The 284,844-nt window shown below is 50.3% G+C and overlaps 6 protein-coding genes across 7 annotated transcripts in view; 4 read left to right on the top strand and 2 right to left on the bottom strand.

Annotated features, from left to right (window-relative positions):
• Positions 1 to 4,675: 4,675 nt before the first annotated feature.
• On the top strand, positions 4,676 to 19,828 carry LOC132588924 (zinc finger protein 420-like). Its single transcript, XM_060261398.1, has 6 exons — positions 4,676 to 4,730; positions 5,498 to 5,624; positions 15,548 to 15,640; positions 17,244 to 18,245; positions 18,336 to 19,551; positions 19,663 to 19,828. The coding sequence occupies exons 1-6, from the start codon at positions 4,716 to 4,718 to the stop codon at positions 19,826 to 19,828; spliced, it is 2,619 nt and encodes an 872-aa protein (XP_060117381.1). The 5' UTR covers positions 4,676 to 4,715.
• A 9,823-nt stretch (positions 19,829 to 29,651) lies between these two features.
• On the top strand, positions 29,652 to 71,487 carry KLHDC1 (kelch domain containing 1). The gene is made up of 13 exons (XM_060262193.1): positions 29,652 to 29,871; positions 37,217 to 37,287; positions 40,881 to 40,998; positions 43,259 to 43,377; positions 43,870 to 43,948; positions 45,565 to 45,648; positions 45,832 to 45,915; positions 47,716 to 47,774; positions 52,492 to 52,604; positions 57,060 to 57,132; positions 66,943 to 67,027; positions 67,456 to 67,508; positions 70,543 to 71,487. The coding sequence occupies exons 1-13, from the start codon at positions 29,749 to 29,751 to the stop codon at positions 70,715 to 70,717; spliced, it is 1,236 nt and encodes a 411-aa protein (XP_060118176.1). The 5' UTR covers positions 29,652 to 29,748; the 3' UTR covers positions 70,718 to 71,487.
• Positions 71,488 to 83,390: 11,903 nt separating this feature from the next.
• Positions 83,391 to 126,475, top strand: KLHDC2 (kelch domain containing 2). The gene is given in 15 exon segments (XM_060261548.1): positions 83,391 to 83,481; positions 94,716 to 94,891; positions 99,974 to 100,053; positions 100,200 to 100,317; positions 101,808 to 101,825; positions 101,827 to 101,927; positions 105,482 to 105,563; positions 108,450 to 108,533; positions 111,633 to 111,713; positions 112,157 to 112,215; positions 113,393 to 113,502; positions 115,315 to 115,387; positions 119,600 to 119,687; positions 122,061 to 122,113; positions 126,090 to 126,475. Coding segments are annotated over 14 exon segments (1,233 nt in total). The 5' UTR covers positions 83,391 to 83,481; positions 94,716 to 94,735; the 3' UTR covers positions 126,220 to 126,475.
• Positions 126,476 to 129,258: 2,783 nt separating this feature from the next.
• Positions 129,259 to 204,648, bottom strand: NEMF (nuclear export mediator factor). The gene is made up of 33 exons (XM_060261399.1): positions 204,470 to 204,648; positions 201,788 to 201,856; positions 199,001 to 199,103; positions 198,224 to 198,349; positions 189,015 to 189,163; positions 185,410 to 185,477; positions 183,229 to 183,312; positions 177,526 to 177,599; positions 175,868 to 175,938; positions 175,706 to 175,781; positions 172,453 to 172,515; positions 170,693 to 170,770; positions 169,063 to 169,271; positions 164,473 to 164,655; positions 163,000 to 163,063; positions 161,099 to 161,187; positions 158,409 to 158,512; positions 156,660 to 156,722; positions 156,421 to 156,533; positions 153,364 to 153,421; positions 152,153 to 152,211; positions 149,971 to 150,091; positions 145,823 to 146,000; positions 144,317 to 144,359; positions 144,184 to 144,233; positions 140,645 to 140,807; positions 138,434 to 138,511; positions 138,159 to 138,344; positions 136,019 to 136,051; positions 133,579 to 133,685; positions 133,130 to 133,173; positions 131,448 to 131,527; positions 129,259 to 129,450 (listed from the first exon to the last, which is right to left on the bottom strand). The coding sequence occupies exons 1-33, from the start codon at positions 204,526 to 204,528 to the stop codon at positions 129,373 to 129,375; spliced, it is 3,123 nt and encodes a 1,040-aa protein (XP_060117382.1). The 5' UTR covers positions 204,529 to 204,648; the 3' UTR covers positions 129,259 to 129,372.
• A 3,439-nt stretch (positions 204,649 to 208,087) lies between these two features.
• SAV1 (salvador family WW domain containing protein 1) lies at positions 208,088 to 237,750 on the top strand. The gene is made up of 5 exons (XM_060262659.1): positions 208,088 to 208,192; positions 221,727 to 222,164; positions 225,638 to 225,908; positions 234,062 to 234,205; positions 236,647 to 237,750. The coding sequence occupies exons 1-5, from the start codon at positions 208,099 to 208,101 to the stop codon at positions 236,855 to 236,857; spliced, it is 1,158 nt and encodes a 385-aa protein (XP_060118642.1). The 5' UTR covers positions 208,088 to 208,098; the 3' UTR covers positions 236,858 to 237,750.
• A 5,855-nt stretch (positions 237,751 to 243,605) lies between these two features.
• Positions 243,606 to 284,844, bottom strand: part of ATL1 (atlastin GTPase 1) — a 101,121-nt gene continuing 59,882 nt past the window's right edge. The window contains exons 6-14 of one of the 2 annotated variants that reach the window (XM_060262280.1): positions 281,230 to 281,286; positions 275,959 to 276,051; positions 273,136 to 273,274; positions 267,108 to 267,235; positions 261,147 to 261,203; positions 259,820 to 259,891; positions 257,624 to 258,055; positions 251,408 to 251,422; positions 243,606 to 244,565 (exon numbers count right to left, since the gene is read on the bottom strand). In XM_060262280.1, the coding sequence (XP_060118263.1) occupies positions 244,452 to 244,565; positions 251,408 to 251,422; positions 257,624 to 258,055; positions 259,820 to 259,891; positions 261,147 to 261,203; positions 267,108 to 267,235; positions 273,136 to 273,274; positions 275,959 to 276,051; positions 281,230 to 281,286 (1,107 nt within the window). In that variant the 3' untranslated portion in view covers positions 243,606 to 244,451. The remainder of the gene's footprint in view (positions 244,566 to 251,407; positions 251,423 to 257,623; positions 258,056 to 259,819; positions 259,892 to 261,146; positions 261,204 to 267,107; positions 267,236 to 273,135; positions 273,275 to 275,958; positions 276,052 to 281,229; positions 281,287 to 284,844) is intronic. The other variant, XM_060262281.1, reaches the window with a different exon arrangement.

Below are 284,844 nucleotides of genomic sequence, written 5' to 3' on the forward strand. Positions count from 1 at the left end.
AAATTTTTCCATTTGTAATCCCAGCAGAAAAGTCTCTGCCACTTTGTTGAATTCATATCCCAAAATCTTAGAAATCTCTTGCTGAATCATCTGCCAAAACATTTTAGCCCTTTCACAAGTCCACCACATATGGCAGAAAGAAGCCTTCATGCTTTTTACATTTCCAACACCTATCTGGCATCTTGTTGTTCATCTTTGCTAATTTTTTTGGAGTCATATACCATCTATACATCATCTTAAAACAGTTTTCTTTAATACTATGACATGTTGCGAGTTTCATAGAATTCTTCCACAGATATTCCCAAGATTCCATCTTTATTTCTTTGTTTACATTAATTGCCCATTTTATCATTTGAGATTTCACTACTTCATCTTCTGTAGACCATTGTAAAAGTAATTTATATACTTTTGAAATTAATTTCTCATTATCTCCAAGCAGAACTCTTTCCATTTCTGTTTGCTCTTTCCTTATTCCTTCAGTTTTAATATCATTCTCCACCAAACTTTTTATTTGTTGCATTTGAAACCAATCATATTTGTAACTCAGTTCTTCTGCAGTTTTCAGTTCTATTTTTCCACTTCGTATTTTTAATAACTGGTTGTATGATAGCCGTTTTTCTTTGGCTGTTTTAGCCGTTATCTTTATAACTTCAGCTGGCTCTACATATTTTGTGGCTCTTGAAGCCCCCGTTGCCCCATTGGCTGGCTTGGAGCAGCATAGGCTTCCCAATCCCCAGGTCCCTTTCTCTCTGCCTTTCCCCACAGCTTAGCAAAAGGGGCTTTTGAGAAGGCTGTAGAGGAGGCCATGTGGCAAGGCGGATGCTCCGACTGAGATAATTTGTGAGGGGGCCCCTGAGATTTTGACTGCCCGGGGACCTCCACAGGGGGGCCCTGGCACTGCCCCCCACAATCCTCCTTTGAAATAGGCCTGACCCATTGCTGAGGGATATCGCAGTTCAGGGTTGGCCAAACTGTGGCTCAGAAGCCACATGTGGCTCTTTCACATATATTATGTGGCTCTCGAAGAAGGCATTTGTCTCATTAAATCACTCTTCTTCAAGACAAGCCAGCAACTTGAAGAATGCATTTAAAGTTGCTTTATTTCCACCTCTGCCTCACTGATCTATTTCCTTCCTTCCTTCCTTCCTTCCTTCCTTCCTTCCTTCCTTCCTTCCTTCCTTCCTTCCTTCCTTCCTTCCTTCTCTCAGACATCTGGCATTTATTCTATGTGGCTCTTACATTAAGCAAGTTTGGACACCCCTGTCATAGTTTATTCCATTTGGTGTAGTGGGTAAGTGTGCGGACTCTTATCTGGGAGAACTGGGTTTGATTCCCCACTCCTCCACTTTCACCAGCTAGCATGACCTTGGGCCAGCCAGAGCTCTGGCAGAGGTTGTCCTTGGAAGGGCAGCTGCTGTGAGAGCCCTCTCAGCCCCCACCCACCTCACAGGGTGTCTGTTGTGGGGGAGGAAGATAAAGGAGATTGTGAGCCGCTCTGAGACTCTGTACTTGAAAGGGCAGCTGCTGTGAGAGCCCTCTCAGCCCTACCCACTTCACAGGGTGTCTGTTGAGGAGGAAGGGAAAGGAGATTGTAGGCTGTTCTGAGACTTTGTCCTTGAAAGTGCAGCTGCTATGAGAGCCCTCTCCAGCCCCACCCACCTCACAGGGTGTCTTTTGTGGGGAAGGAAGGGAAAGGAGATTGTAGGCCGCTCTGAGACTCTGTCCTTGAAAGGGCAGCTGCTATGAGAGCCCTCTCCAGCCCCACCCACCTCACAGGGTGTCTGTTGTGGGGGGAGGAAGGGAAAGGAGATTGTGAGCCGCTCTGAGACTCTGTCCTTGAAAGGGCAGCTGCTGTGAGAGTCCTCTCCAGCCCCACCCACCTCACAAGGTGTCTTTTGTGGGGAAGGAAGGGAAAGGAGATTGTATGCCGCTCTGAGACTCTCTCCTTGAAAGGGCAGCCGCTATGAGAGCCCTCTCAGCCCCACCCACCTCACAGGGTGTCCGTTGTAGGGGAGAAAGAGAAAGGAGATTGTGAGCCGCTCTGAGACTCTTCGGAGTAGAGGGCGGGATATAAATCCAATATGTTATTATTATTTGCCCTTTTATCAGATGCTCCGCTTGCATTTTCTTCCTGACCCCGTTGAAGCGCTGAAAGGCTCTCTTCTAAGCACGGATGGTTTGGGGGCTTTTGCAGTGCCATTCTTCACCCGGGAGGTGTACCAGCACCTTTGAGGAGAGGGTGGGGGGGGTCCCATAACCGGTGGAAAGCAGAGGTGCCACCCACATTTTGTAAAACAAAGTAGGGATCAAGTGTACCTTTAAGACCAACTAAGTTTTATTCAGAAGGTAAGCTTTCGTGTAAAAAAGCCCCATGGCGCAGGGTGGTAAAGCTGCAATACTGCAGTCGGAGCCCTCTGCTCATGACCTGAGTTTGATTCCGGCGGAAGCTGGTTCAAGTAGCCGGCTCCAGGTTGACTCAGCCTTCCATTCTCTCAAGGTTGGTAAAATGAGTCCCCAGCTTGCTGGGGGGAAAGTATCGATGACTGGGGAAGGCAATAACAAACCACCCCGTAAAAGTCTGCCGTGAAAACAACGTCACCCCAGAGTCGAAAATGACTGGTGCTTGCACCGGGGACTATCTTTACCTTTCTAAGCTTTCATGTGCTCCGATACAGTGAGCAGAGCTACACAGAGCTGGTAGGCAGTAGTTTCGAATGCAAAATGGTGCAAATTTAACATCCAATGACAGAATAGTAAAATTAACAAATCGAGCAAGCCTTTGGTCTGGGTAGCATGAGCGTGAGAAACCAATGCAACAGTAATATGTCAAAATGTGAGCATGTCTGTTAATCACTCTATTGCAGGGGTGGCCTACGGTAGCTCTCCAGATGTTTTTCGCCTACAACTCCCATCAGCCCCAGCCATTGGCCGTGCTGGCTGGGGCTGATGGGAGTTGTAGGCAAAAAAACATCTGGAGAGCTACCGTTGGCCACCCCTGTCCTATTGTTATAAGCCTGGGCCACACTGAGGGCATTTCTTTCTCAGAATTTTCTCCCATCCAACTAATTTACCTTTTAACATGTAACAGACATACAGCTTGCCATTAGAAGAAAAATACATTAAAATATAGTGTAAGGTGGGTTCAGTATACGTCATAACGGCCCGTATCCCTATTTGAGTATGTCAAGACCACGAAAAGAGGAATACATCGGAAACACAGACCCAACACGGCTGCCCGCTTGGTTCTTTCTGCATTTTGTAAAAGTCCCTTTTGCAAAATGCGCACCCTCTGGAAGGGTTAAAGGCAGAGAGAGCCGCAGTCCTAGAGAGGCCCATAGTGCTGCGGGGAGGGGGTGCTGCAAGGGAGTGGGGGAGCCCGTTCCTCCTCCGCCGCCCCTTGCAAGAAAATGCTGCTGAATCCAGGAGGTTTCTGCATGAATGCCTGGGGAGAAATCTGGTGAGCAGCTCCAAGAGGCTTTTGGGGGGTGGGATATGGGTCGGGGGGCTGCAATGCGAGGCCCATAGCAGAAAGAAAGAGAACAACCCCCCCCAAAAAAAATTTTCTTCCTTGCCTGCCTTTGGTTCCCCCCCCCCCAACGCGCTCCTGCCCCACTGAGAGCCGCTTGTCCCCTTTGTGCAGAGCAGGGTTGCCAGCCTCCAGGCGGGACCTGGAGATCTCCCGCTTTGACAACTTGATCTCCAGCTGGCAGAGATCGGAAACACCCCCCCCCCTCCCTGGAGAAAATGGCTGCTCGGAAGGGTGGGCTCTCTGGCATTGTCCCCTGCCGAGGCCCCGCCCTCTCCTGGATCCAGCCCTGAAGTCTCCAGGGTTTTTCCAACCCAGATCTGGGGTTGAAGGACAGGCTGGGAGAGCTGGGAAGGGGGTGGTATTAAACGGAGCCCCTGGGACTGGGTCACCGGACCCTCCGAAAGCCTCTTTATCTTGGGGGAATGGGACCGGGAGGGTCTGCTCTCCTCCCCCCAAGTGATTTGCTCTGAATTCCATGCTTGGGGATGGTATTTTTCTTGCTTCTCCCCCCCCCCCCCCCAAAAAAAGCACCATGCAGCACTTGGGCCTCTGTCTAAGTCCTCCTTGGCTTTTCCGCCATCTTGCCCAAAGCTGCTTTTTTTTGTTTGTTTTAGATTAATAATCAGTGTATTGAGAAAGAGATAAGTTACAGACCAGTGGGAAATAGAATATCAGTGCTTATAATGCGCACATAAGGCTGCCTAAACATAACACAGATGATAACGGTACCACGGTTCCCTCTAAGCTGCAGAGTCTTGCGAGCAAAAATTCTACTTTGCGAGCTGCTGCATAAATTATTGTGTTCCGGGGTCATCCTTCCTGAGCTAAGACAAAAATGTGTGAGCTGGAGGCTAAAAATTTGTGAGCTAGCTCACGCTAACTCAGCTTAGAGGGAACACTGAATGGTGCACGGTATGATTCTAAAAAAAGGTAAAAGTAGTCCCCTGTGCAAGCACCGGATTAGGTGTGGCCTAATATGCATATGAGTTCCTGCTAGGCTTTTCCTACCAAAAAAGCCCTACCAGTCTCTTGAATTCAGTCTGGCGACAGCTTAACTCCAGGGACTGGTGCAGAAAGTGCGCGTGGAGCAAAAAATGGTTTCCCACCCTCTTTCTTTCTCTCCCTTCCAGGCAGGACTGGATGCCTTCCACCATCTCCTCCGCGCGCTGAAGGGTAAAGAGTTGCCATGCAGCCAGCTCAGGTATGGGGGAGAGGGATCGCTGTGGAGATGCGCAACGGACAGGAGGGATGCTTCCTATTCTGTTGTGATTCACAGAGGACTGGGCTCTTTCCCATGAATTCTAGCCTTCCCCACCGGGCAGGCAGAAAAATGGTCAGCCCCTGTCTTGGATGGGCTTTTTTTCAGGCGAGCAGGATGATTAGAACTTTACTTTTGATTTGGCCCAACTCCAAATGCCTCCGTAACAATACTGAATTTGGCGAAATGTAGTCCTTTATCACTTAGACCTTGGGTGGCCAAACTGTGGCTCCGGAGCCACATGTGGCTCTTTCACACATATTCTGTGGCTCTTAAAGCCCCATCAGCTGGCTTGGAGAAGGCATTTCTCCACTTAAAGTTACTTTCTTCTCACCTCTCTCTCCCTTGTCCCTCACCCATATATTTGCTTTCTTTCCACCTTTCTTTCCATTTTTCCTCCTTCCTTCTCTCCCTCCCACCCTTGTGGCTCTCAAACATCTGACATTTATTCTGTATGGCTCTCATGTTAAGTAAGTTTGGCCATCCCTGACCTAGACCTCTGTGGCCCCTTCTCCAGAAGGCTGCTAGCCCACTGGGACTGAGGACGGCCCCTCGAGTTCCAAGACGTTCCCGAGGAGGGTGGCCAGGGGAGGGGGATGTCTGCACAGGGCTCTTCTCGCCACTTCTTACTGCTGCTCTTCCCCTCTGAATTGACTCTCTCTCCGTTTTTGGCTTCCCCTCACGGACCAGCTTCCTTCTCCTTCTTGTAGGCGGGGGTGTCCTTTGAAGAGGTGGCTGTGGATTTCACCCAGGAGGAATGGACCCTGCTGCGTCCAAACCAGAGAGCTCTGTACAAGGAGGTCATGCTGGAGAATTTTGGGAATGTGGCCTCTCTGGGTGAGGATCCTTTTCTCCTTCTTGTGGTGAGGAGTGACCATGAGGTAGCCCTTAAAGAGGAAGGATCATAGCATCCTAGAGTTGGAAGGGACCTCCAGGGTCATCTAGTTCAACCCCCTGCACAATGCAGGAAACTCACAAATACCTCTCCCTAAATTCACAGGATCTTCACTGCCATCAGAGGGCCATCTAGCCTCTATTTCAAAACCTTCAAGGGAGAGCCCACCACCTCCCAAGGAGGAAGCCTGTTCCACTGAGGAACCACTCTAGCTGTCTATGATTCTATGAAGTTAATCATAGAATCAGAGTTGGAAGGGACCTCCAGGGTCATCTAGTCCAATCCCCTGCACAATGTAGGAAACTCACAAACACCTCCCCCTAAATTCACAGGATCCTCATTGCTGTCAGATGGCCATCTAGCCTCTGCTTAAAAACCTCCAAGGAAGGAGAGCCCACCACCTCCCAAGGAGGAGGCCTGTTCCACTGAGGAACCACTCTCGCTGTCTGGAAGTTAATCATAGAATCAGAGTTGGAAGGGACCTCCAAGGTCATCTGGTCCAACCCCCTGCACAATGCAGGAAATTCACAAACACCTCCCCCTCCATTCACAGGATCCTCATTGCCATCAGATGGCCATCTAGCCTCTGTTTCAAAACCTCCAAGGAAGGAGAGCCCACCACCTCCCAAGGAGGAAGCCTGTTCCATTGAGGAACCGCTCTAACGGTCAGGAAGTTCTTCCTAATGTTGAACAGGAAATACTTTTGATTTAATTTCAACCCATTGATTCTGGTCCTACCTTCTGGGGCCACAGAAATCAATTCCACCCCATCCTCTATAGGACAGCCCTTCAAGTCCTTGAAGATGGTGCTCCTATCACCTCTCAGCCGCCTCCTCTCCAGGCTAAACGTCCCCAGCTCCTTCAACCTTACCTCATAGCACTTGGCCAGCCTGTAGTCAGGCTGTCCGTCCTGGCCCCAGTGCGGGTCTCTACCACCCTCCATGATGCTGGAAGGGTTTGGTGCTCTTCTTGCAGAGAGGAAGGCCCTGCCTGGCAGTTCTGTGCCTGACCCAGGTGAAAGGGCACCAGAAGAGGTACAGGGGAGGCCTGGTTGGGAGACAGTGAGGTGCTCTAAGCAGGGCCTTCCCCTCCATCTGGGCCTGGCCTTACTTGGTCTTAGATGCGGCTGTGGAAGGAACTCGGCTGTCTTTTTGGTCCTTGGAGTTCTCAGCTGGCATTTCCATCTCAGCTTGGCGTGGAAGAGGTGCAGAACTGCCAGTGTTACGCCAGCACCCCTCTAGTTTATTTATTTTGATCGTTCCTCTTCCACCCTTTCCCGGATGGGCTCAGGGCAAATAACAGCACTCTGAAACAGCAATTAAAACCGATAAAAGCAGACAATACAAATGGGCGGCTCAGCGGGGCACATCATAATAGTATCATCATCAGATAGTATAAAACCAGTGTTTCAGCAGAGGTGGTATCGCAGCGTAGGGTCAGCCGGCGGGGCGCCCGCCGCTTCAACCAAATGCCTGGTGGGATAGCTCCGTCTTACAGGCCCTACAAAAACAATTCAGTAAGGGCCCGGATCTCTTAGGGGAGCTGATTCCACCAGGCTGGGGCCAAGGTCGAAAAGGCCCTGATCGAGGCTAGTCGGACATCCTTCGGGCCAGGGATGGTCAGCAGACTCCGAGGAATAATTGCCCAAATCCTTTAAAATTAAGAATGAGCTTTCGGGATACCCCTTGCAAGAAGGCACCTTCTTGAAGCAAAGGATCTGGATTGACTCAGATCGTATCAGATTTCCCATGACAAGACAACAAAGGACAAACATCGCTGAAGATGTAAAGGGATTTTCTTCAGCTAAATGTCGTCGCGTGTTCAAGTGAACAACCCGGTCTGCTTCCTGAGTTATAAAGGGACAAACTCATCTTCAGGCTTCTAACGTCTGTAAGCTTCTACGAAATCAGGGGTGTCAAACTCATTTGTTTTGAGGGCTGGATCTGACATAAATGAGACCGTGTCGGGCCGGGCCTTGTGGGTATCTATTTAAGAATAGATAGCAGAGATATAAACTTTTTAAAGGACACAGACAAACACAACTGATATATATTTAAAAAAACACCTTAAAATAAAACATGCTTAAAACATTAGCACTCGCTAATCCTAAAGGTGCTTTCTTTGTATTTCTCCCATGGGATCCTGGGAACTGGGCAAAGGAAGCTCTCTGGCTCTTTCCTTCCTTCCCCAGGGGACTAGGAGGGGGAGGAGCCTCAACCAATGGAGAAAATGGAGGTTTTGCTCTGCAGCTCCTATGCAGTTGAGCAAGCCTGGCAAAGCAACCCCCATGTTTAAAAAGGGTTCCAGAGGAGATCCGGGAAATTACAGGCCAGTCAGTCTGACTTCAATACTGGGAAAGTTGGTAGAAACCATTATCAAGGACAGAATGAGTAGGCACATTGATGAACACAAGTTGTTGAGAAAGACTCAGCATGGAAGACTCAACATGTAAGGGAAGATCTTGCCTCACTAACCTGTTACATTTCTTTGAGGGGGTGAACAAACATGTGGACAAAGGGGACCCGATAGATATTGTTTACCTTGTCTTCCAGAAAGCTTTTGATAAAGTTCCTCATCAAAGGCTCCTTAGTAAGCTCGAGAGTCGTGGAGTAAAAGAACAGGTCCTCTTGTTGATCAAAAACTGGCTAATTAATAAAAAGCAGAGTGTGAGTATAAATGGGCAGTCTTTGCAGTGGAGGACGGTAAGCAGTGGGGTGCCACAGAGCTCAGTACTGGGTCCCATGCTTTTTACCTTGTTCATTAATGATTTGGAGTTGGGAGTAAGCAGTGAAGTGGCTAAGTTTGCAGATGACACTAAATTGTTTAGGGTGGTAAGAACCAGAGAGGATTGTGAGGCACTCCAAAGGGATCTGTTGAGACTGGGTGAGTGGGCGTCAACGTGGCAGATGGGGTTCAGTATGGCCAAGTGCAAAGTAATGCACATTGGGGCCAAAAATCCCAGCTACAAATACAAGTTGATGCATTGTGAACTGGCAGAGACTGACCAAGAGAGAGATCTTGGGGTTATTGTAGATAACTCACTGAAAATATCATAAGAACATAAGAGAAGCCATGTTGGATCAGGCCAACGGCCCATCCAGTCCAACACTCTGTGTCACACAGTGGCAAAAAAATGTATGTATACACACACACTGTGGCTAATAGCCACTGATGGACCTGTGCTCCATATTTTTATCTAAACCCCTCTTGAAGGTGGCTATACTTGTGGCCGCCACCACCTCCTGTGTCAGTGAATTCCACATGTTAATCACCCTTTGGGTGAAGAAGTACTTCCTTTTATCCATTTTAACCTGTCTGCTCAGCAATTTCATCGAATGCCCACGAGTTCTTGTATTGTGAGAAAGGGAGAAAAGTACTTCTTTCTCTACTTTCTCCATCCCATGCATTGTCTTGTAAACCTCTATCATGTCACCCCGCAGTCGACGTTTCTCCAAGCTAAAGAGTCCCAAGCGTTTCAACCTTTCTTCATAGGGAAAGTGTTCCAGCCCTTTAATCATTCTAATTGCCCTTCTCTGGACTTTCTCCAATGCTATAATATCCTTTTTGAGGTGCGGCGACCAGAACTGCACACAGTACTCCAAATGAGACCGCACCATCGATTTATACAGGGGCATTATGATACTGGCTGATTTGTTTTCAATTCCCTTCCTAATAATTCCCAGCATGGCGTTGGCCTTTTTTATTGCAAACGCACACCGTCTTGACATTTTCAGTGAGTTATCTACCACGACCCCAAGATCTCTCTCTTGGTCAGTCTCTGCCAGTTCACACCCCATCAACTTGTATTTGTAGCTGGGATTCTTGGCCCCAATGTGCATTACTTTGCACTTGGCCACATTGAACCGCATCTGCCACGTTGACGCCCACTCACCCAGCCTCAACAGATCCCTTTGGAGTTCCTCACAATCCTCTCTGGTTCTCACCACCCTGAACAATTTAGTGTCATCCGCAAACTTGGTGACTTCACTGCTCACTCCCAACTCTAAATCATTTATGAACAAGTTAAAGAGCATGGGACCCAGTACCGAGCCCTGCGGCACCCCACTGCTTACCATCCTCCACTGCAAAGACTGCCCATTTATACTCACTCTCTGCTTCCTAATACTCAGCCAGTTTTTGATCCACAAGAGGACCTGTCCTTTTACTCCATGACTCTCGAGCGTTCTAAGGAGCCTTTGATGAGGAACTTTATCAAAAGCTTTCTGGAAGTCAAGGTAAACAACATCTATCGGGTCTCCTTTGTCCACATGTTTGTTCACCCCCTCAAAGAAATGTAACAGGTTAGTGAGGCAAGATCTTCCCTTGCAGAACCCATGCTGAGTCATCCTCAATAACCCGTGTTCATCAATGTGCCTACTCATTCTGTCCTTGATAATGGTTTCTACAAACTTTCCCGGTATTGAAGTCAGACTGACTGGCCTGTAATTTCCCGGATCTCCTCTGGAACCCTTTTAAAAGATGGGGGTGACATTTGCTACCTTCCAGTCCTCAGGAACGGAGGCAGATTTCAATGAAAGATTACAGATTTTTGTTAGAAGATCCACAAGTTCAACTTTGAGTTCAATTGCAATGAAAAAGGCCAACGCCATGCTGGGAATTATTAGGAAGGGAATTGAAAACAAATCAGCCAGTATCATAATGCCGCTGTGTAAATCGATGGTGCGGTCTCATTTGGAATACTGTGTACAATTCTGGTCACCGCACCTCAAAAAAGATATTATAGCATTGGGAAAAGTCCAGAAAAGGGCAACTAGAATGATTAAAGGTTTGGAACACTTTCCCTATGAAGAAAAGTTAAAACTCTTGAGGCTCTTTAGCTTGGAGAAATGTCGACTGCAGGGTGACATGAAAGAAAGAAGTACTTTTCTTCCTTTCTCACAATACAAGAACTCGTGGGCATTCAATGAAATTTCTGAGCAGTCGGGTTAGAACGGATAAAAGGAGGTACTTCTTCACCCAAATGGTGATTAACATGTGGAATTCACTGCCACAGGAGGTAGTGGCTGCTACAAGCATAGCCAGCTTCAAGAGGGGGTTAGATAAAAATATGGAGCAGAGGTCCATCAGTCGCTATTAGCCACAGTGTGTATGTGTGTGTATATATATAGATATAGATTTTTGGCCACTGTGTGATACAGAGTGTTGGACTGGATGGGCCATTGGCCTGATCCAACATGGCTTCTCTTATGTTCTTATGTGACACAGAGTGTTGGACTGGATGGGCCATTGGCCTGATCCAACATGGCTTCTCTTATGTTCTTAAAGAGGTCTACAAGATTATGCATGGGATGGAAAACGTAGAGAAAGAAGTACTATTCTCCCTTTCTCACAATACAAGAACTCGTGGGCATTCAATGAAATTGCTGAGATAAAAGAAAGTCCTTCACCCCAAGGGTGATTAACATGTGGAATTCATTGCCACAGGAGGTGGTGGCAGCTACAGGCATAGCCAGCTTTAAGAGGGGTTTGGATAAAATTATGGAGCAGAGGTCCATCAGTGGCTATTAGCCACAGCATATTATTGGAACAGCATATTATTGGGGCAGTGATGCTCTGTATTCTTGGTGCTGGGGGGGGGGGGGGGCAAAGCAGAAGGGCTTCTAGCCCCACTTGTGAACCTCCTTTTTTTGGCCACTGTGTGACACAGTGTTGGACTGGATGGGCCACTGGCCTGATCCAACATGGCTTCTCTTATGTTCTTACGTGACACAGAGTGTTGGACTGGAGGGGCCATTGGCCTGATCCAACATGGCTTCTCTTATGTTCTTATGTGACACAGAGTGTTGGACTGGAGGGGCCATTGGCCTGATCCAACAGGGCTTCTCTTATGTTCTTATGTGACACAGAGTGTTGGACTGGAGGGGCCATTGGCCTGATCCAGCATGGCTTCTCTTATGTTCTTATGTGACACAGTGTTCGAGTGGAGGGGCCACTGGCCTGATCCAACATGGCCTCTCTTATGTTCAAGCTGAGATGCAGAAGGAAGCAAGAGAGAGGGAGGAGGAAGCAGACAAGAGCCAGTTGTTCGGGGGCCTGATAGGAGCCCTCTGGGGGCCTGATTTGGCCCCCAGACAGCATGTTTGACACCCCTGTTTTGGTTTTGCGTGGATCTCTGATTACAGTTCTCATTATTCCAAACAGATATGAGCAAAAGGAAATAAGTGACTTCTGGGACCAGCAGATAATACAGTCACAGGAAACCCTTCCCCCCAAGAGATATGGGCGATGAAGTGCATTAAGTTCTGAGACTCAACCATACATTGCAGGTCAGGTTCCTCTATCTAACCTACTACTAAGGAGACGACGGATGCCAACCTCCAGGCGGGATCCCCTGGAATAGCAGCTCCCCTCCAGACTATAGAGCTGAGTCCTCCAGGTGAAAATGGATACGGTACTTTGGAGGGTGAACTCTGGTATTGTCCCCCACTGAGGTCCCTGTCAAAATCTCCAGCAGTTTTCCAGTGTGGCAGTCCTACTCCCCTTTCGCCACCTAGTGGCAAGGAGGAACCTGGCAACCTTAAAAGAGACACCCTCTTCAACGGGCAGCTACGTCTTAATAATTCTCCCTCTTTCTTCATCTCTTTCTCTCTCTCACTGTGGCCTACGGTCGCTGTAGTATTTCTCCTAGGGTTGCCACGTCCAATTCAATAAATATCTGGGGACTCTGGGGGCGGAGCCAGAAGCAAAGGGGTGACAAGCATCATCGAACTCCAAAGGGAGTTCTGGCCATCACATTTCAAGGGACCGCACACCTTTTTTGAAATGCCTTCCTTCCATAGGAAATAATGGAGGATAGGGGCACCTTCTTTGGGGGCTCATAGAACTGGACCCCCTGGTCCAATCTTTTTGAAACTTGAGGGGTGTTTTGAGGAGACGCACTAGATGCTATGCTGCAAATTTGGCGCCTCTGCCGCAAAAAAAAACAGCCCCCCCAGAGCCTCAGATACCAAGGATCAATTCTCAATTGTTTCCCATGTGAATAAGTCTCCATAGGGAATAATGGAGTTCCCAGCAGACATTTCCCTCCCCTCCCTCCGCTTTCTGATGACCCTGAAGCGGAGGGAGGGCCTCCAAACCGGGGGATCCCCTGCCCCCACCTGGGGATTGGCAACCCTAATTTCTCCCCATTGCTCTGATGCTGTTCCTGGTTTCTGCTGGGTAGATTCCTAGGGTCTCTCTCCAGACTCACTGATTCACAAGCACAGCCAGCTTCAAGAGGGGACTGGATAAGCATCTGGAGCAGAGGTCCATCAGTGGCTCTTAACCACAGCTTATCATTGGAACTCTCTGTCTGGAGCAAGTGATGCTCTGTATTCTTGGTGCTTGGGGGGCAGCAGTGGGAGGGCTTCTAGTGTCCTGGCCCCACTGGTGGACCTCCTGATGGCACATGAGTTGTTTTGGCCACTGTGTGACACGTAGTGTTGGACTAGATGGGCCATTGGCCTGATCCAACGTGGCTTCTCTTATGTTCTTATGTCTGGGGCTGTGATGCTCTGTATTCACGATGCATGGGGGTCGTGAGCAACAGTGGGAGGGCTTCTAGTGTCCTGGCCCCACTGGTGGACCTCCTGATGGCACCTGGGTTTTGTTGGCCACTGTGTGACACAGCGTTGGACTGGATGGCCACTGGCCTGATCCAATACGGCTTCTCTCTTACGTTCTTCTGTCTGGGAATGGGATGCTTGAGGGGCAAGAGTGGGAGGGTGGTTGGAATTCCTGCCCCACTGCTGAAGTTCTGGCCCTGCTGGTGGACCTCCTGATGGCCCCTGGGTTTTGGCCACTGTGTGACACAATGGGCCATTGGCCTGATCCAACAGGGCTTCTCTTATGTTCTTATTCCCTGGCTCCTGTCTGCCTTCTATTTCGCCATGTTTCCAACATAATTCTCCCCCTGGATCCCCAGGCCTCCTCTGGGCAGTGTTTCATTCTCTTATCCTCTTTCATCTAGCCTTCCTTCTCTCATGTTCTTCAGGGACTGCACACAACCCCACAACTCTCTCATGGACTCGCCATGAATGAGACCAACGTTCCCTCTGAGCTGTGAAGTCTTACGAGCAGGAATTCTGCCTTGTGAGCGGCTAGTGTTAAAAGTTGTGACCGACGGCATAAATTAGTTTGCTCTGGGGCCCTTTTTCATGAGCTAAGACAAAAGCCAGCTCACGCTCGCTCAGCTTAGAGGGGACACTGAATGAGACATAATTATGCATCTTAACAATCAAAGAGCTTAGTAATTGAGAGCCAGTTTGGTAGGGTGGTTAAGTGTGCAGACTCTTATCTGGGAGAACTGGGTTTGATTCCCCACTCCTCCACTTGCAGCTGCCGGAATGGCCTTGGGTCAGTCATAGCTCTCGCAGAGTTGTCCTTTGAAAGGCAGCTGCTGTCAGAGCTCTCTCAGTCCCACCTACCTCACAGGGTGTCTGTTGTGGGGGGGGGGGGGAGGAGAGAAGGTAAAGGAGATTGTGACTGCTCTGAGACTCTCAGAGTATAGGGCGGGATATAAATCCAGTATCTTCTTATAATTGTCGAATTTGGAATTACCCAAATAGCTGTTTTAAGTGTTTTGAACGCCAGCTGCTTTTAAAATTCTGCTTTCGGTCTGGCCTCCAGCCTATACCTTCACAGTTAATAAAAGTCAACCTTTTTAAAAGCATAATCTCACTACTTTGTGACGAAATGCTGCACCCATCTGCGGCCTGTGCCTACGGAGGCTGAGGCGTCCCAAGAGGCCCAGAGGTGGGTGTGCATGCATGCATGGCCACATATACACACTCCTGCAGAGAATTGGTATTGACCCCATCAGGGTTTTTCTTGTAGCAGAAACTCCTTTGCATATAAGGCCACACCTCCCTGATGTAGCCAATCCTCTTGGAGCTTAGAGTGCTCTTCTTGCAGGGCCTACTGTCAGCTCCAGGAGGATTGGCTGCATCAGGGAAATGCGGCCTGTTATGTGATTAACATGTGGAACTCACTGCCACAGGAGGTGGTGGCGGCTACAAGCACAGCCAGCTTTAAGAGGGGATTGGAAAAAAATATGGAGCAGAGATCCATCAGTGGCTGTTAGCCACAGTGTATATATATATATGTGTGTGTGTGTGTGTGTATGCACACACACATATATTGGCCACAGTGTGACAGAGTGTTGGACTGGATGGGCCACTGGCCTGATCCAACAGGGCTTCTCTTATGTTCTTATGTGACACAGAGTGTTGGACTGGATGGGCCATTGGCCTGATCCAACATGGCTTCTCTTCTGTTCTTCTGTGACACAGAGTGTTGGACTGGATGGGCCATTGGCCTGATCCAACACGGCTTCTCTTATGTTCTTCTGTGACACAGAGTGTTGGACTGGATGGGCCATTGGCCTGATCCAACATGGCTTCTCTTATGTTCTTATGTGACACAGAGTGTTGGACTGGATGGGCCATTGGCCTGATCCAACATGGCTTCTCTTATGTTCTTCTGTGACACAGAGTGCTGGACTGGATGGGCCATTGGCCTGATCCAACAGGGCTTCTCTTATGTTCTTATGTGACACAGAGTGTTGGACTGGATGGGCCATTGGCCTGATCCAACATGGCTTCTCTTATGTTCTTATGTGACACAGAGTGTTGGACTGAATGGGCCATTGGCCTGATCCAACATGGCTTCTCTTATGTTCTTAATATGCCAAGGAGTTCCTGCTACAAAAAAAAGCCTTGGACCCCATAGTGTTCTCCATTGCGTCCCTATGATTTGCTTGTTGTGTGTGTTTCTGGAGGGACAGGCAGCCTGGCTTGGAATTGTTGAATTTATGGGGGACATACAAGAGGCCTAATTGTGTGGGGTTTCCTCCCCTGATAAACAGGACCTCTGACTGCCAAACCTGACCTCATATCCCGGCTGGAAGAAGAAGAAGGGCTGTCTCTCCCGGAGTGTGATGAAGAGGAGGCGTCGGCAGGTAGCAGCTTAGATCTCCGTCTTGAGAAAGCGTGTTGCTTGCGCTTCTTTGGAATGGCTGGTGGATTTCCGTTGCCTTGTCTATCCTCTGAGCTTTCCCTCAAAAGAGCCTGGAGGAATTGCGGATGCTCCACGGTGCCTCTCGACCATCGTCCAACCTAGAACTAGAGGCTGTTCCTTTTGACAGCTCTCGTAGCTTCATTGTGATCTTTTCTCCACTAGCAGCCCTGTAGCCAGAAAATGTTGAGCGGAGGGAGATAAAAAATTGGGCGGTGGAGGCGGGGCGCGTAGCTTGACTGCTTCTTTCCTCCCCCGGCCAGGCCTCCCAGGGTAAAAATTAGAGGGTGGGAGGGAAGGGGAGAGTTCCCATCTCATGTGTTTGACACAATAAATAAATGAATGGGGCGAAGGGGGGGGGTGGAGAATTTATTTTACAGGGTGTCTTCTCTCCTGTGGACTGTGTAGAGCCAATTTGGTGTAGTGGTTAAGTGTGCGGACTTTTATCTGGGAGAACCGGGTTTGATTCCCCACTCCTCCACTTGCAGCTGCTGGAATGGCCTTGGGTCCACCATAGCTCTCACAGGAGTTGTCCTTGCGCAGGGGGTTGGACTAGATGACCCTAGATGTCCCTTCCAACTCTATGATTCTAAGATGCCTGCAACGGGGGCCATGGGCAGTTGGGTGGGCACTCAGACTCTGTGATAATTTGCGAGGGGGCCCCAAAGATTTTGACTGCCTAAGGGCCTCTGCAGGGTTTAATCCGGCACTGACTATGCAGCATTTCTGATCCAGCCCCAGCTCTAAACTCATGCTCTCTCTCTTGCTGTTCCTCCCTGGCTATTGCTCTCTCATGCTCTCTCAGACTCTCTCGTGCTCTGCTCATTCTCACTCTTCCCCTCTCTCACACACACACACACGCTGTTGCTCTTTCACTGTCTCGCTCGCTTTCTTGCTGCCTCTCTGTCTCTTTCACTGTTGCTCTCATGCTCTCTCTTGCTGTCTCTCTCATGTTCTCACACTCTCTCGCTTTTGCTGTGACTCTCTCCTCTCGTGCTCTGTCTCTCTCTTGCCCTTTCTCTCCCTCCCTTTTCCTCGGGTCCTGGAGGTCCTCCAACGGAGGAGCCCTACAGAGGGAAGGGGAAGGGGAAGGGAAGGAAAGGAAAGGAAAGGTCCCCTGTGCAACCACCAGTCGTTTCCGACTCCGGGGTGACGTTGCTTTCGCAACATTTTCACGGCAGACTTTTTACGGGGTGGTTTGCCGTTGCCTTCCCCAGTCTTTTACACTTCCCCCCCAGCAAGCTGGGGACTCATTTGACCGACTTCAGAAGGATGGAAGGCTGAGTCAACCTTGGGCCGGCTACCTGAATCTAGCTTCCGCCGGAATCGAACTCGGGTTGTGAGCAGAGAGTTCAGACCACAGTACTGCAGTACTGTTGCTTTACCACTCTGCACCACCGGGCCGCTTCACAGAGGGAAGGGAGGGGGGTTTAAATAGAGTGGCCTTCCCACCCGGACCCCACCGTAGCTACGGGCCTGTACTAGACTCACAATTAGGTCTTTGTTGAAAGGGACATATCATCACATCACTTATCCCTTTCTTTCAGCAACAGACGTGTGGCAGCCAGTGAATGACGCAGAGGACCCCCCATTCATGGAGAAAGAGGATACATGTTCAGATGTGAAAGAGGAGTTTGAAGATTTGGATGCACAGAGGACAGAGAAGGAGAAACACTCACCTAAAGGGAAGAGCGATTCCAGTCTTTCAAAGGGGAATGATTCTCTATGGCAAATAATATGGCAAGGAGGCAACATGAATGAACCTACTGCAAACGGGGAAAATGTCACTGAAATATCAGTTATTAATATCCAGCCACGAGTTTCTAATAGAAATAAAATATATCAATGCCTGGAGTGTGGGAAAGTCTTCAAACAGAGCGCGCACCTTACTTCCCATCAAAGAATTCACACAGGGGAGAAACCATACAAATGCCCAGTGTGTGAGAAGAGCTTTCGTCACAGTTACAGTCTTACTGCCCATCAAAGAATTCACACAGGGGAGAAACCCTATAAATGCCTGCAGTGTGGGAAAGACTTCAGTCGTAGTTCAAACCTTCGTGTCCATCAGAAAATTCACACAGAGGAGAAACCGTATAAATCCTTGGAGTGTGGGGAAAGCTTCAGTCAAATTTCCCATCTTACTTTCCATCAAAGAATTCACACAGGGGAGAAACCCTATAAATGCATGGAGTGTGAGGAAACCTTCAGTGACAGTTCCAGTCTCACTTCCCATCAAAGAATTCATGCAGAGGAAAAAACATATATATGCCCAGACTGTGGGAAAAGCTTCGTTGGAAACTCAAACCTTACTTCTCACCTAAGGACACACACGGGGGAGAAATCATATCAATGTCTGGAGTGTGGGAAAACCTTCAATCAGAGTTCCAACCTTATTTCGCATCAAAGAATTCACACTGGGGAGAAACCATATAATTGCCAAGAGTGTGGGAAAAGCTTCAGTCAGCGTTCCACTCTTACCTCCCATCAAAGAATTCACACAGGGGAGAAACCATATAATTGCCCGGAATGTGGGAAAAGCTTCAGTCGCAGTTCACACCTTAGTGTCCATCAGAAAATTCATGCAGAGGAGAAACCATATCAATGCCTGCTGTGTGGGAAAGGTTTCATTCGGTGTTCAGATCTTACTGCCCATCAAAGAATTCACACAGGGGAGAAACCATATAAATGCCTGGTGTGTGGGAAAAGCTTTGGTCACAGTTACAGCCTTACTACCCATCGAAGAATTCATACAGGAGAAAAACCATATAAATGCCTGGAGTGTGGAAAATGCTTCAGTCAGCGTTCCAGTCGTACTTCCCATCAAAGAATTCACACACGGGAAAAGCGACACAAATGTCTGAAGTGTGGGAAAAGCTTCAGTCAAAGTTCCAGTCTTACTTCCCATCAAAGAATTCACACAGGAGAGAAACCATATAAATGCCTAGTGTGTGGGAAAGACTTCAGTCAGAGGTCACACCTTCAGAATCATCAGAAAATTCACACAGGGGAGAAACGATACAAATGTCTGGTGTGTGGGAAAAGCTTCAGTCAGAGTTCCAGCCTTACTTCCCATAAAAGAATTCACACAGGGGAGAAACCATATAAATGCTTGGTGTGTGGGAAAGGCTTTGGTCAGAGTTCACACCTTCGTATTCATCAGAAGATTCACACAGGAGAGAAACCATTTAAATGTCTGGACTGTGGGAAGAGCTTCAGGGAGAGAGTATACCTTACATCCCACCGAAGGATGCACACAGGGGAGAAACCATATCAATGCATAGAGTGCGGAAAGAGCTTCAGTCAGAGTTACGTTCTTACTTTGCACCGAAGAATTCACACAGGGGAGAAACCATATAAATGCCCAGAGTGTGGGAAAGGCTTCTCTCAGAGTGGAAAACTTACTTCCCATCAAAGAATTCACACAGGAGAAAAACCATATAAATGCCCAGAGTGTGGGAAAAGCTTCAGTCAGAGGGGAAGCCTGACTTTCCATCAAAGAATTCACAAAGGGGAGGAACCATATAAAGGCATGCAATTTGAAGAAAAGTTCACCCAGAGTGCGCACCTTACTTTTCACCAAAGAACACACACAGAGGAAGAGAAATATAAATGTCTGGATTATGGGGAGAGCTTCAGTCAGCGTAATATTCTGTCTTCCCATCAAATAATTCATATAGAGGAGAAACCATATCAATGCCTGCAGTGTGGGAAAAGGTTCAGTCAGAATGCACACCTTACTTCCCACCGAAGGACACACACACAGGAGAAGAAGTATAAATGCCTGGTATGTGGGAAAAGCTTCAGTCAGAGTAATACTCTTACTTCCCATCAGAGAATCCACACAGGGGAGAAACCGTATCAATGTCTGCTATGTGGGAAAAGCTTCACTGAGAGTTCCAATCTTACTTCCCATCAAAGAATTCACACTGGGGAGAAACCATATAAATGCTTGGAATGTGGGAAAAGGTTCAGGAAGAATGGACACCTTACTTCCCATCAAAGAATTCACGCTGGGGAGAAACCATACCAATGCCTGCAGTGTGGGAAAAGTTTCCGTCAGAGCGCGCATCTTACTTACCACCAAACGACGCACACAGCGGAGAGGAACTATGCTGCATATTCATTATTTTAAGTATATTTATGATTAATGTTTGTTAAGTATGTATTTTCATAACCTTTGTAAGCTTCAATTCCTGGTCAGGAAAAGTACCAAACGTTCAGAACCGCCTCTCAACCTTGACCGTTCAATTAGTTTAACTGACAAAGAAACATATAGGAGATTTATTGCTCTGGAATTACAATCCACTGCTGGCTTTTGAATCTGATGGGAGTTATCGAGATATATTTTAGTCCACCTTGATATAGTTACTCATTTACAGAATCACTTTATGATCGAATTGCTTTATTTGGAGGACAATCACACGTTCAACTTCAAAAGTTTTATTTCACTTCCTCTGTCACCTCCATCAAAAGTGTCGTGCAAGGGTCTAACTTCCGACCGGTGGCTTTCAATCAGAAAAGACCTTATATTGAGTCAGCATTTAATATGAACATATGAAGCTGCCTTCTACTGAATCAGACTCTCAGTCCATCAAAGTCAGTATTGTGCCTACTTGCCTGGACCCTTTGTAGTTGGAGAAGCCGGGGATTGAACCTGGGACCTTCTGCTTACCAAGGATTGAACCTGGGACCTTCTGCTTACCAAGCAGATGCTCTACCACTGAGCCGCAGTCCCACCCAGATATCACATATTCCAGACTTCCCATAGGCATAGCTTTCTGTCTATCAATTTAAGAATTGACTAGATTATGTGACATTACACTCAAAGAACGTAATTTAGACAAAACTCAGTTGGAGCTGTACTGTAAGATACCTTGGTAAACTAGAGGACTGTGGACTGAACTCTAGGATAGTTAAGTGGATAGGAAATTGGTTGGAGAACCGCACTCAAAACGTGGTTGTCAGTGGCATTTCACCTGAAGAAGAGATTGGATTTATTTCTCACCCTTCACTCAGAGTCTCAGAGCAGTTTATAATCTCCTTTCCTTTCCCCTCCCCACAATAGACGCCCTCTGTGAGGTACGTGGGACTGAGAGAGCTCTGACAGAAACTGTTCCTGAGAGAACAGCTCTGATAGAATGTGTAATTGACCCAAGGTCACACCAGCAGCTGCATGTGGAGAAGTGAGGAATCAAACCCGGTTCTCCCAGATTTAGAGTCCGCTGCCTTAGGCACTACATCAAACTGGAGGGAGGTGTTCAGTGGGGCATCACACAGCTCAGATCTGGGCTGGAACTTTTTAATATTTTTACAAATGATCTGGATGAGGATATGGACGGGCTATTCCTTAAATTCATAGATGACACCAAATTGGGAGGAGCAGCTAGCCCACCAGAAGATAGAGAAAGAATTCAACAAAAACGGAACAAGTTGGAAAAAGTGTGCAGATGTGAACTAAGATGCAATTAAAGAGGGATAAATGCCAAGTTCGACATCTGGGTAACAAAAGTAAGCAACACGCATACTGGATGGGGGGATACACTTCTGGGTAGCAGTGTGTGTGAACATGATCTTGGGATGCACATGGACCATAAGTTAAATATGAGCAGCCAGTGCAATGCAGCAACAAAAAAGGCCAATGCCATCTTGGGGTGCATCAACAGAGGCATAACATCCAAATCACAAGATGTCATAGTCTCGCCGTACACTGCATTCGTCAGACCACACTTGGGAGTATCGTGTGCGGTTCTGGAGGCTCACGCCAAAAAAATGATGTGAATGGAATGAGGCGGAAGCAGAAGAAAGCAGCAAAGACATTCAGGGGCCTAGAGACCAAGCCCTACGAGAAAAGACTGAAGGACCTGGGCATGTTCAGTCTGGAGAAAAGGAAGTTGAGGGGGGGGGGGGACATGATTGCTCTCTTGAAGTCTTTGAAGGGCTGTCCCTTAGAGGAGGGTTAGAGGAGGACTTGCAACAATGGGTTTAAATTAAGGGTGGGAAGGTACCAGCTGGGTATTAGGAAAAATATTTTTACAATAAGAGTTCCACAATGGAATCAGCTACCTGGGGAGGTACTGAGCTTCCCCTTTTTAAACAGCAGCTGGACAAACAGTTATCAGGGATGCTCTAGACCAAGGGTGGCCAATGGTAGCTCTCCAGATGTTTTTTGCCTACAACTCCCATCAGCCCCAGCCAGCATGCTGGCTGGGGCTGATGGGAGTTGTAGGCAAAAAACATCTGGAGAGCTACCGTTGGCCACTCCTGCTCTAGACCAGTGGTCCCCAACCTTTTTGGCACCAGGGACCGTTTTTTCCCACAGACCGGGGGGTGCGGGGCAAGGTGATGGTTTCTGGATGATACAATTGTGCACTTTATTTCCATTAGTTTGGTGCAGTGGTTAAGTGCACGGACTCTTATCTGGGAGAAGCAGGTTTGATTCCCCCACTCCTCCACTTGCAGCTGTTAGAATGGCCTTGGGTCAGCCATCGCTCTGGCAGAGGTTGTCCTTGAAAGAACAGCTTCTGGGAGAGCTCTCTCAGCCCCACCCACCTCACAGGGGTCTGTTGTGGGAGAGAAAGGGAAAGGAGATTGTGAGCCGCTCTGAGATTCGGAGCGGAGGGCAGGATATAAATCCAGTGCTGTCGTATTATTATTATTATTACATTGCAAAATATGAAATAATTATACAACTCATGGCCCGGATGCTAACAGCCACAGACCGGGACCGGTCCACTGCCCAGGGGCTGGGGACCCCAGCTCTAGACTGATCCTACACTGAGTAGGGGGTTGGATTAGGAGGGCTGTATGGCCAACTCTGTGATTTTATGGTATAAATACTTAGGGGGAGGTGTTTGTGAGTTTCCTGCATCGTGCAGGGGGTTGGACTAGATGACCGCGGAGGTCCCTTCCAACTCTAGAATTCTATGATTCTATGACTGTTAGAGCGATTCCTCAGTGGAACAGGCTTCCTCGGGAGGTGGTGGGCTCTCCTTCCTTGGCGGTTTTTAAACAGAAGCTGGATGGCCATCTGACATCATTGAGGATTCTGTGAATTTAGGGGGAGGTATCTGTGAGTTTAGAGTGGTTCCTCAGTGGAAGAGGCTTCCTTGGGAGGTGGTGGGCTCTCCTTCCTTGGAGGTTTTTCAACAGAGGCTAGATGGCCATCTGACAACGATGAAGATCCTGTGAATTTGGGGGGAGGGGTTTGTGAGTTTCCTGCATTGTGCAGGGGGTTGGACTAGATGACCGTGGAGGTCCCTTCCAACTCTATGATTCTATGAAATACTTAAAAATGAATCATACACAAGAAATCCCGACATTAAACAGAGATTTCGCAGCCTTTGAAAATCTACAAAAAAAAGATAATATTAAAAACAAAGGCTGATAATCTTCTGCTTATTACTAAACCAGAAGCGTCGGTTATCGCAAGCTACAATGTCCCATTCCGTTTTGAACTTATACTTTGGGAGGCTAATGCAATAACAACAGTGAGAAAAGAAAAAATAGCCATAAATGTTGGCAGTGGCCAAAGCTTTGTTAGCCCGGCAATGAAAAACTAATTCCTTTGACAAACCAATGGATTTTTAAAAAAAAAAAACCTCTTTTACCTGGCCACAGAAAAGATCTCAGAGCAACTTTCTGCCCCTGAGTATTCTATGCATCAGTCCCGCTTTCTGGAAAAATTGTTCCCTTTCTTTGATGTATGTAGAAAAACAAGGTGAAATACACAACACCTGGAAAGTGTATTAGCTTTTTACTTACGAAGCACACGTTGTCTTTTAACCTCTGTTATTAATATTGCATATATGTTGTCCTTGTTTCTATTGTCGGTTTGTAAAAGAAAAATAAAACGTTTTTAAAAACCTGACTTACCGAAATCTAAGAACTGTAATGCTTATGTGTTTAGCTAGGTTTGAGAAATGTTAGTAGACCTGATTTTTATTGCATGCATTTTCCTGAACGTGTATGATGACTTTCACCTGTTTGTCAAATTCTTGCCTAACACAAAGAGCATGCTTTATTTTAAATAAAACCATTCTCTCTAAGAAGTTCACTGTTTGTTCCGATGACACAAGATCTGAAGGCTGGCCTTGACTATTTCATTGTACTGGAAGAGATAAGTCTCAGAAAGGTTGCTCAGCCGATAGCCAGTTTGGTGTAGCAGTTAAGTGTAGCGGTTAAGAGAGCCAGTTTGGTGTGCGGACTCTTATCTGGGAGAACCGGGTTTGATTCCCCACTTCTCCACTTGCAGCTGCTGGAATGGCCTTGGGTCGGCCATAGCTCTGGCAGACTGTTGTGAGAGCCCTCTCCAGCCCCACCCACCTCACAGGGTGTCTGTTGTGGGGGAGGAAGGGAAAGGAGATTGTAGGCCGCTCTGAGACTCTGTCCTTGAAAGGGCAGCTGCTGTGAGAGTCCCCTCAGCCCCACCCACCTCACAGGGTGTCTGTTGTGGGGGGAGAAGATGTAGGAGATTGTATACCACTCTCAGTCTCTGACTCAGAGAGAAGGGGGGGCTATAAACCTGCAGTCGTCTTCTAAGTGCGCGGACAGTTATCTGGGAGAACCTGGTTGAATCCCCACTCCTCCACAGGCACCTGCTGATGTGACCTTGGATCAGCCGCAAGTTCTCTCAGAGCTGTTCCTCCCAAGAGCAGTTTCTGTCAGAGCTCTCTCGGCCCCACCTATTCCACAGGGTGTCTGTTGTCGGGAGGCGGAGGGAGGGAAAGGAGATTGAAAGCCGCTCTGAGACTCCTTTGGGCAGTAAGGGAAATACGTGTTTATACAGAGATTGATTATAATGTGGGATTTGCTGCCAGAGGATGTTGTGATGACCACAGGAATAAACAGCTTTAAGAGGGGAATACATAGATTCATGGAGGATAAGTCTGTCAGCAGCTGCTAGCCACGGTGGCTGAGGGGAACCTCCACATCCAGAAGCGCTAATCCTCTGAATTCCAGAGCCAGAGGACAACATTAGGACAAGGCCTCAGCCTATATGCCCCGTTGTTGGCCCTCAAGAGGTATCTAAAGAAGTGAGCAATGAGTCACAAAAACTCAAACTCTGCCATGAATTTTATTTAAGGTCCTGCGGGACTCTTGCTCTTTCCGACTGGTTGGGGCAACTGTGAGACAGGAGGCTGGACTAGAAGCCGTGGCTTAGGTTGAGTCGACTGAAATGGAATCCGACGAAGACGGAGGGCTCCTAAGGTCAGGAGCTTGGGTATGCTCCTTGAGTCCTCCCTTACAATGGGGGCCCAAGTAGCGGCCACAGTTAGAGCCGGCTTTTTCCACCTTCAGCGGGCACGGCAGCTGGCCCCGTTCCTGGAGCACGACGACTTAGCAATGGTGATCCATGCTACGGTCACCTCAAGAATAGATCACTGTAACGCTCTCTACATGGGGCTACCCTTGACGCTAACCCGGAGACTACAGCTAGTGCAGAACGCTGCGGCGCGGCTGTTAATGAGGCTGCCACGATGGGAGCACATTCAGCCGGTGCTGAAAAAGCTGCACTGGCTTCCTGTTGTGTTCCGAGTTCGTTTCAAGGTGTTGGTGTTGACCTTTAAAGCCCTTTATGGTCAGGGACCTGTCTATCTGCAGGACCGCCTTTCTCCACATATTCCCCAGAGAGCACTGCATTCAGGGACGAAAAATCTATTGTCCATCCCTGGACCAAAAGAAGCCAGGTTGCGTACGACACGAGCCAGGGCCTTCTCGGTGGCAGCGCCAGAACTCTGGAACGCTCTCCCGGAGGCCATAAGGGCCCTGCGAGATCTGTCTACACTCCGCAGGGCCTGTAAGACTGAATTGTTCCAACAGGCCTTCGACATTTAACCGAGAGAGAGCTGCCACTGGACATCATATAGAGCTCCATACAGAGTACCGATGGTCACCATCGAACTTTCAGAACCGCTATACTGTACTGTATTAATACAGCACCAGGAAATGTTTTAAATAATTTAAATCTGTAATTATGTTTTATTGGTTTTTAATGGAAGTAATGTGATGTTGTGAGCCGCCCTGAGTCCGCTTGCGGAGAGGGCAGGAAATAAGCTTAACGAAATAAATACCGTGAATGAATGGACCCTCACTGGTGTGATCCAGCAGGGCTCTTCTGATGTTCTTATAAAGGCCTCGGCCTCCATGCCCTGTTGTTGGCTCTCCATAGGAACTGGTTGGCCACTATGTAAGACAGGAGGCTGGACTAGATGGACCACTGGTCAGATCCAGCAAGGCTCTTCTGATGTTCTTATGAAGGCCTCAGCCTCTCTGCCCTGTTGTTGGCCCTCCAGAGGAACTGGTTGGCCACTGTGTGAGACAGGAGGCTGGACTAGATAGACCCTCATTAGTCTGATCCAGCAGGGCTCTTCTGAGGTTCTTATGAAGGCCTCGGCCTCTCTGCCCTGTTGTTGGGCCCTCCAGAGGAAGTGATTGGCCATAGTGAGAGACAGGAAGCTGGACTAGATGGGCCCCTAATCTGCTCCAGCAGGGCTCTTCAGACGTTCTCATGAAGGTCTCAGCCTCTATGTGAGGGGTGGGGAACCTCCGTCCCGAGGGCTGTATATGCTCCTTGAGGTCACTTGGTGTGGCCCTCGGGGATTGCTGGACCAAACCGAGCCATATGGCAGCCTCCCTGGGGCCTGGCTGGCCAGCGAGGATCGTGGGGCCCAGCCGCGCTGTGCAGCAGCCTCCCTAGGGCCAGGCAGGGATCAAAGGGCCCAGATGTACCGTGCGGCAGCCTCCCTGGGGCCTGGCTGGCCGGACAGAATCGCTGCAGGGCCTGGAAAAGTTACTGTCACCGTTCAGTTTGCACTTTATTATCCCAGATGGTGTGGCCTAATATGCTAATATTAGGGGATGTGGTCTAACACGCTGCTGAGTTCCTGCTGGGCTTTTTCTAAAAAAAAGCCCTGGACCTATGCATTTGCCTAGGGGGGCGGGCTGGGTGCGTGTGGGTAGGTGTGCCAGATTAGGCTCTCCCCACATGACTTCAAATAGAAAAACAATTATTTGCATTAATTTTGCTGGCCTGAATCATACTCCCTCTGCGGAGCACTATTTTTTAAGTTGAGAATTTTTTATGGCCCACAAATGATGTTATAAATATCCATACGGCCCTTGGCGGAAAAAAGGTTCCCCACCCCTGCTCTATGCTCTGTTGTTGGTCCTTCATAAGAACCGGTCAGCCACTGTGTGAGACAGGATGCTGGACTGGATGCAGTGCTTTTTGTAGAAAAAGCCCTGCAAGAACTTATTTGCATCACCATTTTCACACAGGGCTTTTTTTGTGGAGAAAGCCCAGGAATACATTTGCATATTAGACCACACCTCCTTTCGCCAAGCCAGCTGGAGCTTGTGTATTCCTGCTTGAAAAAAACCCTGATTGCATGGACCCTCACCGGTCTCACCCAGCAGGGGCTCTGGAGGGCTTGTTTTATGAGGTAGAGGCACCGGTTTTTCAGCATAGCATCCAGTGACTCTCCCCAGAATACCCTCCAAGTTTCAAAAGCATTGGACCAGGGGGTCCAATTCTGTGAGCCCCCCAAAAAGGTACCCCATCTTTCATTATTTTCAGTGGAGGGAAGGCATTGAAAAGGAGTGTGGTCCCTTTAAATATGACGGCCAGAGCTCCCTGTGGAGTCCAATTGTGCTTGTCACAACCTTGCTCCTGGCTCCACCCCCAAAGTCTCCTGGCTCCACCCCCAAAGTCCTCAGATATTTCTTGAACGGGATTTGGCAATCCTACAGAATTACAACCTGCCTCCTGCAGGTTACAGAAATAATTTCCCCTGAAACAAAAGCGGGGTGACATGATAGAGGTTTACAAGATTATGCCTGGGATGGAGAAAGTAGAGAAAGAAGCACTTTTCTCCCTTTCTCACAATTCAACAACTCGTGGGCGTTCAATGAAATTGCTGAGCAGTCAGGTTAAAATGGATAAAAATAAGTCCTTCACCCAAAGGGGGATTAACATGTGGAATTCACTGCCACAGGAGGTGGTGGCGGCTACGAGCATAGCAAGCTTCAAGAGGGGATTAGATAAAAATATGGAGCAGAGGTCCATCAGTGGCTATTAGCCACAGTGTGTATATATATGTGTGTGTGTGTGCGCGTGTGTGTGTACACATATATTGGCCACTGTGTGACCCAGAGCGTTGGACTGGAGGGGCCATTGGCCTGATCCATCATGGCTTCTCTTATGTTCTTATGTGACAGAGTGTTGGACTGGATGGGCCATTGGCCTGATCCAACATGGCTTCTCTGATGTTCTTATGTGACTTAGTGTTGGACTGGATGGGCCATTGGCCTGATCCAACATGGCTTCTCTTATGTGACACAGCGTGTTGGACTGGAAGGGCCATTGGCCTGATCCAACATGGCTTCTCTTATGTTCTTATGTGACACCGAGTGTTGGAGTGGAGGGGCCATTGGCCTGATCCAACATGGCTTCTCTTATGTTCTTACGTGACACAGAGTGTTGGACTGGAGGGGCCACTGGCCTGATCCAACAGGGCTTCTCTTATGTTCTTATGTGACACAGAGTGTTGGACTGGATGGGCCACTGGCCTGATCCAACATGGCTTCTCTTATGTTCTTATGTGTCACAGAGTGTTGGACTGGAGGGGCCATTGGCCTGATCCAACATGGCTTCTCTTAGTGTTCTTATGTGACACCGAGTGTTGGACTGGAGGGGCCATTGGCCTGATCCAACACGGCTTCTCTTATGTTCTTATGTGACATAGAGTGTTGGACTGGATGGGCCACTGGCCTGATCCAACATGGCTTCTCTGATGTTCTTATGTGACACAGAGTGTTGGACTGGAGGGGCCATTGGCCTGATCCAACATGGCTTCTCTCGTGTTCTTATGTGACACAGAGTGCTGGACTGGATGGGCCACTGGCCTGATCCAACAGGGCTTCTCTTATGTTCTTATGTGACGCAGAGTGTTGGACTGGATGGGCCATTGGCCTGATCCAACAGGGCTTCTCTTATGTTCTTATGTGACGCAGAGTGTTGGACTGGATGGGCCATTGGCCTGATCCAACAGGGCTTCTCTTATGTTCTTATGTGACACAGAGTGTTGGACTGGATGGGCCATTGGCCTGATCCAACAGGGCTTCTCTTATTTTCTTATGTGACACAGAGTGTTGGACTGGATGGGCCATTGGCCTGATCCAACACGGCTTCTCTTATGTTCTTATGTGACACAGAGTGTTGGACTGGATGGGCCACTGGCCTGATCCAACATGGCTTCTCTTATGTTCTTATGTGACACAGAGTGTTGGACTGGATGGGCCATTGGCCTGATCCAACACGGCTTCTCTTATGTTCTTATGTGACACAGAGTGTTGGACTGGAGGGGCCATTGGCCTGATCCAACAGGGCTTCTCTTATGTTCTTATGTGACACAGAGTGTTGGACTGGAGGGGCCACTGGCCTGATCCAACATGGCTTCTCTTATGTTCTTATGTTCATGCTTTGGAAGGCAGACTCTTTGGCATTCCACCCTCCTGAACTCCTTCTCTGGCTGTCCTCCAACCCCAGCCTCCAATAATCGAATATCCCGGAATCTCCCGACCCAGAGTTGGCACCCCACCCCTTCCCCTTGCGAGGCTCAAGTCGGCCAGGCGCGACCAAGCGAACGCGGGACACGGGGGGAGGCGCGGATCGCTGCACTCCCAGCGCGGGGGACAGGCGGGCCGAGGCGCTGGAATGTTCCTCCGCCTTCCATGGCAGTCTGCCCGCAGTCCCCGGGGAGAAGAAAAACTCTCATCGCCGCCATCCGCCCCTTGGACAGCACGGGGGCCGCTTTTTTCCCGTCCGAAGTCTCGCCCGTTCCCCGAGAACACCCCCCTCCTTGGCGGTGGTGCGGCCCGGCGCGCGGACTGAGCTGAGGGGGAGGCGCGAGGCCGTTCCCGCCAAAAGCCCCGAGGCGACGCCGGCCGCTTCCCTCAGCTCCTCCCGCTCGCCCTCGCGAGAAGAGCCGTCCTGGCGGCGGCGCGCGGTTGCTGAGGCGACGGGCTCGCGCTCGCCCTTCAGGCTCGGCGAAGATGGCGGCCGGCGCTCTCTCGCCTCCCGCCCCCCTCCCGCGTGAGCTCTGCGCGGCCGAGGAACGGAGCGGGCACTGCGCCGTGGTGGACGGGGACTGCCTTTATGTGTGGGGAGGATACGTGGTAAGGAAGGCGGAGAGGGCGGGAGAGCCGGACGCCTCCCTTCCCCTCAGGGCGCCGCCCGAGAGACTGACGCGCTCCTCCGCTCTCGCCTCAGGAGGGACTGAGGGGAGGAAGAGGGAGGGGCGGGGCCTCCTCTGGCCGCCCGCTGATTGGCTGCTGCGCAGGGGTGGGGCGAGGTTGAGAGCAACGTTGGCCCCGCCCCTCCCTCCAGCTATGAATTAGGACAAAGTAGTAGTCAAGCTTACCTTTAAGACCAGCCAAGTTTTATTCAGAATGTAAGCTTTCGTATGCATGCACACTTCTTCAGACGGGGGCGGGGGGAAGGGTACAGTGGGCTGAAATGACTGCAGTTGGTAGGTTCAGAGTGCAAACTGATACAAAGTTAGGCTCAGATGGCAAAATAGTGTAATAAATTGGAAAAGTATTTGGTCTGGATAGCAATAAAAGGTAATAAATGTGGCCTGTTGATTGCTGTTGCTGCAAGTCTAAGTAAAACAAAAAGACATGTATTTCCTAGGGATGAAAATGGCATAAGGAAAACTTTATCCTCACACTGGAAAAGCCTCACATGTTGAATCTATGTCTGGCAAGCAGGGTAGGAATTAAAGGAAATGCTTTAGAGACCTAAATTGTCTCATCTACCCATTATTTGTACTTAGAATAATAGAATCATAGAGTTGGAAGGGACCTCTAGTCCAACCCCCTGCACAATGCAGGAAACTCACAAACACCTCCCCCTAAATTCACAGGATCTTCATTGCTGTCAGATGGCCATCTAGCCTCTGTTTAAAAACCTCCAAGGAAGGAGAGCACACCACCTCCCGAGAAAGTCTGTTCCATTGAGGAATCGCTCTAACACTCAGGAAGTTCATCCTAATGCTGAGCCGGAAATTCTTTTGATTTAATTTCAACCCATTGGTTCTGGTCCTACCTTCCGGGGCCACAGAAAACAATTCCACCCCATCCTCTATAGGACAGCCCTTCAAGTACTTGAAGATGGTGATCATATCACCTCTCAGCCGCCTCCTCTCCAGGCTAAACATCCCCAGCTCCTTCAGCCTTTCCTCATAGGACTTGGTCTCCAGACCCCTCACCATCTTCGTTGCCCTCCTCTGGACACGTTCCAGCTTGTCTGTATCCTTCTTAAAATGTGGTGCCCAAAACTGAACACAATACTCCAGGTGAGGTCTTACCAGAGCAGAGTAAAGTGATACCATCCCTTCATGTGATCTGGACACTAGACTTCTGTTGATACAGCCCAAAATGGCATTGGCCTTTTTAGCCACCGCATCACACAGTTGACTCATGTTCAGTGTATGATCCACTAAGACTCTTAGCTCCTTTTCGCACATACTACTGCTAAGACAAGTCTCCCCCATCCTATAACCATGCATTGGATTTTTCCTACATAAATGCAGAACTTTACATTTATCCCCGTTAAAATTCATTTTATTGATTTTAGCCCAGTTTTCCAGCCTGTCAAGGTCATCCTGTATCCTGTTTTGGTCTTCTGCTGGGTTTGCAACCCCTTCCCATCATTTGCAAATTTAATAAGCATTCCCTCTATTCCTTCATCCAAATCATTGATGAATTCTGGGAGTCCTCCAGGCCCAGACTGGAGGCTGGCAACCCTACCACCATAATGTGCTTCTTTTCAAGGCTGAAGTTTTGATTAGTTGGATCCAGGTGCAGGGGGAGGGTTTTCTGCAGGTGAAGGGGGAGGGTTGCCTTTGACCACCCAAAAAAAGGCTGTGGTGAGAAATTCCTGGAGATTTTTGGGTTTGAACATATGAACATATATGAATCTGCCTTATACCGAATCAGACCTTTGGTCCATCAAAGTCAGTATTGTCTTCTCAGACTGGCAGTGGCTCTCCAGGGTCTCAAGCTGAGGTTTTTCACACCTAAGAACATAAGAACATAAGAGAAGCCATGTTAGATCAGGCCAATGGCCCATCCAGTCCAACATTCTGTGTCACACAGCGGCCAAATATATATATATATATATATATATATATATATATATATATATATATATATATATATATATATATATATACACACACACACACACACACACACACTGTGGCTAATAGCCACTGATGGACCTCTGCTCCATATTTTTATCTAACCCCTTCTTGAAGGTGGCTATGCTTGTGGACGCCACCACCTCCTGTGGCAGTGAATTCCACATGTTAATCACCCTTTGGGTGAAAAAGTACTTCCTTTTATCCGTTTTAACCTGTCTGCTCAGCAATTTCATCGAATGCCCACGAGTTCTTGTATTGTGAGAAAGGGAGAAAAGTACTTCTTTCTCTACTTTCTCCATCCCATGCATTATCTTGTAAACTTCTATCATGTCACCCCTCAGTCGACGTTTCTCCAAGCTAAAGAGCCCTAAGCGTTTCAACCTTTCTTCATAGGGAAGGTGTTCCAGCCCTTTAATCATTTTAGTTGCCCTTTTCTGAACTTTCTCCAATGCTATAATATCCTTTTTGAGGTGCGGCGACCAGAACTGCACACAGTACTCCAAATGAGACCGCACCATCGATTTATACAGAGGCATTATGATACTGGCTGATTTGTTTTCAATTCCCTTCCTAATAATTCCCAGCATGGCGTTGGCCTTTTTTATTGCAAACGCACACTGTCTTGACATTTTCAGTGAATTATCTACCATGACCCCAAGATCTCTCTCTTGGTCTGTCTCTGCCAGTTCACACCCCATCAACTTGTATTTGTAGCTGGGATTCTTGGCCCCAATGTGCATTACTTTGCACTTGGCCACATTGAACCGCATCTGCCACGTTGACGCCCACTCACCCAGCCTCAACAGATCCCTTTGGAGTTCCTCACAATCCTCTCTGGTTCTCACCACCCTGAACAATTTAGTGTCATCTGCAAATTTGGCCACTTCACTGCTCACTCCCAACTCTAAATCATTTATGAACAAGTTAAAGAGGATGGGACCCAGTACCGAGCCCTGCGGCACCCCACTGCTTACCGTCCTCCACTGCGAAGACTGCCCATTTATACTCACTCTCTGCTTCCTATTACTCAGCCAGTTTTTGATCCACAAGAGGACCTGTCCTTTTACTCCATGACTCTCAAGCTTTCTCAGGAGCCTTTGATGAGGAACTTTATCAAAAGCTTTCTGGAAGTCAAGGTAAACAACATCTATCGGGTCTCCTTTGTCCACATGTTTGTTCACCCCCTCAAAGAAATGTAACAGGTTAGTGAGGCAAGATCTTCCCTTGCAGAACCCATGCTGAGTCTTCCTCAATAACCCGTGTTCATCAATGTGCCTACTCATTCTGTCCTTGATAATGGTTTCTACCAACTTTCCCGGTATTGAAGTCAGACTGACTGGCCTGTAATTTCCCGGATCTCCTCTGGAACCCTTTTTAAAGATGGGGGTGACATTTGCTACCTTCCAGTCCTCAGGAACGGAGGCAGATTTCAATGAAAGATTACAGATTTTTGTTAGAAGATCCACAAGTTCAACTTTGAGTTCTTTCAGAACTCTCGGATGTATGCCATCCGGACCCGGTGACTTATTAGTTTTTAATTTGTCTATCAGTTGTAGGACCTCCTCTTTTGTCACCTCAATCTGACTCAGGTCTTTCAACACCCCTTCCAATATTAGTGGTTCTGGGGCGGGCAAACACTTCTCATCTTCCACGGTGAAGACGGAGGCAAAAAATGCATTCAGCTTCTCAGCCATTTCCCCATCCTCCTTCAGTAATCCTTTTACCCCATGGTCATCCAAGGGCCCCACTGCTTCCCTGGCTGGTTTCCTACTTCTAATATATTTGAAGAAATTTTTATTGTTGGTCTTTATGTTTTTTGCAATATGCTCCTCATAGTCCCTTTTTGCCTGCCTGATCACAGTCTTGCATTTGATTTGCCACTGCCTGTGTTCCCTTTTATTAATCTCACTTGGACTGGTTTTCCACCGCTTAAAGGAGTCCTTCTTACCTTTTACAGCTTCCATTACTTTGTTTGTTAACCATGCTGGCCTCTTCTTATACCTGTTTGTACCTTTCCTAACTTGCGGTATGTATTTTATCTGAGCTTCTAGGATTATAGTTTTAAATAGTCTCCAAGCTTCCCCAAGGGTTTTGACCGTATTTATCTTTCCTTTCAGTTTCCTCCTCACATGCCTCCTCATCTCAGAGAATTTACCCCTTTTAAAGTTAAATGTGGTTGTGGCGGTCTTTTTGGGCAACTCCCTATTTATACAAATGGTGAAATCAATAACATTATGGTCACTGTTCCCAAGCGGCGCAATCACTTTTACGTCTCTCACCAAGTCTTGGGCATTACTTAGGACCAGATCCAGGATCGCCCCACCCCTGGTAGGTTCTGAGACCATCTGCTCCATAGCACAGTCATTGAGAGCATCAAGAAACTCAATCTCTTTCTCTCGACCAGAACACATATTGACCCAATCAATCTGCGGGTAGTTAAAATCACCTATTACGACACAGTTTTTACGTTTAGCCGCTATCTTTAATCCCTCCATCATATTATAATCGTCCTCTCTCTTTTGATTTGGTGGGCGATAACAAACTCCCATAGTTAAATTTCCTTTTGGGCCCTCTATTTCAACCCAAAGCATTTCTAAAAGGGAATCTAATTCTCTGACCTCAGTCTTACTGGACCGTATATCCTCTCTGACATACAGAGCCACCCCACCTCCAACCCTTCCCTCCCTATCCTTCCGATATAACTTATATCCAGGAATCACCGTGTCCCACTGATTCTCCTCATTCCACCAAGTTTCTGAAATTCCCACAATGTCTATGTTTTCTCCCAACACTAAACATTCCAATTCACCAATTTTACTTCGGACACTTCTAGCATTTGCATACAAACATTTATAATTTCCCAAGCAAGCTAGGCCCGCCACCTCTCTCCTGCCGCCTCGAGACTCTAGCAGACAGTCCATACTGTTTGTCACCATCACAGTGGACAACTCTGATCCGTTACTCGGTAGAAAAATAGAAGCCAACCCTTCATCTCTTTGAGACGAGTCCTCCCGAACCAGAGACATTCCATCTCCTGTCGGCTTTCCCCCAAGATTTAGTTTAAAAACTGCTCTGCCACCTTTTTGATTTTAAGCGCCAGCAGCCTGGTTCCATCCGGAGACAAGTGGAGACCGTCTCTTTTGTACAGCTCCGGCTTGTTCCAGAAAGCATCCCAGTGCCTAACAAACTTAAACCCTTCCTCCTTACACCATCGTCTCATCCACACATTGAGACTTCTAATTTGCGCCTGTCTCTCCTGCCCTGCACGTGGAACAGGTAGCACTTCCGAGAAGGCCACCTTGGAGGTCCTGGCCTTAAGTCTCCCACCTAGCAGCCTAAATTTCTCCTCCAGGACCTCACGACTGCATTTCCCCACATCGTTGGTGCCAACACGCACCATGACCACAGGCTCCTCCCCAGCACTGTCTATCAGCCTATCTACTACACGCGTAATGTCCGCTACCTTCGCACCAGGCAGGCAAGTCACCATACGGTCAATACGCGGTTTTGCCACCCAGCTGTCTACTTGCCTAAGGATCGAATCACCAACTACCAAGACCCCCCCTCTCCCCCTGCCCAGGGATGGTTCCTTGGCACGAAAGGATACCCGCTCACCAACCGAAGAAGAGGTCCCTTCTGAGGGCGCATTCCCCTTATCCTCAGCAAGGTGCCCTGTTCCCTCTCGACCCTCACGCTCTCTGGCAGCAACGGGGCTGCCACATTCAGAGTGGGGCTCATCTAATACGCCCCCAAGAGTCTTCCCCAATTGCCTAACTGACCGTCTCTGCTTCTCCAGGGCAGTCACCTCGGCCTCAAGGGTACGAACTCGTTCCCTGAGGACCAGGAGCTCCTTGCATCGAGCACACACCCAAGACTTCTGTCCTGTGGGCAGATAGTCATACATGTGACACTCAGTGCAGAACACTGGAAAGCCCCCACCCCCCTGCTGGCATTCTACCTTCATGATATATATATTAAATATACAGTCCTCTTTAAATGCTGTTGTTTACGTGGCTCCCCTTCTGGAAGGTCAACTTACCTTATTGGGAGAACAAGGAAATCAGGGATCTGGGTTCCTGGTCCTTAGGAAGCCCCCAGGCAAAGAGCCACAGGCCAAGAGCCCTTTAGCTCGCGCCAAAGGCTCGCGCCTTTGGCAAGGCGCAGCTTAAAATGCAAAGAGGGTGGAGCAGACCACTCCTAAGCAATCATCAACAATTACTCTCAATCAATCAATCACTTTCACCTTTAGCCCACTCACCCAAACGTACAGCAGTTCCCCAGCTATCACAACTCAGCCTTTTCAGCAGTCACCCAAGCCTCAGAATGAAGTCTTTCAAAACACAGAAATTCTTAGCAACTTCTCCAGCTGTCTCAGCTTATCAGAGCTGCTCTGCTCTGTTCTGTTCCTCTCAGGCCTCTCTGAGATGTGCTCAGCCTTTGGCAAGGCGCACCTGTTTGCCTGGACCCTTTTTTGGAGATGCCAGGGATTGAACCTGGGACCTTCCGCTTCCCAAGCAGATGCTGTACCACTGAGCCACCGTCCCTCCCCATGGGTTTGGTCCTGGAGAGGACATGATTTGGGGAGGGGAGGGGTCTCAGCGAGGTATCGTGCCATAGAATCCACCCTCCAAAGCAGCACTTTTCCTGCAGGAGAACTTATCTTTATAGTCTGGGGATCGACTTATAATTCTAGGAGACTGAGACTAAAACTAACTTTTGGCCACAGTCCCATTAAGACCAGTGATGGCAGCCAGTGGCTCAGATCCCATCCTGAGTGTTAGAAATGGAGCTGGAAACCAAGGGGTGTAAGGTCATTGCCGCCATTTTACATATGAAGCAGTTCTGGTACATTATACAGCCTGAGCCTGTGCAAGCTTATTCAGAAGTAACCCCTATTCAGCTCAATTGGAGCTTTCTCAAAAGTAATTTGTAAAAAACCTGCCATCTGTCCTGAGTTCTTTTTACCAATCATTTTCTTTGCACAGTGCTTTCACTTCAAGATATATGTTTGTGTGTGTGTGTGTATAAATACACATAATAGTGCTTTGTTTCTGATATACTCTTTCCTGTACCTACTTCCAATTTACAGCTAAGCCAAATTTTATTCCCCTCCCTCCCAGATACCCGGATGGGTCTTAAGTGGCCACCAAAACTCATTGTAAGAGGAGTTATGATGCCTTGTACGTACTATAATTTTGCAATCCCTTTGGCATTCCAGATCGCCAGTTGAATGCGAAATGAAATTGTCTATAGAAAATGAATTTGTGAATTTTATTGATTAATTGTTTATATGCCTTTTTGGTGGGGGGGGATAGTCAATTGAAGAAAATGAAGTTTACCTTCCCAATGATGAGCTCTGGATCTACGAGATTGACAGTGGATTATGGTAAGCCTCTTTACATCCAACTAATCCCCCCCCCACACACACAAGTTGTTTGTATTAAAACATTGGAAGCTGTAGCAATTGCTTTTAAGAACCTGAGGGCTCCTTACAGACTGGCACTTTGAGCCGACTCAGAGACGCCTCTGAAATCAACCAAAGAAATCCCTGCAGACAGCAGCGTCTGCCGCCCGTCCCTGCCCTGTACTCACCCAGTCCTCCAGGACAGTTTTCCTGGCTCAAAAAGCTATCTCTTCTGAAATGGTAGCCAATGTTTGAGGTGATCAGCAATCGACTCGTCACTGTCTGAAAGCAGAAGGGAGGAGGCGGCCGACAAGCCGCATTTACTTGGCATCCGGGTTTTTTTTAGTAAAAATTGTTCAGTGCGCATGAGCACATGTGTGTGCATGAGCCCATATGCGTGTGCATGTGCATGACTACTGAAAATGTTTGGGGAGCTGAGAGACGGGAATGGTGTGCAACAGCCATCTGAAGATGACCATGCTGCCCCATGCACAGGTTGGGAACAGCTTGTGACGGAACGTGTGGAAGCTTCAGGACAGCTTTTTGAGCCGTCCCGATTTGGAACACCTCCCAACCGCCCCAGAATGCCCGTCTGTTGGAGCAGAGCTCCATCAGTGGCTATTAGCCACAGTATGTTATTGGAACTGTCTGGGGCAGTGACGCTCTGTATTCCTTGTGCTTCGGGGTGGGGGGCAAAGTGGAAGGGCTTCTAGCCCCACTTCTGAACCTTCTGATGGCACTTGGGGGTTTTTTGGCCACTGTGTGAGAGTGTTGGACTGGATGGGCCATTGGCCTGATCCAACATGGCTTCTCTTATGTTCTTATGTGACACAGAGTGTTGGACTGGATGGGCCATTGGCCTGATCCAACATGGCTTCTCTTATGTTTTTATGTGACACAGAGTGTTGGACTGGATGGGCCATTGGCCTGATCCAACAGGGCTTCTCTTCTGTTCTTATGTGACACAGAGTGTTGGACTGGATGGGCCAATGGCTTGATCCAACGTGGCTTCTCTTCTGTTCTTATGTGACACAGAGTGTTGGACTGGATGGGCCAATGGCTTGATCCAACATGGCTTCTCTTCTGTTCTTATGTGACACAGAGTGTTGGACTGGATGGGCCATTGGCCTGATCCAACATGGCTTCTCTTATGTTATCAGCCAAGGAGAGCCTTTCTGGATCAGACAAGTGGTCCCATCTGTTCCAGCATCTTGCCTCACATAGAGGCCAGCTTTAAAACAGGATGTTCCTCAGAGCACGTGCAGAACTCCTTGTAGTAACAAGAAGCTGAAGGGGTTGTTAAACTTTGCCCAATTTCTCATGGACTCAGTTTCTGCTGAAGGCTGAAAACTGAAAAGAGGAAATCCAAATTTGTCCAGATGTTTATGGTAAATTAAATTGGACCTAAACCAGCCTCCTTTCTAGGAATGACAAGCTGATATTTCCAATCTCATGTGAATCCCCATCTCTGATGACAGAGGCTGTTGTAAAATACAGTCCCACCTCTTTCAAACATCAGAAATTGCTCTGAGCTTCCACAACATGTAGGTGGTCTAGTCCAAACCAGACATATGAACACATGAAGCTGCCTTCTACTGAATCAGACCCTCGGTCCATCAAAGTCAGTCTTGTCTACTCAGACTGGGAGTGGCTCTCCAGGGTCTCAAGCTGAGGTCTTTCACGCCTACCTGCCTGGACCCTTTTTAATTGGAGATGCCGGGGATTGAATCTGGGACCTTCTGCTTACCAAGCAGATGCTCTACCACTGAGCCTCCCTCCCTCCCTCCCTCCCTCCCTCCATCATCTATCTGTCTGTCTGTCTGCCTGCCTGCCTGTCTGTCTGTCTATCATCTATCCATCCATCCATCCACCCACCCACCCACCATCTATCTATCATATGAACATATGAAGCTGCCTTCTACTGAATCAGACCCTCCTGGGTCCATGAAAGTCAGTCTTGTCTATTTAGACTGGCAGCGGCTCTCCAGGGTCTCAAGCGGAAGTTTTTCACACCTATTTGCCTGGACCCTTTTTAGTTGGAGATGCCAGGGATTGAATGTGGGACCTTCTGCTTACCAAGCAGATGCTTTACCACTGATCCACTGTTCCTCCCCTAACTGTTCTGTTCTGACTGTTCTGCCAGGATGGTCCAGGGTGGAATGGAAATGACTGGGCCATTCTAATGATTCAGGATCCCAGACAACCTAGGTGGAGTTTGCCCTAGTGCAGGGGTGGGGAACCTCTGTCCCGAGGGCCGCATGCGGCCCTCGAGGTCACTTTGTGTGGCCCTCGGGGATTGCTGGACCGAACCCAGCCGTGTGGCAGCCTCTCTGGGACCTGTTGTTTTAAGACCCGTTTTAGTTTAAATGCTGCTGTTTACATTGAGGTCACTGGCAAAATTGGTTGTTTGGTTTATTTAAAATAATTGTATTCACCTTCCCTGAAAAAAATGACTAGAGGGATACTGTATAGATACACAAGCATACATGTAAAATTTTGTAATCAAATACAGTACTGTGGACAGAACCTCTCTTTTATATTTTGGCTATCCTGAAATCCAGGATCAGAATCACATTGATTCTTACTGCAGTGCAGTAAGAAGAGGTGAACTGGGAATTAACTTGCTCTCAACTTCTTACAGACTCGGATACAAAATTCATCACCTCATAAGGAAATATTTTAGAAATCCTTTTTATAGGCCATCTTTTTTGCCAACAGTTTGCTTTTATTGTGAACTTTATACAATTAGTTGATAAATTAACCCAAATATTTCTATATCTCAAGAATCCATTTCGAAGTAATAGATATTGTTGGCATTGCTTTAACTTGTATTTGCATGAATTGTGTCCTTAACTGGTTACGTTTTCAGTGTAACAAATTCCAAAGCTATACATGCTTTGTGGTAATATTTACATACACCTTGCTTCGACTCATGAAAGCTTATACCTCGAAAAATGTCATTAGCCTTTAAGGATTTGCTTAAGTAGTTACAGTTGAACATAAGAACATAAGAGAAGCCATGTTGGATCAGGCCAATGGCGCATCCAGTCCAACACTCTGTGTCACACAGCAGCCAAAAACCCCTATATATATACACACTGTGGCTAATAGCCACTGATGGACCTCTGCTCCATATTTTTATCTAACCTCCTCTTGAAGCTGGCTATGCTTGTAGCCGCCACCACCTCCTGTGGCAGTAAATTCCACATGTTAATCACCCTTTGGGTGAAGAAGTACTTCCTTCTATCCGTTTTAACCTGACTGCTCAGCAATTTCATCGAATGCCCACAAGTTCTTGTATTGTGAGAAAGGTAGAAAAGGACTTCTTTCTCTACTTTCTCCATCCCATGCATAATCTTGTCAACCTCTATCATGTCACCTCGCAGTCGACGTTTCTCCAAGCTAAAGAGCCCCAAGCGCTTTAACCTTTCTTCATAGGGAAAGTGTTCCAACCATTTAATCATTCTTGTTGCCCTTTTCTGGACTTTTCCCAATGCTATAATATACAGTAATAAGTTGTTTTCCTGTTCTCTCTGAGCAAAATTGTGGGATTTCTTGTTTTTGCTCAATTGCAGGTCAATGCATCTAATGGAAGGGGAGTTACCTCCGTCCATGTCTGGAAGCTGTGGCGCTTGCATCAATGGGAAGCTGTACCTCTTTGGTGGCTTTGATGACAAAGGATATAGCAATCGGGTACTGGGTTCCTTTCGTTTTCTGGACATATTGTAACAAGCTACTGACAATGAAACCCTTTAATTCACTTTAATTTGATTGAGAAATCTTAATAGTAAGGTATCGGGTTTTATTTATCAAATGGTTTAAAATATGGTGGCTGGAATCCAAAGAGCTACTTCTGTCTGTGATCTGCCTCATTTGTATTTTACTCTTCTTCCATAGAGCTGAGGGTGGGCTGTATGTTCTCACTTCCCCATTTTACCCCTGCGCCATCCCTGAGAGAGAGTGACTGGCCCAAAGTCATCCATTGAGCTTTCTGGGCAGTGTAGAGATTTGAACCTGGGTCTCCCAGGCTGTAGCCCACCCACCACTATAAGCATTCACCACTTTAGGTGTCCTCACAGCACATCTTGTGGGATCTTAGAGCCAGTCTGGTGTCGTGGTTAAGTGCGCTGACTCTTTATCTGGGAAAACCAGGTTTGATTCCTCCCCTTGCAGCTGCTGGAATGGCCTTGGGTCAGCCATAGCTCTCGCAAGAGTTGTCCTTGAAAGGGCAGCTGCTGTAAGAGGTCTCTCAGCCCCACCTACCTCACAGGGTGTCTCTTGTGGGGGAGGAAGGTAAAGGAGATTGTGAGCCGCTCTGAGACTCTGAGATTCAGAGTATAGGGCGGGGTATAAATCCAATATCATCATCATCTTCTTCAACGTCTCGTGTTATATCATATTACTGCTTTTGAAAGTTCTCCAAATGACTGTAATAGTTTGCAGGGGTGGGATAATAAAATTAGGGCTATAACAAGCCCACATTTTTTTGAATCCTGCCCTACAATTCCAGCGTACGAGCACCACTTCTGCTAGCTGCATTTATACCCATATGGCTTTTATACCCATACATTTGACATTAACTTTGTTGATGGTGGGGGTTTCTGTTGATGTGAGTGAATACAATGCAAAGATGCGGTAACTGTTTCTGCAGCAGTTCATGATAGGACACAGCTGCTATTAATTCCTCTCAGCGTTGTAGCCAAATGTACAGTTAAATGGTTTGCTTCTTCGTTTTGACTCCCAGGAATTAGGGCTACTGTTGTGAAATGCTGTGACTAGCAGCCCGTTACCAGCCACAGTTCAAACCAGGATGCTCGAGTATAAGGTAGCTTAGTCCCTGTTGTAAGTGATAGATCTGGTCCTCTGGGTATCCGCAGCGGGTGGCCCTGTCGCGATTGATCTGACATATGAACATATGAAGCTGCCTTATACTGAATCAGACCCTCGGTCCATCAAAGTCAGTATTGTCTTCTCAGACTGGCAGCAGCTCTCCAGGGTCTCAAGCTGAGGATTTTTATGCCTACTTGCCTGGACCCTTTTTGGAGATGCCAGGGATTGAACCTGGGACCTTCTGCTTCCCAAGCAGATGCTCTACCACTGAGCCACCGTCCCTCCCCTGCTCTCCAGGGTCTCAAGCTGAGGTTTTTCACGCCTACTTGCCTGGACCCTTTTTAGTTGGAGATGCCGGGGATTGAACCTGGGACCTTCTGCTTCCCAAGCAGATGCTCTACCACTGAGCCACCGTCCCTCCCTTGCTCTCCGGTGTCTCAAGCAGAGGTTTTTCATGCCTACTTGCCTGGACCCTTTTTAGTTGGAGATGCCGGGGATTGAACCTGGGACCTTCTGCTTACCAAGTAGATGCTCTACCACTGAGCTACCGTCCCTCCCATGACACCTGTCCCTATCTGAGCTTTGGCCTTAAAACTGCAGATAGCTCCATTTTGCTTAGCCGGGACTGTGGTGAAAGGCATTTTCGTGACTTGAGAAAACTCACCTCGGCCTTAATTCAAAGGCAGCATGGATCACATTGTTAATCACAGCATAAAAAGCCCCTCCAAAATTAAAGCAGAATTCCTGCTACTTATCAGGGTTTGTTGGCTGGAGATCAGAGCGTTTAAGGGTTTTCTCTTTTTTAAAAAAAGGAATGAGTATCCCTGCTTGTTCTCTCCTGGTCAATGTTCCCTCTAAGCTGTGGAGTCTTGTGAGCAAAAATTATATTTTGTGAACGACCGGCCTTCAAGTTACGCGCTGCTGCATCAATTAGTTTGCTCCGGGGCCGCTTTTCCAAGCTGAGGCAAAAATGTGTGAGCCGGAGGCTAAAAAACGGTGAGCTAGCTCACGCCAACTCAGCTTAGAGGGAGCACTGGTCCTGGTCGCCACCATTGCCAATTAGCGCTTAATTTTTCCTGGAATATTGCTCTCACGTTGAAAGTCTTCTAATTTCCTTTTTAAGCTCTATTATGTTAATTTGCGAACAAGGAACGGAACCTATTTGTGGAAAAAAATCTCAGACTTTAAAGGTCAGCCTCCTACACCACGTGACAAACTTGCCTGCTGGGTGTATAAAGACAGGTAATTGTCATGGGTGGTTTCACAAACGGGGAGGTGGCATTGGCTGGTGGACAAAAGCCCACAGATTAAGCCCCTGGAATTCTTAATTGTGTGTCTTCATGTCTTGGGTCAGTTCTCCTAATTTACATGTGCTTCATACCCATAAACGTGGACTCTTGCTGTCCTTAATCGGTGCACGGGGCATGGGGATGGTAACAGCAGCTAGTTTTATTGCTTTTGGTTAATGTGAAAGCATTGTCAAACGGCCGTAACGTTCCATGACTCGTGGATGATTCAAGGCAGAATTTGATGTTTCCCCCTACTGATTACCTAAGAGCACGGATGACATAAACAGGATCCCCCTAGGATGAAGACAGATCGAAAGGACCTGCAGTGCAATCCTAAGCGGCCCAAAGCCAGTGGACTTCGAAGGGTCTAACTCTGCTTAGGATTGCACTTCTGTGGTTTTAATACCAAAGAGCTAATTTGTCCTTTCGATTGTAATCTTTTCAGGCTAATATATTTTGGAGGTTATGGCTGCCGGAAGCAAAACGAGCTGAGCGACTGCTTCGATGTCCATGATGCATTTTGGGTAAGGGATGCTGCCTTTTCCGATAGAAAGGACTCTTACATCTGCTGGTATAATATGGTGGGTTCAAGCAGGGCTTTTTTTTGTAGCAGGAACTCCTTTGCATATTAGGCCACACACCCCCTGATGTAGCCAATCCTCCAAGAGCTTACAGGGCTCTTCTTACAGGGCCTACCGTAAGCTCTTGAAGGATTGGCTAGATCAGGAGGGCGTGGCCTAATATGCAAAGGAGCTTCTGCTAGAATTCCACCCCTAGGCCACACATTCCAATGTAGCCAATCCTCCAAGAGCTTACAGGGCTCTTCTTACAGGGCCTACCGTAAGCTCTTGAAGGATTGGCTAGATCAGGAGGGCGTGGCCTAATATGCAAAGGAGCTTCTGCTAGAATTCCACCCCTGAGCCACACATTCCAATGTAGCCAATCCTCCAAGAGCTTACAGGGCTCTTCTTACAGGGCCTACCGTAAGCTCTTGGAGGATTGGCTAGGTCAGGAGGGCGTGGCCTAATATGCAAAGGAGCTTCTGCTAGAATTCCACCCCTGGGCCACACCCTCCAATGTAGCCAATCCTCCAAGAGCTTACAGGGCTCTTCTTACAGGGCCTACCGTAAGCTCTTGGAGGATTGGCTAGGTCAGGAGGGCGTGGCCTAATATGCAAAGGAGCTTCTGCTAGAATTCCACCCCTGGGCCACACCCTCCAATGTAGCCAATCCTCCAAGAGCTTACAGGGCTCTTACAGGGCCCACCGTAAGCTCTTGGAGGATTGGCTAGATCAGGAGGGCGTGGCCTAATATGCAAAGGAGTTCCTGCTACAAAAAAAGCCCTGGGTTCACTGCGAGGAAGAGACGAGGTAGTAGTGATTGTAACTCTTTATTAGATGCAGCCAGTCTATGGCTGCACTTAAAAGACTGAGGAACTGGGCCAATGGGGTCAAATATGTATACATCCAGGTTCCTGCGTAAGCATGCCATTGGATCATTCAAACCAGCAGGGGGCCCGTGATTGGTGCAGGGCAGCAGGGATTTGGATCTCACTGCCCATTGTTCCTGAGTCCCCAAAGCTCCAATGAGCCAGGCAGGAGTCCCATTCTAAAGTAGAATCATAGAGTCGGAAGGGACCCCCAGAGTCATCTAGTCCAGCCCCCCGCACAGTGCAGGAAACTCACAAATACTTCCCCCTAAATTCACAGGATACTCATTGCTGTAAGATGGCCCTCTAGCCTCTGTTTAAAAACCTCCAAGGAAGGAGAGCCCACCACCTCCCAGGGAGGAAGCCTGTTCCACTGAGGAACTGCTCTAACGGTCAGGAAGTTCTTCCTAATGTTAAGCTGGAAACTCTTATGATTTAATTTCAACCCACTGGTTCTGGTCCCACTTTCTGGAGCCACAGAAAACAATTCCACACCATCCTCTATATGACAGCCCTTCAAGTCCTTGAAGATGGTGATCCTATCACCTCTCAGCCGTCTCCTCTCTGGGCTAAACATCCCCAGCTACTTTAGCCTTTTCTCACAGGACTTGGTCTCCAGTAATGACATTAGTTCCTATGCACAACAGCTGGAATATTACAGATGCTTTCATTCTTCGCTCCTGTTCGTCTTTTTATGGTTCCTGATCTTTAGGAAGGGCAGATATACTGGGGATGGCACAACGATGTCCATGTCTTTGATACGCGTCTACAAACTTGGCATCAGCCAACAATTAAAGTAAGTGTCATTTTGAAACCTTGGTTAATTTCTTGGCATGGCCATGCGACCACGCTTACTGGCTGCCATGTTTTCTTTAATGGTCAGGTCATCCCATACATAACCTTGCATTTCCTCCTTTTAACTTCTTGAATTTGTGTAAACCTTTGGAATTTTTAAATATTCTTTTGTCTTTGCTTGCAGCAAGGAGACCCACCTCAGCCTCGAGCAGCTCACTCGTGTGCCGTCCTAGGAAATAAGGGCTACGTCTTTGGAGGACGGGTTTTGGTTAGTCTTTTTAAAATTCAAGGCATGATCATTCCCCCCTGTGAATGAGAAGGGAAAGGAGACTGCAAGCTGCTCTGAGACTCTAGAATTCAGAGTGGAGGGCAGGATATAAATCCAATCTCTTCCTCCTCCAAAGCCAGTTTGGTGTAGTGGCTAAGTGCGTGGACTCTTATGTGGGAGAACTGGGTTTGATTCCCCACTCCTCCACTTGCAGCCGCTGGAATGGCCTTGGGTCAGCCAGAGCTCTCCTAGGAGTTGTCCTTGAAAGGGCAGCTGCTGTGAGAGCTCTCTCAGCCTCACCCACCTCACAGGGTGTCTGGAGTGGGGGGAGGAAGGGAAAGGAAATTGTAAGCCGCTCTGAGACTCTGATTCAGAGAGAAGGGCGGGCTATAAATCTGCGGTCTGCGGTCTACGGTCTTCTGAATGTAGCCAGTGGGCATGGATGCATCTCTTCCCTTTCTCCTCCTCCTTTTTTTGATGGACCCATGCATCACAGCTATATTCCTGGCTCCTGGTCTGACCTCAGCCCCACTTTCTGCCTTTTAACCCTGGGCCTTGAACTGCAGTCAGACTCTACCTAGGGCTCCAGGCAGGAATTTAATAGCTCTCCGAGTAAATGTGAGGCCTGGCCCTAACCTGGAAAAGCAGGAATGGATGGGAGCTGGAAGGACCCAAGCTCTGAGTCATGGCTGGTGTGTGTCTAGCATGGAGAGCAAAGAAGAGAGGGAGATGCTCCATTGGGCCCTACAGTCATTTCTCTGTGCGTTTGCTGCTGCTCTTGTCCAATGAGGGAGTATTCTCTTCAGCAGTACACCTTTAAATCAGGATTTCATCTTAATCCTGAGTTCTTCCTGGGACACGTGTGGCTCCTGAGTCACAGTTTGGCCTCCCCCCCCCCCCCGGCCTACAAGCTTTCTGCAGCCAGGATCATGACGTATCCTAACCGACCTCACAGGTCTGTCGTAAACACAGGTCTGTCGTAAATACTGAATCAGCCCATCTGTCCATCAGGGTCAGTATCGTCTACTCGGACTGGCAGCGGCTCTCCTGGGTCTCAAGCCGGGGTCTTCCTTACCGCCTTCTATCTGTTCCTTTCCACTGGTAATGCCAGGGATCAAAACCGGGACCTTCTGCCTGCCAAAGCAGATGCTCTGCCTCTGAGCCTGGAGAACTCGCTTGACTCCCCGGAGAAGCATCATCTTATTTTAAGCATTTAATTTTCCCCAGGGCTTTTTTTTGTAGCAGGAACTCCCTTTCATATTAGGCCCAAACCCCCCTGATGCAGCCAGTCCTCCCAGAGTTTACAGTAGGCCCTGTGCTAAGAGCCCTGTAAGCTCTTGAAGGATTGGCTACATCAGGGGGTGTGTGGCCTAATAATCAAAGGAACTGTTGCTAGAATTCCACCCACGCTAGACCACATTCCCCAGATGTAGCCAGTCCTCTCGGAGCTTACAGTAGGCCCTGTACGAAGAGCCCTGGAAGCTCTTGAAGGATTGGCTACATCAGGGGTGTGTGGCCAAATATGCAAAGGAACTCCTGCTAGAATTCCACCCACGCTAGACCACATTCCCCAGATGTAGCCAATCCTCTCGGAGCTTACAGTAGGCCCTGTACTAAGAGCCCTGGAAGCTCTTGGAGGATTGGCTACATCAGGGGGTGTGGCCTAATATGCAAAGGAATTCCTGCTACGAAAAAAAGCTCTGGTTTTCCCATCTGGGGAGTTAGGTTGCTGCGCTGAAATAATTACTCCTTTTATTTAAGCGTCATTCTCACACACTCTGTTCTGTTCTTTACAAATAGCAAACAAGGATGAACGATTTACATTGCCTGAACCTGGAGACCTGGGCTTGGTCAGGAAAGTAAGTTAGTCCCGTCCCCCCCGACCCCCATATCACTTTCTTCTCTGGCTTAAGCATTTCTAATTTGATCTGGACTATTTGTTGTGGATTTTACATTTCTGTTGTGTGGGTTTGTGGTTGTGAAATGGCACTCAGCCGCACTTGCAGTGTGATGCGATGCCGTTTTTTTAGGGCAGTGAACGGCGAGACGGCATAAAGGAATAAACAGCAACTACAAGAAGGAAGTTTTCTGATGCGTATGGAAATTAACATCAGTAAAGAGCGTGGTTCAGCAAAAGACAATTCAAGTTTAAGCCAGGAGGAAGGACAGCATTTAATTTAGGGTTTGTAGAATCTTTCAGGCTCAAGTGCCGTGTTCTACTGGAGAAAGTTTTTCTTCCAGACGTTTCGTTCTCAGCTGCGGAGAACATCCTCAGTGGTGTTGCAGCCGGAGCAGGCGCTCAGACCTTCTTGGCTGCTGTGCATTGAGGGAGGCCAGGGCGGTTGGAGAGCTGCTATTTCTAGGCTGGAGGGGGTGTGGTGAGAGGGCAGTTGGTTTGTGAATGTACCCATCGTTTGGTGGGGCTTCCTGGAAGGGTGGTGATAAGGAAACTGGCTGTGGAATGTGACCATTGTTCTTTGTTGATTGCTGGGAGGGTTGGAAGGGGTGTGAAGATAAGGAAGATGGTTGTTGACTGTGCTGATTGTTCTGTGGAATGTGCTGGTTGTTCTGTGACCTTCTGCAATTTGTAGTCTGTAGGGTGTTTTGCAGAGCTGGATACCAAGAATGGTGGATGAAAATGCCTTCTTCCTTTCTGTTAAAGTTGTGCTGGTGTTTGTAAATCTCAATAGCTTCTCTGTTCAGGCGGGTGTGATAATGTGAGACCGTAGAGAGGACTTCAGTTCTTTCAAAGTGGATGACGTGGTCTCCTTCTTGGAAATGCGTGTTCAGCGACAGCTGATTTTTCTGGCTGAAACAAGCGACATTGTCTCTTGTGTTCGGTGAGGCGGGTGTTGATACTGCGTTGGGTAGTGCCAACATAGACTGCGCCACAGGAGCAGGGTATTTTGTAGACTCCAGGGGTTGAAAGTGGATCTCTCATATCTTTGGCAGAGCGCAGCATGTGGCGGATCTGTTGTGTGATAGCATTTAATTTCCTTGACAAGTTCTCATCCAGTCCTTTTGTGCTGCTTACCCCCATTTCCCCTGCCCTTATTTCTGGGGGACCGTAATTAACCAACACACTGCTAGCTGTAATAGCACAAAGGAAGACTATGAATAAAGAGCAATTTTCATAAACGCCAACGACTCTAGTTATATTATGCACGGTATTATTGCCACTTAACACGCAGCATTAAAGCAACAGGCAGAGTACATAAAGTTCAATGGAAAATGAAATTAATTCACAAAGTCCCTTCTAAATTCATATCCATCAGTTCTTAAATGGAATCCGTCGAGTCCATGAGAAGTTCAGTATGAAGTCCTAGTCCACACGAGGATTCTAGATAATCCCTCGTTCCGATGACCTCTTCCTCAGTGAACTATACAAATAATAAACAGTGTTTTACTTTATGCCAGGAGTGGCCAAACTGTGGCTCACACATATTCTCTGGCTCTTGAAACTCCCACTGGCCCGTTAGTCAGCTTGGAGAAGGCCTTTGTCTCTTTAAATCACTCCTCAGAGCCAAGCCAGCCGGCAACTTGGAGACTACATTTAAATTTAAAGTTGCTTTCTTTCCCCCTCCTTCCCCTCCCCTGTTTATCTTCCTTCCTTCCTTCTTTCCTTCCTCCCTCCCTCCTGCAACTCTCAAACATCTGACATTCCTGTGTTGCTGCTGTCAAACATCTGGCATGTATTCTATGTGGCTCTTAAATTACGCAAGTTTGGTCACCCTTGCTCTTTGCACTATGTAAGGAAAGGAAAGGTCCCCTGTGCAAGCACCGGTCATTTCCGACTCTGGGGCGACGTTGCTTTTCACAACGTTTTCACGGCAGACTTTTGACGGGGTGGTTTGCCGTTGCCTTCCCCAGTCCTCTACGCTTTCCCCACAGCAAGCTGGGGACTCATTTTACCGACCTCGGAAGGATGGAAGGCTGAGTCAACCTCAAGCCGGCTACCTGCACCCAGCTTCCGCTGGAATCAAACTCAGGTCGTGAGCAGAGCTTAGGACTGCAGTACTGCAGCTTTAACACTCTGCGCCATGGGGCCCTTAGCACTATGTGAAGCCACAAGGAATTTAACAGAAACCGAATGTAATGCATCTTACCCCCAGGTAGTGATGGCATGTACCAAACTATGCCATATTATGTGGTTAATGTGTCCACCCTGTATGGTTTGTAAGTCCAATTAATTAGTTGTGTTTGGGGGGGGGGCAGGGAAAGGTAGAAGAGATCTGCAATGGTATGCCCAGGAATGTTAAAACATTTCCCCCACTTGTATGTTGTAGTTTCTTAAATTAGATATGTGTTCTTCTCTCCCGTTGGGATTGGCCCACCTGTTCAGTGTAGACAGTGGAACAGCATTGTTGGCATAGCCAATATTAAACTGGATGATGTGCGAGTGGATGAGCTCAAGATGGTGAAGCTGATTTTTTTCGTCCCATAAGAGTATTGTATTAGTGTGTATTTTTCTCCCTGTCGGTTGCAAGGTTTATTTCTCGGGTTTGTGTCTCTGTTGGGTGGTTCATTGTTGCTGCTGAGAAGGAGGGAAGGTCGTTCAGTTCGCTGTCACTCCTGCGTCCTGACTCTCTGCCACAGTTTTTCAAGGGGCATGGGGGTGGCTGGAGGAAAAGGAAGATGAGAAAAGCTGAGATCTAAACCGGAGCAAATGTTTAAATCCCCCTTTAAAGCCATTTAAGCCAGTGGCTGACACCACATTTTGAGGTGACATAAGTACTTCCTTTTGCCCGCTCGGAATCTTTTGTCAGTTTCTTAGGCTTATGAGCAAGGGTGAAATTTTAGCAGGAGCTCCTTTGCATATTAGGCCACACGCCCCTGATGTAGCCAATTCTCCTGGAGTTTACAAAACAAAAACCTTATAATTTATTTATTACTTTAGTTTTCTATCCCGCCCTCTCCGCAAGTGGACGCAGGACAGCTAACAGTCAGTTTAAAAAACAATTTAAGGTTACAATTTCAAACAATAAAATAACAATTAAAATACATTCCGTGGTGCTGCCCAAAACTTCAGTATAGGCGGGATCATAACTTTCTTTATTCTGACAGTGATCCAATAGTGATTTTAATTCCTCATGAGTGGTGTCGCTCAGCAGTGTAGGGTGGCAGTCCTCTCCCATTTAAGTATTAAAGGCCCGTTCAGTTTTAAAGGCCCTGCGGAATTGGGAGACATCCCGCAGGGCCCTTATGACCTCTGGGAGGGCATTCCACATTGTTGGTGCTGCCACTGAGAAGCCCCTAGACTGTGTAGAGCACAGTCTGGCCTCCCTTGGAGGATTGGCTACGTCAGGGGGGTATGGCCTAATATGCTAAGGAGCTCCTGCTAGAATTCCACCCCTGCTTATGAGCAAGGGTAATAGTTTAGCCACTTTCCCAGTATACTGCATACTGAATCGTCCTAATTGCCCTGGGTGTTTTGCTGATATTGGAGATGTTCCTTGGGTCATTTGCTTGCCCTTTCGGCACTTTGGGGCCAAGAATCCCAGCTACAAATACAAGTTGATGGGGTGTGAACTGCCAGAGACTGACCATGAGAGAGATCTTGGGGTTGTGGTAGATAATTCACTGAAAATGTCAAGACAGTGTGCGTTTGCAATAAAAAAGGCCAACGCCATGCTGGGAATTATTAGGAAGGGAATTGAAAGCAAATCAGCCAGTATCATAATGCCCCTGTATAAATCGATGGTGCGGTCTCATTTGGAGTACTGTGTGCAGTTCTGGTTGCCGCACCTCAAAAAGGATATTATAGCATTGGAGAAAGTTCAGAAAAGGGCAACTAGAATGATTAAAGGGCTGGAACACCTTCCCTATGAAGAAAGGTTGAAACGCTTAGGGCTCTTTAGCTTGGAGAAACGTCGACTGCGGGGTGACATGATAGAGGTTTACAAGATAATGCATGGGATGGAGAAAGTAGAGAAGTACTTTTCTCCCTTTCTCACAATACAAGAACTCGTGGGCATTCGATGAAATTGCTGAGCAGACAGGTTAAAACGGATAAAAGGAAGTACTTCTTCAACCAAAGGGTGATTAACATGTGGAATTCACTGCCACAGGAGATGGTGGCGGCCACAAGCATAGCCACCTTCAAGAGGGGGTTAGAAAAAATATGGAGCAGAAGTCCATCAGTGGCTATTAGCCACAGTGTGTGTGTGTGTATTTGGCCGCTGTGTGACACAGAATGTTGGACTGGATGGGCCATTGGCCTGATCTAACATGGCTTCTCTTATGTTCTTATGTTCACTGTTTTCAGTTCCACAACATTGCTTTTTGAGATAGGACAATGAGAACTTAATGTAGCTGTCCCATAGATATATATATAAGTTCATTCCCGTACTGGCTGTCTTATTTGCAGTGCCTTAGCCAAGAAACTTCAAGAGAGTTTTAACGAGAAGTACAAAGCTTGAAAAGAAAGTAAACAATTGCAAGCAAATTATCTGATTCGTGATGCCCTCAGAAAATATTTGTCTCCTGTAAACATGGTAAACTCCCAGACCAATAATTATTTTGTTTACTTCTTGTATTATATACACCTTCAGTATTTTGGTTCCTTTTTTTACCTAGAATTTGTACAAATGATGAAAAACCTGGAGAGCGATCATGGCATACTTTAACTCCGATAGCGGATGATAAACTGTTCCTGTTTGGTGGGCTGAGTTCAGATAATGTACCTCTAAGTAAGTACGTTTCCCAAAATATATTGAGTTTGTTGGGCAAAGCACAATTTATAATTGCTTAATTGGTGCGATTAGTGAATTAAAACAATAACTGTGAACTAAACTTTGTCCCTGATGAATATAGTTCGGTGTAGTGGTTAAGCGTGCAGGCTCTTATCTGGGAGAACCGGGTTTGATTCCCCCCTCCTCCACTTGCAGCTGCTGGAATGGCCTTGGGTCAGCCAGAGCTCTCTTATCTGGGAGAAGTGGGTTGGATTCCCCATTCCTCCACTTGCAGCTTCTGGAATGGCCTTGGTTCAGCATAGCTCTCTTATCTGGGAGAACCGGGTTGGATTCCCCCCTCCTCCACTTGCAGCTGCTGGAATGGCCTTGGGTCAGCCAGAGCTCTCTTATCTGGGAGAACCGGGTCTGATTCCGCACTCCTCCACTTGCAGCTGCTGGAATGGCCTTGGCTCAGCCAGAGCTCTCTTATCTGGGAGCACCGGGTTTGATTCCCCACTCCTCCACTTGCAGCTGCTGGAATGGCCTTGGGTCAGCCATAGCTCTCACAGGAGTTGTCCTTGAAAGGGCAGCTTCTGTCAGAGCTCTCTCAGCCCCACCCACCTCACAGGGTGTCTGTTGTGGGGGAGGATGATAAAGGAGATTGTGAGCCACTCTGAGATTCGGAGTGGAGGGTGGGATATAAATCCAATATCATCATCATCTTCTATATAGGCTTGCCATTCCTCTTCTGAAGATAAGGGATTCCCTGGCACTTTACCGCCACCACTTGGCTGGCCAGCAGGGGGGAAATGGCAAGAAATGGGGGGGGGGGGGTAGCGTCATTATGTCCTCATGTCACTCCCCACGCATGGCTTCACCACAGAGTTTTGCCCAAATGACAAGAGTATTCCTGGTGTTCCCTGGCGATGGGTTGACATTGTTTATGGACTCACGGGGAGTGATGTCGTTGCGTAGCCAGCAATGTCACGTCACCAGCAAGGGCCCCGCCACCGGTGTTGCCCCCTCCCCATATCAGGAGAGCCAGTTTGGTGTAGTGGTTAAGTGTGCGGACTCTTATCTGGGAGAACCGGGTTTGATTCCCCACTCCTCCACTTGCACCTGCTGGCATGGCCTTGGGTCAGCCATAGCTCTGGCAGAGGTTGTCCTTGAAAGGGCAGCTGCTGTGAGAGCCCTCTCCAGCCCCACCCACCTCACAGGGTGTCTGTTGTGGGGGAGGAAGGTAAAGGAGATTGTGAGCCGCTCTGAGACTCTTCGGAGTGGAGGGCGGGATATAAATCCAATATCTTCTTCTTCTTCTTCAGTTGACAGCAGTAATGAAAATCCTTAGAGAACCTCTGGCCCTCTAGGCTCAGTCATCCCTGTGCCAAAGTCGATAGAACAAAACTCACAAGCGACTTTCCTTTTCACCGTTAGTCACATCTAATCGATTGTACTCGCCAAGCGGAACTTCTGGGTTTATCCTCGCGGCAACGAAAGGGACAATCGATTATGCAATATCGATTATAAAAACAAGCCCTTTATCTACAAGCTTGGTATTTTTTAAGAGTTACGCTTCAGCACCCGCAGCCACCCTGGGAAATGCACGCTGGACTATTCAAGGTTTTATACTATCATATAGCGGGCTCAATGCAGTTGCAGTGATCATAGCTCTCTTTATTAGTTACAGCATGGGAATGGCTGAACTACGTAGACTGCCCCCTGGGCCAACTATATACAGATCAAGGTTCCCGCTCTTGGACGCCATTGGATCATTCAAACCAGCAGGGGACCTGTGATTGGAGCAGGGCAGCAGGGATTTGGATCCTACTGCCCGTTGTTCCTGAGTCCCCAAGCTCAGTCCTACAGGCTCCAATGAGCCAGGCAGGAAAGGAAAGGAAAGGAAAGGTCACCTGTGCAAGCAGGTGATGAAAGCGTAGAGGACTCTGGGGTGATGTTGCTTTCACAGCATTTTCACGGCAGACTTTTGACGGGGTGGTTTACCATTGCCTTCCCCAGTCCTCTACGCTTTCCCCCCAGCAAGCTGGGTCCTCATTTTACCGACCTCGGAAGGATGGAAGGCTGAGTCAACCTTGAGCCAGCTACCTGAAAACCCAGCTTCCGCCAGGGATCAAACTCAGGTCATGAGCAGAGCTTAGGACTGCAGTACTGCAGTAATGGTCTCTGAAGATATTGGATTTATATCCCGCCCTCCACTCCGAAGAGTCTCAGAGCGGCTCACAATCTCCTTTCCCTTCCTCCCCCACAACAGACACCCTGTGAGGTGGGTGGGGCTGGAGAGAGCTCTCACAGCAGCTGCCCTTTCAAGGACGACCTCTGCCAGAGCTCTGGCTGACCCAAGGCCATTCCAGCAGGTGCAACTTGAGGAGTGGGAAATCAAACCCAGTTCTCCCAGATAAGAGTCCGCACACTTAACCACTACACCAAACTGGCTCTCTGGAATGACTGAGGCTATTAAACTGCAACCAGTGTGCAGCTGGTCAGCATAGAAGACACAGACCGGGAAGGCACCGGCTGGATATTAGGAAAAACTTTTTTCCAGTCAGAGTAGTTTAACAGTGGACTCTGATCCCTAGGGAGTCGGTGAGCTCCCCTTCACTGGCAGTCTTTAAGCAGCAGCTGGACAAACGCTGGTCACAGATGCTCTAGATAGGCCCAGCGACGACAGCTGGACTGTGCAGTTACCTATATTATGCTGTTTTTAATTGGATTTCAATGAATTGCATTTATCTAATGCTTTAAGGAAAGGGAAAGGAAAGGTCCCCTGTGCAAGCACCAGTCGTTTCAGACTCTGGGGTGACATTGCTCTCACAACGTTTTCGCGGCAGACTTTTTACGGGGTGGTTTGCCGTTGCCTTCCCCAGTCATCTACACTTTCCCCCCAGCAAGCTGGGTTCTCATTTGACCGACCTCGGAAGGATGGAAGGCTGAGTCAACCTCGAGCCGGCAACCTGAAAACCCAGCTTCCACCGGGGATCAAACTCAGGTCATGAGCGGAGCTTAGGACTGCAGGACTGCAGTTTTAACCCTTTGCGCTGCGGTAAAACATAACATTAGTTCACAGACACAACATATACGTTTCCCAAGCTTCCCGCCACATTCCTCAGATCGGTTGTCGTTTTCCCTCCCAAATGGGCCAACCCTGAATTTCCCCTGTGAGCTCTAGGCCGAAAGAGAAGAATCGAGTCCCTCCTCCCAGTAGTGAAGATGAGGGATTCTTCACTAAGCACGGGGGTTCCTTCGAAGGAATCCAAATGCCAAAAAAGCCACGAGGGCCTAGGAAGACCTGAAAACCTGGCAAAATAGGGGCAATCGTCATGATTCTGAGCCCAGGGTTCGTTGCACATAGAGAAGTACTTTTGATATTGAAAAACATTCCAGAAGAAGGTTAGAATCATAGAGTTGGAAGGGACCTCCAGGGTTGTGATGCCACAGAAGCCCAAAAGGGTCAAACATTCTATGCCTCCCCGGGAGGGAGCTGAATTATCTCTTTCAGTTATTGCCAGGGTTACCCAATGTTTTCATATTAAGGATTTATTTGCTGGTGTTACATGGTGAGAGCCAGTTTGGTGTAGCGGCGAAGTGTGCGGACTCTTATCCGGGAGAACTGGGTTTGATATCCTGCTCCTCCACTCGCAGCTGCTGGAATGGCCTTGGGTCAGCCAGAGCTCTTATCTGGGAGAACCGGGTTTGATTCCCCACTCCTCCGCTTGCAGCTGCTGGAATGGCCTTGGGTCAGCCAGAGGTCTCTTATCTGGGAGAACCGGGTTTGATTCCCCACTCCTCCACTTGCAGCTGCTGGAATGGCCTTGGGTCAGCCAGAGCTTTTATCTGGGAGAACCGGGTTTGATTCCCCGCTCCTCCACTCGCAGCTGCTGGAATGGCCTTGGGTCAGCCAGAGCTCTTATCTGGGAGAATCGGGTTTGATTCCCCACTCCTCCACTTGCAGCTGCTGGAATGGCCTTGGGTCAGCCATAGCTCTCTTATCTGGGAGAACCGGGTTTGATTCCCCACTCCTCCACTCGCAGCTGCTGGAATGGCCTCGGGTCAGCCATAGCTCTCTTATCTGGGAGAACTGGGGTCAATTCCCCACTCCTCCACCTGCAGCTGCTGGGATGGCCTTGGGTCAGCCAGAGCTCTCTTATCTGGGAGAACCGGGTTTGATTCCCCACTCCTCCACTTGCAGCTGCTGGAATGGCCTTGGGTTAGCCACAGCTATCACAGAGTTGTCCTTGAAAGGGCAGCTTCTGGGGGAGCTCTCTCGTCCTCACCCACCTCACTGGGTGTCTGTTGTGGGGGGAGAAGATATAGGAGATTGTAAGCCACTGAGACTCTGATTCAGAGAGAAGGGTGGGGTATAAATCTGTAGTCGTCAGCTGTCATGTTAGGTAGTCATTTGTTATCAGTGGAAATTTATTGCATAAATACCATTAATCTAGGCGTCTTTCTTTTCAGGCGATGGGTGGATTTATAGCGTGTCACCAAGCGAATGGCAACAGCTTGCCTATTTACCAAAGAGCAGACCGAGGTATCTTCAGCTAGTCCACACATGTTGGGACTGAGATAAGTAGGAATAGATTGTTACGTCAGACCCAGCTCCATTGCATTCTCAAGTATTTGCCTGCATGTTAACATTTGTATTTTAAAGAATTTTAAGTGCCCTGCTTGAAATGCATCAAGTTGTCCTCTGTTTTTCAGATGATACCAAAGAGCCAATTAGTCAAGGGATTGTGAAGTTTAAATAATGTCTGGTGCAGTTAACTGACACTTACCAGAATGCTTAGTTAACCCTTTGCTGCCCTTACCCTGGGCAGAGTCCTCTGTGGCCTTTGCATTTTTGTCTGAAATGTATTTATCCAGAAGGACGCACATTGATTTCAGTGGAAGTGGTTTCCTGGCACACACAAGTCAAAATTACAGTTTGAAATTATTGGAGCGGCTCCACACCCTCCATGTCCAGCGCAGATGGGGCCAAATTTCATGGCTATTAACCTACACAAACCTGGGAAATAACTGCGCAGTCCAGACCTATTTATGTGTTTACAGCCAGTGAATACATGAAGCTGCCACTCCGGCTGTCTCTGTATCAACCGCTCTAACTGGCAGCCCCTTTTCAGGGGCTTTCCTGATACCTTCTGTACAAGACCATTTAAGTGGAAATGTTGGGGATCAATACTGGGACTTTCTGCATACTTAGGAAGTGCTCTGCCCCCGCCCCCCCGCCCCTCAACCCCCCACCTAGTCAGAGCTGTTCTTCAGCAAATGGTCCATCAGTATATGGATAGCTGGATGCAGGGGTGGAATTCTAGCTGGAGCTCCTTTGCATATTAGGCCACACACCCCTGATGTAGCCAATCATATGGACATATGAAGCTGCCTTATACTGAATCAGACCCTTGGTCCATCAAAGTCAGTATTGTCCACTCAGACTGGCAGCGGCTCTCCAGGGTCTCAAGCAGAGGTTTTTCACACCTATTTGCCTGGACCCTTTTTTTGGAGATGCCGGGGATTGAACCTGGGACCTTCTGCTTCCCAAGCAGATGCTCTACCACTGAGCCACCATCCCTCACCTGACTGGGAGCGGCTCTCCAGGTTCTCAAGCTGAGATTTTTCACGCTTACTTGCCTGGACCCTTTTTTGGAGATGCCAGGGATTGAACCTGGGACCTTCTGCTTCCCAAGCAGATGCTCTACCACTGAGCCACCGTCCCTCCTCCAAGAGCTTACAAAAAAAAGAGCCTTGTAAGCTCTCGGAGGATTGGCTACATCAGGGGTGGGTGGCCTAATAAGCAAAGGAGCTCCTGCTAGAATCCCACCCCTGTCTGGATGCAATCTTGCTCTCCCCGCACCCACCACTTACACACACACCAACTAGGCCAGTGTGACCGCCGTTATCAGGTTGCCTGTCTACGTTTTTCTTTCCCTTTTGAAGTCTGAAGCAGACACATCATTCATTAGGCAGGTTACAGGGCAGCACGCTGGCGCTGCTATTTATTTCATTTTGTAGATCGTTGTCCTTTAGTATAATTCGATAGCGGGTCCGTTGGAAGAGTCATACGACTCTTTCCGTTGCCCTCTCTGCCCTAGGGCAGCCTCCCTTTAAGATCAATTCTGTGGAGCTGGGCTGAGGCCGCTCAAGTCAGGGTAAAGAAAACCCGCAGAGCTCCTTGTCAGCAGTTATTCTGTCCTCGTCCTGCTTCCACCCTGGACATAGAGCAAGGCTCAGCCACCAGAGAGACCAGGGACAAGCCCGGCCCACTGATAAATAAGTTTTTCCTGCAGTTTCAGTGGGGGCCAGCAGGCAGTTTCCGGGAAGGGCTGCCCTCTTACCTAAAAGTAGTTGCTGACCAGAGTTTTAGGGGGACTGACAGGCACAAAGTCCTCCTTGCATGAAAGAGGCGCGGCTCTCTTTAAGTAAAAAATGCACTCCTGTTATTTGCAGCCTCTGTGGAATGGGCTGAGTTCAGAGAAAGTTTGGCCTCTAGTACTTTGTCTGAAGTTGTTGTGTTTAAATATACAGCTGCTTAAGACGAGGGCTCTAGGTTTGTTGTAGAGCCAGTTTGGTGCAGTGGTTAAGTGTGTGGACGGTTATCTGGGAGAACCAGGTTTGATTCCCCGCTCCTCTACTTGCAGCTGCTGGAATGGCCTTGGGTCAGCCAGAGCTCTCTTATCTGGGAGAACTGGGTTTGATTCCCTGCTCCTCCACTTGCACCTGCTGGAAAGGCCTTGGGTCAGCCAGAGTTCTCTTATCTGGGAGAACAGGGTTTGATTCCCCACTCCTCCACTTGCAGCTGCTGGAATGGCCTTGGGTCAGCCAGAGCTCTCTTATCTGGGAGAACTAGGTTTGATTCCCCTCTCCTCCACTCACAGCTGCTGGAATGGCCTTGGGTCAGCCAGAGCTCTCTTATCTGGGAGAACCGGGTTTGATTCCCCACTCCTCCACTTGCAGCTGCTGGAATGGCCTTGGGTCAGCCATAGCTCTCTTATCTGGGAGAACCGGGTTTGATTCCCCACTCCTCCACTTGCAGCTGCTGGAATGGCCTTGGGACAGCCATAGCTCTCTTATCTGGGAGAACCGGGTTTGAGTCCCCACTCCTCCACTTGCACCTGCTGGAAAGGCCTTGGGTCAGCCATAGCTCTCTTATCTGGGAGAACCGGGTTGGATTCCCCACTCCTCCACTTGCACCTGCTGGAATGGCCTTGGGTCAGCCAGAGCTCTGGCAGAGTTTTCCTTGAAAGGGCAGCTGCTGTAAGAGCTCTCTCAGCCCCACCCACCTCATAGGGTGACTGTTGTGGGGGAAGAAGATAAAGGATACTGTGAGCTGCTCTGAGATTCGGCGTGGAGGGCAGCATATAAATCCAATATCTTCTTCTTAAAGAGTTTCCACCCAAATCAGCATGCCACAGGGCTGAGTCCCACAGGCGTGAATATTGTTGGGTATTTTCAGTTCAAACATACTTTACAAGCCCACTGTAGGCAGTGCAAGGGGAAGGTGAGGTCCCTGAGTCTCACACCCTCGCAAATGCCCTGCTTCACCCTTTTCAGAGCAAGCCACGGTTCAACATTAAGGCTGAAGCTTCTGCTAGCTGCAAAAATGCGAGGAGGAATGGGGGAGGGGAGCAGGTTTGTGTGTGAGGAGGGAGGAGTACCAGCTCTCCTAACCTCACAAGGAAGGGGTCAGGGACGTTTTGCCTGCTTGCCATCATCCTCTCCTTCTCTGGTTTGCTACTGAATGTGTGAACAGCATCCATTTGTGTGCGGGGCTATGTCAGTCCTCCGAACACTTGCTGATTATATTAAGGCCTCGTATTCAACAGGAGCTCAGCTCCTGAACCTTTCTGACGGCCTCTCCCTCCTCCCCACCTACCTCGTCCCTTGAATAGTAGGTGCAGCTGCATAACAATCCCTGGATGAGTTCTGCCACCTATTTTTCTACAAAGCGACCCCTGCATTAAACAATCATGACTAGTTTAGGTCACCCCTTTATATCACAGGTCACAAGTTGGTAATCATGCCTGGATTACGCATGCACAGGTGTTAGTCCCCTCGGTTTCAGTGAAATTTTCAGGTGTTCGGCGTTTTCTGGGCTGGGTCCACACCACTCTGCCTTCCAGGTAGCGCAGACGCGATGCTAGTTTTCATTGTTTACAGGAGTACGATGTTAATCTCCATTCCCATGATAACCCTGTTGAGAAAAATAACTGATCTTTCCTTAATACGTGGATGTACAAAACAGCCCTATGGTGAGTCAGACCTTACGGCCACCTTAACCAGCACTGCTGTGCCTACTCTGGTCATCGGTGTCTGTCTCGGAGGCAGAGTAGGATCTCTCCTAGCAGCCACTTCCTTGAGATCCTCCCTTTTTTTGTAGGGGGGGACAGGGGAGGTTAGATATTGAACCCAGGGCCTTCTTCCCCAGCACAGGATCTCTGTCTCTGGGTCACTGCATTAAATGCCTTGTGTAGTTCCAAGATTTCAGTAATGAAAACTAATTTCACAAATATCCCCGTTGGAGGGTCTGTTTGGTTTGGTTTGGTTTTTGTTTTGTTTTTTAAAAAGATAACGTTAATGTAGCTGATGTGTGATGTAAATAACATGCTTTATTAGAATGTCTAGGTGCTAAGTTAGAGCAGCTGTGAGAGGACATAAACTCTATCAGTCTGTAGAAAGAAAGCCTCAGGTTTGCAGCTAGGCGGTCCACAGAGTCAAGGCAGTGTTCTTCGATGTTCCAGTCCAGGCCAGAGTTTCCCTAAAGCACATAAGGCAGAGGCAGACCTATCAACAGGTATGAGGAAGAGCACAGGTGGGATACAGTTTAGTGTAAGGAGATCCGTGAATAATTGCTGAAATGAATGAAGTAAGAAGCGCTGTGTAGTCGTGTGCGTTGCTTTTGCAGCAGTTAAATAAACAAAAGGGACGAATCCTGTTCACCTCCACAAATTACGCTTGGCTGATTCATTTTTAAAAAGATTTGGCACGATGAAGGCTCACCTGACAATTATTGGTACAAATTGGTTTGATCGGCAATCAACCTGTATTGATGCATACCCATTTGTTTATTTTGCATTAGCTTGTGCAAAAAGAGGTCAACGTAAGAATATAAGAGAAGCCGTGCTGGACCAGGCCAGTGGTCCATCCAGTCCAGTGCTGTATGCCATAGAATCATAGAGTTGGAAGGGACCTCCAGGGTCATCTAGTCCAACCCCCTGCACAATGCAGGAAACCCACAAATACATCCCCCTAAATTTGCAGGGTCCTCATTGCTGTCAGATGGCCATCCAGCCTCTGTTTAAAAACCTCCAAGGAAGGATTTTTACATGGTCAAAACCTATGTGCCATCAGGAGGGCCACCAGCAGAGTCAAAACTCCAGTAGCCCTACCACTGTTGTCCCCCAAGCACCAAGAACAGAGCATCACTGCCCCAAGCAGAGCATTCCATCCATACCTTGTGGCTAACAGGAAGTGATGGATCCAGGGCTGTAACTAGGTGGAGGCAGTGCCCCCTCCCAAATCTGCCAGTCACACCCTCTCCTGGCCCCTCCAAACCCTGTCTCCTCTTGTTTATGCTTCGTTAATTAAATTAGCATTCCCTGGTGCCCCCTCCACAAAAAATATCCCAGATACAGCCCTGGATGGACCTCTGTTCCATATGTTGATGCAATCCCCTCTTGAAGCTGTCTATGCTTGCAGCCACCACCACCTCCTGAGGCAGTGAATTCCACATGTTAATCACGCTTTGGGTGAAGAAGGACTTCCTTTTATCTAACCCGACTACCTTCTCTATTGCATGCATAATTTTATCAACCTGTGTCATGTCACCTCTCAATCATCCCTCAATTGTCAGGGCTGTTACCTTGAGCGTGATGTTGGGAACGGTTAATAAGCTCAACTCTTTGGGGATGTATAAGAGGGATGAAGGGAAAGAGGGACTGTCTGACTTCGGCCCCAAAAGAACAGGGCTAGGGAAACACACCACTCGGACCTTGTGGAAAGCTGGGATGTAAGCCAAACCAGCAAGCTTTTTAAAATATTTTTTCCCCTTGAGAGTGTTCTACCCTCTCTCTGTTCTTGTCTGAGTCCTTTGATCCCAGCCAGCAGCCATGCATCGGACCCCTGTGGTTTGTTTGGGCACAGTGAATATAAGAACATAAGAGAAGCCCTGTTGGATCAGGCCAATGGCCCATCCAGTCCAACACTCTGTGTCACATAAGAGAAGCCATGTTGGATCAGGCCAATGGCCCATCCATTCCAACACTCTGTGTCACATAAGAACATAAGAGAAGCCATGTTGGATCAGGCCAATGGCCCCTCCAGTCCAACACTCTGTGTCACATAAGAACATAAGAGAAGCCATGTTGGATCAGGCCAATGGTCCATCCAGTCCAACACTCTGTGTCACGTAAGAACATAAGAGAAGCCCTGTTGGATCAGGCCAATGGCCCCTCCAGTCCAACACTCTGTGTCACATAAGAACATAAGAGAAGCCATGTTGGATCAGGCCAATGGCCCATCCAGTCCAACACTTTGTGTCACGTAAAAACATAAGAGAAGCCCTGTTGGATCAGGCCAATGGCCCCTTCAGTCCAACACTCTGTGTCACATAAGAACATAAGAGAAGCCATGTTGGATCAGGCCAATGGCCCATCCAGTCCAACATTCTTTGTCACATAAGAACATAAGAGAAGCCATGTTGGATCAGGCCAATGGCCCCTCCAGTCCAACACTCTGTGTCACATAAGAACATAAGCGAAGCCATGTTGGATTAGGCCAATGGCCCATCCAGTCCAACACTCTGTGTCACGTAAAAACATAAGAGAAGCCCTGTTGGATCAGGCCAATGGCCCCTCCAGTCAAACACTCTGTGTCACATAAGAACATAAGAGAAGCCATGTTGGATCAGGCCAATGGCCCATCCAGTCCAACATTCTGTGTTACATAAGAATGATTTAGAGTTGGGAGTGAGCAGTGAAGTGGCCAAGTTTGCGGATGACACTAAATTGTTCAGGGTGGTGAGAACCAGAGAAGATTGTGAGGAACTCCAATGGGATCTGTTGAGGCTGGGTGAGTGGGCGTCAACGTGGCAGATGCGGTTCAATGTGGCCAAGTGCAAAGTAATGCACATTGGGGCCAAGAATCCCAGCTACAAATACAAGTTGTTTGGGTGTGAACTGGCAGAGATTGACCAAGAGAGAGATCTTGGGGTCATGGTAGATAACTCACTGAAAATGTCAAGACAGTGTGTGTTGGCAATAAAAAAGGCTAATGCCATGCTGGGAATTATTAGGAAGGGAATTGAAAACATATCAGCCAGTATCATAATGCCCCTGTATAAATCGATGGTACGGTCTCATTTGGAGTACTGTGTGCAATTCTGGTCGCCGCACCTAAAAAAGGATATTATAGCATTGGAGAAAGTCCAGAAAACGGCAACTAGAATGATTAAAGGGCTGGAACACTTTCCCTATGAAGAAAGGTTGAAACGCTTGAGACTCTTTAGCTTGGAGAAACGTCGACTGCGGGGTGACATGATAGAGGTTTAAAAGATAATGCATGGGATGGAGAAAGTAGAGAAAGAAGTACTTTTCTCCCTTTCTCACAATACAAGAACTCGTGGGCATTCGATGAAATTCCTGAGCAGACAGGTTAAAACGGATAAAAGGAAGTACTTCTTCACCCAAAGGGTGATTAACATGTGGAATTCACTGCCACAGGAGGTGGTGGCGGCCACAAGCATAGCCACCTTCAAGAGGGGTTTAGATAAAAATATGGAGTAGAGGTCCATCAGTGGCTATTAGCCACAGTGTGTGTGTGTGTGTATACACAAAAATTTTTTGCCACTGTGTGACACAGAGTGTTGGACTGGATGGGCCATTGGCCTGATCTAACATGGCTTCTCTTATGTTCTTATGTTCTTAAGAACATAAGAGAAGCCATGTTGGACCAGGCCAATGGCCCCTCCAATCCAACACTCTTTGTCACATAAGAACATAAGAGAAGCCAGGTTAGATCACCAGTGGCCCCTCCAGTCCAACACTCTGTGTCACATAAGAGAAGCCATGTTGGATCAGGCCAATGGCCCATCCAGTCCAACATTCTTTGTCACATAAGAAAATAAGAGAAGCCATGTTGGATCAGGCCAATGGCCCATCCAGTCCAACACTCTGTGTCACATAAGAACATAAGACAAGCCATGTTGGATCAGGCCAATGGCCCATCCAGTCCAACACTCTCTGTCACATAAGAACATAAGACAAGCCATGTTGGATCAGGCCAGTGGCCCATCCAGTCCAACACTCTCTGTCACATAAGAACATAAGAGAAGCCATGTTGGATCAGGCCAATGGCCCATCCAGTCCAACATTCTGTTTCACATAAGAACATAAGAGAAGCCATGTTGGATCAGGCCAATGTCCCCTCCAGTCCAACACTCTGTGTCACATAAGAACATAAGAGAAGCCATGTTGGATCAGGCCAATGGCCTCTCCAGTCCAACACTCTGTGTCACATAAGAACATAAGAGAAGCCATGTTGGATCAGGCCAATGGCCTCTCCAGTCCAACACTCTGTGTCACATAAGAACATAAGAGAAGCCATGTTGGATCAGGCCAATGGTCCATCCAGTCCAACACTCTGTGTCACATAAGAACATAAGACAAGCCATGTTGGATCAGGCCAGTGGCCCATCCAGTCCAACACTCTCTGTCACATAAGAACATAAGAGAAGCCATGTTGGATCAGGCCAATGGCCCCTCCAGTCCAACACTCTGTGTTACATAAGAACATAAGAGAAGCCATGTTGGATCAGGCCAATGGCCCATCCAGTCCAACATTCTGTTTCACATAAGAACATAAGAGAAGCCATGTTGGATCAGGCCAATGTCCCCTCCAGTCCAACACTCTGTGTCACATAAGAACATAAGAGAAGCCATGTTGGATCAGGCCAATGGCCTCTCCAGTCCAACACTCTGTGTCACATAAGAACATAAGAGAAGCCATGTTGGATCAGGCCAATGGTCCATCCAGTCCAACACTCTGTGTCACATAAGAACATAAGAGAAGCCCTGTTGGATCAAGCCAATGGCCCCTCCAGTCCAACACTCTGTGTCACACAGTGGCCAATATATGTGTGTATGTGTGTGTATATATATATATATATATATATATATATATATATATATATATATATATATATATATATATATATATACACATACACACACACACACACACATACATGCGCACACACACACACACACATACTGTGGCTAATAGCCACTGATGGACCTCAGCTCCATATTTTTATCCAGTCCCTTCTTAAAGCTGTCTATGCTTGTAGCCACCACCACCTCCCGTGGCAGTGAATTCTACATGTTAATTTCCCTTTGGGTGAAGAAGGACTTGCATTCCCAAGTCTGAGCTGGTCTGCTGGCAGACCGAGGGACAGCATACTGTGAAGTCTGCCTGACCTGCTTCCCCTAGGGAAGGGAAGGAAGGAAAGGAACTGTGCTTTTTTCTCTGCACTCACTTACGCACAGGAGGCGAGAGCCAGACTCTCTAAGAACACCCCGGGCTCTTGCTGTAAGTGCTTTTGAACGAAGGCCAAGATCTGTAAGAAACAAAGAATCCCTTTCAGAGGGCCGGTCTTGAAACATTTCTCAACGCCTCCTTCAAGAGGCTGAGCTCTGTGGGCATTTGATGCCGAGCTATTCGAGTACAATATTGAGTGACTGCTAGTCCATTAGCGTGTATCAGTTAATACCTGAATTAGAAGACCTCGAGATAACCCAGGTTATTCAATCCTTATCGCAGCTGACATTTTAAATTGCGCTCCCTGAAGATTAATTTTAACCGAGTCCTCTGGATGAACAGCCTGGGTTGGTTTTTTTTGTTCCTGTTTAAAGTTATCATATTGCTCCAAAGTCTTATTGTTGGAGGCCTCCTTTTAAGATTTTGGAACGCTCGCAAAGCTTTTAATATTTATAGCTTCAGTTTGCAAATATATATACATATATAGTTATCTTGACAAAAATGTAAGTTGGTAAGTAATAGATTAGTGAGATCGCAGATTCTTAGTTCACAGCCAGTGTATAACTTTAATTATTTATCACATTTGGGGGTTGGGGGGGGGAGACGTTCGTTCTCTTGTTGCAAAAGCTGCGTTCGAGTAAATCTATTACTATACATTGTAAATGAAGACAAAAGCCCGGTGAAACTGATGTCGTAGGCATTCCCATATGCCAAATCTTATGTCCCTGCTGTTCAAAATAAAAATCGTAGTAATATTTCTTTAAAATCCACAATTATTTAGGAACTAAAGATGGTCTGTAATATTTTTTAGGTTGTGGCATACAGCCTGTCTTGGAAAAGAGGGGGAAGTTATGGTCTTTGGAGGAAGTAAAGATGATCTGCATTTCCTGGACACAGTCAGTATATTTAATGTTTGTAAAATATTATTATTATTATGTTATTATTATATTGTAATATTGGTCAGTCTTTTTAACTCTGATATGAAACGGTTTTTATTTTTAAGGCAGAGGATTTAAGTAGACAAAATAAGAACATAAGAGAAATCATGTTGGATCAGGCCAATGGCCCATCCAGTCCAACACTCTGGGTCACACAGTGGCAGATGCTCTACCCCTGAGCCACCGTCTCTCCCCTGTCTGGCAGCAGCTCTCCAGGGTCTCAAGTGGAGGTTTTCCATGCCTACTTGCCTGGACCCTTCTTAGTTGGAGATGCCAGGGATTGAACCTGGGACCTTCTGCGTACTGAGCAGATGCTCTCCCACTGAGCCACTGTCCCTCCCTCTGTGTGAGCATGGTTGGTTTACCCTTGTTTTCTTCTCACTTAGGGACATTGCAGTGATTTATTGATTTTCCAGACCCAGCCGTACTCCCTTCTCAGGTGAGTGGAGAAAGAAGCACAAGCTCAGTATCGCAGGACACGTGTTCTAGTGGCCCCAGCTCGGAAGATAGGTTGGGCCAGCCTCCGTTAGGACTTGGACGGGAGCCTCTTAATAGCCAACGACTTCCGCTTCTCTCTTGCCTTGAAAACCCCATGAGGGGTTGCCATAGAGCTGCTGCAACCTGACAGCACTTTCCATTATCCCCCCCACATAAGAGAGAGATACCTGAAACCTGGCCAACTCATAGAATCATAGAGTTGGAAGGGACCTCCAGGGTCATCGAGTCAAGAGCCAGTCTGGTGTAGTGGTTAAGTGTGCAGACTCTTATCTGGGAGAACCGGGTTTGATTCCCCACTCTTCCAACTGCACCTGCTGGAATGGCCTTGGGTCAGCCAGAGCTCTGGCAGAGGTTGTCCTTGAAAGGGCAGCTTCAGGGAGAGCTCTCTCAGCCCCACCCACCTCACCGGTTGTCTGTTGTGGGGGGAGAAGATATAGGAGATTGTAAGCTGCTCTGATGTAAGCTGCTCTGAGTCTCTGATTCAGAGAGAAGGGCGGGGTATAAATCTGCAGTTCTTCTTCTTCTAGTCCAACCCCCTGCACAATGCAGGAAATTCACAGATACCTCCCCCAAAATTCACAGGATCTTCATTACAGTCAGATGGCCATCTAGCCTCTGTTTAAAAACCTCCCAGGAAGGAGAGCCCACCACCTCCCGAGGAAGCCTGTTCCACTGAGGAACCGCTCTAACGGTCAGGAAGTTCTTCCTAATGTTGAGCTGGAAACTCTTTTGGTTTAATTTCAACCGATTGGTTCTGGTCCTACCTTCCGGGGCCACAGAGAACAATTCCACCCCATCCTCTATATGTAGGATGCACACAGAGCTGCACCAATGTTATGATGTAGAAGAAGACTGTAGATTTATACCTCACCCTTCTCTCTGAATCAGAGTCTCAGAGTGGCTCACAATCTCCTTTCCCTTCCTCCCCCACAACAGACACCCTGTGAGGTGGGAGGGGCTGAGAGAGCTCTCCCTGAAGGACAACCCTTTCAAGGACAACCCTTTCAAGGACAACCTCTGCCAGAGCTATGGCTGACCCAAGGCTATTCCAGCAGCTGCAAGTGGAGGAGTGGGGAATCAAACCCGGTTCTCCCAGATAAGAGAGCTCTGGCTAACCCAAGGCCATTCCAGCGGGTGCAAATGGAGGTGTGGGGAATCAAACTCGGCTCTCCCAGATAAGAGTCCACACGTTTAACCACTACACCAAACTTGCTCTCAGCAAACTGCTCTGTGCAGAGCATTCCACAATTCAGAAAATAAAGAGTAGCACTGCTGCATCAGAGCCTTGGAGAGCTCTGGCTTCCACTCTTCCATTTGCAGTGGGACGTCAAAGCACAGAAACATTTGTGGAAACACACCTGTTGGTCACCAGATTAAATCCATTTGCAAGGCAATATGCAGTTGTACTAGGCAGCCGCTTCCTCTTCCACTTTTTATCCCCTTTCTCCTAACCCCCCCCCCCACCAATTCCTGTGTCCATTAGCTTATTCCTGAGGAGACCCTTTCTCTAAAAGAGCCCCATAGCACAGAGGAAGCCGTTAGCCCATAGGGAGTTAATGCTGGCTGTCCGTTCTGTTGCTGTTCACCTGTAGGCCCACTTTGTTCTTCCCTGCAGGTGGGCCCTCCCACTTCTCCCCCAGAGCCAGGGCTCTTTGGGGGGTGACATCATTCCAGCAACCCTGTAGAGTAGATTAGTGTTGTTATCCCCATGTTTGAGATAACAGGCCTGTGGCAAAGCTGATAACTTACACAGTGCAACTCGAAGCACGTGCTCTCAGAAGTAAGCCCCATTCAGTTCAATGGGACTTGCTTCCTAGTAAGAGAGCCAGTTTGGTGTAGTGGTTTAGTGTGCAGACTCTTATCTGAGAGAACTGGGTTTGATTCCCCACTCCTCCACTTGTAACTACTGGAATGGCCATAGCTTTCATCGGAGTTGTCCTTGAAAGCCCCACCCACCTCACAGGGTGTCTGTTGTGAGGGGAGAAGATACAGGAGATTGTAAGCCACTCTGAGTATCTGATTCAGAGACAAGGGCAGGGTATAAATCTGCGGTCTTCTTCTTTTAGTAAATCCCATTGAACTGAATGGGGTTTACTTCTGAGAGTATTGCGCTTCAAGTTGCACTGTATGAATAAGTTACCAGCTCAATGCTTCCTAAGTAAGTATATTTAGGATTGTAACCAAAAAAAAACCCTTAGTAAGTTTAGGAACATAAGAACCTAAGAGAAGCCATGTTGGATCAGGCCAGTGGACCATCTAGTCCAACACTCTATGTCACACAGTGGCCAAATAAACCAGGTGTCATCGAGAGGTCCATCAGTGGGGCCAGGACACTAGAAGCCCTCCCACTGTTGCCCCCTCACAAGCACCAAGAATACAGAGCATCACTGCCCCAGACATAAGAACATAAGAGAAGCCATGTTGGATTAGGGCAATGGCCCACCCAGTCCAACACTCTGTGTCACATAAGAACATAAGAGAAGCCATGTTGGATTAGGGCAATGGCCCACCCAGTCCAACACTCTGTGTCACACAGTGGCCAAATAAACCAGGTGCCATGAGGAGGTCCATCAGTGGGACCAGGACACTAGAAGTCCTCCCACTGTTGCCCTCCCCCGCAAGCACCAAGAATACAGAGCATCACTGCCTCAGACAGAGAGTAGCCACTGATGGACCTCTGCTCCAGATGCTTATCCAATCCCCTCTTGAAGCTGGCTATGCTTGCAGCAGCTGCCACCTCCTGTGGCAGTGAATTCCACGTGTCAATCACCCTTTGGATGAAGAAGGACTTTCTTCTATCTGTTCTAACCTGACTGCTCAGCCATTTCATGGAGCTTGTAGTTGACAGGAAAGGTTGGCCATGGGCATTGTTACGCAGTGGGCATCGACATGTCTGTATTGTTGTTAACAATATTGTGTTCCTCTAGACATTGGAATTTTAGCCCTCAAAACTAATTCTGGCAAATTTCTTCCAGGCTTTGCCTCGACTGCATTGCTAAAAATGCTGTCCTCTTGGAGAATCAGATATCCTGGCTCCCATCGAAACTGCTTGAGCAAACTATGGATAAAATCACTTACTGGGCAGCAGTCAGCCATCGCCAAGAGAAAAAAGCTGAAGCCGAAGAACAAGAGCAGAGTCATTTCACTTAGGCAGAACAAAAGCAATTTCACCTAGCAACTTTCTGCAAAAATCTACAGCATGCAGCACAGACTGTTGTCAGAGAGCATTTAGAAATGTTACCAATCAGCTGTTCAGTGGGCTGGATTTCCAAGCTCTGTCTTGCCTGGAATCTTAGAAATATTCTCTTATTTCTTGGTACCTGAGCACCAGTTACAGTTATACCGCTTGTGGGTTCTGAGGTTAATGGCTTGCCCTGAGCCAGTTCATAAAGAGCATACCCACTAGTTCTACCTAAAACTAAAGAAGCACATAAGGTTTTTTGGAGGATCAGATTTGATTGTATTTCTGAGTATCGCCTCATGTTTACCATTGTCTGAAAAAAGGGAATTCATAGACAACAGTCTAAAAATACAATTCTTCGATTGAGAGTACTATGAAAGGCTTAGCTGAGGTTTTTATGGGCTACGCGGAATGTCGTTTTGTAGAAGCACCACAGATAAATGACTGGACAAATGTCAAGTTATCTTTTAAGTATTGCACTGTTAAGTGTTTTTCATCTGCTAAGTCAAAGCAGTTGCACTGAACCTTGTTCCTCCTCCCCCCCCCCCGCCACCCCCATAATGAATCACAGTTTCAAAAATTTTACATACCACACTTCGGATGTGTAAAGTTTGTATTTAACATTGTTGAAAATATTTTGCTTATTTATTGTAAAAATGTTTATAGAAATCATATTTTCTTATCTCTTTTCAGGCATTTAGTTAATAGTCATTAAAATCTGTTATGCATTTGAATAGAACGGTGGTTTTCCCAGAATCTCTTCATTCCATGTGCAGAAGTTGTGTTACGTCTCAGCTTCCTGGGTGGTCAGATGGTACTTGTGTGTGTGGGGGGGGGTTTGTTCTGAGGAAGAGAGAATACACATTCTTTGCCTCCTTGCTTGAATTGCAAGTTGAAAGGGGGATTATAGATCTTTTTCTAAGAATTCACTAGGACACATCAAATAAGGGGCTACATGGATTTGATTCTGAAGTTAACGTGAATGATTTAACATTCTCAATCTCAAAAGGACTTAGATACTTGAGGCACAAAAACAGGCTGGGGGTTTTAGTCGGATTATTAACAGGCAAAGGGGAGTTAATCCCGCCTCCCCATCCTCCTGTCTTCCAGACTCCCTTTCGGGTAAACTGCTTCACTTGGAAATTACACACATTTTCCTCCTCTGCCTTTAACAGCTGTATTTCACCCAGATGCAGTGGTAGGTTCCCTCTGTTGAACATCTGCATGTTGTACAGCTATTGACACCTTGCTTTGTAATCCCAGTCTTTGTGGGGCAGGATTCCTTTGTTCCTTCACTGGAACAAAGTGGAGCCTCTCTTAACACTTTGCCTCTACCTTCTGTTTTCCTTTTTTTAAATTTGGAGTGCTCTCTCATTCTTGCATTCTGCTTCCCTCTATGTGCAGGACACCTATGTTAAAAATGAGCCATTGGTCTCCCTCTGTACAGTCTTTCCAAACAGTATGCTCAGTTCTACATCTGAAAACTGTAGAAGAATTGTAGATTTATATACTGCCCTTCTCCCTGAATAAGAACATAAGAGAAGCCATGTTGGATCAGGCCAATGGCCCATCCAGTCCAACACTGTGTCACACAGTGGCCAAAATTTTTATATATATATATACACACTGTGGCTAATAGTCACTGATGGACCTCTGCTCCATATTTTTATCTAACCCCCTCTTGAAGCTGGCTATGCTTGTAGCCGCCACCACCTCCTGAGGCAGTGAATTCTACATGTTAATCAAGCTTTGGGTGAAGAAGTACCTCCTTTTACCCGTTCTAACCCGACTGCTCAGCAATTTCATTGAATGCCCACGAGTTCTTGTATTGTGAGAAAGGGAGAAAAGAACTTCTTTCTCTACCTTCTCCATCCCATGCATAATCTTGTAAACCTCTATCATGTCACACTGCAGTTGACGTTTCTCCAAGCTAAAGAGCCCCAAGCGTTTTAACCTTTCTTCATAGGGAAAGTGTTCCAAACCTTTAATCATTCTAGTTGCCCTTTTCTGCACTTTTTCCAATGCTATGATATCCTTTTGGAGGTGCGGTGACCAGAATTGCACACAGTATTCCAAATGAGACCACACCATCGATTTATACAGGGGCATTATGATACTGGCGAATTTGTTTTCAATTCCCTTCCTAATAATTCTCAGCATGGCGTTGGCCTTTTTTATTGCAATCGCACACTGTCTTGACATTTTCAGTGAGTTACCTACCATGACCCCAAGATCTCTCTCTTGGTCAGTCTCTGCCAGTTCACATCCCATCAACTTGTATTTGTAGCTGGGATTCTTGGCCCCAATGTGCATTACTTTGCACTTGACCACATTGAACCTCATCTGCCACATTGACGCCCACTCACCCAGCCTCAACAGATCCCTTTGGAGTTCCTCACAATCCTCTCTGGTTCTCACCACCCTGAACAATTTAGTGTCATCTGCAAACTTGGCCACTTCACTGCTTACTCTCAACTCCAAATCATTTATGAAAATCATTTATCATCATTTATCATTTATGAATCAGAGACTCAGAGCAGCTTACAATCTCCTATATCTCCTCCACCTACAACAGACACCCTGTGAGGTGGGTGAGAGAGGGCTCGCACAGCAGCTGCCCTTTCAAGGACAGAGACTCAGTGGCTTACAATCTCCTATATCTTCTCCCCCCACAACAGACAGTAAGAAGATAAGATATTGGATTTATAGCCCACTCTCCACTCCAAGTCTCAGAGTGGCTCACCATCTCCTTTACCTTCCTCCCACACAACAGATACCCTGTGTGGTAGGTGGGGCTGAGAGGTCTCTCCCAGAAGCTGCCCTTTCAAAGACAACTCCTATGAAAGCTATGCTGAACCAAGGCCATTCCGGCAGCTGCAAGTGCAGGAGTAGGGAATCAAATCCGGTTCTCCCAGATAAGAGTCCGCAAGCTTAACCACTACTACACCAAACCGGCTCTCACAATCTTGTTTATCTTGGAGAGCCAGTTTGGTGTAGTGGTGAAGTGTGCAGACTCTTATCTGGGAGAACCGGATTTGATTCCCCACTCCTCCACTTGCACCTGCTAGCATGGCCTTGGGTCAGCCACAGCTCTGGCAGAGGTTGTCCTTGAAAGAGCAGCTGCAGGGAGAGCCCTCTCCAGCCCCACTCACCTCACAGGGTGTCTGTTGTGGGGGAGGAAGGTAAAGGAGACTGTGAGCCGCTCTGAGACTCTTCGGAGTGGAGGGCGGGATATAAATCCAATATCTTCATCTTCATCTCCTTCCCTCACTACAGACACCTTGTGAGGTGGGTGAGGCTGAGAGGGCTCTCACAGCAGCTGCCCTTTCAAAAACAACCTCTGCCAGAGCTATGGCTGACCCAAGGCAATTCCAGCAGGTGGAAGTGGAGGAGTGGGGAATCAAACCCGGTTCTCCCAGATAAGAGTCCGCTTGCTTAACCACTACCACAGCAAACTGGCTCTCACAATCTCCTTTATCTCCCCTCCCCGCCGCACAACAGAAACCCTGTGAGGTGGGTGGGACTGAGAGGGCTCTCACAGCAACTGCCCTTTCAAGGACAACCTCTGCCAGAGCTCTGGCTGACCCAAGGCCATTCCGGCAGGTGGAAGTGGAGAAGTGGGGAATCAAACCCGGCTCTCCCAGGTAAGAGTCCATGCACTTAGCCACTACACCAAACTGGCATATTGATGGCGCTACTGTATGCGCCGTCCCAAGGTGAAACACTCACCAGGGAAATTTGACACAGTCCTTAGTAGCAGCATCCTGCGATTGGTTGTTATTTGAGCCAGAAAACATCTGATGCGAGCAGTACCTCTAGCATTTCTCATTTTAACAATTTCTTTGGAGCCGGGTCCAGATAATATCAAACATGCTTATACAACTTACGATTTCATTAACATTTTATAATATCTATGAAAGGAAAGTCAAGTAATGCTTTTCCCCTCTTCGCAGTACAGAAATAAAAACACGGAGGTCTGATCATTTGCCTTGCGTATGTCCTAGTTGTGTACTGAAAATACTTGATTCCTTGTATGTGTTCACTGTTTATTAACAAATACCTAGAATTCTGAAGAACCGCAGGTCTAATTTCTAAATATAGGGGAAGACAAAGCACATATTTTTACTCGTGAAACGTCTTGGCTAGGTCCCTTGCAGAACAATGTAAGCAATTATTCCAGAGAACACATTCCAGAGAACAATCAGCACAATCAACAACCATCTTCCTTACCTTCACACCCCTTCCAACCCTCCCAGCAATCAACACAGAACAATGGTCACATTCAACAGCCAGTTCCCTTATCACTACCCTTCCAGGAAGCCCCACCAAACAATGGGTACATTCACAAACCAATTGCCCTCTCACCACACCCCCTCCAGCCTAGAAATAGCAGCTCTCCAGCAGCCCCAGCCTCGCTCAACGCACAGCAGCCAAGAAGGTCTGAGCGCCTGCTCCGGCTGCAACGCCACTGAGGATGTTCTCCGCAGCTGAGAACGAAACGTCTGGAAGAAAAACTTTCTCCAGTAGAACACGGCACTTGAGCCCAAAAGATTCTACAAATCTTTTGATTTGATGCCAGCCGTGAAAACCTAATGATTTGATGCCTAATGATGATGCCAGCCGTGAAAACCTGAAATCTTTGATAATATAAGCAAAGCTGAGGGGGGATTTGAGATCTGTCTGCGACCTACATTTTTGCAATGGGGACAGCAATAAAGGACAGAGAAGCAGAGGCAACAAGATACGACATAGGAACCCGCCTGCACATGGCTGGGAGAAGAAGAAGGTGGAATCGTGAAATCAGAGTTGAAAGGGGATATGAGGAAAGGTCCCCTGTGCAAGCACCAGTCGTTTCCGACTCTGGGGTGACATTGCTCTCACGACCTTTTCGCGGCAGACTTTTTTTTACAGGGTGGAACAAAATAGAAGTCAAGTCGCACCTTTAAGACCAACTTAGTTGCATTCAGAAGTCAGCTTCCATGGGCTCTCTAAGTGCACTTCATCAGACGAGCACACGAAAGCTTATGTTCTGAATAAAACCACTTGACTCCTATTTTGTTCTACTACTTCAGACCAACACGGCTGACGACTTGGATCTTTTTACGAGGTGGTTTGCCATTGCCTTCCCCAGTCATCTACACTCCCCCCCCGCCCAGCAAGCTGAGGACTCATTTTACCGACGTCGGAAGGATGGAATGCTGAGTCAACCTGCAGCCGGCTACCTGAACCCAACTTCCGCCGGGGATCGAACTCGAGTTGTGAGCAGAGCTTCGGACTGCAGTACTGCAGCTTTACCACTCTGCGCCACGGGGCTCTTTGAAAGGGGATATACAGACCATCTAATCCAACGCCCTGTTCAATGCAGGATAACCTAGAGCAGGGGTGGCCAACGGTCACTCTCCAGATCTTTTTTTTGCCTACAACTCCCATCTGTCACGGGCTGGGGCCGGGTCAGGCAAAGTCCAGGGGCAGTCCAAGGTCTGTAGCCGGTGAGCAACGAGGGTCCAAGGCGCCAAAACCGAATCACAGTCCAGGTATTGCAGGTCAGAGGTTCAGAAGCCGAAGTCGGGGGGTCCAGAAGTCAAAGCCAAAGTCAGGGGGTCCAGAAGCCAAAGTCGAAAGCCGGAGTGGATGCTAGAACCTCAGGTAAGTGACTAGTTGCTTCCACAAAGCCTCCTCCCAAAGCCCACAGCTATATAGCCCTCTGCTGTCTGTTGCCCATTTGGGCTAATTGCTGGCTCAGAGAGGCAGTCAGGATCCTGCTGAGACTCAAGCATCCTCACTCCTAGAAGGGCCAGAATCCTTTCAAAACTCAGGGCTCAGGGAGCGTCTTGCTCGTGAGCGTGCCGCCCTCCTCCGATCCCTGAGGTCCTGACGGAGGCGGTCACGCACACGAGCCCCCCGAGAGGGCGAGGCAGGGGGGCTTGGATCTTCTCCAGCAGGAGGCAGGGGCACTGGTGCAGGTGGCAGGGGCACCGTTTCTTCTGCAGGCTCAGCTTCTTCTGCAGGGTCCCCAGCACCCATGACACCATCAGCCCCAGCCATTGGCCATGCTGGCTAGGGCTGATGGGAGTTGTAGGCAAAAAAAAGATCTGGAGAGCTACCGTTGGCCACCCCTGGCCTAGAGCATCCCCGACAAGTGCTTGTCCAGCCACTTCTTAAAAGACTGCCGGTGAGGGGGAGACCACCTCCTTAGGTGGCTGTTGAACAACTTCCTGTAAAAGTTTTTCCTAATATCCAGCAGGTACCTTCCTGCCCTTCATTTAAACCCACGATTGTGAGTCCTTTCCTCTCTTGCCAACAGGAACAGCTTCCTGTCCGCCTCTAAATGCCATCCCTTCAAGAGAGCAGTCGTGTCCCTCCTCAACCTCCTGTTCCCCAGGCAACATCCCCAAGCCCCTCAGCCTTTCCTCCTCGGCTTCTTGGCCTCCTGATCATCCTTGTCCTTCTCCTCTGCACCTGACTCCATTCTGTCCACATCCTTCTTGAAATGAGGCCTCCACAACGGCATACAAACTCCAGGTGTTACCTGACCCCCTAACGTGCTCTTACAAGAGCACGCATGAACTGTAGGACCTTGTATGCAAATAAGAAGCCGTGAATAATGTTTATTTCATAATCCTAGAGTTGGAAGGGACCTCCAGGGTCATCTAGTCCAACCCCCTGCACAATGCTTCATTTTGTTGTATTTTTTCCAACTGAAGAGGGAAACTGTGTCCCCGACATGTAGCAATGGTGAACATAAGAACATAAGAGAAGCCCTGTTGGATCAGGCCAATGGCCCATCCAGTCCAACACTCTGTGTCACATAAGAACATAAGAGAAGCCCTGTTGGATCAGGCCAATAGCCCATCCAGTCCAACACTCTGTGTCACTTAAGAACATAAGAGAAGCCATGTTGGATCAGGCCAATGGCCCATCCAGTCCAACACTCTGTGTCACATAAGAACATAAGAGAAGCCCTGTTGGATCAGGCCAATAGCCCATCCAGTCCAACACTCTGTGTCACTTAAGAACATAAGAGAAGCCATGTTGTATCAGGCCAATGGCCCATCCAGTCCAACACTCTGTGTCACACAGTGGCAATTTTTTTTATATATATATACACAAACACACACACACACACACACACTGTGGCTAATAGCCACTGATAGACCTCTGCTCCATATTTTTATCTAAACCCCTCTTGAAGGTGGCCATGCTTGTGGCCGCCACAACCTCCTGTGGCAGTGAATTCCACATGTTAATCACCCTTTGGGTGAAGAAGTACTTCCTTTTATCCATTTTAACCTGTCTGCTCAGCAATTGGGTTTCTTTCTTGCCCCCCCCCCTAAACTGGCAAAAAGCATATAAAAATAGTTAGCCTTTACCTGTTTCCAGGAATGTCTTGTGGGAAGAAGAGATCCCCCAAGTCTGGAGAAAAATCTCCTTTCTGACAGTGTAAGCCCATCTACAGAGTGGCTCACACTTAAGAAATACATATATAGACAAAGTAGGAGTCAAGAAGCACCTTTTAAGACCAACAGAGTTTTATTCTGAATGTAAGCTTTCATATGCACGCATACTTCTTCAGACAATGGAATGGGGTACAGTGAGCAGAGATACTTATAGCTGGTAGGTAGGGGTTAAGAAGGCAAAGTGAACTCCAAAGGGATCTGTTGAGGCTGGGTGAGTGGGCGTCAACGTGGCAGATGAGGTTCAATGTGGCCAAGTGCAAAGTAATGCACATTGGGGCCAAGAATCCCAGTTACAAATACAAGTTGATGGGGTGTGAACTGACAGAGACTGACCAAGAGAGAGATCTTGGGGTTGTGGTAGATAACTCACTGAAAATGTCAAGACAGTGTGCGATTGCAATAAAAAAGGCCAACGCCATGCTGGGAATTATTAGGAAAGCAAAGCAAAGCAAAGCAAAGCAAATTTTATTTTGATATCCCGCCCTCCCCCACCAAAGGCGGGCTCAGGGCGGCTCACAGACATGGCAAGCATGATTTGGTTAAAATAGATAAACAATAATTTGAATAGTACAATTACATAAGTTAATTAAAGTTTAAAAATATAAAAATATAAGAGTAGAAGATTATAAAATATAAAAAATAGATAGAAATAGGTGCTATACTTCTATCGGTCACAGTTTACACATTTTCATACATCAGTTCCAATTTCAACATGAGGTGGCTAAAGTTACAATAGTTAATCAGTTTGGTCTGGTCCTGTTTTAAATGCGAGCTGAAAAAGAGAGGTTTTGCAAGCCCTGCGGAACTGGTTCAAGTCCCGCAGGGCTCGCACCATCTCTGGGAGTTGGTTCCACCAACGAGGGGCCATTAGTGAAAAGGCTTGCTCCCGGGTTATCTTCAGTCTGGCCTCTCTTGGCCCAGGGATTTGTAGGAGGTTTTGGGAGCTAGATCTTAGTGCTCTCTGGGGAATATATGGGGAGAGGCGGTCCCGTAGGTAGGCAGGTCCTCGGCCATATAGGGCTTTAAAGGTGATAACCAGCACCTTATAGCGAACACGGTAGACGACCGACAGCCAGTGCAGATCCCGCAGCACAGGCTGCACGTGTTCCCATCTAGGTAGTCCCGCTAGCAGCCTGGCCGCCGCATTCTGCACTACCTGAAGTCTCCGTGTTCGACACAAGGGCAGCCCCATGTAGAGGGCATTGCAGTAGTCTAATCTTGAGGTGACCGTTGCGTGGATCACAATTGCTAGGTCGTCGCGTTCCAAGAAGGGAGCCAACTGTCTCGCCCTCTTAAGATGAAAGAAGGCAGATCTTGCGGTGGCAGCTATCTGGGCCTCCATTGATAGCGAGGATTCCAGTAGCACCCCCAAGCTCTTGACCCTGCGCACTGGTATCAGTGGCGCCCCGTCAAAAGCCGGCAGAGTGATCTCCCCTCCTGGTCCGTCCCGGCCCACGCAAAGGACCTCAGTCTTCGTTGGATTCAGCCTCAGTCCACTCAGCTTGAGCCAGCCAGCCACGGCTTGTAGCGCCCGGTCCAGATTTATAGGGACATCGCCAGTCCGGCCTTCCATCAATAGATAAAGCTGGGTATCATCAGCGTACTGATGACAACCAAGCCAACCAACCAAGACAACCAAGGAAGGGAATTGAAAACAAATCAGCCAGTATCATAATGTCCCTGTATAAATCAATGGTGCGGTCTCATTTGGAATACTGTGTGCAGTTCTGGTTACCGCACCTTTAAAAGGATATCATAGCATTGGAAAAAGTGCAGAAAAAAGCAACTAGAATGATTAAAGGTTTGGAACACGTTCCCTATGAAGAAAAGTGAAAACGCTTGGGGCTCTTTAGCTTGGAGAAACATCGACTGCAGGGTGACATGATAGAGGTTTACAAGATTATGCATGAAATAGAGAAGGTAGAGAAAGAAGTCCTTTTCTCCCTTTCTCACAATACAAGAACTTGTGGGCATTCAATGAAATTGCTGAGCAGTCGGCTTAGAACGGATAAAAGGAGGTACTTCTTCACCCAAAGGGTGAATAACATGTGGAACTCACTGCTATAGGAGGTGGTGGCGGCTACAAGCATAGCCAGCTTCAAGAGGGGGTTAGATAAAAATATGGAGCAGAGAATTTTTTGGCCACTGTGTGACTGGATGGACTGCGTGGACTGGATGGCCCATTGGCCTGATCCAACATGGCTTCTCTTATGTTCTTATGATGCTCACTATACCCCATTTCATTGTTTGAAGAAGTGTGCATGCACATGAAAGCTTATATTCTGAATAAAACTTTTGTTGGTCCTAAAGGTGCTACTGGTCTCCTACTTTGTTCTATTGCTTCAGACCAACACGGCTGCCCACCTGGATATATAGACAAAGTTACTGAAATTTCTAATTCAAGATTATAGAAAGATCCAAGTCAACTTTATACGGCTTCTTGGCTAAGGAAATGTTAGGACTGAAAAATCATAACAAATGGGGAATTCACAATAGACTTTTGGCCACTCTATCTTTGGTCACTGTATCTTGAAAAGGACATCACAATAGGAGCTTTTGCAAGCCACTGCTCACTTCTTCAGATAACAGCTATAAGAACATAAGAGAAGCCATGTGGGATCAGGCCAGTGGCCCATCCAGTCCAACACTCTGTGTCACATAAGAACATAAGAGAAGCCATGTTGGATCAGGCCAATGGCCCATCCAGTCCAACACTCTGGGTCTCATAAGAACATAAGAGAAGCCATGTTGGATCAGGCTAATGGTCCGTCCAGTCCAACACTCTGTGTCACATAAGAACATAAGAGAAGCCATGTTGGATCAGGCCAATAGCCCCTCCAGTCCAACACTCTGTGTCACATTAGAACATAAGAGAAGCCCTGCTGGATCAGGCCAATGGCCCTTCCAGTCCAACACTCTGTGTCACATAAGAACATAAGAGAAGCCCTGTTGGATCAGGCCAATGGCCCCTCCAGTCCAACACTCTGTGTCACATAAGAACATAAGAGAAGCCCTGTTGGATCAGGCCAGTGGCCCCTCCAGTCCAACACTCTGTGTCACATAAGAACATAAGAGAAGCCATGTTGGGTCAGGCCAATGGCCCCTCCAGTCCAACACTCTGTGTCACATAAGAACATAAGAGAAGCAATGTTGGATCAGGCCAGTGGCCCATCCAGTCCAACACTCTGGGTCACAGAAGAACATAAGAGAAGCCATGTGGGTTCAGGCCAGTGGCCCATCCAGTCCAACACTCTGTGTCACAGAAGAACATAAGAGAAGCCATGTTGGATCAGGCCAATGGCCCATCCAGTCCAACACTCTGTGTCACATAAGAACATAAGAGAAGCCATGTGGGTTCAGGCCAGTGGCCCATCCAGTCCAACACTCTGTGTCACATAAGAACATAAGAGCAGCCATGTTGGATCAGGCCAGTGGCCCATCCAGTCCAGCACTCTGTGTCACATAAGAACATAAGAGAAGCCATGTGGGATCATGCCAATGGCCCCTCCAGTCCAACACTCTGTGTCACATAAGAACATAAGAGCAGCCATGTTGGATCAGGCCAGTGGCCCATCCAGTCCAGCACTCTGTGTCACATAAGAACATAAGAGAAGCCATGTGGGTTCAGGCCAGTGGCCCATCCAGTCCAACACTCTGTATCACATAAGAACATAAGAGCAGCCATGTTGGATCAGGCCAATGGCCCATCCAGTCCAGCACTCTGTGTCACATAAGAACATAAGAGAAGCCATGTGGGTTCAGGCCAGTGGCCCATCCAGTCCAACACTCTGTGTCACATAAGAACATAAGAGAAGCCATGTGGGTTCAGGCCAGTGGCCCATCCAGTCCAACACTCTGTGTCACAGAAGAACATAAAAGAAGCCATGTGGGTTCAGGCCAATGGCCCCTCCAGTCCAACACTCTGTGTCACATAAGAACAGAAGAGAAGCCATGTTGGATCAGGCCAATGGCCCATCCAGTCCAACACTCTGTGTCACATAAGAACATAAGAGAAGCCATGTGGGTTCAGGCCAATGGCCCCTCCAGTCCAACACTCTGTGTCACATAAGAACATAAGAGAAGCCACGTGGGTTCAGGCCAATGGCCCATCCAGTCCAACACTCTGTGTCACACATAGGAACATAAGAGAAGCCATGTTGGATCAGGCCAGTGGCCCCTCCAGTCCAACACTCTGTGTCACATAAGAACATAAGAGAAGCCATGTTGGATCAGGCCAATGGCCCATCCAGTCCAACACGTGTCACACGTAAGAACAGAAGAGAAGCCATGTTGGATCAGACCAATGGCCCATTCAGTCCAATACTCTGCGTCACACAGTGGTCAATATATGTGTGTGTGCATACAAACACACACACATATATATACTGTGGCTAATAGCCACTGATGGACCTCTGCTCCATATTTTTATGTAACCCCCTATTGAAGGTGACTATGCTAGTAGCTGCCGCCGCCACCTCCTGTGGCAGTGAGTTCCACATGTTATTCACCTTTTGGGTGAAGAAGTACTTCCTTTTATGCGTTCTAACCCGACTGCTCAGCAATTTCATCGAATGCCCACGAGTTCTTGTATTGTGAAAAAGGGAGAAAACTACTTCTTTCTCTACTTTCTCCATCCCAGACATAATCTTGTCATCGTATAAACAGGATGGAGGGTTCAATAAACAGTGCAGCAGGATTAGGGCTGCACAACCCATCAGAATTACAAAAGCAGAACGGAAGCAACGCAAATAATTACCATCACACATTCAATGAGACAAAAAGCACACAGCAGGAACCAACAGCAAACCATACATACAGGCGTCTTGCACAAGTCCGTAACAATTTACCCAATTTATTAACTTTGTGAAGCATTTTGCCCGGTGCTACCCCATCATCTGCATCCCAATTATCCATCTCTTCATAGCCCAGGCTGCAATCAATTGTGTTAAGTCCTTTCATAGCCTCCCTGCGTTCGCTACACAATGCAAAAACAGCACACGCGCAACTAAACCACGCATTTGGATCACCCCCGTCCCATTGCTCCATTGCATGCCATATTTGCCTTTGCAAAGTGCAGACATTCAAATGCAAAGGGGGAAAAAAAAATCTCTCTCCAATCCCCCTGGGGCGACGCGCAGCTCCTCAACCCCAGCGCGTCATCTCCGGACCGTCTGGCTTCCCAGGCTCCCGAGGAGGCGGGACTTCCGCCCCGAGAGCAAGGGCGAGCCGGATATCCGGCCGGCGGCGGATGTTGACAGTTGAGAGGCTCGGTTAAGGTGAGTGGATGGGGAGGGGGGGCTTTGTTTCCATGGATACCCCCTGGCTGTGGCTTGTGCCCCCCTTGGGCTTTCTCCCCCCCTCCTGCGGGGCTTCACCCTCTTCTCCCCCCAAGTATTGTGTAGCGGGGAGGGAGGGCATTTTAAAATGTTTTCCCGTTATCCAAAATTGCAAAGGGCGTGGGGGTGGGAAGAGTATTGATTTCTGTTTGCAGAGAGGGGCCCCCTCCACCAAGGCCCTGACGGGCGCGTTCTGTAGTTGCCAACCTCCAGGTGGGGCCTGGAGAACATAAGAGAAGCTACGTTGAGTCAGGCCAATGGGCCACCCAGTCCAACACTCTGGGTCACACAGTGACCAAAAACCCAGGTGCCATTAAGAGGTCCACCAGTAGGGCCAGGACACTAGAAGCCCTCCCACTGCTGCCCCCTCAAGCACCAAGAATACAGAGCATCACTGCCCCAGATACAAGAACATAAGAGAAGCCATGTTGGATCAGGCAAATGGCCCAACCTGTCCAACACTCTGGGTCACACAGTGGCCAAAAAACCCAGGTGCCGTCAGGAGCTCCAGCAGTGGGGCAGGACACTAGAAGTCCTCCCACTGCTGCTCCCCCAAGCACCAAGGATACACAGCATCCCTGCCCCAGACATAAGAATATAAGAGAAGCCATGTTGGATCAGGGCAATGGCCCACCCAGTCCAACACTCTGTGTCACACAGTGGCCAAAATAACCAGGTGCCATCAGGAGGTCCATCAGTGGGCCCACGAGACTAGAAACTCTCCCACTGTGTTCCCCAAGCATCTTTGCCCCAGACATAAGAACAGCCATGTTGGATCAGGCCAATGGCCCATCCAGTCCAACATTCTAGGTCACACAGTGGCAAAAAAAAAAGAAGTGCCATCAGGAGGTCCATCAGTGGGACCAGGACACTAGGAGCCCTCCCAGTATGCCCTGCCAAGCACCTAGAATACAGAGCATCACTGCCCAAGACATAAGAACAGCCATGTTGGATCAGGCCACTGGCCCATCCAGTCCAACACTCTGTGTCACACAGTAGCCAAAAAAACCAGGTGCCATCAGGAGATCCACCAGTGGGGCTAGATGCTCTCCCACTGTTCCCCCCCCCCCCCCAAGCACCAAGGATGCAGAGCATCGCTGCCCCAGACAGATCCAATAATATGCTGTGGCTAATAGCCACTGATGGACCTCTGCTCCATATGCTTATCCAGCCCTCTCTTGAAGATAGCTATGCTTGCAGCCGCCACCACCTCCTGTGGCAGTGAATTCCATATGTTAATCACCCTTCGGGTGAAGAAGGACTTCCTTTTATCCGTTCTAACCCAACTGCTCAGTAGTTTCATTGAATGTCCACGAGTTCTTGTATTGTGAGAAAGGGAGAAAAGGACTTCTTTCTGTGCCTTCTCTATCCCACAGAATCTTGTAAACCTCTATCATGTCACCCCTCTCAGATCTCCCAGAATTACAGTTGCTCTCTGGACAACAGAGATCAATTTCTTTGGAGGAAATGGCTATTTTTTTTTTTTGGGGGGGGTGTCACTTCCATGCTGAACTCCTTCCCTTCCCCAAGCTCCATCCCAAATCTCTAGGAATTCTCTAGTCTGGAGCAATGTTCCCTCTAAGCTGCGGAGTCTTGTGAGCAGAGATTCTACTTTGCGAGCGACTGGCCTTAAAGCTGTGAGCTGCGGCATGAATTAGTGTGCTCTGGGGCCATCCTTCCTGAGCTAAGCCAAAAATGTGTGAGCTGGAGGCTAAAAATCTGTGACCTGGCTCACACTAACTCACCTGGTCTGGAGCAATGTTCTCTCTAAGCTGTGGAGGCTTGTGAGCAAACATTCTATTTTGTGAGCTACTGGCATTCACGTTGTGAGCGAGTGCACAAATGTGTTTGAACTGGGGCCATCGTTCCTGAGCTGAGACAAAAATGTGTGAACTGAAGGCTAAAAAAAAAAAAATGAGCTAGCTCACACTAACTCAGCTTAGAGGAAACACTGGTCTGGAGTTCTCAACCCTAGAAATATTCAAAAACATGCTTCCTCCTCCACTATAGCCTGAGGCAGGATGAAGTTTTTCTGCCCCCTCCTTCTATAGCAAGGCTGAGCACAGCTTTTGCTTAGAGGGTGGGGTGGGGCAGGCTTGCCTTCCCATGCTCCTGCTCTAAGCCAGCCATCTGCCACAGCTCTCCAAAGAGAGCCAGTCTGGTGTCATGGTTAAATGTGTGGACTCTTATCTGGGAGAACCGGGTTTGATTCCCCACTCCTCACCTTGCACCTGCTAGCATGGCCTTGGGTCAGCCATAGCTCTGGCAGAGGTTGTCCTTGAAAGGGCAGCTGCTGTGAGAGCCCTCTCAGCCCAACCAACCTCACAGGGTGTCTGTTGTGGGGGAGGAAGGGAAAGGAGATTGTGAGCCGCTCTGAGACTCTGTCCTTGAAAGGGCAGCTTCTGGGAGAGCTCTCTCAGCCCCACCCACCTCACAGGGTGTCTGTTGTGGGGGGGAGGGAGGTAAAGGAGATTGTGAGCCACTCTGAGACTCTGAAATTCAGAGTGTAGGGTGGGGTATAAATCCAATATCATCATCTTCCTCTTCTTCCTCCTCTTCCTCTTCTTCTGCGGCGGGTTAACGGAGGGGGTTTCAGGTTTCCAGAAGGATGCTTATGTTTGTGTCCAGAAGCACTCGAGAGACCTGCAGGACTTCCCCGGGGTGGTGGTGGTATGAGCTTCTGAAAGTCAGAGCTCCCTTTGTTGGAAGCCTCATCATTTCCACGGACAGGAACAGAAGAACGTTGAACAAAGCAGGAGTCAAGTGTCACCTTTAAGACCAACCCATTTTTATTGAGAACGTCGGCTTTCGTGTGCTCTCTAGGCGCACTTCGTCAGACGAGGAATCCGGCCCAGTGAGCAAAGCCATACAGAGCTGAGCAGAGCCACACATAGCCGGTAGGCATTGTCTTCCCGGCTAGACGGGATGAAGCCGACGAGCAGCTTATTGTGTGTGTGTGTTTGGCAAACAGCTCAGTGCTTTTCCCACCCAAACCTGAGAGAGTCATCAGAAAACAATGAGCTTCTCCCCCCCCCCTTAAAAAAAAAAATTAGGTTAGCTGTAAAGACTGGGGATGGGGGTAATTAGGAAAGAAAAACTAGAGTGCAGGGGTGGCCAAACCGTGGCTCGAGAGTCGCATGTTGCTCTTTCACACGTATTGTGTGGCTCTTCAAACCCCCACTGCCCCGTCAGCCAGCTTGGAGAAGACATTTGTCTCTTTAAATCACTTCGCCAAGCCAGTTGACGGCGTGCAGAATGCATTTAAAGTTCAGAGTTGCTTGCTTCCCACCTCTCTCTCCCCATCTCTTTTCCTTCCTGTCTTGCAGCTCTCAAATATCTAACATTCATGTCTTGCGGCTCTCAAACATCTGTTTATTCTGTGCGGCTCTTGCATTAAGCAACTTTGGCTACCCCTGCTATAGTGGATGAAGTGAACAGGCTTCCTTGGGAGGTGGTGGGCTTTCCTTCCTTGGAGGTTTTTAAACGGAGGCTAGAGGGCCAGCTGACAGCAATGAGGATCCTTTGAATTTAGGGGGAGGTATTTGTGGGTTTCCTGCATTGTTCAGGGGGTTGGACTCGATGACCCTGGAGGTCCCTTCCAACTCTAGGATTCTACGATTCTTCAGGAGGTTTTTCAACAGAGGCTAGATGGCCATCTGACAGCAATGAAGATCCTGTGAATTTAGGGGGAGGTGTTTGTGGGTTCCTGCATTGTGCAGGGGGTTGGACTAGATGACCCTGGAGGTCTCTTCCAACTCTAGGATTCTATGATGGGTTAAATGGATTAGGGTCTTTTGAAATTAAATCAAAAGAGTTTTCAGCTAAACATCAGGAAAAACTTCCTGACAGTTGGAGCGGTTCCTCCTCACTGGAACAGGCTTCCTCAGGAGGTGGTGGGCTCTCCTTCCTTGGAGGCAATGAGGATTCCTGTGAATTGAGGGGGAGGTGTTTGTGAGTTTCCTGCATTGTGCAGGGGGTTGGACTAGATGACCTTGGAGGTCCCTTCCAACTTTATGATTCTATGATTCCTGACCGTTAGAGCGTTTCCTCGGTGGAACAGGCTTCCTCTGGAGATGGTGGGCTCTCCTTCCATGGAGGTTTTGAAGCAGAGGCTAGATGGTCCTCTGACAGCAATGAGGATTCTGTGAATTTAGGGGGAGGTATTTGTGAGTTTCCTGCATTGTGCAGGGGGTTGGACTAGATGACCCTGAAGGTCCCTTCCAACTCTAGGATTCTATGAACCACTATACCAGACTAAGCCTTTAGGTTTAGGATTGAGGGGAAACCACCGGATCCCGCTCTTTGGAGTCCTCGAGAAGCTCAAGTGGTCCTTGGGATGGGAATAAGTAGCCCAGAGGCAGCTCTTCTGTCCCTTCTGTGGTGCCCTCCTCCTTCTCCTCCCCCTTCCCTGGCGTGAGGCTGCAGGGCTGCCTTTTCTGGGACAGCAATTAGGACGTTAATGAGGCTTTGGACGTGGGCGAGACTGCTGCGGAAAGAATCTTGTTTTTCCTGCTCTGTCGGGTAGAGTGAGGAGCTTGATTCACACTTTCCATTTAAAGGGTATACACATCATGTGATTTTCAGCTAGTTTGGTGTCATGGTGAAGTGTGCGGACTCTTACCTGGGAGAACTGGGTTTTTTTCCCCACTCCTCCACTTGCAGCTGCTGGAATGGCCTTGGGTCAGCAAAGCTCTCTTATCTGGGAGAACCGGGTTTGATTCCCCACTCCTCCACTTGCACCTGCTGGAATGGCCTTGGGTCAGCCATAGCTCTCTTATCTGGGAGAACCGGGTTTGATTCCCCACTCCTCCACTTGCAGCTGCTGGAATGGCCTTGGGTCAGCCAGAGCTCTCTTATCTGGGAGAACCGGGTTTGATTAACCACTCCTCCACTCGCAGCTGCTAGAATGGCCTTGGGTCAGTTAGAGCTCTCTTATCTGGGAGAATTGGGTTTGATTCCCCACTCCTCCACTTGCACCTGCTGGAATGGCCTTGGGTCAGCCAGAGCTCTCTTATCTGGGAGAACCGGGTTGGATTCCCCACTCCTCCACTTGCAGCTGCTGGAATGGCCTTGGGTCAGCCATAGCTCTCTTATCTGGGAGAACCGGGTTGGATTCCCCACTCCTCCACTTGCAGCTGCTGGAATGGCCTTGGGTCAGCCATAGCTCTCTTATCTGGGAGAACCGGGTTTGATTCCCCACTCCACTTGCAGCTGCTGGAATGGCCTTGGGTCAGCCAGAGCTCTCTTACCTGGGAGAACCGGGTTTGATTCCCCACTCCTCCACTTGCACCTGCTGGAATGGCCTTGGGTCAGCCATAGCTCTCTTATCTGGGAGAACCGGGTTGGATTCCCCACTCCTCCACTTGCATCTGCTGCAATGGCCTTGGGTCAGCCATAGCTCTCTTATCTGGGAGAACCGGGTTTGATTCCCCACTCCTTCCCTTGCAGCTGCTGGAATGGCCTTGGGTCAGCCATAGCTCTCTTATCTGGGAGAACCGGGTTGGATTCCCCACTCCTCCACTTGCAGCTGCTGGAATGGCCTTGGGTCAGCCAGAGCTCTCTTATCTGGGAGAACCGGGTTGGATTCCCCACTCCTTCACTTGCATCTGCTGCAATGGCCTTGGGTCAGCCATAGCTCTCTTATCTGGGAGAACCGGGTTTGATTCCCCATTCCCTCCCTTGCAGCTGCTGGAATGGCCTTGGGTCAGCCAAAGCTCTCTTATCTGGGAGAATGGGGTTTGATTCCCCACTCCTCCACTCACAGCTGCTAGAATGGCCTTGGGTCAGTTAGAGCTCTCTTATCTGGGAGAACCGGGTTTGTTTCCCCACTCCTCCACTTGCACCTGCTGGAATGGCCTTGGGTCAGCCATAGCTCTCTTATCTGGGAGAACCGGGTTTGATTCCCCACTCCTGCACTCGCAGCTGCTAGAATGGCCTTGGGTCAGTTAGAGCTCTCTTATCTGGGAGAATTGGGTTTGATTCCCCACTCCTCCACTTGCAGCTGCTGGAATGGCCTTGGGTCAGCCAGAGCTCTCTTATCTGGTAGAACCGGATTGGATTCCCCACTCCTCCACTTGCAGCTGCTGGAATGGCCTTGGGCCAACCAGAGCTCTCTTATCTGGGAGAACCGGGTTGGATTCCCCACTCCTCCACTTACAGCTGCTGGAATGGCCTTGGGTCAGCCAGAGCTCTCTTATCTGGCAGAACCGGGTTTGATTCCCCACTCCTCCACTTGCAGCTGCTGGAATGGCCTTGGGTCAGCCAGAGCTCTCTTATCTGGTAGAACCGGATTGGATTCCCCACTCCTCCACTTGCAGCTGCTGGAATGGCCTTGGGCCAACCAGAGCTCTCTTATCTGGGAGAACCGGGTTGGATTCCCCACTCCTCCACTTACAGCTGCTGGAATGGCCTTGGGTCAGCCAGAGCTCTCTTATCTGGCAGAACCGGGTTTGATTCCCCACTCCTCCACTTGCAGCTGCTGGAATGGCCTTGGGTCAGCCAGAGCTCTCTTATCTGGGAGAACCGGGTTTGATTCCCAACTCCTCCACTTGCAGCTGCTGGAATGGCCTTGGGTCAGCCAGAGCTCTCTTATCTGGGAGAACCGGTTTGGATTCCCCACTCCTCCACTTGCAGCTGCTGGAATGGCCTTGGGTCAGCCATAGCTCTCTTATCTGGGAGAACCGGGTTGGATTCCCCACTCCTCCACTTGCATCTGCTGCAATGGCCTTGGGTCAGCCATAGCTCTCTTATCTGGGAGAACAGGGTTGGATTCCCCACTCCCTCCCTTGCAGCTGCTGGAATGGCCTTGGGTCAGCCAAAGCTCTCTTATCTGGGAGAATGGGGTTTGATTCCCCACTCCTCCACTCACAGCTGCTAGAATGGCCTTGGGTCAGTTAGTGCTCTCTTATCTGGGAGAACCGGGTTTGATTCCCCACTCCTCCACTTGCACCTGCTGGAATGGCCTTGGGTCAGCCATAGCTCTCTTATCTGGGAGAACCGGGTTTGATTCCCCACTCCTCCACTTGCAGCTGCTGGAATGGCCTTGGGTCAGCCAGAGCTCTCTTATCTGGGAGAACCGGGTTTGATTCCCCACTCCTCCACTTGCAGCTGCTGGAATGGCCTTGGGTCAGCTAGAGCTCTCTTATCTGGGAGAACCGGGTTGGATTCCCCACTCCTCCACTTGCAGCTGCTGGAATGGCCTTGGGTCAGCCAGAGCTCTCTTATCTGGAAGAACCGGGTTGGATTCCCCACTCCTCCACTTACAGCTGCTGGAATGGCCTTGGGTCAGCCAGAGCTCTCTTATCTGGGAGAACCGGGTTTGATTCTCCACTCCTCCACTTGCAGCTGCTGGAATGGCCTTGGGTCAGCCAGAGCTCTCTTATCTGGGAGAACCGGGTTTGATTCCCCACTCCTCCACTTGCTGCTGCTGGAATGGCCTTGGGTCAGCCAGAGCTCTCTTTTCTGGGAGAACCGGGTTGGATTCCCCACTCCTCCACTTGCATCTGCTGCAATGGCCTTGGGTCAGCCATAGCTGTCTTATCTGGGAGAACCGGGTTTGATTCCCCACTCCTTCCCTTGCAGCTGCTGGAATGGTCTTGGGTCAGCCATAGCTCTCTTATCTGGGAGAACCGGGTTTGATTCCCCACTCCTCCACTTGCAGCTGCTGGAATGGCCTTGGGTCAGCCGTAGCTCTCTTATCTGGGAGAACCGGGTTGGATTCCCCACTCCTCCACTTGCATCTGCTGCAATGGCCTTGGGTCAGCCAGAGCTCTCTTATCTGGGAGAACCGGGTTTGATTCCCCACTCCTTCCCTTGCAGCTGCTGGAATGGCCTTGGGTCAGCCAGAGCTCTCTTATCTGGGAGAACCGGGTTGGATTCCCTACTCCTCCACTTGCACCTGCTCTGTAGCTCCTGTAAGATTGAGCAAGCAGGGTGTGGGGGGAGAAGATATCGGAGACTGTGAGCCACTCTGAGTCTCTGATTTAGAGAGAAGGTGGGGGGTATAAATCTGCAATTCTTCTTCTTCTTCTTATGTGGGAGAACCGGGTTGGATTCCCCACTCCTCCACTTGCATCTGCTGGAATGGCCTTGGGTCAGCCATAGCTCTCTTATTTGGGAGAACTGGGTTTGATTCCCCACTCCTCCACTTGCAGCTGTTGGAATGGCCTTGGGTCAGCCAGAGCTCTCTTATCTGGGAAAACCGGTTTGATTCTGCAGTCCTCCACTTGCAGCTGCTGGAAAGGCCTTGGGTCAGCCATAGCTCTGGCAGAGGTTGTCCTTGAAAAGGCAGCTGCTGTGAGAGCCCTCTCAGCCCCACCCACCTCACAGAGTGTCTGTTGTGGGGAAAAGGAAGGGAAAGGATATTGATGGAGTTACCTCACATCCAGGGATACTTGATATTCTGCACCAGAGAACCAGATGGTAACGTTCTGATTTGTGGGTGAAGTCCTCCTCAGGACTATGGAGATATTATTTATTTTATTAAGTAACCACACAGGATACAAGAAGCAGCACTTGGCTTTTTACCATTCCTTCCCTGGAGGTGGGTCTTTTGATATTTTCATTGGCTGCTGAGGACGGCCCTGGGGGCCGAGACACGTATGGTCAGTGTAGTAATTAGAAATGCATCAAATTTGTGAAGCTCTATGTGGTTGGCGATTTAAGCAGTCTGGCATTCAGGCATTATGTTTTGAATTCATACCTGTGTAGGTGTTATAATGAATGACGTGCATTTTATGACTTGAGGGATAGGAAGCTTCACCCTCCATTTCACAGTGTAAAATTGGGTTGGGTTCCCCCCCCCTTTCCTTGTTCATGTTTCACACCCGTGCTCTAGGCTGATCCTGCATTGTACTGAGGGTTCGACTAGATGGCCTCTACGGCCCATTCCAGCTCCATGATTCTAAGACTGGGCCATTTGTGTACTTATTTGAGAGTAGGTAGCAGAGATATAAACTTTATAAAGGACACAGACAAACACAATTGAATGTATGTATATGTGTGTATATATATATATATATATATATATATATATATATATATATGTGTGTGTGTGTGTGTGTGTGTGTGTGTGTATATATATATATATATATATATAAATTTATTTATTTATTTAAACTTAAAACATGCTTAAAACATTAGGACTCGCTGCTCTTAAAGGTGCTTTCTTTGTATTTCTCCCAAGGGATCCAGGGAACTGGGCAAAGGAAGCTGGGGCTCTTTCCTTCCTTCCCCAGGGAACCAGAAGGGGGGGGAGCCTCAGCCAATAGAAAGAAGAGAGGCTTGACTCAGTAGCTCTGCTGTAGGATTGAGAGAGCCTGGAAAAACAAGCTCTGCCTTCCCCCTTCCTTCCCAAGGGAGGAGCTTCAGCCAATGGAGAAAATTAAGGTTTTGCTCTGTAGCTCCTGTGCGATTGAGCAAGCCTTGCAAAGCAAACTGTTATACAGAAGGAAGCAAGAGAGAGGGAGAAGGAATCAGACCAGAGCCAGTTGCTTGGGGCCTGATTGGAGCCCTCTGGGGGCCTGATTTGGCCCCTGAACTGCATGTTTTACACCCTTGCTTTAGGGTTGCCATAAGCAAGCTGACTGGGATGGGGACCGCCTAGGAAGACCAGAGCTGCTACACAGAGGCAGGCAAAGGCAAATCCCCTCTGAACGTCTCTTGTCTTGGAAACCTCATACTAGGGGTTGTCATAAACCAGCTGTTACTTGACAACAAAAAAACAGATTAAGATGGGGAGCTCTGCCTTCCTCCCTTTCTCCCCAAGGGAGGAGCCTCAGCCAATGGAAAAAACTGAGGTTTTGCTCTGTAGCTCCTGTAAGATTGAGCAAGCCTCGCAAAGCAAGAGAGAGGGGGAATGAAGCAGATGACAGCCAGTTGCTCGGGGGCCTGATAGGAGCCCTCCAGGGGCCTGATTTGGCCCCTGGGGCACATGTTTAACACCCCTTCTCTAGGCTGATCCTGCATTGCACAGAGGGTTGGACTAGATGACCTCTATGGCCCCCTTCCAGCTCCATGATTCTAAGACTGGGCCATGTGTGTACTTATTTAAGAGTAGGTAACAGAGATAAAAACTTTATAATGGACACAGACAAACACAATTGAACTTAAAAGATTAGGACTCGCTGCTCTTAAAGGTGCTTTCTTTGTATCTCTCCCATGGGATCCAGGGAACTGGGCAAAGGAAGTTCTGGCTCTTTCCTCCCTTCCCAAGGAGGGGGAGGAGCCTCAGCCGATAGAAAGAAGAGAGGCTTGACTCAGTAGCTCTGCTGTGGGATTGAGAGAACCTGGAAAAACAAGGTCTGCCTTCCCCCCCTTCCTTCCCAAGGGAAGAGCCTCAGCCAATGGAGAAAACAGAGGTTTTGCTCTGTAGCTCCTGTAAGATTGAGCAAGCCTCGCAAAGCAAGAGAGAGGGGGAATGAAGCAGATGACAGCCAGTTGCTCGGGGGCCTGATTCGGCCCCTGGGGCACATGTTTGACCCCCCTGCTCTAGGCTGGTCCTGCATTGAGCAGAGGGTTGGACTGGATGACCTCTGTGGCCCCTTCCAGCTCCATGATTCTAAGAAGGGGCTTCTTCCTGCTAGCCGGATTGGCTCCGATGGTTTTCATCATCAATCATCATCATCCCAATCATCACCGAGGACCTGTCTATCTAAGGGACCGCCTTTCCCCATATGTTCCCCAGAGAGCACTGCATTCAGGAACTAAAAATCTATTGTCCATCTCCGGACCAAGGAAGGCCAGAGCCTTCTCAGGGGCAGGGCCTTCTCAGTGGCAGCACCAGTGCCGTGGAACGTGCTCCCTGAGGCCATAAGAGCTCTGCGGGACCTCTCCCAATTCCGCCGAGCTTGTAAAACGGAACTTTTTAAGCAGGCCTATAACAACTGGGGGGAGAAGGCTGCCGCTGGGCAACTCCACCAGAAGGACCACCAACAGATAAATTGTATACTCTGTATAGCACCAGTGCTTTGTTTTAAATGGTTTTAAATTATATAATGGTTTTAAATTATATAATGGTTTTAAATTATAAGCCTTCCGGTTTTATATTTGAAGTTGAGATGTGGGTTTTTATACGACAGTTAGCCGCCCCGAGTCCGTTTGGAACGGGCGGGATATAAATGGAGAGTCACTAAAATAAAAATCGATAAAAATCTTCTCCTGCTTTCTCTCCAGAGCACAAGACTCCAGCACTGGCATGGCAGACGACAACGAGGACTTGCAGGCGGACGAGGACCTCCCTGTCCCCGAGGAGGAGACGTTTGACCAGCTGGAGAACAGCAGCCCCGCCGAACGCAGCGGGCACGTCGCAGTCACCGACGGCCAGTGCATGTTCGTGTGGGGAGGATATAAGGTAGGAGGCCTTTCCCGGGCTCCTCTCCAGCTGGAGGGCAGGCAGGGGAAGTCGCAGAGCAGAGGCCTGGCAAAGATGCAGGATGCTCCACCAGAAGGAGGAGGCTGGCCGGCCAGCAGTTCTGTAGCTGACAGGATACCCTTTCTTGGCAGCGAGGACGACTGGAGATTTATACCCCACCCTTCTCTCGGAATCAGAGACTCAGAGCCTGTTTGGTGCAGTGGTTAAGTATGCGGACTGTTATCTGGGAGAACCGGGTTTGATTCCCTGCTCCTCCACTTGCAGCTGCTGGAATGGCCTTGGGTTAGCCATAGCTCTGGCAGAGGTTGTCCTTGAAAGGGCAGCTGCTGGGAGAACTATCTGAGCCCCACCCACCTCACAGGGTGTCTGTTGTGGGGGAGGAAGATAAAGGAGATTGTGAGCCGCTCTGAGACTCTGTACTTGAAAGGGCAGCTCCTGTGAGAGCCCTCTCCAGCCCCACCCACCTCGCAGGGTGCTTGTTGCGGGGGGAGAAGATAAAAGAGATTGTGAGCCGCTCTGAGACTCTTCAGAGTGGAGGGCAGGATATAAATCCAATATCATCATCATCTTCTTCTCAGAGTCTCCGAGCGGCTCACAATCTCCTTTATCTTCTCCCCCCACAACAGACACCCTGTGAGGAAGGTGGGGCTGAGAGGGCTCTCACAGCAGCTGCCCTTTCAAGGGTAACTCCTGCGGGAGCTCTGACTGACCCAAGGCCATTCCAGCAGGTCAAGTGGAGGAGTGGGGAATCAAACCCGATTCTCCCAGATAAGAGTCCATGCACTTAACCACTACACCAAACTGGCTCTTTTATATCTCCTATAATCTCCTATATCTTCTCCCCCCCCCTCCACAACAGACACCCTGTGAGGCAGGTGGGGCTGAGAGAGCTCTGACAGAAGCTGCCCTTTCAAGGACAACCTCTGCCAGAGCTATGGTTAACCCGAGGCCATTCCAGCAGGTGCAAGTGGTGAAGTGGGGAATCAAACCCGGTTCTCCCAGATAAGAGTCCGTGCGCTTCACCACTACACCAAATTGGCTCTGTCTTGGGACAGTCACAGGATTGGGAAAGGGCCATAGCTTAGTGGCAGAGCATCTGCTTGGCACATAGAAACCCTTATTCCAACAACATTTGGGAGGTGGCGTTTGTTTCCCTTCTTTGTTTCTGTCCCCCTGTATTGGCTTGAGGGGAAGAGTAGTTGGGGAGGGACAGTGGCTCAGTGGTAGAGCATCTGCTCGATAAGCAGAAGGTCCCAGGTTCAGTCCCCGGCCTCTCCAACTAAGAAGGGTCCAGGCAAGTACGCGTGAAAAACCTCAGCTTGAGACCCTGGAGAGCCGCTGCCAGTCTGTGTAGACAAGACTCACTTTGATGGACCCAGGGTCTGATTCAGTAGAAGGCAGCTTCATATGTTCTTGTTTTGGGGAATTGGTTTAAGAGAACGTAAGAGAAGCCATGTTGGGTCAGGCCAATGGCCCACCCAGTCCAACACTCTGTGTCACACAGTGGCCAAAAAAACCAGGTGCCATCAGGAGGTCTATCAGTGGAGCAGGACACTAGAAGTCCTCCCACTGAACCCTCCACCCAAGCACCAAGAGTACAGAGCATCACTGCTACCTGATCTTAAATAGGTACATACATGGCCTGACCCGACAAGGTCTCATTTATGTCAGAACCAGCCCTCATAACAAATGAGTTTGACACCAACTGCTTTCTGGGTGGGAGAATACAAAGCGAGGTCATTGGGGTTTTTTTGTTTGTTTTTTAATTAGAATTTGGTGCAAATGTTGAGGATCTGGGTGAAACAAACAGAAATGGAATATTTCACTGATGCATTCCAAGTTTTTCAGCCGGAGTTGTCATGCTTTTAAACAAATATGTGTGTATAACTTGCATATGTGTATATGTGTATAACTTGAGATTCTTTGAGTTGCCAAAAAAAGTGCAGAAAAGGGCAACTAGAATGATTAAAGGTTTGGAACACTTTCCCTATGAAGAAAGGTTAAAATGCTTGGGGCTCTTTAGCTTGGAGAAACGTCGACTGCGGGGTGACATGATAGAGGTTGACAAGATTATGTATGGGATGGAGAAAGTAGAGAGAGAAGTCCTTTTCTCCCTTTCTCACGATACAAGAACTCGTGGGCATTCGAGGAAATCGCTGAGCAGTCAGGTTAAAACAGATTAAAGGAAGTCCTTCTTCACCCAAAGGGTGATTAACATGTGGAGTTCACTGCCACAGGAAGTGGTGGCAGCTACAAGCATAACCAGCTTCAAGAGGGGATTGGATAAAAATATGAAGCAGAGGTCCATCAGTGGATATAAGCCACACATATATGTGTGTTTGTGTGTACATACACACACACACAAACACACATATATTGGCCACTGTATGACACAGAGTGTTGGACTGGAGGGGCCATTGGCCTGATCCAACATGGCTTCTCTTATGTTCTTATGTGACACAGAGTGTTGGGCTGGAGGAGCCATTGGCCTGATCCAATATGGCTTCTCTTATGTTCTTATGTTACACAGAGTGTTGGACTGGAGGTGCCACTGGCCTGATCCATCATGGCTTCTCTTATGTTCTTATGTGACACAGTGTTGGACTGCATGGGCCACTGGCTTGATCCAACATGGCTTCTCTTATGTTCTTATGTGACACAGAGTGTTGGACTGGATGGGCCACTGGCCTGATCCAACATGGCTTCTCTTATGTGACACAGAGTGTTGGACTGGAGGGGCCATTGGCCTGATCCAAGATGGCTTCTCTTATGTTCTTATGTGACACAGAGTGTTGGACTGGAGGGGCCATTGGCCTGATCCAACATGGCTTCTCTTATATTCTTATGTGACACAGAGTGTTGGACTGGATGGGCCATTGGCCTGATCCAACAGGGCTTCTCTTATATTCTTATGTGACACAGAGTGTTGGACTGGAGGGGCCATTGGCCTGATCCAACAGGGCTTCTCTTATGTTCTTATGTGACACAGAGTGTTGGACTGGATGGGTCATTGGCCTGATCCAACATGGCTTCTCTTATGTTCTTATGTGACATAGAGTGTTGGACTGGAGGGGCCATTGGCCTGATCCAACATGGGTTCTCTTATGTTCTTCTGTGACATAGAGTGTTGGACTGGAGGGGCCATTGGCCTGATCCAACATGGCTTCTCTTATGTTCTTATGTGATACAGAGTGTTGGACTGGATGGCCATTGGCCTGATCCAATGTGGCTTCTCTTATATTCTTATGTGACACAGAGTGTTGGACTGGATGGGCCACTGGCCTGATCCAACAGGGCTTCTCCTATATTCTTATGTGGCACAGAGTGTTGGACTGGATGGGCCACTGGCCTGATCCAACAGGGCTTCTCTTATGTTCTTATGTGACACAGAGTGTAGGACTGGATGGGCCATTGGCCTGATCCAACATGGCTTCTCTTATGTGACACAGAGTGTTGGACTGGAGGGGCCACTGGCCTGATCCAACAGGGCTTCTCTTATATTCTTATGTGACACAGAGTGTTGGACTGGATGGGCCACTGGCCTGATCCAACAGGGCTTCTCTTATGTTCTTATGTGACACAGATTGTAGGACTGGGTGGGCCACTGGCCTAATCCAACAGGGCTTCTCTTATGTGACACAGAGTGTTGGACTGGATGGGCCACTGGGCTGATCCAACAGGGCTTCTCTTGTGTTCTTATGTGACACAGATTGTAGGACTGGGTGGGCCACTGGCCTAATCCAACAGGGCTTCTCTTATGTGACACAGAGTGTTGGACTGGATGGGCCACTGGCCTGATCCAACAGGGCTTCTCTTATGTTCTTATGTGACACAGATTGTAGGACTGGGTGGGCCACTGGCCTGATCCAACAGGGCTTCTCTTGTGTTCTTATGTGACAGAGTGTTGGACTGGATGGGCCACTGGCCTGATCCAACAGGGCTTCTCTTATGTTCTTCTGTGACACAGAGTGTTGGACTGGAGAGGCCATTGGCCTGATCCAACATGGCTTCTCTTATGTTCTTATGTGACACAGAGTGTTGGACTGGAGGGGCCATTGGCCTGATCCAACATGGCTTCTCTTATGTTCTTCTGTGACACAGAGTGTTGGACTGGAGAGGCCATTGGCCTGATCCAACAGGGCTTCTCTTATGTTCTTATGTGACACAGAGTGTTGGACTGGAGGGGCCATTGGCCTGATCCAACATGGCTTCTCTTATGTTCTTCTGTGACACAGAGTGTTGGACTGGATGGGCCACTGGCCTGATCCAACAGGGCTTCTCTTATGTTCTTATGTGACACAGAGTGTTGGACTGGAGGGGCCATTGGCCTGATCCAACATGGCTTCTCTTATGTTCTTCTGTGACACAGAGTGTTGGACTGGAGAGGCCATTGGCCTGATCCAACAGGGCTTCTCTTATGTTCTTATGTGACACAGAGTGTTGGACTGGAGGGGCCATTGGCCTGATCCAACATGGCTTCTCTTATGGTTCTTCTGTGACACAGAGTGTTGGACTGGGATGGGCCACTGGCCTGATCCAACAGGGCTTCTCTTATGTTCTTATGTGACACAGAGTGTTGGACTGGAGGGGCCACTGGCCTGATCCAACAGGGCTTCTCTTATGTGACACGGAGTGTTGGACTGGAGGGGCCATTGGCTGATCCAAGATGGCTTCTCTGATGTTCTTCTGTTCTTATGCCAGCATAAAGTGAAATTCCAGGGCAAGGGGCAGCGAAATCTGCTTAACGTAACAGCCACACAGAATAAACCATCATGTGTTTAAGAGCCGCTAAACATGAATGTCAAATGTCTGAGAGTGGCAAGACAGGAAGGCGGGCAATAGATGGGAGTGGAGAAAGGTAGAAAGAAAGCAACATTAACTGTGAATGCCTTCTCCAATCCGGGCCTATGGGTTAGTGGGGGCCTTGGAGAGCCACATAGTATGTGTGAAAGAGCCACGTGTGGCTCCCGATCCACAGTTTGGCCACCCCCGTCCTCGGATATTTTAAAACCATTATCTCTGAGATGATGTGACCGTTGTCCCCTTCTCCCCCTGCTGCAGAACGCCCAGGTGAGGGGCTTTTATGACTTCTACTTGCCGAGAGATGAGATCTGGATCTACAATATGGAAACCGGAAGATGGTACGATGCTTGAGAGAACTTCCAGAAACCCTGATAGCCCCCGAAATGCATGCGGGTAGTGGCTGCCCATGTGGCTTTTTAAGCAGCGGGAATGGATGGGCTCGCGTTCTAACCGAAAGCTTTTTTTTTTGACACTCTCTTGCCAGGACAAAGCACAGGACGGCGGGAGACGTGCCTCCTTCCATGTCGGGCAGCTGTGCCGTCTGTGTGGACAGAGTCCTGTACCTGTTTGGAGGACACCACGCACGAGGCAACACCAATAAGGTCAGTCGTTTGACAGTGGGGCAAAGTAACGCTGTGCAAACAGGCCTCATAAGAACATAAGAAAAGCCCTGCTGGAACAGAGCAGTGGTCCCCTTAGTCCAGCATCCTGTCCTGCACTGTGGCCAACCAGTTCCTCTGGAGGGCCAACCACGGCGCAGAGAGGCTGAGGCCCTCATAAGAGCATCAGGAGAGCCCTCCTGGGTCAGACCAGTGAGGGTCCATCCAGTCCAGCCTCCTGTCTCACACAGTCGGCAGCCAGTTCCTCTGGAGGGCCAACAACAGGGAACAGAGGCTGCGGCCTTCCCCTGAGAAGAACATCAGAAGAGCCCTGCTGGATCAGACCAGTGAGGGCCCATCTAGTCCAGCCTCCTGTCTCACACAGTGGCCAAGTCCAGTTCCTCTGGAGGGCCAACTACAGGGCAGAGAGGCCAAGGCCTTCATAAAAATGTAAGAAGAGCCCTGCTGGATCAGACCAGTGAGGGCCCATCTAGTCAGCCTCCTGTCTCACACAGTGGCCACGTCAGTTGCTCTGGAGGGCCAACATAAGAACATAAAAGAAGCTATGTTGGATCAGGCCAATTGCCATCCAGTCCAACACTCTGTCTCACACAGTGGCCATAAAAACAACAACCCCAAGTGCCATCAAGAGGTCCACCAGTGGGGCTAAAAGCCCTTCCACTGTGCCCTCCCAAGTACCAAGAATACAGACCATCACTGCCCCAGACATAAGATCATAAGAGAAGCCATGTTGGATCAGGGCAATGGCCCATCAGTCCTACACTCTGTGTCACACAGTAGCCAAAAAATCCAGGTGCCATCAGGAGGTCCACCAGTGGGGCCAGGACATTAGAAGTCATCATCCCGTTGCCCCTCCCAAGCACCAAGAATACAGAGCATCACTGCCCCAGACAGAGAGTTCCAACAATGAGCTTTGACTAATAACCACTGATGCACCTCTGCTCCAGATGCTTATCCATTCCCCTCTTTAACCCATCTCTATGGTTAAAGGGTCTTGTTGGCAATTAATGTAGAAGGCCTCAGCCTGAGACCCTGGAGAGCAGCTGCCGATCTGAGTCGGCAATACTTGCCTTGAGAGCCCAGTTTGGTGCAGTGATGAAGTGCACGGGACTCTTATCTGGGAGAACCGGGTTTGATTCCCCACTCCTCCACTTGCAGCTGCTGGAATGGCCTTGGGTCAACCATAGCTCTAGTAGGAGCTGTCTTTGAAAGGGCAGGTTCTGTCAGAGCTCTCTCAGCCCTAGCCACCTTACAGAGTGTCTGCTGTGGGGGGGAGAAAATATAGGAGATTGGTAGCCGCTCTGAGACTGTCCTTGAAAGGGCAGCTGCTGTGAGAGCCCTCTCCAGCTCCACCCACCTCACAGGGTGTCTGTTGTGGGGGGAGGAAGGGAAAGGAGATTGTGAGCCGCTCTTATACCCCGATCTGCAATTCTTCACGTCCCACCTCGCCTTTCTCCTTCCCTCCCTCGCAGTTCTACATGCTGAATTCCCCGAGCGACCGATAAAGTCCTGCAGTGGGTGCGGGTGGAGTGCCAGGGCGTGCCGCCCTCCTCCAAGGACAAGCTGGGCGTTTGGGTGTATAAAACAAGTAAGTCGGCAAGAACTGAAGCCGGGACTGCTGCGGGCCGAGCTCGCTTTCCCTAGAATCGCTTGGCAGGATCAGCTGTCCCAGCTCAATAAAGCACGGCAGCTGGGATTGGTCGTGAGAACAGCCACTCGCTCTTCCATCTCTCCTCCCCCTCCCTCCCCTGGAGCTGGTGCTTCCTTATTGTCACTGCACTGCGTCCCTCCTCTCTCGTGGGATGCTGTCGCCTTCTTCCGAGCCGTCCTTTGGCATAAAGCGTAGGGTGTTTTTATTTTTTGGTTGGAAGGCAGCTCCGTCCATCTGCAGTAGAAGACCCAGGTGAAAGTCCAGGCGCACCTCAGAGAGCCACCACATTGCGGGGCCGGGGGTTATGTGTGAAAGAGCCATATGTGACTTCCGAGCCACAGTTTGGCCACCGCTGCTATCGCCTATATGTCATTATAAAAAAGAATCATAGAATCCTAGGGTCATCCAGTCCAACCACCTCCCCCTAAATGCACAGGATCCCCATTGCTATCAGATGGCCATCTAGCCTCTGTTTCAAAACCTCCAAGGAAGGAGAGCCCACCACCTCCCAAGGAGGAAGCCTGTTCTACTGAGGAACCGCTCTAAACTCACAAACACCTTCCCCTAAATTCACAGGATCTTCATTGCTGTCAGATGGCCATCTAGCCTCTGTTGAAAAACCTCCAAGGAAGGAGAGCCCACCACCTCCTGAGGAAGCCTGTTCCACTGAGGAACCGCTCTAAACTCACAACCCCTCCCCCTAAATTCACAGGATCTTCATCGCTGTCAGATGGCCATCTAGCCTCTGTTGAAAAACCTCCAAGGAAGGAGAGCCCACCACCTCCCAAGGAGGAAGCCTGTTCTACTGAGGAACCGCTCTAAACTCACAAACACCTCCCCCTAAATTCACAGGATCTTCATTGCTGTCAGATGGCCATCTAGCCTCTGTTTCAAAACCTCCAAGGAAGGAGAGCCCACCACCTCCCAAGGAGGAAGCCTGTTCCACTGAGGAATCGATCTAATGGTCATAGAATCATAGAATCCTAGAGCTGGAAGCGACCTCCAGGGTCATCTACTCCAAGCCCCTGCACAATGCAGGAAACTCACAAATACCTCCCCCTAAATTCACAGGATCTTCATTGCAGTCAGATGGCCATCTAGCCTCTGTTTCAAGGAAGGAGAGCCCACCACCTCCTGAAGAATCATAGAATCTTAGAGTTGGAAGGGACCTCCAGGGTCATCTAGTCCAACCCCCTGCACAATGCAGGAAACCCACAAATGCCTCCCCCTAAATTCACGGGATCCCCATTGCTGTCAGATGGCCATCTAGCCTCTGTTTAAAAACTTCTAAGGAAGGAAAGCCCACCACCTCCCCAGGAAGCCTGTTCCACTAAGGAATTGCTGTAATGGTCATAGAATCCTAGAGTTGGAGGGGACCTCCAGGGTCATCTGGTCCAACTCCCTGTACAATGCAGGAAACCCACAAATATCTACCCCTAAATTCACAGGATCCGCATTGCTGTCAGATGGCCATCTAGCCTCTGTTTCAAAACCTCCAAGGAAGGAGAGCCCACCATCTCTCGAGGAAGCCTGTTCCACTGAGGAACCACTCTAACGGTCAGGAAGTTCTTCCTAATGTTGAGCTGGAAACTCTTTTCAACCCATTGGTTCTGGTCCTACCTTCCGGGGCCACAGAAAACAATTCCATACCTTCCTCTATAGGACAGCCCTTCAAGGACTTGAAGATGGTGATCCTATCACCTCTCAGCTGTCTCCTCTCCAGGTTAAACATCCCCAGCTCCTTCAACCTTTCCTCATAGCACTTGGTCTCCAGACCCCTCACCATCTTCATCACCCTTCTCTGGACCCGTTCCAGCTTGTCTATATCCTTCTTAAAATGTAGTTCTGTTCTGTTCCTCCAGCCTAGATGTTAAGAATTAGAAGATTATAAGTCTCTTTTAAACCAAGGAGCTATATGAGAAGATCTCCTTTCTTGGAGGTTTTTCAACAGAGGTTGGATGGCCACCTGACAGCAATGAGGATCCTGTGAATTTAGGGGGAGACATTTGTGAATTTCCTCATTGCGCGGAGGATGGGACTAGATGACCCTGGAGGTCCCCTCCAAATCTGTGATTCTATCAAAGTTTTGATAGATCGGGGCATAAAGGGGTGATCGTGACCAACATTAAGTAGAGGTATTATGACTCTGGAAATAAACCATCAAAACTTGCTGCAAAGAAGCAATTGGAATTGTTTTTTGTGGCCCCGGAAGGTATGACCAGAACCAATGGGTTGAAATTAAATCAGAAGAGCTTCTGGCTCAGCATTAAGAAGAACTTCCTGACAGTGAGGGTGAGAAGTTTGGAGACCAAGTCCTATGAGGAAAGGTTGAAGGAGCTGGGAGGTTTAGCCTGGAGAGGAGGCGGCTGAGAGGTGATAGGATCACCATCTTCAAGTCCTTGAAGGGCTGTCCTGTAGAGGATGGTGTGGAATTGTTTTCCATAGCCCCAGAAAGTAGGAACAGAACCAGTGGGTTGAAATTAAATAAAAAGAGTTTCCGGCTCAACATTAGGAAGAACTTCCTGACCGTTAGAGAGATTCCTCAGTGGAACAGGCTTCCTCCTTGGGAGGTGGTGGGCTCTCCTTCCTTGGAGGTTTTTCAACAGAGGCTAGATGGCCACCTGACAGCGATGAAGAACCTGTGAATTTGGGGGGAGGTATTTGTGGGTTTCCTGCACTGTGCAGGGGGTTGGACTAGATGACGCTAGAGGTCCCTTCCAACTCTATGATTCTGTGATTCTATCTCAGCTTGCTTTGCAAGGCTTGCTCAGTCGCACAGGAGCAAAACATCTTATTTTCTCCATTGGCTGAGGCTCCTCCCTTGGGGAGGCACAGCTTGCTTTGCCAGGCTCTCTCAATTGCACAGCAGAGCTACTGATTCAAGCCTCTTTTCCTTCTATTGGCTGAGGCTCCCCCCCCCTCCAAGGGAAGGAAGGAAAGAGCCAGAGCTTCCTTTGCCCAGTTCCCTGGATCCCATGGGAGTGATACAAAGAAAGCATCTTTAAGACCAGTGAATGCTAACATGTTTTGCATGTGTTAAGGGTTTTTTTAAAAAATTGTTTGTCTGTGCTCTTTATAAAATTCGTATCTTTGCTACCTAATCTTAAATAGGTACACACATGGCTCAGCCCAACCCGACATGGCCTCGCCCAACAAGGTCTCGTTTATGTCAGATCCGGCCCCCATAACAGATGAGTTTGACACCCCTGTTTTAGGCTGATGCTGCGTTGAGCAGGGGGTTGGACTATACAGCCTCTGTGGTCCCTTTCAGCTGTGCGACTCTGTGGTGCTTTCAGCAAAGTTCCCCCCACCCAAGATCACAGTAGATGAATCTGGGTTCCTTCCATTTAAGGAAATAGTCAGTGGGAGTTTCTCAAGACATTCCAGGTACTTTTTAAAGAGAGAGATGAGAACATGACTTGAGCCCCTTGGATTGGATGCAGGTTTTTCACTCCGATGACGACTTGCTAACCTCCTTCCCTTTCCATCAACCAGGCTGATATTCTTCGGCGGCTACGGGTACTACCCCGAAGGAGAGCAAATCGGAACGTTCGAGTTTGACGAGACCTCTTTCTGGGTAAGTCCGGCGTCCTTTGCCCCAGGTGAGGTACCACTTTGTCGGGTCTGAAGCAGCCATCTCCAACCTTTTTGGCACCAGACGGTTTATGGAAGATGATTTTTCCACGGACCGGGGTGGGGGGGGAGGGGGAGGGGGAAGCGATGGTTTTGAGATGATGCAATTGTGCACTTTATTTCTAAAGTGTTTGGTGTGGCAGTTAAGTGCGCAGACTCTTATCTGGGAGAACCGGGTTTGATTCCCCACTCCTCTACTTGCAGCTACTGGAATGGCCTTGGGTCAGCCGTAGCTTCTCACAGAGTTGTCCTTGAAAGGGCAGCTTCTGGGAGAGCTCTCTCAGCCCCACCTACCTCACAGGATGTCTGTTGTGGTGGGGGGTCAAGGTAAAGGAGATTGTGAGCTGCTCTGAGACTCTGAAATTTGGAGTAGAGGGCCGGATATAAATCCAATGTTGTGTTCTTATTATTATTACTACATTGTAATAATATAATGAAATAATTATAATAATATAATGTAATAATTACTACACTGTAATAATATAATGAAATAATTCCACAACTCACGGCCCAGCTGCTAACAGGCCACGGACCGGTACTTTCTGGTTCCGCAGGCCGTCTGGATGCTCCGGGGCACTCCAGTTTCTGCCAGCTCACTTCTGGGTTGGCACTCTGCCACCGTGAGCCAGCGGTCTGCAGTCAGGGTCTGCTCAGTTGCCGAAGGCCACAGTCCTGCCACAGTCTTTGCTTATAACCTGCAACAAAAGTTCTGCAAAAGATCAAAACGCTGGGTTGGATCTTGCAAGGTAAGGTTATAAAAGCAGAGCAGCTCTTAAGGACATCAGGGAAGCCACACTGGATCAGGCTAGTAGCCCACCCAGTCTGTGGGACACAGTGGCCAAAACCCAGGGGGCCATCAGGAGATCCGCCAGCAGGGCCAGAATTCCAGAAGCCCTCCCACTGTTGCCCCCCCAAGCACCAAGAAGGCAGAGCATCCCTGCCCCAGACATAAGAACATAACAGAGGCCATGTTGGATCAGGCCAATGGCCCATCCAGTCCACCACTCTGTGTCACACAGTGGCCAAAAAACCCAGGTGCCCTTATGAGGTCCACCAGTGGGCCAGGACACTAGAAGCCCTCCCACTGTTGCCCCGCAAGCACCAAGAAGGCAGAGCATCACTGCCCCAGACAGAGCGTTCCACCTGAGGCAGGATTTACTTTTGTACACCTTAGTAACCCAAACAACCTCAGGAACTGGCACAGATAAATTTTATTACACTTAAGTTTCTACTCCGGTGAAAAGGCTTGAAACACATAAGCGGAAAGGCACAACAATAGATAACATTAGTACAGTTTCCGGATACAGTTAGAAGATTATGAATTTAGAATTCAGATGAACTTTTACCCAGGTCTTGTAGTGAAACTTACTCTATCTCGGATTCCAATACCTGCTCAAGCATTCATTCTATGAAAACCTAAGTCCCCTTTTATATTAAAGATCTCTAATGAGTTGTTAAATTCGTGGCTTGACCAGCATAGAGACCCCACCCTGTCTCTGGTGCCGTCAGCAACTTTTCCTTAAATCCCAGGGTTTATAAAGCATTTCCCCCCGGAAACTGGTATCACAATCTATATCTTATCTCAGGGGTGGCCAGCGGTAGCTTTCCAGATGTTTTTTGCCTACAACTCCCATCAGCCCCAGCCAGCATGGCCAATGGCTGGGGCTGATAGGAGTTGTAGGCAAAAAAAAAACATCTGGAGAGCTACTGTCGGCCACCCCTGTCTTTTCTGATAATATGTGTCATCTACATCCCAGAACCACCTGCAACTGGCCAGTTATCTTTGCTCTATCAGGTTCTTCTCATTCCTCTTAACATCAACAATGATGCTGTCAAAATCAATCTATATAAGGCTAAGATTGTCCCCGGATGGCTTGTGCCTTTCACCTACTTGCAGAAACTGACCTACATTTCGAGCAACTAACTCTCAAACTAAGCTGTTATTAGCAATATGAATGCATGATAGTGCTGGGTAGCTTGGACCTCTTGTGGCCAATTTCGTAAGAGAGCCCATCCCAAACAGAAATTTGATTTGATTCTCCCCTCCTCCACTTGCAGCTGCTGGAATGGCCTTGGGTCAGCCAGAGCTCTCTTATCTGGGAGAACCGGGTTTGATTCCCCACTCCTCCACTTGCAACTGCTGGCATGGCCTTGGATCAGCCCTAGCTCTGGCAGAAGTTGTCCTTGAAAGGACAGCTGCTGTGAGAGCTCTCTCAGCCCCACCCACCTCACAGGGTGTCTATTGTGGGGGAGGAAGGGAAAGGAGATTGTGAGCCGCTCTGAGACTCTTTGGAGTGGAGGGCTGGATATAAATCCAATATCTTCATCTACCTCACAGGGTGTCTGTTGCGGGGGGAGGAAGGGAAAGGAGATTGTGAGCCGCTCTGAGACTCTTCGGAGTGGAGGGCAGGATATAAATCCAATATCTTCTTCTTCTCCCATCCTCCTGCGTTTCTGCAAACTGTAAAACTTAATTATTCAAGAGGGCTTTTCTACACAGGCAGCAGAGTTTCTGTACTAAACAATTCACAAAGTTACTTGGATAAATCCTTAAGAGGGTCTGGCCTGTACTACTCGTGCAACGTGCTGTAAGTTGGGTCCCACGATGTAATTTTTGCGCCATTTACAACGCAATCCTGTGCCAAGTTTTACACTGCCTGCAGAAACCAGGAGGTGGGGAGCCTCCCTGGTCCCCCTGGGGTGGTCTGTTCCACAGGGTGGGGGCCACAGCGGAGAAGGCCCTTGTACAGGAGAGCCATGTGATTGTTCAAGGTGCGAAATATTGAAATTACCGCTTGTTCAGCTTCTAACAGCCTCTTCCTGTCTAAAGAATGCAGGTCATCCTCGCGGATGGAACGATCACGTCCACGTGCTGGACACAGACACTTTTACGTGGAGTCGGCCTGTGACAACGGTGAGGTGCTTTCTCTTCGAGAGCGAGATGACCTCCTTGTGCAGGATTTTATGTGTCACACCCCCCCCCCCACTGCCGCCGCCACTCTCTCAGCCACCGCTGCTTGTAACCTTTCTGGAAATGTACATTTTTTAATGATCAGCCTTGTGTGTTGAGAATGAGTTCAGAGTCTCGTCTTCATCTTGATCGCGGCTCTTAGCGGGGTGCCTGAGAGCGCCCTGTCCCCCGCCACCACCTTTTCTGGAACGGGCCAGGTGTTTTTAGAAAGGGGGCAGGGCCAGGTGGGACTTTCCCCCAGCAAGGCTTCTGATTGGCTGTGCAGATTTTGAAAAACACTGCTTTGGCAGCAGCTGCCTCCACAGCACAGGGGTCTCTGCTGTGTGACTGAAGGTCAGCTGTGGTGGCCATTTTGCCTCTCGTGGAAGCCATTTTGTGGAAATGCTTGCTGCAAGGTCTCAGAATTCCAGATACCTGCAGGCTCAATGATCTGTGGACCCCTGGTCTTGGTTGTAGAGAAACCAGCCTCTCAGCCCATTTCTCCTATTTGCAAGATGTGCACCGTAATTCTGGCCTTCCTCACAGGGGTTTTTAAAATATTACTGAGAGAATACATGAGGAATGCCACGTGCACTTAGGAAACAGATGTGCCAAGCTATGTAAGAGAAGCCGTGTTATATCAGGCCAGTGGTCCACCCAGTCCAGCATTGTAAGACAGTCCTCTTCCGGTTGGCTTATAACTGACCGGTACTGAAATACTCTGAAGGAAGTCTATAGATAGCACACTGACATGGATTGATGTATCGATCAATATATTAGTGTTTTAATTATGTAAATTACTATTGTATTTTAATTCTGAATTTTATTGTTAGAACTTTTATGCTGTGAGCCGCCCTGAGCCCGCTTCGGTGGGGTAGGGCGGGATATAAATCAAATCAAATCAAATTGGATGGGTGGGTGGGTGGATGGATGGGTGGGTGGGTGGGTGGGTGGATGGATGATAGATAGATGATAGAGAGAGAGAGAGAGAGAGAGAGAGAGAGAGAGAGAGTCACACAGTGGCCAAAACCCAGGTGCCATCAGGAGGTCCACCAGCAGGGACAGAACTCCAGAAGCCCTCTCACTGTGCCCCCCCCCCCCCCATGCAACAAGAATACAGAGCATCACTGCCCTAGATAGAGAGTTCCAACAATACGCTGTGGCTAATAGCCACGGATGGACCTCTGCTCCAGATGTTTATCCAGTACCCTCTTGAAGCTGTCTATGCTGGCAGCCGCCACCACCTCCTGCGGCAGTGAATTCCACGTGTTAATCCCCCTTTGGGTGAAGAAGGACTTCCTTTTATCCGTTCTAACCCGACTGCTCAGCAATTTCATTGAATGCCCACGAGTTCTCGTATTGCGAGAAAGGGGGAAAAGGACTTCTTTCTCTGCTTTCTCTGTCCCCTCTGCATGTGGCTGAAGTTCTTGACTTCATAGGAAATACCTGTATGACACAGGTGGAGAAAAGAGCTCATGGGCAGAGTTTTATTCTCTGAAATACTGACCGCCAGGGAAAGTTATCTTACCTGTTGTTCGCCACCCTGAGCCCATTAGAGGAGGGCAGGAGATATAAATGCAATAAAATAAGTAAATAAAACAGTCCAGCAGAGCAGGGAGAGCCCGTTTAAGAACATAAGAGAAGCCATGTTAGATCAGGCCAATGGCCCATCCAGTCCAACACTCTGTGTCACACAGTGGCAAAAAATTTTTTAATATACACACACATACACACACACACACTGTGGCTAATAGCCACTGATGGACCTCTGCTCCATATTTTTATCTAAACCCCTCTTGAAGGTGGCTATGCTTGTGGCTGCCGCCACCTCCTGTGGCAGTGCATTCTACATGTTAATCATCCTTTGGGTGAAGAAGTACTTCCTTTTATCCGTTTGAACCTGTCTGCTCAGCAATTTCATCAAATGCCCACGAGTTCTTGTATTGTGAGAAAGAGAGAAAAGTACTTCTTTCTCTACTTTCTCCATCCCATGCATTATCTTGTAAACCTCTATCATGTCACCCCGCAGTCGACATTTCTCCAAGCTAAAGAGTCCCAAGCGTTTCAACCTTTCTTCATAGGGAAAGTGTTCCAGCCCTTTAATCATTCTAGTTGCCCTTTTCTGGACTTTCTCCAATGCTATAATATCCTTTTTGAGGTGCGGCGACCAGAACTGCACACAGTACTCCAAATGAGACCGCACCATCGATTTATACAGGGGCATTATGATACTGGCTGATTTGTTTTCAATTCCCTTCCTAATAATTCCCAGCATGGCGTTGGCCTTTTTTATTGCAAACGCACACTGTCTTGACATTTTCAGTGAGTTATCTACCACGACCCCAAGATCTCTCTCTTGGTCAGTCTCTGCCAGTTCACACCCCATCAACTTGTATTTGTAACTGGGATTCTTGGCCCCAATGTGCATTACTTTGCACTTGGCCCCAATGTACATTACTTTGCACTTGGCCACAATGTGCATTACTTTGCACTTTGGTGTAGTGATTAAGCATGCGAACTCTTATCTGGGAGAACTGGGTTTGATTCCCCACTCCTCCACTTGCAGCTGCTGGAATGGCCTTGGGTCAGCCAGAGCTCTGGCAGAGGTTGTCCTTGAAAGGGCAGCTGCTGTGAGAGCCCTCTCAGCCCCACCCACCTCACAGGGTGTCTGTTGTGGGGGAGGAAGGGAAAGGAGATTGTGAGCTGCTCTGAGACTCTTCGGAGTGGAGGGCGGGATATAAATCCAATATCTTCATCTACCTCACAGGGTGTCTGTTGTGGGGGAGGAAGGGAAAGGAGATTGTGAGCTGCTCTGAGACTCTTCGGTGTGGAGGGCGGGATATAAATCCAATATCTTCATCTACCTCACAGGGTGTCTGTTGCGGGGGGAGGAAGGGAAAGGAGATTGTGAGCCACTCTGAGACTCTTCGGAGGGGAGGGCAGTATATAAATCCAATATCTTTTTCTTTTGAAAGCCACATGTTTTGCCCGCAACACTCCCTTGGTGGGTTATCGAGTTCCAATCTGCTTTCTGAATAATACTTTCTTGCTTTCTTCCCACAGGGCAAATCGCCCTCTCCCCGGGCCGCCCACGCCTGCGCCACAGTCGGAAACCGAGGCTACGTCTTTGGGGGCAGATATCGAGTAAGCAGAAGGCCAGAGCGGAGAGGCAGTTGTCTCTGTGGGACTGGCCTAAGAGCCCGTTTGGTACAGTGGTTAAGAATGGTGGGCTCTGATCCGGAGAACCGGGTTCGATTCCCACCTCCTCTACGTGCAGCCCGCGGGATGACCTCGGGTCAGCCCCACTTCTCTCAAGAGCAGTTCTCAGTCAGAGCTCTCTCAGCCCCACCCATGTCACAGGGTGTCTGTTGTGGGGGAGGAAGGGAAAGGAGATTGTACGCTGCTCTGAGCCTCTGTCCTTGAAAGGGCAGCTTCTGGGAGAGCTCTCTCAGCCCCACCCACCTCCCAGGGTGTCTGTTGTGGGGAGAGGAAGGGAAGGAGACCGTAAGCCGCTCTGAGGCTCCTTTGGGTAGTGAAGGGCAGGGTATAAAAATCCCAACTCTTCTTCATTCTCTTTCTCACATCAGGACTCACGAATGAATGATCTCTACTGTCTCAACCTGGATACGTGGGAGTGGCATGAAATGTGAGCAGACGGGGGGCTCCCCAGGTTGTCTGACTGTTCCTGGGAACAGAATATGCCTGCTTTCCTCTTCTGGGTTTTGTCTTTCTCCTCTTATAGGGAAGGGGTGGTGGCTCAGTGGAACATCCTCCGCTCGACCCGCAGAAGGTCCCAGGTTCAATCCCCGGCATCCCCAGTTCAAAGGAGGTGACACGAAGGGCCTCCGCTTCAGGCCCTGGAAGAGCCGCTGCCAGTCTGAGCAGACAATACTGACCGTGATAGACCAAGGGTCTGATTCAGTAGAAGGCAGCTTCATGCGTGCTTGGGGAGGGGCTGGGGCTCAGAGGCAGAGCATCTCCATGGCATGCATAAAGTCCCAGGTTCGATCCCCACCATTGGGGAGGGATGGTGGCTCAGTGGTGGAGCATCTGCTTGGTAAGCAGAAGGTCCCAGGTTCACTCCCCGGCATCTCCAACTAAAAAAGGTCCAGACAAGCAGGTGTGAAAAATCTCAGCTTGAGGCCCTGGAGAGCCACTGCCAGTCTGAGTAGACTGACTTTGATGGACCCAGGGTCTGATTAAGTAGAAGGCAGCTTCATTAGGGGAGGGACAGTGGCTCAGTGGTAGAGCATCTGCTTGGTAAGCAGAAGGTCCCAGGTTCAATCCCCGGCATCTCCAACTAAAAAGGGTCCAGGCAAGTAGGCGTGAAAAACCTCAGCTGGAGAGCCGCTGCCAGTCTGAGTAGACAAGACTGACTTCGATGGACCAAAGAGGGTCTGATTCAGTGTAAGGCAGCTTCATATGTTGATCTCCAGGTTAAAAGATCTTGTTGGCAATTAATGTAGAATGCCTCAGCCTGAGACCCTGGAGAGCAGCTGCCAGTCTGAGTCGGCAATACTTGCCTTGATGGGTCAGCACTCCAATGCAGTAGAAGGCAGCTTCATGTGCTTCATCTGTGGGGAGCTCCGTGATTCCACCTCCCCCCACACCCTTGCCTTGTCGCCGGGACAGGCCCCTGGCATCTTCTTTCCGAGCTGGACAAGAGTACTGAGTTCGAGAACTCCTTCCTGGATGAGAACGTCTGCCTTGTTTCCCCAACCAGGAGCTTGACCTGCACGTGGGCAAGGGGGCTGGAGGCATCCAGGCTTCTCAAGACCGTCCACAATTTCACACCATGCTGACTTGCCTTTTTCTATTTGTAGCATCACGCAAGGGTCGTGCCCCGTCGGCCGCTCCTGGCATTCGTTAACCCCGGTGTCGTCCGACCACCTCTTCCTCTTTGGCGGGTTCACCACCGACAAGCAGCCACTGAGTAAGCACTTCCCACGGGGCCCGAATACAGTCGTTTGTCTAGAAAGGGCCCTTCCGTGGAATCTGGCATAAGCACCAACTTCTTTTCGGGGGGGGGGAGGGGAGATTGTTTCCTTGGTGTGATTGCCAGTTGCTCAGTGTCTTATCCACTTGCCACAGGGGTGTAGGAAATAGGCATGCACACACTCTCCTTCGAAGAAGTGGTTTTGATTCTGATTTTAAAGTGGCAGAGGGACATAAGAACAAAAGAGAAGCCACGTTGGATCAGGCCACTGGCCCATCCAGTCCAACACTCTGTGTCACATAATAACATAAGGGAAGCCATGTTGGATCAGGCCAGTGGCCCATCCAGTCCAACACTCTGTGTCACATAACAACATAAGGGAAGCCATGTTGGATCAGGCCACTGGCCCATCCAGTCCAACACTCTGTGTCACATAACAACATAAGGGAAGCCATGTTGGATCAGGCCACTGGCCCATCCAGTCCAACACTCTGTGTCACATAACAACATAAGGGAAGCCATGTTGGATCAGGCCAGTGGCCCATCCAGTCCAACACTCTGTGTCACATAACAACATAAGGGAAGCCATGTTGGATCAGGCCACTGGCCCATCCAGTCCAACACTCTGTGTCACATAACAACATAAGGGAAGCCATGTTGGATCAGGCCACTGGCCCCTCCAGTCCAACACTCTGTGTCACATAAGAGAAGCCATGTTGGATCAGGCCAGTGGCCCCTCTAGTCCAACACTCTGTGTCACATAAGAACATAAGAGAAGCCCTGTTGGATCAGGCCAATGGCCCATCCAGTTCAACACTCTGTGTCACATAAGAACATAAGAGATGCCATGTTGGATCAGGCCAATGGCCCATCCAGTCCAACACTCTGTGTCACATAAGAACATCAGAGAAGCCTTGTTGGATCAGGCCAAGGGCCCACCAGTCCAACACTTTGCGTCACATAAGAACATAAGAGAAGCTATGTTGGATCAGGCCAAAGGCCCATCCAGCCCAACACTCTGTGTCACACAATGGCCAAAAAAAACCCCCCAAATCAAGTGCCATCAAGAGGTCCACCAGTGGGGCTAGAAGCACAAGAATACAGAGCATCACTGCCCCAGACAGAGAGTCCCAACGATAAGCTGTGACTAATAGCCACTGATGGACCTCTGCTCCAGATGTTGATCCAATCCCATGTTGAAGCTGGCTATGCCTGTAGCCGCCACCCCCTCCTGTGGCAGTGAATTCCACATGTTAATCACCCCTTGGGTGAAGAAGTACTTCCTTTTATCTGTTTTAACCTGTCTGCTCAGCAATTTCACTGAATGCCCACGAGTTCTTGTATTGTGAGAAAGGGAGAAAAGGACTTCTTTCTCCGCTTTCTCCATCCCATGCATAATCTTGTCAACCTCTATCATTTCACCCCGCAGTCGACCTTTCTCCAAGCGAAAGAGTCCCAAGCGTTTTAACCTTCCTTCATAGGGAAAGCCGGAGACCTGAAAACCAAAGTTCCGCTGGGGGATCGAACTCGGGTCGTGAGCAGAGCTTAGCACTGCAGTACTGCAGCTTTAACCCTCCACGAGGCTCTGTTCTGCTTTAATTAAACCCCAGTGCTAAATAAGAGAGTCTGAATAGCTAAAAGGGAGAGAACGGGCTATTGTTAGCTGCCCTGACTCCACTAGGGGAGGGGGGGATATAAATCTGATAAAATAAATAAAATAAGGGTGGTTCCTCCAGATCTGAAGGCAGCTTCTTCCGGCCCCCCTGAGAGAGCCCTCCCCACTCCAAACATCTCTTCTGTCTGTTGCAGGTGACGCCTGGATTTATTGCATCAGTAAAAACAAGTGGATACAATTTCAGCACAATTACACAGAGAAACCCCGGTAAGGAGCGTAGCTCAAATCATTATTTTGCATGGGAGTGCCTGCAACTGCATTCACAGCCTGGGGTGTTACGTGCCATCCAGTTGCTTCCAATTGATGGCAACAGTATGAATGAATGACCTCCAAAATGTCCTCTTGTTAACAGCCTTGCTCGGGTCTTGTAAATGGAGGGCCCCCGCGGCTTCCCTGATTGAGTCTGTCCGTCTCATGTTGAGTCCTCCTCTTTTTTCGACTGCCCGCAACGTGACTCTCCTCGTCTCATGATGTGACCCAAGTATGCTAGCCTCAGTTTAGTCATTTTAGCCTGTAGGGCAGAGTTCAGGCTTGGTTTGGTCTAAAAAAGGAGATGACTGCAGATTTATACCCCGCTCTTCTCTCTGAATCAGAGACTCCAAGCGACTCACAATCTCCTTTATCTTCCTCCCCCACAACAGACACCCTGTGAGGTGAGTGGGGCTGAGAGAGGTCTCCCAGCAGCTGCCCTTTCAAGGACAGAGTCTCAGAGTAGCTCACAATCTCCTTTCCCTTTCTTCCCCCACAACAGACACCCTGTGAGGTGGGTGGGGCTGAGAGAGCTCTCACAGCAGCTGCCCTCTCAAGGACAGAGTCTCAGAGTGGCTCACAATCTCCTTTCCCTTTCTCCCCCCATAACAGACACCCTGTGAGGTGGGTGGGGCTGAGAGAGTTCTCCCAGAAGCTGCCCTTTCAAGAACAGAGTCTTAGAGCGGCACACAATCTCCTTTCCCTTTCTCCCCCACAACAGACACCCTGTGAGGTGGGGGGGGAGCTGAGAGGGCTCTCTCAGCAGCTGCGCTTTCCAGGACAACCTCTGCCAGAGCTATGGCTGACCCAAGGCCATTCCAGCAGGTGCAAGTGGAGGAGTGGGGAATCAAACCCGTCTCTCCTGGATAAGAAGAAGAATTGTAGATTTATATCCCACCCTTCTCCCTGAATCAGAGACTCAGAGTGGCTCACAATCTCCTATGTCTTCTCCCCCCACAACAGACACCCTGTGAGGTGTGTGGGGCTGAGAGAGCTCGGACAGAAGCTGCCTTTTCAAGGACAACTCCTGTGAGACCTATGGCTGACCCAAGGCCATTCCAGCAGCTGCAAGTGGAGGAGTGGGGAATCAAACCCGGTTCTCCCAGATAAAAGTCCTCGCACTTAACCACTACACCAAACGGTTTCTCCCTGATTTGTCTTTTTGGCAGTCCACGGAATCTGCCAGCACCGCATTTAAGAGGAATCCGTTTTCTTCTCGTCAGCTTTCCATGGTCCACAGCTGTCTTTTGATGGAGGCCCCTCCTCAGCTGTCTCTTGGCATTCGTGAGCCAGACGTCTGCGGCTCCATCACAGCCCACCCTCAGATCCCACAAAGAGGGGGCCGAACGCCTGAAAAGCAGCCAGCCACAGCTGGGAAGAGCTGCCTTGAGAATCTGCAGCTCAACAGCAACTCCCCCCACCATGGAGGTGTCTGCCAGTGCCAAGTGCAGGCACAAGGCGTGGCTTAGAACAGTAGAGTTGGAAGTGTCCATAGAGGCCATCTAGTCCAACCCCCCTGCTCAATGCAGCATCAACCTAGAGCAGAAATGGCCAAACTGGCTTGGGAGCTACATGTGGCTCTTTGTGTGGCTCTTGAAACCCCCACTGCCATGTCAGCCGGCTTGGAGAAAGCATTTGGCTCTTTAAATCGCTTCTCCAAACCAAGCCAGCTGGAAGCTTGGAGAATGCATTTAAAGTTGCTTTCTTTCCACTATTCCCTACCTCACCTCCCCCAGCTATTTGCTTTCCTTCCTTTCTCCCTGCCTCTCTTCCTTCCTGTCTTTTGGCTCTCAGACATCTGATGTCCGTGTCTTGTGGCTCTCAGACATCTGATGTCCGTGTCTTGTGGCTCTCAGATATCTGATGTCCGTGTCTTTTGGCTCTCAGACATCTGATGTCCGTGTCTTTTGGCTCTCAGATATCTGATGTCCGTGTCTTGTGGCTCTCAGACATCTGATGTCCGTGTCTTGTGGCTCTCAGATATCTGATGTCCGTGTCTTTTGGCTCTCAGACATCTGATGTCCGTGTCTTTTGGCTCTCAGATATCTGATGTCCGTGTCTTGTGGCTCTCAGACATCTGATGTCCGTGTCTTTTGGCTCTCAGATATCTGATGTCCGTGTCTTGTGGCTCTCAGACATCTGATGTCCGTGTCTTGTGGCTCTCAGATATCTGATGTCCGTGTCTTTTGGCTCTCAGACATCTGATGTCCGTGTCTTTTGGCTCTCAGATATCTGATGTCCGTGTCTTGTGGCTCTCAGACATCTGATGTCCGTGTCTTGTGGCTCTCAGACATCTGATGTCCGTGTCTTGTGGCTCTCAGATATCTGATGTCCGTGTCTTTTGGCTCTCAGACATCTGATGTCCGTGTCTTTTGGCTCTCAGATATCTGATGTCCGTGTCTTTTGGCTCTCAGACATATGATGTCTGTGTCTTTTGGCTCTCAGACATCTGATGTCCGTGTCTTGCGGCTCTCAGACATCTGATGTCCGTGTCTTTTGGCTCTCAGACATCTGATGTCCGTGTCTTGCGGCTCTCAGACATCTGATGTCCGTGTCTTGCGGCTCTCAGACATCTGATGTCCGTGTCCTGTGTAAATAAAAAGACTGCTGAGCCATCATAAATTTTAAACAAGACAGTGTAATGTAAAGGTCAGTGGAGTTCTGACCAAACTTGCACATAGAGGACAGTTCAAAAGCAGTCTTTCCAATCACAGTGGAGTGACAATAGTCCAGGATTTAGTTCATGGAACTAAAAGAAGCCCTTCCAAAGACGTCTGTTCTAGATATCAAGACATTTCATCCGTCTGGAAAATCTTACAGACATGTTCTGAACCTTGTTGGTCTCCTGTGAATGTATTGTAAAGATTGGGTTCCAGTGAGAAATAAGCCTCCAAAGCGAAGAAAGACGGATGAAACATCTTGGGGGGTTGGATTAGATGACCCTAGAGGTCCCTTCCAACTCTATGATTCTATGATATCTAGAACAGTTGTCTTTGGAAGGGCTTCTTTTAGTTCCACGAACTAAATACTGGACTATTGTCACTCCTTGGAGATTGGAAAGACTGCTTCTGAACTGTCTTCTGTTAATGGGTTTTTTTGCTACATGCTCTTTTCTATTTAATTAGCCCCCTTCGCCCTTACGGCCCGCTGCACCACTGTATTGTGGAGCTAAACTATCTTGCTTCGTATCACCTTGCTGAACTAACTTACTGAACTTACTGAATGTTGGACTTGTTTTTATTAGGATTTTATTGTGCTTTTAATTTAAATTGTCGTACTCCGCTCTGAGCCGCCCAAAAGGGGAAAGGAGCGGAATAGAAGTAAACTAATAAAGAGTGTTAAAGCTGCAGTCCTAAGCTCTGCTCACGACCTGAGTTCGATCCCAGCGGAAGCTGGGTTCAGGCAGCCGGCTTGAGGTTGACTCAGCCTTCCATCCTTCTGAGGTCGGTCAAATGAGTCCCCAGCTTGCTGGGGGGAAAGCATAGACGACTGGGGAAGGCCATGGCAAACCACCCCGTAAAAAGTCTGCCGTGAAAACGTTGTGAAAGCTGCGTCACCCCAGAGTCGGAAATGACTGGTGCTTGCACAGGGGATTACCTTTACCTTTTTTTAGAGTGGCACAGAGTGGTAAAGCTGCAGTACTGCAGTCCTAGGCTCTGCTCACGACCTGAGTTCTATCCCAGTGAAAGCTGGTTCAAGGTAGCCGGCCCGAGGTTGACTCAGCTTTCCATCCTTCCGAGGTCGGTCAAATGAGAACCCAGCTTGCTGGGGGGAAACGTAGATGACTGGGGAAGGCAATGGCAAACCACCCCGTCAGAAGTCTGCCGTGAAAACGTTGGGAGAGCAACGTCACCCCAGAGTCGGAAACGACCGGCGCTTGCACAGGAGACCTTTCCTTTTTCCCTTTTCTATTTGAAGTTCCACGTGCAAGCTTTGTCAGAACACCACTGACCTTTACATTACACTGTCTTGTTTAAAACTGATGGTGTCTCTCAGCGGTTTCCTTCTTGTAGGGCTCGGTCACTAGGCTTGTCTCTGCCGCGACGGGATCAGCTGAGCTGTGTGTGCAGCCCCTTGCCACCTTTGAAATCTCAGTTGAACATTTCTCTCTTCATCTCTGCTGTCCCTTGATGTCATGATAACCCTTGGGTCATGCCTCCTTTGTTTCAGGCTCTGGCATACGGCCTGCGCCAGCGAAGAAGGGGAGGTGATCGTCTTTGGCGGCTGCGCTAACAACCTACTCGCCCATCACAAAGCGGTGAGTTTCGTTGTTGTGTTTTGGGGAGGGGCGGTGGCTCAGCGGTAGAGCATCTGCTTGGTGAGCAGAAGGTCCCCGGTTCAATCCCCGGCATCTCCAACTAAAAGGGGTCCAGGCAAGTAGGCGTGGAAAACCTCCGCTGGAGACCCTGGAGAGCCGCTGCCAGTCTGAGTAGACAAGACTGACTTTCATGGACCAAAGAGGGTCTGATTCAGTATATGGCAGCTTCATACGTTCATATCTGTTGGGGAAGGATGGTGGCTCAGTGGTAGAGCATCTGCTTGGGAAGCAGAAGGTCCCAGGTTCAATCCCCGGCATCTCCAACTAAAAAGGTCCAGGCAAAATAGGCATGAAAAACTTCAGCTTGAGACCCTGGAGAGCTGCTGCCAGTCTGAGTAGACAATACTGACTTTGATGGACCAAGAGTCTGATTCAGTAGAAGGCAGCTTCATATGTTCTTCATATGTTTAGGTTTGCCCACAGTATGGGGGGGGGCTGCCACCACTCTGGGTTAAGGGTCTCCCTTGAGAAGGCCCAGAGTCCCCTCCCAAGCCCTTCTAGGCCTTCTTTAGCTAGGCCAAATAATGGGCGTGAGGACCAGGCAGAGTTAACTACAAGGGGGGCGGGGAAATGGTTCATTAAAAGATCAGTGCAATATAACAAGCAAGGTGCATAAAACAGTAAAAGGGGTGAAGGGAAAAATAACCAAACGCCCCAACGCGTCTGAACTTACTGTCCCTAACTGTCTCAGTCAGACCTTGGCCTACTCACCCTTCCTCCCAGGGCAAGGATCTCTTCCTGGCAGCAGCTCTTCCTCAGCTCTGCCTCCTAGGAAAAGAACACCCCCTTCCTGGGCTTGGTCCTTAAATCTTCTCCTCCCAGGCCCCACCCCTCTCTGGGCCAGTTTCCATCCAAAACCTGGCTGCCCAATCAGAGGGACAGGAGGGATCCTGGGAAATGTAGGCTCTTCCCAGTAACTCGTAAGCAGGCTTCCCTGGGGCCTGCAAGCCTCGCTAGGTCCACGATGATGAGGTATGCTTCACTGGCTTTTTCCCTTGGGAAAAGGGAGGGAGGGAGCGTCTCTCTTGCAAAACAGGATGGCCTCTGGTCAGTTGCAGTGGGAAACCTTTCATGGCGCCAGCATTTTCCACTGATGCAGCTATACACAGGCAGCGGGCCTCTCTTGTGGTGTGTACCTTCGCACATTGTGGCACGTTTGGTAACAGAGGAAGAGCCTCTGCAGGGATCGTGGGGAAGGCGCAGAAACACCAAATGATTCTTGTCGCTTCCACCCATGGTAAGAACCTTAGAAGAGCCCCGCTAGATCAGACCAGTGAGGGCCCATCTAGTCCAGCCTCCTGTCTCACACAGTGGCCAACAAGTTCCTCTGGAAAGTCAACAACAGGGCAGAGTGGCTGAGGCCTTCCCCTGAGAAGAACCTCAGAAGAGTCCTGCTGGGTCAGACCAGTGAGGGTCCATCTAGTCCAGCCTCCTGTCTCTCACAGTGGCCAACCAGTCCCTCTGTAGGACCAACCACAGGACAGAGAGGCCGAGGCCTTCCTAAGAACATCAGAAGACCCCTGCTGGATCAGACCAGTGAAGGTCCTGGATCAGAGCAGTGAGGGTCCAACTAGTCCAGCCTCCTGTCTCTCACAGTGGCCAGCCAGTTCCTCTGGAGGACCAACAGCAGGGCAGGGAGGCCGAGGCCTTCATAAGAACATCAGAAGAACCCTGCTGGATCGGACCAGTGAGGGTCCATCTAGTCCAGCATCCTGTCTCACACAGAGGCCAACCAGTTCTTCTGGAGGGCCAACAACAGAGCAGAGAGGCCGAGGCCTTCATAAGAAGAGCCCTGATGGATCAGACCAGGAAGGCTCCACCTAGTTAAGCCTCCTGTCTCTAACAGTGGCCAGCCAGTTCCTCTGGAGGACCAACAGCAGGGCAGGGAGGCCGAGGCCTTCATAAGAACATCAGTAGAGCCCTGCTGGATCGGACCAGGGAGGGTCCATCTAGTCCAGCCGCCTGTCTCCCACAGCGGCCAACCAGTTCTTCTGGAGGGCCAACAACAGGGCAGAGAGGCTGAGGCCTTCATAAGAAGAGCCCTGCTGGATCAGACCAGTGAGGGCCCATCTAGTCTCACATAGCAGTCAACCAGTTCCTCGCCAGACCTGGGAAGCTAAGCAGAGTCAAGCCCCGGTTAGTGCTTGGATGGGAAAGCACCCAAGAAGTCCAGGGTTGCTCTGCAGAGGCGGGCAATGGCAAAGCCACCTCCGTTCATCTCTCGCCAGGGCCACCGTAGGACAGCTGCGATTTGACTGCCGTTTCCACCCCCCTCCCTCCCGGTAACTTTATGCGCTTCTCTCTTTTTTTCAGGCACACAGTAATGAGATCCTGGTGTTTTCTCTGCAACCGAAATCTCTCGTAAGGTATTGAGAAGATATTCCGAGCTTTTGCATTCCATCTAGACAAGATGAAAATGGAGAAGTAGGCTAGGGGGCTACCTTCCCCGTGATGGAGCCCTGAGAAGGGGCGACCAAATACCAGGAGTTGGTTCCTTTCTAGCAGGGGGGGCCAAACTGTGGCTCGGGAGCCACATGTGGCTCTTTGACACACATGGTGTGGCTCTCCAAGCCCCCACTGCCCTGTCAGCTGGCTTGCAGAAGGCAGTTCTCTCTTTAAATCAGTTCTCCAAGTCAAGCCAGCAACAGCAGCTTTAAATGAAGTTAAAATTGCTTTCTTGCCACCTCTCCCCATCTTTTCTCCTTCTTTCCTTCCTGACGTGTGGCTCTCAGACATCATTCACGTGGTAGACAACTCACTGAAAATGTCACAATAGTGTGCGATTGCAATAAAAAAGGCCAACGCCATGCTGGGAATTATTAGGAAGGGAATTGAAAACAAATCAGCCAGTATCATAATGCCCCTGTATAAGTCGATGGTGCGGTTTCATTTGGAGTACTGTGTGCAGTTCTGGTCACCGCACCTCAAAAAGGATATTATAGCATTGGAGAAAGTTCAGAGAAGGGCAACTAGAATGATTAAAGGGCTGGAACACCTTCCCTATGAAGAAAGGTTGAAACGCTTGGGGCTCTTTAGCTTGGAGAAACATCGACTGTGGGGTGACATGATAGAGGTTTACAAGCTAATGCATAGGATGGAGAAAGTAGAGAAAGAAGTCCTTTTCTCCCTTTCTCACAATACAAGAACTCGTGGGCGTTCAATGAAATTGCTGAGCAGTCGGGTAAAAATGGATAGAAAGAAGCCCTTCTTCACCCAAAGGGTGATTAACATGTGGAATTCACTGCCACAGGAGGTGGCGGCGGCCACAAGTATAGCCAGCTTCAAGAGGGGGTTAGATAAAGATATGGAGCAGAGGTCCATCAGTGGCTGTTAGCCACAGTGTGTATTTTGGCCACTGTGTGACGCAGAGCGTTGGACTGGATGGGCCATTGGCCTGATGCAACGTGGCTTCTCTTTTCTTGCAGCTCTCAAACGTCTGACATTTACTCTACGTGGCTCTCACGCTAAGGACATTTGGCCACCCCTTCTTTATAAACTCCGTGAAGCTGGATCCGCCCACAGCAAGTTCTGGGGTGTGAGAAGCTTTGGCCATCGAATGAACGGAAGGCAGCCTTCACTGGCCGGAAGGAGCTCTTTGCAACCCAGGCACCCCTCTGGCGAACAGCAGGGCAGCCCAGTGGCTCACCAGTGCAGAACTGGCGAAGAGAGATTAAGACAGGAGCCCCAAGTGGTCATTTTGGTGTGCTCAGGGCCAGCTATAGGGAGAGTATGCCCCCATTGCTACAGCAGGTAACGCTGGCTACTGAGATCCATTCCTGAGCCCAATTCGAGTGGTTGGTTTTGCCCTTTACATGGCTTGGGTCCAGGGTATTTGAAGTGCTGTCTTTTCCCGTATATCCGTGCCCAGGAATTAAAGTTGCTTTCTTTCCACCTCTCCCTCCCCAAGGAGACGCTCCCGACTGTCCCACCGATCCAAGAAGCTCACTTGGTGGGCGCATGACACAGGGCCCTGTTGGTGGCAGCCCCCCCCCCTTCCATTATGGAACACTCACCCCAGGGAGGCACGCCTGGCCCCTCAATGTCAGTCTCTGGCACACAGCTGGAAGACAGGTTTATTTAAGATTGCACTGGACAAATTCAGTTTTTATTTATTGGCAGCTCAAAATTGAGACCATCTTTTATGTGTTTTATACCAGGGGTGGGAAACGGTAGCTCTCCAGATGTTTTTTGCCTACAACTCCCATCATCCCCAGCCATTGGCCATGCTGGCTGGGGCTGATGGGAGTTGTAGGCAAAAAAACATCTGGAGAGCTACCGCTGGCCACCCGTTTTATACCTTTTATTTATGCCATGAGCCACTTTGAGTACCAGAAGGCTTTCAAACAAAGTTTTAAAACAAAGAAAGGCTTTCAAACAAAGTTTTAAAACAGGGGTGTCAAACATGCAGCCCAGGGGCCGAATTAGGCCTCTGGAAGGCTTTTATCAGGCCCCCGAGCAACTGGCTCTTGTCTCCTTCCTTGTCCCTCTCTCCTGCTTCCTTCTGCATCACAGCTTGTTTTGCAAGGCTTCCTCAATCGCCCAGTAGAGCTGCAGAGCAAACCCTCGATTTTCTCCATTGGTTGAGGCTCCTCCCCCTCCTGGTCCCCTGGGGAGGGAGGGAAAGAGCCGGAGCTTCCTTTGCCCAGTTTCCTGGATCCTATGGGAGAGATACAAACTAAGCACCTTTAAAACCAACAAGTGCTAATGTTTTAAGTGTGTTTTAAGATTTTTTTTTTTGGGGGGGGGGGAGAAGAATCTTTAGTTGTGTTTGTCTGTGTCCTTTATAAAGTTTATATCTCTGCTAAAGTAAAGGTAAAGGTAGTCCCCTGTGCAAGCACCAGTTGTTTTCTACTCTGGGGTGATGTTGCTTTCGCAACGTTTTCACAGCAGACTTTTTACAGGGCGGTTTGCCATTGCCTTCCCCAGTCATCTATACTTCCCCCCCCCCCCACCCCAGCAAGCTGGGGACTCATTTTACTGACCTTGGAAGGATGGAAGGCTGAGTCAACCTCGAGCCGGCTAACTGAACCAGCTTCCGCTGGGATCTAACTCTAGATACACACATGGTCCTAACCAATATGACCCGACCCGACAAGGTTTTATTTAGGTCAGATCCGACCCTCATAACAAATGAGTTTGACACCCCTATTTTAAACAATGGATCATTAGGGGTTGGGAAAGACCAGCCAGTGAATGGAAGGGGCAAAACTCTCAGGTCAGCGGAGGGGGTGGGCAGGCATTGGGAGTGGGGATTTCCTCTCCCTCCCCCTAAGCCCCGCCTCTCCTCTTCCTGCAGGCTCTGCCCGGAGGCCATCCTGTTTCCAGGAGGCTTTGGCCAGCTCCTTGCACTGCCTGCCGAAACACTAGACTTCTGTTGATACAGCCCAAAATTGCATTTGCCTTTTTAGCCACCGCATCACACTGTTGGCTTATGTTCAGCGTATGGTCCACTAAGACCCCGAGACAAGTCTCCCCCATCCTATAACCATGCATTGGGTTTTTCCTACTTAAATGCAGAATTTTACATTTATCCCTGTTAAAATTCATTTTATTGATTTTAGCCCAGTTTTCCAGCCTGTCAGGGTCACCCTGGATCCTGTTTCTGTATTTTTCTGTGTTTGCAACCCCTCCCAATTTAGTATCGTCGGCAAATTTAATAAGCATCCCCTCTATTCCTTCAAGTGGCCCCGTGGCGCAGAGTGGTAAAGCAGCAGTACTACAGTACTGTGATCTGAACTCTGCTCACGACCTGAGTTCGATCCCCGGTGGAAGCTGGGTTTTCAGGTAGCTGGCTCGAGGTTGACTCAGCCTTCCATCCTTCCGAGGTTGGTCAAAGGAGTATCCAGCTTGCTGGGGGGAAAGCGGAGAGGACAGGGGAAGCAGGGGCAAACCACCCCGTAAAAAGCCTGCCGTGAAAACGTGGTGAAAGCAACGTCACCCCAGAGTTGGAAATGACTGGTGCTGGCACAGGGGACCTTTCCTTTCCTATTCCTTCATCCAAATCATTGATAAACCTCTATCTTGTCAACCTCTATCATGTCAGCCCGCAGTCGACGTTTCTCCAAGCTAAAGAGCCCCAAGCGTTTCAACCTTTCTTCGCAGACCTATTAATTCATGTCTCGGCAGCCCTCACTGAGGGTCATCTTTTACATGTAGCTTTGAGTGCCGCAAGGTGGAAAGGCAGCTGATAAATGTTTGAAACGATGGATCCTCCGGGGTTGGGAAAGACCGGCCAGTGAATAGAATTGGTGAAACTCTCAGGCCGGTGGAGGGGGTGGGCAGGCATCGGGAGGGGGGATTTCCTGTGTCTCCCCCTAAGCCCCGCCTCTCCTCTTCCTGCAGGCTCTGCGTGGAAGCCATCCTGTGTTTCCGGGAGGCTTTGGCCAGCTCCTTGCAGTGCCTGCCCAAACACCTCCTCCACAGCCTCAACCAGCGCTTCGACAGCAGCAGCAACAACACCTCCGGCTCCTAGGCCGCCCCCCCACCCCGCCTCGGGCACGGATGAGCCCGCCTGGAAAGAGACGGAACCATCGTCTGACCGTCCCCCTCTGTGACGTTTGTACAGGCTAATATTCTCCCCCACCCCCTTTTTTTTTTTGCATCGTCGTAGGGTAACCAGACGCTTCATGGCTTTCACCTCTCGGTTGCATGTGAATGGCTTAGAGAGAAAGAGAAACCTATTTTTGTGTACAAAGACGTTTGCAATAAATGTATTTAATGCAAGTGCAGAGAGACTCGACGCTTCTCTTGAATGGCCGTCCCCGGCTGCGGGACAGCTGAGGATATTTAAGTCACAGAATCCTAGAGTTGGAAGGGACCTCCAGGGTCATCTAGTCCAACCCCCTGCACAATGCAGGAAACTCACAAACACCTCCCCCTAAATTCACAGGATCTTCATTGCTGTCAGATGGACATCCAGCCTCTGCTTAGAAACCTCCAAGGAAGGAGAGCCCACCACCTCCCGAGGAAGCCTGTTCCACTGAGGAACCGCTCTAAACTCACAAACACCTCCCCCTAAATTCACAGGATCTTCATTGCTGTCAGATGGACATCCAGCCTCTGTTTAAAAACCTCCGAGGAAGGAGAGCCCATCACCTCCCAAGGAAGCCTGTTCCACTGAGGAACCGCTCTTAGAATCATAGAATCCTAGAGTTGGAAGGGACCCCCCAGGGTCATCTAGTCCAACCCCCTGCACAATGCAGGAAACTCACAAACACCTCTCCCTAAATTCACAGGATCCTCACTGCTGTCAGGTGGCCATCTAGCCTCTGTTTCAAAACCTCCAAGGAAGGAGAGCCCACCACCTCCCAAGGAGGAAGCCTGTTCCACTGAGGAACCACTCTAACGGTCAGGAAGTTCTTCCTCATGTTGAGCTGGAAACTCTTGATTTCATTTCAACCCATTGGTACTGGTCCTACATTCTGGGGCAACAGAAAAAAATTCCACCCCATCCTATATGACAGCCCTTCAAGTATTTGAAGATGGTGATCCTATCACATAGAATCATAGAGTTGGACGGGACCTCCAGGGTCATCTAATCCAACCCCCTGCACAATGCGGGAAATTCACAAATATTGCCCCCTCAATTCACAGGATCTTCATCACTGTCAGCTGGCCATCTAGCCTCTGTTTAAAAACCTCCAAGGAAAGAGAGCCCACCACCTCCCAGGAAGGCAAAGGAGATTGTGAGCTGCTCTGAGACTCTTTGGAGTGGAGGGCGGGATATAAATCTAATATCTTCAATATCTTCACTGAGGAACCGCTCTAACGGTCAGGAAGTTCTTCCTAATGTTGAGACGGAACCTCTTTTGATTTAATTTCAACCCACTGGTTCTGGTTCCAGGGCCACAGAAAACAATTCCACCCCATCCTCTACAGCAGGGATGGCCAACGGTAGCTCTCCAGATTGGAGATGGCTGATGGGAGTTGTAGGCAAAAAAAAAACACCCACACATCTGTGGAGCTACCGCTGGCCACCCCTGCTCTGCAGCAGTGGCCCCCAACCTTTTTGGCACCAGGGACCGGCAGGGTGGGGGAACTGATTTTGGCCCCCCGTGCTGCGCAGCCGCCTCGCCTCCTCCTGCGTCGCCTCCTCCTCCCTTTGTGTTCATTGTGTTAAGCCAGGGGAAGCGTCTTCCCGGCTCTTTAAAAGCTCTCCCCACCCCCCTGCGGCAGCAGCGGGGAGCAATCTGCTAAACAAGCGGCGCTGCCTTTGCCAAGGGCAGCACAGTCTGTTCAGTGGTGGCTCGCTGCTGCTGCCGGTTTCTCCCGCGGATCAGCTGCCGCCGCGGCAGAAGGAAGCGAGCTTTTCAAGAGCCGGGAGAAGGCGCTTTCCCCGTCTTAAGCTAACAAACCCAGAGGGAGGGGGAGGTGACGCGGCGGGGGGCATGCTCAGCTGGCGGCCCGGTTGCTAATGGGCTACGGACCGGTATCTAAACGGGGACCCCTGCTGCTCTATACGACAGCCCTTCAAAGACTTGAAGATGGTAATCATATATATCGCCTCTTAGCCACCTCCTCTCCAGAGACCCAGCGGTCTCGGAAAGGACTGGTCTTCCGAACGCCACCTTCTGTGACCGTCCCTGCCTGGTCTCGTCAGATCTCAAGAGCCGAGCAGGGTCGGCCCTGATTAGTAGACGGGAGGCTACCGTGGAAGCTCAGGGTCTCTACGCAGAGGCAGGCAACGGCAAACCACCTCTGAACGTCTCTTGGGCCACAAAAACCTCCCAGGGTGCTCGTAGCATGGGGAGGGACGGTGGCTCAGTGGTAGAGCATCTGCATGGGAAGCAGAAGGTCCCAGGTTCAGTCCCCGGCATCTCCAACTCAAAAGAATCCAGGCAAATAGACGTGAAAAACCTCAGCTTGAGACCCTGGAGAGCCGCTGCCAGTCTGAGTAGACAATACTGACTTTGATGGACCGAGGGTCTGATTCAGTAGAAGGCAGCTTCATGTGTTCTTTAGGGGAGGGACGGAGGCTCAGTGGTAGAGCATCTGCATGGGAAGCAGACGGTCCCCGGTTCAGTCCCCGGCATCTCCAACTAAAAAGGGTCCAGGCAAATAGGCGTGAAACACCTCAGCTGGAGACCCTGGAGAGCTGCTGCCAGTCTGAGTAGATAATATTGACTTTGATGGATCCAGGGTCTGATTCAGTGTAAGGCAGCTTCATATGTTCACACACACACAGAGCCATTCTCACACAGAAGCCACTGCTGCCAGGAATTTAGGCACGGCCCAGGTCGGTATTGGCTAATGAGAAGAGCGCATGAAGCTGCCCTTTAACCGGATTGGACCCGAGGTCAGTACTGGCTGCTCAGAGCGGCAGCGGCTCGCCGAGGTCTTGCGCGTCACCTCCTACCTTGTCCTTCCCACTGGGGGAATCGAACCCTGGACCTTCTGCACGCTAAGCGGCGGATTGACCACTGAGCCGCAGCCCCTTGCAGGAAAGACCCGGGGGGGAAGGAAACCAGAACCCATCAGTGGACACATTCTGCCGACCCACAGTCAAAAAACACGAGCATCGGGCTTTATTAGCAAAACTGGAAGAGAGCTGCTCTGGAGTTTGGGCATCCAACTGGCAGTCAGAGAGGGAGAGTCCGCAGCGGCTGGATGGTGGTGGCCCCTCCTTTTACTTCTTCTTTGCATGCAGGAGGTGAGGAGCAGACACCTTCACTTTGCCTGGGATGTTTCTCGAGAGGTCAGTGTCCTGAGCAAAAGAAGAGAAACATTGCCCTGCTGATTAGAAGAAGAAGTTGAAGAATTGCGGATTTCTACCCCGCTCGTCTCTCTGAATCAGAGACTCAGAGTGGCTTACAATCTCCCATGTCTTCTCCCCCCACAACAGACATCCTGTGAGGCGGGTGGGGCTGAGAGAGCTCTGACAGAAGCTGCCCTTTCAAGGACAGAGTCTCAGAACAGCCTACAATCTCTTTTATCATCTTCCCCCAACAACAGACACCCTGTGAGGTGGGTGGGGCTGAGAGAGCTCTCCCAGCAGCTGCCCTTTCAAGGACAGTCTCAGAGTGGCCTACAGTCTCCTTTCCCTTCCTCCCCCACAACAGACACCCTGTAAGGTGGGTGGGGCTGAGAGAGCTCTCCCAGCAGCTGCCCTTTCAAGGACAGTCTCAGAGCGGCTCACAATCTCCTTTCCCTTCCTCCTCCACAATGGACACTCTTTGAGGTGGGTGGGGCTGGAGAGGGCTCTCACAGCAGCTGCCCTTTCAAGAACAGTCTCAGAGCGGCCTACAATCTCCTTTCCCTTCCTCCCCCACAACAGACACCCTGTAAGGTGGGTGGGGCTGAGAGAGCTCTCCCAGCAGCTGCCCTTTCAAGGACAGTCTCAGAGCGGCTCACAATCTCCTTTCCCTTCCTCCTCCACAATGGACACTCTTTGAGGTGGGTGGGGCTGGAGAGGGCTCTCACAGCAGCTGCCCTTTCAAGGACAGTCTCAGAGCGGCCTACAATCTCCTTTCCCTTCCTCCTCCACAATGGACACCCTTTGAGGTGGGTGGGACTGAGAGAGCTCTCACAGCATGTGGCGGAACCGGCCCGATTCTGCCTTCAGACCTGGTCCCGTCAACTCCCTATTGAGTCGCCAACTCCTGGAGGGAGCTATTTCTCCTCCTGCCACTTGGGCTCACTGCCACCACCTGCTCAGTCTAGGGGTTCAGATTGAGAGGAACAGGACTCCCAATCCCCCTCTCCGGTTATGAGGCCAGGCCTCAAGGAACTCTGCCACCCTGTACTTGGGTATCACAGAGACCTCAGCACTTCTTTGGGGAACCCCTGGAGGATTGGCACCTTATCCAACTGCATGCCTTCCCCCTTTCCCGCGGCCCCCTTTCTTAAAGCAGCGTGGTCTAAGCGGTCGGGATCTATGTGGAACAGAGATTGACTGCCAGCATTCAAAACAGAAAAAATATTTATTTACAAGAGAAAAAGAAAGGGAAAGAAAAACAAAACAAAAACAGTTACATATAAAAAGTTAGCACAGCACAGCACCCGCACAGCAAACAGCAAAATCTCCCTAGGGAATAAGAGTTCTCAGCAGACATTTCCCTCCCTTCCCCCCGCTTTCTGACGACCCTGAAGCGGGGAGAGGGTCTCCAAACCGGGGGATCCCCTGCCCCCACCTGGGGATTGGCAACCCTACCCACAACAGACACCCTGTGAGGTGGGTGGGGCTGAGAGAGCTCTCACAGCAGCTGCCCTTTCAAGGACAACCTCTGCCAGAGCTCTGGCTGACCCAAAGCCATTCCAGCAGGTGCAAGTGGAGGAGTGGGGAATCAAACTCGGTTCTCACGCCTAAGAGTCCGCACACTTCACCACTACACCAAACTGGCTCTCAGCATGAGTGCTTTTGCCCTGGACAGCCACAGAGGAGGTGGTTCTCCACATCGGGGAATGGAGAAGAGGGCTGGGGAAGACACAGCCTACCTCCCCCCGGATGTACATCCTCTTCTCATGCTCATAAAATGCTCAGCATTACTTTCTACAGAGCTGCAAGAGCTAAGGGCCTGTTTCCTACTAGGAACGACACAAAGCAAGCTGAAAGAGGGAGAGACACCGGGGCTGCTATCCGCACAGTCCCATTTCCAGCACACAGCGAGGAAACAGCAGGCCTTCTCGGGCGCCGGCTTCGCTTGGGAAGTCCCACAGCCGCTTGGGGCGACTCCTGACCGGCCGGAGGGAGGGGCTTCTTACCTTCACGCTGCGGAAGAGGTCCTTCTCTCGGGGGCTCGCCTCCTTGGACTGCATGAAGCTCTGCAGGGCGGTCTTGGCGGCTGTTAAAAGACGCAGGGCAAAGTCGTCAGGCGGGGGAAGGAGGGAGATTCGACATCCGGGGGAAACAGGAAGGGTCCCTAAAGACGAAGCTGCTGTCGAGCGGGGGGGTCAAACCTATCACCTTCTTCTTACTCAAAGCCCAAGCTCTACTGCTGAGCTACAGGCCCTCCCTGGCTCTGGGGAGTTGCTAATCCTACATCGTGCCACTGGCTCAGAATCGTCTGCTCTGACAGGCAGCAGCTCTCTAGGGCAAGGGAGTCAAACATGCAGCCCAGGAGCCGAATCAGGCCGCCAGGGGGTTCCTATCAGGCCTCCCAGCAACCGGCTGTCGTCTGCTTCCTCCTCCCTCTCTCTTGCTTCCTTCTGCAACGCAGCTTGCTTTGCCAGGCTTGCTCGATCGCACAGCAGAGCTACAGAGCAAAACCTCTATTTTCTCCATTGGTTGAGGCTCCTCCCTTGGGGAGGAAGAAGGGAGCCAGAGCTTGCTTTGCCAGGCTCTCTCAACCGCACAGCAGAGCTACTGAGCCAAGCCTCTCTTCTACTGGCTGAAGCCTCCCCACCGCCACCCCGTCCCCTGGGGAAGGAAGGAAAGAGCCAGAGCTTCCTTTGCCCAGTTCCCTGGTGGGAGAAATAAAGAAGAAAGCACCTTTAAGACCAATGAGCACTAACGTTCTAAGCATTTTTTTTTTTAAATATATATATTTGTGTCTGTCTGTGTTCTTTATAAATTTATATCTCTGCTACCTAATCTTAAATAGGTACACACACGGCCTGGCCCGGCCCAACCCAACATGGTCTCATTTATGTCAGATCCGGCCACCATAACAAATAAGTTCGACACCCTGGAAACCTAGGGTGATTAGCATGTGGAACGCACTGCCACAGGAGGTGGTGGCGGCTGCAAGCATAGACAGCTTTAAGAGGGGATTGGATAAAAATATGGAGCAGAGGTCCATCAGTGGCTATTAGCCACAGTATGTATGTATGTGTGTGCGCATGTGTATGTATACACACACACACACATATATTGGCCACTGTGTGACACAGAGTGTTGGACTGGAGGGGCCATTGGCCTGATCCAACGTGGCTTCTCTTATGTGACACAGTGTTGGACTGGATGGACCATTGGCCTGATCCAACATGGCTTCTCTTATGTTCTTATGTGACACAGAGTGTTGGACTAGAGGGGCCATTGGACTGATCCAACATGGCTTCTCTTATGTTCTTATGTGACACAGAGTGTTGGACTGGATGGGCCATTGGCCTGATCTAACATGGCTTCTCTTATGTTCTTATGTGACACAGAGTGTTGGACTGGATGGACCATTGGCCTGATCCAACAGGGCTTCTCTGATGTTCTTGTGTGACACAGAGTGTTGGACTGGAGGGGCCATTGGCCTGATCCAACAGGGCTTCTCTTATGTTCTTCTGTGACACAGAGTGTTGGACTGGATGGGCCATTGGCCTGATCCAACATGGCTTCTCTTATGTTCTAACCCTGCTAGGCTCATTAATTTTCTTAAGAGGAGGGCCTGGAAAGCCACTTAGCCACCCCGGCCCAGAGGACAGAAGGGCTCTGGGAGGAAGCGGGCGGCCTGTACCTTTCCCTTTCCGCTGGGTGCCTGGGGTCAGCTTGACTTTGTACCTGAGGGGAAAAAAAACACAGAGATTAGTACAGCGGCAGAGAAGGTGCCCATGCTCTGGGGCCAAGATGCCACTGGGGTTGACGGTGGCACCAGAAATGTGGAATGCCCTGCAGGATCTCTCTACTTTCCGCGGGGCCTGCAGAACTGAACAGGCCTTTAACATCTAACCGGGAGAGGATGGCCACCCCGTGTTGTTATAGCTACGATACCCTACGACCACCATCAGGGAAGAAGAACCCACCTAAATTGAAGTGGCACAGCACCGCGGAATGGTTTTAATTGTAACTGCATTTTATTGATTTTTAAATTGTAAGCACAAAGGCCTGTTAGCTGCCCTGAGTTCACCCGCGGAGAGGGCGGGGTAGAAATTCAAGGAACGAAAAAAAGAAGCGGATGCCACTCACTTGAAGTTGGTCATGGTGGTGTAAGGGGCACAGAAGGGGACGGCGAACAGGAGGAGGTCCTCCGGGTGGGGCTGCCCCGTCAGGGAGTCCAAGAGAGCCTCTGCTTCCTAGCAAGGCAAAGGGGGAGAAAGAGGCAACGTTTGGGAAGGAAAGGAAGGGAACTTTTCATAGAATAGAATCGTAGAGTTGGAAGGGATCTCCAGGGTCATCTAGTCCAACCCCCTGCACAATGCAGGAAACTCACAAACACCTCCCCCTAAATTTACAGGATCTTCATTGCTGTCAGATGGCCATCTAGCCTCTGTTGAAAAACCTCCAAGGAAGGAGAGCCCACCACCTCCTGAGGAAGCCTGTTCCACTGAGGAACCGCTCTAATGGTCATAGAATCCTAGAGTTGGAAGGGACCTCCAGGGTCATTTAGTCCAACCCCCTGCACAATGCAGGAAACTCACAAACACCTCCCCCTAAAGTCACAGGATCTTCATCGCTGTCAAATGGCCATCTAGCCTCTGTTGAGAAACCTCCAAGGAAGGAGAGCCCACCACCTCCCAAGGAGGAAGTCTGTTCCACTGAGGAACCGCTCTAACGGTCAGGAAGTTCTTCCTCACGTTGAGCCAGAAACTCTTTTGATTTAATTTCAACCCGTTGGTTCTGGTCCTACCTTCCGGGGCCACAGAAAACAATTCCACCCCATCCTCTATAGGACAGCCCTTCTAGTACTTGAAGATGGTGATCCTATCACCTCTCAGCCGCCTCCTCTCCAGGCTAAACATGCCCGGATTCCTTTACCTGCCTCTGTGCTTTTCACCCTCCTCCCCCATGGCTGTGTTACCAGACAGCTCTCGTGGGGCCAGCTGTCTCCTTCCTACGACGGCTGTCTTGTCTGTCTTCCTCCACTGACTCTAAGGCTGCAGGACACCCCAACTGGGCAAGGAATTTGAGGCAGGCATTGTAGAAGAGACATCAGGAGCTGGAACGGAGAACTTGATTCGAATCCAGTCGAAGCTTAGGGTCAGCAGATCTCCATTCGAGTCCCGCTTTGACTCTCAAATACTCGCACCCCGAAAATCGTGTCAGCCTCTAAGCTTTCCGGTGGACTCGAATCCGGGTCACCTACGGCAGGTGAACGCGCCTACCCTCTGAAGCTATCTTTATGGAAGAAATGAAGGAGAAATCGTGGCGCCACCCTGCAAGCACAGCGGGAAGGTGCCGTCTTCCTCTACCCCGCAATCTGGGAATGTCGCTCTCCCTGCCCCCAACTCCTGCCAACTTCCCCGAGTCCTCCCTCTGGCAATAACACGGTTCCAGACATTTGCCTTCTGTGCTGAAAAGCTCTGTGCTGTTGGAAGCACGTGTGAACCACGGCTTTTTGGCAGCAGGAACGCCTTTGCATGTAGCCAGTCCTGATGTAGCCAGTCCTCCAAGAGCTAACAGCAGGCCCTGTACGGAGAGCCCTGTAAGCTCCAGGGGGATTGGCTGCATCGGGGCTGTGCGGCCTAATAGGCAAAGCAATTTCTGTCAGGGCTTTTTTTTTTGTAGCAGAAACTCCTTTGCCTATTGCAGGGGTGGCCAACGGTAGTTCTCCAGATGTTTTTGGCCTACAACTCCCATCAGCCCCAGCCACTGGCCATGCTGGCTGGGGCTGATGGGAGTTGTAGGCAAAAAACATCTGGAGAGCTACCGTTGCCCACCCCTGGCCTATTAGGCTACACACCCCTGATGTAGCTAATCCTCCAAGAGCTTACAGGGCTCTTCGGACGCGGCCTACTGTAAGCTCCAGGAGGATGGGCTACATCAGGAGTGTGTGGCCTAGGGGTGGAATTCTAGCAGGAGCTCCTTTGCATATTGGGCCACACCTCCCTGATGCAACCAGTCCTCCAAGAGCTTACAGGGCTCTTGGTACAGGGCCTACTGTAAGCTGCAGAAGGATGGGCTACATCAGGAGTGTGTGGCCTAGGGGTGGAATTCTAGCAGGAGCTCCTTTGCACATTGGGCTACACACACCCCCCCCCGATGCAGCCAATCCTCCGAGAGCTTACAGGGCCCTTATTACAGGGCCTACTGTAAGCTCCAGGAGGATTGGCTGCATCAGGGAGGTGTGGCCTAATATGCAAAGGAGACGTTGCTACAAAAAAAGCCCTGGTGTGAGCAATTCAGATGCCTGTAATCATGGCCACCTCGGATCTCCAGATGGGGGTCTGGTACCTTCCTCGTGCCTAGCAAAGTTACAGGATCAATTAGGCAACGTATAACTCTGAACTGCTTCCATGCCCAATTGATGCTTCACGGGATTTCGGGGCCTTTTGGCTGCGGGTTCTCTATCATCCTGCCTGCTTTGAACCGGGAAGGAGGGCAGGAAGCTGCCTAAAGACAGGAAGGCCCTGAGCTCCCAAGCTGGCATTCAGAGAGACCCCAGGCCCTGCCGTGGCTGCATACTTACCTCGCTGGCGTGCTGATCTTGGTCCTGCTCCTCCTGTGGAGAAAGCACAACAAACGGTCAAGGAAAGGAAGGGGGCAGAGAAGCCCGGCTCGAGGGCCGTTCCTCTCGACCACAAGCCAACAGCCTTGGAATCAGGCCCGTATCTAACCCAGTGGCCCACGGGGCTTGGCCCCTGATAGTTTGGGGGAGCCCCTCACTCCCCATCCCACAGCTGTCCCTCTCCCTCTCTCCCTCCCTCCCACATGATTTAAATTGTGCAGGAACATAAGAACCTAAGAGAAGCCATGTTGGATCAGGCCAGTGGCCCATCCAGTCCAACACTCTGTGTCACATAAGAACCTAAGAGAAGCCATGTTGGATCAGGCCAGTGGCCCATCCAGTCCAACACTCTGTGTCACATAAGAACCTAAGAGAAGCCATGTTGGATCAGGCCAATGGCCAATCCAGTCCAACACTCTGTGTCACATAAGAGAAGCCCTGTTGGATCAGGCCAGTGGCCCATCCAGTCAAACACTTTGTGTCCCATAAGAACATAAGAGAAGCCCTGTTGGATCAGGCCAGTGGCCCATCCAGTCCAACACTCTGTGTCACATAAGAACCTAAGAGAAGCCATGTTGGATCAGGCCAATGGCCAATCCAGTCCAACACTCTGTGTCACATAAGAGAAGCCCTGTTGGATCAGGCCAGTGGCCCCTTCCAGTCCAACACTCTGTGTCACATAAGAGAAGCCATGTTGGATCAGGCCAGTGGCCCATCCAGTCCAACACTCTGTGTCACATAAGAGAAGCCCTGTTGGATCAGGCCAGTGGCCCATCCAGTCAAACACTCTGTGTCCCATAAGAACATAAGAGAAGCCCTGTTGGATCAGGCCAGTGGCCCCTCCAGTCCAACACTCTGTGTCACATAAGAGAAGCCATGTTGGATCAGGCCAGTGATCCATCCAGTGGCCCATCCAGTCAAACTGTGTCCCATAAGAACATAAGAGAACATAAGAACATAAGAGAAGCCATGTTGGATCAGGCCAACGGCCCATCAAGTCCAACACTCTGTGTCACACAGTGGCAAAAAAATTTATATACACACATACACTGTGGCTAATAGCCACTGATGGACCTGTGCTCCATATATTTATCTAAAACCTTCTTGAAGGTGGCTATACTTGTGGCCGCCACCACCTCCTGTGGCAGTGAATTCCACATGTTAATCACCCTTTGGGTGAAGAAGTACTTCCTTTTATCCGTTTTAAACCTTTCTGCTCAGCAATTTCATCGAATGCCCACGAGTTCTTGTATTGTGAGAAAGGGAGAAAAGTACTTCTTTCTCTACTTTCTCCATCCCATGCATTATCTTGTAATCACATAAGAGAAGCCCTGTTGGATCAGGCCAGTGGCCCCTCCAGTCCAACACTCTGTGTTACATAAGAACATAAGAGAAGCCATGTTGGATCAGGCCAGTGGCCCATCCAGTCCAACACTCTGTGTCACATAAGAACATAAGAGAAGCCATGTTGGATCAGGCCAGTGGCCCATCCAGTCCAACACTCTGTGTCACACAGTGGCCAAAAAACCCAGGTGCCATCAGGAGGTCCACCAGTGGGGCCAGGACACTAGAAGCCCCTCCCAAGCACCAAGAATACAGAGCATCACTTGCCCCAGACAGAGAGTTCCAACAATAAGCTGTGGCTAAGAGCCACTGATGGACCTCTGCTCCAGATGTTGATCCAATCCCCTCTTGAAGCTGGCTATGCTTGTAGCCGCTGCCACTTCCCATGGCAGTGAATTCCCTGAAACTATCTTCATGGAAGCAACGAAGGGAAGATCTTGGCGTGACTCTGCAAGGTGGCCGTATTCACTGCAGCGCAGCATTCAGAAGATGCTTATGAGGCTGGATTTATATCTCGCCCTCCACTTTGAGTCTCAAGAGTGGCTCACAGTCTCCTTTCCCTTCCTCTCCCACAACGGACACCCTGTGAAGCTGAGAGAGCTCTGACAGAAGCTGCCCTTTCAAGGACACCTCGGCGAGAGCTATGACTGACCCAAGGTCACTCAAGCAGCTGCAAGTGGGGGAATCAAACCCGGTTCTCCCAGTTAAGAGTCCATCCACTTAGCCACTAAACCAAACTGGGTCTCATCCGGTTTACCTTCTCATCCGGTTGCTCCTCCAAAGCGCCATCTTCTAACTCCAGGGGGACTCCTTCCTTGATTCTGGCCATCTCTGGCACCCTATGGACTGCTCTTGGCTTCTGGGGAGGTTTCTTGGGGGCGTCGTCTTTCGTTTTCCCTTTCTTGCCTTTCTTGGGCTTCTCTTCTTTGACTGGTCCAGCGGACTGGATTTCAGAAGGGCAAAGAGATCAGAACCCAGGACCCGACACGCGACTCCGCAAGCCGAGAAACCCAAGGAATCCGGCCTCCTTACCCCCAGCAGCTTCATGATGAGCTCGCGGTCTTCCTCGTCCTGGTCTTTGTACTTCTCCTTCATTTTCTTCATTTTGCTCTGGAGTCGAGAAAGGGCAGCAGGAAAGGAAATCTTAGCAAGAGCCGAAAAGGAAAGACTGTGAGATCTGGGCTGCCTGGAAGCAGGTGGCGGGAACACAGCCATCGACTGTAAGCATTCCCCAGACACTACAGCAAAGACACAGGTGACTCTGGCTAATCATGGCAACACGCAATGGCCCTGAGAATGGAGCCTACAGGCCTGTCCTCTGCAGACCCAGCACAGACAGTTCCATCACATAATAGAATCATAGAGTTGGAAGGGACCTCCGGGGTCATCTAGTCCAACCCCCTGCACAATGCAGGAAACTCACAAATAAAAAGGTCAAGGCAGTCCCCTGTGCAAGCACCAGTCATTTTTGACTCTGGGGTGACGTTGCTTTCACAACGTTTTCACGGCAGACTTTTTACGGGGTGGTTTGCCACAAATGCCTCCCCCTAAATTCACAGGATCCGCATTGCCGTCAGATGGCCATTTAGCCTCTGTTTAAAAACCTCCAAGGAAGGAGAGCCCACCACCTCCACAGGAAGCCTGTTCCACTGAGGAATATCCTGAGAGAGCTATGGCTGACCCAAGGCCATTCCAGCAGGTGCAAGTGGAGCAGGGGGGAATCAAACCCGGTTCTCCCAAATAAGAGTCCACACACTTAACCACTGCACCAAACTGGCACTACACTAAACTGGCTCTGTGCAGCACTACTTAACTCCACCTGTCTGACATAAGTTAAATTCGGCTTTATTGAATGATGAGCATGTCCACAGCAAAGACCGGTCTTGTTAGAACTGACCTCCCCAGGGCAGTCCATACCTTTATACCTGACAGTGGCTGTTGCTTACGCAGGCATTCAGGCGGGCAATTTTTGGCATGGAGTAATAAGCCACCAATATAATTCAAAGAGAGATCCTTCTCTTCTCCCCCACCCCCATCACCCCAGTTCAAACTGTTTCCCTGAAAACCGGAAGTTAAGAGTCTCCGGCTAGACAGAACACAGATGACCTTCACAGCTCCTGAAAGGAATGTAGTGCAACTCGCAGGCACGCCTTGTTATAGCCAGGGCAGAAAAGAATACTTCATACGGAACAGATAGTGCAACAGCAAATATAAGGAAAGCATCCTCTACCGTGATTATAAGTGGACAGCAAGACATGGCAAGAACCAGTTCTTGACATCAAACTCCGTCACTGCAGGAAGACGCAGCTCTTGCCTGACCCTGTCTTCGTTTTATTTCCTCCATCTTCTTGAGCTGAGAATCAGGGACACCAACCAGACCAAAGGGGGAGGGGCGCTAGTATAGCCTGATCTTGTCAGAAGTTAAGCAGGGTTGAAGCTTGGAGGGGAGACCACCAAGGAAGACTCTGCAGAGGAGGGCAGCAACCAATGACTTTTGCTTCCCACTTCCCCTGAAAGCCCCTTGCTGAGGTCACCATAAGTTGGAAGCTAAGCAGGGTTCGTTCTCGGAAGGAAGACCACCAAGGAAGACTCTGCAGAGGAAGGCCATGGCCAACCACCCCTGTTTCTCCCTTGCCTTGAAAGCCCCTTGCTGGGGTCACCATAAGTCTTGGTTGGGAGACCACCAGGGAAGACTCTGCAGAGGAAGGCCATGGCCAACCACCCCTGTTTCTCCCTTGCCTTGAAAGCCCCTTGCTGGGGTCACCATAAGTCTTGGTTGGGAGACCACCAAGGAAGACCCTGCAGAGGAAGGCCATGGCCAACCACCTCTGCTTCTCCCTTGCCTTGAAAGCCCCTGGCTGGGGTCACCATAAGTCTTGGTTGGGAGACCATCAAGGAAGACTCTGCAGAGGAAGGCCATGGCCAGCCACCTCTGCTTCTCCCTTGCCTTGAAAGCCCCTTGCTGGAAGCTCAGCAGGGTGGGTACTTGGATGGGAGTACACCCAAGAAGACTGCGCAGAGGAGGGCTACGGCAAATGACCTCTGCTTCCAACTTCCCTTAAAAGCCCCTTGCTGGGGTCCCCGTAAGTCAGCTGAAACTTGAAACCACTTCAAATACAAAGCCAGACAAAAATCCACCTCAAGATTTCACAGCCCAGCAAACACCTGATGCCCCTTTGCAGGCAGCCAGAGACTGAACGAGCCAGGACGGTGTTAATTGGCCGGATGGTCCCTTCTGCTCACCTTTTGCCCCCTTTTGACCGGCTGCTGGGGGGCTGTGTTCTTGTTCCCACCGGGAGGGGGCGGGAGCTGAGCCTCTTCCTCTGCCTTTCCCTTCGGAGGGTCTGGATCATTGCTGGGCTCACCCTGAGGAAGCGGCAGCTGCTGCTGCCTTTTCTTCATCTCTCTGAGGAAAGACAGAATTGAAAACACTTTTAAGAACATAAGAGAAGCCATGTTGGATCAGGCCAATGACCCATCTTGTCCAACACTCTGTGTCACATAAGAGAAGCCCTGTTGCATCAGGCCAATGGCCCCTCCAGTCCAACACTTTGTGTCACATAAGGACATAAGAGAAGCCGTGTTTAATCAGGCCAGTGGCCCATCCAGTCCAACACTCTGTGTCACATAAGAACATAAGAGAAGCCCTGTTGGATCAGGCCAATGGTCCCTCCAGTCCAACACTCTGTGTCACATAAGAACATAAGAGAAGTCATGTTGGATCAGGCCAATGGCCCCTCGAGTCCAACACTCTGTGTCACATAAGAACAGAAGAGAAGCCATGTTGGATCAGGCCAATGGTCCCTCCAGTCCAACACTCTGTGTCACATAAGAACATAAGAGAAGCCATGGTGGATCAGGCCAATGGCCCCTCCAGTCCAACACTCTGTGTCACAAAAGAACATAAGAGAAGCCCTGTTGGATCAGGCCAATGGCCCATCCAGTCCAACACTCTGTGTCACATAAGAACATAAGAGAAGCCATGTTGGATCAGGCCAAGGGCCCATCCAGTCCAACACTCTGTGTCACATAAGAACATAAGAGAAGCCATGTTGGATCAGGCCAATGGCCCATCCAGTCCAACACTCTGTGTCACATAAGAACATAAGAGAAGCCATGTTGGATGAGGCCAATGGCACATCCAGTCCAACACTCTATGTCACATAAGAACATAAGAGAAGCCATGTTGGATCAAGCCAATGGCCCATCCAGTCCAACTCTCTGTGTCACATAAGAACATAAGAGAAGCCATGTTGGATCAGGCCAGTGGCCCCTCCAGTCCAACACTCTATGTCACATAAGAACATAAGAGAAGCCATGTTGGATCAGGCCAATGGCCTATCCAGTCCAACACTGTCTCACATAAGAAGCCATGTTGGATCAGGCCAATGACCTATCCAGTCCAACACTCTGTCACATAAGAACATAAGAGAAGCCATGTAGGATCAGGCCAATGGCTCATCCAGTCCAACACTCTGTGTAACACAGTGGCCCAAAAAAACCCCCAGGTGCCATCAGGAGGTCCACCAGTGGGGCCAGTAGAAGCCCTCTCACTGTGCCCCTCCAAGCACCAAGAATACAGAGCATCACTGCCCTGGACATAAGGGAAGCCCTGTTGGATCAGGTCAATGGCCCATCCAGTCCAACACTCTGTGTCACACAGTGGCCAAAACCCCAAGTGCCATCAGGAGGTCCATCTGTGGGGCCAAGACACTGGAAGCCCTCCCACTGTGCCCCCCCACACCAAGAATACAGAGCATCACTGCTCCAGAAATAGAGTTCCAACAATACACTGTGACTAACAGCCACGGATGGACCTCTGCTCCAGATGTTGATCCAAACCCCTCTTGAAGCTGGCAATGCTTGTAGCCGCCACCTTCTGTGACAGTAAATTCCACGTGTTTTCAGAAACTCCAAATATGCACTGGACCTCGCTGACAGTTTCAAAAACGGGACCCCATGGGAAACAAACCCTCCAGGTACCCGTCACAATATAATCATAGTGAAATTCAACAGTACGATGAATGGTCGTCAGTCTAGAGCACGGTCCCCCAACATGGTGCTAACACAGCTAACACAGGAGTACTGCACCTGCTAATACAGTGGTGTCAAACATGAGGCCTAGGGGCAAAGGAGGGCTCCTATCAGGCCCCAAAGCAACTGGCTGTCATCTGCTTCCTTCTCCCTCTCTGCTTCCTTCTGCATCACCGCTTGCTTTGCCAGGCTTGCTCAATCGCACAGCAGAGCTACAGAGAAAAGCCTCTATTTTCTCCATTGGTCAAGGCTCCTCCCTTGGGGAGGAAGGGGGGAAAGGAGAGCTTGCTTTGCCAGGCTCTCTCAATCACGCCACAAAGCTACTGAGTCAAGCCTCTCTTCCTTCTATTGGCTGAGGCTCCTCCCCCTCTCGGTCCCCTGGGGAAGGAAGGAAAGAGCCAGAGCTTCCGTTGCCCTGTTCCCTGGATTGCACGGGAGACATACAAAGGAAGCACCTTTAATGAGTGCTAATGTTTTAAGCATGTTTTATTTTAAGCCATTAAAAAATCTTTTGTTTGTCTACATGCTTTATAAAGTTTATATCTCTGCAACCTAGCATTACATTTTATGACACACAAGGCCCGGCCCGACAAAGTCACATTTATGTCAGATCTGGCCCTCATAACAAATGAGTTTGACACCCCTGACTTCCCTTGGCACCTGCTGAGCTTTTCAACAAGTGGGTGGGGCCTTGGGAAAGTAGGGCTTGTTATTGGCTGCCATTCAAACGAAAAGGGTTTTCTATTGGAAGATCGGGAGGACTGGGGACCATCTGGGCTTCCCTTAGTCCCTGTGTGGTTCTCATTTCCCCTTCAGGCCTTCTTTCTTCCCCAGAGGGCCAAGGAGGGACTTCTTAGATTCAGGTCTGCTCTCCAGGGTCTCAGGCAGAGGTCTTTCCCATCACCTCCTGCCTGCTCCTTTTTTAAAGGGGAGATGCCAGGGATTGAACCTGGGACCTTCTGCATGCGGAGCAGATGCTCAGCAACTGAGCTATAGCCTCACTTCATGACTCTCCAGGGTCTCAGGCTGAGGTCTTCCCCATCACCTCATCCCCATCACCTCCGCCCTGGCCCTTTCTAACTGGAGATGCCGGGGATTGAACCTGGGACCTTCTGCATGCAGAGCAGATGCTCTGCCACGGAGCTACAGCCCCACTTCATGACTCTCCAGGGTCTCAGGCTGAGGTCTTCCCCATTAACCTCCTGCCTGCTCCTTTCTAACTGGAGATGCCGGGGATTGAACCTGGGACCTCCTGTATGCCAAGCAGATGCTCAGCCACTGAGCTACAGCCCCACTTCATGACTCTCCAGGGCCTCAGGCTGAGGTCTCTCCCATCACCTCCTGCCTGCTCCTTTCTAACTGGAGATGCCGGGGATTGAACCTGGGACCTTCTGCATGCCAAGCAGATGCTCAGCCACTGAGCTATAGCCCCACTTCATGGCTCTCCAGGGTCTCAGGCAGAGGTCTTTCCCATCACCTCCTGCCTGCTCCTTTCTAACTGGAGATGCCGGGGATTGAACCTGGGACCTTCTGCATGCCAAGCAGATGCTCAGCCACTGAGCTATAGCCCCACTTCATGACTCTCCGGGGTCTCGGGTCAAGGTCTTCCCCATCACCTCCTGCCTGGTCCTTTCTAACTGGAGATACTGAAGGGTTGAAACTGGGACCTTCTGCATGCCAAGCAGATGCTCAGCCATGGCCCCTTCCCTACGCAGTAGCAGCAGGGTTTGCCCAGCCCTCCCCCTTACCTCCTCTCCTTGGCTGAGAGATGCCTCCGGCTCTGGGACTTCCCATCGCTCTGCAAATTGGAAAGAAAAATCAGAAGGGCTTCCCCTCCAGGTTGGCCGGCAACCCCCGTGGTCGTGCAGGCAAAGAACTTACTAAGCTCGCGGGGTTCTCTTTGGGAGCAGCTTTCGGCTGGGACCTGCAAGAGAACAGAGAGGCTCAGCAAAAGCCAGCCCAGCTGAAGCGAGAAGAGGAGCTACAGGGGCATCCATCTGTGCCAGGGACAGAGAAGAGGCAGCGCCAACTGGGAGCTGACGTAGCCAGGAGCTGGCCTCTGTCTCTTCACGGGAATCACCCAGGAGGCCTTCTCTCTAAAGAGAGAGACACTCTTGTCTACCGACTGGCAGCACATCCAACTGTGCATGCATAAGAACATAAGAGAAGCCATGTTGGATCAGGCAAGAGGCCCATCCAGTCCCAAACTCTGTGTCACATAAAAGAAGCCCTGTTGGATCAGACCAAGGGCCCATCCAGTCCAACGCTCTGTGTCACATAAGAACACAAGAGAAGCCATGTTGGATCAGGCCAAGGGCCCATCCAGTCCAACACTCTGTGTCACATAAGAACACAAGAGAAGCCCTGTTGGATCAGGCCAAGGGCCCATCCAGTCCAACACTCTGTGTCACATAAGAACACAAGAGAAGCCATGTTGGATCAGGCCAAGGGCCCATCCAGTCCAACACTCTGTGTCACATAAGAACACAAGAGAAGCCCTGTTGGATCAGGCCAAGGGCCCATCCAGTCCAACACTCTGTGTCACATAAGAACATAAGAGAAGCCATGTTGGATCAGGCCAAGGGCCCATCCAGTCCAACACTCTGTGTCACATAAGAACACAAGAGAAGCCCTGTTGGATCAGGCCAAGGGCCCATCCAGTCCAACACTCTGTGTCACATAAGAACACAAGAGAAGCCATGTTGGATCAGGCCAAGGGCCCATCCAGTCCAACACTCTGTGTCACATAAGAACACAAGAGAAGCCATGTTGGATCAGGCCAAGGGCCCATCCAGTCCAACACTCTGTGTCACATAAGAACACAAGAGAAGCCATGTTGGATCAGGCCAAGGGCCCATCCAGTCCAACACTCTGTGTCACATAAGAACACAAGAGAAGCCATGTTGGATCAGGCCAAGGGCCCATCCAGTCCAACACTCTGTGTCACATAAGAACACAAGAGAAGCCATGTTGGATCAGGCCAAGGGCCCATCCAGTCCAACACTCTGTGTCACATAAGAACACAAGAGAAGCCATGTTGGATCAGGCCAAGGGCCCATCCAGTCCAACACTCTGTGTCACATAAGAACACAAGAGAAGGCAGTGTTGGATCAGGCCAATTGCCCATCCAGTCAACACTAGTCTCACTCTGTTCCAAACTGCTAATACCCAGGTACCTTAATATGTCCACGTTGGACAGATATTTGCTGCAGGAATTTATTTGCATATTAGAAAGATAATTGGGATATGATAGGGTAGCGAAGATGATGTTGAGTTATCTAGAGACCTGCTTCCCCTCCCCTTTCCAAGACCTTCTCCGCGTCAGACCTGTCACTCTTTGTACTGCAGGTGGGACATCGATGGTGTGGAAGCTGAAAACTGATCTACTGAAGACACAGGGCATCTAGACAGTCCTCTCGCTGAACTGGGACTCTCCCCTTGGAGGACCCCTCAGAGGCAGGCATGGCCTGCCTCGTCCCGCCGGCCTCCTCTTCCTCAAGCTTCTCCTTGGACTCCCCTCTCTCGCCCTCCTCGCTGCTGCTGCCACCGCTGTCCTCGTCTCCCTCTGGAGCACCAGAGAAGTCAGTTTGAGGAGGAAACACTTCATGAACGCTCAAGAAAGGGGAAGGAAGTCTGCTAACAGTGCTTTGGACTTCCTCTTCTTCTTATTATTATTCATTAGAGCAGGGGTGGCCGACGGTAGCTCTCCAGATGGGTTTTTTTTTGCCTACAACTCCCATCACCCTCAGCCAGCATGGCCAATGGCTGGGGCTGATGGGAGTTGTAGGCAAAAAAAATCTGGAGAGCTACCATCGGCCACCCCTGTATTAGATCCATGGATCGCCTCATCCCGGCCAATGCCGGGCTCTAGGCGATGTACAACAAAAGGTACACATAAAATCAATACAACCAGTAATTTAAAGCAGTTGCAATCCAATGGTGTGGTGCTTGAACAGGGTGTCTGTTGTGGGGGAGGAAGGGAAAGGAGATTGTAGGCCGCTCTGAGACTCTGTCCTTGAAAGGGCAGCTGCTGTGAGAGCCCTCTCCAGCCCCACCCACCTCACAGGGGGTCTTTTGTGGGGGAGGAAGATAAAGGCGATTGTAGGCCACTCTGAGACTCTGTCCTTGAAAGGGCAGCTGCTGGGAGAGCCCTCTCCAGCCCCACCCACCTCACAGGGGGTCTTTTGTGGGGGAGGAAGATAAAGGCGATTGTAGGCCGCTCTGAGACTCTGTCCTTGAAAGGGCAGCTGCTGTGAGAGCCCTCTCCAGCCCCACCCACCTCACAGGGGGTCTTTTGTGGGGGAGGAAGATAAAGGCGATTGTAGGCCACTCTGAGACTCTGTCCTTGAAAGGGCAGCTGCTGGGAGAGCCCTCTCCAGCCCCACCCACCTCACAGGGTGTCTGTTGTGGGGGAGGAAGGGAAAGGAGATTGTAGGCCACTCTGAGACTCTATCCTTGAAAGGGCAGCTGCTGGGAGAGCCCTCTCCAGCCCCACCCACCTCACAGGGTGTCTGTTGTGGGGGAGGAAGGGAAAGGAGATTGTAGGCCACTCTGAGACTCTATCCTTGAAAGGGCAGCTGCTGGGAGAGCCCTCTCCAGCCCCACCCACCTCACAGGGTGTCTGTTGTGGGGGAGGAAGGGAAAGGAGATTGTAGGCCGCTCTGAGACTCTATCCTTGAAAGGGCAGCTGCTGGGAGAGCCCTCTCCAGCCCCACCCACCTCACAGGGTGTCTGTTGTGGGGGAGGAAGGGAAAGGAGATTGTAGGCCGCTCTGAGACTCTGTCCATGAAAGGGCAGCTGCTGTGAGAACCCTCTCAGCCCCACCCACCTCACAGGGTGTCTGTTGTGGGGGAGGAAGGAAAAGGAGATTGTAGGCCGCTCTGAGACTCTGTCCATGAAAGGGCAGCTGCTGTGAGAACCCTCTCAGCCCCACCCACCTCACAGGGTGTCTGTTGTGGGGGAGGAAGGAAAAGGAGATTGTAGGCCGCTCTGAGACTCTGTCCATGAAAGGGCAGCTGCTGTGAGAGCCCTCTCCAGCCCCACCCACCTCACAGGGTGTCTGTTGTGGGGGGGAGAAGATATAGGAGATTGTTAGCCGCTTTGAGTCTCTAATTCAGAGAGAAGGGCGGGGTATAAATCTGAAATGCTTCTTCTTCTTTATAGTGTGCTGCAGTTCTGCTTTCCAGGCACTGGGAGCAGTTCCCCCCTTAAGTAGAGGGGAGGAGTGGGGTGCCTGGCGGAACGTCTCTGCTATGCAGACCCTGTGGAATTGTAAAAGATCCCGCAGGGTCCTGGTGTCTTCCGGCAGGGAGTTCCACAAGATCAGGGCCAGGACTGAAAAAGGAGCTTAATACTTGGGAGCTTAAAGGAAGTAGATAGATAGATAGATAGATAGATAATTTTATTTATATCCCGCCCTCCCCGCCGGAGCAGGCTCAGGGCGGCTCAGTCCTCCTCAGGTCAGGAAAGGAGGCAGCTACTAACTCAGAAGGGCTGGTGACATTCTTTTGGCTTCACAGGTCTCTTTTTGCCTTGGTGAAGTTTCAGCTGGGATCGTAAACCACCTTTTGGAAGTAAGAGAGAGCCAGTTTGGTGTCGTGGTTAAATGCGTGGACTCTTGTCTGGGAGAACCGGGTTTGATTCCCCACTCCTCCACGTGCAGCTGCTGGAATGGCCTTGAGTCAGCCATAGGTCTCGTGGGAGCTGTCCTTGAAAGGGCAGCTCCTGTCAGAGCTCTCTCAGCCCCACCCACCTCAAAGGTTGTCTGTTGTGGGGGAGAAAGATAAAGGAGGTTGTGAGCGACTCTGATTCTCTAAGAATACAGAGCATCACCGCCCCAGACACAGAGTTCCATCTATACCCTGCAGCTAAGAGCCACTGATGGCCCTCTGCTCCAGATGCTGATCCAATCCTCTAACTAAAGAGCCAGTTTGCTGTAGTGGTTAAGTGTGCGGACTCTTATCTGGGAGAACCGGGTTTAATTCCCCACTCCTCCACTTGCACCTGCTGGAATGGCCTTGGGTCAGCCATAGCTCTGGCAGAGGCTGTCCTTGAAAGGGCAGCTGCTGTGAGAGCCCTCTCAGCCCCACCCACCTCACAGGGTGTCTGTTGTGGGGGGAGAAGATATGGGAGATTGTATGCCGCTCTGAGTCTCTAATTCAGGGAGAAGGGCGGGGTATAAATCTGCAATTCTTCTTCTTCTTGAAGCCATCTATGCTTGCAGCCGCCACCACCTCCTGTGGCAGTGAATTCCACGTGTTAATAAACCTTTGGGTGAAGGACTTCCTTTTATCTGTTCTAACCCAACTGATCAGGCCAGTGGCCCATCCAGTCCAACATTCTGTGTCACATAAGAACATAAGAGAAGACCTGTTGGATTAGGCCAATGGTCCATCCAGTCCAACACTCTGTGTCGCATAAGAACATAAGAGAAGCCATGTTAGATCAGGCCAATGGCCCATCCAGTCCAACATTCTGTGTCACACAGCGGCCAAATATATATATATATATATATATATATATATATATATATATATATATATATATATATATACACATACACACACACACACACACTGTGGCTAATAGCCACTGATGGATCTCTGCTCCATATTTTTATCTAACCCCCTCCTGAAGGTGGCCATGCTTGTGGCCGCCACCACCTCCTGTGGCAGTGAATTCCACATGTTAATCACCCTTTGGGTGAAGAAGTACTTCCTTTTATCCGTTTTAACCTGTCTGCTCAGCAATTTCATCGAATGCCCACGAGTTCTCGTATTGTGAGAAAGGGAGAAAAGTGAGAAAGGGAGAAAACATCAGAGAAGCCATGTTGGATCAGGCCAATGGTCCATCCAGTCCAACACTCTGTGTCGCATAAGAACATCAGAGAAGCCATGTTGGATCAGGCCAATGGTCCATCCAGTCCAACACTCTGTGTCGCATAAGAACATCAGAGAAGCCATGTTGGATCAGGCCAATGGCCCATCCAGTCCAACACTCTGTGTCACAGAAGAACAAAAGAGAAGCCGTGTTGGATCAGGCCAGTGGCCCATCCAGTCCAACACTCTGTGTCACACAGTGGCCAATATGTGTGTGTGTGTATACACACACACACTGTGGCTAATAGCCACTGATGGACCTCTGCTCCATATTTATATCTAACCCCCTCTTGAAGGTGGCCATGCTTGTGGCCGCCACCACCTCCTGTGGCAGTGAATTCCACGTGTCAATCACCCTTTGGGTGAAGAAGGACTTCCTTTTATCTGTTCTAACCCGACTGCTCAGCAATTTCACTGAGTGCCCAAGAGCTCTCGTATTGTGAGAAAGCGAGAAAAGGACTTCTTCCTCTACCTTCTCTAGCCCACGCATAATCTGAGTCGTGAATTGGAATAGGTTATATCCCTTCAAAAGTCACCATGAAAATGCAGGGGAATGCACGACGACTTTGGAGGAAACCGTGCACAGCACACACACAGACCCTGCAACGTGTTAGCACCCACTCCCGATCAAGCCCCTAAAGCTTTTTGCAGGCCTACCTAGGGGTGCCGTTTCTTCTTCTGCCAGTTCGCTGGTGCTAGAGGTCACCGTCTCCATGTCTTCATCCTGCACTTTCACCTTCCGCTCACCTTTGTGCCTCCAAACACAGGAGTCCTCCACCTGAAGGAGGGAAGAGAAAGGCTTGTTTTCATTGGACAGAGGCAGCCTGGCAACCACCAATCACAGAACGGACCAGAAAGAATTCTTGACACCTGGGCTTGACTGACAGAGCCAAGCGGTATGGAAAGTTTGTGCATCTGCACACACAAGATTTATTGGACTTTTGTACCGGAGGTACCACTGCGTTAGCGGCAGCTGCAAGCACAGACAGCTTCAAGGTGGAATAAACATGTAGAGTGGGGTCCATGAGTATAGGTGGAACACTCTGTCTGGGGCAGGGATGCTCTGTCTTCTTGGTGGTTGGGGCGGGGGGGGGGGGCAAGTGTTCCTGGAGTCCTGTCCCTCCTGGATCAGGAGTCCTGATAGTGTCGGAGGTTTTGGTCACTGTGTGACAGAGAGTGAGGGCTGGATGGGCCATTGGCCTGATCCAACAGGGCTTCTCTTATGTTCTTCTGTGACCCAGAGTGTTCGACTGGATGGGCCACTGGCCTGATCCAACAGGGCTTCTCTTATGTTCTTACGTGACACAGAGTGTTGGACTGGAGGGGCCATTGGCCTGATTCAACATGGCTTCTCTTATCTTCTTATGTGACCCAGAGTGTTGGACTGGGTGGGCCATTGGCCTGATCCAACATGGCTTCTCTTATCTTCTTATGTGACCCAGAGTGTTAGACTGTGTGGGCCATTGGCCTGATCCAACATGGCTTCTCTTATGTTCTTAACTAGATGCCTCGGGTTCTGTAAGTGCACAACTGTATCTGAATCAGCCTTGACCAGAATGATCTGTAAGAACATAAGAGAAGCCATGTTGGATCACGCCAGTGGCCCACCCAACACAACACTCTGTGTCACACAGTGGCAAAAAACCCCAGCTGCTATCAGGAGTTCCATAAGAACATAAGAAAAGCCCTGTGGGATCAGGCCTGTGGCCCATCCAGTCCAACACTCTGTGTCACACAGTGGCCAATATATGTGTGTGCGTATATACATACACACCGTATTTTTCGGTCCATAATGCGATCCGGACCATAGGACGCACCTCCTCCTGGGGAGCGATCCGCTGCCTCCGCCTCCGATCCCGGCGCTTCCCCCGCGCCTGCCTGCCTGGCTCCAGCTCTGACGCTTACAGCAAGCACCAGGATCGCTCCCTCCGCCCTCCGATCCTGGCGCTTGCTTTAAGCATCAGAGCTGGAGCCAGGCAGACAGGCACGGAGGAAGCACGCTGCCCCCTCCGCAGCCGGCGCTCGCGAAGCGCTGGGTTTGCGATGGGGTCACCGTGGAGCGATCCCAGCGCTTGCTGGAAGCAGAGCTGGAGCCAGGCAGGCAGGCATGGGGGAAGCACCGGGATCGGAGGCAGCGGATCCCACCCCCCCCCGGAGGAAGGTACGTCCTATCGTCCCTTCGCTCCATAAGACGCACACACTTCCCCCCCTCCACTTTTTTGGGGGGGGAAAGTGCGTCTTATGGTCAGAAAAATACGGTATATACTGTGGCTAATAGCCACTGATGGACCTCTGCTCCATATTTTTATCCAATCCCCTATTAAAGCTGGCTATGCCTGTAGCCGCCACCACCTCCTGTGGCAGTGAATTCCACATGTTAATCACCCTTATAACATCTATGCCTTGTGGCTAATAGCCAGGAAGGAAAGGAAAGGTCCCCTGTGCAAGCACCAGTCATTTCCGACTGTGGGGTGACATTGCTTTCATGATGTTTTCACGACAGACTTTTTTACAGGGTGGTTTGACATCACCCTCCCCAGTCCTCTACGCTTTCTCCCCCAGCAAGCTGGGGACCGACCTCGGAAGGATGGAAGGCTGAGTCAACCTTGGGACGGCTACCTGAACCAGCTTTCACTGGGATCGGACTCAGGTCGTGAGCAGAGAGCTTGGACCGCAGTACTGCTGCTTTCCCACTCTGCGCCACGGGGCCGCTTAAAATAGCCAGGACACCAGGCTAAAAGGAAATCGCCTAAGACCCAGGCGCTGACACAGCCCTATAGCACAGGTCCCCCTAATGCCTCCCAAAATAAACAGAAGTCATCAACTGAAGGCACGATACCTTAAACAAGAAACTGAACCCCATCATTAGGTAGGAAGGAGGGAGGAAATTCTTTTTCCCTGGAAGAGAAGAGCACGGGATCAAGGGTGTGCACAATCCATCAGTCTGTGCAGCAACGGTGGGATTTGCTCCAGAGTACTGAACCCTCCCCTCCCACCCCCAAAAAGAAGCTTTGAACCTCTGGCTGCAACAACACAGATCAGAATGGCTGGGAACTGTGGCCTCTCTGTCTCAGGAACTTTGCCTGACTGGATCCAAGGAAGGGGGCCCGTGAGTCCCAAGGAGGGACGGTGGCTCAGCGATAGAGCATCTGCTTGGTAAGCAGAAGGTCCCAGGTTCAATCCCCGCCATCTCCAACTAAAAAAGGTCCAGGCAAGTAGGTGTGAAAAACCTCAGCTTGAGACCCCGGAGAGCCGCTGCCAGTCAGGGGAGGGACGATGGCTCAGTGGTGGAGCATCTGCTTGGTAAGCAGAAGGTCCCAGGTTCAATCCCCGCCATCTCCAACTAAAAAGGGTCCAGGCAAGTAGGTGTGAAAAACCTCAGCTTGAGACCCCGGAGAGCCGCTGCCAGTCAGGGGAGGGATGATGGCTCAGTGGTGGAGCAGGTCCCAGGTTCAATCCCCGGCATCTCCAACCGAAAAGGGTCCAGGCAAATAGGCGAAATAAGCGTGAAAAATCTCCAGCTTGAGACCCTGGAGAGCGGCTGCCAGTTTGAGTAGACAATACTGATTTTGATGGACCCAGGGTCTGATTCAGTTGAAGGCAGCTTCATTAGGGGTGGGATGGTGGCTCAGTGGCAGAGAATCTGCTTGGTGAGCAGAAGGTCTCAGGTTCAGTCCCCGGCATCTCCAACTAGGCATGAAAAACCTCAGCTTGAGACCCTGGAGAGCCGCTGCCAGTCTGAGCAGACAAGACTGACTTTGATGGACCTTTGAGGGTCTGAACCAGTAGAAGGCAGCTTCAAACGTTCTTTAGGGGAGGGATGGTGGCTCAGTGGTAGAGCCTCTGCTTGGTAAGCAGAAGGTCCCAGGTTCAATCCCCAGCATCTCCAGCTAAAAAGGGTCCAGGCAAATAGGTATGAAAAACCTCCGCTTGAGACTCTGGAGAGCCGCTGCCAGTCTGAGGAGACAATTTTGACTTTGATGGACCCAGGAGGGTCTGATTCAGTAGAAGGCAGCTTCATATGTACTTCATATATGTAGGAGCCCTTACCTCTAATCATGAAGCTTCCTGTGGTCAGGTACTCTCCAGTGGGGGCTGTTTTAGACACCTGCAAGGAATTTAGCCAGAGATGTTCAGAAACGTAGAGCTGAAAGGGACTTCCAAGATCATCTAACCCAACGCAGGAGATTCGCCCACCCACTCCGGGACCCCTGCTGTACGCCCAGATGTTGAACAAACACTTCATTATTTATTACGGTGATTACAAGAAGACGCATAGAGAGAAACCCCAAAAAGGCTACAACCAATCCTGGAGACTGGCAAAAGCCCTATATCCTGCAACCGGTGGCGGGGGGTGTCAAGTCGGCTGGATTCAATAACGAGTCTTTGGTTGAAACAAAGTTGCTAGTTTATTGAAAGCAGAACTGAAGACCATGATAGAGATTGAAGGACTGGGGTACATAGACATTAAACAAGCATTTAAGGTATAGATCAAAGGATTCCTATGGGCAGGGCACTCTATGCAGTATATTTTCGCACTAGGATGTTACTCCTTCGTTCCCAAGCCAAGGCCTTGGCGCTTCACACTCCCACAGACACCTGGCCTGAGAAGGTTCCACTATCTTGTTCACATATCAGCATTTCAAAGCAGGCTACATAACAAAGGCATAGCTAGGAGGGGGGAAGGAGAGTTAGCTAGCAGCATTCGGTGTTCAGTGTGAGCTACCCAGAATCCCTTACTTCTGAACCAGAGTTAGAAAATAGGTTGATCAAAATACAGCAGACTTGACAGGGGGGGGGGGGGGGGCGCAGAACATGCCAGCATCATACAACTTTCAAATAACACACATGTCACAAATCAGCCGGTATCATAATGCCCCTGTATAAATCGATGGTGCGGTCTCATTTGGAGTACTGTGTGCAATTCTGGTCACCGCACCTCAAAAAGGATACCTCTCTTATCTGGGAGAACCGAGTTTGATTCCCCACTCCCCCACTTGCAGCTGCTGGAATGGCCATGGGTTAGCCACAGCTATTGCAGGAGTTGTCCTTGAAAGGGTATTATAGCATTGGAAAAAGTGCAGAAAAGGGCAACTGGAATGATTAAAGGTTTGGAACACTTTCCCTATGAAGAAAGGTTGAAACGCTTGGGGCTCTTTAGCTTGGAGAAACGTCGACTGCGGGGTGACATGATAGAGGTTGACAAGATTATGCATGGGGTGGAGAAAGTAGAGAAAGAAGTCCTTTTCTCCCTTTCTCACAATACAAGAACTCGTGGGCATTGGATGAAATCGCTGAGCAGACAGGTTAAAACGGATAAAAGGAAGTACTTCTTCACCCAAAGGGTGATTAACATGTGGAATTCACTGCCACAGGAGGTGGTGGCGGCCGCAAGCATAGCCACCTTCAAGAGGGGGTTAGATATAAATATGGAGCTGAGGTCCATCAGTGGCTATTAGCCACAGTGTGTGTGTGTGTGTGTATATTTGGCCGCTGTGTGACACAGAATGTTGGACTGGATGGGCCATTGGACTGATCCAACAGGGCTTATCTTATATTCTTATGTGACACAGAATGTTGGACTGGATGGGCCATTGGCCTGATCCAACAGGGCTTATCTTATATTCTTATGTGACACAGAATGTTGGACTGGATGGGCCATTGGCCTGATCCAACAGGGCTTATCTTATATTCTTATGTGCCACAGAATGTTGGACTGGATGGGCCATTGGACTGATCCAACAGGGCTTATCTTATATTCTTATGTGACACAGAATGTTGGACTGGATGGGCCATTGGCCTGATCAGCCACCCTGAGCCATTCGTGGGAAGGGCGGGATATAAATCTCAAATAAATAAATAAATCTAACATGGCTTCTCTTATGTTCTTATGTGACACAGAATGTTGGACTGGATGGGCCATTGGCCTGATCTAACATGGCTTCTCTTATGTTCTTATGTGACACAGAATGTTGGACTGGAGGGGCCACTGGCCTGATCTAACATGGCTTCTCTTATGTTCTTATGTATTTCATTGTTCCCTAAGTATACCTTTGCTGTTTCCTGTATAAATGTGTTGAATATAAATGAAAATTGTTTGTGGGAAAAAACCAACATTTCCCAGGGCATGAGCTTATGTGAGCCCATCAGACGCAAAAACAGAATCAAAAACAGTCAGCGCTTCTTTGTAATAAAAATCCCATCTTTAGACCCAAATATAAGGCTGAGAGAATCTACATTCTCATTTGTATCTGATGAAGTGCAGAGAGCTGACACCGAGAACTTTTTCTCCCTCTCCCAAAAAACTAGCACTCAAGGGTATCCGACAAAGCTGGTAGGAAGTCAATTCAGGGCAGACAAATGGAAATACTGCTCTAAACAGGAAGTGATGAAACGGTGGAAGTCACTGCCAAAAGACTAGATGGCTTTAAAAGGGATTGGATAGAGTCACACAGGAGAGGCCTATCAAAGGGGAGCTTCACAGGCAGAAGCAGCCAGCCTCTCAGTACTAGCACCAGAAGACAACATCACAGAAAGGCCATGGCCTCTGTACCATTTTTGGCTTCTATGCCCTGTTGTTGGCCCTCCAGAGGAACGGGCTGGCCACTGTGTGAGACAGGAGGCTGGACTAGATGGACCCTCACTGGTCTGATCCAGCAGGGCTCTTCTGAGGTTCTCATGAAGGCCTCGGCCTCTCTGCCCTGTTGTTGGCCCTCCAGAGGAACTGGCTGCCCTCTGTGTGAGACAGGAGGCTGGACTGGATGGAACCTCACGGGTCTAATCCAACAATGAGCTTCATATGTTCTACTGAAGACTTCAATTTCTATGCCCTGTTGTCGGCCCTCCAGAGGAATAGGCTGGCCACTGTGCTCCACAAGAGCAGTGTTCCACCAGATGAACCACTGGTCTGATCCATCAGGACTCTTCCTATGTTCCTAAGTAAGCTTTAGCTTACACCCTGGGAGATTTTGTAGGTCTTTAAGGGGCTCCCGGACTCAACGTTTGCTCTGCATTTCAAGGGTCATTCTCCGAGTCATCCGCAAAAGGGGTCCCAATGAGCTGTGTCTTTCGGGCAATGCCCCCAACCCCGCCCCAAGGCCTCATTACCTGGTGATGATACACCCACCAGGCGCTAGTGATGACCCGGGCGTCCCAAGCTGCGCTGTAACACAGAGCCATCGTGCCGGCCTCGGTGAGCGTCCGGGGTGGGATGGGCTCCCCTGGAATGGCAGCCGAAGCAGGTTGATGTTAAAGACAGACAGACATCAGAGAAGGAGAGGAGATTATTCCATCCCCCATTATTCAAATGGCCCATTTACTCCAACCCACCTCCCCAGAGGAATCACCTGTTGGATTCTTGATGACGCAGCTGGTCGCTCCGTGGAGATCAGCGTGGACGTAGATGTCACCTTGTGGAAGGGAGGAGGAGGAGAAGACGACCACAGATTTATACCCCGCCCTTCACTCTGAATCTCAAGAGTCTCAGAGTGGCTCACAATCTCCTTTACCTCCCCCCTCACACAACAGACACCCTGTGAGGCGAGTGGGGCTGAGAGAGCTCTGACAGAAGCTGCCCTTTCAAGGACAGAGTCTCAGAGTGACTCACTACCTCGTTTACCTCCCCCCCCCACAACAGATACCCTGTGAGGTGGGTGGGGCTGAGAGAGCTCTGACAGAAGCTGCCCTGTCAAGGACAGCGTCTCAGAGTGACTCACAACCTCTTTACCTCCCCCCCACACAACAGATACCCTGTGAGGTGGGTGGGGCTGAGAGAGCTCTGACAGAAGCTGCTCTGTCAAGGACAGAGTCTCAGAGTGACTCACAACCTCTTTACTTCCCCGCCCCACAACAGACACCCTGTAAGGTGGGTGGGGCTGAGAGAGCTCTGACAGAAGGTGCCCTTTCAAGGACAACTCCTGCGAGAGCTATGGCTGACCCAAGGCCATTCCAGCAGCTGCAAGCGGAGGAGTGGGGAATCATAAGAACATAAGAGAAGCCATGTTGGATCAGGCCAATGGCCCATCAAGTCCAACACTCTGTGTCACACAGTGGCAAAAAATTTTATATACACACATACACTGTGGCTAATAGCCACTGATGGACCTCTGCTCCATATTTTTAGCTAAACCCTTCTTGAAGGTGGCTATACTTGTTCTCCCAGATAAGAGAGCTCTGGCTGACCCAAGGCCATTCCAGCAGCTGCAAGTGGAGGAGTGGGGAATCAAACCCGGTTCTCCCAGATAAGAGAGCTATGGCTGACCCAAGGCCATTCCAGCAGCTGCCAGTGGAGGAGTGGGGAATCAAACCCGGTTCTCCCAGATAAGAGAGCTATGGCTGACCCAAGGCCATTCCAGCAGCTGCCAGTGGAGGAGTGGGGAATCAAACCCGGTTCTCCCAGATAAGAGAGCTCTGGCTGACCCAAGGCCATTCCAGCAGCTGCAAGTGGAGGAGTGGGGAATCAAACCCGGTTCTCCCAGATAAGAGAGCTCTGGCTGACCCAAGGCCATTCCAGCAGCTGCAAGCGGAGGAGTGGGGAATCAAACCCAGTTCTCCCAGGTAAGAGTCCGCACCCTTAACCACTACACCAAACTGGGACTGTGACACCAAGAGAGGTCAGTGGGGATTCTCAGAGCAACTATCTCTCCCTAGTGCATTTTTACCCACCCTCTTTCAGGGCAGCAAGCAGGGGACACCCTTCCCTCTGTCGGCTCTGGTTAGTGCTTGGATGGGAGACCACCGAGGAAGCCCAGGGTTGCTATGAAGAGGCAGGCAATGGTCAGCCACCTCTGAACGTCTCTTGCCTTGACCTGGCTGGCCTCGGGTTAGCGTCACCTCACCAAATCTCAAAAGCTAAGGAGGGCCAGTCCCGCTTAGTGCTTGGATGTGAGACCTCCAAGGAAGCTCAGGGATGCCACGTGGAGGCCAGCAATGGCAAGCCACCTCTGAGCATCTCTCGCCATGACAACTCCACGGGGTTGTCATAAGCCAGCTGGGGCCCGATGGCATTTCCAGCCCCAAATTCTCCATCTCCCCATCCCTCCCTCCGGACCCATCCACGGGGAGGTACACAAGCGGGATTCCCGGGGAGGACTCACCTGGCGTCAGATACCTCTTGACGATCATTTCGTTTTGCTGCTGGTCTCTTCCAGCTATAACAAGGTAATTTTCAGAGCTAATGAACCACAGGAATTTCTCAAACCTGTCAGATCACAGCAAGACGTCAAGACGGAGCAAAACATGGGCACAACAGGAGACATTATCACTGAGGTCTCGGCACGGGCTCTACCTGCCGTCTGGTAACCCCTTCAAGGCCGCAGGTGGCGCCCAGAATACGTTCTTCGTTACCTCCAGTAAAGAAGGGAAAGGAGGGGGCCGGTGCGGCATCTTCTCAAGGGGTTCTGTCACATTTGGGAAGGTCCACCCCACCAGTTTGAGAGCCAGTTTGGTGTAGCGGTGAAGTGCGCAGACTCTTATGTGGGAGAACCGGGTTTGATTCCCCACTCCTCCACTTGCAGCTGCTGGAATGGCCTTGGGTTGGCTGTCGCTCTCGCAGAGCTGTCCTTGAAAGGGCAGCTTTTGGGAGAGCTCTCTCAGCCCCACCCACCTCACAGGGTGTCTGTTGCGGGGGAGGAAGGGAAAGGAGATTGTGAGCCGCTCTGAGACTCTGAGATTCGGAGTGGAGGGCAGGATATAAATCCAATATCCTCATCGTCGCCCCACCCCCACGGGCCACAAACTCTGCCCCCGCAGAACTGATTTGTCGCTACAAAGTGGGTGGAACTTCTGGAGAAAACGGCAACTGGCTTAGGGCCAGGGTTGTATGCTGCTTATTTATAAGCAGGGTTTCTGAAGGAATAGGAAAGGTCCCCTGTGCAAGCACCAGTCGTTTCCGACTCGGGTGACGTTGCTTTCATGTTTTCACGGCAGACTTTTTAGGGGGTGGTTTGCCATTGCCTTCCCCGGTCGTCTACACTTTCCCCCCAGCAAACTGGGGGCTCATTTGACCGACCTCGGAAGGATGGAAGGCTGAGTCAACCTCGAGCCGGCGACCTGAAAACCCAGCTTCTGCCGGGGATTGAACTCAGGTCGTGAGCAGAGCTTAGGACTGCAGTACTGCAGCTTTAACACTCTGCGTCATGGGGCTCTAGGGTTTCTGAAGGGTCGACCCAAAATCCTACAGCTCAAGTCTCACCTCTCTACAGGTATCACTTCCTGCCTCCTTAAGTGAAAAAAGACATCTGAGAAATAGGAAGTGCCCCTCCCAAGTATAAATCAATTTAGAACAAATGCAAAAAGGCTAGTTGGGATTATCTTAAAAGCAACTAAAACAGTAATACAAATTAACTTCAGAAAGAAAAGAGGCTTAGCGGCTTATTCCATCAGCTCTAGGAAGCCTGCCTGCTGAATTCTAATCAGAAATATCCATTTCACTCCGGGATCAGGAGACATAAGAGAAGCCATGTTGGATCAGGCCAATGGCTCATCCAGTCCAACACTCTGTGTCACACAGTGGCCAAAATATATATACACTGTGGCTAATAGCCACTGATGGACCTCTCTGCTCCTTATTTTTATCCAATCCCCTCTTGAAGCTGGCTATGCTTGTAGCCACCGCCACCTCCTGCGGCAGTGAGTTCCACATGTTAATCCCCCCTTGGGTGAAGAAGGACTTCCTTTTATCTGTTTTAACCTGACTGCTCAGCAATTTCATCGAATGCCCACGAGTTCTTGTACTGTGAGAAAGGGAGAAAAGGACTTCTTTCTCTACCTTCTCCATCCCATGTATAATCTTGTCAACCTCTATCATGTCACCCCCGTAGTCAACGTTTCTCCAAGCTAAAGAGCCCCAAGCGTTTTAACCTTTCTTCATAGGGAAAGGGTTCCAACCCTTGAAGCGTTCTAGTTGCCCTTTTCCACACTTTTCCCAATGCTATAATCTCTTTTCTGAGGTGCGGAGATCAGAATTGTACACAGTACTCCCAATGAGGCTGCATCATCGATTTATACAGGGGCACTGAAGTCCTTTTCTCCCTTTCGCACAATACAAGAACTCGTGGGCATTCAATGAAATGAGCAGTCAGGTTAGAACGGATAAAAGGAAGTCCGGAAGGTAAAGGAGATTGTGAGGCGCTCTGAGACTCAGATTCAAAGTATAGGGTGGGATATAAATCCAATATCATCATCTTCTTTCTCTACTTTTGACTGCAACCCAAGGGTCGTTTTGTAGAAAAATAGGCGGTGGAGCTCATCCAGGGATTGTTATGCAGCTGCACCTACTATTCAATGGACAAGGAGGTGGAACTCTCAGAAGGAGGAGGAGGAACTCTCAGAAGGAGGAGGAACTCTCAGAAGGAGGAGGTGGAACTCTCAGAAGGAGAAGGAACTCTCAGAAGGAGGCGGTGGAACTCTCAGAAAGGTTCAGGAGCTCTGCTCCTGTGAGCTCCCACTGAATCTGAGGCCTGCTGCAACCTGAGTGTGAACTGGATCTACTTGAAGAAAAGTTCACCTTTTTTTGCCATATACTTCTTAAGAGATTTATTTACTTTGCTCAGTATTGTGCTTCTATGTTTGGGCAAAATAGGGCTATACCAAACCAAATATCCCAATGCACTAGCCTCACCAAAAAGGTCAGGTATTCCACCACCCCCACCCCACCCCCACCCCCCAATCTAAAAGGCAGACACAGAGCACTGAACTTCAACCATCTCTGGGTCTTGGTTTCAAAAAACGCCCCCCTCCCCGCAGAAAGGGGTTGGAAATCCGGAGGACACACGCAGGCACTCACCAATAAACCTTCCTCGCCTTCTGAATGGTGGTGACTGTTTGGACTTCTTTCAAGGTTTGCTTGGTCTTCTTCTCTGCCGACTTGAAGGCCTGTTCGGGCAAACGGAACCAGTCTGAATTCTGTGTCCACAGAGGTTGCACAAATTACAACTGACGCATACCTGGGGGGGATGACATCATATCCTAACGCACGATAAGACAGGGCATTTGACATGTGTTAGCTGGCCTCAGCTTCAGCGGGAGCTCACAGGAGCGCTGCTCCTGAACCCTTCTGAGGGTTCCACCTCTTCCTCCTCACCTACCTTGTCCGTTGAATAGGAGGTGCAGCTGCATAACAATCCCTGGATTAGGAAAGCGGGCAGCCAGCCAGCCACCAGGGGCTTTGCCACGCCCCCAGCAGCCCTCATGAACCCCTGGAGAAGCCCATGCCACCCTTTCTCCACTTCTTATGTGATTTTGGGCAGCGGGTGGCTGGCCGGCCTTTTGACTGCGGGAGGGGGGGGCAGGGGGCCAAGAAGAGCCACAGGTGAGCGAGGCCTGCTTGGGGTGGCTGGATCTCAAGGAAGGAAGGAGAAGACTGCAGATTTATACCCTGCCCTACTCTCAGCATCAGAGACTCAGAGCAGCTTACGATCTCCTATATCTTTCTCCCCCCACAACAGACACCCTGCGAGGTGGGTGGGGCTGAGAGAGCTCTGACAGAAGCTGCCCTTTCAAGGACAGCTCTGCAAGAGCTATGGCTGACCCAAGGCCATTCCAGCAGCTGCAAGTGGAGGAGTGGGGAATCAAACCCAGTTCTCCCAGATAAGCATCCGCGCACTTAACCACTACACCAAACTGGAAGGAAGGAAAGAAGGAAGGAAGGAAATAGATAGGAAAGAGGTGGAAAGAAAACAACTTTCAATGCACTCTCCAAGCTGCTGGCTGGCTCAGCGGTTTGATTTAAAAAGAGAAAAGCATTTTCCAAGTTGAACAACAGGGTGGCGGAGGCTTTGAGAGCCACACAATAGGTGTGAAAGAGTCACACGTGGCCAGGAGGAGAGTAACGAGGTTCTTCTGCAAACCTGGGGGACCCCCCCCCCCAGGCTTGCAGGAAAACCTAAAAACTTACCACAGAAGGGTGGGCTTGCTTTAATCCCTCCCTGGCTGCAAACTCATCTCTCAGTGGCTGTGCAGAAGTGCCACCGTGGTTGCCGGAGGAGGGAGCGAGAAGAGGGGAGAACCACTGCCACAGCAGCAGGAGGGCGGAGCAGGGGGGAGGCTGGGAGAGTGGCGGAGGCCAGAAAGAGAGAGTGATGGGCTGGGGGTGCAGCAAGAGAAAGAGCGATAGGATAGGGAGGCAGAAAGTGGGAGAGTGTGTGTCTGTGACAGACAGGCAGAAAGAGAGAGAGAGAGACAGAGAAACAGAGAGAGAGAGACAGAGACAGTCACACAGGGAGACAGAGAGTGACAGATACACAGACACAGACAGGCAGACAGACACAGAAAGAGAGAGACAGAGAGAGAGACACACACACACATACAGAGACAGAGACAGAGAGCGACAGATACAGAGAGACAGAAAGGCAGACAGACACAGAAAGAGAGAGAGAGACAGACAGACAGACGAGCATGGGAAGAGTGAGAGACTGGGAGATGCAGTCTCTTATTTGTTGTACTCCTCTCTGAGCCCCCAATGGAGGAATGGGCGGAATATAAATTAAATAATAATAATAATAATAATAATAATAATGATGATGATGATGATGATGATGATGATGATGATGATGATGATGATGATGATGCAGGGGGAGAGGAAAGGAAAAGAAAAGGGGGGTAATGGGACAGCCACTCATGCAAGTTTCTTGAGGGTCTCCACTTGTTTTATTCTAAAGGGGGAAAGGACAAAGAATCCCCCGATACCTTCTCTGCTGCTTCCACGGTCTTCTGGGTTTTCTTGGCCGCGTGCCTCTTGTGATCATAATACCTGAGGGGGTGGCAAGACGGGACACAGCTGGGTCAGAGCTTCTTGTCACTCAAACGAAACACATCAAGCTACTTGGTGCTGAGACAGACCCTTCGTCCGCCTACCTCAGTCTTGTTTCCTCGGGGATTCTATGCACAAAAAGGCCTTTCCCCTATTCCACTGGTCTGACCCAGCAGGGCTTTTCTGATGTTCTAAGGGAGGCCCTCCATAGGAACTGGGTGGTCACTGTGGGAGACAGGAAGCTGGACTAGATGGACCCTCACTGGTCGGATCCAGCAGGGCTCTTCCGATGTTCTTATGAAGGCCTCGGCCTCTCTGCCCTGTTGTTGGCCCTCCAGAGGAACTGGCTGGCCACTGTGGGAGACAGGAGGCTGGACTAGATGGACCCTCCCTGGTCTGACCCAGCAGGGCTCTTCTGAGGTTCTTATGAAGGCCTCGGCCTCTCTGCCCTGTTGTTGGCCCTCCAGAGGAACTGGCTGGCCACTGTGGGAGACAGGAGGCTGGACTAGATGGACCCTCCCTGGTCTGACCCAGCAGGGCTCTTCTGAGGTTCTTATGAAGGCCTCGGTCTCTCTGCCCTGTCCTTGGCCCTCCAGAGGAACTGGTTGGCCACTGTGGGAGACAGGAGGCTGGACTAGGTGGACCCTCACTGGTCTGATCCAGCAGTGCTCTTCTGATGATCTTATGGCAAATCAGATGCCCAGGAGAGAGTCCCTTGCCAGTCAAAGCAGCAAGAGAGATTAAGAACACAAGAACGTAAGAGAAGCCATGTTGGACCAGGCCACTGGCCCATCTAGTCCAACATTTTGTTTCACACAGTGGCCAAAAAAACTGGGAGCCCTCAGGAGGTACATCAGTGGGGCTAAAACACTAGAAGTCCTCCCACTGTGCCCCCCCAAGCACCAAGAATACAGAGCATCACTGCCTCAGACATAAGAACATAAGAGAAGCCATGTTGGATCAAGCCAATGGCCCATCCAGTCCAACACTCTGTGTCACACAGTGGCCAAAAAACCCAGGTGCTGTCAGGAGATCCATCAGTGGGGCCAGGACACCAGAAGGCCTCCCACTACTGCCCCCCCAAGCACCAAGAACACAGAGGATCACTGCCCCAGACAGAGAGTTCCATCTATACACTGTGGCTAACAGCCACTGATGGATCTCTGCTCCAGATGCTTATCCAATCCCCTCTTGAAGCTGTCTATGCTGGCAGCCGCCACCACCTCCTGTGGCAGTGCATTCCATGTGTTAATCACCCTGGAGCAGGCAGACGTATGGGCTGATTCAGTGCCAGGCAGCTCCCCACAGATCCTTTCCACTGCTTCAGGTACAACCACCCCAGCTGTGAAGACCTCCTCCTTTTGCCTTCCCCCAGGGCCTTCGCCCATCTCTCCAAGAAAGATGCTCACTTCTTGGCATTGGCGTAGGCAGAAAGACTGAGGTCCACGTCCACGAGCGACGGCTGGTTCTTGAGAGGCTTCTTCAGCTGCTTAGCTCTGCTCTTCTTCTTCTTCCCTTTTGGTTCTTCAGCCGGCTCCTCTTTAGTGGCCACTTCCTCCTCCTCTTCCTCCTCTGAGAGCACATACGGGTTTCTACACAAACAGGAAAAAGAGCTTTGAGAGGCCCAGACCAGAAACTGGGCAAACATAAGAACATAAGAGAAGCCCTGTTGGATCAGGCCAATGGCCCATCCAGTCCAACACTCTGTGTCACATAAGAACATAAGAGAAGCCATGTTGGATCAGGCCAGTGGCCCCTCCAGTCCAACACTCTGTGTCACATAAGAACATAAGAGAAGCCCTGTTGGATCAGGCCAATGGCCCATCCAGTCCAACACTCTGTGTCACATAAGAACATAAGAGAAGCCCTGTTGGATCAGGCCAGTGGCCCCTCCAGTCCAACACTCTGTGTCACATAAGAACATAAGAGAAGCCCTGTTGGATCAGGCCAATGGCCCATCCAGTCCAACACTCTGTGTCACATAAGAACATAAGAGAAGCCCTGTTGGATCAGGCCAGTGGCCCATCCAGTCCAACACTCTGCGTCACATAAGAACATAAGAGAAGCCCTGTTGGATCAGGACAATGGCCCATCCAGTCCAACACTCTGTGTCACATAAGAACATAAGAGAAGCCATGTTCGATCAGGCCAATGGCCCATCCAGTCCAAAACTCTCTGTCACACATAAGAACATAAGAGAAGCCATGTTGGATCAGGACAATGGCCCATCCAGTCCAACACTCTGTGTCATAAGAACATAAGAGAAGCCATGTTGGATCAGGCCAGTGGCCCATCCAGTCCAACACTCTGTGTCATAAGAACATAAGAGAAGCCCTGTTGGATCAGGCCAATGGCCCATCCAGTCCAACACTCTGTGTCACATAAGAATATAAGAGAAGCCATGTAGGATCAGGCCAATGGCTCATCCAGTCCAACACTCTGTGTCACATAAGAACATAAGAGAAGCCCTGTTGGATCAGGCCAATGGCCCATCCAGTCCAACACTCTGCGTCACATAAGAACATAAGAGAAGCCCTGTTGGATCAGGCCAGTGGCCCATCCAGTCCAACACTCTGCGTCACATAAGAACATAAGAGAAGCCCTGTTGGATCAGGACAATGGCCCATCCAGTCCAACACTCTGTGTCACATAAGAACATAAGAGAAGCCATGTTCGATCAGGCCAATGGCCCATCCAGTCCAAAACTCTCTGTCACACATAAGAACATAAGAGAAGCCCTGTTGGATCAGGACAATGGCCCATCCAGTCCAACACTCTGTGTCATAAGAACATAAGAGAAGCCATGTTGGATCAGGCCAGTGGCCCATCCAGTCCAACACTCTGTGTCATAAGAACATAAGAGAAGCCCCGTTGGATCAGGACAATGGCCCATCCAGTCCAACACTCTGTGTCATAAGAACATAAGAGAAGCCATGTTGGATCAGGCCAGTGGCCCATCCAGTCCAACACTCTGTGTCATAAGAACATAAGAGAAGCCCTGTTGGATCAGGACAATGGCCCATCCAGTCCAACACTCTGTGTCATAAGAACATAAGAGAAGCCATGTTAGATCAGGCCAGTGACCCATCCAGTCCAACACTCTGTGTCACATAAGAACACACAAGAAGCCATGTTGGATCAGGCCAGTGGCCCATCCAGTCCAACACTCTGTGTCACACAGTGGCCAATATATGTGTGTGTGTGTACACACACACACACAGACATATATATATATATATATATATATATATATACACACACACACACAAACACACACAAACACACACACATACATACAAACACACTGTGGCTAATAGCCACTGATGGACCTCTGCTCCATATTTTTATCCAATCCCCTCTTGAAGCTGTCTATGCTTGTAGCCGCCACCACCTCCTGTGGCAGTGAATTCCACATGTTAATCACCCTTTGGGTGAAGGACTTCCTTTTATCCATCCTAACCAGACTGCTCAGCAATTTCATTGAGTGCCCACGAGTTCTTGTATTGTGAGAAGGGGGGAAAACGACCTCTTTCTCTACCTTCTCCATCCCATGCATAAACTTGTCAACCTCTATCATGTCACCCTGCAGTCAACGTTTCTCCAAGCTGAAGAGCCCCAAGCGTTTTAACCTTTCTTTCTAGGGGAAGTGTTCCAACCCTTTAATCATTCTAGTTGCCCTTTTCTACACTTTTTCCATATCTTCAGAACCACTTCTCCCCATAGGAGCCTTCCCCCCCCCCCCCCCCGCCGGGTTCTGAGATCTGCTGTGCCACATCTTGTGCTCCCCAGTCATAAGAAGAAGAAGATGATATTGGATTTATATCCCGCCCTCCACTCTGAAGAGTCTCAGAGCGGCTCACAATCTCCTTTCCCTTCCTCCCCCACAACAGACACCCTGTGAGGTGGGTGGGGCTAAGAGAGCTCTTACAGCAGCTGCCCTTCCAAGGACAACCTCTGCCAGAGCTATGGCTGACCCAAGGCCATTCCAGCAGTTGCAAGTGGAGGAGTGGGGAATCGAACCCGGTTCTCCCAGATAAGAGTCCGCTCACTTAACCACTACGCCAAACTGGCACCAAATAAGGACATCCAGGTGGCTTCAATGAGGGTCAGGGCCTTCTCGGTCTGGGCCCCTACCTGGTGGAATGAGCTCCCGCTTGAGAACCAGGGCCTGCAGATGAGGCGGTTAAGGGGGGGGCAGGAGTGCTCTCTATAAGTCTTTGAAGGGCTGTCCCTTGGAGGAGAGCAGGGAGCTGTTCCTGCTGGCAGCAAAGGAGACTCACAACGATGGGTTTAAATTAAGGACAAGAACACACCGGCTGGATATTAGGAAGATTATTTTTACAGTCAAGAGTTGCTCAACAGTGGACGATCTCAAGGTTCATTTCTACCGCCCCATCACTGACAGTCTTTAAGTAGCGGCAGGACAAACACTGGTCAGAGATGCAGTAGGCCAGGGGTCCCCAACCCTCGGGCCGTGGACCAGTAGTGGTCTGTGGCCTGTTAGCAACTGGGCCGTGAGTTGTACAATTATTATTACAATGTAGTAATAATAATAATAAGAAGAAAATGGCAACTTTGGATTTATATCCTGCCTTCCACTCCAAACCTCAGAGTGGCTCACCATCTCCTTTATCTTCCTCTCCCATAACAGACACCCTCTGAGGCAGGTGGGGCTGAGAGAGCTCTGACAGCAGCTGCCCTTTCAAGGACAGCTCTGTGAGAGCTATGGCTGACTCAAGGCCATTCCATCAGCTGCAAGCGTAGGAGTGCGGAATCAAACTCGGTTCTCCCAGATAAGAGTCCGCGCACTTCACCGCCACACCAAATTAATAGAAATAAAGTGCACATAAGAACATAAAAGAAGCCGTGTTGGCTCAGGCCAATGGCCCATCCAGGCCAACACTCTGTGTCACATAAGAACATAAGAGAAGCCCTGTTGGATCAGGCCAATGGCCCATCCAGTCCAACTCTCTGTGTCACATAAGAACATAAGAGAAGCCCTGTTGGATCAGGCCCATGGCCCATCCAGTCCAACACTCTGTGTCACAGAAGAACATAAGAGAAGCCATGTTAGATCAGGCCAATGGCCCATCCAGTCCAACACTCTGTGTCACATAAGAACATAAGAGAAGCCATGTTGGATCAGGCCAATGGCTCATCCAGTCCAACACTCTGTGTCACATAAGAACATAAGAGAAGCCATGTTGGATCAGGCCAATGGCCCATCCAGTCCAACACTCTGTGTCACATAAGAACATAAGAGAAGCCATGTTGGATCAGGCCAATGGCTCATCCAGTCCAACACTCTGTGTCACATAAGAACATAAGAGAAGCCATGTTGGATCAGGTCAATGGCCCATCCAGTCCAACTCTCTGTGTCACAGAAGAACATAAGAGAAGCCATGTTGGATAAGGCCAATGGCCCATCCAGTCCAACACTCTGTGTCACAGAAGAACAGAAGAGAAGCCCTGTTGGATCAGGCCAATGGCCCGTCCAGTCCAACACTCTGTGTCACATAAGAACATAAGAGAAGCCATGTCGGATCAGGCCAATGGCCCATCCAGTCCAACACTCTGTGTCACAGAAGAACAGAAGAGAAGCCATGTTGGATCAGGCCAATGGCCCGTCCAGTCCAACACTCTGTGTCACATAAGAACATAAGAGAAGCCATGTCGGATCAGGCCAATGGCCCCTCCAGTCCTACACTCTGTGTCACAGTGGCCAATATATGTGTGTGTATGTACACACACACACACATATATATACACATGCATACATACTGTGGCATAATTGTATCATCCCAAAACCAGCACCACCCCAGTCCATGGAAAAATTGTCTTCCCAGAACCTGTCCCTGGTGCCAAAAAGGTTCGGGGCCGCTGCTCTAGGCTGAACCCACACTGAGCAGGGGGTTGGGCTAGATGGCCTGTCTGGCCCCTTCTAACTCTGGGCTTCTACGATCCTGCAATGTGATCCGGAGCCCCCTGGCTGGGCTTACTTCAAGAGCATGGTGATGTGATTGGTCTGCAGCTTCAGCTCTTTGATGGAGCTGGCCACCGGGTCCCCCTGGGCTTGGGCTTCTTTGACGATGGCCCCGATCTCCGTCCAGTCGATCTGGTTCGCCAAGGCGCTCCGGACCACGTGGATGGCTCGGTCCACGATCTCGAGGTTCATTTCCACGAGCTCCCCTTTCACTTTGTCAATTTCCTTTGGGGAAAGTAAAAGAGACTGATGTCAGACTGATAGCAGACCGATGTCTATGCCATTAGGTGTGAAGTGCCATAAATAAGAGTCTGTTGTAATGTTAGCTCTGGGTTTTAAATGAGGGCTTTAGTTTTTCAGAGGTTTAATTTAAAGGGGACGGACGGTGGCTCAGTGGTAGAGCATCTGCTTGGTAAAGAGAAGGTCCCAGGTACAATCTCCAGCAACTCCAACTAAAGAGTGTCCAGGCAAGTAGGCGTGAAAAACCTCTGCTTGAGACCCTGGAGAGCCGCTGCCAGTCTGAGTAGACAAGACTGACTTTGATGGACCAAGGGTCTGATTCTGTATAAGGCAGCTTCATTAAGGGAGGGAGGGTGGCTCAGTGGCAGAGCATCTGCTTGGTAAGCAGAAGGTCCCAGGTTCAATCCCCAGCATCTCCAGGCAAGTAGGCGTGAAAAACTTCAGCTGGAGACCCTGGAGAGCCGCTGCCAGTCTGAGTAGACAAGACTGACTTGATGGACCAAAGAGGATTTGATTCAGTATAAGGCAGCTTCATAGGTTCATGTATATATATTCATATGAGACAAGGATCATCAATGTATTTTTGAGCTGTAATCAAGTGAAGTAAGAACATAAGAGAAGCCATGTTGGATTAGGCCAATGGCCCCTCCAGTCCAACACTCTGTGTCACATAAGAACATAAGAGAAGCCATGTTGGATCAGGCCAGTGGCCCATTCAGTCCAACACTCTGTGTCACATAAGAACATAAGAGAAGCCATGTTATATCAGGCCAATGGCCCATCCAGTCCAACACTCTGTGTCACATAAGAACATAACAGAAGCCATCTTGGATCAGGCCAGTGGCCCCTCCAGTCCAACACTGTGTCACACAGTGCCCAACAAAACCCCAAAGTGCCATCAGGAGGTCCATCAGTGGGGCCAGGACAGCAGAAGCCCTCACGCTGTTGTCCCTCCCAAGCACCAAGAATACAGAGCATCACTTGCCCCAGACAGAGAGTTCCAACAATACAATGTGGCTAACAGCCACTGATGGACCCCTGCTGCATATGCTTATCCAATCCCCTCTTGAAGCTGACTACGCTTGCAGCATCCGCCACCTCCTGTGGCAGTGAATTCCGTGAGTTAATCACCCTTTGGGTGAAGGAGGACTTCCTTTTATCCGTTCTAACCTGACTGCTCAGCAATTTGATCGAGTGCCCACGAGTTCTTGTATTGTGAGGAAGGGAGGAAAGGGCTTCTTTCTCTGCCTTCTCTATCCCATGCAGAATCTCGTAAACTTCTATCATGTCACTCCTGAATAAGGATAGTATATATGTCAATTTCCCCCAAATTTTCTGTTTCTTTCCCAGGCTTCAAAATCTCTGGCTATTTTACATCTCTACTCAGAATACCCAAAAGATCCTACCTGAGCTTGGTGAAGCGCTTCTAATCTGTGCTCGTGGTCCTTCCGAACATTTTCCAGCTTCTTCAATGCTTGTTTCTCCTTTCAGAGGAAGAAGAAGGATGAGGAGAAGAAGAAGATGACTGATGATGATGATATTGGATTTATATTCCGCCCTATACTCAGAGTGGCTCACAATCTCCTTTATTTTTCCCCCAAAAAACACCCTGTGAGGTGGGTGGGGCCAAGAGAGCTCTGACAGAAGCTGCCCTTTAAAGGAAGAAGAAGATAGAAGATATTGGATTTATATCCCGCCCTCCACTCCGAAGAGTCTCAGAGCGGCTCATAATCTCGTTTATCTTCCTCCCCCACAACAGACCCCCTGTGAGGTAGGTGGGGCTGGAGAGGGCTCTCACAGCAGCTGCCCTTTCAAGGACAACCTCTGCCAGAGCTATGGCTGACCCAAGGCCATTTCAGCAGGTGCAAGGGGAGGAGTGGGGAATCAAACCCGGTTCTCCCAGATAAGAGTCCGCACACTTAACCACTACACCAAACTGGCTCTTGGGAAGGGGTGGGGGTGGGAAATAGCATTCTGACATGATGGATCTGCTCCCACTTTGGGGCAGGGACAGTGGCTCAGTGGTAGAGCATCTGCTTGGTAAGCAGAAGGTCCCAGGTTCAATCCCCGGCATCTCCAACTAAATAGGGTCCAGGCAAATAGGCATGAAAAACCTCAGCTTGAGACCCTGGAGAGCCACTGCCAGTCTGAGTAGACAAGACTGACTTTGATGGACCAACAGTCTGATTCAGTATGAGGCAGCTTCATATGTTCACATATGTTCACTGATTCAGTCACAGCAGAAGAGGAGGAGGAAGAGGAAGACGACGACAACAGCAGATTTATAACCCGTCCTCCTCTCTGAAGCAGTGACTCAGAGCGGCTCACAATCTCCTATATCTTCTCCCACCACAACAGACACCCTGTGAGGTGGGTGGGACTGAGAGAGCTCTCCCAGAAGCTGCCCTTTCAAGGACAACCTCTGCCAGAGCTCTGGCTGACCCAAGGCCATTCCAGCAGGTGCAAGTGGAGGAGTGGGGAATCCAACCTGGTTCTCCCAGATAAGAGTCCGCACACTTAACCACTACACCAAAGTGGCTCAACAGACACCCTGTGAGGTGGGTGGGGCTGAGAGGGCTCTCACAGCAGCTGCCCTTTCAAGGACAAAGTCTCAGAGCGGCCTACAATCTCCTTTCCCTTCCTCCCCCACAACAGACACCCTGTGAGGTGGGTGGGGCTGAGAGGGCTCTCACAGCAGCTGCCCTTTCAAGGACAACCTCTGCCAGAGCTCTGGCTGACCCAAGGCCATTCCAGCAGGTGCAAGTGGAGGAGTGGGGAATCCAACCTGGTTCTCCCAGATAAGAGTCCGCACACTTAACCACTACACCAAAGTGGCTCAACAGACACCCTGTGAGGTGGGTGGGGCTGAGAGGGCTCTCACAGCAGCTGCCCTTTCAAGGACAGTCTCAGAGCGGCCTACAATCTCCTTTCCCTTCCTCCCCCACAACAGACACCCTGTGAGAAGGGTGGGGCTGAGAGGGCTCTCACAGCAGCTGCCCTTCCAAGGACAGAGTCTCAGAGCACACTTCACCACTACACCAAACTGGTTAGAGAGCAAGTGAATGAACATGGGCTCACTTTCCAGCCACCTGCAGCCTGCAGGCGCCACTCAGCAGACCACGTATGTGTTATTCCAAAAGAAGAATATCTTCCAAGAGAGCGGTACCTGCTGCAAGGCCTTCAAGTCTATCTTCTGGCTTTCCAGCTTGGAGTAGAATTCATCCACCGCCTTCCAGAAAAAAATAATTTTTAAAAAGGCATATCAAAATCAAGATCTCGGTAAATAGAATTAAAATAGGAGCTGGAACCAAGCAGCTCCAGACTCGCACGACCTGCCCTCGGTGCCCCACCTTCAGAGACGAGGCAGGTGGCAATCAGAGACAGGGCCTTTTTTGTAGTGGCCCCTCACCTGCAGAATGCTCTTCTCCCCATGAGTTTCATCTGGTGCCCAGGTTGCTTTCCTTCACTCGCAAGTCCAAAACCTTTCTGTTCACCCAGACGTTTAGTTATGGGATTGATTAAAACAGTATTTTCGTCTGGAAACTATTATTTCTACCTGTTGGTGGTCCGTTTTACATTGGATTTATATCCCGCCCTCCACTCCGAAGAGTCTCAGAGGGGCTCACAGTCTCCTTTCCCTTCCTCCCCCACAACAGACACCCTGTGAGGTGGGTGGGGCTGAGAGGGCTCTCCCAGCAGCTGCCCTTTCAAGGACAGAGTCTCAGAGCGGCCTACAATCTCCTTTCCCTTCCTCCCCCACAACAGACACCCTGTGGGTGAGGTGGGTGGGGCTGGAGAGGGCTCTCACAGCAGCTGCCCTTTCAAGGACAGAGTCTCAGAGTGGCCCACAATCTCCTTTCCCTTCCTCCCCCTCAACAGACACCCTGTGAGGTGGGTGGTGCTGAGAGAGCTCTCACAGCAGCTGCCCTTTCAAGGACAACCTCTTCCAGAGCTCTGGCTGACCCAAGGCCAAGCTAGCAGGTGCAAGTGGAGGAGTGGGGAATCAAACCCGGTTCTCCCAGATAAGAGTCCTCAGAAGAAGAAGAAGACTGCAGAATTATTCCCCGGCCCTTCTCGATAAATCAGAGACTCAGAGCGGTTTACAATCTCCTTTTCCTTCCTCCCCCACAACAGACACCCTGTGAGGTGGGTGGGGCTGACAGAGCTATTCTGAAGCTGCCCTTTCAAGGACAACCTCTGCCAGAGCTATGGCTCACCCAAGGCCATTCCAGCAGGTGCAAGTGGAGGAGTGGGGAATCGAACCCAGTTCTCCCAGATAAGAGTCCGCTCACTTAACCGCCACACCAAACTGGCTCAAACTGTTTCTATGGTTTATGGTTTCATTTATTTATTACTTTATTGTACATAACTTATGTCTCAGCTTTCTGTCCTCACAATGGTCACCAAGGCGGCTTGGCTGGGTTTTTATTGCTATTTTTTTTTACAATGTTTTTATTATTTTTAGTTTGCAAGCGGCCTTGAGCAGTTCCCTCAAGAGGTGGCATAAAAATATTCTGAATATGTCATTCCATTTTACTTCCCCTTGCAGTATGACCCCCCCCCCGCCTCCTTATCTCATCCTCATGGGCCTTCTACAAGTCCCCAGCCCATGAACTGTCCACTTGTCAACCACCAGGGGAAGGGCCTTTTCAGTGGCTGCCCCCTCTCTCTGGAACCAGCTCTTTGGGGGAAGTTCGTGCCCTAAATCAGGACCTTCCAGCATCCCATAGGGATCGCAAGACTACTATGTTTTATCTGACCTTTGGTTAGCATTATGTACCGGGGAGCTGACCAGTTGTTTTAATCCTTCCGGTTGAAAATCGGAAGGATTAAAACTCAATGTTTTAACTGATTAAAAATCGATGTTTTAACTGATTTCATTGTTCTATATTTACTGCATTTGTTCTGACTGGAGTTCAAATGTTGTAATCTGCCCTGACTCCCCTTTATGGGAGAGGCTGCAGCGTAGAAATTAAATAAATAAAATAAATTAACATTAGACAATATGAACTGTACGATTCCCCATTCATACTTCAGAATTTACTTCTGAAAATCTGCTTCCGATGATATTTTGCCACTGAAATCTGTCACCTCGAAAGCCAAGGGTGACAGGCAAAAAATCTTCAAATATTTAGAATTTGAAATTTACAACTCCGCCTTCAGACTTTTAAGAGAGATCCCGGTGGGAAGAACCGTGTTGGTCTGAAGCAGTAGAACAAAGCAGGAGTCAAGTGGCACCTCTAAGACCAACAAGGTTTTATTCGGAATGGAAGCGTTTGTGTTCATGCACGCTTCTTCAGACAAGGAATGAGGTGCAGTAAGCAGAGCTACATGTAGCTGGTGGATTTTAGAATTGGACCAAGCCCTATGAAGAAAGGTTGAAGGAGCTGGGCATGTTTAGCCTGGAGAGGAGATGGCTGAGAGGTGATAGGATCACCAAGTCCTTGAAGGGCTGTCATAGAGAGGATGGCGTGGAATTCTTTTCTATGGCCCCGGAAGGTAGGACCAGAACCAGTGGGTTGAAATTAAATCAAAAGAGTTTCTGGCTCAACATGAGGAAGAACTTCCTGACCATTAGAGCGGTTCCTCAGTGGAACAGGCTTCTTCGGGAGGCGGCGGGCTCTTCTTCCTTGGAGGTTTTGAAACAGAGCCTAGATGGCCATCTGACAGCAATGCGGATCCTGTGAATTTTGGGGGAGGTATTTGTGAGTTTCCTGCATTGTGCAGGGGGTTGGACTAGATGACCCTGGAGGTCCCTTCCAACTCTAGGATTCTAACTTCCTTACCGTTAGAGTGATTCCTCAGTGGAACAGGCTCCCTCGGGAGGTGGTGGGCTCTCCTTCCTTGGAGGTTTTTCAACAGAGGCTAGATGGCCATCTGACAGCAATGAAGATCCTGTGTATTTAGGGGGAGGTGTTTGTGAGCTTCCTGCATTGTGCAGGGGGTTGGACTAGATGACTCTGGAGTTCCCTTCCAACTCTAGGATTCTTCAGGAGGTGGTGGGCTCTCCTTCCTTGAAGGTTTTTTAACAGAGGCTAGATGGCCACCTGACAGCAATGAGGATCCTGTGAATTTAGGGGGAGGTGTTTGTGAGTTTCCTACATTGTGCAGGGGGTTGGACTAGATGACCCTGGAGGTCCCTTCCAACTCTAGGATTCTATGAGAATGCAAAGTGGTACATGCACACGAAATCTTACATTCTGAATAAAACTTTGTTGGTCTTAAAGGTGCTACTGGACTCCTGCTTTGTTCAAACTTCTAAATCTGCATTCAAAACAACTGGCAATCTCACCAGGAAGGCTTACAACAGGCAAGATTCTTTTCATTATCGGCAATATCCCCTGAGCCCTAACAGGCAATTTAAAAAAAAAATCACACCCCTTTGCTTAAAATCCAATAGCAAAAAAGCAGCTCCACACCTTGTTGAAGGACTCAAACTCCACGTACGGACATTTCGAGTGTTGCAAGAACAAGGAAGGGTGAAATTCCTCATATCTGCAAGAGACAAGATTTCATATCACTGCCAGCAGACAATCAGGAAAGGCGGCGGCTGGCAAAGGAGCGTCGGTCAAAATACACACGTGAGGATTTCTTCGGTGGGTTTGTTCGGTTCCAAGCTTGGCTTTTTCTCCCTCTTCTGTATGACAAAGCCCTGAAAGACAGAGACAATTTCTGAACATTTTCCCCCAGTTTCTCTTCTTGAAATCATATGCTACTTTTCTTCTTTTTTTTTTTGTGGTACTGCATGAGAGTTCCGTAGATAACACGGACACCAAAAAGACAAATAAATGGCTTCCAGATCAAATCAAACCTGAGCTCTCCCTAGAAGCTAAAATGAGGCTATCGTAATTTGGGCCCCATTATGAGAAAACAAGATCGATCCAGATAGGCAGCTCAACAAAGTTTGAGTTCAGCGGCACCTTTAAGATAAACCGCATTTTATTCTGGGTATTTGATGCAGTGTACATGCACGCATACGCTTACACCCAGAATTAAACTTTGTTGGTTTTAAAGCTGCTGCCGGACTCAAAATTTTTTTTTTCTTGACAAGACAAAAGTCACAGGAAAAGACAATAATGCTGGAAGGCAGCAAGGAAAGAGGAAAGCCCAATGCAAGATGGGTTGGAATCATAGAGTATGACTTGGAAGTACGAGTTGGAAGGGTCATCTAGACTAAACCCCTGCACAATGCAGGAAGCTCACAAACACCTCTTCCTAAATTCACAGGATCTTCATTGCTGTCAAATGGCCATCTAGTCTCTGTTTAAAACCTCCAAGGAAGGAGAGCCCACCACCTCCTGAGTTGGAAGGGACCTCCAGGGTCATTTAGTCCAACCCCCTGCACAATGCAGGAAGCTCACAAACACCTCCCCCTAAATTCAGAGGATCCTCATTGCTGTCAGATGGTCATCCAGCCTCTGTTTAAAACCTCCAAGGAAGAAGAGCCCACCACCTCCTGAGTTGGAAGGGACCTCCAGGGTCATCTAGTCCAACCCCCTGCACAATGCAGGAAACTCACTAACACTTCCCTCTAAATTCACAGGATCCTCATTGCTGTCAGGAGGCCATCGAGCCTCTGCTTCAAAATCTCCAAGGAAGGAGAGCCCACCACCTCCCGAGGAAGCCTGTTCCACTGAGGAATCACTCTAAACTCACAGATACCTCCCCCTAAATTCACAGGATCTTCATTGCTGTCAGATGGCCATCCAGCCTCTGTTTAAAAACCTCCTTCTATCTTAGAATCCTAGAGTTGGAAGGGACCTCCAGGGTCATTGAGTCCAACCCCCTGCACAATGCAGGAAACTCACAAATACCTCCCCCTAAATTCACAGGATCCTCATTGCTGTCAGGTGGCCATCGAGCCTCTGCTTCAAAATCTCCATGAAGGAGAGCCCACCACCTCCCGAGGAAGCCTGTTCCACTGAGGAATCACTCTAAACTCACAGATACCTCCCCCTAAATTCACAGGATCTTCATCGCTGTCAGATGGCCATCCAGCCTCTGTTTAAAAACCTCCTTCTATCTTAGAATCCTAGAGTTGGAAGGGACCTCCAGGGTCATTGAGTCCAACCCCCTGCACAATGCAGGAAACTCACAAACACCTCCCCCTAAATTCACAGGATCCTCATTGCTGTCAGAGGGCCATCCAGGCAGATGCTCAGCCATTGAGCCACAGTCGTAAGGATTTCCTAGCCCGTCAGCACATGTGTGAAAAATCAAACACGTTATCACCGACTACCTTTCCATTAAAGTTGTCCAGCGTCTCCATATATTCTTCTGCATTTTGTAAAGCAACAAGTAGCCTTTCAAAGTCTACAGAGAGAGACAAAAAGGAGAGAGGCTTTTTAAAGCAAACAGTTTTGAGATTTTGGGGTTCTCCTTCCCCCCAGGACCATTCTCTGCATGCTGAATATGTCTGGGGAGGAGCTTCATAAGAACATAAGAGAAGCCATACTGGATCAGGCCAGTGGCCCAGAAGAACATAAAAGAAGCCCTGTTGGATCAGGCCAATGGCCCATCCAGTCCAACACTCTGTGTCACATAAGAACATAAGAGAAGCCATGTTGGATCAGGCCAATGGCCCATCCAGTCCAACACTCTGTGTCACATAAGAACATAAGAGAAGCCATATTGGATCAGGCCAGTGGCCCATCCAGTCCACTCTGTGTCACATAAGAACATAAGAGAAGCCCTGTTGGATCAGGCCAATGGCCCATCCAGTCCAACACTCTGTGTCACTTAAGAACATAAGAGAAGCCCTGTTGGATCAGGCCAATGGCCCATCCAGTCCAACACTCTGTGTCACATAAGAACATAAGAGAAGCCATGTTGGATCAGGCCAGTGGCCCATCCAGTCCAGCACTCTGTGTCACATAAGAACATAAGAGAAGCCCTGTTGGGTCAGGCCAATGGCCCATCCAGTCCAACACTCTGTGTCACATACGAACATAAGAGAAGCCATGTTGGATCAGGCCAATGGCCCATCCAGTCCAACACTCTGTGTCACAGAAGAACATAAGAGAAGCCCTGTTAGATCAGGCCAGTGGCCCCTCCAGTCCAACTCTCTGTGACACATAAGAACATAAGAGAAGCCCTGTTAGATCAGGCCAGTGGCCCATCCAGTCCAACACTCTGTGTCACATAAGAACATAAGAGAAGCCATGTTGGATCAGGCCAGTGGCCCCTCCAGTCCAACACTCTGTGTCACAGAAGAACATAAGAGAAGCCCTGTTAGATCAGGCCAGTGGCCCCTCCAGTCCAACTCTCTGTGTCACATAAGAACATAAGAGAAGCCATGTTGGATCAGGCCAGTGGCCCCTCCAGTCCAACACTCTGTGTCACAGAAGAACATAAGAGAAGCCCTGTTAGATCAGGCCAGTGGCCCCTCCAGTCCAACATTCTGTGTCACATAAGAACATAAGAGAAGCCATGTTGGATCAGGCCAGTGGCCTCTCCAGTCCAACACTCTGTGTCACAGAAGAACATAAGAGAAGCCCTGTTAGATCAGGCCAGTGGCCCCTCCCGTCCAACTCTCTGTGTCACAGAAGAACATAAGAGAAGCCCTGTTAGATCAGGCCAATGGCCCATCCAGTCCAACTCTCTGTGACACATAAGAACATAAGAGAAGCCCTGTTAGATCAGGCCAGTGGCCCATCCAGTCCAACACTCTGTGTCACATAAGAACATAAGAGAAGCCATGTTGGATCAGGCCACTGGCCCATCCAGTCCAACACTCTGTGTCACATAAGAACATAACAGAAGCCATGTTGGATCAGGCCAATGGCCCATCCAGTCCAACACTCTGTGTCACATAAGAACATAAGAGAAGCCATGTTGGATCAGGCCAATAGCTCCTCCAGTCCAACACTCTGTGTCACATAAGAACATAAGAGAAGCCATGTTGAATCAGGCCAATGGCTCCTCCAGTCCAACACTCTGTGTCACATAAGAACATAAGAGAAGCCATGTTGGAACAGGCCAATGGCCCCTCCAGTCCAACACTCTGTGTCACATAAGAACATAAGAGAAGCCCTGTTGGATCAGGCCAGTGGCCCCTCCAGTCCAACATTCTGTGTCACATAAGAACATAAGAGAAGCCCTGTTGGATCAGGCCAGTGGCCCATCCAGTCCAACACTCTGTGTCACATAAGAACAGAAGAGAAGCCATGTTGGATCAGGCCAATGGTCCATTCAGTCCAACACTCTGTGTCACATAAGAACATAAGAGAAGCCCTTTTGGATCAGGCCAGTGGCCCATCCAGTCCAACACTCTGTGTCACATAAGAACAGAAGAGAAGCCATGTTGGATCAGGCCAATGGTCCATTCAGTCCAACACTCTGTGTCACATAAGAACATAAGAGAAGCCCTGTTGGATCAGGCCAATGGCCCATCCAGTCCAACTCTCTGTGTCACATAAGAACATAAGAGAAGCCATGTTGGATCAGGCAAATGGTTCATCCAGTCCAACACTCTGTGTCACATAAGAACATAAGAGAAGCCATGTTGGATCAGGCCAGTGGCCCATCCAGTCCAACACTCTGTGTCACATAAGAACATAGAGAAGCCATGTTGGATCAGGCCAATGGTCCATTCAGTCCAACACTCTGTGTCACATAAGAACATAAGAGAAGCCCTGTTGGATCAGGCCAGTGGCCCATCCAGTCCAACACTCTGTGTCACAGAAGAACATAAGAGAAGCCCTGTTAGATCAGGCCAGTGGCCCCTCCAGTCCAACTCTCTGTGTCACATAAGAACATAAGAGAAGCCATGTTGGATCAGGCCACTGGCCCATCCAGTCCAACACTCTGTGTCACATAAGAACATAACAGAAGCCATGTTGGATCAGGCCAATGGCCCATCCAGTCCAACACTCTGTGTCACATAAGAACATAAGAGAAGCCATGTTGGATCAGGCCAATAGCCCCTCCAGTCCAACACTCTGTGTCACATAAGAACATAAGAGAAGCCATGTTGAATCAGGCCAATGGCTCCTCCAGTCCAACACTCTGTGTCACATAAGAACATAAGAGAAGCCATGTTGGAACAGGCCAATGGCCCCTCCAGTCCAACACTCTGTGTCACATAAGAACATAAGAGAAGCCCTGTTGGATCAGGCCAGTGGCCCCTCCAGTCCAACATTCTGTGTCACATAAGAACATAAGAGAAGCCCTGTTGGATCAGGCCAGTGGCCCATCCAGTCCAACACTCTGTGTCACATAAGAACAGAAGAGAAGCCATGTTGGATCAGGCCAATGGTCCATTCAGTCCAACACTCTGTGTCACATAAGAACATAAGAGAAGCCCTGTTGGATCAGGCCAGTGGCCCATCCAGTCCAACACTCTGTGTCACATAAGAACAGAAGAGAAGCCATGTTGGATCAGGCCAATGGTCCATTCAGTCCAACACTCTGTGTCACATAAGAACATAAGAGAAGCCCTGTTGGATCAGGCCAATGGCCCATCCAGTCCAACTCTCTGTGTCACATAAGAACATAAGAGAAGCCATGTTGGATCAGGCAAATGGTTCATCCAGTCCAACACTCTGTGTCACATAAGAACATAAGAGAAGCCATGTTGGATCAGGCCAGTGGCCCATCCAGTCCAACACTCTGTGTCACATAAGAACATAAGAGAAGCCATGTTGGATCAGGCCAGTGGCCCATCCAGTCCAGCACTCTGTGTCACATAAGAACAGAAGAGAAGCCATGTTGGATCAGGCCAATGGCCCATCCAGTCCAACACTCTGTGTCACATAAGAACATAAGAGAAGCCATGTTGGATCAGGCCAGTGGCCCATCCAGTCCAGCACTCTGTGTCACATAAGAACAGAAGAGAAGCCATGTTGGATCAGGCCAATGGTCCATTCAGTCCAACACTCTGTGTCACATAAGAACATAAGAGAAGCCCTGTTGGATCAGGCCAGTGGCCCATCCAGTCCAACACTCTGTGTCACATAAGAACATAAGAGAAGCCATGTTGGATCAGGCAAATGGTTCATCCAGTCTGTGTCTCATAAGAACAGAAGAGAAGCCATGTTGGATCAGGCCAATGGCCCATCCAATCCAACACTCTGTGTCACACAGTGGCCAAAAAACCCAGGTGCCATCAGGAGGTCCATCAGTGGGGCCAGGACACTAGAATCCCTCCCACTGTTGCTCCTCCCAAGCACCAAGAATACAGAGCATCATTGCCCCAGACAGAGAGTTCCATCTATACGCTGTGGCTAACAGCCACTGATGGACCCCTGCTCCATACGTTTATCTCATCCCCTCTTGAAGCCGTCTATGCTTGTAGCTGCCACCACCTCCTGTGGCAGTGAATCCCACAGGTTAATCACCCTTTGGGTGAAGAAGGACTTCCTTTTCCTTGCTCATGCTGAACATAAGACTACAAGAGTCACAAAATGACAATCAGTTGTAATAGGTGAATTTTTACCCTCCCCTGCAGTCATGTAAGGAAAACATGCCTTTAAACAAACCCATGGAAACAAAGGGCCTCATTCAATGCTCCCCCTAAGCTGTGGAGTCTTGTGAGCAAAGATTCTGCTTTATGAGCGGCTGGCGTTAAAGTTCTGAGCTCCTGTAAGTTTGCTCGGGGGCCATTTTTCCTGAGCTAAGGCAAAAATGTGTGAGCTGGAGGCTAAAAAAACTGTGAGCTAGCTCACACTAACTCAGCTTAGAGGGAACACTGGTCTCCTTGTTCTGCAGCACTGCCTTCACCATTAAATCACAGGGGTACACTGAGATGGCAAGAGGTCATCGGCCCTCTCATTGAAGAAAAATCTAAGGTTGATTTATATCCAGTGGTCAAGCAAAAACCTTGTGTTCTCATTGGCTAAAGATCCGTCGCATTTCTCATTTTTAAAATGTAAAATCAGTCTAATCCAGGGGTGTCAAACTCATTTGTTATGAGGGCCAGATCTGACATAAGAAGAAGATAAAGAAGATATTGTATTTATATCCCGCCCTCCACTCCAAAGAGTCTCAGAGCAGCTCACAATCTCCTTTACCCTCCTCCCCCACAACAGACACCCTGTGAGGTGGGTGGGGCTGAGAGGGCTCTCACAGCAAATGCCCTTTCAAGGACAGAGTCTCAGAGTGGCCCACAATCTCTTTTCCCTGCGTCCCCCACAACAGACACCCTGTGATGTGGGTGGGGCTGAGAGGGCTCTCACAGCAGCTGCCCTTTCAAGGACAACCTCTGCCAGAGCTATGGCTGACCCAAGGCCATTCCAGCAGGTGCAAGTGGAGGAGTGGGGAATCAAACCCAGTTCTCCCAGATAAGAGTCCTCACACTTAACCACTACACCAAACTGGCTCTCCAGTGCACTTAACCACTACACCAAACTGGCTCTCCATAAATGAGATCTTGACAGGCCGGGCCATGTCAGGCCGCACCACGTGTATACCTACTGAAGATCAGGTAGCAGAGATATAAACTTTATAAAGGACAAAGGCACAATTAAAAGATTTTTTTAAAAAAACGTAAAACATGCTTAAAACATTATTACTCATTGGTGCTTTCTTTGTATTCCTCCCATGGGATCCAGGGAACAGGGCAAAGGAAGCTCTGGCTCTTTCCTTCCTTCCCCAGGGGACCACAAGGGAGAGGAGCCTCAGCCAATAGAAGGAAGAGAGGCTTGGCTCAACAGATCTGCTGTGTGATTGAGAGAACCTGGCAAAGCAAGCTCTGCCTCCCCCCCTTCCTCCCCAAGGGAGGAGCCTCAGCCAAAGGGGAAAATAGAGGCTTTGCTCTGCTGCTCCTGTGCGACTGAGCAAGCCTGGCAAAGCAAGCTGTGATGCAGAAGGAAACAAGAGAGAGGGAGAAGGAAGCAGATGGCAGCCAGTTGCTCGGGGGCCTGACAGGAGTCCTCCAGGAGCCTGATTCGGCCCTCAGGCCGCAAATTTGACACCCCTGGTCTAATCAGTCTGGCCAACCCACCTTTGCTTTCCATCTGGTCTGTTTTGGCACTGCCTGAAAATCCCGCTCCGATGAGGCAGTGCTCAATGAGTGTGGCTCCATAAGCTGTTTAAAAAAAAAGAAAGGAAAAGACCTTCTTAAAACAGCGAGGTCAGCCAGGCGGAGGCCTGGATTGCAAAGATGGGTTTTGTTTCCCACAACGCATATTTTCAAGTCTTGCGACGCAGAATCCAGACATTCTCCAAAGGATAAAGAGACCTCTTAGTCACGTTATTTGCTAAGCAAATAACAATGTCACCCTGCGAACTATACGTGCTGTCCTCTGTATCAGAGAGGTACGAAGTTTGGAAATGAATTCCATACATGGGAAGGGCTATGGCTCAGGGACGGAACATCAGCTCGGCAGACAGAAGGTCTCATGTTTGATCCCCGGCGTTTCCAGCTAAGAAGATCAGCCAGTAGGTGACGTGACCTACGACATAGTGAGTAGGAATGCAACAAGTCCTATGTCTTCACACCAGCTTCTTCTTATCATTCCCGCCCACTGGTCTGAGGCAGGGATGACACAAGTCCTATGAGGAAAGGTTGAAGGAGCTGGGCATGTTTAGTCTGGAGAGGAGGCGGCTGAGAGGTGATAGGATCACCATCTTCAAATACCTGAAGGGCTGTCCTATAGAGGATGGGGTGGAATTGTTTTCTGTGGCCCCGGAAGGTAGGACCAGAACTAATGGGTTGATATTAAATCAAAAGAGTTTCCGGTTCAACATCAGGAAGAACTTCCTGGCCGTTAGAGCGGTTCCTCAGTGGAACAGGCTTCCTCCATGGGAGGCGGTGGGCTCTCCTTCCTTGGAGGTTTTAAAACAGAGGTTAGATGGCCATCTGACAACAGTGTGGATCCTGTGAATTTAGGGGGAGGTGTTTGTGAGTTTCCTGCATTGTGCAGGGTTTGGACTAGATGACTCTGGGGGTCCCTTCCAACTCCAGGATTCTTCAGGAGGCGGTGGGCTCTCCTTCCTTGGAGGTTTTGAAACAGAGGCTAGATGGCCATCTGACAGCAGTGTGGATCCTGTGAATTTAGGGGGAGGTGTTTGTGGGTTTCCTGCATTGTGCAGGGGTTTGGACTAGATGACTCTGGGGGTCCCTTCCAACTCTAGGATTCTAGGATTCTTCAGGAGGCAGTGGGCTCTCCTTCTTTGGAGGTTTTGAAACATAGGCTAGACGGCCATCTGACAGCGATGAGGATCCTGTGAATTTAGGGGGAGGTATTTGTGAGTTTCCTGCATTGTGCAGGGGGTTGGACTAGATGACCCTGGAGGTCCCTTCCAACTCTAGGATTCTATGTTCTTGAGAGCCGCTGCCAGTCTGAGTAGGCAACACTGACCCTGAAGGACCAATGGCCTGGTTCAGTACGAGGCAGCTTCATATGTGTTCGGTTGTCTATTACTGATTCAGATTTCTCTTCTGCTGCATCCTGAGGATGCTGTTCTTCACACCAGCTTCTTATCATTCCCATCCACTGAGAACTTTGGTCGGGGACAGCCCATTCCAGTGGGAGGGAGGGGGGTTCAGTGGCTGCTCTGGAGTTCTGAAGCACTTTCTATCAGCAGAAGGCCAGCTCCCTCCTTCTCATCATTTTGGAGGGTAAGGGGGATAATTTCAACTCAGAGGGCTTTGCAATTATTTTTACTGCTGTTTCATGGATTGTGGAATATACTTCTAAGCTAATTATCTGCTACTGCCTGGAAGCGTTTTTGGTTCCATTGCTGATGGGGAGGGACGGTGGCTCAGTGGTAGAGCATCTGCTTAGTAAGCAGAGGGTCCCAGGTTCAATCCCCAGCATCTCCAACTAAAAAGGGTCCATGCAAGTAGGTGTGAAAAACCTCAGCTTGAGACCCTGAAGAGCCATGAATGGGGCTATGGCTCAGTGGCAGAGCATCTGCTTGGTAAGCAGAAGGTCCCAGGTTCAACCCCCGGCATCTCCAACTAAAAAGGGTCCAGGCAAAACCTCAGCTTGAGACCCTGGAGAGCCGCTGCCAGTCTGAGTAGACAATACTGACTTTGACGGACCCAGGGTCGGATTCAGTAGAAGGCAGCTTCACATGTTCATATGATGTATGCTTTACACTTATTATTAAACCACCCTGATTCTGTGTTGCGGGGGAAAGGTAGTTTTAAAATATTTTAAATAAATCAGATACTTACGAAGGTGGGGGTTTAAAACTCTCTTTATCTGTTCTCCTTTAGGTGCGGCAGTTATTATTTCCGTCAGCCTATGAAGGGTGGGTGAATAAGAAGAAACAGCTGACGCGCGATAACGTCAAGAAAGAGGAAAGCACAGATTCTTGTTTCTCGTTTCATTCATGCCAACATCTGAGGCTTTAAGGCAAATTATTCGATATGTAGCTACATTTAGGTTAAGTACAGAGGACTGTTGAGTGTCGACACAGACCAGAGATCCCATAGATGCTAGACTCAGTCTATCAGTTTGCTTTATCTGTGCTCCAGTTTTTGACACGGAGTCTGAGCAGACTACAGAATTTAAAACAATGCAATGAAAGCAGTATCGTATTTGCACCAATGAGGCAATAAAGAAGAAGAAGACTGCAGATTTATACCCCGCCCTTCTCTCTGAATCAGAGACTCAGAGTGGCTTACAATCGCCTATATCTTCTCCCCCCACAACAGACACCCAATGAGGTGGGTGGGGCTGAGAGGGCTCTCACAGCCGCTGCCCTTTCAAGGACAGAGACTCAAAGTGGCTTACAATCACCTATATCTTCATCCCACACAGCAGACACTCTGTGAGGTGGGTGGGGCTGAGAGGGCTCTCACAGCCGCTGCCCTTTCAAGGACAGAGACTCATAGCAGCTTACAATCTTCTATATCTTCTCCCCCCACAACAGACACCCTGTGAGGTGGGTGGGGCTGAGAGGGCTCGCACAGCCGCTGCCCTTTCATGGACAGAGACTCAGAGTGGCTTACAATCACCTATATCTTCATCCCACACAGCAGACACTCTGTGAGGTGGGTGGGGCTGAGAGGGCTCTCACAACAGCTGCCCTTTCAAGGACAACCTCTGCCAGAGCTATGGCTGACCCAAGGCCATTCCAGCAGCTGCAGGTGGAGGAGTGGGGAATCAAACCCAGTCCTTTCAGATAAGAGTCCGCTCACTTAAGCACTACACCAAACTGGCTCTCTTTTATAAAACTGGATTATAAAAGCAGAGAACAACACACCAAGAACAACATAATGAATACCACAGTGTAACAAAACTAGATTACAAAGTTAAGGAAACACTGCAATTAACACCGTAAACATTGATTTTAGCAAAGAAGAAGAAGATGAAGAAGATCTCTGATTTATATCCTGCCCTCCACTCCGAAGAGTCTCAGAGTGGCCTACAATTTCCTTTACCTTCCTCCCCCACAACAGACACCCTGTGAGGTGGGTGGGGCTGGAGAGGGTTCTCACAGCAGCTGCCCTTTCAAGGACAACCCAAGGCCATGCTAGTGGGTGCAAGTGGAGGAGTGGGGAATCAAACTCAGTTCTCCCAGATAAGAGCCCGCACACTTCACCACTACACCAAACTGGCTCTCCACACCAAACTGAGTAAAGTATCTGATGGTTGGCATTGTAATTTACAAGGATGCATCCCTTAAATATATGCTTTGGGTGTATCCAGTCATTCAGTTTTTCTGGGCAGAGGCGGAGGAAGAGGAGGAGGAGAAGGAAGAGGAAGAATTGTAGATTTATACCCCGCCCTTCTCCATGAATCAGAGACTCAGAGTGGTTTACAAGCTCCTATATCTTCTTCCCCCACAACAGACACCCTGTGAGGTGGGTGGGGCTGAGAGGGCTCTCCCAGCAGCTGCCTTTTCAAGGACAACCTCTGCCAGAGCTATGGCTAACCCATGGCCATTCCAGCAGGTGCAGGTGGAGGAGTGGGGAATCAAACCCAGTTCTCCCAGATAAGAGTCCACGCACTTAACCACTGCACCAAACTGGCGTTAGTACGCATACCAATTCTGTATTAGAATGTTCCCTGACTCCATATTTTAATCACTTGTGTCAAGAAGTATTTCCTTTTGTCATGTTAGACCTGGTTGGTGTACTCAGCAGAATCACAAAAACACTGACTGTTGCAATAGCGTTGGTCACTTTTCTAGAGAGCCAGTTTGGTGTAGTGGTTAAGTGTGCAGACTCTTATCTGGGAGAACCGGGTTTGATTCCCCACTCCTCCACTTGCACCTGTTGGAATGGTCTTGGGTCAGCCAGAGCTCTCTTATCTGGGAGAACCGGGTTTGATTTCCCACTCCTCCCCTTGCAGCTGCAGGAATGGCCTTGGGTCAGCCATCGCTCTGGCAGAGGTTGTCCTTGAAAGGGCAGCTGCTGTGAGAGCCCTCTCCAGCCCCACCCACCTCACAGGGTGTCTGTTGTCGGGGAGGAAGGGAAAAGAGATTGTGAGCCGCTCTGAGACTCTTCGGAGCAGAGGGTGGAATATAAATCCAGTATCTGCTTCTTCTTCTTCTGGTAAGAGAGTCAGTTTGGTGTAGTGGTTAAGTGTGCGGACTCTTATCTGGGAGAACTGGGTTTGATTCCCTACTCTTCCACTTGCACCTGCTGGAATGGCCTTGGGTCAGCCATAGCTCTGGCAGAGGTTGTCCTTGAAAGGGCAGCTGCTGGGAGAGCCCTCTCCAGCCCCACCTACCTCACAGGGTGTCTGTCGTGGGGGAGGAAGGGAAAGGAGATTGTGAGCCGCTCTGAGAAGCTTCGGAGTGGAGGGCGGGATATAAATCCAATATCTTCTTCTTAGAGCTAACAGTAGCTTTGTAAACCACTTTGAACCATGAGAAAAGGCAAAGTGTAAATGTTTTTAAATCAATTCATTAATTAAAAAACTGGTTTCCAGGGCCCATATTGAAACACTTTGAATACTTGCAATGACAAGTGCACCGCCATTTCTTTTAACCCCCCCCCAAAAATCCCTCCCCTGGATGGGGGGGGCAGGGCAGTCACAGGGGGTTGCAAGGGAAATGCAAAGATGTTTGCGGCATGAGTCTTCCACTGCCACTGCCCATGCAATAAAAGAACCACCCAGAAATCTGAAAAGCACCCCCCCCTCCCATGCCCGCCAAGACCCCCCTGCAGTTCAGGAAATGACACAGTCCATTCCAAAACGGCAGGTTTATTCACTGACAGGCATGGAGGCAAAACGAGTTTTGCCAAGACTGCCAAGACTGGCTCACATCCACAGAGGATGTGAACCATTATAATTCAAGTAAAAGCAGGAATGAAAAGCAGGAGAATAAAGCGGGAAAACTACGCGGGCGTCCTCTACCCCTCCTCCAACAGTCCTGGGAACGCAGGTGCTTTTAAATCAGTGGAGGGACGGTGGTTCATTGGTAGAGCATCTGCTTGGTAAGCAGAAGTTCCCAGGTTCAATCCCCGGCATCTCCAACCAAAAAGGGTCCAGGCAAGTAGGTGTGAAAAACCTCCGCTTGAGACCCTGGAGAGCCGCTGCCAGTCTGAGTAGACAAGACAGACTTTGATGGACCGAGAGGGGTCGGATTCAGTATAAGGCAGCTTCATATGTCCAGTGTCTGGTTCAGTAACCGGCCTTGAGGTCGTGCTCTGGCCAGCAGAAAGGCGTTAAATAGCTTGCTACATAGATAAGCAGAAGCAGCACACTAAAAACGTGAAGAGGCATAGCACAGGAAACAGAAATCACGGCAAAGCACTTGACAGTGGCCAGCCACAGGTCTCTACTTCTTCCCACATTCCCAACTTGGCATGAGCCACAGAGGTACCTTTCCAAACTGGGCAGGGGCGAGGCTGCTTTGGCGCTGTCGACCGGGTAGCGCTCCCGGACCGCAAACTTGACATCGTCCGCTTCGTCGGTGCGAAATCTCAGGATGTTCAGGATCAGGTATTCGTGGTCCGTAAGAACGATGTTCCCCTGTAAGGAATCCAAGACGTTTTGTCACCGAACGGCAGACGCGGAATTTTCTGTGCCGCCTGAACACACCCGCCTCAGGACTCCGGTCGTTCCTAAGCTCAAGACTTCGGTATGCCCAAAGCAATGGAGGTTGTAGATCGGGGTGGCCAAACTGTGACTTGGGAACCACGCGTGGCTCTTCCACACATATTTATTTCTTTATTTATCAGATTTATATCCCGCCCTCCCCCGACAGGCTCAGGCAGGCTAACGACAGTTTAAGATGAAGATGATGAAGAAGATATTGGATTTATATCCTGCCATCCACTCGGAAGAGTCTCAGAGCGGCTCACAATCTCCTTTCCCTTCCTTCCCCACAACAGACACCCTGTGAGGTAGATGAAGATATTGGATTTATATCCCGCCCTCCTCTCCGAAGAGTCTCAGAGAGGCTCACAATCTCCTTTCCCTTCCTCCCCCACAACAGACACCCTGTGAGGTAGATGAAGATATTGGATTTATATCCTGCCCTCCACTCCGAAGAGTCTCAGAACGGCTCACAATCTCCTTTCCCTTCCTCCCCTACAACAGACACCCTGTGAGGTAGATGAAGATATTGGATTTATATCCTGCCCTCCACTCCAAAGAGAGCAGCTCACAATCTCCTTTCCCTTCCCCCCCCCCCACAACAGACACCCTGTGAGGTAGATGAAGATATTGGATTTATATCCCGCCCTCCACTCCGAAGAGTCTCAGAGCGGCTCACAATCTCCTTTCCCTTCCTCCACCACAACAGACACCTTGTGAGGTAGATGAAGATATTGGATTTATATCCCGCCCTCCACTCCAAAGAGTCTCAGAGCAGCTCACAATCTCCTTTCCCTTCCCCCCTCCACAATAGACACCCTGTGAGGTAGATGAAGATATTGGATTTATATCCCGCCCTCCTCTCCGAAGAGTCTCAGAGAGGCTCACAATCTCCTTTCCCTTCCTCCCCCACAACAGACACCCTGTGAGGTAGATGAAGATATTGGATTTATATCCTGCCCTCCACTCCGAAGAGTCTCAGAGCGGCTCACAATCTCCTTTCCCTTCCTCCCCCACAACAGACACCCAGTGAGGTGGGTGGGGCTGAGAGGGCTCTCACAGCAGCTGCCCTTTCAAGGACAACCTCTGCTAGAGCTATGGCTGACCCAAGGCCATTCCAGCAGCCGCAAGTGGAGGAGTGGGGAATCAAACCCGGTTCTCCCAGATAAGAGTCCACACACTTCACCACTACACCAAACTGGCTCTCTACACCAAACTGGCTGTCTTAAAAGCATTCGCCATTTACAAACGGTTCTATTTCGACTTGCCTTTAGTTAAACTACAGGACAAGTAGATGCCCAACATCGCTGAATGTAATGGTGCCAACGCTAGCACCAAAAATTGTTTTAAATTATTTTAAACTGTTTTAAATGGTAATGATTGTTCATTTTAATTGCTTGCTCGCTGTTCTATTGTTTGGTGTTTGATGGTTGTTGGCCGCCCTGAGCCTGCTTCGGCGGAGAGGGCGGGATATAAATGCGAGGAATAAATAAATAACATATTAAAATTAAGTACATAAAAACATTTCCATACATATTAAAAATCCAAGATGGCAAGCTTCTGATTTCCATTATATGAGTTCAGCGAGATTGAACATAAGAGAAGTCATGTTAGATCAGGCCAATGGCCCATCCAGTCCAACACTCTGTGTCACACAGTGGCAAAAAATTTATACACACACACACACACAAACTGTGGCTAATAGCCACTGATGGACCTCTGCTCCATATTTTTATCTAAACCCCTCTTGAAGGTGGCTATGCTTGTGGCCGCCATCACCTCCTGTGACAGTGAATTCCACATGTTAATCACCCTTTGGGTGAAGAAGTACTTCCTTTTATCCGTTTTAACCTTTCTGCTCAGCAATTTCATCGAATGCCCACGAGTTCTTGTATTGTGAGAAAGGGAGAAAAGTACCTCTTTCTCTACTTTCTCCATCCCATGCATTATCTTGTAAACCTCTATCATGTCACCCCGCAGTCGACGTTTCTCCAAGCTAAAGAGCCCCAAGCGTTTCAACCTTTCTTCATAGGGAAAGTGCTCCAGCCCCTTAATCATTCTAGTTGCCCTTCTCTGGACTTTCTCCAATGCTATAATATCCTTTTTGAGGGGCGGCGACCAGAACTGCACACAGTACTCCAAATGAGACCGCACCAACAGAAGGTAACAGCCGCCTCCCCCTAACCGTTAAAGGCGAGTTTGAATAGTTCGGTCTCTGCAGAACTTTGGCCTTCCTTGTTATAGATACTTAGGGTGGCCAGATCGTCCCGGGCTCCCGGGATTGTCCCTCCCCCGCGGCCAAATTCCCGCCTCCCGGCTTAGCTATCCCGGGACCATTAAAAGTCCCGGTTTAGCTAAAATGGATCCAATGGTGAGGGCTCACGTTAGCTGCCAGCCTGCCCAGCCACTGGGGAGCCGTCTTGAAGTGGTCTGGGGGCGTGGCAGGCAGCTAGGGGCCCTCACCGTTGGTCCATGGAACGTGGCTGGCTGCCCACCCCCGCTTCCCGGCCGCGCTGCTTCTAGTAGTTTCTCTTTTTACTTTGATCTGGGCAGCAGCAGTCGAGCTGTTCGATTTGCTTTCCTTGCCCATTTCAGAGAGAGAGAGAAAGAGAGAGAAGAAGAAGAAAGAGAGAGAGGAGAGAAAGAGATTCCCCGAGACTACAGTAAGTGTGGCCCCCTTCCGCCGAAGCGCATTCTCACCTTTCTTTTCTGTGGCTCCCGTCCCGAGCCGCAGTTTGGCGCCTTCCCTCGCCACCGCAGCCGGCCTCTTCCCGGCCACCTGTTGGCTGGCTGGGCCGGGTGGGCCTGCGCACGGCGGCAGCGCGGCCTCCCCTCCTCTTCCCGGCCCGCCTGCTGGCTGGCTGGGCCGGGTGGGCCCGCGCGCGGCGGCAGCGCGGCGATCCGCGGCCTCCCCTCCTCTTCCCGGCCCGCCTGCTGGCTGGCTGGGCCGGGTGGGCCCGCGCGCGGCGGCAGCGCGGCGATCCGCGGCCTCCCCTCCTCTTCCCGGCCCGCCTGCTGGCTGGCTGGGCCGGGTGGGCCCGCGCGCGGCGGCAGCGCGGCCTCCCCTCCTCTTCCCGGCCCGCCTGCTGGCTGGCTGGGCCGGGTGAGCCTGCGCGCGGCGGCAGCGCGGCGATCCGCGGCCTCCCCTCCTCTTCCCGGCCCGCCTGCTGGCTGGCTGGGCCGGGTGGGCCCGCGCGCGGCGGCAGCGCGGCGATCCGCGGCCTCCCCTCCTCTTCCCGGCCCGCCTGCTGGCTGGCTGGGCCGGGTGGGCCCGCGCGCGGCGGCAGCGCGGCGATCCGCGGCCTCCCCTCCTCTTCCCGGCCCGCCTGCTGGCTGGCTGGGCCGGGTGGGCCCGCGCGCGGCGGCAGCGCGGCGATCCGCGGCCTCCCCTCCTCTTCCCGGCCCGCCTGCTGGCTGGCTGGGCCGGGTGGGCCCGCGCGCGGCGGCAGCGCGGCCTCCCCTCCTCTTCCCGGCCCGCCTGCTGGCTGGCTGGGCCGGGTGAGCCCGCGCGCGGCGGCAGCGCGGCGATCCGCGGCCTCCCCTCCTCTTCCCGGCCCGCCTGCTGGCTGGCTGGGCCGGGTGGGCCCGCGCGCGGCGGCAGCGCGGCCTCCCCTCCTCTTCCCAGCCCGCCTGCTGGCTGGCTGGGCCGGGTGAGCCCGCGCGCGGCGGCAGCGCGGCGATCCGCGGCCTCCCCTCCTCTTCCCGGCCCGCCTGCTGGCTGGCTGGGCCGGGTGGGCCCGCGCGCGGCGGCAGCGCGGCGATCCACGGCCTCCCCTTCTCTTCCCGGCCCGCCTGCTGGCTGGGCCGGGTGGGCCCGCGCGCGGCGGCAGCGCGGCGATCCGCGGCCTCCCCTCCTCTTCCCGGCCCGCCTGCTGGCTGGCTGGGCCGGGTGGGCCCGCGCGCGGCGGCAGCGCGGCGATCCGCGGCCTCCCCTCCTCTTCCCGGCCCGCCTGCTGGCTGGCTGGGCCGGGTGGGCCCGCGCGCGGCGGCAGCGCGGCGATCCGCGGCCTCCCCTCCTCTTCCCGGCCCGCCTGCTGGCTGGCTGGGCCGGGTGAGCCCGCGCGCGGCGGCAGCGCGGCGATCCGCGGCCTCCCCTCCTCTTCCCGGCCCGCCTGCTGGCTGGCTGGGCCGGGTGGGCCCGCGCGGAGGCAGCGCGGCGGCAGCGCGGCCTCCCCTCCTCTTCCCGGCCCGCGGCTGGCTGGCTGGGCCCGCGCCTGGAGCAGCTTACCATTCTGTGCCACGGGGCTCCCGAACTTTTCATAAGGAGCTTTAGATTATCATGGAGTGTATCCCTCACTGTGAGTCACAGTACTAATTACTTCTGTTGCTATTTATACTGGTTTTTGATTTACATAAATGCACAACTCTCTCATAATATATTATTTGTTTTTTAAATTACTTGATCAATTTTCTTCTTCATACAAAATAATGTTGCTATGTTTTTCTTAATCTATCTCTTGTTTACAACCGCTTATTACTTGGTTATATTCAATAGTCTTTACAGCACTATTAATTTATTATTGTTTCTTTGTATTACTGTTTATTTTTATATTGAAAAAGTTCAATAAAAAGTTAATTACTAAAACTGCCAAAAAAATGTGGCATAGTCCAAATAGCATGAAAGTACACACCATTTCTGCACTTTCTGATAGAAAGGGAGAAGGGATTGTAAAATGTCTGAATTGCCTGCACAATCTTACCCCAATCTGTGTGTTTTGTTTTGGAATAGAAACTGGAAATTTAGCAAGGACTAGAGGTTTTGTGATATTTTCACTCTGGTAGGAATTGAGAGGTTTTTTTTTTTAGTGTGCTAAGGCAAAAAAAAACGCATAGCTTAATGGGAGGAAAAAGTGCAGTAAGGGGAAGATGGCTAAATATTTAATTCAGGAAAAAGCAAAGCAGGGACATTTGGAGATTCTGCAAGGGTCCCTGAGGAACTAATGAAACAAGAGGAAGAGAAAGAGGCATTTTGGATGCAATGGGAAGCAAGTGATAAAAGGCGTACTCCATAAGCTCATTGCATAACCTAAGGAGGTAATATTTAAGGAGGATAACACATATTTTCCTGTGCTGAAATAGTTCTGTGGGGGTAGCCATTTCCCTGCTTTTGCCACTCCTTGTGTACAGGAATACTCCACATGGAGCAGCAAAACTGGAGAACTAATTCTCCACAAGTGACAGAGTTTTTATTCTGCCATAAACTTTTGGGGACTAGACCACGCTTTGTAGGCCAGAAAAGCTCACAGCAGAATAAAAACTTGCTAAGTCTCCTGTTGATTTAAATAAAGGGGTTGTTGTCCCTGCTGAAGCCAAGAGACCAAGATCTAGTTTTCTGGAAACTTTGCTTTCTGTGCTTGTTCAACATTATCAACTGTTATTTTATGTGAGTATAACGCAAGAGGAACAATCCTACTGATCTCTCATCAGGCAAGATCAGCACCAGGGCCATCATCCAAGATGGTTTTTTAAAGTAAAACATGCTTTGCTACCTCTTTTCTGTTCTGAAATCAAATGTGGCTTGTATGTTTCTGACACAACAGCGAGGGAAGCCACTGTGGTTATGCATGGCATACATTCTGGACGTAGCTGCAAACTCTTCCCCCTCCCTCCCTCCTGTGCTGTGGTAATGATTACCACAGCTGCAAGCACATTTCCTTTGTCCATCTTCTGTAAAAAGGGTAAGCACTTTGTGCTATCAAGCATGATAAATAAGATTCCTTCATTGTTTCTAAAGTAGCCATCATGCTGGGTGGCTAGAATTTTTAAGTTACCTCATGTTATTGTCCCTTTTGGTTAAACAGGTTTGTTAGTTTTTGTGTATATGTGTGTGTGTGAAAGATTACAAAAACCCTGCAAAACCAGTGAACAGAAAGATATGGTCTGAGTGTGCATAACATGGACACATTGATGCCTCTTGTTGTATCATTGGAGTAGCTAACTTTTAATTTCAAAGCTACAAGACTTTTGGGATGCAGCCAGGTTAAAACCTGACTGGGCTTTGACCTCTATAGCACTAAAGAATATAGGTCCAAAGTACACCTCCCTCTCCCTGCTGCATGCAACTTTCTCTGCCATTTCCTCCCTGGCAAAAGGAGGAGGGACCAATTTATGCCCCCATTTCTCCTGCTTTCTGTGTGGTGTATGGCATTTTATGTACCATGCTTCCTTCTCTCATTTCACAAACTATATCGGGGTGGTCAAACTTGATTAACATAACAGCTACATGGAATAAGTGTCAGATGTTTGGAGAACTGCAAGACATGAACATTAGATGTTTGAGAGCTGCAAGGGAAGGAAGGAAGGCAAATAGATGGTGGGAGGGAGAGAGAGGTAGAAAGCAAGCAATTTTAAATCATTCTCCAAGCTGGCTTGGTTTGAAGAAGTTATTTAAAGAGATAAATGCCTTCTCCAAGCCAGCCAGCAAGGCATTGGGGACTTTGAGAGACACACAATTTGTGCGAAAGAGCTACAAGTGGCTCCTGAGCTGAAGTTTGGTCATCCCTGAACTGCATAAAATAGAATCGTTCAGGAGGGCATTTCTATAAAGGTAATAAAACTGTACTATGATGGAATGGTTTAGGAAGGCAGTTTATAAAGGGAAAGGGGTAGTGAACTATAGAATTGTGGGTGGTAGCCTTTGCTCCCTTAGCTTGGTTGGGGGTGTGAGTGAAGTTCTGAAGAGTGGGCTGGTAAGGAAACCAGTGACTAAAATAAAGATCAATATTGAAATGTAAGCACGTGTGCTGTCCCTTTAAATGTGATGGCCAGAACTCTTATGAATAACTTTTTTAAAAAAAAATTGAAGCCTCTTAGCTCACTAATATTTGCATATTAAGGATGTCTGGCCCAATGGGAAGCTCTCCTGTTTTGCACATGGTGCTCATAGACAGATTTGACTGTACTCAGACTTTTTTTGGTGTGTGTGTGTGCGCTTCAGATCTTGCAAACTGCACTGCGGGGGAAATGATGTCACAGGAAGTGATGTCACTTCCTGTGTCCGGCAGGTGGCGCGGGGAAGTGATGTCACTTCCTGCTTCCGGCAGGTGGCGCGGGGGAAATGATGTCACAGGAAGTGATGTCACTTCCTGCTTCCGGCAGGTGGCATGATGTCACCGGAAGTGACGTCACCGGAAGTGACGTCACTTCCTGTTTCCGGCGGCCGGCGCGCGCGCACCCCTACCTCCCCCCCCAAAGTGTCCCTGGCTGGCCTTCAGACATTATGGCCACCCTACTTATAGAACAGTATTATTTATTTATTTATTACTTTCAATTTCTATCCCGCCCTCTCCGCAAGCGGACCCAGGGCGGCTAACAACATACATTTTTACAATTTAACCAATAAAAAACTAAAATTTAAAATTATTTAAAACGCTTAAACATTTAAAACATTCCATTGCATTTTGGGTGCTGTGTCGCTATGATATAATTTAACATAAATATAAATGTAAATGGTGATCATGGTACTCTGTAATGGTGCAGAGTGGCAGCGCTCTCCCAAATTAGGTTAGATCTCAAAGGCCTGTCAAAACAGTTCGGTCTTACAGGCCCTGCGGAAAGTGGAAAGATCCCGCAGGGCCCTTATGGCCTCTGGGAGAGTATTCCACAATTCTAGTGCTGCCACCGAGAAGGCCCTAGCTCGCGTCTGCCGCAACCTAGCCTCCCTTGGTCCAGGGACGGACAACAGATTTTTTGTCCCTGAACGCAGTGCTCTCCGGGGAACGTGTGGGGAAAGGCGGTCCCGCAGATAGACAATAGAGAGCTTCCAGTGTATTCCCCCTCCTCCAATTGCTCCAAAAAAAGTCAAATAGCTTGGAGGGGAAGCAGAGCCCTAACTGAAGGGGCAAAACAGCAAGAGAACTCGGCAGAGAAAAATGGCAGCGGAAACTCTCTTTTCTACTTGGCTTGGGACTGGGTTACCTGGGGAAGGACTGTCTTCTCCCAGATGTTCCTGCCCAGAACTCCATACAGCAAGGAAAGCCCCTCCCACCACTGTCCCAACAAGCAAAGAGGCTCCCCATGGCAGGAACACAAGAGAGGGCCTTTTCAGTGGTGGCCCCATGATTACAGAACAACCTCCCCAGGAAGGAACGCCTGGTCCCCTGGCTTCCACTGAAGATGGGTTCATTTAGGGCTGTGTTTTATTAAAGCAGTCCTGCACTGTGATTTTAAATTGGGGGGGGGGGGTTGTAGTTTTATGTGATTTATTTTTTTATGTGATTTATTTATGCGATCTACTGAGTGCCAGTGTGGTGTAGTGGGCTGAGGGTGGTGGACATGTGGCTAAGAGACTCAGGCTCAAAGAACACAAGAGAAGCCATGTTGGATCAGGCCAATGGTCCATCCAGTCCAACACTCTGTGTCACATAAGAACATAAGAGAAGCCATGTTGGATCAGGCTAATGGCCCATCCAGTCCAACACTCTGTGTTACACAGTGGCCAAAAAAACCCCCCAAGTGCCATCAGGAGGTTCACAATTGGGGCTAGAAACCCTTCCACTTTGCCCGCCCACCCCAAGCACCAAGAATACAGAGCATCACTGCCCCAGACAGTTCCAACAGTATGCTGCGGCTAACAGCCACTGATGGACCTCTGCTACTTGTGCCACGGAAACTCACTGGGTGATTCTGTGCCAGTCGCACTTTCTCAGGCTAATCCGCCTTGCAGGGTTGTTGTGAGGATAAAATGGAGAAGAATGACATCAGCTGCTCTGAGTCCCCAGTTGGGAGAAAGGTGGAGGAGAAAACGATTTAATAAATAAAGATATTATTTATATTGTAAGCCGCCTTGAGTACCATAAGGGAGAAAGACGATGAATAAACGTTCAAAGTATTAATTTACTTGAGGCCTCTTCTTGCATTCTTTGAGTCACGGTAGTCTTCAAAGCCACATGCTAATGCAAAAGGACACATCTGCTAAGCATTCTGGGAAGGGGGGGGGGAAGCAGCAGCTCCTTCCCTCTACTGGTCTTTCGCACACCTCCTCCCCGCACTTACCCTGTCATACAGCTCTATGATCACGTGGTAGGCGGCTTCGTCGCTTCCAAACTGGAAATCTACTATCCTGTCCACACCGAGTTGCTTCACACTCACAAGCCTTCGGGTTTTCAGATGTTTGCGGCACTGTCGAGAGGGGGGGACAATACAGATGTGAATGGCTGCAGAATTGTACAGATTTTTTTGGGGGGAAAACAGTGAGATCTCGACCAATTCCGCAGGGCCTGCAAAACGGTCCTCTTTAAACAAGCGTATGCCGGCTGCTGAATTAGGACCTAGAGTAACCGTGTCTCAAGATTCTCGTCAGTATAGATACTTAAACTGGCAGGCACCAGCGTCAGAATATTATTATGCTGCCAGATTAATTTAACTCAAACTGTGAATTTTAAAAATTTTTAATTATTAACGGGTTTTTATAGTGTTTAGATGTTTTTACTGTTAACTAAGTCTTATCTATTACCTATTGTTATACATGTATAGATGTTGTTAGCCGCCCTGATCCGCCTTGGCGGGGAGGGCGGGATACAAATAAAATTTATTATTATTATTATTATTATTATTATTATTATTATTATTATTATTATTATTATTATTATTATTATTATTATTATTATTATGTCTGGGGCAGGGATGCTGTGTCTCCTTGGTGCTTGGGGGGCGGGGGGGGGGGCAACAGTGAGAGAAGATAGAAGAAGATACTGGATTTATATCCTGCCCTCCACTCCAAATCTTAGAGTCTCAGAGCACTGAGCAAGTTAAGCCAAACGGTGAACTTACCTTCATCGCAAAGCTAGACGGCATCATGTTCTTAGGCCACTCAAATTCGGTGGAGTGAATCCGAATGCCGGATTCCAGGAGGAGTGTCGCCTTGCAGTCTGGCCTGTGTGGGGGTGACAGAGAGAATCAGGGGCACGAGGGGCGGGGGGGGGGGGGAGGATGACGTCTGTTGCTCACACTGCATTCCTTGATGCCCAGCCTCTACCCGCTTGCCACACAGCCACATTTCCTGCTCTGGGAACTGCAAACTTGGGGCTTTCATTTTGGATAAAGGAGGCAGAAAAGATATTTATCTATTTATATATTTTATTCGATTTTTAGCCCGCCCTTCCCGTAGAACAGGGCGGGTTACAGCATAAAGACAATCAACGCTAAAAACAATAAAAGACCAATTTAAAATCTATAAAATCTAAAACTACAGAATGACAACAGAGACCAAAACGGCGGTTCTGCGTCACAGACGCGGCCTATTGTCCAGGTCCAGCACTGGGGTGGAATGAAGGGGGAGGCCGGTAACGAGAGATGCCCACTGCCTCAGCTGAAAGGCTGGCGAAAGAGCTCTGTTTTACAGGCACAGCGGAACTCGAGCACATTCCCACAGGGCCCGGATCTCCAGGGGGAGCTCATTGTCAAGCATGGTAAAATTCCATGGGTAATTGATTGTTTTAGGGTCCTGCCTAAACCTGCTCTGGGAAATGTTAGGGGGGACCCAACCTTGTTAGCCTATTATTCTTCCCCCCCCCCCCATCTTGCTTTATGGCTTGTAATTAGAAGTAGTGAGAACTGAAACCAAGTAATCAGCACCTTCTCATACATTCCTTTAAGGGAGTATAGGCCATCTGGAGAAAGCAAGGATGAAGTCCTGATAACACTATGGGAACGTAGACATGTAGGATAGTATGTGTGTGAACGCTCTCCCGCAACCCCATCCCTTGGAATCCTTTTGAAGTCAGCCTTAAAAGTATTGTATCAATGTATCCGTTTCATTCCTCTCAAGAATCTGCTGTACCAAAGTATCGGTCTATCAATAAACGCAGTCTTTGTATCAACTTCGACTCATCATTGAACCCGCATGCTTGACACTCATTCCACCAGGCAGGGGCCAGGGCCGAAAAGGCCTTGGCCCTCATCGTGGCCACATGGACGTCTCTGGGGCCGGGTAATACCAAAAGTTGTTGGGTCCCTGATTGTAAGGACCCTCCGGGGCTCATACAGGGAGAGGTGGTCCTGAAGGTATGCTAGCCCCTGGCCATATAGGGCTTTAACGGAAAGTCCCAACACCTTGAACCGGATCCAGTACTCAATGGGTAGCCAGTGCAGTTCATGCCACACAGGATGGATCCATGCCCGTATACTGCTGTACTCACACACTCTACAAGAAACTTGAACCGGTCTCCCTGTTGGGCAGAGGCAGGGGGAGGATCTGAACTGGGGCTGGGAATGAGATGTGTTTTATTTCTTATAGGGGGATCTTGCAACAATGTCAACTGCGTCTGGGGTGCTGGTTTGGATCGCAATTCCCAATTCTCACCTCTTCAGTGAAATCGGAGGGAAAGCCTTATTACTTTAAAGGGGATCAGACAAATCTGCAAAAAGTAGGTTTACTAGTAACTCTTAGCCATGAGCTCTGAGCATAGAATCAGAGTTGGAAGAGGACCTCCAGAGTCATCTAGTCCAACCCCCTGCACAATGCAGGGAACCCACAAACACCTCCCCCTAAATTCACAGGATCCGCATTGCTGTCAGATGGCCATCTAGGCTCTGTTTAAAAACCTCCAGGGAAGGAGAGCTCACCACCTCCTGAAGAATCCCAGAATCATAGAGCTGGAAGGGACCTCCAGGGTCATTGAGTCCAACCCCTGCACAATGCAGGAAACTCACAAACACCTCTCCCTAAATTCACAGGATCTTCATTGCTCAGGTGGCCATCCAGTCTCTGTTTCAAAACCTCCAAGGAAGAAGAGCAGAGTCTCTACGTTCAGTGGAAGGAAACCACAGAATAAGGTGGTACAAACAAAAAGAAAGGATGCCGCTTTTGTGGCCTGCTTGTCAATTTCCCACAATGCATTTCCAAAACAGCCAATATTCTAGAAGAGATGGAGAGGCCTTTGGTCTGATCCAGAATGGCTTTTCTTATGCTTCCTGTTTTGCCTCACAGCATACAGAAAGTAATGTCATAAAAACACGAACAGAGCCCTGCTGGATTGGACCAGTGGTCCATCTAGTCCAGCATCCTGTCACGCACAGTGGCCAACCAGTTCCTCTGAAGGGCTGACAACAAAGGCATAGAGGCTGAGGACTTTATAAGAACATCAGAGAGCCCTACTGGATCAGACCAGTGAGGGTCCATCTAGTCCAGCCTCCTATCTCCTACAGTGGCCAGCCAATTCTTCTGGAGGGCCAAGAGCAGGGCAGAGAGGCCGAGGCCTTCATAAGAACCTCAGAAGAGCCCTGCTGGGTCAGACCAGGGAGGGTCCATCTAGTCCAGCCTCCTGCCTCACACCAGCTCCTCAGGAGGGCCAACAACAGGGCAGAGAGGCCGAGGCCTTCATAAGAACATCAGAAGAGCCTGCTGGATCAGACCGGTGAGGGTCCCTCTAGTTCAGCCTCCTTTCTCACACAGGGACCAACCAGTTCCACTTAAGGGCCAACAAGAAAGCCGTAGGGGTTATCTGTTCTCCTGTTTGTTATTTTCTGTATTTCAGTTACCTACGTTATCTTTTTGAAAAGAACGAGTCATATTTAAGAATACTGGAAACAGAACAAACAAGAAAATTCAGCTCTTACTTCTGAAGACGGATAAGGTATGTCTTATTATCCACATCATAAACGTTGTTTACTCTCATCCCCAAGAGGCTGCGTATAGAAACAAAACAAAACTTCGTGAATGCCATTTGTCATCTCGTAAAGTCAGGAAAGATAACTGTACAGGAGCCCGTGCTGATTTTAAAAACTGAACCAAGAATTTGCTTAACAGATAAACGTGTGTCCAGTGGCATCTTAAGAGATTAAAAAAAAGATTTTGGGAGACATAAGCTTTTGAGAGTCAAAGGGCGTTTTCGCACTGACCTTACTCCGGAGCGACGTCCCTCTTCACCGCGCAGCGTCTGCGCGGATTTCGCACACGTTGCTCCGCAGAACCCGGAAGAGCCACAAAGTCCCCCGGCTTTTGCGTCGCAAATGTAAACTGGTTTTTGGCAGTTTACATTTGCGACGCAAAAGCCGCGGCACTCTGCGGCTCTTCCGGGTTCTGCGGAGCAACGTGTGCGAAATCCGCGCAGACGCTACGCGGTGAAGAGGGACGTCGCTCCGGAGTAAGGTCAGTGCGAAAACGCCCAAAGCTTCCTCTGTCAGATATTTTTGAGAGCCTTGACTCCCAAAGGCAGGTAAAAGAGGACAGAGATCTTGTGGGGAATTCAAAAGCTGAGCTTTTGAGAAAAATGCAAAAAAAACAAGGAGTCTGCGGCCACCTTAAAAATTAACAAAGTTATCAACTGCTGTGGCGCTGGCCACTTTGTCAGCTTCGTCTGTATTCTTCAGATATCTGAGGAAGTGAGCAGTGACTCATGGAAGCTGACAAATTTGGCTAGTCTTTAAGGTGTCACTGGTCTCTTGCTGTTTTTTCACATCATAAGCAGACCTCATTCTGGGCACGAGCTCCAGAACCTCTGCATCTTATTGTACTCTTTCTTTCTCCCCCCTCCCTCCAAATACACGCTTCTGGGCTCTGTTCAACCCCCCCCCCCTGTGAAAATTTTGCCGAACTTAAGATATGGCAAACTTTCTAATATTTTCCCCCACAAAAAAAAGGGAAAATAACCAAAACATAGAAATTGTGGCCACATAGCAGAAAGTAATTTAAGAAGTATGACGGAAGTAAGGTTTTATTATGACTGTAGTTCAAGAAGCATTTTAAGGTAGATGCTGAGCCAAAATCATTTAGGTAGCTGGCTCAAGGTTGACTCAGCCTTCCATCCTTTCGAGATCGGTAAAATGAGTACCTGGCTCGCTGGAGGGAAAGTGTAGAGGACTGGGGAAGGCAATGGAAAACGACTCCGTAAACACTCTGTCATGAAAATATCATGATGCGACGTCACCCCAGAGTCGGAAAGGACTGGGGCTTGCACAGGGGACTACACATACACACCAGTGATATCAGGAGGTGTGTGGTATATGGAAATGAGTTGTGCTAATGAGCTCCAGCACCTCTTTTTCTACAAAATGATCCCTGATCATAAGGGTTTACAAACAGATGCAGAAACTGAATGACATTAGCACACGTAGAGAGATAGGAAACTGTTATCTCTATTAAGCCCTGGGGGTTCCTGTTTCCTAGGGCAGTTTGCAACCCTGTACCTGCCCAGACAGTAGCTGCCAGCCACCCAATCTGCAGGTAGGGTTGCCAATCCCCATGTGGGGGCAGAGGATCCCCCGGTTTGGAGACCCTCCCCCTGCCTCGGGGCCATCAGAAAGTGCGGGAGAAGGGAGGGAAATGTCTGCTGGACACTCCGTTATTCCCTATGGAGACCAATTCCCATACACTGTAATGGAGAATTGAACTGTGGGTTTCTGGACCTCTTGGGAGGGGCTGTTTTTTGACATATAGGCAACAAATGCCTCTACTCAAAAGACCCTCCAAGTTTCAAAAAGACTGGGTCAAGGTGCCCAATTCTATGAGCCCCCAAAGAAGGTGCCTCTCTCCATTATTTCCAGTGGAGGGAAGGCATTGAAAAGGTGTGCGGTCCCTTTCAATGTGATGGCCAGAACTCCCCTTCGAGTTCTATTTTGCTTGTTACACCCTTGCTCCTGGCTCCACCCCCCAAAGTCTCCTGACTCCACCCCCAATATCTCCTGGCTCCAACCCTAATGTCTTCTGGCTCCACCCCCAAAGTCTCCTGACTCCACCTCAAAGTCTCCTGGCTCCACCCCCAAAGTCTCTTGACTCCACCCCCAATGTCTCCTGGCTCCAACCCCAATGTCTCCTGGCTCCAACCCCAATGTCTCCTGGCTCCACCCCAAAGTTTCCTGGCTCCACCCCCAAGTTTCCTGGCTCCACCCCAATGTCTCCTGACTCCACCCCCAAAGTCTACTGGCTCCACCCCCGAAGTCTCCTGGCTCCACCCCCAATGTCTCCTGACTCCACCCCCAAAGTCTCCTGGCTCCACCCCCAATGTCTCCTGGCTCCACCCCAAAGTCTCCTGGCTCCACCCCCAAAGTCTCCTGGCTCCACCCCAATGTCTCCTGACTCCACCCCAAAGTCTCCTGGCTCCACCCCCAAAGCCTCCTGACTCCACCTCCAATGTCTCCTGGCTCCACCCCCAAAGCCCCCAGATATTTCTTGAATTGGACTTGGCAGGAAGGATGACGTGGCAGGCCGGCCGGGCTCCCCACCGAGAAGGCATTCTTCAGGAAGGGGGCGTGGCCTCGGCCCAGAAAGGGGCGTGGCTACCTGTCTGCCAGGAGACCTACCTGTGGCGGAGTTCGGCTATCACCGCCCGGATATCGACGGTGCTGAAGCGGGACTTCATGGCGGACAGAAGGCCGGCGGGGGGGTCACCGGCGAGCGAATACAGTCAGTCGGTCCGTCTCAGCCCCGCCGCTCGCCGCCATCCAGCCGCCGGCCCTGACAGGAGGAAGGTAGCTAACACGCATGCGTGGCCACCTCCGAAACTACGGCGACGCGGCGAGGCCAAAACACTTCTGCTCGGGAGCGCGGAGCCCCTGCTCGGGAACCAATAGGAAGGTCAGAGGGGAAACCTTTGTGCTCTTCCCCGAGCGCCGCCGCGGGCAGCAGCTCTCGGCCTCCCTCTGTCGGAGGTCTTGGGAATAGCAACAGTCCATTCCATAGAAAGGGAGGCGTGCGGCCAATGGTAGCTCTCCAGATGTTTCTTTTGCCTACAACTCCCATCAGCCCCAGCCATCGGCCATGCTGGCTGGGGCTGATGGGAGTTGTAGGCAAAAAAACATCTGGAGAGCTACCGTTGGCCACCCCTGGAAGCCTTAGATCTTAAATGCAAAATACATGCCGGGGCTCTCAAGGACTGTCAACCTCCAGGAGGGGGCTGGAGATCTCCCGGAACTGCAACCATCTCCAGACTCCATCCATCTTTTTTTTATTTATTCAAAATATTTATTGCGCACTTCTCACAGAGAAAATGGCTGCTTTAGAAGGCGGGCTGGATGGCAGTCCCTCCCTGAACGCCATTCTCCAAGCCTCCACCCTCAAATCTGCAGAGATTTCTGAAGCCGGACTTGGAAACCCCTTGGAGACCCCACATTCAAAAGAAGATGCAGGAGGCACCTGGCTGTTGGTTGCCTTCTCTGGCTTCAGCAACTCCTGGAGATTCACGGGCAGCGAGAGAGGACGGCGAGAGAGAGCTCGGAGGAGATGTGATACCAAAAGGTCTGCTCTCTGAAGCTCCTATTCTGTCCAGGGGAACTGAGCTGGGAAACAACCTGTTGTAATTTGGGGAGAGTCCCCACCTGGAGATTGGTCATCCTACGCCAGGGGTGGCCAAATTTGCTTATCGTAAGAGCCACACAGAATAAACATCAGATGTTTGAGAGCCACGGGACATGAACATCAGATGTTTGAGAATGGCAAGGAAGGAAGAAATCTGGGCAAGGGAGTGAAAGGTGGAAAGAAAGCCACTTTAAATGCATCCTCCAAGGCGCCAGCTACCTTGGCTTGGAGAAGTGGTTTAAAGAGAGAAGAGCCTTTTCCAAGCTGGCCAGTGGAGCGTCAAGAGCCACACAATATGAGTAAAAGAGCCACAGTTTGGCCACCTCTATCCTACACAGTAGTCCTAGCCTTGGATTACGGTTTTTGCTGTAAGAACTGCAGGCATGGAATTTACAAGAATCTGATCCAAGCGGGCAGCCGTGTTGGTCCGAAGCAGCTGAACAAAGCAGGAGTCAAGCGGCACCTTTAAGACCAACCCGTTTTTATTTAGAACGTCAGCTTTCGTAAGCGCTTAAGCACACTTCATCAGACGAGGAATCCAGCTCTGTATGGCTCTGCTCAGCTATGTATGGCTTTGCTCCCTTTGCTGGATTCCTCGTCTGATGAAGTGTGCTTAAGAGCACACGAAAGCTGAGTTTCTAAATAAAAATGGGTTGGTCTTAAAGGTGCCACTGGAGTCCTGCTTTGTTCAACTGAGTTTGTACGTTTTGAGTGGACTAAACTGGGTTTCGTTTCGAAGCAGAGAGGTGCAGGGGCTCAAAAGAGTCCCCGAACCTCCTCTCCCATGAAAGCCCATCAGAACACGTGTGCATGCACACGAAAGCTTATACTCAGAATCAGGGCTTTTTCAGTAGAAAAAGCCTGGCAGTGACTCATTTGCATATTAGGCCACACCCCCTGATGTCATCATTGTTCCACATAGACTTTTTTGTAGAAAAAGCCTAGCGTGAGCTAATTTGCATATCAGGCCACACCCTCTGACACGAACCCAGTCGGAACTGCGTTCCTGTACATTCCTACTCAAAATTAAACGTTGTTGGTCTTAAACAGGGGAGGCTAAACTTCGGCTCCAGAGCCACATGTGGCTCTTGAACACTCGTTGCGTGCGTCTCGATGCCCCCACTCCACCCCGCATCGGCCGGACTGGAGAAAGCATTTGTCTCTTTAAATCACATCATTTACAGAATGCATTTAAAGTTGCTTTCTTTCCACTTATCTCTCCCCCCCTTCCATCCATTTCCCTCCCTCCCTCTATGGTGTTGTACCGTGCTGAGGCCCCTCCCTACCCTCTCCTGGCTCCACTCCTGAAGTCTCCGGGTATTTCCATCACAGACCAGGAAGGCAACCCTTCATAGAACCTTCCCAGGCTCCATTCGCAAATTTTCAGGACTTTCCCGGCTTGGATCTGGCAACTCTACATCCGTGGCCGTGGGGGGGGGGGCAGGAAGAGACCTGGCAACCCGAACTGTGGCCAAAGCCCTTGACCAGAGCTCTCAAACCCCTCACCTCCCCATCAGCCAGCTTGGAGAAGAAGGCATTTGTCTCTTTAAATCGCTTCTCTAAGCCAAACCAGTCAGTGGCCCGGAACATGCATTTAATGTTGCTTTCTTATCCCCTCTCTCTCCTGACATCTCCTTTCTTCCCTCCCTTCCTTCTGAGGAAGATTGCAGAATTATACCCCGGTCCTTCTCGATAAATCAAGAGACTCAGAGCAGCTCACAATCTCCTTTTCCTTCCTCCCCCACAACAGACACCCTGTGAGGTAGATGAAGATATTGGATTTATATCCCGCCCTCCACTCCGAAGAGTCTCAGAGGCTCACTATCTCCTTTCCCTTCCTCCCCCACAACAGACACCCTGTGAGGTGGGTGGGGCTGGAGAGGGCTCTCACAGCAGCTGCCCTTTCAAGGACAACTCTGCCAGAGCTCTGGCTGACCCAAGGCCACGCTAGCAGGTGCAAGTGGAGGAGTGCGGAATCAAACCCAGTTCTCCCAGATAAGAAGATTGCAGATTTATACCCCGCTCTTCTCCCTGAATCAGAGACAGAGTGGTTTACAATCTCCTATGTCTTGTCCCCCCACAACAGACACCCTGTGAGGTGGGTGGGGCTGAGAGGGCTCTCACAGCAGCTGCCCTTTCAAGGACAACCTCTGCCAGAGCTATGGCCGACCCAAGGCCATTCCAGCAGGTGCAGGTGGAGGAGTGGGGGCTCCAAGCCGCTTCTCCCAGACAAGAGTCCATGCACTTAACCACGACACCACACTGCTCTCCTGTCTCGCGACTCTCAGACACGTGACCTTTATTGCGTGCGGCTTTTCTGTTAACCAGTTCCACGCCGTGCCGGGAGGGGGCGCACAAGAGCCATCGCAGAGAGCGCCGGAGGCACAGCCGCGTCCTCCCGCCCGCAGGGTGGCGCTGTGGCCGGCCCTTCGCCGCCCCTCCCCGCGCTCCCCCACAATGCCCCGCGGCGCGCCGTGGCCTCCTCCTCCTCCTCCTCGTCGGCGGCGGTGGGCGGGGCGGAGGGCTGGGAGTCGGGGCCGCGCGCGGGAGGGGGCGCGCCTCGTGCCCGCCAGGCCGGAGGGAGCCCATGGGGCGGGGGCGCGGGCGGCGGCGGCGCTGAGGGGCCGCGGGGGGGATGCTGTCGCGGAAGAAGACGCGGGCCGAGCTCTCCAAGCCGGGCGAGGTGCAGGGCAAGTACGTCATCAAGGAGACCAGCCCGCTGCTGCGCAGTGAGTCTCCCGCCGGGAGGGAGGGAGGGAGGGGCGGGGCCCTGCGGAAGTCCCACTCAAAAGGCCCCGGGGGCTTCGGGGGCGGAGCCAGGACGCGTTAGGGGTGGAGCCAGGAGGCTTTGGGGGCGGAGCCCAAACGCTTTGGAGGTGGAGCCAGGACAACTTGGGAGGTGGAGCCAGGAGACATTGGGGGTGGAGCCAGGAGACTGGGGATGGAGCTAGGACACTTTGGGGTGGAGCCAGGACAACTTTGGAGGTGGAGCCAGGAGACATTGGGAGTGGAGCCGGGATGCTTTGGGGGTGGAGCTAGGAGACTAGGGGTGGAGCTAGGACACTTTGGGGTGGAGCCAGGACAACTTTGGAGGTGGAGCCAGGAGACATTGGGAGTGGAGCCAAAATGCTTTGGGGTGGAGCCAGGACAACTTTGGAGGTGGAGCCAGGAGACATTGGGGGTGGAGCCGGGATGCTTTGGGGTGGAGCTAGGAGACTTTGGGGGGGTGGAGCCAGGAGACTTTGGGATGGAGCCGGGATGCTTTGGGGGTGCAGCCAGGAGACTGGGGGTGCAGCCAGCAGACTGGGGGTGGAGCTAGGACACTTTGGGGTGGAGCCAGGACAGCTTTGGAGGTGGAGCCAGGAGACTTTGGGATGGAGCCAGGATGCTTTGGGGGTGGAGCCAGGAGCAAGGGTGTGACAAGCACAGTGGAACTCCAAAGGGAGTTCTGGCCACCACATTTGAAGGGATCGTTTGCCTTTTCAATGCCTGCCCTCTAGCGTGGCCAGGTCCAATTCAAGAAATCTCTGGGGACTTTGGGGGTGGGGCCAGGAGACTTTGAGGGTGGAGCTGGGAGACATCGGGGGCGGAGCCAGGAGCAAGGCTGTGACAAGCATAATTGAACTCTTAAGGGACTTCTGGCCATCGCATTTAAAGGGACCGCACGCCTTCTCAATGCCTTCCCTCCATTGGAAATAATGAAAGATGGGGCACCTTCTGTTGGGGCTCATAAAATTGGATCCCTTGGTCCATTTTTTTAAAAAAAAACTTGGGGGGTGTTTTGAGGAGAGGCAGCAGATGCTATGCTAAAAAAACCTGGTGCCTCAGCCTCAAAAAAACAGGGCCCGCCCCCCAGATACCCACTGATCAATTCTCAATTATACCTTGTGGGAATTGGTCTCCATAAGGAATAATGGAGTGCCCAGCAGACATTTCCCTCTCCCCGCTGCTTTCTAATGACCCTGAAGTGGGGGGAGGGCTGTCAAATTGGGAGATCCCCTGCCCCCACCTGGGGATTGGCAACCCAACTTTCTTAAAGCATCGACCGCTTTCCTTGGTTCACAGTGCAAGGCAGCTCGCAGTGATACTCTAGAGCAGAGGTGGTCAAAGTTGCTTAATGCAAGAGCCACATAGAATAAATGCCGGATGTTTGAGAGCCGCAAGAAATGAACATCAGAGCCGGGAGGGAGGGAAGCAAATAGATGGGGAGAGAGAGGTGGAATGAAAGCAACTTTAACTGTAACCGCAATCTCCAAGCTGCCAGCTGACTTGGCTTAGAGAAGTGATGTAAAGGGACAAATGTCTTCTCCAAGCTGGCCAACGCGGTGGTGGAGGCTTCAAGAGCCATGTGTGGCCCTAGACCCCTGGTCTAGTACTGTGATTACAGACGTTAGATAATACACATTCAATCCACTGTCACTGCACTTCCCAACTGGATTTGGTCAGTTCACACAGTAAAAACCAGTTGGAAACTGCATTGAAAGTGGATTTGTTTTGTGTGCGTTCCCAGTTAAAACAGAAATAAAACGGGGAAACCCAGAGCGGTTCCATCCCAGCCCCTTTAAATAGGCTTGTTGTTGGAAAGGGCTGTAGCTCTGTAGTAGGGTCCCTACTTGGCACGCAGAAGGCCCAGGTTCAACCCCCCGCAGCTCCAGTTAAAAGGACCAGGCAGGAGGTGATGTGAGAGACATCAGTCGGAGACCCCAGAGAGCCACTGCTAGTCTGAGTAGACAATACTGACCTTAAGAACATAAGAGAAGCCATGTTGGATCAGACCAGTGGCCCATCCAGTCCAACACTCTGAGTCACATAAGAACAGAAGAGAAGCCATGTTGGATCAGGCCAGTGGCCCATCCAGTCCAACACTCTGAGTCACATAAGAACAGAAGAGAAGCCATGTTGGATCAGACCAGTGGCCCATCCAGTCCAACACTCTGAGTCACATAAGAACAAAAGAGAAGCCCTGTTGGATCAGGCCAGTGGCCCATCCAGTCCAACACTCTGTGTCACATAAGATAAGCCGTGTTGGATCAGGCCAATGGCCCCTCCAGTCCAACACTCTGAGTCACATAAGAACAAAAGAGAAGCTGTGTTGGATCAGGCCAATGGCCCCTCCAGTCCAACACTCTGAGTCACATAAGAACAAAAGAGAAGCCATGTTGGATCAGGCCAATGGCCCCTCCAGTCCAACACTCTGAGTCACATAAGAACAAAAGAGAAGCTGTGTTGGATCAGGCCAATGGCCCCTCCAGTCCAACACTCTGTGTCACATAAGAACATAAGAGAAGCTGTGTTGGATCAGGCTAATGGCCCCTCCAGTCCAACACTCTGTGTCACATAAGAACATAAGAGAAGCCATGTTGGATCAGGCCAATGGCCCATCCAGTCCAACACTCTGTGTCACATAAGAACATAAGAGAAGCCATGTTGGATCAGGCCAATGGCCCATCCAGTCTAACACTCTGTGTCACAGAAGAACATAAGAGAAGCCATGTTGGATCAGGCCAATGGCCCATCCAGTCCAACACTCTGTGTCACATAAGAACATAAGAGAAGCCATGTTGGATCAGGCCAGTGGCCCCTCCAGTCCAACACTCTGTGTCACATAAGAACATAAGAGAAGCCATGTTGGATCAGGCCAATGGCCCCTCCAGTCCAACACTCTGTGTCACATAAGAACATAAGAGAAGCCATGTTGGATCAGGCCAATTGCCCCTCCAGTCCAACACTCTGTGTCACATAAGAACATAAGAGAAGCCATGTTTTATCAGGCCAGTGGCCCCTCCAGTCCAACACTCTGTGTCACATAAGAACATAAGAGAAGCCCTGTTGGATCAGGCCAATGGCCCCTCCAGTCCAACACTCTGTGTCACATAAGAACATAAGAGAAGCCATGTTGGATCAGGCCAATGGCCCCTCCAGTCCAACACTCTGTGTCACATAAGAACATAAGAAAAGCCATGTTGGATCAGACCAGTGGCCCCTCCAGTCCAACACTCTGAGTCACATAAGAACAAAAGAGAAGCCATGTTGGATCAGCCAGTGGCCCCTCCAGTCCAACACACTGTGTCACATAAGAACATAAGAGAAGCCCTGTTGGATCAGGCCAATGGCCCCTCCAGTCCAACACTCTGTGTCACATAAGAACATAAGAGAAGCCCTGTTGGATCAGGCCAATGGCCCCTCCAGTCCAACACTCTGTGTCACATAAGAACATAAGAGAAGCCCTGTTGGATCAGGCCAATGGCCCCTCCAGTCCAACACTCTGTGTCACATAAGAACATAAGAGAAGCCCTGTTGGATCAGGCCAATGGCCCCTCCAGTCCAACACTCTGTGTCACATAAGAACATAAGAGAAGCCATGTTGGATCAGGCCAGTGGCCCATCCAGTCCAACACTCTGTGTCACATAAGAATATAAGAGAAGCCATGTTGGATCAGGCCAGTGGCCCATCCAGTCCAGCACTCTGTGTCACATAAGAATATAAGAGAAGCCATGTTGGATCAGGCCAATGCCCCATCCAGTCCAACACTCTGTGTCACATAAGAACATAAGAGAAGCCATGTTGGATCAGGCCAATGCCCCATCCAGTCCAACACTCTGTGTCACATAAGAACATAAGAGAAGCCATGTTGGATCAGGCCAATGGCCCATCCAGTCCAACACTGTGTCACACAGTGGCCAAAAAATACCAGGTGCCATCAGGAGGTCCACCAGTGGGACCAGGACACCCTCCCACTGTGCCCCCCAAGCACCAAGAATAAAGAGCATCACTGCCTCAGACAAGAATGTAAGAGAAGCTGTGTTGGATTAGGCCAATGGCCCATAAGAACATAGGAGAAGCCATGTTGGATCAGGCCAGTGGCCCATCCAGTTCAAAACTCTGTGTCACACAGTGGCCAAAAAACCCCAAGTGCCATCAGGAGGTCCATCAGTGGGGCCAGGACAGCAGAAGCCCTCACACTGTACCCCCCCCACAAGCACCAAGAAGACAATGCTTGTAGCCGCCGCCACCTCCTGTGGCAGTGAATTCCACATGTTAATCACCCTTTGGGTGAAGAAGGACTTCCTTTTTTCCATTCTAACCCGACTGCTCAGCAATTTCATCGAATGCCCACGAGTTCTTGTATTGTGAGAAAGGGAGAAAAGTACCTCTTTCTCTACTTTCTCCATCCCAGGCATTATCTTGTAAACCTCTATCATGTCACCCTGCAGTCGACGTTCTCCAAGCTAAAGAGCCCCAAGCGTTTCAACCTTTCTTCATAGGGAAAGTGTTCCAACCCTTGAATCGTTCTAGTTGCCCTTTTCTGCACTTCTTCCAGTGCTGTAATATCTTTTTTGAGATGCGATGACCAGAACGGTATACAGTACCCCAAAGCCATTCCAGCAGCTGCAAATGGACGAGGGGGGAATCAAGCCCAGATCTCCCAGCTAAGAGTCCACACACTTAACCACTACACCAAATTTCTCCGGCTGCTGTGTCCCTCCTCTCTGGGGGGGGGGGGGACTCTTGACTCCCTCCTCAGAGAATGCCTTGCCGTCTGCCCTTTGGCCCAGAATGCTCTGTCCTCTTGAAGTCTTTAGTCCCTCTCACTCTTGCCTGCCAGCTCTCTGGCCTCTGCCTTTTAATGGCTTCCTCTCAGCTCCGCACCCTCTTCCTGACTTTCTTCCATCAGTGGGTTCTTTCTCACAAGCACGTCCTCTCCCTCATGACCTCCGAGGGCCATTTTTGACCCACCCGTGGCTGTGTTCGTTCCTTTTAAATGTGGGATAGGAGGAGAGTTTTACAGATATTCCAGAAAGACAGAATTACGCAAGCATTCTAAGGTTCCCACATCACCACCAAGGGAGAATGCCAGTAGATTTCACACAGTGGGTTTTGCCCAGCTTGGACAGCAGAATACTCCTGTGTTGTTGTTTTTTAGGAAGCCTCTACATGGCGTTGAAGAGCCCCGTGGCGCAGAGTGTTAAAGCTGCAGTTTTCAGTCCTAAGCTCTGCTCATGATTTGAATTCGATCCCCGGCGGAAGCTGGGTTTTCAGGTAGCCGACTTGAGGTTGACTCCGCCTTCCATCCTTCTGAGGTCGGTCAAAAGAGTCCCCAGCTTGCTGGGGGGGGGGGGGGAGCGTAGAGGACTGGGGAAGGCAAAGGCAAACCACCCCGTAAAAAGTCTGCCATGAAAATGGTGTGAAAGCAACGTCACCCCACAGTCAGAAATGACTGGTGCTTGCACAGGGGACCTTTCCTTTCCTAGCCAATATTTATAGTTTATGAGAGTCTCGTGCAGCTGTACAATCTTAGGTCACAGCAGTTTAAAGCCATCTTAAGAAGAAGAAGATGATGATATTGGATTTATATCCCGCCCTCCACTCTGAAGAGACTCAGAGTGGCTCACAATTTCCTTTACCTTCCTCCCCCACGACACCCTGTGAGGTGGGTGGGGCTGGAGAGGGCTCTCCCAGCAGCTGCCCTTTCAAGGACAGAGTCTCAGAGTGGCCTACAATCTCCTTTCCCTTCCTCTCCCACAACAGACACCCTGTGAGGTGGGTGGGGCTGGAGAGGGCTCTCACAGCAGCTGCCCTTTCAAGGACAACCTCTGCCAGAGCTATGGCTGACCCAAGGCCATGCTAGCAGGTGCAAGTGGAGGAGTGGGGAATCAAACCCGGTTCTCCCAGATAAGAGTCAGCACACTTAACCACTACATCAAACTGGCTGTCTTAAAACCGGTTTGGTGTAATGGTGAAGGTGAAGTGTCCAGACTCTTACCTAGGAGAACCGGATTGATTCCCCACTCCTCCACTCGCAGCTGCTGGAATGGCCTTGGATAAGCCATAGCTCTGGCAGAGCTGTCCTTGAAAGGGCAGCTTCTGTCAGAGTTCTCTCAGCCCCACCCACCTCATAGGTTGTCTGTTGTGGGGGGAGGAAGATAAAGGGGATTGTGAGCCACTCTGAGGTTCAGAGTGGAGGGCAGGATATAAATCCAATATCATCTCCTTCTTTTACGCTGAACATGTACACTTTAGGAAGACTTAAAAAACATACTTTTTTTTTGTATTTATATGTGCGTGTGTGCACATCTGGAAGTCACCTCTGGGACTGACCCTTATTAGGGGCCTGGAGGGTGCCCCAGCTCTTCCGACTGCTGGTATCCCAAGGAAGTCTCCTATCCAAATTCTAGTGGGGTGCGGGAGGGGGGGGGGGAATCCCGCTTAGCTTCCAAGCTCTAATGAGATCTAGCTTGCCTGGGCTGCCCAATTCAAGGCTAAAATTTGCTTTCCTTCCACCCATAACCAGCTAGATTTTAGCTAAACCGTGTTGACACCCGTGTCAAAGTATACGTTCTCTTTCTGGCCATCCCACAAACTTCCTACATGGAACCCTTCAAGTATTCCTTAAGTGTCTGAGGCAGTGATGTTCTTGGTGCTTGTAGCGGGGGGGGGGGCACAGTGAGAGGGCTTGTAGTGTCGTGGCTGCACTGATGGACCTCCTGATGGGACCTGGGGTTTGTTGGCCACTCTGTGAGACAGAGTGTTGGACTGGATGGGCCACTGGCCTGTTCCAACATGGCTTCTCTCATGTTCTTATGTCTGGGGCAGTGTGTCAGAACTGGAACGAACTTCAGACGATTCCAATACTTGTTACAAAGTTAGGATCTTTATTGAAGAACTACAGTGCTAGAGCAACGAGATAACAGTAATGCCGGTCCCTGGCATTTGGTTACATTTTATGCCATCAGTAAAGTACAATAAAGCTATCATTCACACGGGTTACAGACAAGTGTCTCTTTTCCCAGGCTTCGTTATCAGAAGGGAGGATGCCTCCCTGTGGCGAAGGCCAAACGGCCTGGCTTCAAAAGGGCACCTGTGGATGTTGAACAGAGACTATCTGTCGCCCGCCTCGGAGCCCTAAATATTTGGAATAGCTATGAGGGCAGGGTTAATTGCTCAGGCTGGGGACTCTGTGTTAGTGTTAGGTTACAGCATGGAGTCGGTTTGGCCAAAGCAGGCAGAGAGAAAGTTACAAGTTCTGACACAGTGATGCTCTGTATTGTTGGTGCTTGGGGGGGGCACAGTGGGAGGGCTTCTAGTGTCCTGGCCCCACTGGTGGAACTCCTGATGGCACCTGGGGTTTTTTGGCCATTGTGTGACACAGAGTGTTGGACTGGATGGGCCATTGGCCTGATCCAACATGGCTTCTCTTACGTTCTTATGTGACACAGAGTATTGGACTGGATGAGCCATTGGCTGATCCAACAGGGCTTCTCTTCTGTTCTTATGTGACACAGAGTGTTGGACTGGATGGGCCACTGGCCTGATCCAACATGGCTTCTCTTATGTTCTTATGTGACACAGAGTGTTGGACTGGATCGGCCATTGGCCTGATCCAACAGGGCTTCTCTTATGTTCTTATGTGACACAGAGTGTTGGACTGGATGGGCCACTGGCCTGATCCAACATGGCTTCTCTTATGTTCTTATGTGACACAGAGTATTGGACTGGATGAGCCATTGGCTGATCCAACAGGGCTTCTCTTGTGTTCTTATGTGACACAGAGTGTTGGACTGGATGGGCCATTGGCCTGATCCAACATGGCTTCTCTTATGTTCTCATGTGACACAGAGTGTTGGACTGGAGGGGCCACTGTCCTGATCCAACAGGGCTTCTCTTATGTTCTTATGTGACACAGAGTGTTGGACTGGAGGGGCCACTGGCCTGATCCAACAGGGCTTCTCTTATGTTCTTATGTGACACAGAGTGTTGGACTGGAGGGGCCACTGGCCTGATCCAACAGGGCTTCTCTTATGTTCTTCTGTGACACAGAGTGTTGGACTGGAGAGGCCACTGGCCTGATCCAACAGGGCTTCTCTTATGTTCTTATGTGACACAGAGTGTTGGACTGGAGGGGCCATTGGCCTGATCCAACAGGGCTTCTCTTATGTTCTTCTGTGACACAGAGTGTTGGACTGGATGGGCCATTGGCCTGATCCAACATGGCTTCTCTTATGTTCTTCTGTGACACAGAGTGTTGGACTGGAGGGGCCACTGGCCTGATCCAACATGGTTTCTCTTATGTTCTTATGTGACACAGAGTGTTGGACTGGATGGGCCATTGGCCTGATCCCACATGGCTTCTCTTATGTTCTTCTGTGACACAGAGTGTTGGACTGGAGAGGCCACTGGCCTGATCCAACATGGCTTCTCTGATGTTCTTATGAGACACAGAGTGTTGGACTGGATGGGCCATTGGCCTGATCCCACATGGCTTCTCTTATGTTCTTATGTGACACAGAGTGTTGGACTGGAGAGGCCACTGGCCTGATCCAACATGGCTTCTCTGATGTTCTTATGAGACACAGAGTGTTGGACTGGAGGGGCCACTGGCCTGATCCAACATGGTTTCTCTTATGTGACACAGAGTGTTGGACTGGATGGGCCACTGGCCTGATCCAACATGGCTTCTCTTACGTTCTTAAGTCATCCCTTAACGAGCATCATAAATGCATCTGGGCGGGTTAGAATAGTGACTGTGGACTGCTATGCTTTTCTGTCATGGCTGTCCCTTTCACTGACCTGGCCTTTGTCCCTCCTGTATGGGATGGGGGATGAACGTTAATGCTTCTGTGTTCAGGATTGTGGGTGGTGTTGGGCTCTCCTTCCTTGGAGGTTTTCTAAACAGAGGCTAGAGGGCCCTCTGACAGAGATGAAGCTCCTGTGAATTTAGGGGGAGGTGTTTGTGAGTTCCCTGCATTGTGCAGACAATTGGATTAGATGATCCTAGAGATCCCTTCCAACTCTAGGATTCTAGAATTCTTCAGGAGGTGGTGGGCTCTCCTTTCTTGGAGGTTTTTAAAGAGAGGCTAGATGGCCATCTGACAGCAATGAGGATCCTGTGAATTTAGGGGGAGGTGTTTGTGAGTTTAGAGCGGTTCCTCAGTGGAACAGGCTTCCTCCTTTGGAGGTGGTGGGCTCTCCTTCCTTGGAGGTTTTTCAACAGAGGCTAGATGGCCATCTGACAGCCATGCAGATCCTGTGAATTTAGGGGGAGGTGTTTGTGAGTTTCCTGCGTTGTGCAGGGAGTTGGACTAGATGACCCTAGAGGTCTCTTCCATCTCTATGATTGGGGGGTGGGGGGTGGGCTCCCTCTGGGTATCCTACTCCCCCAGGGAAAGTGTATGCGCAATACATAGCCTCTCCTCTCCCGGTGTAGTGAATGCCGCGTGGTCACTGTCTGGCTATGCCTGGCAGATGGTCACTGCAATGGCCTCTCCTGCATTACTGCATCCGTAGCAACACCTTCTCGCTGGTCCCCCCCGTTTTTCACAGAGTTTGCTACGTCATGGTGCGACCGAATTGTCCGGCGGTATAACCGGATGGGCAGGCTGGGCCCACCAACCTTGCCAGCCTAAGAGAAGGAAAACTCTAACATCAAACCCGGGCAGATAGAGCTCGTTAATGTAACACCTACCACCTGGAGGAGCTCGTTAATGTAACACCTACCAGCTAGGGGTTGGACTAGATGACCCTAGAGGTCTCTTCCATCTCTATGATTAGATTGTAGCACTTTTGCCAAGAAAATTGTTAGGGATGTTGGACTAGTCTCTCAGTTCATCGAGATCATGCTTTAATACACTGCAGATATTTAGTTTTTTTACCTTTTGGTCATGCAACGTTGTCAACGATGTTGCTTTTGAGGTGAACAATCCTATTAATCCTTTGGTCTCATTTTCAGAAGACAAGAGTCACTGCTGGGGGAAAAAAACAAAAAATACTAGGGAAAGTTAAATGAAAAGAGTTCGGACCCCATCAACATGTATTTATAGTTGGGATTTTGGTTCCAATGTGCATTACTTTTCACTTGCCCCCGTTGAACCTCATTTGCCACCTCAGATGTCCAGTCGTCCAGATTCTACAGCAGGGGTGGCCAAACCTGCTTATTGTAACAGCCACATAGAATAAATGTCAGGTGTTTGAGAGCCACAAGACATAAACATCAGATGTTTGAGAGCCACGAGGAAGAAGAAAAAGATGATATTGGATTTATATCCCGCCCTCCACTCTGAAGAGTCTCAGAGCGGTTCACAATCTCCTTTCCCTTCCTTCCCCACAACAGAAACCCTGTGAGGTAGATGAAGATATTGAATTTATATCCCGCCCTCCACTCAAGAGTCTCAGAGCGGCTCACAATCTCCTTTCCCTTCCTCCCCCCACAACAGAAACCCTGTGAGGTAGATGAAGATATTGGATTTATATCCCGCCCTCAACTCTGAAGAGTCTCAGAGCGGCTCACAATCTCCTTTACCTCCCCCCCCCCCACAACAGGCACCCTGTGAGGTAGATGAAGATACTGGATTTATATCCCACCCTCCACTCCGAAGGGTCTCAGAACGGCTCGCAATCTCCTTTACCTTCCCCCCCCCCCCCCACAACAGGCACCCTGTGAGGTAGATGAAGATATTGGATTTATATCCTGCCCTCCACTCCGAAGAGTCTCAGAGCGGCTCACAATCTCCTTTCCCTTCCTCCCCCACAACAGACACCTGTGAGGTAGAAGGAGATATTGGATTTATATCCCGCCCTCCACTCCAAAGAGTCTCAGAGCGGCTCACAATCTCGTTTCCCTTCCTCCCCCACAACAGACACCTGTGAGGTAGAAGGAGATATTAGATTTATATCCCGCCCTCCACTCCAAAGAGTCTCAGAGCGGCTCACAATCTCGTTTCCCTTACTCCCCCATCACAGACACCTGTGTGGTAGAAGGAGATATTGGATTTATATCCAGCCCTCCACTCCGAAGAGTCTCAGAGTGGCTCACAATCTCCTTTACCTTCCCCCCACTCCACAACAGACACCCTGTGAGGTAGGTGAGGCTGAGAGGGCTCTCACAGCAGCTCTGCCCTTTCAAGGACAGAGTCTCAAAGCCGCTCACAATCTCCTTTACCTTCCTCCCCCACAACAGACCCCCTGTGAGGTGGGTGGGGCTGGAGAGGGCTCTCACAGCAGCTGCCCTTTCAAAAACAACCTCTGCCAGAGCTATGGCTGACCCAAGGCCATTCCAGCAGCTGCAAGTGGAGGAGTGGGGAATCAAACCCGGTTCTCCCAGATAAGAGTCCGCACGCTTAACCACTACACCAAACTGGCTCTCAATAGATAGATAGGGGGAGGGAGAGGTGGAAAGAAAGCCATTTCAACTTCAGATGCATCCTCCAAGCTGCCAGCTGGCTCAAAGAAGTGAATTAAAGAGAGAAATGTCTTCTCCAGGCTGACCAGCTAGGGTGGTAGAAAGCCACCCGATATGTGTGAAAGAGCCACATGTGGTTCCTGATCCACAGTTAGGCCAGCCCTGCTCTAGGATGTCTCACAGTCCTCCCTGACTCTCACTAGCTTGAACAATTTAGTGTCACCTGCAAACTTAGCGACTTCACTGCTTATTCCCAACTCCAAGTCATTAACGAACAAGTTAAAAAGTCCCAGACCTAGTAATGAGCCCTGCGGTCCTCTCTGTTCCCTGTTCCTTTTCTGCGAGCCAGTTTGGTGTAGTTGTGAAGTCTGCGGACTCTTATCTGGGAGAACCGGGTTTGATTCCCCACTCCTCCACTTGCACCTGCTGGAATGGCCTTGGGTCAGCCATAGCTCCCTTATCTGGGAGAACCGGGTTGGATTCCCCACTCCTCCACTTGCAGCTGCTGGAATGGCCTTGGGTCAGCCATAGCTCTCTTATCTGGGAGAACCGGGTTTGATTCCCCCCTCCTCCACTTGCAGCTGCTGGAATGGCCTTGGGTCAGCCAGAGCTCTCTTATCTGGGAGAACCGGGTTTGATTCCCCACTCCTCCACTTGCACCTGCTGGAATGGCCTTGGGTCAGCCAGAGCTCTCTTATCTGGGAGAACCGGGTTTGATTCGCTACTCCTCCACTCACAGCTGCTGGAATGGCCTTGGGTCAGCCAGAGCTCTCTTATCTGGGAAAACCGGGTTTGATTCCCTACTCCTCCACTTGCACCTGCTGGAATGGCCTTGGGTCAGCCATAGCTCTCTCATCTGGGAGAACCGGGTTTGATTCCCCACTCCTCCACTTGCACCCGCTGGAATGGCCTTGGGTCAGCCAGAGCTCTCTTATCTGGGAGAACCGGGTTTGATTCGCTACTCCTCCACTCACAGCTGCTGGAATGGCCTTGGGTCAGCCAGAGCTCCCTTATCTGGGAAAACCGGGTTTGATTCCCTACTCCTCCACTTGCACCTGCTGGAATGGCCTTGGGTCAGCCAGAGCTCTCTTATCTGGGAGAACCGGGCTTGATTCCCCACTCCTCCACTCACAGCTGCTGGAATGGCCTTGGGTCAGCCAGAGCTCTCTTATCTGGGAGAACCGGTTTTGATTCCCCACTCCTTCACTCACAGCTGCTGGAATGGCCTTGGGTCAGCCAGAGCTCTCTTATCTGGGAGAACCGGGTTTGATTCCCCACTCCTTCACTCACAGCTGCTGGAATGGCCTTGGGTCAGCCAGAGCTCTCTTATCTGGGAGAACCGGGTTTGATTCCCCACTCCTTCACTCACAGCTGCTGGAATGGCCTTGGGTCAGCCAGAGCTCTCTTATCTGGGAGAACCGGGTTTGATTCCCCACTCCTTCACTCACAGCTGCTGGAATGGCCTTGGGTCAGCCAGAGCTCTCTTATCTGGGAGAACCGGATTCGATTCCCCACTCCTCCACTCACAGCTGCTGGAATGGCCTTGGGTCAGCCAGAGCTCTCTTATCTGGGAGAACCGGATTCGATGCCCCACTCCTCCACTCACAGCTGCTGGAATGGCCTTGGGTCAGCCAGAGCTCTCTTATCTGGGAGAACCGGGCTTGATTCCCCACTCCTCCACTTGCACCTGCTGGGATGGCCTTGGGTCAGCCATAGCTCTGGCAGAGGTTGTCCTTGAAAGGGCAGCTGTTGTGAGAACCCTCTCAGCCCCACCCACCTCACAGTGTGTCTGTTGTGTGTGTGGGGGGGGGGAGATATAGGAGATTGTAAGCCGCTCTGAGTCTCTGATTCAGAGAGAAGGGTGGGGTATAAATCTGCAGTTCTTCTTCTTCTTCTGCTGGACTCAGATTGGCAAGTGAAGGAAACTGGATAGTTCCAGTGGCTTCCTAGATCCTAGCCCTCCTCAAAAGGGACATCTGTGACCGTGCTAACATTAAATCAAAGGAACGGCGTTATCCGTTGAGACTTTTGAAGTATTCCTTAGGCCTGCATCTTTGTTCTGACTGCAGATCTTGTTCCATTGCAGACCTCATGCCTTCTTTCATCCGTCACGGTCCAACCATTCCAAGGCGCACGGATATCTGCCTTCCGGACCCGAGCCTTTCTGTCTACCCTGCCGGTGGGGATGGAGCCGTTTCCCGCAACCACAGCTTCCTCCGGACTCCCGTTCAGAGGCCGCCTCACGAGATCATGAGGCGGGAGAGCAACCGGCTCTCTGCGCCTTCCTTCCTGGCCAGGCCTGAGGTCCCGCGAGAGTACAGCCCGTCTTCCCAGCCCTTTTTGGCAGGAGCCAACTCGGTCGCGGAAAACGGAGACGCTGGGTCGCGCTACTATTATGACCCTTTTTATAACGGTCAGCGGCGCCACCCGCTGGGGGATCCCGTGCAGGAGGAATATCGATACTACGAGCAGAACAACGACCTCTTCCAAAGGATGTCGCAGAATCAGGGAAGACACACGACAGGCAAGTGGGGTCTTATTCGGCATATTCAGTTCTCGAGGATGTGCTTGTAGTGACGGAGCTAGAAGGGGGTTTGGTCTCTGCAGCATTTTTTCCGGATTTACGTAGTGCCGGGGTCTTCAAAGTGGTGTCTGTGCTCATTATGGCACCCGCCAGCACCTTCCCCGGTGCCTGCCAGGTATTTGTAGAATGGGGGTGGAGCCATGCAGGGATTTTTGCCCAGCAAATCTTCTGATTGGCCATCGGAGAGGTGATTGATTGGCTGTGCAGATTTAACATTACTTTGGCAGTAGCTGCCACCACAGCACATGGCTCTTCAAATGTTTGACTGAAGGTAAGCCGTGGCAGCCGTTTTGTGACTGGCTCCACCTCTTTTGGCAGCCATTTTGTGGCTGGCTCTTCTTTTGGCAGCTAATTTGTGGCTGGCTCTACCTCTTTTGTTAAGAGTCCCGTAGCGCAGAGTGTTAAAGCTGCAGTACTGCAGTCCTAAGCTCTGCTCACGACCTGAGTTCGATCCCCGGCAGAAGCTGGGTTTTCAGGTAGCCGGCTCGAGGTCGACAGCCTTCCAAGGTTGGTAAAATGAGTCCTCAGCTTGCTGGGAGGAAAGTGTAGATGACTGGGGAAGGCAATGGCAAACCACCCTGTAAAAAGTCTGCCGTGAAAACGTTGTGAAAGCAACATCACCCCAGAGTCGGAAATGACCGGTGCTTGCACAGGGGACCTTCCCTTTCCTACCTCTTTTGCGGCCAATTTGTGACTGGCTTCTCTTTTGGCAACCAATTTGTGGCTGGCTCCACCTCTTTTGGCAGCCATCTTGTGGCCGGCTCCACCTCTTTTGGCAGCCATCTTGTGGCCGGCTCCACCTCTTTTGGCAGCCATCTTGTGGCCGGCTCCACCTCTTTTGGCAGCCATTTTGTGGCTGCACCAGCCGTAGCATGTCAGGATTCCAAAGGTTCTGGCAGGGTGAGAGAGTTTAGGGACCCCTGATGTAGCCCAAAGGGTACAGAGCTACCTTGTACCAAGTCAGACCTTGGTCTACATATCGAGAGGAAGGGCCCCTTATACTCTGCACTGCCAGCTTGAGGTAAAGCGGTGGCATCGGGGTGGTTGCCAGTGAGCCGTTTGCCCTCCCATGGTACAACTTCAGGGCAATATTTGCAAGCTCTCTGAATTGACTGGAGCAGAAGGGAGAGGAAAACAACTGCAGGTTGTGGTGGGGGAGATGGCATGTTGGCTTGGAAACACCATGCAGTGCCTTCCAGATGGGCAGTCTTGTGTGTTGTCTTGGAGAGCCAGGGGACACCTTTAGCCCTCTGAAAGGCACACTGAGGAGGAGAGCCACCATCCAGGAAGATGGCTGGGAGAAAGAAAACATTGACAGTGGCTGGCTGGCTGGCTGGCTAGATAATAGAAGGTGTTTGAACAAAGTAGGAGTCAAGTGGCACCTTTATGACCAACCCAGTTTTATTCAGAACGAAAGCTTTCATGTGCTAGAAGCACACTTCGTCGGACCGTGGGATGGAATGGGAAGCGGTCCTCGATACAGAGAATGGGCAGTGAATTAGTATGCAAAATCATGGAGATGTTTGTTAGCAGATCGGAAGAATCACAATTTGGGGCCTGGTGATCGTTAGTTTACGTTAACTGGGCTGCATCAACAAGGGGGCAATAGAAGTCAGGATAGCAGGCTGATGACTATGTCATTAGGTGTGAAGTGCCATAAATAAGAGTCTGTTGCAATGTTAGCTCAGGGTTTAAAACGAGGCCTTTAGTTTCTCGGAGGTTTAATTTAAACATGTAACGCATATATAAACATGATTCTAGTTTGCCATTAGAAAAAAAAATACATTAAAATATATTAGAAGGTGAGTTAGTATATATGAGATAAACAGCCAATATCCCTTATTTGAGTATATCAATACAAAAAAAAAATATTCCGATACACTATTCTAAAAGGGAAACACGTTGGAATACTGTGGCTATATAGCTGTGGTGTTTGTCTTAGCAACGTGACTAGTCTTGGGTGTGACGGCATTCCAGGTTTTACTGTTTCGTGCGGCTTCCTTGTCTTTGCACACGAGAGTGCACTGAACAGTGAGGCATCTCTGTGCCAGAGAGCATAAAAACGCTAAGCGTTCTTAAAACGCATAAGGCATGGCTGCGTAAAGAGCGTTCACCATTTTCCCAGTGTCCTTGTTTTGTTGTGCAATAACTTTGCAGTCAAGTTAGCCATCTGTTGCCTATCACAGAGAGAAAAAAATATAAATCTGCAGGCAAGAATGTCAAGACGTCAGAGGTCCCTGACCTCAAGCCTGGAGCTGTTTTGACAGAGGTTCTTGTGTTGTGTTTATTAGGAGGAGGAGAGGCCGATTTCCAGGGAACGACAGGCTGCTAAGCATTAGAATCCCAGAATCCTAGAGTTGGAAGGGTCCTCTAGGGTCATCTAGTCCAACCCCCTGCACAATGCAGGAAACTCACAAATACCTCCCCCTAAATTCACAGAATCCTCATTGCTGTCAGATGGCCATCTAGCCTCTGTTGAAAAACCTCCAAGGAAGGAGAGCCCACCACCTCCCAAGGAGGAAGCCTGATCCACTGAGGAACTGCTCTAACAGTCATAGAATCATAGAATCCTAGAGTTGGAAGGGACCTCTAGGGTCATCTAGTCCAACCACCTGCACAATGCAGGAAACTCACAAATACCTCCCCCTAAATTCACAGAATCCTCATTGCTGTCAGATGGCCATCTAGCCTCTGCTTAAAAACCTACAAGGAAGGAGAGCCCACCACCTCCCGAAGAATCATAGAGTTGGAAGGGACCTCCAGGGTCATCTAGTCCAACCCCCTGCACAATGCAGGAAACTCACAAATACCTCCCCGTAAATTCACAGGATCCCCATTGCTGTCAGATGGCCATCTAGCCTCTGTTTAAAAACCTCCAAGGAAGGAGAGCCCACCACCTCCCGAGGAGGAAGCCTGTTCCACTGAGAAATCACTCTAACAGTCAAGAAGTTCTTCCTAATGTTGAGCTGAAAACTCTTTTGATTTAATTTCAACCCATTGGTTCTGGTCCTACCTTCCAGGGCCTCTATAGGACAGCCCTTCAAGTACTTGAAGATGGTGATCCTATCACCTCTCAGTCGCCTCCTCTCCAGGACAAGCTGTTTGTGGGTTTCCTGCATTGTGCAGGGGGTTGGACTAGATGATTCTGGACTCTGGAGGTCCCTTCCAACTCTAGGATTCTAGGATTCTCCAGGAGGTGGTGGGCTCTCCTTCCTTGGAGGTTTTTAAACAGAGGCTAGATGGCCACCTGACAGCAATGAAGATCCTGTGAATTTAGGGGGAGGTGTTTGTGAATTTCCTGCATTGTGCAGGGGGTTGGACTAGATGACCCTGGAGGTCCCTTCCAACACTATGATTCTCACTTCTGCAGCAAGACCGTTTGCACTGCTGATCCCTCGCTTGGCCTTTTCCAGGCATCGGCAGGGTAGCTGCGACATCACTAGGAAACCTGACCAACCACAGTTCAGAAGACTTGCCCCTCCCTCCCGGCTGGTCAGTGGACTGGACGCTCCGAGGACGGAAATACTACATTGACCACAACACCAACACGACGCACTGGAGCCACCCCCTGGAGCGCGAGGGGCTGCCCCCAGGGTGGGAGCGTGTGGAGTCGGCCGAGTTCGGAGTCTACTACGTCGACCACATCAACAAGAGAGCGCAGTACAAACACCCTTGTGCCCCCAGGTAAGCTGCGCCCGTGTGTGTGTGGCAAGCCAAAGGATGGTTTTCCTGCAAGCGTGTCTGGAGGGACTGGGTTTGGTTTCTGACAAAACGCAGCGAGGCCAAATTAACGTCTTTCTCGGAAGGGAAGACAGCTTGCCGTTGAAACCGAATGTTTGCGCTGTGTTTGCTGCAGCAGCAACAGAAGAAGAAGATATTGGATTTATATCCCGCCCTCCACTCCGAAGAGTCTCAGAGCGGCTCACAATCTCCTTTCCCTTCCTCCCCCACAACAGGCACCCTGTGAGGTAGATGAAGATACTAGATTTATATCCCACCCTCCACTCCGAAGAGTCTCAGAGCGGCTCACAATCTCCTTTCCCTTCCTCCCCCACAACAGACACCCTGTGAGGTAGATGAAGATATTGGATTTATATCCCACCCTCCACTCCGAAGAGTCTCAGAGCAGCTCACAATGTCCTTTACCTTCCTCCCCCACAACAGACACCCTGTGAGGTAGATGAAGATATTGGCTTTATATCCCACCCTCCACTCCGAAGAGTCTCAGAGTGGCTCACAATGTCCTTTCCCTTCCTCCCCCACAACAGACACCCTGTGAGGTAGATGAAGATATTGGATTTATATCCCACCCTCCACTCCGAAGAGTCTCAGAGCGACTCACAATCTCCTTTCCCTTCCTCCCCCACAACAGACACCCTGTGAGGTAGATGAAGATATTGGATTTATATCCCACCCTCCACTCCGAAGAGTCTCAGAGCGGCTCACAATCTCTTTTCCCTTCCTCCCCCACAACAGACACCCTTTGAGGTAGATGAAGATATTGGATTTACATCTCACCCTCCACTCTGAAGAGTCTCAGAGCGGCTCACAATCTCCTTTACTTTCCTCCCCCACAACAGACACCCTGTGAGGTGGTTGGAGCTGAGAGGGCACTCCCAGCAGCTGCCCTTTCAAGGACAACCTCTGCCAGAGCTATGGCTGACCCAAGGCCACTCCAGCAGGTGCAAGTGGAGGAGTGGGGAATCAAACCCGATTCTTCCAGATAAGAGTCCGCACACTTAACCACTACACCAAACTGGCTCTCACCAAACGGCCTATTGCCGTTGCCTTTTCTCATGGGAGTCACAGTCGACGTTCCCTCTAAGCTGCAGAGTCTTGTGAGCAAAAATTTCTGTTTTGTAAGCCACTGGCATTAAAGCTGTGAGCTCCTGTATGAATTAGTGAGCTCTGGGGTCCTCCTTCCTGAGCCAAGACAAAAATGTGTGAGCTGAAGGCTAAAAATCTGTGAGCTGGCTCACGCTAACTCAGCTTAGATGGGAACAGAGCGCTGCTCCCAGTCCTACATCAGCAGCTGGAAAGGCCCATGCCGCCTACTGGTCCAGCAATATGTTCCCTTATTCGAGGAACCTGGTCTATGCCCCTTGCTTCGGTGTATTTACTTCGTTGTATCCCGTTTTTCTTCCCAGAGTAGTTAACAGCATTCTCCCTTCTTTCATTTTTATTCTCAATAGCCCTTTTAGGTAGATCCAAATGGGTAGTCATGTTCATCGGTAACAATAGAAAAGAGCTAGAGTCCGGTAGCGCCTTAAAAAGGTAAAGGTAATCCCCTGTGCAAGCACCAGTCGTTTCCGACTCTGGGGTGACATTGCTTTCACAACGTTTTCACAGCAGACTTTTGACTGGGTGGTTTGCCCCTGCCTTCCCCAGTCATCTACAAGCTGGGGACTCCTTTGATCGATCTCGGAAGGATGGAAGGCTGAGTCAACCTGGAGCCAGTTACCTGAACCCGGCTTCTGCTGGGATTGAACTCAGGTCGTGAGCAGAGATTTCAGACTGCAGCACTGCAGCTCTACCACTCTTCACCATGGGGCTGTCCTAAAGGAAAGGTCCCCTGTGGAAGCACCAGTCATTTCCGACTCTGGGGTGACGTTGCTTTCACAACGTTTTCACAGCAGACTTTTTACGGGGTGGTTTGCCATTGCCTTCCCCAGTCCTCTACGCTTTCCCCCCAGCAAGCTGGGGACTCCTTTGACCGACTCGGAAGGATGGAAGCCTGAGTCAACCTCGAGCCGGCTACCTGAAAACCCAGCTTCCACTGGGGATCGAACTCAGGTCGTGCAGGAGAGGAGCTTTCCTGAGTCCCGGCTCACTTCTTTATATCAGAAGAAGCGACCAGTGGCTCACGAAAGCTCCTACCACTACCACCAATTTCGTGAGCTTTTAAGGTGCTCCACGACTCTAGCTGGTTAGGTTGGTTAGGCTGAACCTGCATGACCAGCCCAAGGTCATCGGGTCAGCTTCCATGGCAAAGTTTGAACTGGTGTCAGCCCAACCCTGGTGCAGTACTTGATCCCCAACCTTTTTGGCACCAGGGACCGGTTTTGTGGAAGACAGTTTTGCCACGGACCGGAGGAGGGGGCGGGGGCAATGGTTTTGGGATGATACAATTGCGCACTTTATTTCTGTTAGTTTGATGTGGTGGTTAAGTGTGCAGGCTCTTATCTGGGAGAACCGGGTTGGATTCCCCACTCCTCCACTTGCAGCTGCTGGAATGGCCTTGGGTCAGCCATAGCTCTGGCAGAGGTTGTCCTTGAAAGGGCAGCTGCTGTAAGAACTCTCTCAGCCCCACCCACCTCACAGGGTGTCTGTTGTGGGGGAGGAAGGGAAAGGAGATTGTGAGATTCTTCTTCTTCTTGCGGGCTCTTATCTGGGAGAACTGGGTTTGATTCTTATCTGGGAGAAACGAGTTTGATTCCCCACTCCTCCATTTGCAGCTGCTGGAATGGCCTTGGGTCAGCCATAGCCTTGGCGGGGAGGGCGGGATATAAATTAAATAACTAAATAATAGCTCTCACAAGAACTGTCCTTGGAAGGGCAGCTCCTGTCAGAACTCTCTGAGCCCCAGCCACCTCACAGGGTGTCTGTTGTGGGGGAGGAAGGTAAAGGAGATTGTAGGCGGCTCTGAGACTCTGTCCTTGAAAGGGCTGATTCTGGGAGAGCTCTCTCAGCCCCACCCACCTCACAGGGCATCTGTTGTGGGGGGGAGAAGATATAGGAGATTGTAAGCCGCTCTGCGTCTCTGATTCAGAGAGGAAGGCAGGGTATAAATCTGCAGTCGTCTCATTATTACTACCAATTGTAATACATAATGAAATAATTATACAACACACAGCCCAGTTGCTAACGGGCCACAGTCTGGTACCGGGTCCACGGCCCAGGGGTTGGGGACCCCTGCTCTAACGGCTTCACTGTGATGGCTAACCTAAGGCCGCAGGATACCATTCAAGCCTGTGGCATGTTTAAAGCCTTTCTATCTCGAGCGCATGCAGTGAACTTACATACCGAAGGACAGGTTGGCTACTGGCATGAGCTCCCTCGCTCTGTAGGTTCACGTGGGTAGCTGCGCTGACCCGAAGCAGCAGAACCCAGTCTAAGTCCAGGGCCACCTCTCAGGCCAACGAAATTTAACGCTAAGCTTTCACGTACACGCAACTGCATCTGAAGACGTTTGCGCGCGCGCAGAAGCCTCCGCCCAGAATGAAACTTTGTTGGTCTGAAGGGTGCCACGGGACTCAAACGTCGTCGTTGATTGGACGTGATCCTGCAGAGTTTTCAAGGCAAGAGGCGTTCAGAGGTGGTTTCCCGTTGCCTGCCTCCGTGGAGTGACCCTGGGCTTCCTTGCTGGTCTCCCATTCAAGGACGAACTGAGGCCAACTGCGCTTAGCTTCTGAGATCTAATGATCTCGCCAGGGCTGTCAGGGTGCTTGTTGGCTACGCTGAATCTTCATCTCTACCCCCTCCCGATCCCTCGAGTACTGAACAGGCGTGGAAAGCAGCACGCTGCACATTTGTCGTCTCAGAGGTCTTCCCCTCTTCCTTTTTATCTTTGACATGGCAGTGTCGAGCCGTTTTGTTTGAACATATGAACATATATATAAAGCTGCTTTATACTGAATCAGACCCTCTTTGGTCCATCAAAGTCAGTCTTGTCTACTCAGACTGGCAGCGGCTCTCCAGGGTCTCAAGCGGAAGTTTTTCACACCTATTTGCCTGGACCCTTTTTAGTTGGAGATGCCGGGGATTGAACCTGGGACCTTCTGCTTACCGAGCAGATGCTCCACCACTGAGCCACCATCCTTCCCCAACAGACAGATATGAACCTATGAAGCTGCCTTCTACTGAATCAGACCCTCTTTGGTCCATCAAAGTCAGTCTTGTCTACTCAGACTGGCAGCAGCTCTCCAGGGTCTCAAGCTGAGGTTTTTCGCACCTCTTTGCCTGGACCCTTTTTAGTTGGAGATGCCGGGGACTGAACCTGGGACCTTCTGCTTACCAAGCAGATGCTCCAACACTGAGCCACCGTCCCTCCCCTGACTGGCAGCGGCTCTCCGGAGTCTCAAGCTGAGGTTTTTCATGCCTACTTGCCTGGACCCTTTTTAGTTGGAGATGCGGAGGATTGAACCTCGGACCTTCTGCTTACCGAGCAGATGCTCTACTACTGAGCCACCATCCTTCCCCAACAGACAGATATGAACCTATGAAGCTGCCTTCTACTGAATCAGACCCTCTTTGGTCCATCAAAGTCAGTCTTGTCTACTCAGACTGGCAGTGGCTCTCCAGGGTCTCAAGCTGAGATTTTTCACACCTCTTTGCCTGGACCATTTTAGTTGGAGATGCCGGGAATTGAACCTGGGACCTTCTGCTTATCAAGCAGAAGCTCCACCACTGAGCCAACATCCCTCCCCTACATATGAAGCTGCCTTCTACTGAATCAGACCCACCTGGGTCCATCAAAGTCAGTCTTGTCTATTCAGACTGGCAGCGGCTCTCCAGGGTCTCAAGCGGAGGTTTTTCACACCTACTTGCTGGGACCCTTTTTAGTTGGAGATGCCGGGGATTGAACCTGGGACCTTCTGCTTACCAAGCAGATGCTCTACCACTGAGCCACTGTCCCTCCACTGCTCTCCAGGGTCTCAAGCTGAGGTTTTTCACGCCTACTTGCCTGGACCCTTTTTTGTTGGAAATGCTGGGGATTGAACCTGGGACCTTCTGCTTACCAAGTAGATGCTCCACCACTGAGCCACTGTCCCTCCACTGCTCTCCAGGGTCTCAAGCTGAGGTTTTTCACACCTCTTTGCCTGGACCCTTTTTTGTTGGAAATGCCGGGGATTGAACCTGGGACCTTCTGCTTACCAAGCAGATGCTCCACCACTGAGCCACAATCCCTCCCCTACATATGAAGCTGACTTCTACTGAATCAGACCCTCCTGGGTCCATCAAAGTCAGTCTTGTCTATTCAGACTGGCAGCGGCTCTCCAGGGTCTCAAGCGGAGGTTTTTCACATCTACTTGCCGTGACCCTTTTTAGTTGGAGATGCCGGGGATTGAACCTGGGACCTTCTGCTTACCAAGCAGATGCTCTACCACTGAGCCACTGTCCCTCCACTGCTCTCCAGGGTCTCAAGCTGAGGTTTTTCATGCCTACTTGCCTGGATCCTTTTTTGTTGGAAATGCCGGGGATTGAACCTGGAATCTTCTGCTTACCAAGCAGATGCTCCACCACTGAGCCACCGTCCCTCCCCTTTCACATCCCCCTTGATCGGTATCTTAGCACTAGGGGAAGGAATGCCTGGAGTCATTAGCTTGCTTGTGTGGGGACTGAAGTGGGTGTGTTTTGTCCCAAACTGCACAAGGACATCAAAGGTCTTCCCCCCCCTCCCATGTTCCAGTCAGGGAATTCCATTCATGCTTGGAATTGTAGAGCTCTCCAGCAACAGAAAGGGGATAGGCCAAATTCAGATGTCCATAAAACCTAAAGAGAAAAACAGAACCCAAGCAATTCTCCCTCCAAGCTGTAGAATCTTGTGAGCAAATATTCTAGTTTGTGAGCTACATGCACTAAAGTTGTGAGCTGCTGCGTAAATTAGTTTGCTCTGGAGCCATTTTCCCTGAGCTTAGAGAGCCAGTTTGGTGTAGTGGTGAAGTGTGCAGACTTTTATCTGGGAGAACCGGGTTTGATTCCCCACTCCTCCACTTGCAGCTGCTGCAATGGCCTTGGATCAGCTATGGCTATCGCAGGAGTTGTCCTTGAAAGGGCAGCTGCCGTGAGAACTCTCTCAGCCCCACCCACCTTACAGGGTGTCTGTTGTGGGGGAGGAAGATAAAGGAGATTGTGAGCCGCTCTGAGACTCTGATTCAGAGAGAAGGGCGGGGTATAAATCCAGTATTATCATCTTCTTTGACAAAAATGTGTTAGCCAGAGACTCCGTTTAGAGGGAACACCGAACCCAAGTCTAACTGTCTTGCAGGGAATGGTTCCCACTGATCATTCGATGTCATGTTGGTGCTTTTTAAAGAACTTGCCACAGCTGGAACTCCAGAGCACGGAAGATACACGAGAGTCTTTCAGTAACGTTGCAAGGTCTTATTTAAACAGATTACAGTATCCAAAACCAAAAACAATAACCAGACACTAGGCAGTCAAAAAAGGAAATCAGGTCCCACGTAGGTAGTTCCTTAGCCTATGTTCTCCATACGAAGACGCAGGGGCTTTAATTTCTCTGTTTCAATTCCTTATTACAAATCTTCCACAGTGGTTAGGGTTATAATGATGTTGTCCTTCACATCACCATATGTGTACAGTCACATTCTTATTTTGAGTCTTATTTCATTTCATTCATGTTCTTTGTTTTACTACTGGACACCAAGGAAATCACTTATTCCTTCTTTCTGAGCTCATATCTGTATAGAGTCAGAGGCGTCTTCCCTTCTGACTCTATAGAGACACCTCTATTTGCCTGCCTGCCTTTCCTTCCTTCCTTCCTTCCTTCCTTCCTTCCTTCCTTCCTTCCTTCCTTCCTTCCTTCCTTCCTTCCTTCCTTCCTTCCTTCCTTCCTTCCTTCCTTCCTTCCTTTCCTCCCTCCCTCCTTCCCTCCCTCCTTCCTCCCCTTCCCCCTTCCCTCCCTCCTTCCTTCCTTCCTTCCTTCCCTGCTTCCCTTCCTCCTTCCTTCCTTCCCTCCTCCCTTCCTTCCTTCCCTTCCTCCCTCCCTCTTTCCTTCCCTTCCTCCTTCCTTCCTTCCTTCCTTCTTCCTTCCTTCCCTTCCCCCTTCCCTCCTTCCTTCCTTCCCTGCTTCCCTTCCTTCCTTCCCTCCTCCCTTCCTTCCTTCCCCTCCTCCTTCCTTCCTTCCTTCCTTCCCTCCTTCCCTTCCTCCTTCCTTCCTTCCCTTCCTCCTTCCCTCCTCCCTTCCTTCCTTCCTTCCTTCCTTCCTTCCTTCCCTCCCTCCTTCCCTCCTCCCTTCCGTTCCTCCTTCCCTCCTTCCTTCCTTCCTTCCTTCCTTCCTTCCTTCCTTCCTTCCTTCCTTCCTTCCTTCCTTCCTTCCTTCCTTCCTTCCTTCCTTCCCTCCCTCCCTCCCTCCCTCCCTCCTTCCTTCCCTCCTTCCTTCCCTCCTTCCTTCCTTCCCTGCTTCCCTTCCTTCCTTCCCTCCTCCCTTCCTTCCCTCCCTCCTTCCTTCCTTCCCTCCCTCCTTCCTTCCTTCCTTCCCTTCCTCCTTCCTTCCTTCCTTCCTTCCTTCCTTCCTTCCCTCCTCCCTTCCGTTCCTCCCTTCCTTCCTTCCTTCCCTCCCTCCTTCCTTCCCTCCTTCCTTCCCTCCTTCCCTCCCTCTTTCCCTCCTCCCTTCCGTTCCTCCTTCCCTCCTTCCTTCCCTCCTCCCCTTCCTTCCTTCCCTCCTTCCTTCCTTCCTTCCTTCCTTCCCTCCTTCCCTCCTTCCCTCCTTCCCTCCTTCCTTCCTTCCTTCCTCCCTCCCCTCCCTCCCTGTCTTGCGACTCTCAAAACATCTGATGTTTACTCTCTGTGGCTGTTACATGAAGCAGGTTTGGCCCCCCCTGCTACAGTGCTAAAAACATGCTAAGGAAAATGTCTCTGGCCACAGTTAGCAGGCGAAGTCTGAGAGCGGGAGAAGGCCCTGTCCAGTGACGAGGTCTCAGCCAATCCCTGCCCTCTGTGCATGTTAAGGGAGCTGCCTACACCTCCCGGCCGGGCGCTCTGCTGCTCAGCCACCACCGGCTGCTTGTTCATCCCCAGAGCTCCCGAGTCCCCGCCCAAAGGTCTTTGTCGCTGCCGAGCGTCACGCTAACCGGCTGTGCTCTTGGCCTTCGCAGCGTTCCCCGTTATGACCAGCCGCCGCCCGTGACGTACCAGCCGCAACAGAGCGAGAGGAGCCAGCCGATCCTTGTGCCCGCCAACCCGTACCACACGGCAGAGATTCCAGACTGGCTGCAGGTCTACGCCCGGGCGCCCGTCAAGTGAGTGGCTCTTGCATGGCGACTTCAGGTAGCTCCTCTGTAAGCCTTCTGTTTCACACGCCCAGCAAAGAAGGGTGGATTGGCTGTGAATTCAGTTCCAGAGTTCCGTGGACAAACAACTAGATTCAAGTACAGCAGCACCTTAAGCGATGGAGAGTTTCCGGATGTGAGGTTTTGAGATTCTGACCAAGGAAGTTTCGACACCGAAAATCCCGCCTCAGTCTTAAGGCGCTACTGGACTCCAGCCTCGCTGGCTGGGAATTGAAAAATTGGGAAGGTCTTGAGCGCTTTCAGAGCATGGAGCTGCAGCTGCTAAGTATCTCAAAAGCAAACAAGAGAGGTTCTTAAAAACGGAGCCAGTTGATTTTATTTAGGGCCACCTTTGGTTACAATTACTCCTGATCTGTGAACTGTGATTTTTTTTCTTAATTCTAATTTTTGGCTTGATTTCACAGTCCCGATCTGTGATTTTGATTTTTGGTTTTGATGGGTTTTTTTAAAAATATGTTTAATTAGAGAGCCAGTTTCATGTAGAGGTTAAGTGTGCGGACTTAAGTGGTGTAGTGGTTAAGTATACGGGCTCTTTTCTGGGAGAACCAGGTTGGATTTCCCACTCCTCCACTTGCAGCTGCTGGAACGGCTTTGGGTCAGCCATAGCTCTAGCAAGAGATGTCCTTGAAAGGGCAGCTTCTGTCAGAGCTCCCTCAGCCCCACCATTAGATAAGAACAGCGCAGACGGTGTAGCGTTTTATGGATTAGGACATAGATGTCATAAGTGTCCTAGATGTCAGGAATATCGAGAACATCAGCCCAGTCTCTCCAGGAATCAGAGTGTAGGGAGGCCAGTAGACGGTATAATCAATAAAGTGAAGTAAGGACGTCGGCTTGCCTCAGCTAAAAACCTGGCGGGACAGCTCCGTTTTACAGGCCCTACAGAATGGTAGTAAATCCAATAGGGCCAGAATCTTCACAGGGAGCTGATTTCACCAGGTCGGGGCCAGTGCCGAAAAGGCCCTGGCCCTAATCGAGGCAACTCAGACCTCCTTTGAGCCAGGGATAATCAGATGTTGATTAGCCAATCGTAATATTCTCCAGGGCTCATATGAGGAGAGTGCAGAAAGTCCCAGGTTCGAAACCCGGCCATCTCCGTTTTAAAAGGACCAGGGAGGAGGCAATGCGAAAGACCTCTGCCTGAGACCCTGGAGAGCTGCTGCCAGTCTGAGTAGGCAGTACCGACCTTGATAATCTGATTCTTATAAGGCAGCTTCATAATCTGAGAGGACGGTAAGCAGTGGGGTGCCGCAGGGCTCGGTACTGGGTCCCATGCTCTTTAACTTGTTCATAAATGATTTAGAGTTGGGAGTGAGCAGTGAAGTGGCCAAGTTTGCGGATGACACTAAATTGTTCAGGGTGGTGAGAACCAGAGAGGATTGTGAGGAACTCCAAAGGGATCTGTTGAGGCTGGGTGAGTGGGCGTCAACATGGCAGATGCGGTTCAATGTGGCCAAGTGCAAAGTAATGCACATTGCGGCCAAGAATCTGGCAGAGACTGACCAAGAGAGAGTTCTTGGGAGTTGTGGTAGATAACTCACTGAAAATGTCAAGGCAGTGTGCGATTGCAATAAAAAAGGCCAATGCCATGCTGCGAATTATTAGGAAGGGAACTGAAAACAAATCAGCCAGTATCATAATGCCCCTGTATAAATCAATGGTGAGGTCTCATTTGGAATACTGTGTGCAATTCTGGTCACCGCACCTCAAAAAGGATATTATAGCATTGGGAAAAGTGCAGAAAAGGGCAACTAGAATGATTAAAGGGTTGGAACACTTTCCCTATGAAGAAAGGTTAAAACGCTGTTACTTGTAACGTTTTCCAATGGTATGGTTAATTTCCGCTGAAAGACTACACCATTGGAATGGTCACCTACACCCTCTTACTATGAGAATTGGACATTTACTTGTTGAGTTACTATGGGTGATTGTGATGTTCCTTAATGTCTAAATCTCATTTGGAATACTGTGTACAATTCAGGTCATTGCACCTCAAAAAAGGATATTATAGCATTGGAAAAAGTGCACAAAAGGGCAACTAAAATGATTGAAGGTTTGGAACACTTTCCCTATGAAGAAAGCTTGGAGCTCTTTAGCTTGGAGAAACGTCGACTGCGGGGTGACATGATAGAGGTTGACAAGATTATGCCTGGGATGGAGAAAGTAGAGAAAGAGGTACTTTTCTCCCTTTCTCACAATACAAGAACTCGTGGGCATTCGATGAAATTGCTGAGCAGACAGGTTAAAACGGATAAAAGGAAGTCCTTCTTCCCCCAAAGGGTGATTAACATGTGGAATTCACTGCCACAGGAGGTGGTGGCGGCTACAAGCATAGCCAGCTTCAAGAGGGGATTGGAGAAAAATAGAGTCCTTTTTTTCTCTCCTTGCAGGTACGACCACATCCTGAAGTGGGAGCTCTTCCAGCTGGCCGACCTGGACACCTACCAGGGGATGCTGAAGCTGCTCTTCATGAAGGAGCTGGAGCGGATCGTGAAGCTGTATGAGGCGTACCGCCAGGCCCTGCTCTCGGAGCTGGAGAGCCGCAAGCAGCGGCAGCAGTGGTACGCCCAGCAGCAGCAGCAGCACAGCAAGAACTTCTGAGCTCGCTTCGGGCCGGCTGGACCTCGGAGAGACTCGGCGCAGGGGAAAAAAACGGGGGTCGAAGCCGGGCCCTTTTGGCCGAAGAGGCAACTCCCTTTTGCTCTGGCACCTTTTTTGTAATTTATCTTCTTTGTGTATCATGTTTATTGAACGCAAAAAGGGTTTCTTACGTTGTATAACAAAAGTTAGTTTCTTATTCCAAGCGGAAGTGCAGAAGGGGGGGGGGGGGGAACCCACTTTCTTTTTTTTTAATGGCATCTTTTGAGCAACACGGAATATATTTTTCATAATACGCAGCGTTGTAAGCAATGTCCCGAACGGAGAAGTTGCTATTTTAGGAACTCCCGGCTCTGTGCGGGGGGGGCAGTTCTCTTTCCGCTCCTCCGTTTCAAGGGCTGAGAGACCGCTCTTGTGTTCTAGAGAAACCACAGTATTTACAACTTTTTTTGTAAAAAAAAAAACACGGAAGAGAGTTTTCCGCTGCACCTAACCCCTTCACTGGTGCCTGCCCTTTTTTTTTTGGTGGCGGTACGCCGCTCATCCGTGGAGCGCGGTCAGAGAGCCGATGCCACGGAGACGAGTTGCCTTCATGTGTTTTGCTGCCGGTCCCAAGACGCGTTGGGGCACGTTGGAGGACTAAACTCACAGACCCGTGGGGGAGGGGCGATGGGAAAAGGTCTTCCGACAGAATCAGGGACGACGCAGCAAAGAACTTTTTTTCTTTTTTTTTGCAAAAAGCATCCTACAAGCACAATGGCCTTTGAGGCTCAGGATACCTTGTCAAGCGAATAAATGAAAACTAGCGGATCTTGTTTAGCGGTCGCCGTCGTCTAGAATGTAGCACCCCTTCCCCGTCGGTCTCAGCAAGTGAATAAACTTTACGTTTGTTTAAATGCAGGCGTGGCTGTGAGGTTGCTGGAAGAGATTTCCTTGCATTTTTCGTCTCTCCCGCTGAACCTCGAAGTGCCTTTGGAATCAAAGGGGACAGGATGTTGAAGGGAAGAGGGGTGATTTCGTGGAAAAGCTACTGCTTTGGTGTAGTAGCTTAAGTGTGGGGACTCTAATCTGGGAGAACCGGATTTGAAGAGGATGATGATATCGGATTTATATCCCGCTCTATACTCTGAATCTCAGAGCGACTCACAATCTCCTTTATCTTCCTCCCCCCCACAACAGACCCCCTGTGAGGTGGGTGGGGCTGAGAGAGCTCTCCCAGAAGCTGCCCTTTCAAGGACAACCTCTGCCAGAGCGATAGCTGACCCAAGGCCATTCCAGCAGCTGCAAGTGGAGGAGTGGGGAATCAAACCTGGTTCTCCCAGATAAGATTCCTCAGAAGAAGACTGCAGATTTATACCCCGCCCTTCTCTCTAAATCAGAGTCTCAGAGCTGCTCACAATCTCCTTTATCTTCCTCCCCACAGCAGACACCCTGTGATGTGGGTGGGGCTGAGAGAGCTCTGACAGAAGCTGCCCTTTCAAGGACAACTCTTAAGAGTTATGACTGACCCAAGGCCATTCCAGCAGCTGCAAGTGGAGGAGGGGGGAATCAAACCCGGTTCTCCCAGATATGAGTCCGCGCACTTAACCACTACGCCAAACTGGCTCTTGATTCCCCACTTCTCCACATCTGGTCAGCTGGGTGACCTTGAGTCAGTCACAAATTCTCTCTGAGCTGTTCTGCTCATGAGCAGTTCTCTCTGAGCTTTCTCAGCCCCACCTACCTCATAGGGTGTCTGTTTTGGGGAGGGGAAGGGGATTTATAAGCCACTCGGAGACTCGAGTGAAAGGTTGGCGTATAAACCCAACTCCTCCTTTGCATATGGAAGATCCCAGGTTCACTTTTTTTTCCCCCTTCAAATTTATATCCCGCCCTCTCCTGATGGGCTCAGGATGGCCAACAACAATTAAAACAACACAGAGTATTAAACTATACAATAAAATCATTCATGCGTTTTGCAGTCGTGAAAACCGAGATGCATGTTGATGTTTCGGATTATTCTGACGTTATATTCGTTGAGAGAGGTGGTCGGTGCGGCGGAATAATGGCCACCTCCCTTCAACTGTTCAAAAGCAATTTTAAGCAAATCGGTCTTCCGGGCCCTGCGGAACTGTGGCAGGTCCCCCTGAGCTCTGATGTTTCCGGGAGAGCCAGTTTGGTGTAGTGGTTAAGTGTGCGGACTCTTACCTGGGAGAACCGGGTTTGATTCCCCACTCCTCCACTTGCACCTGCTAGCATGGCCTTGGGTCAGCCATCGCTCTGGCAGAGGTTGTCCCTGAAAGGGCAGCTGCTGTGAGAGCCCTCTCAGCCCCACTCACCTCACGGGGTGTCTGTTGGGGGGGAGGAAGGGAAAGGAGATTGTGAGCCGCTCTGAGACTCTTCGGAGTGGAGGGCGGGATATAAATCCAATATCTTCATCTACATCACAGGGTGTCCGTTGTGAGGGAGGAAGGCAAAGGAGATTGTGAGCCGATCTGAGACTCTTCGGAGAGGAGGGCGGGATATAAATCCAATATCTTCATCTACCTCACAGGGTGTCTGTTGTGGGGGAGGAAGGGAAAGGAGATTGTGAGCCGCTCTGAGACTCTTCGGAGTGGAGGGCGGGATATAAATCCAATATCTTCATCTACCTCACAGGGTGTCTGTTGTGGGGGAGGAAGGTAAAGGAGATTGTGAGCCGCTCTGAGACTCTTCAGAGTGGAGGGTGGGATATAAATCCAATATCTTCATCTACCTCACAGGGTGTCTGTTGTGGGGGAGGAAGGGAAAGGAGATTGTGAGCCGCTCTGAGACTCTTCGGAGTGGAGGGCGGGATATAAATCCAATATCTTCATCTACCTCACAGGGTGTCTGTTGTGGGGGAGGAAGGGAAAGGAGATTGTGAGGCGCTCTGAGACTCTTCAGAGTGGAGGGTGGGATATAAATCCAATATCTTCTTCATCTTCTTCTTCCGGGGAGGGCGTTCCCGAGAAGGGGCTCTAGTTCAGGGGTGTCGAATTCATTTGTTATGTGGGCCGGATCTGACATAAATGAGACCTTGAGGGGCCGAGCCATGTGTGTACCCATTTATGATTAGGTAGAGGACAAACACACACATATTTTTTAAAAGCTTAAAACATTAGCACTGATTGGTCTGAAAGGTGCTTTCTTTGTGTTTGTCCCATGGGATCCTGGGAACTGGGCAAAGGAAGCTCTGGCTCTTTCCCGCCTTCCCCAGGGAACCAGGAGGGGGAGGAGCCTCAGCCAATAGAAGGAAGAGAGTCTTGGCTCAGTAGCTCTGCTGTGTTATTGAGAGCGCCTGGGAAAGCAAGCTATTTCTCCCCCCCCCCTTCCTCCCCAAGGGAGGAGCCTCAGCCAATGGAGAAAATCGAGGCTTTGCGCTGTAGCTCCTGTGCAATTGAGCGAGCCTGGCAAAGCAAGCTCTCCCTCCCCCCTTCCTCCCCAGGAGAGGATCCTCGGCCAATGGAGAAAATCGAGGCTTTGCTCTGTAGCTCCTGTGCGATTGAGCGAGCCTGGCAAAGCAAGCTCTCCCTCCCCCCTTCCTCCCCAGGAGAGGATCCTCGGCCAATGGAGAAAATCGAGGCTTTGCTCTGTAGCTCCTGTGCGATTGAGCGAGCCTGGCAAAGCAAGCTCTCCCTCCCCCCTTCCTCCCCAGGAGAGGATCCTCGGCCAATGGAGAAAATCGAGGCTTTGCTCTGTAGCTCCTGTGCGATTGAGCGAGCCTGGCAAAGCAAGCTCTCCCTCCCCCCTTCCTCCCCAGGGGAGGAGCCTCAGCCAATGGAGAAAATCGAGGCTTTGCTCTGTAGCTCCTGTGCGATTGAGCGAGCCTGGCAAAGCAAGCTGTGATGCAGAAGGAAGCAAGAGAGAGGGAGGAGGAAGCAGACAAGAGCCAGTTGCTTGGGGGCCTGATAGGAGCCCTCCGGGGGCCTGATTCAGCCCCAGAACTGCATGTTTGACACCCTGGTGCTAGGTGGTGTGGGAGACCTCAGCCTGAGACCCTGCAGAGCTGCTGTCACAGGGGGTAGACTTGGATGGACCAGTGGCCACACTCAGTATCAGAAAGCCCCACGCCTTCTCAGGAGCATCCTTCTGCTGTGATCACAGCTGCTGCTGAAGCAACTGCACAGCCAATCCGAAGCCTCACTGGAGAAAAGGCCCACTCAACCCTGCTCGCTTTCTAAAAACACTTAGTGGGAAGAAGAAGAATTGCAGATTTATACCCCGCCCTTCTCTCTGAATCAGAGACTCGGAGCGGCTCACAATCTCCCATGTCTTCTCCCCCAACAGACCCCCTGTGAGGTGGGTGGGGCTGAGAGAGCTCTGACAAGCTGATCTTTCAAGGACAGCTCTGCGAGAGCTCTGGCTGACCCAAGACCATTCCAGAAGCTTCAAGTGGAGGAGTGGGGAATCAAACCCGGTACTCCCAGATGAGAGAGCTCTGGCTGACCCAAGGCCATCCCAGCAGCTGCAAGTGAAGGAGTGGGGAATCAAACCCGGTTCTCCCAGATAAGAGAGCTGTGGCTGACCCAAGGCCATTCCAGAAGCTGCAAGTGGAGGAGTGGGGAATCAAACCCGGTTCTCCCAGATAAGAGAGCTGTGGCTGACCCAAGGCCATTCCAGAAGCTGCAAGTGGAGGAGTGGGGAATCAAACCCGGTACTCCCAGATGAGAGAGCTCTGGCTGACCCACGGCCATTCCAGCAGCTGCAAGTGGAGGAGTGGGGAATCAAACCTGGTTCTCCCAGATAAGAGAGCTCTGGCTGATCCACGGCCATTCCAGCAGCTGCAGGTGGAGGAGTGGGGAATCAAACCCGGTTCTCCCAGATAAGAGAGCTATGGCTGACCCAAGGCCATTCCAGAAGCTGCAAGTGGAGGAGTGGGGAATCAAACCCTGTTCTCCCAGATAAGAGAGCTCTGGCTGACCCAAGGCCATTCCAGCAGCTGCAAGTGGAGGAATGGGGAATCAAACCCTGTTCTCCCAGATAAGAGAGCTCTGGCTGACCCAAAGCCATTCCAGCAGCTGCAAGTGGAGGAGTGGGGAATCAAACCCGGTTCTCCCAGATAAGAGAGCTCTGGCTGACCCACGGCCATTCCAGCAACTGCAAGGGGAGGAGTGAAGAATCAAACCCGGTTCTCCCAGATATGAGAGCTCTGGCTGACCCAAGGCCATTCCAGCAGCTGCAAGTGGAGGAGTGGGGAATCAAACCCGGTTCTCCCAAATAAGAGTCCAACCACTACACCAGTCTGGCTCTCAACAGGGGCAGCTGTGATGCCCACGGGCATGTGTTGAGGACTTGGGTCAGAGCTATGGAATCCCGGTTTCAAAACTGAGTGATCTTGGGCCAGTTATTCTCTCAGACGGCGGTTGTGAGCATGCGAGGGGTAGAATAAGAGATGCCTGCACAATGCCCTAGATTGAGAGCCTGTTTGGTGGAGTGGTTAAGTGAGTGGGCTCTTCTCTGGGAGAACCGGGTTTGATTCCCCTCTCCTCCACTCGCAGCTGCTGGAATGGCCTTGGGTCAGCCAGAGCTCTGGCAGAGGTTGTCCTTGAAAGGGCAGCTTCTGTCAGAGCTCTCTCAGCCCCACCCACCTCACAGGGTATCTGTTGTGGGGGAGGAAGATAAATGAGATTGTGAGCCGCTCTGGGAATCTGAGATTCAGAGTGGAGGGCTGAATATAATCCGATGTCATCGTCTTCTTGAGATTATACAAAGGTAGTCCCCTGTGCAAGCACCAAGTCGTTACTGATCCATGGAGGTGACATCACATCATGACATTTTCTTGGCAGACTTTTTGTTATGGGGTGGTTTACCATTGCCTTCCCCACTACATAAGAACATAAGAGAAGCCATGTTGGATCAAGCCAATGGCCCCTCCAGTCCAACACTCTGGGTCACACAGTGGCCAATATATGTGTGTGTGTGTGTATACGCACACACACACACACATATATATATATATATACTGTGGCTAATAGCCAGTGATGGACCTCTGCTCCATATGCTTATCCAATCCCCTTTGAAGCTGGCTATGCTTGTAGCCGCCACAACCTCCTGTGGCAGTGAATTCCACATGTTAATCACCCTTTGGGTGAAGAAGGACTTCCTTTTATCGGTTCTAACCCGACTGCTCAGCAATTTCATCGAATGCCCACAAGTTGATGTATTGTGAGAAAGGGAGAAAAGGACTTCCTTCTCTACTTTCTCCATCCCATGCATAATCTTGTAAACCTCTATCATGTCACCCCGCAGTCGACGTTTCTCCAAGCTAAAGAGCCCCAAGCGTTTTAACCTTTCTTCATAGGGAAAGTGTTCCAAGCCTGTAATCATTCTAGTTGCCCTTTTCTGGATTTTCTCCAATGCTATAATATCCTTTTTGAGGTGCGGCGACCAGAACTGCACACAGTACTCCAAATGGGACCGCACCATCGATTTATACAGGGGCATTATGATACTGGCTGATTTGTTTTCAATTCCCTTCCTAATAATTCCCAGCATGGCTTTGGCCAGCCATCTACACTTTCCCCCCAGCAAGCTGGGTACTCATTTGACCGACTTCAGAAGGATGGAAGGTTGAGTGAACCTGGAGCTGGCTACCCGAACCCAGCTTCCGCCGGGATCAAACTCAGGTTGTGAGCAGAGCTTGGACTGCAGTACTGCAGCTTTAACACTCCGCGCCACGGGGCTCCTATCCCTTCGTAGTAGTATGGGATAAAATGTCACGAATGAAAGTACTCCTGGAGGCAACAGAACATCTTAGGAACCAAAAGCCACCTTTTAATTATTTGACAACGAAATTTAAAAAAAAATTAAAACTGGGCACACTTTTTATGAACAACAAAAATATATACAGTGACACTCATACATATACAAAGGGTTGGTTTTGTGCATTCTTGAACGGAAGCGAGGGTGTTTCCCGTATCTTTTTTTTTTTTTAAACGTACCGCAGCAAAAGAAAGAAACTCTTTGCAGCTTCCGGCAAGGCAGTTGTTTTAAAGGGAACGGAATTGTCATTCACAGCTTGATGGAAGAAAAATGTGCTAAACGAAGAACGGCTTGTGCGCAAATAATCAGAGGCTAACATGATCCCTTTTGGATAAGGCTAAAGCAGCTGTCCTAGTGGCTTCCGACTGGGTCCCAAAAACCTTGCGTTTGTCCAGGGAGGGGACGTTCCTTCCGGCTTACAGCAGGTGTTACTCTACAGCGGACCCCTCCCCTCGGATGGAGGACCACCCCTCCCCACCCCACCCCCCATGCAAGTAGAAACAACGCAGCTTCTCTTTGGGTTGGTACTCGAAAGGTGGAGAAGTAGGATTTTAAACGTGGGGCAGGGAGGCCCAGGGAACCGAGAAGCCCCTCGCATCCAGGCAAAACAAAGCTGTGGTGTTCTGAAGGAATTAATGACAGGCATGCCAAATCACCCCCTACCCCCCTTCAACCAGGGCACTGTCCGAACGAAAGCGGCTACACTCAAGCCAAGAGCCGGGGTGAACCGGCCGCCCCCTCGTCTCAAGGAGCGTCGGAGGCTCGAACATGGATGCGACGATTAACGTGTTTAAATTATGTGTTTTCATGCACCTCCGCAGGAAGCTCTCCCGGGCTACATCGTCTTCTTTTCTGGGCCCTCGGCTGGCTCCGCCTTCTGTGCCGTGGGGAACGCGTGGTGGTACAAATGTCTGTGGGTCGCGGCCGCGCTGTAGAGCTTGTACAAAGCCTGCGGGGAGAGAGAGAGCCGGAAGATCAGGGCAAAGCTGTACGTTTTTCAGCGCTGCCTTAGCCCCTGGACTTGGTGCAGTGATGCATCGTTATAGGACAGGGGAGACTTGTCTTAGCGGTAGTCTGTGCAAAAAGGATCTTGGGGTCTTAGTGGATCATACGCTGAACGTGAGCCAACAGTGTGATGCGGCGGCTAAAAAGGCAAAGAGTTTCCGTCTCAGCAGCACCTTCAGATGCATTTTAACTGTCGTTTTATCGTTTTAAAATGTTTTTGAATTGACCGTCGGCTGCCCTGAGTCCGCTTGCAGAGAGGGTGGGATAGAAGACCCAAAGTGATAAATAAATAAAACGTGTGAGCCGGAGGCTAAAAAAAATCTGTGAGCTAGCTCACACCAACTCAGCTTAGAGGGAACCCTGGCGGTAAAAGCTCTGGGTGCTAAAATCCTACAGATGGGAAGACCCCCCAAACAACGGGGTGCGGTGCTTGAAGCAACGGGAAAAGCCGGCGAACGATATTTTAATTAGGGTTTGTAGAATCTTTCGGGCTCAAGTGCCGTGTTCTACTGGAGAAAGTTTTCCTTCCAGACGTTTCGTTCTCAGCTGCGGAGAACATCCTCAGTGGCATTGCAGCCGGAGCAGGCGCTCTGACCTTCTTGGCTGCTGTGCATTGAGTGGGGCCAGGGCTGCTGGAGAGCTGCTATTTCTAGGCTGGAGGGGGTGTGATGAAAGGGCAATAGGTTTGTGGATGTGCCCATTGTTTGGTGGGGCTTCCTGGAAGGGTAGTGATAAGGAAACTGGCTGTTGAATGTGACCATTGTTCTGTGTTAATTGCCAGGAGGGTGTGAAGATAAGGAAGATGGTTGTTGACTGTGCTGATTGTTCTGTGTAATGTGCTGGTTGTTCTGTGACTTTTGTTCTGTCACTACCCTTCCAGGAAGCCCCACCAAACAATGGGCACATCCACAAACCTATTGCCCTTTCACCACACCCCCTCCAGCCTAGAAATAGCAGCTCTCCAGCAGCCCTGGCCCCACTCAATGCACAGCAGCCAAGAAGGTCAGAGCGCCTGCTCCGGCTGCAACGCCACTGAGGATGTTCTCCGCAGCTGAGAACGAAACGTCTGGAAGGAAAACTTTCTCCAGTAGAACACGGCGCTTGAGCCCGAAAGATTCTACAAACCCTAATGATGTTACCAGCCGTGAAAACCTGAATTCTTTGATATTTTAATTAATAAAACGCACAAGGCAGCTTTTACTTGATTAAAAAAATCCAAGTTTCTAGCTCCCCATGGCTGCAAAGTGGAGTTGCAGAAACCACGGACTTGGGAGGGGGGCGCCTCTGGGCCCTTTATAGTGCAGGATTGCCCTTGTTTATTGTACTTACAAACACTCCTTGGATTCAGCAGGCGCTCACAGGAGTGCAGCTCCTGAACCTTTCTGACAGCCCCCCCCTCCCCTCCCGCCTTGTCCGCTGAATAGGAGGCGCAGCTGCATAACAATCCCCGGATTAGGAGAGCGGGCAGCCCGCCAGCCCCCAGGGGCTTTGCCACACCCCCAGCAGCCCTCATTAACTTCTGGAGAAACCCGCACCACCCTTTCTCCACTTCTTATGTGATTTTGGGCAGCAGGTGGCTTGCTGGCCTTTTGACTTGGGGTGGGGGTGGGGTGGAATGGCCAAGGAGAGCCCCAGGTGAGTGAGGCCTGCTTGGGCTGGCTGGATCTCTAGTCATTCCAAGCAGGCCTCGCTCACCCGGGGTGGGGGTGGGGTGGAATGGCCAAAGAGAGCCCCAGGTGAGCAAGGCCTGCTTGGGTTGGCTGGATCTCTAGTCAGCCCAAGCAGGCCTCGCTCACCCGGGGCTCTCCTTTCTTGCACTGTGTTGTTTTTTGCTGGTGGGGGGGTGGCCTATGCTAATGAGTTATGCCAATGAGCACCACGACCTGTTTTTCTACAAAACAATACTCCCTCTAAGCTGTGGAGTTCTTGTGAGCAAAAATTCTACTTTGGAAGCGGCTGGCATTGAAGTTGTGAACTCCTGTATGAATTGGTGCGCTCCGGGGCCATCTTGCCGGAACTAAGACAAAAACGTGTGAGCCAGAGGGGACGCAACTGTGAGCTAGCTCGCGCTAACTCACCTTACAGGGAACACTGCTTACAAAATATATATCATGCCCTCCTGTCCTTACAAAGGCCCCCGAGGCAACTGAAAACACGTACAAGATAAAATTACACGATAAAAACCATGAGGTTAACCCGTCTCCCAAACATACACCTTTAAAACAATGTTTGAAAGAGTTAAAAACAGAATACATACAAAATTTAAAAACGCTGTTAGGTGGGAGAGATCAGTGAGGGAATGCCAAACGGGGTGGGGGGCAGAATTATTCACACGCTGGCAGAAGACATCAACAGAAGGGGACAGGGGCAAGAATTCCAAAGTTGTTGGTGCTATCACCAAGAAGGCACTGTCCCAGGTTGCTTGTAATGGTCACGCAGGTTCATAAGGGATTAGGCGGTCCTTTGGGTATGTTGATTCCAAACCATATAGGGCTCTGAAGGTCAAAACCAGCATTTTGACAGTCAGGATGGCTCCTCAGCGGAACAGGCTTCCTCGGGAGGTGGTGGGCTCTCCTCCTTTGGAGGTTTTTAAACAGGCTACACCAGGGGTGTCGAACTCATTCGTGAGGAGGGTCGGATCTGACACAAATGAGACCTTGTTGGACCAGGTCATGTTGGGCTGGGCTGTGTGTGTACCTATTTAAGATTAGGTGGTAGAGATATAAACTTTATAAAGGACACGAACACAATTCAAATAAAACATGCTTAAAATATTAGCACTCATTTATCTTAAAGGTTCTCTCCTTGTATCTCTCCCATGGGCTCCAGGGAACTGAGCAAAGGAAGCTCTGGCTCTTTCCTTTCTTCCCCAGGGGACCGGGAGGGGGAGGAGCCTCAGCCAATAGAAGGAAGAGAGGCTTGGCTTAATAGTCTTGCTGTGGGATTGAGAAAGCCTGGCAAAGCCAGCTCTGCCTCTCCCCCCCTTCCTCCCCAAGGAAGGAACCTCAGCCAAGGGAGAAAACAGAGGTTTTGCTCTGTAGCTCCTATGCGATTGAGCAAGCCTCGCAAAGCAAGCAATGCAGAAGGAAGCAAGAGAGAGGGAGAAGGAAGCAGATGACAGCCAGTTGCTCGGGGGGGCCTGATAGGAGCCCTCCGGGGGGGCCTGATTTGGCCCCCAGGCCGTATGTCTGATACCTCTGGACTAGAGGGCCCTGAGACAGCAATGCTGATCCTGTGAATTTAGGGGGAAGTATTTGTGAGTTTCCTGCATCGTGCAGCAGGTTGGACTAGATGACCCTGGAGGTCCCTTCCCACTCTACGATTCTATGTTTAGCTGGGCAGCCTCATTCAGCCGCTATCTCCCTGTCTTTTGGAAATGGCAGGTTTCGCAAGAAGGAAACCTCCATTGTGGGTTTCGAATCGCTTAGCAGTGGAAGTGTGTCTGTCGCAAACAAGGGACGGAACAGCTTATGGAGCAGACGAGCGGCGGGAGGGAGCTGTGGCTCAGTGGAAGAGCCTCTGCTTGGCATGCGGACGGTCCCAGGTTCAATCCCCGGCATCTCCAGTAAGAGGTGACATGAAAGAATCCCCCGAGACCCTAGAGAGCCGTCGGCAGCCTGAGTGGACAATACTGACATTGATAGACGAGGGATCTGTCTCAGTATAAGGCAGCTTCACGTATTCATGCGACGAGGTCTTTCCCATCAACTGCTGCCTTGTCTTTTCTAACTGGTGACGGCAGGGATTGAACTAGGGACCTTCTGTATGCCATATATTGACACCTTTGTACATAGGACGTTGGCTTCTCCTGAATGAGACCATGCACCCATCAATGTCAGTATTGTCGACTCAGACTGGCAGCTGCTCTCCAGGGTCACAGGCTTGGGGTCTTCACATCACCTCCTACCTGGTCCTCTAATCAGAGGCGCTGGGGATTGAACCGGGACCTTCTGCATGCCAAGCAGATGCTCTGCCACTGAGCTACAGCCCCACTTCATGACTCTCCAGGGTCTCAGGCTGAGGTCTTTCCCATCAACTCCTGCCTGGTTCCTCTAACTGGAGAAGCTGGGGATTGAACCTGGGACCTCCTGCATGCCAGGCAGATGCTCAGCCACGGAGCTACAGCCCCACTTCATGGCTCTCCAGGGTCTCAGTTGGAGGTCTTTCCCATCACCTCCTGCCTGGCCTTATTAACTGGGGATGCCGGAGATTGAACCTGGGACCTCCTGCATGCCAGGCAGATGCTCTGCCACTGAGCTACAGCCCCACTTCATGACTCTCCAGGGTCTCAGGCTGAGGTCTTTCCCATCCCCTCCTGCCTGGTTTCTCTAACTGGAGAAGCTGGGGATTGAACCTGGGACCTCCTGCATGCCAGGCAGATGCTCAGCCACGGAGCTACAGCCCCACTTCATGGCTCTCCAGGGTCTCAGTTGGAGGTCTTTCCCATCACCTCCTGCCTGGCCTTATTAACTGGGGATGCCGGAGATTGAACCTGGGACCTCCTGCATGCCAGGCAGATGCTCTGCCACTGAGCTACAGCCCCACTTCATGACTCTCCAGGGTCTCAGGCTGAGGTCTTTCCCATCAACTCCTGCCTGGTTCCTCTAACTGGAGAAGCTGGGGATTGAACCTGGGACCTCCTGCATGCCAGGCAGATGCTCAGCCACGGAGCTACAGCCCCACTTCATGGCTCTCCAGGGTCTCAGTTGGAGGTCTTTCCCATCACCTCCTGCCTGGCCTTATTAACTGGGGATGCCGGAGATTGAACCTGGGACCTCCTGCATGCCAGGCAGATGCTCTGCCACTGAGCTACCGCCCCACTTCATGACTCTCCAGGGTCTCAGGCTGAGGTCTTTCCCATCCCCTCCTGCCTGGTTCCTCTAACTGGAGAAGCTGGGGATTGAACCTGGGACCTCCTGCATGCCAGGCAGATGCTCAGCCACGGAGCTACAGCTCCACTTCATGGCTCTCCAGGGTCTCAGTTGGAGGTCTTTCCCATCACCTCCTGCCTGGCCTTATTAACTGGGGATGCCGGAGATTGAACCTGGGACCTCCTGCATGCCAGGCGGATGCTCTGCCACTGAGCTACAGCCCCACTTCATGACTCTCCAGGGTCTCAGGCAGAGGTCTTTCCCATCACCTCCTGCCTGGTCCCTTTAACTGGAGAAGCTGGGGACTGAACCTGGGACCTTCTGCATGCCAGGCGGATGCTCTGCCACTGAGCCACAGCCCACTTCATGACTCTTCACGGTCTCAGGCTGAGGTCTTTCCCATCCCCTCCTGCCTGGTCCTTTCTAACTGGAGATGCCGGGGATTGAACCTGGGACCTCCTGCATGCCAGGCAGATGCTCTGCCACTGAGCCACACAGCCCACTTCATGACTCTCCAGGGTCTCAGGCTGAGGTCTTTCCCATCCCCTCCTGCCTGGTCCCTTTAACTGGAGATGCCGGGGATTGAACCTGAGACCTCCTGCATGCCAGGCAGATGCTCTGCCACTGAGCCACAGCCCACTTCATGACTCTCCAGGGTCTCAGGCTGAGGTCTTTCCCATCACCTCCTGCCTGGCCCTTTCTAACTGGGGATGCCGGAGATTGAACCTGGGACCTCCTGCATGCCAGGCAGATGCTCTGCCACTGAGCTACAGCCCCACTTCATGGCTCTCCAGGGTCTCAGTTGGAGGTCTTTCCCATCACCTCCTGCCTGGCCTTATTAACTGGGGATGCCGGAGATTGAACCTGGGACCTCCTGCATGCCAGGCGGATGCTCTGCCACTGAGCCACAGCCCACTTCATGACTCTCCAGGGTCTCAGGCTGAGGTCTTTCCCATCCCCTCCTGCCTGGTTCCTCTAACTGGAGAAGCTGGGGATTGAACCTGGGACCTCCTGCATGCCAGGCAGATGCTCAGCCACGGAGCTACAGCCCCACTTCATGGCTCTCCAGGGTCTCAGTTGGAGGTCTTTCCCATCACCTCCTGCCTGGCCTTATTAACTGGGGATGCCGGAGATTGAACCTGGGACCTCCTGCATGCCAGGCAGATGCTCTGCCACTGAGCTACAGCCCCACTTCATGACTCTCCAGGGTCTCAGGCTGAGGTCTTTCCCATCACCTCCTGCCTGGCCCTTTCTAACTGGAGATGCCGGGGATTGAACCTGGGACCTCCTGCATGCCAGGCGGATGCTCTGCCCCTGAGCTACAGCCCCACTTCATGGCTCTCCAGGGTCTCAGGTCAAGGACTTTCCATCTCCTGCTGCCTGATGCTTTAACTGGGGATGCTGGGGACTGAACCGGGACCTCCTGCATGCCAGGCAGATGCTCTGCCGCTGAGCTACAGCCCCACTTCATGGCTCTCCAGGGTCTCAGGTCAAGGACTTTCCCATCTCCTGCTGCCTGATGCTTTAACTGGGGATGCTGGGGACTGAACCGGGACCTCCTGCATGCCAGGCAGATGCTCTGCCACTGAGCTACAGCCCCACTTCATGACTCTCCAGGGTCTCAGGCTGAGGTCTTTCCCATCCCCTCCTGCCTGGTCCTTTCTAACTGGAGATGCCGGGGATTGAACCGGGACCTCCTGCATGCCAGGCAGATGCTCTGCCGCTGAGCCATGCCCCTCCTGGAAAAGCAGGAACACTCCAGAGCTCAGCTGGGTACAAACAGCGCAGCGCCTCTCTCTAAGAAAGACGGGAGAAGCTGCTGGCAGAAAAGCCACATCATGTGCCGACACATGCGACCGCAACATGCACAGCAAGGGGAGCAGAAATGTTAGCATGAAACAACAATCCGGCTTACCTCATTTGTGTTCCCCTGCAAGGAAGGCAGTTGCAGAAACAAAGAAACACAAACGGTGAAAAAAAAAAAGAAAGGAAGGAAGGGTGTGGCATTATTTGCAAAGCCTCCATACTTTTCCCCTGGGGAGTGTCAGGTAAAGGGTTAGATCCTAGGGCCATGTTTTGTTAAGAGCCTGCTCGTGCTCCCAGCTTCTTGGGTGGCTGAGGCTGTCCTGTTAAGCTCCGCCTTATACTGAATCAGACCCTGGGTCCATGAAAGTCAGTCTTGTCTACTCAGACTAGAGATTGAACCTGGGACCTTCTGCTTACCAAGCAGAGGCTCTACCACTGAGCCACCGTCCCTCCCCTAAAGAAAACCTGAAGCTGCCTTCTACTGAATCAGACCCTCCTGGGTCCATCAAAGTCAGTATTGTCTACTCAGACTGGCAGTGGCTCTCCAGGGTCTCAAGCGGAGGTTTTTCACGCCTATTTGCCTGGACCCTTTTTAGTTGGAGATGCCGGGGATTGAACCTAAGACCTTCTGCTTACCAAGTAGATGTTCTACCGCTGAGCCACCATCCCTCCCTTAATGAAGCTGCCTTCTACTGAATCAGACCCTCAGTACATCAAAGTCAGTCTCATCTACTCAGACTAGCAGCATCTCTCCAGGGTCTCAAGCGGAGGTTTTTCACGCCTACTTGCCTGGACCCTTTTTAGTTGGAGATGCCAGAGATTGAACCTGGGACCTTCTGCTTGCCAAGCAGATGCTCTACCACTGAGCCACCGTCCCTCCCCTCATGAAGCTGCCTTCTACTGAATCAGACTCTGGGTCCATCAAAGTCAGTGTTGTCTAATCAGACTGGCAGCGGCTCTCCAGGGTCTCAAGCGGAGGTTTTTCACGCCTACTTGCCTGGACCCTTTTTAGTGGAGATGCCAGGGATTGAACCTGGGACCTTCTGCTTACCAAGCAGATGCTCTACCACTGATCCACCGTCCCTCCCCTGACTGGCAGTGGCTCTCCGGGGTCTCAAGCGGAGGTTTTTCACACCTATTTGCCTGGACCCTTTTAAGTTGGAGATGCAGGGATTGAACCTGGGACCTTCTGCTTACCAAGCAGATGCTCTACCACTGAGCTACCATTCCACCCCTCCCCCCGACAACCTTTAAAGACAACAAAACAGGAGTCCAGGATCACCTTGAAGACCAGCAAAGCTTAATTCAGATCGTAAGCATGCACATTTCATCAGACAATAGGATGGAATGACAAGCAGTCCTAAGTATAGAGAAAGTGGGTAAGGAGTTAGTATGCAAATTCATGGAAACTGTTAGCAGATTAAAAGAATCACAAGTTGGGGTCTGGTATTGTGTCATTAGGTATCCTGTGACCTGCAACAAATAAGAGTCTTGTTGTAATGTTAGCTCTGGGTTGACACAGACATCAATCTGCTATTCTGACGCATATTGCCTTGTTTCGGTTGCTTCAGCCCAGTCAACCCAAAGTAGCACTCACTAGACCCCGGCTTGTGATTCTTTTAATCTGCTAAAACCGTTTCCATGACTCTGCATGCTAACTCACTGCCCGCTTTCTCTATATTCAGGACTGCTTGCCATTCCGTACGGTTGTCTGATGAAGTGTGCTTAGAGCACACAAAAGCTTACATTCCGAATAAAACTTGGTTGGTCCTAAAGGTACTACTGGACTCCTGCTTTGTTCTACTGCTTCAGGCCAGCACGGCTGCCCACCTGGATCTACCTGCAAAGACAACAGGTGCAGTTATCGCCAGCTGTTCTGAAATCAGTCTCTGCAAGTCACGGAACGACTGGCACGTTGGGCACAGGGCAAAGCAAGAGAATGGCGGAGCTCCCGGAGGGATAGGGCAATACCTGGGATCTCTTTTTCCCCAGCTGTGCATTAGGCACTTCCTTGCTAGCTCGAGCTGGGGACTCATTTTACTGACCTCAGAAGGATGGAAGGCTGAGTCCACCTGGAGCTGGCTACCTGAACCCAGCTTCTGCCGGGATCGAACTCAGGTCGTGAGCAGAGAGCTCAGACTGCAGTACTGCAGCTTTACCACTCTGCGCCACGGGACTCTTTTTAACATGCATTAAAAGTGCATTATTCTGCACGTCCAAAAGCACCTTTAGTCTTTTTGGTTCTTTTTAGGCGTTTTGGTTCCAGAACCGGTTCTAAAGCCATAGAATAGGCAAAGAAGCCCCCAATTGTCTGCATGTGCACAGACCCTATTTGCCTCTACCTGACCTGTCCTACATTAAGAAGAAGAGATTTCCCAAAGCCCTCCCTCCCTTACAGATGCTAAGGTCCACCTGGTTAAGGGGCGACTGACTGACTTCCGGGGAACCAAAAGGCTGCAAATGCAGAAGGTACCAACTGACTTGCTGGCTCAGACCAAGGGCATCCCCAGTCCATTGTCCCATTTGGGGAGGGACGGTGGCTCAGTGGTAGAGCATCTGCTTGGGAAGCAGAAGGTCCCAGGTTCAATCCCTGGCATCTCCAAAAAAGGGTCCAGGCAAATAGGTGTGAAAAACCTCAGCTTGAGACCCTGGAGAGCAGGGGAGGGATGGTGGCTCAGTGGTAGAGTATCCGCTTGGGAAGCAGAAGGTCCCAGGATCAATCCCCGGCATCTCCAACTAAAAAGGGTCCAGGCAAATAGGTGTGAAAAACCTCAGCTTGAGACCCTGGAGAGCAGGGGAGGGATGGTGGCTCAGTGGTAGAGTATCTGCTTGGGAAGCAGAAGGTCCCAGGATCAATCCCCGGCATCTCCAACTAAAAAGGGTCCAGGCAAATAGGTGTGAAAAACCTCAGCTTGAGACCCTGGAGAGCAGGGGAGGGATGGTGGCTCAGTGGTAGAGTATCTGCTTGGGAAGCAGAAGGTCCCAGGATCAATCCCCGGCATCTCCAACTAAAAAGGGTCCAGGCAAATAGGTGTGAAAAACCTCAGCTTGAGACCCTGGAGAGCCGCTGCCAGTCTGAGAAGACAATACTGACTTTGATGGACCCAGGGTCTGATTCAGTAGAAGGCAGCTTCATATGTTCATATATGTTTAAATTTCCAGAGCTGAACAGATGGAAAGTTGAGACCAAGACTCCCTCTAAGCTGCGGAGTCTTGCAGGCAAAAATCCCGGCATTAAAATTGCACCTTTAAGACCAACTTCAGTTTTACGCAGAACGTTACGCTTTCGTGCGCAGTTTGCATTCCGAGCCGCTGCCTACCAGCCAGTTTGGTGTAGTGGTTAAGTGTCTGGACTCTTATCTGGGAGAACCGGGTTTGATTCCCCACTCCTCCACTTGCACCTGCTGGCATGGCCCTGGGTCAGCCATAGCTCTGGCAGAGGTTGTCCTTGAAAGGGCAGATGCTGTGAGAGTCCTCTCCAGCCCCACCCACCTCACAGGGTGTCTGTTGTGGGGGAGGAAGGGAAAGGAGATTGCAGGCCGCTCTGAGCCTCTGTCCTTGGAAGGGCAGCTGCTGTGAGAGCCCTCTCAGCCCCACCCACCTCACAGGGTGTCTGTTGTGGGGGAGGAAGGTAAAGGAGATTGTGAGCCGCTCTGAGACTCTTCGGAGTGGAGGGCGGGATATAAATCCAATATCATCTTCTTCTTCTTCTTCTACCGGCTACGTGTGGCTTTGCTCACTGTACCGGATTCCTCGTCTGATGAAGTGTGCTTAGAGAGCGCACGAAAGCTGACGTTCTGAAGAAACCGAAGTTGGTCTTAAAGGTGCCGCTTGACTCCTATTTCGTTCGACGACTTCAGACCAACGCGGCTGCCCGCTTGGATCTATGGCATTAAAATTGTGAGCCGCTGCATGAATTAGTTGCTGCTGGGCAGCGCTGTTTTTGTAGCCAGAACTCCTTTGCATATTAGGCCACACACACACCCCCAATGTAGCGCATCCCCCAAGAGCTTACAGGGCTCTTCTTACAGGGCCTACTGTAAGAAAATGACACGCTGTCTTTTTGCCGTGGTACAGCCTCATATGGTGTGCAGTATGGAAAACAATATAAACATAAAATACTGCTGCTATCTATTTTATTGCAAGCGCTATTACAACAGTGGTTTCTTATGCACTAGCCCATCTAGGGAACAGCAAGCCTGGTTTGGAACCCCAGTTCTAGATCTTTCATGAGGAGCAGAGGGACAATTTGTCCCTTTTAACTCACTCTTCTACATTCATACTTGCAATATACTTCCTAGGCACCCTACTGGAGAATAAGAAAAAGAAGATACTGGATTTATATCCAGCCCTATTGGACTGAGAACCAGTTTGGTGTAGTGGTTAAGTGCGCGGAATCTTATCTGGGAGAACCGGGTTTGATTCCCCACTCCTCCACCTGCACCTGCTGGAATGGCCTTGGGTTAGCCATAGCTCTCGTTAGTAGTAGTCCTTGAAAGGGCAGCTGCTGTGAGAGCCCTCTCAGCCCCACCCACCTCACAGGGTGTCTGTTGTGGGAGAGGAAGGGAAAGGAGATCGTAGGCCGCTTTGAGACTCTGTCCTTGAAAGGGCAGCTGCTGTGAGAGCCCTCTCCAGCCCCACCCACCTCACAGGGTGTCTGTTGTGGGGGAGGAAGGGAAAGGAGATTGCAGGCCGCTCTGAGATTGTCCTTGAAAGGGCAGCTGCTGTGAGAGCCCTCTCAGCCCCACCCACCTCACAGGGTGTCTGTTGAGGGGGAGGAAGGGAAAGGCGATTGTGAGCCACTCTGAGATTCCGAGTGGTTCTCCTCCTCCCACCCACCCCCCCTCCAGTTTGGTGTAGTGGTGAAGTGTGCGGACTCTTATCTGGGAGAACCGGGTTTGATTCCCCACTCCTCCACCTGCAGCTGCTGGAATGGCCTTGGGTCAGCCATACTCTCGCAGGAGTTGTCCTTAAAAGGACAACTGCTATAAGAGCTCCCTCAGCCCCACCCACCTCACAGGGTGTCTGCTGGGGGAGGAGGGAGGTAAAGGAGATTGTGACTGCTCTGAGACGCTGAGATTCGGAGTGGAGGACAGGTCAGCCATAGCTCTCGCAGAGTTGTCCTTGAAAGGGCAGCTTCTGTCAGAGCTCCTTCATCCCCACCCACCTCACAAGATGTCTGTTGTGGGGGAGGAAGGTAAAGGAGATTGTAGGCCGCTCTGAGACTCTGTCCTTGAAAGGGCAGCTGCTGTGAGAGCCCTCTCCAGCCCCACCCACCTCACAGGGTGTCTGTTGTGGGGGAGGAAGGGAAAGGAGATTGTAGGCCGCTCTGAGACTCTGTCCTTGAAAGGGTAGCTTCTGTGAGAGCCCTCTCAACCCCACCCACCTCACGGGGTGTCTGCTGGGGGTGGGGGAGGGAGGTAAAGGAGATTGTGACTGCTCTGAGACTCTGAGATTCGGAGTGGAGGACAGGTCTGCCATAGCTCTCGCAGAGTTGTCCTTGAAAGGGCAGCTCCTGTCAGAGCTCCTTCATCCCCACCCACCTCACAGGGTGTCTGTTGTGGGGGAGGAAGGGAAAGGAGATTGTAGGCCGCTCTGAGACTCTGTCCTTGAAAGGGCAGCTGCTGTGAGAGCCCTCTCCAGCCCCACCCACCTCACAGGGTGTCTGTTGTGGGGGAGGAAGGGAAAGGAGATTGTAGGCCGCTCTGAGACTCTGTCCTCGAAAGGGCAGCTGCTGTGAGAGCCCTCTCCTGCCCCATCCACCTCACAGGGTGTCTGTTGTGGGGGAGGAAGGGAAAGGAGATTGTAGGCCGCTCTGAGACTCTGTCCTTGAAAGGGTAGCTTCTGTGAGAGCCCTCTCAGCCCCACCCACCTCACGAGGTGTCTGCTGGGGGTGGGGGAGGGAGGTAAAGGAGATTGTGACTGCTCTGAGACTCTGAGATTCGGAGTGGAGGACAGGTCTGCCATAGCTCTTGCAGAGTTGTCCTTGAAAGGGCAGCTCCTGTCAGAGCTCCTTCATCCCCACCCACCTCACAGGGTGTCTGTTGTGGGGGAGGAAGGGAAAGGAGATTGTAGGCCGCTCTGAGACTCTGTCCTTGAAAGTCTTGGGAGAGCCCTCTCCAGCCCCACCCACCTCACAGGGTGTCTGTTGTGGGGGAGGAAGGGAAAGGAGATTGTGAGCTGCTCTGAGACTCAGAGTATAGAGCGGGATATAAATCCAATATCTTATTCTTATTCTTATTGTCCCCTCCCCACTTCCGGTTCCTTCTGCCAGAGAGGGAGCCAGAGACAAAAATGAGGATCCTGAAGTTCCCAGGGCGCCTACCTGGTCCCACAGCGCTGCGGCCACTTGGTCTATGACGGCCCCGAGCTCTCTGTACTCCCCGGAATACCGGATGTAGGCCCAGGTGCAAAGGGTGATGAGGGTCAGGCCCATGACCATGTTGCACAGACTGGCGATGATGTCCAACCCGATGAAGCCGGTGACGCCGGCCGTCACGTAGGTGATGAAGATGACCACGAAGAGGGTGGCGGGCGTTCGGGCGGCGTGGAAGATGTTCTTGCTGTCGTTGTGCTTGATGTACTGGACGTAGACCTCGTCGATCTCGTTCTCCAGCTGCTGGAGGTAGCGGCGGCTGAACTCCTCGCCGCCCATCTTCTTCACGCTCCGGAACTGCCGCACGGCCTCGTCCTTCAGCTCCAGGTGTTTGCTCTGGAGGTCGCTGGGGGCCAGGAAGGGTCTGTCGCCCCCACACACCTGGAGAGGTAACAGGGAGAGGGAGGGGAGAGAGACAATGCAGGATAAGAAGAAGAAGATATTGGATTTATATCCCGCCCTGCACTCCGAAGAGTCTCAGAGCGGCTCACAATCTCCTTTACCTCCCCCACCCCCACAACAGACACCCTGTGAGGTAGATGAAGATATTGGATTTATATCCCGCCCTCCACTCCCAAGAGTCTCAGAGCGGCTCACAATCTCCTTTCCCTTCCTCCCCCACAACAGACACCCTGTGAGGTAGATGAAGATACTGGATTTATATCCCGCCCTCCACTTCGAAGAGTCTCAGAGCGGCTCACAATCTCCTTTACCTTCCTCCCCCCACACAACAGACACCCTGTGAGGTAGATGAAGATATTGGATTTATATCCCGCCCTCCACTCCAAAGAGTCTCAGAGCGGCTCACAATCTCCTTCACCTTCCTCCCCCACAACAGACACCCTGTGAGGTGGGTGGGGCTAGAGATGGCTCTCACAGCAGCTGCCCTTTCAAGGACAGAGTCTCAGAGTGGCCTAAAATCTCCTTTATATTCCTCCCCCACAACAGACACCCTGTGAGGTGGGTGGGGCTGGAGAGGGCTCTCACAGGGCCAGGAGACATTGTGGGTGGAGCCAGGAGACATTGGGAGTGGGGCCAGGAAACCTTGGGGTGGAGCCAGGAGACATGGGGTGGAGCCAGGAGACATTGGGGGTGGAGCCAGGAGACATTGGGGGTGGGGCCAGGAGACATTGGGGTGGGGCCAAGAGACATTGGGGGTGGGGCCAGAAGACATTGGGGGTGGGGCCAGGAGACATTGGTGGTGGAGCCAGGAGACATTGGGGTGGGGCCCGTAGACATTGGGGTGGGGCCCGTAGACATTGGGGTGGGGCCCGGAGATATTGAGGTGGGGCCCGGAGACATTGGGGGGCCCAGGAGACATTGGGGTGGGGCCAGGAGACATTGGGGTGGGGCCAGGAGACATTGGGCTGGGGCCTGGAGACATTGGGGGGGCAGGAGACATGGGGGGAACAGGAGACATTGGGGTGGGGCCAGGAGACATTGGGGTGGGGCCAGGAGACATTGGGGGTGGAGCCAGGAGCAAGAGTGTACAAGCATCATTGAACTCCAAAGGGAGTTCTGGCCTCCACATTTGAAGGGCCCGCACACCTTTTAAATGCCTTCCTTCCACAGGAAATAATGAAGGATAGGTACCTCTACCTCAAACAACAGCCCCCCCTGAGTCCCCTATACCTCCAGATCAATTCCCCATTATACCCTATGAGAATCGATCTCCACATAGGGAATAATGAAGTGCTCAGCAGACGTTCTCCCCCCCCCCTCCCTTTTCTGGGGACTCTGAAACGAGGGATTGGCCCCTCTACTCACGAGTTGCTGCCAACTTCTTCCAAGTAACACAGAAACCCCATCCCAAGAGGATGCCTTTCCATTTGGAGACTGAAGCCTCCAGAGGTGGGAAGTCACATGGGGGCTGTGGGGGCGGGGCTTCCCCTCTCCGGCCAGCTGAGTGGGGGCGGGAAGGAGCCTGGAAAAGTGGAAGAACCCCCGCTGGGACCTGGGGATTGGCAAGCCTAGTGTTGACACAAAATGGACGCCGTAATGGGGACAGCCGGCCGCAAAATGGCTGCCGCAGCTTCCCAGCTCCACTCTACCCAGATTTTACAGCCCCTCAAAATGCCCTCTAGGTTCCCAAAGGCAGGCAGGCAAACCACAAACCCATGCCAACCCGGAGGACTCCCAGCTTACCTCTTCCATTCGCCGGTTATAAGTGTCCTTGGAGGCAGCTACGGCGGCCAGGTTGTTTGCTTCCGCTGTGGCCTGCGGGGGAAGACAGGTGGGTATTGGGGAGGGAACATGAAACACCTTCTGCTGAATCAGACCCTTGGTCCACCAGAGGCAGTCTTGTCTACTCAGGCTGGCAGCAGCTCTCCAGGGACTCAGGGAAAGGATCAACATCTGGAGCAGAGGTCCATCAGTGGCTATTAACCACAGTGTATTGTTGGAACTCTCTGTCTGGGGCAGTGATGCTCCGTATTCTTGGTGTTGGGGGGAGCACAGTGGGAGGGCTTCTAGTGTCCTGCCCCACTGATGGACCTCCTGATGGCGCCTGTTTTTTTTTTTGGCTACTGTGTGACACAGAGCGTTGGACTGGAGGGGCCATTGGCCTGATACAACATGGCTTTTCTTATGTTCTTGTCTAGGGTAGTGATGCTCTGTGTTCTTGGTGCTTGGGGGGCAAGAGTGGGAGGGCTTCTAGTGTCGTGCCCCCACTGATGGACCTCCTGATGGCGCCTGGGTTTTTTGGCCACTGTGTGACACAGAGTCTTGGACTGGATGGGCCATTGCCCTGATCCAACATGGCTTCTCTTATATTCTTATGTCTGGGCCATGGATGCTCTGCATTCTTGGTGCTTGGGGGGGGGGCAGCAGTGGGAGGGCTTCTAGTGTACTGGCCCCACTGCTGGACCTCCTGATGGCACCTGAGTTTTTTGGTCACTGTATGACACCCTCCTGATGGCACCTGAGTTTTTTGGTCACTGTATGACACAGAGTGTTGGACTGGATGGGCCATTGCCCTGATCCAACATGGCTTCTCTTATCTTCTTGTGTCTGGGGCAGTGATGCTCTGTATTCTTGGTGCTTGCGGGGGCAACAGTGAGAGGGCTTCTAGTGTCCTGGCCCCACTGATGGACCTCCTCACGGTGCCTCATCTTTTGGCCACTGTGTGTACCCTCCCTCCCTCCCTCCCTCCCTTCCTTCCTTCCTTCCTTCCTTCCTTCCTTCCTTCCTTCCTTCCTTCCTTCCTTCCTTCCTTCCTTCCTTCCTTCCTTCCTTCCTTCCCTCCCTCCCTCCCTCCCTCCCTCCCTGTCTCGTGGCTCTCAAACATCTAGCATTCACATCTTGCAGCTCTCAAACATCTGACGTTTATTCTATACAGTTCTTACATTAAGCAAGTTTGGCCACCTGGGGCTATATCCCGCCGCCCTCCTGAGAATTCCATTTGCTGTATTGAATGACGGGTCTAAAATATGCTCCCGAATGCCTCCCCCTGCCCTGGGAACATGAGCCTTACCTGCAGCATGGACTTTGGATGCGGCAGCTCTTCTCCTTGGTAGATCTTGATATAGGCCTAAAAGGGGGGGGGGGACAAAACCGGCTGAAACAGACCACCATGGCTAGTGTTAAACACTTGCGCAGAACACGTCGCAGAGGCAGAGAGCCAGCATGGCGGAGCGGACAGAACGTCAAACTAGGATCGGAGGGCCCTCCGTTCAAATTTTCTGCAAGGTAAGCTTGCTGGGTGACCTCTTGGGGCACTGTGAGCCACACGCTCGCAGTCTGGCCTTACTGTGACGGTAAACTGGAAAAGGGGATTATACGATAAACCACTGTGAGTCCTCGCTGAAGAGAAAAGTAGTGAAGCAAGTAAGTAAAAGGCCAACGCCATGCTGGGAATTATTAGGAAGGGAATTGAAAACAAATCGGCCAGTCTCATAATGCCCCTGTATAAATCGATGGTGCGGTCTCATTTGGAGTACTGTGTGCAGTTCTGGTCGCCGCACCTCAAAAAGGATATTATAGCATTGGAGAAAGTCCAGAAAAGGGCAACTAGAATGATTAAAGGGCTGGAACACTTTCCCTATGAAGAAAGGTTAAAACACTTGGGGCTCTTTAGCTTGGAGAAACGTCGACTGCGGGGTGACATGATAGAGGTTGACAAGATAATGCATGGGATGGAGAAAGTAGAGAAAGAAGTCCTTTTCTCCCTTTCTTACAATACAAGAACTCGTGGGCATTCGATGAAATCACTGAGCAGTCGGGTTAAAACGGATAAAAGGAAGTCCTTCTTCACCCAAAGGTTGATTAACATGTGGAATTCACTGCCACAGGAGGTGGTGGTGACTACAAGCATAGCCAGCTTCAAGAGGGGGTTAGATAAAAATATGGAGCAGAGGTCCATCAGTGGCTATTAGCCACGGTATGTGTGTGTCTGTATACATAAAAAAAAATTGGCCACTGTGTGACACAGAGTGTTGGACTGGATGGGCCATTGGCCTGATCCAACATGGCTTCTCTTATGTTCTTCTGTGACACAGAGTGTTGGACTGGATGGGCCATTGGCCTGATCCAACATGGCTTCTCTTATGTTCTTATGTGACACAGAGTGTTGGACTGGATGGGCCATTGGCCTGATCCAACATGGCTTCTCTTATGTTCTTCTGTGACACAGAGTGTTGGACTGGATGGGCCATTGGCCTGATTCAACAGGGCTTCTGTTATGTTCTTATGTGACACAGAGTGTTGGACTGGAGGGGCCACTGGCCTGATCCAACATGGCTTCTCTTATGTTCTTATGTGACACAGAGTGTTGGACTGGATGGGCCATTGGCCTGTGTGGAGAAACGCCATTTTAGTCAGTGGTGGTGCTTCATTTGGCAGGGGTCAGTAAATCCCTCAGCAGGCTTTGTAGCCTTCCCCTCACTCCCCCCTCCCTTCCAGAGCCAAACCAACAACGCTAGGGGGAAAATCTCCTAGAGAGGCAGGAAGTGCTTTTGTTCTTGGCATGTGTGTTAGCAGGAAGAGAAGGGCAGTTGGAAGCCAGCGCTCGAGCGAGCATGTGGTGAGCAATGGAGGCTCCTGCCTGGGAGGCCCCAGGCAGGCAGACTAAGTAAGTAACTCACAAGACAGGGCAAGTTTAGATCAGGGCCAGCAGGACGCGTTTATAACACATTTTGTTTGTCAGGCTGTTTGCTGTGCGTGTGCTGTGCTGTGCTAACCTTTTAACCGCAACTGTTTTTGTTTTGTTTTTCTTTTCCTATCTTTTTCTCTTTTTAAATAAATATATTTTTACTGTTTAAATGCTGGCAATCAAACTCTGTACCACATAGATCCCTAGACCGCTTTAGACCACGCTGGGTTGAGAAGGGGGCCCCGGGGAAGGGGGAAGGCATGCAGTTGGATAAGGTGCCAATCCTCCAGGGGTGCCCCAAAGAAGTGCGGAGGTCTCTGTGAACCCAAGTGCAGGGTGGCAGAGGACCTTGAGGCCTGGCCTCACAGCTGGAGAGGGGGATTGGGAGTCCTGTTCCTCTCAATCTGAACCCCGGGACTGAGCAGGTGGTGGCAGCGCGCCCAAGGGGCAGGAGGAGAAATAGCTCCCTCCAGGAGTTGGCGACTCAATAGGGAGCTGACGGGACCGGGTCTGAAGGCAGAATCGGGCCGGTTCCGCCACAGCCTGATCCAACATGGCTTCTCTTATGTTCTTCTGTGACACAGAGTGTTGGACTGGATGGGCCACTGGCCTGATCCAGCATGGCTTCTCTTATGTTCTTATGTGACACAGAGTGTTGGACTGGATGGGCCATTGGCCTGATCCAACATGGCTTCTCTTATGTTCTTCTGTGACACAGAGTGTTGAACTGGATGGGCCACTGGCCTGATCCAACAAGGCTTCTCTTATGTTCTTATGTGACACAGAGTGTTGGACTGGATGGGCCATTGGCCTGATCCAGCATGGCTTCTCTTATGTTCTTATGTGACACAGAGTGTTGGACTGGATGGGCCATTGGCCTGATCCAGCATGGCTTCTCTTATGTTCTTATGTGACACAGAGTGTTGGACTGGATGGGCCATTGGCCTGATTCAACAGGGCTTCTGTTATGTTCTTATGTGACACAGAGTGTTGGACTGGAGGGGCCACTGGCCTGATCCAACATGGCTTCTCTTATGTTCTTATGTGACACAGAGTGTTGGACTGGATGGGCCATTGGCCTGTGTGGAGAAACGCCATTTTAGTCAGTGGTGGTGCTTCATTTGGCAGGGGTCAGTAAATCCCTCAGCAGGCTTTGTAGCCTTCCCCTCACTCCCCCCCTCCCTTCCAGAGCCAAACCAACAACGCTAGGGGGAAAATCTCCTAGAGAGGCAGGAAGTGCTTTTGTTCTTGGCATGTGTGTTAGCAGGAAGAGAAGGGCAGTTGGAAGCCAGCGCTCGAGCGAGCATGTGGTGAGCAATGGAGGCTCCTGCCTGGGAGGCCCCAGGCAGGCAGACTAAGTAAGTAACTCACAAGACAGGGCAAGTTTAGATCAGGGCCAGCAGGACGCGTTTATAACACATTTTGTTTGTCAGGCTGTTTGCTGTGCGTGTGCTGTGCTGTGCTAACCTTTTAACCGCAACTGTTTTTGTTTTGTTTTTCTTTTCCTATCTTTTTCTCTTTTTAAATAAATATATTTTTACTGTTTAAATGCTGGCAATCAAACTCTGTACCACATATATCCCCAGACCGCTTTAGACCATGCTGGGTTGAGAAGGGGGCCCCGGGGAAGGGGGAAGGCATGCAGTTGGATAAGGTGCCAATCCTCCAGGGGTGCCCCAAAGAAGTGCGGAGGTCTCTGTGAACCCAAGTGCAGGGTGGCAGAGGACCTTGAGGCCTGGCCTCACAGCTGGAGAGGGGGATTGGGAGTCCTGTTCCTCTCAATCTGAACCCCGGGACTGAGCAGGTGGTGGCAGCGCGCCCAAGGGGCAGGAGGAGAAATAGCTCCCTCCAGGAGTTGGCGACTCAATAGGGAGCTGACGGGACCGGGTCTGAAGGCAGAATCGGGCCGGTTCCGCCACAGCCTGATCCAACATGGCTTCTCTTATGTTCTTCTGTGACACAGAGTGTTGGACTGGATGGGCCACTGGCCTGATCCAGCATGGCTTCTCTTATGTTCTTATGTGACACAGAGTGTTGGACTGGATGGGCCATTGGCCTGATCCAACATGGCTTCTCTTATGTTCTTCTGTGACACAGAGTGTTGAACTGGATGGGCCACTGGCCTGATCCAACAAGGCTTCTCTTATGTTCTTATGTGACACAGAGTGTTGGACTGGATGGGCCATTGGCCTGATCCAGCATGGCTTCTCTTATGTTCTTATGTGACACAGAGTGTTGGACTGGATGGGCCATTGGCCTGATCCAGCATGGCTTCTCTTATGTTCTTATGTGACACAGAGTGTTGGACTGGATGGGCCATTGGCCTGATCCAACATGGCTTCTCTTATGTTCTTCTGTGACACAGAGTGTTGGACTGGATGGGCCATTGGCCTGATCCAACATGGCTTCTCTTATGTTCTTCTGTGACACAGAGTGTTGGACTGGATGGGCCATTGGCCTGATCCAACAAGGCTTCTCTTATGTTCTTATGTGACACAGAGTGTTGGACTGGATGGGCCATTGGCCTGATCCAACAAGGCTTCTCTTATGTTCTTATGTGGCACAGAGTGTTGGACTGGATGGGCCATTGGCCTGATCCAACATGGCTTCTCTTATGTTCTTATGTAAATAAATGTGCAAACGGAGATAGGAAGTCCCAGCTGGTCCAGAACCCAGTTGCAGGTTTAGGAACTGAAAGAAGTCGAGCCTTAAACCCAAACTCAGATACAAACTGCACAAATATCTGAATCAGTTGAAGCAGCTGCCTCATCGTGTCTAATTTGGGATTTCTAAAAATTAGCTAAGAAGGCCCTGCTCTGCAACCTTAACGTATTCCAAAGAAAGACCTCACATTGATCTCGACAGGTGTACCGAAGCACATGTGCAGTGTAGTTTTGCAAGGTTCAAACGAGGACACGGCAGACCCAGGTTCAAATCCTCACTGTGCTGCGAAACTCACTGTATGACTTCGGGTGACTCATGGCCTCCCAGCCTACCCTTTCTTGTGGGATTGTGGCGATAATGAAATGGAGAAGGGGGCAGTTTATGCTGCCTTGAGCTCCATGGAAAGACAGCCAAGGCAAAACGGTACTGGATAGAGGCCACAGAGCAGAGATGTCGAACTCATTTGTTGTGAGGGCCGGATCTGACATAAATGAGATGTTGGAGTGAAAACACAGCAAGAAGCGATCTACATCCCACGTCATCAACCGCAAACCACAGACAGTTATAACAGATTCCTTTTTCTTTCAAGTTCTGCTAAAGCCTTTTTACTTTCAATGTTCAAACCCGACAGGTAATTATCTATATTCAATTACGCTTCAACTCCAACTTATAATCCACACAACGTTTAGATAAAGTTCAAGGACTCTTGAAGTAGAGATTCAGACCAAAGTACCTTAAACAGAAGTTCTCTCGTCACTCCGGCTTTCTGTTATCTGTTATCTTGCAGTCATAAGTCAGTTCTTAAGTGTCTGGATTCCGACAGGCTTAAGTCAAATTAATGACTTTTAATCCTCTGCAGACAATGGCAGACGTATCCCCCTGAAGCCGGACTGCAAGATCTGAAGAAGGCAGTTCCCCACCTTCCCCAAAGCGAAATCAACAGCAAAAGGTGTTTGACGTCGTCTTGGATTAGCCTTTAACTAAGACTAATGGGCATAGACCCCCCCAAGAGGGGTCTTTTATACCCTGAACAGAGAGGAAAAAAATCCCCCTTACTAGGGAGCTGCAGCACTGTCCAAAACCCAAACAGGAAGTCCAGGCTCTGGGGGGCTTTCTGACATAAATGAGATGTTGTTGGGCCAGACTATGTGTGTACCTATTTAAGATTAGGTAGCAGAGTATTATTAAAAAAAAAAGATTAGGTAGCAGAGATAAAAACTTTATAAAGGGCACAGACAAACTCAGGTATTTTTAAAAAGCTTAAAACATTAACACTCGTTGGTTTTAAAAGTGCTTCCTTTGTATTTCTCTCGTGGGATCCAGGGAACTGCGCAAAGAAAGCTGTGGCTCTTTCCTTCCTTCCCCAGGGGACAAGAGAGAGAGGAAGTCAATCGAAGGAAGAGAGGCTTGGCTCAGTAGCTCTGCTGTGCGATTGAGAGAGCCTGGAGAAAGAAGCTCTGCCTTCCTCCCTTCCTCCCCAAGGGAGGAGCCTCAGCCCATGGAGAAAACAGAGGCTTTGCTCTGCAGCTCCTGTGCGATTGTGCAAGCCTTGCAAAGCGAGCTGTGATTCAGAAGGAAGCAGATGACAGCCAGTTGCTCGAGGGCCTGATAGGAGCCCTCCGGGGGCCTGGTTTGGCCTCCAGGCCGCATGTTTGACACCCCCTTCTACCAGCCACTTACCTTGAAGTATTCCACGAGGCCACGACAGGTGATTTTATTCCCGTTGATCTCCTTCACGTCCAGGCTCTCGGGGCTGAGCAGCCAGGGGATGAGCACCTTCAAATTCTTGATGAAATCAGGGTCAATCTCTACGAGAAACATACAATGGGTGTCAGACACTTTAACGCCTGCGACTGATGCTTTTGGCACCACATAACCAACGCTTGAAAGTACACTAAACACTGCTTGGCTCAGACCTCTTTTGGACTGTTGCGACCCGTTCTGGAGGCCTTTTTATAGGAAGGACAAAGACACTTTTGAGTGGGTGTGGAAGAGAGTAATGTGGATATTTGGGGTCTGGAGTCCAAGCTTTGCATAAGGACATCAGAAGAGCCCTGCTGGATCAGACCAGGGAGGGTCCATCTAGTCCAGCATCCTGTCTCACACAGGGGCCAGCCAGTTCCTCTGGAGGGCCAACAGCAGGGCAGAGAGGCCGAGGCCTTCCCCTGAGAAGAACATCAGAAGAGCCCTGCTGGATCAGACCAGTGAGGGTCCATCTCGTCCAGCCTCCTGTCTCACACAGTGGCCAACCAGTTCTTCTGGAGGGCCAACAACAGGGGAGAGAGGCCGAGGCCTTCAAATAAAAGCCCTGCTGGATCAGACCAGGGAGGGTCCATCTAGTTTAACATCCTGTCTCACACAGGGGCCCCCAACCAGTTCCTCTAGAGGGCCAACAACAAGGCAGAGAGGCCGAGGCCTTCATAAGAATATCAGAAGGGCCCTGCTGGGTCAGACCAGTGTGGGTCCATCTAGTCCAGCCTCCTGTCTCACACAGTGGCCAACCAATTCCTCTGGAAGGCCAACAGCAGGGCAGAGAGGCCGAGGCCTTCATAAGAACATGAGAAGAGCCCTGCTGAATCAGACCAGTGAGGGTCCATCTAGTCCAGCCTCCTGTCTCACACAGCAGCCAACCAGTTCCTCCTGAGGGTCAGCAACAGGGCACAGAGGCCGAGGCCTTCATAAGAATCTTAGAATCACAGAGTTGGAAGGGACCTCCAGGGTCATTTACTCCAACCCCCTGCACAATGCAGGAAACTCACAAACACCTCCCCCTAAATTCACAGGATCTTCATCGCAGTCAGAGGGCCATCTAGACTCTGTTTTAAAACCTCCAAGGAAGGAGAGCCCACCACCTCCTGAGGAAGCCTGTTCCACTGAGGAATCGCTCTTCCTAATGTTGAGCCGGAAACTCTTCTGATTTAATTTCAACCCACTGGTTCTGGTACTACCTTCTGGGGCCCCAGAAAACAATTACACACCATCCTCTATACGACAGCCCTTCAAGGAATTGAAGATGGTGATCGTGTCACCTCTCAGCCGCTTCCTCTCCAGGCTTCAAGAACTTAGGAACAGCCCCACTGGATCAGACCAGTGACCCATTTGATCCAGCATTCTATCTCTCTCAGTGGCCAGACAATTCCTCTGGAGGGCCAACAACAGGGCATAGAGGCTGAGGCCTTCCTCTGAGAAGAACACCAGAAGAGCCCTGCTGGATCAGACCAGTGAGGGTCCATCTAGTCCAGCCTCCTGTCTCACACAGTGGCCAACCAGTTCCTCTGGAGGGCCAACAGCAGGGCAGAGAAGCTGAGGCCTTCCTAAGAACACCAGAAGAGCTCTGCTGGATCAAACCAGTGAAGGTCCAGCATTCTATCTCTCTCAGTGTCCAACCAGTTCCTCGAAAGGGCCAACAACAGGGCAGAGAGGCCGAGGCCTTCATAAGAACATCAGAAGAGCCCTGCTGGATCAGACCAGTGAGGGTCCATCCATTCCACCCTCTTGCCTCACATAGTGGCCACCCAGTTCCTCTGGAGGGCCAACAACAGGGCAGAGAGGCTGAGGCCTTCATAAGAACATGAGAAGAGCCCTGCTGGATCAGACCAGAGAGGGTCCATCTAGTCCAGCCTCCTGTCTCACACAGTGGCCACCCAGTTCCTCTGAAGGGCCAACAACAGGGCAGAGAGGCCGAGGCCTTCATAAGAACATGAGAAGAGCCCTGCTGGGTCAGACGAGTGAGGGTCCATCCAGTCCAGCCTCTTGCCTCACATAGTAGCCAACCAGTTCCTCTGGAGGGCCAACAACAGGGCAGAGAGGCTGAGGCCTTCATAAGAACATGAGAAGAGCCCTGCTGGATCAGACCAGAGAGGGTGCATCTAGTCCAGCCTCCTGTCTCACACAGTGGCCACCCATTTCCTCTGGAGGGCCAACAAGAGGGCAGAGAGGCCGAGGCCTTCATAAGAACATGAGAAGAGCCCTGCTGGGTCAGACCAGTGAGGATCCATCCAGTCCAGCCTCTTGCCTCACACAGAGGCCACCCAGTTCCTCTGGAGGGCCAACAACATGGCATAGAGGCTGAGGCCTTCATAAGAACATCTGAAGAGCCCTGCTGGATCAGACCAGTGAGGGTCCATCTAGTCCAGCCTCCTGTCTCCCAGTGGCTTCCTTGGTGGTCTCCCAACTAAGTACTAATCAGAGCTGACACATCAAGGCCTATTCCACCTGCTACTCACCGCCCCCCCCCCCCAGCAATGCAACATTAGGAAATATTTATTGCATGCATTCATGCACTTTTATCGCCCTGGCATCACATTCCTGGATTCTGCATTTGGGTATTCTCAGCAGTATTCCGTTTCAGTCAACGCGCGCTGTTTTTGATGTTTATTCCTCAGAGGTTCTTGGTATTCATCCCTCTTTGGTTACCCTAGAACACAGGCTGGGATCCAACCTAAACATGCACAAACTAAAAAAGGAAACTATTCACCCCTTTCCCCCCCCCCACCCACCCCGTGGTTGAAACGCTCCAGGGATTTCAGAGGAAGTGGGTGACATCAGATCAGCCAGGCAATTGGCCAGCTTCTGTGTCAGTCTTTGAGAAATGTCACTCCTCGCCCCCAGAAGTCAACCCTGGAGTGGAAAAGTACATTGAAATCGCACATGAAGCTGCCTTATACTGAATCAGACCCTCAAAGGTCCATCAAAGTCAGTATTGTCTACTCAGAATGGCAGCGGCTCTCCAGGGTCTCAAGCTGAGGTTTTTCATGCCTATTTGCCTGAACCCTTTTTAGTTGGGAGATGCTGGGGACTGAACCTGGGACCTCTTCTACTGAGCCACAGTCCCTCCCCTTGTCTAATTCAGACTAGCAATGGCTCTCCAGGATCTCTGCATTGGGGTATTCTGGTCCCAGTTTGGTGTGGTGGTTAAGTGTGCGGACTCATATCTGGAAGAACCAGATTTGATTCCCCGCTCCTCTACTTGCAGCTGCTGGAATGGCCTTGGGTCAGCCATAGCTCTTGTAGGAGTTGTCCTTGAAAGGGCAGCTTCTGTCAGAGCTCTCTCAGCCCCACCCACCTCACAGGGTGTCTGTTGTGGGGGGAGAGGATACAGGAGATTGTGAGCCGCTCTGAGACTCTGATTCTGAGAGAAGGGCGGGGTATAAATCTGCAGTCTTCTTCTTTCACGTTTTCTAGTGCCTGGTCTTTTTATCTGGAGATGCTGGGAATTGAACTTGGGACCTTCCACATGCCAAGCAGATGCTCTGCCCCTGAGCCACAGCCTCTCCACAAACCCACATGGAGCTGCCTTATTATTGCTTTGGTCCATCAGGGTTGGTATTGTCTGCTCAGACTGGCAGCTGCTCTCCAGGGTCTCAGGCTGAGGTTTTTTGCATCATCTGTTGCCTGAGACTTTAACCAGAGATGCTGGGGATTGAACCTGGGATCTTATACGTGCCAAGCAGAGGCTCTTCCACTGAGCCACAGCTCTTGCCCTCACTATATTGCAACTGCACTGGGAAGTGCAGTTCTATAATGCTCTAAAACAGGAGTGTCAAACATGCGGCCTGGGGGCCAGAGGGTGCCTCTCAGGCCCCCGAGGAACTGGCTGTCATCTGCTTCCTTCTCCCTCTCTCTTGCTTCCTTCTGCATCTCAGCTCGCTTTACGAGGTTTGCTCAATCGCACAGCAGAGCTACAGAGAAAAGCCTCTATTTTCTTCATGGGATGAAGCTCTTCCCCCTCCTGGTCCCCTGGGGAAGGAAGGAAAGAGCCAGAGCTTCCTTTGCCCAGTTCCCCAGTATAAGGCAGCTTATTGCTTTGCACAGACAACAACCCGATTTAAACAACGCCCTGTTTGAGTACAAAGACCCGTAAGGAAGGTGGGACAGCATCCAGCATCGATCAATCCATCACATTTCCCCCGGTATTCCATTGCTATGCTGGCCCCCTCCTCTCCATCTCCTCCCAGGCTAGAAGGTGCAAATTCCATAAGAACATAAGAGAAGCCCTGTTGGATCAGGTCAATGGCCCATCCAGTCCAACACTCTGTGTCACATAAGAACATAAGAGAAGCCATGTTGGATCAGGCCAATGGCCCATCCAGTCCAACACTCTGTGTCACATAAGAACATAAGAGAAGCCATGTTGGATCAGGCCAATGGCCCATCCAGTCCAACACTCTGTGTCACACAGTGGCCAAAAAACCTAGATGTCATCAGGAGGTCCATCAGTGGGGCTGGGACACTAGAATCCCTCCCACTGTGCCCCCCCCCAAGCACCAAGAAGACAGAGCATAACTGCCCCAGACATAAGAACATAAGAGAAGCCATGCTGGATCAGGCCAATGGCCCATCCAGTCAACATTCTGTGTCACATAAGAACATAAGAGAAGCCATGTTGGGTCAGGCCAATGGCCATCCAGTCCAACACTCTGTGTCACATAAGAACATAAGAGAAGCCATGTTGGATCAGGCCAATGGCCCATCCAGTCCAACACTCTGTGTCTCATAAGAATATAAGAGAAGCCATGTTGGATCAGGCCAATGGCCCATCCAGTCCAACACTCTGTGTCTCATAAGAATATAAGAGAAGCCATGTTGGATCAGGCCAATGGCCCATCCAGTCCAACACTCTGTGTCTCATAAGAATATAAGAGAAGCCATGTTGGATCAGGCCAATGGCCCATCCAGTCCAACACTCTGTGTCTCATAAGAATATAAGAGAAGCCATGTTGGATCAGGCCAATGGCCCATCCAGTTCAACATTCTGTCTCACACAGTGGCCAAAAACAAAAACAAAACCCAAGTGCCATCAGGAGGTTCACAGGTGGGGCTAGCTCTTCCACTTTGCCCCCCCCCCCCGAGCACCAAGAAGACAGCATCACTGCCCCAGACAGAGAGTTCCAACAATACGCTGTGGCTAATATCCATTGATGGACCTGTGGCAGTGAATTCCACATGTTAATCACTCTTTTGGTAAAGAAGGACTTCCTTGTATCCGTTCTAACCCGACTGCTCAGCAATTTCACGGAGCGCCTACGAGTTCTCGTATTGTGAGAAAGGGAGAAAAGGACTGCTTTCTCTACCGTCTCCATCCCACGCAGAATCTTGTCAACCTCTATCCATTAATTCCCCTTCAATTAACTGATTTCAGCAGCTGTTTCCATGTATGGTCGGAGCTGCGTGGCACAAAAAGGAGCCACTGACTTCCCAGTACGGCAAAGGGGGACCTTGTGAAACTGTCAGACCTTGTAACTGCTAGATGGTATAATCCTTAGATATATGCTCTTGACATGACTAACGCCATTTTGTTTGCTAATACTAACCCTTGGAATTAAAGATGTGCATTTCAAACAGAAAGAGACCGTTGTAAAACTCATGGGAGGAATTTCTCACTTGGCACTCTCAGGCGCCTTAAGCCTTTGAAGATGGCATGCCTCAAGGTAACCAGCAGGGAGCCTTCCTGGGAATGAGATAAGGAAGTATGGGAACAGACAACTGTCTCCCTGAGTGTGAGAATGGTTTTATTGTTATGTTACATGTATCTACAAAAAGGGGCCACTGGCCTTGGAATGTATCAAACTCAATCTGCTTCTACTCCAGACCACTTGTTGTCAAATAAATGGATTAATTTTGAACCAGAATGATTCGTTCTTATTTGATGTTCCAAGGTCCGACAGCAACGGCCCGGCACGCAGGTCCCGACAGAAGGGTAACGAACCTTTGAGCTTCCCGTCAAAGTTTGGATTGGTGGCCACTTTTAAGCCCGGGTGAGGTAAAAGGAAGCAGGAGATTTTGGTGAAGCAGGAGTGGATGTGTTTCCGGACGTTCTGCAGCTCTTCGTGCTGGTTCCCGGAGACCTGTTTCGTGGGGAAGCCGGTGTCAGATTTCACACATTCAATACCCCTCAGATCTGTCATTTCCACGCAACGGACTTCCCAACAACCAGCACCGGCCTGAGGGCACGTGGCGCCCTTCACAGCACCCCCCTCCTGGATGGGAAGGAATTGGGGAGGAGGGAGCGGCGGCGGCGCCCTTTCAGGACGCGGTTGGTTCGCGCTGCCGCTGGCCTGCCTGAGTGCCAAGTGAGCAGTTTTCCCTGCCAATCAGCTGATCAGTGGGAGGGAAGCCCTTCACACAGCCTGGAGCAGCACCGATCGCCCTTCCGGACATTGAAATTGACCTGGGGTGGGGAAGGGAGGGAGGAGGAGACGAGGGGAGGGCAAACCAGGCGTTTGCCTAGGGGGGAGGGGGGAGGCCAAATTTGGCACCCCACCCTGCCGGCACCCTAGGCAACCACCTCGTTTGCCTAGTGGGTGAGCCGCCCCTGCCAACAACTCCCCCTGTGTCCCGGCCCTGACCCGCCGGGACTGCCACAGGCGCTGCCCACGCCGTCCCCCCTCCGACCCAACGTGGGATCCCCGAGCCGCCAGCAGAACCACCCAGCCCTTCCCCACTCACCAGGCGAGCTTTGAGCCCGGCCCCCGCTTCCATGGCCGGAGGAACTGCCGAGGCTGACAGGACGGCCGTTCCCTGGAGCGGGGAAGGCACGGAGGCCGGGAAATGGCCCCAGACCCGAGGCCGCGTCACCTGGCTCCCTACGGACAGGGAGGGAGGGGCCAGGGGAGCAATAGCCCGCCGTTCCAGACCGCGGCAGGCCCAAGTTCTGAACCAGCCAGAGAGGGAGGGGCCAGCTGGGCGTCTGCCCTTAGAAAGGGGGCGGGGCCTGGAGGATCCTGCCCTGGGGAAGGAGGCACAGGGGCCAGGGGAGGGCTAAAGGGAGGGCTGGGCGGCCAAGAAGGGGGCCGATGACGATGGACAGAGGAGTGGAGCTGGTGCCAGAAAAAGCCTCATAAGCCTGACCAGAGCCAGAATGGGCAAGAAGCAGGAGAGCTGAAGGACCAGCCACGGAAGGGCAGCAGGGTGCCGTAACCTGGTCCTCCACTCTATTCTGAGATCCCCAGCCACCCAGGGAAGGTCCCAGGGCGACAGACAGGCGAGGCCCCCGGACAGGGCGGGGCGTGACACCCTGTTTTGACTGAGCCGACACATCCTCCCTTCCATTTCTGGGGGAAGAGGTGTTCTTGCTCAGAACAGAGCCCCCTCACGCCGTCTTGCCAAGCTGGGAGGCATTGGTAGCACCTGCTGTCTGTCTGCATCCCACCCCCCAGCATCTTCTCCCACCTGTCCCATTCCCTCCATTCACTTGACCTTGGCTACCAACTGGCCCCACCCTGGGAGACTGTCCTCAGAAGCAAAGGGGCTTCAGAGGGCAAGGCCACGGCCGGTGTGGTGTAGCAGTTAAGGTGTTGTGCTAGGATTTGGGAGACCCGGGTTTGAATCCCTGCTCTGCCATGGAAGCTTGCTAGGTGACCTTAGGCCAGTCACACACTCTCTGATTAAGCTACAGTACTTCACAGGTTTAAGGTTTATTGGATTTATATCCCGCCCTCCCCGCCGAAGCAGGCTCAGGGCGGCTCACAACCAGCAAAATAAGAACAATTTAACCATTCAACAATAAAACAAGTCGAACAATTTAAATGGTTAAGAACAATTAAAACAGTCTGGTGCTAATTGTATTTGATGTTTTCTCGCTTCTGATGGCATTCAGTCTATATTCGGAGAGCCAGTTTGGTGTAGTGGTGAAGTGTGCGGACTCTTATCTGGGAGAACCGGGTTTGATCCCCCACTCCTCCACTTGCACCTGCTGGAATGGCCTTGGGTCAGCCAGAGCTCTCTTATCTGGGAGAACCGGGTTTGATTCCCCACTCCTCCACTTGCACCTGCTGGAATGGCCCTGGGTCAGCCATAGCTCTGGCAGAAGTTGTCCTTGAAAGGGCAGCTGCTGTGAGAGCCCTCTCCAGCTCCACCCACTTCACAGGGTGTTTGTTGTGGGGGAGGAAGGTAAAGGAGATTGTGAGCCGCTCTGAGACTCTTCGGAGTAGAGGGCGGGATATAAATCCAATATCTTCTTCTTCTTCGATGTATCTCAGTCACCCCATATCGGTCCGATGTCAGCTTAAAGGCCTGCTGGAATAGAGTGGTCTTACAGGCCTTGCGGAACTGAGCGAGGTCCCGCAAGGGCCTAGCTCCTTCCGGCAGTTAATCCCACCAATAGGGGGCAACAATCGAGAAGGCCCCGCTCTCTGGTGGACTGTAGTCTGGCCTCCCTCGGCCCAGGGATCGCGAATAGATTTTTTTGTCCCAGATCTAAGTACCCTCTGGGGAACGTGTGGGGAGAGACGGTCCCTCAGGTAAGCCACAGGGTTAATGTGATGATACATTGGAGGAGAGAAGAAGGTAAGCTGCCTTGGGCCCACATGGGAGACAAAAGCAAGATATCAATGAAGTAAATAAAATAAGCCCATCGGCAGCAGAAAGTCTGAGTCTGCCAGACTTTCAAGATTCCACCAGATACAGCCCCTAAGCCTCACTTTGAGCAATTAGGACTAGAAACTTGATTTATTTCCCCCTCTTAAATGGAAGTCAAGGATGCTGAATCCCGCTTCCAAGTTCCTGCCTTCACCTCATGTGTGACACTAACCTTGAGACGCTTTTCCAAGAACTTCCCGCCGCCTTCAGCCCCATAGGAAAATTCATAGGGAAAGCTCCAGTCACGGACAAGAAATATTAGGGACTAGACAGGTTAAAAAGGGGGGGAGTGGGAAGAGAGAGAGAGAGAGGATGAATAAATCAGGTGATGTCTACGGTTAAGATCCACCCTTATTAATTAAAAAAAGGTCAAGGTAGTCCCCTGTGCAAGAACCAGTAATTTCCAACTGTGGGGTGACGTTGCTTTCACAACATTTTCACGGCAGACTTTTTACGGGGTGGTTTTGCCATTGCCTTCTCCAGTCCTCTACACTTTCCCACCAGCAAGCTGGGGACTCCTTTGACCGACCTCAGAAGGATGGAAGGCTGAGTCAACCTTGAGCCAGCGACCTGAACCCAGCTTCCGCCGGGATTGAACTCAGGTCGTGAGCAGAGAGCTCAGACTGCAGCACTGCAACTCTACCACTCTGTACCACGGCGCTCTTTTTACCCTTATTAATACTTTGGCTTTTTTAAAAGCCGCCTTCTATGAACTTCAGATCAGAGCCTCAAAGAGCATCTGGTGGATTTGTTGTTGGGAATCACTGCTGGCCAGAAAAAGGTCCGTTTAGCACTAGCCTGGCGGAACACTCTCTCAGGTGACATCCACAGAGAAAACCAGAGCCTGTCCAAACGTCCTGCTCTCCCCATTGGCACCACTGCCTGGCCCTCCACATCAGAAATGACCTAAAAGCGTTGCAAGATTGGTGTAGTGGTGAAGTGCGTGGACTCTTATCTGGGAGAACCGGGTTTGATTCCCCACTCCTCCACTTGCACCTACTGAGATGGCCTTGGGTCAGCCAGAGCTCTGGCAGAGGTTGTCCTTGAAAGGGCAGCTGCTGTGAGAGCCCTCTCCAGCCCCACCCACCTCACAGGGTGTCTGTTGTGGGGGAGGAAGGGAAAGGAGACTGTAGGCCGCTCTGAGACTCTGTCCTTGAAAGGGCAGCTGCTGGGAGACCCCTCTCCAGCCCCACCCACCTCACAGGGTGTCTGTTGTGGGGGAGGAAGGGAAAGGAGATTGTGAGCCCCTCTGAGACTCTGTCTTTGAAAGGGCAGCTGCTGGGAGAGCCCTCTTTAACCCCACCCACCTCACAGGGTGTCTGTCGTGGGGGAGGAAGGAAAGGAGATTGTAGGCCGCTCTGGGACTCTGTCCTTGGAAGGGCAGCTGCTGTGAGAGCCCTCTCCAGCCCCACCCACCTCACAGGGTGTCTGTTGTGGGGGAGAAAGGGAAAGGAGATTGTGAGCTGCTCTGAGCCTCTGTCCTTGAAAGGGCAGCTGCTGTGAGAGCTCTCTCAGCCCCACCCACCTCACAGGGTGTCTGTTGTGGGGGAGGAAGGGAAAGGAGATTGTAGGCCGCTCTGAGACTCTGTCCTTGAAAGGGCAGCTGCTGGGAGAGCCCTCTCAGCCCCACCCACCTCACAGGGTGTCTGTCGTGAGGGAGGAAGGAAAGGAGATTGTAGGCCGCTCTGGGACTCTGTCCTTGGAAGGGCAGCTGCTGTGAGAGCCCTCTCCAGCCCGACCCACCTCACAGGGTGTCTGTTGTGGGGGAGAAAGGGAAAGGAGATTGTGAGCTGCTCTAAGCCTCTGTCCTTGAAAGGGCAGCTGCTGTGAGAGCTCTCTCAGCCCCACCCACCTCACAGGGTGTCTGTTGTGGGGAGGAAGGGAAAGGAGATTGTAGGCCGCTCTGAGACTCTGTCCTTGAAAGGGCAGCTGCTGGGAGAGCCCTCTCGGCCCCAGCCACCTCACAGGGTGTCTGTTGTGGGGGAGGAAGGGATAGGAGATTGTAGGCCGCTCTGAGACTCTGTCCTTGAAAGGGCAGCTGCTGTGAGAGCCCTCTCCAGCCCCACCCACCTCACAGGGTGTCTGTTGTGGGGGAGGAAGGGAAAGATTGTGCGCTGCTCTGAGACTCTTCGGAGTGGAGGGCGGGATACAAATCCAATATCTTATTATTAGTATTATTATTTTGCAACATCCAAGTATTTATTTATCTGCTGTGTGGGATTCCTAAAGAAATACCTTTTTTTTTAATCTTATGGAATCAGGCTATAAACAAGCATAAATACTAACATACATACAATAAAATATCTAGTAAGCATTTTAAGTTATATAGATGTGTCTAGATATGTAGACCATTTTCTATCCAAGGAGAGAGATCCAGAAGAAAACAAGATTAAAGTTAAGGCAATAATTCCTGCATCAAAAGACAATCAATCTAATTGAACCCAGATTATCATTAAACTATCAAGTAAGCATTGCTAAGAATTCTTAACTGCCTAAATGATTTTTGTGCAAACTATTAAAGGTTATTCCCAAAATTACTATCGAGTAATTACTATTAGGTGTGATCCACGACTAGCACAGTAAAAGCAAAGGAAGGCAGAAAAAGAGAGGAATAAAAAAGGACTAGTAAAAGGAAAAGAAAGAAAAAACAAAACTGAAGAAAAATATTAAAAACTTATAAGTAGAGAAGATCAAGATATTCTGGCTTGTGTGGTTGAATATCTTTTGCTGTAATGAACTCAATAAAAGGAAACCGTTTCTCTGTGAATTTCGACGTATCATTGTCTGAGTTTGAATGCTGGATATGATCTGTTATTTTTTTCTACTATGAGAATCTCCCAAACCTTGGATAACCAGCTGGAGATTGTTGGAACTTGAGGTGATTTCCATTTTGATGCAATTAGGGTTCTTGCTGCTATCAGCAGGATTGCCAATCCCCAGGTGGGGGAAGGGGATCCCCAGGTTTGGAGGCCCTCCCCCCCGCTTCAGGATTGTCAGAAAGCGGGGGGAGGGGAGGGAAATGTCTGCTGGGAACTCTGTTATTCCCTATGGAGATCTATTCCCATAGAAAATCATGGAGAATTGATCCGTGAATATCTGGGGCTCTGGGGGGGGGGGCTGTTTTTTGGGGTAGAGGCACCAAAATTTCAGTATAGCATCTAGTGCCTCTCCCCAAAATTCCCACCAAGTTCCAAAAAGATTGGACCAGGGGGTCCAATTCTATGAGCCCCAAAAGAAGGTGCCCCTATCCTTCATTATTTCCTGTGGAAGGAAGGCATTGAAAAGGTGTGCTGTCCCTTTAAATGTGATGGCCAGAACTCCCTTTGGAGTTCAATTATGCTTGTCATACCCTTGTTCCTGGCTCCGCCCCAATGTCTCCTGGCTCCACCCCAAAGTCTCCTGGCTCCACCCCCAAAGTCCCCAGATATTTCTTGAATTGGACTTGACAACCGTAGCTATCAGCAGGATTTTATTGACCCCGCAAAGCGATTATGTCAGAGCAGCAACACAGGCCACGTCATTTTAAACAATTTTTTTAAAAATCACCCCTCAACTTCACTTGTAGCAGGAAGACACTCTGACCTATTCTCTACTAGCCTCACGCTCCTCTCCTCCGTGGGGCTTCCGTCGGATTCCACCCTATCTTCCCCGGGGCTGCAGCTTGCTCCGCCTCTTTTGCGCAATAAACAAGATCTTAAAAAACTGGTTTCTGTTTGCCGCATGAAAAAGGTGAAGAGAGTTACAGCCCCGGGACAGATACTGTGAAATCCGACGGACGTTCTGTGGAGAAGAGGAGCGTGAGAACGGCATAAGCTAGTGGGAAATCCGTCTCTTAAGACTCTGAGGTATTTAATGAAGCATCTTGTCACCTGGTGATCCCAGAGGAACAGACATGAAGCTTCCCTATACCAAATCAGACCCTGGGTTCCTCAGGTTCAGTACTGGGTCCTCAGACTATCAGTGGCTCTCCAGGGTCTCAGGTCTTTCCCATCACCCTGGTCCTCTCTAACTGGAGATGCCAGGGATTGAACCTGGGACTTTCTGCATGCCAAGCAGAGGCTCTTCCACTGAGCCACAGTCATGGCTCTCCAGGGTCTCAGTTTGACGTCTTTCCCATCCCCTCCTGCCTGGTCCCTTTAACTGGAGATGCCGGGGATTGAACCTGGAACCTCCTGCATGCCAGGTGGATGCTCTGCCACTGAGCTGCAGCCCCACTTCATGGCTCTCCAGGATCTCAAGCTGAGGTCTTTCCCATCCCCTCCTGCCTGGTCCCTTTAACTGGAGATGCTGAGGATTGAACCTGGGACCTTCTGCATGCCAAGCAGAGGCTCTTCCACTGAGCCACAGTCCCCACTTCATGGCTCTCCAGGGTCTCAGTTTGACGTCTTTCCCATCCCCTCCTGCCTGGTCCTTTGAACTGGAGATGCCGGGGATTGAACCTGGGACCTTCTGTATGCCAAGCAGAGGCTCTTCCACCACAGTCCCCACTTCATGGCTCTCCAGGGTCTCAGGCTGAGGTCTTTCCCATCCCCTCCTGCCTGGTCCTTTGAACTGGAGATGCCGGGGACTGAACCTGGGACCTTCTGCATGCCAAGCAGAGGCTCTTCCACTGAGCCAAGCTCCCTGCAAGTTACCAGGGCCTATCTGCTACATGCTTATCTTAAAGAAGCATGTTCATTCCTCACTTTCTCCATGACATCATACCCTCCAAGCTCACATGCTCAAGATCCAGGGTTGCCAAGTCCAGTTCAAGAAATATCTGGGGACTTTGGGGGTGGAGCCAGGAGACATCGGGATGGAGTCAGGGGCAAGGTTGGGACAAGCATAACTGAACTCCAAAGGGAGTTCTGTCCATCACATTTAAAGGGACTGTACACATTATTTCCTCCACTGGAAATAATGAAGGATAGCGGCACCTTTTGGGGGGGCTCATAGAATTGGACCCCCTGGTCCAATCCTTTTGAAACTTGGAGGGTATTTGGGGGAGAGGCATTGGATGCCATGCTGAAAATTTCGTGCCTCTACATAAAAAAACAGCTCTCCTCCCCCAGCCCGAGATATTTGCCACTCAATTCTCCATTATACCCGATGCTAATCAGTCTCCATGGGGAATAATGGTGTGCTCAGCAGACATTTCCCCCCTCCCAGATTTCTGATGACCCTGAAGTGGGGGGAGGGCCTCCAAACCGGGGGATCCCTTGCCCCTACCTGGGGATTGGTAACCCTATCTAGATCTGTGAGTTCTTCTCACTAGGTAATGCTACCTCTGCCACACAGCCCAATCATCTGTGAGGAGAGCTAGCATTTCTCGCCCTGAACTAGAGTCTGAAGAACAGAGACATTGCCGTCCCTGCATCAGGTCTCCAAGATGGGGTTAGGGTCCCCAAGCAAAAAGAGTATGTCCCCGGAGGGTGATGAAATGAAGGAGGGGAGCTTCACTCACCTGGAAGGGCTTCAAGAACGTTTCCTCCATGGCCAGCCGCCCATATTCCGTGAAGAGCTGGAAGCAGAAGCAAGAACTGATCAGTTCACCAGAAAAACCTTCACCTGGTCAGTTCCTGAACACTTTTAGACACGGAAGCCTTGCTTATGAAAAGGCTGGTTACCAAGAAGCAGGAGGGGGTCAAGTGCTATCATGACTCTTGAGACATATGGTGACTGTATGAATTAATGGCCTCCGAAATGTCTGCTCCTTAACAGTCTCGCTCAAGTCTCACAAACTGAGGGCCCTCATGGATTCCTGGACTGAGTCAATCTATCTCCTGTTGAGTCTTAAGAACATAAGAGAAGACATGTTGGATCAGGCCAATGGCCCATCCAGTCCAACACTCTGTGTCACATAAGAACATAAGAGAAGCCATGTTGGATCAGGCCAGTGGCCCCTCCAGTCCAACACTCTGTGTCACATAAGAACATAAGAGAAGCCATGTTGGATCAGGCCAGTGGCCCCTCCAGTCCAACACTCTGTGTCACATAAGAACATAAGAGAAGCCATGTTGGAACAGGCCAATGGCCCATCCAGTCCAACACTCTGTGTCACATAAGAACATAAGAGAAGCCATGTTGGATCAGGCCAATGGCCCATCCAGTCCAACACTCTGTGTCACATAAGAACATAAGAGAAGCCATGTTGGATCAGGCCAGTGGCCCCTCCAGTCCAACACTTTGTGTCACATAAGAACATAAGAGAAGCCATGTTGGATCAGGCCAATGGCCCATCCAGTCCAACACTTTGTGTCACATAAGAACATAAGAGAAGCCATGTTGGATCAGGCCAGTGGCCCCTCCAGTCCAACACTCTGTGTCACATAAGAACCTAAGAGAAGCCATGTTGGATCAGGCCAATGGCCCATCCAGTCCAACACTCTGTGTCACATAAGAACATAAGAGAAGCCATGTTGGATCAGGCCAATGGCCCATCCAGTCCAACACTCTGTGTCACATAAGAACATAAGAGAAGCCATGTTGGATCAGGCCAATGACCCATCCAGTCCAACACTCTGTGTCACATAAGAACATAAGAGAAGCCATGTTGGATCAGGCCAATGACCCATCCAGTCCAACACTCTGTGTCACACAGTGGCCAAAAAAACCCAGATACCATCAGGAGGTCCACCAGTGGGGCCAGGACACTAGAAGTCCTTATACTGTTGCCCCTCCCAAGCACCAAGAAGACAGAGCATCACTGTCCTAGACAGTTCCTATAATATACTGTGGCTAATAGCCACTGATGGACCTCTGCTCCATATTTTTATCCAATCCCCTCTTGAAGCTGGCTATGCTTGTCGCTGCCACCACCTCCTGTGGCAGTGAATTCCACGTGTTAATCACCCTTTGGGTGAAGAAGTGCCTCTTTTTATCCGTTCCTAACCCTTCCTCTTTTCCTGCTTCCTTCCACTTTTCCTTGCACAATTGTCTTTTCCAGTAACTCTTTTCTCCTCAACCGAGAAGTCGCTATTTATTATTTTTACTATTATTATTAAAATTAAAAAAAAAACATTTTGATGCTGCCTTTCCATGCCATTGGGAGTCCCAAGGCAATGAATATAAAAAAATAAAATATTTGAGTAATTAAAAAATACATTTCTTAAAAAAATCATAAAATAATTCCGTTAAAAACAGATCGACAGACAACGAAAGGAGGGCCAGTAAACATTAATGGGGGTATAGACTGGTGGACGTCACCAATAGAGGGAAGACAGATAAATTTCCTTGGGAATGGGGTTCCAGAGTTTTGGGGCCACGACAGAGAAGGCCCATTCTCGGGTTGCCACCCGTCTAGCTTAAGACGACAGGGGCGACCAAAGATGGCCGGAGTAAATAGGCAGGTTCATCTGCAATCAGTTTTTCCTCCAAAAAGTTTGGGGCTGGGAACACAGCTGTCCTGCCTTCCATTTTATCCAAGCAACACCCTGTGAGAAAGGCTAGTTTGAGATGGCCATTGCCCAAATGTTACCCAGTGAACTTAGAATCATAGAGTTGGAAGGGACCTCCAGGGTCATCTAGTCCAACCCCCTCCACAATGCAGGAAACTCACAAATACCTCCCCCTAAATTGACAGGATCTTCATCGCTGTCAGATGGCCACCTAGCCTCTGTTTCAAAACCTCCAAGGTAGGAGAGCCCACCACCTACCGAAGAATCATAGATTTGGAAGGGACCTCCAGGGCCATCTAGTCCAACCCTCTGCACAATGCAGGAAACTCACAAACACTTCCCCCTAAATTCACAGGATTTTCATTGCTGTCAGATGGCCACCTAGCCTCTGTTTAAAAACCTCCAAGGAAGGAGAGCCCACCACCTCCTGAAGAATCCTAGAGTTGGCAGGGACCTCCAGGTCATCTAGTCTAACCCCCTGCACCATGCAGGAAACCCAAAAATACCTACCCCAAATTCACAGGCTCTTCATTGCTGTCAGATGGCCATCTAAGCCCTGTTTCGGAACCTCCAAGGAAGGAGGTCCACCATCTCCCGAGGAAGCGTGTTCCACTGAGGAACCGCTCTAACGGTCAGGAAGTTGTTCCTAATGTTGAGCTGGAAACTCTTTTTATTTAATTTAACTTCACAGCAGAGCGAGTATTTGACCCTTCCAGAGCCTACTCCAGTGTTTTAACCAAGCACATGAAGATTCTCCTCCACATACAACTCCCTAGCTTGTGCTTTCTAAAGCCTAAAGATGTCAATGGAAACAATCTGGGCTGAGGTGGGGAAAGAGGAGAGATTCCCACCTTTCCCTGCAGGCCAATCTCCTTTGAGCGTATGTCCAAAAGGCAGCGTATAAATATTTTAAATAAATAAGCTGGTCTCTGGAGAGGTGGCACATAGGTTCATCCTTGCAACTTCCTCAGGCGTTGGCTACAACACTTGTCCAGCAGTTTACCTTTTAAAGTGTCGCAGACAGTGGAAGTCACAGCCATATTTCAGGCTTTTCCTATGTTCCTTATACTGAATCAGCCCTTTGGTCCATCAGGGTCAGTATTGCCTACTCAGGCTGGCAGCAGCTTTGAGGGGTCTCAGGCACTGATCCTCTTTCCCATCACCTGCTGTCTGGGCTTTTTAGCTGGAGATGCCGGGGACTGAACCTGGGGCCTTCTGCATGCCAGGCAGATGCTCAGCCACTGAGCTATAGCCCAAATTCATGACTCTCCAGGGTCTCAGGTTAAGGTCTTTCCCATCACCTCTTGCCTGGTCCTTTCTAACTGGAGATGCCAGGGATTGAACCTGAGACCTTCTACATGCCAAGCAGATGCTCAGCCACTGAGCCACAGCCCACTTCATGACTCTCCAGGGTCTCAGGCAGAGGTCTTTCCCATCACCTCTTGCCTGGTCCTTTCTAACTGGAGATGCCAGGGATTGAACCTGGGACGTTCTGCATGCCAACCAGATGCTCAGCCACTGAGCCACAGCCCACTTCATGACTCTCCAGGGTCTCAGGCAGAGGTCTTTCCCATCACCTCTTGCCTGGTCCTTTCTAACTGCAGATGCCGGGGATTGAACCTGGGACGTTCTGCATGCCAACCAGATGCTCAGCCACTGAGCTACAGCCCAACTTCATGACT

This window comes from Heteronotia binoei, chromosome 21, assembly GCF_032191835.1.
Source record: "Heteronotia binoei isolate CCM8104 ecotype False Entrance Well chromosome 21, APGP_CSIRO_Hbin_v1, whole genome shotgun sequence".
NCBI classification, from domain to species: Eukaryota; Metazoa; Chordata; class Lepidosauria; order Squamata; family Gekkonidae; genus Heteronotia; species Heteronotia binoei.

What these genes read in the sequence shown, in the direction of transcription:
- LOC132588924 (XM_060261398.1), top strand. An exon ending in TGAAGAGGAGGCGTCGGCAG is followed by an intron (nt 15,641 to 17,243) that starts GTAGCAGCTTAG and finishes CCTTTCTTTCAG; the next exon opens with CAACAGACGTGTGGCAGCCA. An exon ending in ATCCACACAGGGGAGAAACC is followed by an intron (nt 19,552 to 19,662) that starts GTATCAATGTCT and finishes ATGTGGGAAAAG; the next exon opens with GTTCAGGAAGAATGGACACC.
- KLHDC1 (XM_060262193.1), top strand. Translation starts at nt 29,749, where the DNA reads ATGGCGGCCGGCGCTCTCTCGCCTCCCGCCCCCCTCCCGCGTGAGCTC. An exon ending in ATGTCCATGATGCATTTTGG is followed by an intron (nt 43,949 to 45,564) that starts GTAAGGGATGCT and finishes CCTGATCTTTAG; the next exon opens with GAAGGGCAGATATACTGGGG. An exon ending in ATCTGCATTTCCTGGACACA is followed by an intron (nt 67,028 to 67,455) that starts GTCAGTATATTT and finishes CTTCTCACTTAG; the next exon opens with GGACATTGCAGTGATTTATT.
- NEMF (XM_060261399.1), bottom strand. Translation starts at nt 204,528, where the DNA reads ATGAAGTCCCGCTTCAGCACCGTCGATATCCGGGCGGTGATAGCCGAA. An exon ending in CCGTGGAAGCAGCAGAGAAG is followed by an intron (nt 161,188 to 162,999) that starts GTATCGGGGGAT and finishes TTGCCCGAACAG; the next exon opens with GCCTTCAAGTCGGCAGAGAA. An exon ending in AAGGCGAGGAAGGTTTATTG is followed by an intron (nt 158,513 to 161,098) that starts GTGAGTGCCTGC and finishes GTGATCTGACAG; the next exon opens with GTTTGAGAAATTCCTGTGGT.
- SAV1 (XM_060262659.1), top strand. Translation starts at nt 208,099, where the DNA reads ATGCTGTCGCGGAAGAAGACGCGGGCCGAGCTCTCCAAGCCGGGCGAG. An exon ending in GACCAGCCCGCTGCTGCGCA is followed by an intron (nt 208,193 to 221,726) that starts GTGAGTCTCCCG and finishes GTTCCATTGCAG; the next exon opens with ACCTCATGCCTTCTTTCATC. An exon ending in TCAGGGAAGACACACGACAG is followed by an intron (nt 222,165 to 225,637) that starts GCAAGTGGGGTC and finishes GGCCTTTTCCAG; the next exon opens with GCATCGGCAGGGTAGCTGCG.